A 287456-nucleotide genomic window follows, 5' to 3' on the forward strand; every position below is an offset into this window, starting at 1 on the left:
TTGTCAGTATATTATTTATCTAAGATTTGCTTCCTTCAACGAAGAAGGTAACGTAATTATACGTAGTCCTATATACAGTTATTATCAAATTTTGTGTCGTAAATAGACAAAGATATTTATACGAGCTACTTAGATGGAGTGTCAGTGTAAAAGAAACGTCTCGACAAATAACACCCCACGTCTAGCACTGAGCTTTTAACTTTTGTTTGTGACTTTGGTACAATAGTTGTCATTATGTTGAACTCAAACGGTTTGACAGTAAACAAAACGAAAACAGTTTTTAACCGACTTCGAAAAAGGAGGAGGTTCTCAATACGTCTGTAAGTACAACCCGTGCAAAGTTTCTAGACACCTGGCCCAAAAATCTACCCCTCCCCCGCTTCCCCGCGCGAGGCCCCGCTCTCGTCCTTTTGTAGCGTTAGCTAAAGTCCGTCGCAATTTTATCGAAGAATGAAATTATCAGACGATTAACAATAAATATTTTTTATCGCATACTTTTTGTTACATCTTTAACAAGTAGGTATCAACTTGAATACTTATATAAACAATTATTTATATATTTTATTACAATATAACAAAAGTCAGGTAAGTATGTTTTTCGCATGCGGGTTTTTAGATAACCAGTAGAGGGGGTGATTGGGCATCTGTGGTAGGTATTTGACGTCCGCAGATGCATCTGCCACCGATGCGTTTGTTGTCGGTTTTTGTGGCACAGATCAAAGGGTTCAAGCGCGAGTGTCCGGCATCGCAACCACACGTCCGCGGACGCCTCAGTCAGTGAGTCCAGCATCGTTTCTTCTCCACTTCTTCTTGATAACTCGACTGCGATGAAAACTCAAGTAGTAGTTAAAAGTACATTAAAAAAATACACTCACGCCTTGTACTCCCTTGCGGGGTAGGCAGAGGTGCATTGCTGCACCCACTTTTCGCCAGAGTGTTATGTTAGTCCCAATGTAATAGGGGGCGGGCCTATTGCCAGTTTACGGGCACATCCAAGACCCGAGAACAAATATCTGTGTTTAAACAAATATCTGCCCCAGCCGGGAATCGAACCCGGGACCTTCGGCTCAGTAGTCAGGGTCACTAACCACTACGCCATTTGGTCGTCTTTAAAAGTACTAAACACATAAATAGCTGCGACGGCAGCGGTTTCGATGTCCATGTTTGCGAGTAGCGTCTGCCGATATTGAACTCAGACGTGTGGTCGCTTGTAGAGATTTTTCTGCTGATGCATTCGCGTACGTCTGCAGATGCATCCGCAGACGTGTTGTGGAGCCATTATGTTTACGTTCTCGCAACAATTTATAAAATTATTTCCATTAAAACTGCGCAGTATGGCGAGGTTTTTTTTTATCTTTCTAGCCGAGCTTAAGTGTAAAAATACTGATAGCAAAGAGGAAGAAAAGAAATATTTTTGGTAATATCGATATTACTTTTTTGCACTCAGTACTTAAGACAAATGTTATTTAACCCAGGTGTCTAGTTATCTCGCCCGCCTTGTATATATATATATGTTTTATTTTATGTATGTTCATCGATTACTCCGCCATTTATGGACCGATTTTGATCATTCTTTTTTGGATGTTGGGTTGGGTTGACCTTAGGAGTGGTCCCATATTTCTATTGCTTTGTTTTTTCATGTAACACACCATCTAGTTCGTACATTGTGAATCTAAGGTTATTATCAAAGTTTATGTCGCAAATAGACGAAGACAGCAAATATGAATATTCAGAAAGTTAAATGAGTAAACATATCGATACTGTACCGAACTGCCTACACGGTCGTCCATTGTTCCCGCAAAACTTTTCAGATAAACACATTCCATGACCTACTTATTTATTTACGTGGGAACTGAAAAGTTGTAGAGGATAATATTAAAATACACTCACTGGCAATGAAAAGGTTCCACTCAGAAAAAAAACCAAATTGCTCTTAAACGGAAAAGAGTATCTTAGATAATTATGCCCTCTGCAACATTGAAGTACATTTGTCAGAGCATCAGGATGTTACCAACTAAATTGGTAACACGTATTATGAACAACTATAATCAAATTTATTCTTCCAACCAAAGCATTGACATATTTAAAAACTCAAATTATAGGATATTTCTGCAATTTGTAAATAAATTATAATATATTTTTATTTTTTATAATGCATGCTGCATGAATATTATTAATTGATAATTTTGTAATTTAATTCTGTAATTTATTTCTATAATCTATTTCTCTAATTTAATTTCTGTAATTTAACTTGGATAATTTAATCTTGGAATGTAGGTATATTATTAAGGAAACTGATTTAAAATTATGAATGTTGTGTGTGCCTGTAATTGATAAATTTACACAGAACAATTAGTATATTTAATTGTTGGTGTACCATTTTTTAATAAATAAATAAATAAACATTTTGTTTAAATTTAAAATTAAATGTTTGCTAAAATTGTGGTGGTTTAGAGTCGGCATTTTTTGAGTGGAACTTTTTCATTGTTCGTGAGTGAATTTTACGTTACAAACTTTAGCTGTTAAATTTTCATCAACCAACCAGAGGTGTTAAAAGTTTAACGTGTCTGTGTATCTGTGTACCTGTGTCTCTACCTGTGTTTCTCTGTGTGTACATATCTGTCTGTGGCAGCGCGGCTCCCATATGGCTGAAACGATTTTCGTTTTTTTTTAGGTCGTCATAGGCAATTTTACACCGTGTGTGCTTAGCCATATTTGATCAAAATCGGCTTATTCGTTTTATAGTTATTAATCTTTTTGTGATGAATATCGGGGGTTTTTAATATTAGTTATGTTTTTTATATAACAAAACCCGATGATAAGCTCGCGCAAAAGGCTCTACCGGAGTTATAAAAGTTGTACAACACAACGATGTCATTTAGCACGAAGGCTTCGCTTACAGCAATCATTAGGAACCATTACGTGACAGCAAAGAGTAGGAAAGTTGTATTTTTGTTTCGGACGCCGCTTGGACCGTTTGTCCACTGCCGTCGTCAGTTGTCGTTAATAAGCGGCCTAAGGGCGAGGCCCCATTGGTGCGTTGCGTCGTCTGTGCCGTATTATTATTTATGATTTTTTTTTTGCGACGACGCGACGCAACGCAACGCCCCAATGGGGCCTTATCCTAAGTCTCAGGGCTTCGTCGTCTTGTTCGAGAGGCTGTGGTTTCAAATCCTGGCTTTAACTATCTAAATCTAGATTCTAGATCTAGTCGTATTGTACTCAATTCAACAACGGCGATATGGCTCGTGTCTCGTGTCTTATACTGAGAGAGTAAACAAATTATGTTTGTTTAGAAACAGTTTTTCTTACGAACGGAGATCCATCACTTTATATCTTTTTGCTTATTTACATATATTTTAGGTATATTTATTCAACAGCTGTGGGATTATGATATACTTACTAGCTGTTCCGTCCGTTCAGTAGTTTTGACGTGAAAGAGTAACAGACAGACAGACAGACAGACACAGTTACTTTCACATTAATAATATTAGTTAGGAAGTTAGGATTAGTCATACCTTATACCTTACCTATACTATGTACGTAATAGTATATTATAGTGACAGCAAAGCTTTTCGTAATAAACACCTCTGAAGGTAAGCGTCTACCTATCAACATCGTATGCAACGGACGCATCGCATCCCCTTATCCGAACGAATAGTAGTTAGTTTGTAAAAATTGTCGTTCATTAGAAAATTTTATATTTATACGAAAAATAAATAAATTTGACTTTTTGACTTTGAAATTTATTATTCTTTGTATAGAAATTCACACAAGTTTGTGTGTCCACTTCATCGGCATTGCCGACGGCTTTTCTCCATACGTTTAAGACAATCCGTTTGCTCGGATACAGATAGGAGCGACGCTTATCTCAAAATGCCATCCTAAATTCAAACAAAGCACGCTTAGAACGCCGCCGCCGTCTGTCTTCTAGAGCTGAACCAATAAAAATAAAATAAAAAACACTCACACCTTGTACTAATGTACTCCCTTGCGGGGTAGGCAGAGGTGCAATTGCTGCACCCATTTTTAGCCAGTGTTCATGTTAGTCCCAATGTAATAGGGGGCGGGCCTATTGCCATTTTACGGGCACATCCAAGACCCGAGAACCAATATCTGTGTTTAAACAAATATCTGCCCCGGACCGGAATCGAACCCGGGACCTTCGGCACAAGAGTCAGCGTTGCTAACCGCTGCGCCATCCGGCCGTGAGTGCTGAACCAATCTTTTAACATAACTGAATAAAATCCCAATCAGAGTATCTTCATTACTGTAGGTATATTGATATAAGGGCGTCCTTTTGCAGGCAAATCGGTCATCTTTTTCCCTGTTAGCAAACAGGGCGGCCATGAATATTTATGCGATGGCACCGCTATTGCTATCTGTCCATTTACAAAATTGATTCCAGAGCGCCACGCTGGTCTAGTTCTATTCGGTATTATTGTAACCCCCGAATTCATAAAACGACTTGTCAGCTTAAATACCAGTAAAAAATAATAATTAGATAAGTCTTAGAACACAATTTTTGACTTTTGTATAACTTTATAAATGGCGATTGCAAGCCTTATGTTACTAAAACAAGAGATGAATTTTGATGGTTGAATGACTGTCGATACTATTGTATTTACTTCAATTATCGATAGGATATTGATTGTATACACTCGATAGTGGACCACACTACTCATGACACAAAACACAGCTCTCTGTTTTTATAAATCAAAGCAGTATCAGTTGGTTTCGAATGGCAAGATAGATAAAATCACAGCCATTCCATTAGCCTGAATTTAATATACAGGTGTATCATATTGCAAACGCGGTATAGTAAACCGAGGGAGTGAAGCAGGGGGGGGGGGTAATTCTAAACAAAAGTAGTTTAGAATGAGACCATGTGTCACCCCTTTCGGTTTATAAATACCCTTTTGGGTACCCTTTCGATCACGTAAGGACAATTGGCAATAGAGATATTGTTGAGTATCCACTCCCACTCAGGATCAAACTGCGGGATCCATCTCAATCAAATCTTTCAAAAATTATCAGTTGGATAGTTATTTTGAAAAAGTACAAAAGTATACCTAATTGTTGATAACTTCTGAACTATCAAAATGTTTGGACCGAACGCAGGTCTAGTACAGGTTGGATAGTTTGTCGAAAACTATTAAAAAAAACGTTTTCTCGCATACTCAGTGGCGCCTCTAATGGAAACTATCATGAAACTTTTGATAGATAATGTATGCAGATGACAGGAGAAAACGTAAACTTTTTTCGTTTTCATAAATTTTAATAGCAAAATTCGTACTAGAGGTTCTGTACCTAACTTCTATATGTATATATGTTACTGTAAAAGCCCGAACAACGGTAAATCTTAGGTTTTACGCGTAAATCTTAGGATTTACCGTTGTTCGGGCTTTTACAGTAACATATATACTTATCTGAATACAGCTATAGGCACCATTCAAATCGCCGCTTCAAAGATTAGCCAACTTACATCCGATGAATATGAATGACGGAATATTGAATGTCGGCCGGACTTTAATTAAAAAGTTACACCAATTGAATCCACAAGCGTTGATTGCGTTCAGTAGGTATATTATTATAACTAAGAGAAAATCGAATAATCTACAGGCGGTTAGAAATGCGGTATAAGAAGCCGAAAGGGGTGACTTAGAACTTCATTTAGAACATCTTTTGAAAATTTGTGACATATTTTTTTATTAAAAATAATATAAATAAATAAAATTATTTATTTATTTCAGACAATTTGTCCATATAAAAACACGGTTTACAAAACTTACATTCTAATATCTACTTAATAACTACTCGTAAAACAGATTTTGTTCTTATGACTAGTTTCCAGACCAGTGGACTGTCATTTCTTTCTGCTATAGCACTTAGGATACTGTTACCGCTCCCCCGCACTCTGCCCAAAAGAGAGGCTGACTACTTGCGCCAGATTGCATTGAAGCCGTCTGTGCGTGCCTCGGCGAACATTGCTGAGGCACTGCAGAAGCGGGGTAGCCGCATTATTGAATTGGATACGCAGAGCATTGTACGCCTTTTGGGTATATTTTACCCACAAACTTCCCGAGTACAAAGAAGTGCAGTATGCTTTAAAAAGCGCAATTTTGACTGCAGGTGTACATCGGAAAAATCTGCGGGCCAGCATATTCGCCCTGACTGATAATGCTCTGCGTTCCCTCTCCATGTCCGCGTCATCATTCAGGTCCTCGGTCAACACGTGCCCAAGATATTTAAACTGATGAGCTCTTCTAAGAGCAACACCGTTGAGCCTGATGGGCGGAACAAAAGTTGGGACCTTGGTACCTGACTTAGCCATAAATTCCGTCTTTTTGGTATTGTAGATAATTATTATTTGATACTTTAATGCACAAATATGAAATATAAGTGTAAAAGCAATTTCTACCAGCCAACCAACCGGAAGTACAGAAACTGTTTACTGTATTCGTTAAAAAGTCAGGTGATTCACAAAGTGTCTATGGAGAAGCGATATTTGAATGTAGTTGATCCTGCTTACGTGTCCTGAAGTTCTGAATCAGCCCTGCAAGAATGATTATATTCCAATTCATGATACAATTAAAATTCAAGGAAAAAACTCTCGTGAAAAAAGAATTTATTCCTAAAGACATACTAATTTGACAGAAAACGCCGCGGGAAAAATAAGCTTTCCTACTTATGTTTTTACCAGGAATTTCGCGAGAAAAAGTTAAAGTTTTTGTAACGTTTGTAAGACTTCCGCTTTGTAGGCTTTTTTTTACCGAATTTTACTGTTATTTATGCTTTCACACTTGTTCTCGTTAAAAATATTTTTTAAGTTAGAATTCAAGTTAAAAATAACCTTGTAAGAACGTATTTATTTTTTACCAATATAGAAATACGTTCACGGGCAATGAAAAAGCTCCAGTGAAAATAGCACCAAATTATTACTAAACGGAAATTCTGCAATATTGAAGTACATTTAAGAGTGCATCCGAATATTACCGACTAAAAATGAAAATGTTTTGATAAACATCTTTATTTGATTTTTTTAAAGACCCTCATTTGGTGTTCACGTTTTGTAAGTGGAACTATTTCATTGCTTGTGAGTGTATAAGTCATCATCAGCCTATAGCAGTCCACTGCTGGACGTAGGCCTCTCCCAAAGCACGCCACTGGATGCGATGTTTAGCTTTCCGCATTAATCGTGGGTCAATCATGGATGCGGAAAGCTAAAGAGTGTATTAGTATTGGCCTCAATTTCTGACCTCTATGTTTCAAGCTTCATGTCACGGCTTGCAGATCTGACTATCAGTATCTCTTCCCGCTCGGCTCGGAGCCAATCGGTATATCCTAATCCTAACTAATATTATAAATGCGAAAGTAACTGTTCCTGTCTGTCTGTCTGTTACTCTTTCACGCCAAAACGCTGTTCAGTAGAACGGATTTGAATGAAATTTGGTATACATATGGTCTAGACGCTGAGAAAGAACATATGCTACTTTTAATCCCGGAATTCCCACGGGAAAACTTTTTAAGGCGAAGCGAAGCTCGCGGGAACAGCTGGTAATGATTTTGCTTCCGTTGGACAAAAAACCAAAATAAGAAGATTTGAAATAACCACAGTTATCAATTATGATATTGCTTGCACAAAAAGACTTATATTTCGATAGAGTTTTTTTGAAACCTAGAGAAAGAATATATTTCAAGGTGAGAATTATTTGTAAAGTAAAACAAAATATAAAAATTGCACTTCAAATTCAATAAATTCCGAAGTAGCAATATTTGCAGAAGTCGTCAACATTATTCTTTCTTCTTGAGACCTGAATTCTTTGACGTTAAAAATAAATATACAGGGAATAAATCGCATCAACTTGTGTTTTCATTTTAAGTACCTCCGTTACTAAGTTCTCAATAAAGAAACATCTTGCAGCCTTCCTCTGAAAGGTATCCGAGAGTATCATTAAAAACGTAGTTTTTATGAAAAATGTACATGAATTGGAGAAGTTTGCTTTTAAAAAAATTCAGTCTGCAAAAATTTGAATAACGATTTTTAAGTGACCCAGGGCTGGCACCAGGTTCTAAAGTTCTGATGACTACAAGAATAATATTAGGTAGCCTCCCACGCAAAAAAGGGGTGTTACAATTAAGTTTAACGTGTCTGTATGTGTGTTTTCCTAGTAAAAATCGACTGGATGTTTGTTTTAGGTTATCATTGTATGGATGTATCGAACAATAGATATCGGTCTTACCCACGTCTTACCTCCAAAACTTTGACGTATGCTAAAAGCTATAATGTAAAACGTCATTTAAAATAAGGTGTCAAATTATTGTCTGATCTGAACAAACGGTAAACGAACTTAATCATCATCATCATCATCATCATCATCATCAGCCTGTAGCAGTCCACTGCTGAACGTAGGGCTCTCCCAAGGCACGCCACTGGGTGCGATCTTTAGCTTTCCGCATCCAATCATAACCAGCCACGTTTCGTAAGTCGTCACCCCATCTAGCCGGACGAACGAACATAATATTTTGGACAATAGAATACATTGATATAAGACGTAATTTGAGCAATTTTCCAGTTATTGTGTATCTATTTTATTAATGTAATCGGTTTGTTAGTTTCAGCCAAATATAATTTACTCGTAATGTGGCATTGACGATTTTTATTTATCGGTAATTAAAAACATTTCTAACAATTTTTGGTCAGCTTTAGTGAATTGCAGTACAGAAGCGCTAATTAATCCAAACTCCAAACTATACCTAGATAACAATAATCAATTTCCATACTACAACTAAGTTTAATCAAATTAATCTCATGTGTACACTCCTTGCCACATAAATACAATAGTTTATATTCAATTTCAACACTTGTGACGATAAAATTAAGAGTTTTAAATAATAATACATTTATTTTCAGATAACAAGATCAATAGTACTTGCATGCAATGTCAAAAAAAATAAAAATAAAATTAAATCACATTAAGGGCTGATTTCTCAATGGCCAGATAAGTGTTATCTGAAGAATAAAATTGTTGCTGTCATTGTCTCATACAAACATTCAGATGTGACAGTAATAATTTTATTCCTCAGATAGCACTTATCTGACTACTGAAAAATCAGCCCTAAATAAATCACAAAATTCAAATAAATAAATAAATATGTGGGGACATCTCACACACGGCCATCCGACCCCAAGCTAGGCAGAACCTGTGTTATGGGTGTCGGACAGCTGATATATCTACACAAATACATAGATAGATAGATACTAAATATAAATATCAACACCCAAGACCCGAGTACAAATATCTGTCTTTAAACAAATATCTGCCCCAGCCGGGAATCGAACCCGGGACCTTCGGCTCAGTAGTCAGGGTCACTAACCACTGCGCCATTCGGTCGTCGATCGAAATAACAAAGTGTTTCATAAACAGAATCCATCACTATCCTGTTGCAATGTTATAATTATAATTAACTGCATTTCGATTGTGGCAATGAGCAGTTTTAAACTTAGATTAACAATATACGAACAAGATGGTGTGTCACATACAAAACAATAAAGCAAAAAACTGCCGAATTGTTTACCGTCAAACGGTTTAAAGTTCAACCTAATGACAACCATTGTAACCGTGAATCTTCAAAAACCTTGTAAAAAAAAACCTTCTTACCGAAATAATTTAAAAGAGCTTAGTGGTAGAAGTTGGTGATACCTATTTGTCGAGAAGTTACTTTTACACTCCATCTTCTTCTTCTTAAAGTGCCTCTCCATCATTGGAGGTTGGCAGTCAGCTCTTTGCAGCTCCATCTAGTTCGTAATAAAAAATCGTTGCTATTAAACGATAATAATTGGGTCCAAGGTAATCTGTATCGCACTGATTGCTCGCAAACGATGATGGATGTGTCTGTTTAAATGTCCCTGCATCGGAGTGACGCGTCGATGTGTTCAGTGAATTCAGGTGAAATGGTAAAACTAAATGCAGAGTAAATTGGAAAGGTTAATGACCTGGAAATGGATCGATGCAGGAAGAAACAGTTTTTTTAAATCTGTATTTTATAGAGAACTTGGAACGCTAAGGCAACAATGTGATTCTCATTGTTACAATAAAACTATACAGCATTTATCTTAAGACTAAACAGCGTCTAACTAGTCTGTACAGTAGCCTGGCGTTATCAGAAAAGTAACAGTTAAAAACAAATTCGATTAATTCCAAAATTCTAGTTTTAACTTAACTTAAGGTCTAAAAACAATCAGAACTTAACTTCCTTGCTATTAAACTGAATGTCTTAAAACATGTCTTATTTTAACTTTTCACCAGTTAAATGGTTATTTTATATGATATATCCCAGACCATCTTAGATTATACACAAATTCCATTAGACATAATAATAATGTGCCTTTATAAATACATCTAGGTAAAAGTAAAATTCATTTTAAACTGTCTACTTTTCGCTTTAAGACTACTGAAATCCATTTTTCACAGACCAGCCAACCTGAAACCTTTTTAAAGCTATGGGAATTTTATATTCCTGAGAGGGCAGTGGTCTGAATTTGAATAAAATTGTAAAGTGGGCGCGTTAACACTTAAAAAGGCGATATGCCACGAAACAGGCGACTTCTCCTGAAAGGCTAGTACGGGGCGCATTTAAGACGTGACAAGAGTTTTGCATCGCGCTTACTCACATCGCGCAGCCTCAAGAGCGAGCGCGATGGAGAATTCTTGTCACGTCTTAATAGCGCCCTGTGCTACAGGGGCTGGTGGTTCTGTCATGATTCAAACGTAACAGGGTGACAGGGGACAAATATAATATAAAACTCCCTTATAAAGCTGTCATTACTCATTGGCTGTAATAACTAACAATTATTTATAACATTATATTGAATGTAGGTTACCTCACGATATTTCCCTTCACATAAAATACGAATGCATATAAGTATTTTAGTGGAATATTCCAACACCATAAAAACTCAAAAATTCAGTTTGGCCGGTTCAGTTTGAACAAATATTTTAAACGAAAGCTTTTAAAAGCTCGCTGTTTTCATAGCACCTGTAAAAGCGACATCAGGTGACTGCATGCACTTAACTAGAATTTCAGCTTAAAAGCATGGATGCTTAAATACAGCCTGCCGATTGTCTTAACTACCAAGAGAGTGGTGTTGCCAGACGGAAAATAGAAATTTCCCAGTTTTTTATAGTGTTAAGATGTAGATTTTGATGACGGGAATATTTTAGCTGACAATCAATGCGATTTTGTAATAGAATTTATTTATCAGCACTAAACAAAACATCGTTCGGAAAGACCTATCAGTATTTGTCAACAAATGCTTAAGGCGAATCCTACGGATTTACTGGCAACGAACCATTTCGAACGTCGAACTGTGGAGACTGACTAAGCAGAAACATATCGACCAAGAAATCCTCACTAGAAAATGGAGGTGGCTGGGTCATACCCTTAGAAGACCTGAAGAAACTCCTTCGAAGCGCATACTCACCTGGCAGCCACCTGGAAGACGTAAAAGAGGCCGCCCAAAAACAACCTCGCGACGTTCTGTGGAGAGTGAGGCCAAGGTTGTGGGGATGGAGTGGGAAGATCTCGCAGCCGCTGCCCAAGATCGAGTCAGATGGAGAAATCTTCTCAAAGCCCTTTGTCCCTGCTGAGGGACGTCAGGATGGATCCGATGGATGTATGTATGTATGTAAACAAAACATAGGTAGCTATTATGTTAAATATTTTATAGTTAATTATACAGGGTGTTGCAAAAAGGGTATACTAAGCCGAAACCTACATGTGCAGCATGGTATATAAAGCTAAGCCCGAAACTGAAATCAGAATTTCAAAATTCGCGAAAAAACATTATAATTTTTCATAGAAACTATGTTGGTCACGTGACCTTTTTACTATGGAGAATGACTTTTTTTTCGCGAATTTTGATATTCTGATTAGTGATGTAACGAATATTCGCATTCGCATTCGCATTCGCGAATTTTCGCATATTTTTGGATATTCGCATTCGCATTCGCATTCGCAAAATTTCGTGCGAATGTTTTGCGAATATCAGTGCTTATTATAAAAAAAACTATTTTAAAATAATGGTACGTTAACATAATCAAAATCCATTCGTATATAACCTTTTATTACAAGTTACCCTCTTAATCACATTACTAGTCTTATTTTATCATTTGGTAGGTTTGTTTTTTTGGGTAGGTAATAAAACTTTAGTATCAGAAATGAGGTTATCCGTCAGAGGACTAAGGTTACCGACATAGCTGTCAAAATATGCAAGCTGAAGTGGCAGTGGGCTGGTCATATCTGCCGAAGAACCGATAACCGTTGGGGTAGACGAGTTCTCGAGTGGAGACCACGAACAGGCAAACGCAGCGTGGGACGCCCTCCTGCCCGCTGGACTGACGACCTTAGGCGGGTGGCGGATAGTGGTTGGATGAGGAAGGCCGAGGACCGAGTGTTGTGGCGCTCCTTGGGACTCTTGGGAGAGGCCTATGTCCAGCAGTGGATGATTATTGGCTGATGATGATGATGAATAAAACTTTAGAAATAGAGGTGGGCCAAAAGTAGGTAATCACCCTATTGTAAGTTGCTCTCATTTGTACAAATGGCCGCCAATTTCAAATTTGTTTTGATATTGGTGGACAGTACAAATGCAGAATACAAGTTCAGAAGCCATGGAGTGATAATTATACTTACTCCCCAAGATCGCGGAATAATTGTGTATACTTATTCAGTTGTCGGGACGCCTTTTATTCGTTTTATCTGTCATTTTTCTTTGCAAAATCGCCCGATTTTACCATTTGAGACTGTTTTTGTAAGGTTTTTTGAAGACCCGTGTTTATGTGAATAAGCCCGTGTCTCTGGAAGCCCTTAAGGACAACATTTGATACGAGTGCGAGAATCTCTCGCCTGAAGTTCTCGCTGAAGTGATGAGAAATGCCATAAAAGGAGCCTGAATGGCAATCAATTGTGACGGCGTCCATTTGGTCGATATCATCTTCTAGACTTTACCAATAAAATTCAAATAAACATAATAAAAAAACAGAATCCAAGATTTTCATTTAGAAAAAAATTACAGCCAAACAATATCGGATGACTTCTTTTGGACCACCTTGTAGTTTCATAAGACTTAAACATACACTCACGTGCAAAGAAACAGTTCCACTTAAAAAATGCAGACACCAAATAGCCCCTATTTTTTTAAACATTTCATAGGAAATTTGAATAAAATATTAACGTTTTTAGTTGGTAATATTCTGATGCGTCGTTAAATGAACTTAAATATTGCCGAAGAATAAGCAGAGTATTTTTCTTAATGGATCTTTTTCACTGCCCGTGAGTGTAAATAAACAAACAAAAAGCGTGTCTTGACAGTATAGTGTCAGAGCAAGACAGCCATAGATTTAAATACGTTTAAATTTTTCGTGTAAATCGTCCTCAGAAACCGCACACAGTCTTTTTTTTAAACTGCGTCTAGTATTGGTTAGTCTGATTCGGAATGCGCCTAGAACGGAACGTACCTCGTTCAGTACGAGAATGCCACCAAATCATACAAATGACGCCAAATTTGAACACAAACTGACTATTCGCATTCGCATTCGCGAATATCGATATCAGATATTCGCATTCGCATTCGCATTCGCGAATGTCCAAAAACACACATTCGTTACATCACTAATTCTGATTTCAGTTTCGGGCTTAGACATACCTTGCTGCACATGTATGTAGGTTTCGGCTTAGTATACCCTTTTTGCAAAACCCTGTATACTATAGTAGAGAGCACAGGTCCACCCACCTGTACTAGGCCAGCGTGGTGGACTAGGCCTAAAACCCTTCCTTCGTTGAAAGGACACCCGTGCCCCAGCAGTGGGGACGTAATGGGTTGTGATGATGATGATTATAAATAATTCAACATCTTATCTTTGCAAACATAAATCATGTAAGAATCATAAAAAAACGACATAATACCTGATGACGGTCTATACCAGTTTGAATCAGGGAGTTCGATTTCTTCCAGGCAACACTTTTAGGAGATAGGTTTTCTAGGTAAGTTAGGTACGCAGGCACTACGTCTACATTACCTGAGTGAACAGAGCTGCGTTACTTAGATAAGTTATGCAAGGTATCCCTCAACTTAAAGTCTATGTTGAGTGGCTTTATAAAGTTTTTAACGTCGATTTTATAAAGAAATATATTTATTTACATAAGGGAATATATTCCTTTAAAAAAAATTGTGTTCAGTATACAGTATCTATTAGCAAGAATTTATACATTCATGGTGGGAATTTAAGTTCCCGTTGGCAGGTAAATACGTAACTAAAACATTGAAGAACTTTCATTGCAATCAACTCTGAAATCTGGAAAATATAGGCTTGTGACAAAAAAATCATAGATAATACTTCACTTTGTAAATAAATACTAACCCTCAAATTCATAGAACGTATTGTAAATTTACAACAACGTTAAAATTTGATTCACACGACTTTCAACTCTTTACGTCAGTGAAAAGGTTTAAATTGACAACGTCATTTTTAAACCTATTGTAAAGTGTCAAAAAGCTCTATGAATTTGGCGGTAAATTTACAATTGACTAAGTAATTTTATCCGAAACACCACATTATTTAAATAAACAGGGTGTTGCAAAATGGTATAATTAGTAAGCCAAAGAGGCCGGGTGACTTATAGGGTCATCCTGAACAACATTTTTTCTAAGAATTTCCAACAGTCGTAGAACAAAACTTATTCAGAATTGAGACTAGCTGTCCCCGCGAGCTTCGCTTCGCCTTTAAAACTTTTCCCGTGGGAATTCCGTGTTAAACAGAAGGACTTTCATACAAAGATGCATCCCCTATTTTACCCCTTTTGGGGGTGGAGTTTCTGAAAATACTTTCTTAGTGCTCACCTACTCTACCTACTTAAGGAACCCACGTGCCAAGTTTCATAATTGTAGCTTGAGCCGTTAGGTCTGTGCGTTGATGCTTAATCAGTCACTTTCTTCTTTTATACAGAGATAATAGCTTACTTACTGATTCCCTTTTTGATACCGTGTATATTTTAAAACAAAATGGCGTCACGCGTCGTCATGAGACAGAATGGCGGCTGAGGTGGGCTGATTCGCGCCACTAATAAGTAAGCCGCGTACTTAACTTACTCGCGGGTAGAATAATAAAGAGAGTTTACACTCACGAGCAATGAAAACGTTCTACTTACAGAATATCGACAGCACATTTTTAAAACATTTGTTAGAATTGATCAAAATTAACGTTTTAAGTTTCTTATATTCTGATTAACTATTAAAATGTACCTATTTAAATATTGCAGACGGTGTTCAATTTATGAGTAATTTGGCACTTTTGTCACTGGAACTATTTCATTGCTAGTGAGTATTGTTTTTTCACAGGAGTGCAGGAAAAAAGCCTTTTTGAGATACGTATCATCTGTTCTTTATACATGGTGTTGCAAAAGTGGTATATTAAGCTGAAAAAGGGTGATTCCAGAGCCCATTCTAAGTAGCTTTATACTGGTATCATATAAAAAGTTCCTTCTTAATAAACAAAATCTTTTAATGTTTCACGAGTATTTCCTAAAGTTGTTAACAAAATTAGTTCAGCATTTCCCTAGTCACCCTTTCCAGCTTACTATACCATATTTGCAACACTCACTAAAGATAGAGTAGACAAAGTAAATAATTAACTTAATACAAATTACGGCCTTATCGGTAAAAGCTGTCCCTTACAACATATTATGACATACACTTTAACATAACAGAAAATTAGAAATCCCTCAGTTTCCACCGTCAAAGAGTTTATCTGAGCTTCAGTCCGTCACTCACTTTTAAAATGAAAACATTCTGGGCCTAAATAGGCGCATTTTCATAGTGCAATCTCCTGCCTACCCATTTTCAGTCTTCAGTCTTGTTGTTAGAGGTTATATTACAACGGGGCTCGTTAGGGTAGTTAATGAAAGCACTTGCGTAGCTTCTAATATTACTCGCTGTATCTCGACAAAGAAAATGTTTAATAATAATCATTCAGTGAAGAACGTTTTGAATTTAGTAAATGGAGATTTTGTTTGTTGTTTTAAATCCTCGGTTCGAGAGCGGTGGTAGCTTAGTCGGGTAAGCGCCCGCTTCTCACGCCAGAGATGCGGATTCGAATCCCGGCGTTGACATGTATCAATGAGTTTTCTTAACTTAAGTACAATGTATACCATCGCCCTTACGGTGAAGGAAAACATCGTGAGGAAACCTGCATATCTAGATCTAGCACATTTAGATATTTGAACCCACCAACCCGCAGTAGACCAGCGTGGTGGGAAATGGTCCAAGCTTAGGAAGGCAGTTTAGACCTTGGGGATATGCACAACGGTTCCATTCAAGAGAGCCAGGTGTCGGTACTTACACCCCCACAGAGAATAGAATAGAATCCTCGGCTGTGAACTTGCTGTAAAATATGAGTGTTATAAGTTCAATGCATGTAGTCTCTTACTCTATTATATGACCTAGCTATCTAGCTACGTCTTAAAGCTAACCAACCTATCCATTTAGCTACTTCTTAGCTAGATGATAGATTTGTCTCCGTGGAAAAAGGATTAATCAGTCACATTAGCTGACGTGTCTTTTTATAATACCCTATAACTATCTCAAATAACAAACAAAATGTAAAAAAAAACATTTTCCACAGCGTTTGCATTCCAACACTTGGCAGATATGACTTTGTATCTTTGAATATAAATGCAAAAAGGAAATGCCTACAGTAATTCGCCTAAAAAAGAAGAAATAAACAAGATTAAAAATAAAAAAAACGCCTGAAATCATTAAGACATTTTATCTTTGCAGGCAAGATTAAATAAAATATATACCTACGCACAAAAGAAACAGAATTATATCATTGAATCGGTTTTTCTTAAATAGCTATTTTATCGTGACGTTTTGCTGGTTATATGGATTTGTTCCCGTTGTTCCACTGTGCAGAATAAAGGAATGTATTATTATTATAAATTATTAATTGCACATTAAAACGAAAAGTACAAAGACGAACTAAATGCTTGTTTTCTCTACCAGTTAACCTTTGGTGATGTTTACACTCACGAGCAATGAAAAAGTGATCGGTAGTGCGATAGGCTGAGAGGAAAGAAGTTTATGTAAATCGAGACAGATAAATATACTTACTAAAACAATCATAATAATAAATATAATATTCCTACCTCCCTCTATCTAGCACCCTTGTAAATTGGAGCAGTAAGCTTAGTTATTTCAAAAGGTGAGACAAAGGAGCAGTCACAGAGTGGTGGCCAAGAACTGGCAAACGAGGAATAGGCAGACCGCCAGCCCGATGGTCTGATGACATTGTTTAGGTGGTCGGTAGACACTGGACTAGACTCGCACAGGACCGGAAGACATGGCGTGATAGGGAAGAGGCTTATACCCAGCAGTGGGCAGATACGGGCTGATAATGATGATGATGATGATGATGAGATAGATTACGTTTTATTAAATACATATGCAGTGTTTTTTATTACATTAAGGCACTATGAATCAATACAAGCAGCTTTTGAGAACAATTTTTACAGAAAGGCTCAATGACCAGGGTCTAAACGGACCCAGGCTGACTAGGAAATAAATCGTCCGAAATCTCCTTTACAGCCTTAATTATCTTCGGTTCTGAGCGATTTCATTTGCATTTCATTTAAGGCTCTCAGGGCCTTTGACTGCGACCATCGACCTACTCTCCTCATTTTGCAATTCTAACAGTCGGCTAAAATAAGAACGGACTTTTCACATTTTGAAAAGTGCCAGAGTGTGCCAATGAATCGTAAAAATATTCACTCATATATTGGTCAAATAAACTACAGCTAAAATAAATGGTTTCATTGCGATAGTAACTATTTTTGCTAGTAAGTTGGTATTTCATTGGTTCTTATGTTTCGTTTTGAAACCCTGTATTTAAATAAATTCAAATAAAGACACACTAAAGGCCACTTGCTCCAACATATTAAATCTAGATTTAGTGTTAAATCTCGATTTAGTGTCAAATTTTATATGGACTGACGTTCCTTAAATCGAGATTTGACACTAAATCTAGATTTAAAACTTTGGTGCATGTCGCCCTTAGATTGTTTAACATTTTATGCCATGTATGAACTAATGGAGTATAGGTATTCGTTTGAAACTTTAATCACATTAATTATTAATAATAAATCATTGTTAATGATATTGAAAACTTCAAGTCCAAACTTATCCACCATAACGTACTATAAATATTATCTAACTAACTTAGGGGTGATGTTAGATAGGCAATTAAATCTTTGGGTCTTAATATACATAATCTACCCTTTAGGATGATAATATGCATAGCGAAAACAAAGGTCCAGGGATTACGGTTTTGTACAACAGGGTGATGTTAGAAGATATGAGTAAGGTTGTGTTCAAAAACGCTTTTTACATCCAGAATATCCGACATTGTTAGTGTTACAGATTAGTGCCAAAGCTGACATTTCCTTAACAAGGCAAATACTCCTGGTTTTTATGAAACGAGATTGTTAGCTATGCTATGTCGGCATAAAAGTTGAGAGACGAAAAAGAAAATAAAAACTAGTATACAGTGATGGTGGCTCACTAACTGCCGGCTCCTTGCGCCAGAGATGCGGGTTCAAATCCCGCTCCTGAAATATACAGTCAGGCAAAATACCTACAAACAATGTAAGTAATTTTGATATCGTCAGTCGGATAACACGTGCGAGATATGTAAATAACTTAAGTTATAGAGATTGTTTGTATGTATCCAAGAAATATTATTTATTTATTTATTTATGAGTTCATTTATTTCAGAATCAATCTGTTTGCGCTGGAGGATTTTTCTGACTTAACCATATAAATTTAATATAATATGTTATCGCCTTCCTAGACCAGGGTTTGCTCGTCTACTGTCAGTTTCTATAACTTTATCTACTGATGACTTTTAGTTACTTTCATACGATTTTGATAACTATCAGTCATCGGTAGAGTTATAGAAACTGGCAGTTAGTAGGCGAGCAAACCTTGGACTAGAAAGGCGGTAACATATTATATTTATATGGTAAAGTCAGTAAAATATATACCTATGTGTGACACGGGACAATGACACAATGAATACGGGACAGCCCTGCTACGGGCTACGCGCTACGAGCTACGCGCTACGAGCTACGAGCTACGCGCTACGAGCTACGGGCTACGAACTACGGCTACGCGGTACTGCTGTAGTACTTCGTAGCAACTTCAGTATAATATTAGGGCTTTACAGAGTGTGCAGAAGTGGTATACTAAGCCGAAATGGGGTGATTGGGGGTTCATATTGAAGAAAAAAATGCATTAAATTTTTTTTTTTTTCTTTCTTTCTTTCATTAGAATTTTGGAAACTCCTGAAAAAAAAACACTTTCTTCTTCACGTATAGTATGTATAGTAAAATTCTTTCACGATTTCCAAAGATAGCGCAAAAAATATCAACATGAACCAATGAGTCTTTCTCTTTCAGCTTACTATAAAAAAAATCTACACCCTGTAGTACAACTTACTTTTTGAAACTATTTCATCGCTCATGAGTGTATTACTACTGCCTTTATGTGTTAGCTGTGCATTTACCATGCGTAATATAATTCAATTACCTACCCTAATACTAAGTGGTCGTTGCTGAGTGATTAACAACATGCCATCTGCACAACACAAGCTATTTGTTATACTAATGACAATTAGCCAATCACCAGATATACACGGGCCTATAAATACACTCACGGGCAAAGAAACAATTCCACTTAAAAAATGCAGACTTCAAATGGACCAAATTTTTTCAAAAATTTAATAGAAATATTAAACAAAATGTTTACGTTTTTAATTGGTAATATTCTTATGCGCAGATCTTCTTCTTCTTCCTTGCCTTATCCTTATTTAGGGTCGGCTTTGTTGGTCATGTCACGCCATTTTACCCTATCCTCTGTCATATCCTCATTCACTCCACACTCTCTCATATTTTCTTTCACGCAATCAAGCCACGTCTTTCTTGGTCTTCCTCTCTTGCGCCTTCCTTCGGGTCTCATTTCCAACACTTTCTTTGTCACATAATCATCTTCTCTTCTCATGACATGCCCAAACCAAGAAAGACGATGGCTTTTCATCTTCTCCACTATAGGAGCCACTTTCATACTTCCCCTTATATACTGATTTCGTATTCTATCTTTTCTTGTAACACCACACATCCATCTCAACATTCGCATCTCTGTCACATGCATCCTTTTCTCATCGCATACTTTGGTTGCCCAGCACTCAGCCCCATACAACATCACCGGCCTTATGACGCTTTTATATATTTTGCCTTTGATCTTAATTGGCATCTTGCGATCACACGTCGTGCCGGTGAGTTGTTTCCATTTCATTCATCCTGCATTCTTATGCGCAGATAAATGTAGTTAAATATTGCAAAAGGCGTCTTCAAGTTAGTTTTTTTCCATTTAGCAGTAGTTTGGTGATTTTCTCAATGGAACTTTTTCATTGTCCGTGAGTGTATTCATTTCCATGCCTATTTAACAATCTGGAGGGTCACTTTTTGTGTAGAAAAACTAAGTTTCAGAGCGCTGCTGCGCGAACCACGACTCTATCTCATTGCATTAAATTTTATACTTAAATATGGGGCCATTTTGTAAGTGGATCTTTTACATTGCTCGTGAATGTACAGGTATTACAGGAAGTCTTTTGTAGCAATTTTGGCTGGCCAATCTGAAATTTAATTTGCAGATCCCGTCAAAATAAGGAAAATAAGTCACCAAGACCCGGATCAAACGCAACCAATTCGTAAAAGCTCCAAGTCTATTTTTGGATCACTAAAAATAAACCTACAATTGTAGCAGCCTGCTGAAAAATAAATACAGCCTTTACGGACCAACAAAGACGTCTTTTGCTCAGTCAAGAGTAGGTCTGTACAGATTAAAACGTTGTCTTTGAAAGCTTTAGGCGCTCCGCCCACTGCTGGAGTCGAGGCGGCGTCGCGGCGGCGTCGCATCGGCTTTAGTCGCAGGTAATAATGTCTCATATACAGGGTGTTGCAAAAAGGGTATACTAAGCCGAAAGGGGGTGACTCAGGGGGTCATTCTGAGCAACTTCCTTTTGTTCTACGAATTTTGGAAATTCGCGACCCTTTTTGCAACACCCTGTACAATCTCAAGTTTTCGCCTCGTCTGCACCTCGCCCGCGCCGCGACTCGGCCTCGACTTCTTCAAGCGACCTGGGCTCGCATTAAAAAAATATAGAGAAGGCACCCCTCTTTGTCACTGACGCGGCAACGCTGCCTGTTCGTCTGACACAGGTTTGGTAGTTTATCGAAAACTATAAAAGTTTCAGTTTTCTCGCATACAAAGTGGCGCCTCTAGCGGAAACTATGATGAAACTCTTGAAAGATAATGTATGCAAGTGACAGAAGAAAACCAAAACTTTTTTCGTTTACGTAAATTGCAAATCCCGTACAAGAGGCCCTGGACTCTCTTGCAGAGAGCAGAGCGCCTAAGTAAGTTCTGGTGGGTTAGGCCTGGGTCTCCTATTTACTCCGTAGGTCGCGTCAAGTGTCATTACGTCTACGCGCCAACGTCGGCGTTTGAGGGAGACCGCATCAGTACATTTCTATAGTGAGCATCGTGACGCGGCCTACGGCGTGACGCTGGACGCGGCCTACGGCGAAAATAGGAGACCCGGGCCTAACTGTAGCTTGTAAGCAATCTTTTTTTTCGCGCATTTTTAAAAGTTGATGGGAATGACCCCCTTTTAGTTTTCTATGATATTTTTGCAACACTTGTACTACATTTTACATGAAGTCTAAATATCTTCTTCGTAAAGGTCACAAACTAGACTCAAACCAGGTTTGATAATAACGTCTGCAACCTCCCTAAACTACCGCTCCCTAAACCTAAAAACATAAAAACAAGAAATGCCCGAATGAATACGGGAACACTGAGATGCGCGCACCGGAAGTGGTTCCGGGATCCAGTTTCCGCCGGAAATAAGGCAACAGGAAACGGCTAGCTACGCTGTTGATCTTGTACACTTTTTGTCAACAAATAATTTAAATCATTGTTCCCTGTTTTTCGCAAGAAATGTCTTATATTTTTTTAAGGATAATCAAAGAGATGAGCTGCCTCGTGTAAACAGATTTTCGTTTTATGTATTTTTAAAAGGTAAATGTAAGTGATATTCTTGTGTTATTAAATGGTATACCCATGATGTTTTTTGTTGTAATGCATAGAAAATACGAGTGACATTAAAAGACTCGATGAACTTTTGAAAAGATGAATGAATCCATTTAGAAGTCGGTTGAAAACATTATTTATAAATATGCAAAAAGACCTTTGGCTTTCGTTCCATACATTTTTTGATACGTAGAAATTATGAATTACAGTGACAAATTAACAGATATTTACTTTAGTTCACCACCTTCACTCCAAGGGTTATGGTTTATGGCACTAGCCCGCCTTTGTGTACTTACTATTTCTAGCTTTGCATTTTGTAAATATGTTTTGTCTGATTTGTATACAATAAAGTGTGTATAAATAAAGCATCCATCTACTTATACTAAAAACGTTCAAGTTTAAAATATTAGCACGATAAGATACTTCTTCTCGGTCAAGTGTAAAAAAATTACATACCTAAGAGACAAACTGGATTAGGTGACATTCAATTTTGGTTAAGTCCACCCGTTCGTCTTAGCCTTGATACAACATCCTCTATTTGAGGGTTCTGTGCTACCCTTGTAATCCCGTGGGTCCATGAAATCATTTGCTCTCAGATAAGAAGGTAGAGAAGGAAGTTCCGTAGATACGGTATGTAGCCTCGAGGAGGTTTTAAGGTTATTTTTACACAAAAGCTTTACCTGTTCAAGGTTTTTCGTGAGAATTCTGAGATGAAAATGAATATATTATAAGTAATTATTCTCACTCAGTATTTAAAAAGTTTCAGTAGCAATATTGAAGTATACCTTCTTAAAAACGAAAATATTATGTTCAAATTTTAAATAAAATTATGTGGCACAACAATAAATGTTGTGTATGTGTTATTCTCACCTGCAAATACACCTAAAGGTAGTTATTACTGCAAAGATTTATTTCAATTCATGCGATTGTTTTTGTGAAGAATAGCAAACATACACACTCTTGCAATTTACAGCCATTACGAGTACGTACCAAGCCTGATAACCTGGTTACACTTACCGAGTATAATGGTGTGATAGTGTCCTCGGCCGAAAAAACTTTATTTGACACTGACGACAGCAATACTGATAAAGTTAACTAGGTACATAAATTAATTGGTTCTAGGTATATTAACAATTCCTAGTCGCTCATTGGTCGAGGGTACTGTCCCACCACTCTACTCGGTAGGTGTGATCCAGCGGGCTGAATGGCACCCTACGCTACGCAAGGTTCTTTGGTACATGTATAAAGCTGAAACACTACTACGTCAGCTTGTCGATAAAAAAAACTTTTACTTTTGATCTCCTCAGAATGATCTTATTTTTGATTCGATCCTTTACAGAAGACCCGAGCTGAGAGATAATTATTAAAAAGCTTAATACTACCTACTTATTAGCCAACAGGAAGCCAGTAAAAAGGACAGCTCTGAAGTATTGGATTAGCTTCGCCCCCATGCATCTTCTTTTGTGAATACTTTCTGGAACCTTAGAGTAACAATATACGAACATGATGGAGTGTCAGTGCAAAGAATCGTCTAGAAAAATATCATACCACTTCCACTGCAGAGCTCTTATTTTGAATTAGTTCGGTTAGAAGATTTGCGACCTTATTCATTGGTACAATGTTTGTCATTAGATTCAACCTAAAACGGTTTGACAGTAACCAAAATGCGGACAGTTTTTTGCTTTGTTTTTCACGCCATCTAGTTCGTATATTGATAATCTAGTCTGGAACCAAGTCTTTTAATCTTTATAAAAGACCGTGGTACCTTTGTGACTTACCTCTATACAGCCCGTATACAGCCATGCGAGTCAAAGAGTCGTCCTGGGTTCCGACTTCTAATGTGCATTTTTACTTAGTATGGTGCGTGCATTGGGTAAGTTCTTGGTATAGCTTTTATTACTTCAAATATACTGAATCCAAATGTATTTAGATAATATTATGTACAATGTATTTTCTGGTGTGTTTACATAGTTTTACAGTTCATTAACTATAGTAATTAGAAAGCCATAACCAGCTAAAGCATGTAATTATTATGTTTACGATTTAAATCGAATATTAATACAATTTCACAAGAGATTAAATTGTAATCATGTTTACAGAAATTAATACTTCAATTAAATTTAAATCATGTACTGAATAACAATAACACAATTTTAAAACGAGTGTTGTTGCTATCACTGTCTATTTAATTGTCTAACTAACACATTCAGACTGAAATAACCTAACCAATGTTTAAAACCCCCTACATTCAACACTTAAAAGTCCCATAGCTTTTAAACTGCTGAACTGATTTTCATGAAACGTAGCTAAGAACACTCGGGGTAACATTACCTCCACCGCTAAAAACAAAACGAAAATCGGTTCAGTCGTTTGGGAGCTATGCTACAACAGACAGATGCACGCACAGTTATACACATACACAGTCACGATAAACTTATAACACTCCTCTTTTTCCGTCGAGTTTAAAAATATATCGTAATATCCACCTCTTCTAAACTTTCGATCGTTAAACTTATAACACATCTCTTTTTCGTTAAGGGTTTCAAAAGGGTAAACTACATAAATCCGAATTACTTTTTTACGAATATGAATATAACGATTTTTAAAATTACGAATTTCATAGTTCCGAATAATTCACAATCCCGAATTTCAAGTTTCCGAATAACGAAAATCACGAATAGTTAATAAACGAAATTTCAAACAACATATTTATTAAAATGACGAAAGTCAATTTTCCGAATATTATTATTTCGATGTTTTAAAAGTACGACCTTTTATTATAACAAATTGTTAAAATTACGAATCCCGAAGTTTTAATATTCCGAAAATACAAATTCCCGAATGTATCTTAATTAACAAGAAATAGTTATTTAGAATAGTGTATTTATTAACAGCATAAACCGTATACAATTTAACAATATTTTTTAAGCTATATTATGTGAAACGCTCCGCTCCGCTTCGCTGCGCTCCACTTTGTTTTTCGATATCTATGTGCACCTAACACGCTCCTCCTTGCTTTGCTCGTCGTCGCACCTATCTTTAGATTTAGGTCCTAAGGTTTTTAAGGTTAATCACCGTAAAAATCCGAGCAATTTTATTGCTTTATTGTGTTACTTAACAACAAATACTACAAATAGTTTTCTATTTACAATATTTTTTCTCTATATTTGAAACGCTCCGCTCCGCTTCGCTGCGCTCCGCTTTGTTTTTCAATATCTATGTGCACCTAACACGCTCCTCCTCGCTTTGCTCGTCGTCGCACCTATCTTTAGGTTTAGGTCCTAAGGTTTTTAAGGTTAGACACCATAAAATTCCGAGCAATTGTTTTACTCTATATTTGAAACGCTCCGCTCCGCTTCGCTGCGCTCCGCTTTGTTTTTCGATATCTATGTGCACCTAACACGCTCCTCCTCGCTTTGCTCGTCGTCGCACCTATCTTTAGGTTTTGGGTCTAAGGTTTTTAAGACGTTTACGTTTTTTTTTGTCAAAATCACGAATTATCACATTTTCGATAGGGATTTGAATTTTTCGTGATTATAATAAATCGGTATTTTAATTTTCGTATGCTTAAGTAATCGTATTTTTTAACGTTCGTGTATTTGACAATCGTAATAACAAATCTTCGTGATTATAATATTCGAAATTATAATTTACGTGATTTTTAGAATTCGGCATTTAAAAAAATCGGTATTGCAATATTTCGTAAATTGCATATTCGGTGTTTTCAAATTCGGAAAAAAGTTTTTCGGAATATTTGGGTGTTCCCGTTTCAAAAATATCGTAATATCCATCCCTCTAAACTTTCGTAAATCGCCGAGGCCCTGGTACCAATTCCGTCAAGTCAATATCAGGGTTTGTTTGATATGTCCGGGCTATATCAGCGGTCAACGTTTATGCTATCCTAGTAGCTCGAAGCAATAGTCAAGTCATATTGGGGGATAATACTTGATTTAACGATACGGGTTTTTAGTAAAAATGAAATAGGTATTTGGGAAAAAAACAGTTGAATCGATAATTTTGTTACTTGACAACATTTCGAGTCAAAAAGCCACGTGATCAACTTGTGATCAATAAAGACGCACTAGGCCGTGGTTGACTTCCAAGGTTTCCTTGGAAGGAGACCCGTGCCCCAGCAGTAGGGACGTAATGAGTCGTGATGATGATGTATTTAAAAAGTGCTATACCTACCTAATTATTAAAGCGATGCACTCAAAACTAAGGTACTTCAATATCGAACACCTAATAAACCACGACAAACGTAATATTTATTCATAATCCAGCGCTTACATAATTGGTGTACATACGCCAGTTGGTCCAACGAAGCCTAGGGACGAATTTGCCGGTATATTCCAAGCTTCACCGCAATTGCATTTGCTGTAGGAACCCCGTGTCTTGTGATCTATCTTACAGGGGAGGCCAACCTTGGGGTTGAGGACGACTATTTTATATTATTATGTTCCGACAGAGAACTAAAGTCACCGACTTATAAGCTCACCAAGTTAGCAAGCTTAAGTGGCAGTGGGCTGGTCACATCTGTCGAAGAACAGATGAACAATGGGATAAACGTGTTCTGGAGTGGAGGCCGCGACTAGGCAAACGTAGTGTGGGACGCCCTCCGGCTAAATGGGGTGACGACTTGCGAAAGGTGGCTGGATATGATTGAATGCGGAAAGCTAAAGATCGCATCCAGTGGCGTGCTTTGGGAGAGGCCTACTCCTGGGCTGCTTGTCTGGAATGTCTGGTAAATTTTATAGCTATTACTCGGATTGGATATCATCATCATGCGAAAAACTACACAAACACTTAACTGCACCAGTCATCGGTAGATAGAGTTATAGAAACTGGCAGTAAGCGTAATTTTCGTATGTGACAGTTACCCCCGACAAATTAGAGAGGTGTTATAAACACGTGTACATCTGAGTGGCTTTGTGTATCTGTCTGTGGTAGCGTAGCTCCTAAACGGCAGAACCGATATTATGATTAGTTATTTTTAAATGTCTGGTACTAACATCTTAGGTTGGGAAGGCCTGCCCCACAATATCGGTTCTTGGCAGATAATTGATTTATCCCATAACGAAGCTTCAGCCGCGTCTATCGCTTATTTACTAAATATCTCAATGTGGCTTGAAATTGCATAATTGATACAGCTTATTTCTAGTTTTAGAACTCGTTACCTATTACAGTCGTCGAAATATAATAGGCCCGTTTGGACAGCTCCAAAATGTATGGGATGACAGCTGGTGTCAAACCTAAGTCATGAAAAATCTAAACAATTAGTAACTTTTGGTGCTTCAAAACTTCTTTTTTCTTTCGGCCATTAAATAATAAGCCAGATTATGTGTCTTTTTATGTATTTCATCAAGTAAATCAAGAGTAAATAGCAAATTTGTGTAGCTGTCCAAACAGGCCTTTTATGTTTCGACGACTGTAGACACCTTAATTAAAGTTAAATCTGTAAAAGCTATTTGTATACCATTATGAAAATAAGAAGGTCTTATTCGTTCACGTGTCCAAGTTTAAATGCAGCACACCTTTTTTTGATTGTGGAAAATTAATACCTTATGTAAGGGAATGACCCACGAAAAATTTAATATATTTTTATTTTTACATGGAAATCGAAATATTGGTAACATGCACTCACAAGCAAAACAACAGTTCCACTTTCAAAATGCAGACACCAAAAGGCCTCAATTTTAAAACATTAAATAGGAAATTTGAAGAAAAATTGGCTAACGAACTGAGAGAAAAGAAATTGGGTTCGTTTCCTCTATGCATAAACGGAACCCTAAAAAGAGAATTAGCTCTTATTTTTGTCATTTTTCTGAGCAAAAGTAGAAGTTTTACAGTAGTTGCTATAAATTAAAGTTTGAGTGCTTCTGAATCGGAGACATAAACTTTTTAACTTTACCTGAAAGAGTTGGCAACTTTAGAATAAGACCCCTGATAATATAATTCAAGTTCTGTGTAAGTCTGGACTTATTTATTTCTTGATGCAACGATATTATGAAAATAACATTAACGGATTATGTTTTTTTAGTAGGGAAAGGAGGGAGAATTCATTAAATAAAAGGAGCGTTCACTAAATTGCACACTATGTAGATCTCATATTCTTCTTTTAATTTATTTTATGTGCCAAATCCGCCCAATTGGTGATTTATTTCAAAACCAACAAATTTAAATACATCGGTAAAAATTTGACTAAAACGGGCGGTGTCGGTATCAAAATTATTAAAAAAAAAACTTCAAAGCGAATAATTCAATCAGCAGAGTGATCCTCTGCCAATCATGGAATCCAAATCCCCAATCAATGTATTGCTATGTTTTCTAATTCTAATAGAAATACAACATAATCCCGGTGAAACATGTGATGTCGAAACTCAATTAGTATGGCTCTGTACATAATACACTGTAGGTAATATAATACTACACTAGTAGAATATATTATTATTACTAGCTGTTCCCGCGCGCTTCGCTTCGCCTTAAAATATAAGTTAGGATTATCTAACAGCTTATGTTATGTGTGAAGATCAACTTACCTTAAAGTTTACCAGGAGGAGAAGTAAATTTTATGGTTTATCGTTAATCTCAAGTAAAATCTACCAAAAGCACTACATGCGTGGGTTTTTTTCGATTTCATAAAATCCTAACTAATATAAAAAATGCGAAAGTAACTGTGTCTGTCTGTCTGTCTGTCTGTTACTCTTTCACGCCAAAACCACTGAACGGATTTGAACGAAATTTGGTATATATATGGTCTAGACCCTGGGAAAGAACATAGGCTACTTTTTATCCCAGAATTCCCACGGAAAAATTTTAGGGCGAAGCGAAGCGCGCGGGAACAGCTAGTATGAAATAACACAATCACAATCTAACCAAAACCAGAAAATTACAATCATAAAACTAAATAATAAGAACACTTTAAAATTGCGACCTTACTGCTTATAGAAATGTCTGCAGACAACCTTATCACATCGTAAAGCACCATACGTGCTTAGGAAGGGCTATACCAACGAGAGCTTTGCCCACGGTCAGCGACTGACTTTGAGCGTAAAGTACCATAAATCCTTCGCAAGAATTGGTCTAAAGACTCTTAAGCTTTAGCAGAAAGTCTAGAAATTTTGCAGGAAACTTTGTGCACCGTGCAGACTTTGTACAGACTTTATTTGCTTTTCTCCATCTCGGCATTGGCTTTAGTAAGGCGGTTTCCACACTGCACGCGTCACTCTGTACGTTACACTCACGAAAATTTTCCACTTACAATATGTCTGTCGCAGGCATTTAGTAAGATCTCGCCGTTTACATACGGCTTCGGCAGTTTACAAACGCTCGCTGTTTTGTAATATGCCGAAGGCAAAATGTAAATTGCCGTGTCATTTTATAATATGCCAAATCATTTCATTGACAATCCATACGCCGTTTACATAATGCCGCGGCAAATTGAAGAATTTAGTTCTGGTTCTTACCACGCGCGGCGCTGTTGATAACAACAACAATAATGGCGTCAAGTAGTGGTTTTGTGACTCAATAAATACTCAAAACAGTGCAAATATTACGAATGTAGAAGCATTTTCACCTAATAATTGTGACTTTAAAGTCATTTATTACAGTTCAGGAGCAGTAAAAAGGCCGTAGACAAGCGACAAAGTTTTTGAGGTTATCCCGCACCTAAAAACTACTACGTTATCCATAGATCCCGGTGTACGGAGGACACATGCAGGATATTAATTTAGAGCTTCATAAATTGTTTAGTAAAGGGTTTAGCGTTTTCCTAAATTTAATTCATTCGAGCACCAGTGATTTTTTTTATCTGGAAATGCCTAGTTTTATTGTTCTGTATAAATGACTACATTTTTTATTAAAATGTATCTTTTTATTAAATATTTAAACTTATGTAGTACCTGCTTAGGTACCTACTTTAGAAAATAAAAGTAAAAAGTCTTACTTGAAATCCTGAAATAAAGTCAGATTTTTCCATTTGTTCAAAGTTCATCATGGTCACCCTAAAACTTCAATTAACATCGAAATCAGAACGATTGAACGAGTTAACAATATGCCTTCGGCAAATTACAAAACAGCGAGCCTTTGTAAACTGACGACGCCGTATGTAAACGGCGAGATATTACAAATTGCCTGCGACATGTCGACCACAATTTTTTAAGACATTTGACAATTAATTTTTTAACCATTTTGAATTTTATTTAAATATTGCCGACGACGATCTTTTTCGTTTAGGAGTTAGTGTCATTGGCACTGGAATGCTGGAACATTTTCATTGCTCGTGAGTGTATGATGTATTTTAAGATTGAATCTCATTAATTTATTTGTGAAGCTGAATGTAGGTATTCTTCAGCTTATTTACTTATTCAATGATGTTGATTCTGAAGGCAGAAATTCTAATTTAAGTGCTGTCAAAACCTTAATTTCTTTGATTAAAATTCGACTGTATGAGTGTTTCCGCAAATGTCATTTTTAGCTAGCAAAATTTATAGTTTGACAGCGTTAAAATTATAATTTCTGCCTTCAGAATAGCTACCAATATTTATTTATTTATAGAAGATTCCTTTGTAAATTCAGCAATGCTATTACTGGTAAGTAGGTACCTACGTAAGTAGATTTTAACGTAATATCCATTAATAAGGTTGACGTTTAAACTGTTTGTAAAATCAAGTAATTTTCCAATGAAAACACGAAGATACTGAAACAGCCTCCTGAAAGCTAAATTGAAAATAAACATATTGGCAACAGACGCTAGGAAATTGCTATTTGTATAGTATCTTCAAGAAATAGCAATAAAATGGGAAAATATATTGGTATTTACCAACTTAGGAACTGAAGAAAACATAAAATGCAGACGAGACACATACCTTTACTCACCAAAGTTACAAAACTACAATATTTAAGAGGGGAGTAAACTTAAAGTGAAATATGAAATATATGGATAGCTAGCGCCGCTTGCAAATATAAAAAACATAACTTCCGTCAGAAAGCTTTTTTTCCAAAATTGCTATGTTTCAAACCCTCTTCTTGCTAATTCCAATTTTAAGAACCGCCCTACCGCCCAATTCATAATACCCAGAGTGTAGAAGTTAATGATAAAAAAAGAATGATCAAAATCATTGAATAAATGGCGAAGTAATTGATGAACATACATTAAAAAAAACTTACATACAGACGAATTGAGTACCTTCTCCTTTTTTAAGTCGATTAAAAGCGGCTGTTTCTGGCAAAAAATTGCATCTACAACCGTACCTTGTATATTCAACAATTCTGATAACTGGTAAGTTTAGTAATTAGTGACATAACTAAATGGAGATATTATAATACGATCCCTTATCCCTTGCGTGTCACACACACCGGCGTAATCTGTGTGAACCTAATTGATTTATAGCCCTTTAGGATTTCGGAGTGTGTCTCCTAAATTAGAACTTGTCATAATTAATATCTTACCACTATAATCTCATCACGACCCACTACGTCCCCACTGCTGGGGCACGGGTCTCCTTCCAATGAAGGAAGGGTTTAGGCCTAGTCCACCACGCTGGCCAAGTGCGGGTTGGTGCCACTATAATAATAACCATCAAATATGATATTCAAACGTGAGTAGATATGCGAAATAGTGTAAGTCATCGTATCCACAAAAAATAGAAAGATATACCTATACCTAATACTGTTTAGTTTATCCATGAAAGAAATTTAAAAAAAATACCTAACAAACTTAAAAATAAAATAAAACAAAAAGGCGCACTTATTTTTAAAGCAATCCTTACCAGACAACCATTGGATGGAAAAGACAACTTGAACATAATAAATATGGGAGTTCTGGTGTATAGGTATAGTATATTACTTGAACAGCACATACTTACTACACTAAAATAAAATAGGTAAGATATAGCAAAAAGTTTCAAGCTAAAACTTCATTAACATTTGACGTGCTTTTATCACCGGCCTATGTCCAGCAGTAGACCGAACAAATCACATTTGATGAACCAAACTATCAACGTCCATTTTGGATAATGAATTTTGGCCCTTAAATCACAGACTATAGGGGCAAAAGTGCAAATCGCCCGTGAAGTCTAAACCTAGACCTAGTGCACAGGATTATCTAGTATTCTGGAAATTTCGCCTGGACGCAACACTGTGGAGGCAACTTGCAGTATTTAAGCTGAGTTATTGCTTTCTGATGCGTTCGATGAGAACAGCCGCCATTGTTGGGGTTTCCGAACTGATCATTCAGAAATTTTGTCCATCTTATTTTTAGCGTGTCGGTGACAATCTACGGAGTTAGAGTGGTGTTTGGCACTAGTTGGGGTTTCATTTAGGGTTTTGTGGTGGGAGCCAGATTAGGCCAGAGTAAGATTTGTTTCAATTACTCACTATCAAAGGAGCGGACGGGTGGAACTGGTGATACGTTCCGCAAGAATGTAACCTATTTACAATCCTTTATTTTTTAAATGTGGACAGTGTAGGTATCTCTTACCGCTTTAGTCTCAGCGGCATGTAAATTTCGATACATTTTTGGTATCGTGAATTTTCAAAAGTGGTAGAAAAAACGATCTTCAGTATGATCCCCTGACTCACCCACTTTCGGTTCTATACACTTTTTGTGACACCATGTATATTGTATAACGAACAGACATGTCTCAAGAGGCATCCTAAATGAAACCCCAGTTTTAGTTTCTATCTTATTTATTTATTTATTTATTTAAACTGGAATACCAGCAGCTTTTTTTTTTTTTTTTTTAAAGATTTTATTATCACTCCACAGACTTTATGTCCGTGCCTTTTTGAGAGATCAATATATTGTGAGAGTTTGGTTGTTTTTTGTCTTCATCTTTTAACTACTCACTACTCAATGTGGAAGCTTATAATATATATATTTTATCTTTTATATATATATACCTATATATTATTAATATATTTTTTTTTTTTTGCACTCTTGGAGGAAAATCTACACAGACACCTGGGAAGGGGACCCAGGTAGTGTCGGCCTTTAACCGACTAAAAACCCCCAGTTGTGCATTTCTTGTTTTTTTTTTTTTTTTTTCTTTGTTTCACACAGTCACATTTACAATTATAATGGCAACAAACATTTGAAGGGTAGGGCCAGTGTCAGCTGTCTTCAGAGAACTTAACAGACGCCTGTCAGTGGCCACACACTCCTTTTGTCATCGCTGTTGTTTTGCCTGGTGTTAATGTGTGACAGTGTTCTTAAAACTATCTTAATTTTATTGGTTAGTTCTTATACAGATAATATTAATTCATGATATACTATACAATACCTACATATCAAAACTATACAATACATGCTATATACTATACATAACAAAACTATAAAATACATGCAATACGGTTTGGCCGTCAATATAAAATTAAAATCAAAATTCTCCTATTCCGCTCCATTTTGCGTTGCCAAAAGCCTTGATTGCTGGGCAACGACCTCTTTGTCCCGATTTTTTATTGCCATCTTTAGGTTGTACTCGAGGATCCGTTTCTTCGGTGCTGTTATTGCCGTTTTAGCGAGGTTGCCGATAGCGTCCTCGGTGTCATCCGCATAGTAGGTGCAGGCGGAGGTGTGCCTCGACAGCGCCACTACTGCGTGAGGTATGCTATCGTGCAACTTTATTTTATCTTTTGTTTTTATGATAATGACGGATTCGTACGTCAATCCCTGTGCTTCGTGTATGGTTAAGACGCGTGATCCCGTTCCTTCTCCAAACCCTTGGCTGGTCAGGGTCTCTTTTTCTTCCTGTGTATGCGTCAGGAATAGAGTGTTGTTTTGGGATTTTGGAATTGCTGCGTCTGTAAACCTTTTCAGCTGCAGGGATTGGATACGCGCTGTGGCTGCGTATATGCCTGAGTATACTTCTCTTAGGGCGTATGCAACATCCATGGGGTTTCTATATGAGCACAACAGCTCCTGGGTGATGTTTGCTACCAGTGTTGGGCGACTGTACCTTAGTTCGAATAGGTTCTCTCTGTCTATGTACGGTAGCTGGTTGATGTCTCCGATTAGAGCAATATCACTGGCACGGGACAGGCGGGCGGCAATTACGATTGCCCCGAAATGGTTCATCAGGGCCTCGTCAATTATCAGGCGTTGGCATCCGACATGTTCTCTAAAGCCGTTTACTAGGACTGATGCCATCGTACGTACCCTAGTTCTAACCATGTCCCCGATCCTATGCGCTAGCCTGTTTCGTATATCGACGGCCGCCTCAGTTGTCGTGGTGATAATGGTGTCTTTGCTCACATCGAAGTTATTTACCACCCAGGTTGTCTTCCCACATCCAGGTACCCCGTTCACCCAAGCGATGGTGGGCATCGTCCAGCTATTCCAGGTAGCGTTAATGGTACCAGCAGCTTATACAACTAACATTTTTAAGACAGATATTAAAATTATAATTTCGTTGTAAAAGCCAATTAAAGGTGTACACAACATTCTTAAAGTATCAATGACAACTTAAAATAAAAAATTATATAAAATTAACAAGTTAAATAAAATATATAAAAGGTTTTTCTAAGTACTAAGTACAGAGATCACAGTATGAACACAAATATCTTTACTTTAAAACTAAAACAAACAATCAGGTAAGTACTAAGAACATTTTTTCATACATTGAATTTTTTTCTTAAAACAATAATAGGAATCGTGAAAAATGTCAAGATTATCATTATCCAATTTGTTGCTATAAATGTTATGTAGATCTATCTTTGGTAGTGTGTAATAGATATCAGTTAGGAATTTCTTGTCGGTAGGTACAGATATCAGTTAGGAATTTCTTGTCGGTAGGTACAGATATCAGTTAGGAATTTCGGTGTAAAGGCGGTCGAGTGATTGTCTGTCGGGAGCAGGTTCGGTTTAGAGCGGTTAGACTACTCGGATCTAAGAGCTAGAATACGGCCGAACGGTGCCCGTGGCGCCACGGTTAGTACCTAGGTATTAGGTACATTTATAGCGCCTAATAAGATACTAATAAGTTACTCGGTTAGTAAAAAAAAAACTTTGCTATTACAAACCATATAGGTAACGTATAATGTTCAATTGTGATGATTTTTGATGTTACTTACTTATTCAGATTTGATATTTTGCTATAGGGTAACGTAACGTACCTTGGGACGCTTGTACCTCGGGACATTGATTGTATTTTAAAAACCGGCTAAATAAACACATTAAAATTCTACCCTAGGCATAGTATTTTACTCGCTTGGCAAAACTACTGAGTCTCGTGATCATACCAGCATCGAGTGTGTGGTGAAGACAATATGAAGTTTTTTGGAGTCAAAAGTAGCTTTTGTATAGTTTTTTGTGTTGCTTTATCTCATTGAGGCATGCTCAAAATAAAGACATGGATGTCACGTATAACTCTTCAGTTATTTAATTTTATGACATGGCAATTATCTGAAAGATTCCTAAATTAAAAATAAAGATATTTAAATTTTGGTTAAATATTGCTATTTTGTACCTAGGGACACGATTAAATTTGTACCTTGGGACACTGTTTCCTATGGCTTTGTACTATGGAAAATGCAAACATCTAAATAACGCCTTATATCTCTGTTTTTATTAGTGCCAAAGTGAAACTAGACAGAAGAGAGATGCAGTAAATCAATAAGAACAGAGATATAAGGCGTTATTTAGAAGTTTGCATTTTCCATAGTACAAAGCTATAGGAAACAGTGTCCCAAGGTACAAACGTGTAACGTACCTTGGGTCAAAACAAGCATTTTTACTTTTATCTTAATTTAATAAAATCTGGCCACACTAAAGCTTTAGCACAAATACTAGAGATAATAGATTATATATCCTACCGAATAAAGAAAATTTCACATTAATATCTTAGTTGTACGCTGCGATAGCTTCATTCAAAGTTGGGGTAGTCGAAAATGTCCCTAGGTACGTTACGTTACCCTACGTGCTTTTTTCGCTGTGGTTCTGGTAAACTTTTTTAGGCGTTGGCACTTGTTCTGACGTAAAGTTAGCTATGTCGAACTCTTGCACCCACTATACATTCGATTCTATTCGATATAAATATATTTTTTAAATCTGTCCTGAAAGTATTTTTTTCGCAAATAAAAGCATGTCCAAACCTTTTCCGTGGACAGAACAAATCTTACATTCGATGTCGGTTTGTTTTTACAAATACCGTGTGCGTATCGGAATGTGTTTTTGTACAACAAATACCTACACACGATTGATTTAATTTAAATGGTTGAATAAAATCCTCTCTCTACGTTTTTTTTTGATTGATTGATAGTTTTTTTTGTCAGGATTTCGGGTGAATCCGCGACGGCTGTGCGTGATTGTGGCAGTCAAATGAAATAAATATATCGTTTCGATGTACTCTTTAGAGCGGTGGTGGCGTAATGGATAAGGCCTCGTCCTCTCAATCGAGAGGCCGTGGGTTCAAATCCTGGCCTGTACTAATGAATCCTTTAAAATGTGTTTTTAATTAAGGAGTTAAAGTACAATAATACCACGTGCTCTTACGGTGATGTGTATTCTAAGTGCATTGTACTTATTTAAAACGGTACGTAAAACGGCGATATGGTTCGCAACCTATCACGTGAGTACACAATATGTGCTGCGAAAAGTGGGTGGCTCGCTTGTGAGCCGCCTCTGACTACCCCTTCGGGGATTACAGTCATGAGTGCATATGTATGTATGTATATGTACTCTTTAACCCCCGACGGAAAACGAGGAGTGTTATAAATTTAACGTGTTGTGTATCGGTGTATCTGTCTGTGGTAGCGTAGCTTAGAAACGACTGAATAAATTTAATGTTTACCATGTATTTTTTTATTATTTGCTGACTTACTCTCACTTTGCACTAGTTTAAAGGGATTGTGCGTGGAAATTCCGCAAATTGATAAGCCATTTTTGGTAAGTTCTTATCCATAGTTAAGACCCTATTAAGTTGTAGTAACAAGGTACATACTGGAATATGAAAGGAAACTTACACCTACAATATTTACACAATTTGTGTCAAGCAGCTTTGTAAAATTTTCTTATACACTAACGAGCAGGCAGGTATTATAAAATTACAGCGAGCAACTGCCAAAGGCTTTACTTTTATTCACTTTTTAGCTGCCATTAACGTGATGGTCAGTAGGGCATGCAATACCGCAATACCGGTATCCGTAATACCGGGATCCCGGACAAAATTCCCGCTTTTTTCAATACCGGTTTTGAGAGTTAATACCGGTATTGAAGTAATACCGGAATCGGATTTTTTTAGGCTATAAATAAAGCGATTAAGATTTAGTTTGCCTTGTGTTCCTATATACTGTGAAAGCGCACTTGTTCCCAACCGTTTAATGCAGTTTTCGGCTGCTAGAAATCTACTGTTGACCATGCGTAAACCGGCACCGGATGTAAAAAAATAATTTATTCTAAAATTTTAACTCTAAAACTTAATTCTCGTAAAAATCTACATCAAAATACAGAATATTATTGCATTTTCTTGTTTTATTTTGATGTATACGACCTTTAAACACAGTATATGCCATTTATTACAAGGAAGTCTAATACCGGTATTAATACCGGGATCCCGGTATTGAGTTGTAATACCGGAACTCAATACCGGTATTGAAAATTGTTCCGGTATTGCATGCCCTAATGGTCAGTCAAGGGATACTTCATTATAAAGGATCATTTTAAAGTACCTAACTGAGGCCCGATTTCACCAATGAAGAATAATGTTATTCCGGTAATAAGTCAACGTTGCTTCCTCTCGAGTAAATAGACGACTTAGGGCGGATTCGACCAACGTCGAGTAACTTTTTACTCGAGAGTAAACTACCAGTTACTCGCGAGTAAGCAGATTTTGCATTCTACCAAACCTGAAACCAAGATAAGTAGCTTATCCCAAGAATAAAATGTTATACCGCCAAAATTTACCGTGTAACGAGCTTATCCGAGAGTAATTTTGTAATGGCGGCAGCACATCAGCTGATTAGAAAACCGTCATAATGACATATAAACACATCTGTCAAAACATAAACAAAAGTACGTTAAAAGGCAAATTTTCAGAATAACAACAGCGAATAAAATATTAAAACATAAACAATTTCCTACTATTATAATCCATTCAAACTAAGTTGGCATGTCATTTCTATTGCATGCTTTGAAAACGCAGCTATTTTTATTTTAGTTGCATTACAGTTTCGTTCCTCGTTCATTCAATTAATCATGGTATAACTTGGTAGAATGCAAATGTACTTATCCCAGATATTTACTCGCGTATAAATTTTATTCCGGTATAGTTATTCTCGTGTAACGAGATGTTTGGACGAATCCACCCTTAGGCGTAATATTAATAATAATAACTTACCTATTATTTGATGGTGAAATCGGTCCCTAATTATTTTGCATACTGACTGAATTAATCCAGTAACGGTTCACTCATTTATTTTTATTTATAATTAAAAATCAATAATGATTAACAGCTAATGGTATGGAATGTAATGGATAAACGGCCAATACGCACTGATGATCGCACAACTGTGTTCATCGAGCAAATATTCATGACAATCGCCATCTTTACCAGTAACTTTTTGCCAATTTCTAATTTATTTTTAACAAAAAATATTTTTTTCTCAAACCGGGTACCTCTCTACTGGCATCGCTATCGCTAACTACACAACCAACCGGTCGCATACATAGTGGAGCTATGTGCCGTCACGCCTATTACACTGTGAAACTTTAATGGATGTACAAGGGACACGCGAATGCCCTATTCCGTAAATCCAAGCGATTTATACACTCACAAGCAATGAAAAAGTTCCAATAACACCAAAATTACTCTTAAACGGAAAAAAACTAGCTTAATAACGCTACCTGCTACAATATTGAAGTACACAGCAGCGCATCAGACCCCTAAGCATGAATTTTCATCGTGAACTTGAAGTAGAATTCATCGAGTATTTTTTTATAAAACTATGAACAGCGCCCCTGGCTTTTGGTAGCAGAACTATTTTTTTTCTACAAAATCCAACGAGTAATTTTACTTCACGTTCTCGATAAAAATTAATGCTAAGGGGTCAGAATAATAACAACTAATAACGTAAATATTTTGATCAAATTAAGTATAAATTCTAGTTTTAAATAACTGGGGTCCTTTGGTGTGGACATTTTGTAAGTGGAACTTTTTCACTGCCGTGAGCGTATTTATAATATTTAAAAAATCAGTTAGTAATTTCGGAATATTTATATTATGTAGCCTTGCTTCATTCATAGGTATATAGAATAGAATAGAATAAAATTTTATTTCAGACCACGTCCATAAAACATTGTAACAAAAACATATATAGACGTTCATGTAAGACAATCGTTTCCGCTACCCTACGCCATCCGGTGGAAACTTGGAATAAGGAGTTAGAGACGCTTGGTTGCTCAGAATAAGGGCGCAATAAGTTGTTCGGAACTGCGACACTTAAGAGCTCAGTGTTTGAGAACAGTGTATCGTTCCTATGGGTTCTATATTATTAGTATACATACTAGCACTATCTTAGCGTTCATAAATAAATAAATAGTTAACGTATTTTTTGTCAGGAAATGCATTGGCAATCAAACATGAAACTTCTAATCGTGTCGGTGACAAACAAAAGAGCTAGACTAAGGGTGGGTTGCACCATTTAACTTTAACTATTACAAACGTCAAATTTCTAGAAGATTCTTCAAGAGATTTGACGTTTGTAATAGTTAAAGTTAAATGGTGCAACCAATCCTAAGGGTGAGTTGCACCATTTAAATTTAACTATTACAAACGTCAAATCTCTTGGAGATTGATCTCTCTCGTCAAGGCATTTGACGTTTGTAATAGTTAAAGTTAAATGGTGCAACCCACCCTAAGGTTAGTCACAATTTGTTACAGCCTGTTAAAAACTATTGCGTTCACGGAACCACTATGTTTGTGGTCTACATACAAGATGTCAGTTTTGTGGCACATTGAATTGGATGTCATTTTTAGGAAGAGTCCTCAGTTGCAGATTTGCACAAACAAATTAAATCTAGATTTAGTGTTAAATCTCGATTTAAGCCGTAAATATTAAGATAGATTTATATGGACTGACGTTTCTTAAATCGAGATGTGACACTAAATCTAGATTTAATATATTAAATTTGTGCAAGTGGCCCGAAATATAAGTTACTAGCTGTTCCCGCGCGCTTCGCTTCGCCTTAAAAAGTTTTCCCGTGGGAATTCCGGGATAAAAAGTAGCCTATGTTCTTTCCCAGGGTCTAGACCGTATGTATACCAAATTTCATTCAAATTCGTTCAGTAGTTTTGGCGTGAAAGAGTAACAGACAGACAGACAGACAGACACAGTTACTTTCGCATTTATAATATTAGTTAGGATACCTCAGTTTAAATACGTTAACCCATGTGGCCGCAATTATAACCAAAAATATAAATATGTATGCGTCATACTTGGAAACAATAATTTCATTACTAGTTATTATAACTAACTAAAATAGCTATGAGATACTTGCCACACATTTGCGATTTATCTCTTTAATTCTCTAAAATTATTCTCTAATAATCCTATAAATTTGTATCTACCTAATTAGGTAATTATTATCAAACAGAATCATTCAGAATACTAACTAATACGCAATCATTTCAACTAATTAGTAAACATAATTTAGTATTGAAGTAGTGTTGCCGAAATATCGTTAGTTTTGTTATCGATTGAACGCCAAAACATGTACCCGATCGATAAGAGATCATTCATTGCTTGCCGGTTCGCCTGTAAGAGATTTCTCTCAGCGATAAAGCCGCCTATTGTGCATTGTTTCTAGTCTAGTATGTGTGATTTATGTGTTGTTCAATAAAGTTATATTCTATACTATTGATAGGATGGCCGATATCATTATAACTGTCTATAGCACAAAACTGTTTATCGATAGTACTTTTCTTCCTGAATATTGTATATACTATCATCATCATCATCAGCCAATAATCATTCACTGCTGGACATAGACCTCTCCCAAGGAGCGCCACAACACTCTTTCCTCGGTCTTCCTCATCCAACCACTACCCGCCACCTGCCTAAGGTCGTCAGTCCAGCGGGCAGGAGGGCGTCCCACGCTGCGTTTGCATGTTCGTGGTCTCCACTCGAGAACTCGTCTACCCTAACGGATATCGGTTCTTCGGCAGTTATGACCAGCCCACTGCCATTTCAGCTTGCATATTTTTACAGCTAGAATAGACTATCGAAACTATAGACTATCCATAGAATAGTCAGTATTGCTGTGTTCCTATCCGTACCTACTATGTATAGTTTTCATCAACTATTGATGGGCTATCGATATGCGATCGATGTTGGCCTATCGAGCTGCAACACTATAGTGCAGCGTGTATGATGATATTCGATTACATTTTGTAAATATTGTATTATTTAAATTACCATTTGAAGTGGTAAATACAATACAGATTGTTGCAAAAGTGGTATAGTACAGGTAAGTACATAATAAATAGTAAAATGTTGTATACCTACGCCTGTAAATGGCATATATTAGATGTAAGACCTTCTTTCAACGTATCTTTAAATCTGTTATAATATTTACGCTGTTGGTGTATCTATAATAAGTAAATAAATAGTACCTATTATGCCTGCGGAAAATAATCTAATAATACAAAATATTTTGTAATGTTTTGTAATCTTCTCGTCTTTGTCACACGACGTTTTTAATTAAAGTTTTTTCTTTAGAAGTTTTAAACATTCCATCCGTCGAAGACTATGTATAAGAAAGATACACAGGTTTTAAAAACAAAATTTAATTTTATAATTGCTTTCTATTTTGGTTCAACGGTTATAAACTTCAGAGATAAAATGTAGCGAAATATTGATGTCTAGTAGATATAGTGGAGCTACGGCGGAATCAGGCCGGCGAAGTATGTCAACACTCAGATCGTCAGAGCGGAGGGCGCTACTGGTGTTGCCAGGGCGCGGGAAATTTACCCCAAAATGGGGTAAATATTTCAAATGAAGCTACTTGAAGGGTAATTTAGAAAAATTCTATAAGTAAGTATTATAATCGAACTAAAGGTAGAAAATGCTAAAAGCATTACGTTTGGTTTTGTAATGCTAGTTATAACTTTTTAATGTATTTACTCAAGAAATAAATACTTATAAATATACTTCAATTAAGTATAACAGAAAATATCTTATTGTTTCTCCGTCTCCAAAACTGTGAAAGGTACTGAATAACAAAGTTATTACCAGTTCTATAAACTTCATGTTTTATCATTCGTAAAGACGGTAAACTTATAAATGCAGCCGCCCCTTTTCATTCAGAGTAGTATAGGTTTTCTAAGCAGATCGAGCAGTGAAAAGTTACTGCAGAGCGTGTAGGTCTCCCCCGCGCGTTAAAACTCGCCTTTACTCACCACTAATCGAACGGTATAAAAACTCGCACTACGCATGCTGAAATACACCTCTTTTTACGTCGGAGGTTAAAACACAATGCTGGCAACACAGGGACTCCACCGCAAACGGGTCGTGACCTTCAATAGTGGGAAAACGAAGCCTGGTTATAGTTATAAGTTTATTGCTAGTTATAGCATTGTTTGATCGATATAAACTAGGTTGTCACTGGCCTATCACTGCAGGCCTATTAAAAGTAATGCGCTGCAGGGGCTGTAGGCCTATATTGTAGGTTGTAGGTACAGAATTATGCAAAAATAATAATATTATTACTTCATTAGTAAGCCAAAATAGGGGGTTTATTAAGCTCATCATTATGAACAACTTTTTTTGTACGACTCTTAGAAATTCGGGAAAACAAACATTTTTACATTCGTAACTTTTACTCACATGATCAAAAAAGTTTGTAAGTTGAGAATTAATTTTGTATTAATTAATTTTATGAAGTTAAAATATAGTTATCATAAATTAATCTTAATAATAAATCCTACACCTTTCTAGAGCTTATGCCCTCACATTTTAGCTCCCTAAGAATATTAAATAAGTACCTATATCTATTCAATCAAGCTGAGGGCGGTATGACCTCGCGAAATTACAATGGATTCTAATTTGGCCGCACCTCCCGATTGCAAAAAGTATTTTCTCCTCCAGAAAGTCCAATAATCAGCCTCCTTTGAAATCACAGGAGAAACCCAATATCCCAGAGGCCTACGAATCTGTTAATCTAGGGGAGTACCTCCCAGATATTATTTTTGGAGTTCGTTGGTAGAATTTTTCTAACCAAATCATGCTCGAGCTAAAAGGATAAAAATTAAAGATTTTCAAAGATGTGACCAATGGGGCCTCGCACTAAACTTACAAACTAAACGACCGATTAGTGTACAAAAATAGATAACCATTGAACTACTAATGAATTTGTGTTTATTTTACATTGTTGACAAAATGTAAAAGAATTACCTAAATAGGTAAGAGGCAGAAAAATCTGACCCCTCTCAGAAGCATTGTTACTATGAAAGGGGGGGGTCAGGTTTCACTGCACATGACCGTACTTGTAATAATTATATAACTTTACGCGAGCAAATTGGATATTGTACAAAATCTTAATATTGACGACCGAATGGCGTAGTGGTTAGTGACCCTGACTACTGAGCCGAAGGTCCCGGGTTCGATTCCTGGCTGGGGCAGATATTTGTTTAAACACAGATATTTGTTCTCGGGTCTTGGATGTGCCCGTAAAATGGCAATAGGCCCGCCCCCTACTACATTGGGACTAACATAACACTCTGGCGAAAAGTGGGTGCAGCAATGCATCTCTGCCTACCCCGCAAGGGAGTACATTAGTACAAGGCGTGAGGGTGTGTGTGTTCTTAATATTCTCAATATTCATCAAGTTTTTTTTCAGAAATCTACGGAACACTACAACATAAAACTTATCCGGTCTTTTCTTGACTATAATCATAATAACGAAAATTTACTACAAATCTACTACACGTCTCTCAAATCAAATTTACTTCAGTTGGTTATTGTTTTATCAAAGTTTTATTTTCCATGTTTCTTTGATTCAAATATTTTTTTAAATAATTTGTAAGTAAGTAACTATCACGTCAAATCTAATTAAAACTTTTAAAGCGACAAACAGAACATTTTGAAAAGCCTTCTAAAATTGCCAAGTATAGATAGAAGTCAGAAGAAAATCCTAACTAATATTATAAATGCGAAAGTAACTGTGTCTGTCTGTCTGTCTGTTACGCTTTCACGCCAAAACTACTGAACGGATTTTAATGAAATTTGGCGAAACTGACGCTATTCTCACTGGCTATAAATATATTATTTTCACCACGGTGACAAATCCTAGCAGACACAGGCTTTGTCACCGACACGCTACGAAGAAAAATAATGATCCTAGCCGGGAACCGAAGCCGGGACTCTCTCCACAAGAGTCAGCACGAAATAGTGTGGTATCTACAATGTGTTGTTTTTTGAACCCGACAAACTTTAATGGTGTATTCTACGAGTGAATTCATCGAGAAAACACCCCCATATGAGGGGTAAAATCTCAATATTCTAGATATGGCGGCCAAAGTTTTAGATCCTTAGTTTTCATAAAAAATCATATCTCGAGATTCAAACGGCTTACGGACTTATATTTTAATTGGATAGAGATGACTTATTGCGGATAAAAGCATTTTATTTCATGTCCGTAAGGCGTCTAAATCTCAAGATTTGATTTTCTATGAAGAAGAAGAAAATTTTTAGTATCTAAACTTTAAAATGGCCGCAATATCTAGAATAATGAGATTTTACCCCACATATGGGGGTGTTTTCTCGATGAAATTACTCGTAGAATCCCCCTTAAAGTTTGTCGGGTTCGAAAAACAACATGTTGTATAGTAGTCACACATACCACTATACCCTCGACATACTCATAAGTACTTACAAATATCAATAAATCAAAGTAAGTGCCACTTTTTACATAATATTTTATCTTAAAAGGGTGCTTATGTCCGCATTAATCATAAAACTAACACTTGAAATATAAAAACGTCTGCATTTATTGAATCGCGTAGGAAGATAGCAATGAGTTATTGACAGTGGCAATAATATCTTGTAGCTATTTATCAGACTATGATTTGCTATTAAATTGTACCTACATTAATGAATATCCTAGATAATTTTTTAAAATAGGAACTTATGGTTACCTTATTTCTCAAAGCTATCAAACCAGGCATCTCGGACGGAATAGATAGATTTAACATTAATATATAGGTATAGATATAGGTTCAGTGGATGTGCGACCGACCCTAGCATTTAGGTCACAACGGGAGAATATTTTACGGCTTTTATCTAGCAGATAAAACTGTCCAATCGTTATACGAGGGAAAACAGAGAACAGCCCTAGTGGCCAATTATTACTATGATATTAAGTGTTATGTCTACGTGCGCAATGAAAGACGTTCGATTCGAGACTAATAATTTATTATAGAACTATAATGCGGGTACACGGGCAGTTCTTCTTTTTAACCTACATAATGAGTAAAAAATTATCCCAAATTCGAAAAAAAAAACTATAGCTTTTTGGTGAACTCTTATCATTTTTAAGATAGCTTCATGTCTATTCTATCGAAAAAGGTGGTTGGCCGCGTAGTTTACCAATTTTTCCAATATTTTAAGGACATAATACGTGGATAAGGCACAAAAAATTACACCTTCGTCACATTATCTTTTATTTTTTTTTAACGAGATAGTCTTCGTCGTTTGAAATGAAACTTTTTTGATACGCTAATAAACAAAATACCATTTTAGAAAACATATGAAGGAATGGATTTTTAGTAATAACAAAATATTTATTAAGTAGTTATTACCACTTTGTCACAATTTCAGCTAAAATGAAGCTTGTTTTTGTTATAAATATTTTTTCGCTGCTAATTACAGTAAAAAATTAACAGCATAGACGTTAACATCAATGACTAAATTTAATATGATTTTTCCAAAGTTGTACTATTTATAACATAACATATAAACGACCAAAAATAAGTTGACTACCAGGAGACACCAAGCGTTACAAAGTGGTAAACGATGTGACAGAGTTGTTATTCTATTAAATATTAGGCAGGGTTTTGGAATAAAACAGTTTTATTTAGTAAGAATAATTTAGTAACTTACATATAAATCATTATGGTTTCAATTTAGTCAAAGAATTAACTGGAGATATCTTTATAATTAGTATAACTAATTAAAATCACACTTGAGAACCTCTGGAGACTGAAATATCCGTATTTCAGGAACTTAAAGGACAAATTTGTTCCAACTACATAAATTAATGTTTATCTGCACAAATAATATTTTCGACAAACTAAAATTTAAGTAATATAACGAAAAATTACGTAATTTCTTAAAGTTTTAATCAGTCATATTTCGAAAGTACAGAAGTGGCTCTTAGAACTTGAAAAACTATTTTTTTTCCTTTTTTAATTACCTTAGAAGCTGGAAGGACTTTAATGTAATCATGAAACATCCGATAAATCAATCTCCACCATATTAAACACTCTACCACATTCATCGTCTGTTCTTGAGAACAATAGCACGAAATCACCTTTTTCACTAACGAAACTTTTTATTACTGCAGCGCAAGTGTATTGGACGTTCCTTTCGCTTCGTACTTTAACCAAAACGTGTAGTTTCTCTTCAATTTTTCGTTGATGAATATCCTCAGGTTGGAGTGTTTGGTAAGAATGTGACAGATTTGTCGTGTGACAGAGGGGTAAAATGTATTGCAAAGTCGAATAGTATTTAAACAGTAACATAAAATGTGTTATTCACATGTTGATTGCAAAGTAATCGTTATTACCAATGATTAAATAACAAAATAATAATTTAAATATATTTTATTTTAACAATTACCTACGTGACGAAGCTGTCGCCGAATAAACACACGCACCTCCTGTCACACTTTGCGGGTGGCCGATACGCGGTGTCTGGATCTCTAAGGGGAAATCTTACCAAGGGGGAAAAGGAGATCTTAAACTCTGATCGATGGCAATAAGGACGAGTGGCTCAAACAAATATTTTAAATGGCAACCTACGTGACAGAGTGTAACTACTAAAACATTGGGTAGTGAGAGACAATTTTTCAACAATTTTTTTAAATATTTCAGAAATATTTTAAAAATATATATTTTGTTTTACTAAATAAGTAATATCTTCTGGAGTTTAAATAAAATTTTATATTTTATCTCGTCATATATTTTTTTTCTAACATTATGAAATATACGCAGGATGAAGTGGCAGGAGACAGCCAAGATTCGTATGAAATACATCTCTGTCACGCGGATTTACCACTCTGTAACGTAATTTTAAATACAAAAATATAAATTTATATTTTTGTAAACGTTCACAGCCGTTGTGTTTTTAGTACAATGCACGTTGAAATATAAATAAATAAATAAATATTTGTAAAACTCATGATATTTTCCTCACAACTGGTGGAGACACAGTTATGTAGGTTAAGGGGATTACGAAACCTAAAATGCTAAAGTCGGTTTGATATACTTGATTGGATTGGAAAAACGGTAGCTTCTATCACTTTGAGAAAAATATATATTGTAGCAGAGGGTATACTCAACATGATATTTGCTTAGAAATTGGTGCAGGATTATAATAAGTATGTTAAAAAAAATTGCAAACAGACCATGTCTTTTGCCATTTTTCGACTTATTATGAAAAAACCCTCGAAATCAGAGGGACCATTTTCATGGAATCTTATATGTATGTGTAGGTAATTAAATTCTTAACAAAGTTACCTTAAAGAGTTGGATTTAATGGACCAGAAGTCAACTTTTTTTGCAAAAAACTAATAAATTCCGGTTTAAAAATGATGACGCCGTGACAGATTTCAGATTTCTTCAGTCGTCGCCCTGGTGGCGGCCTGTTAGGAGCGATACCCACGCCATTTTATTTTTAATCAAATATTTCACAAAAACTGATTAAATCAACAAATGATGACTGCAAATATTATAATACATATGCATTTGCTATGAAAAGTTAATTTTCTAAACATTTTAGATGGAGAAAAGCCGAAAATTCTTAGAAAACATTTCGCCTTTTCGATTTGTTTACATTTTTTACTATAGAGTTACAGATGCATAGATAAAGGTAAACATTACACATAATGACACTTATTAGATTCTCCGAATAAGAACTATACGGTCAATACAGTATGCCAAAGCGCGAGCCTGTTTATATTCTGAGGGGTAATAATTTAACTTTATTTTATTTTAACGGTTGTGTATGCTAGGTAAGGGTCAATTCAGACGTACCACAACCACACCACAGCCACAACCACACCACAACCACGCGGTGTGGTCGGGCGTATATTTTGTATTGACAACGAATAATCCAATTCACACGTGCCACATTTTGCCGTTGTTATCGACCACCTGTGTAATACGACCACATCGCAACCACATCGCAACCACAACGCAACCACATCGCAACGGCAACGCCGCCACGCGGCGGCGGCACCGCGGCAACCTGTATTCCGTATTAACTGCACACGACGACGTGGTTACCACATCGCAATGACGGCGACAACGCAACCACATCGACATTTTGTCGCTGCCACAACGCAACTGCAAAAAACCGCTGTCACACAATTCACACGTAACCACAGCTTGACCACATTTTGTCGCTGCGACGTGGTGTGGTTGTGGTACGTGTGAATTGACGCTAAGCTACACAATATACAGGGTGTTGAAAATTAAGTTCTCAATTTGTATTATTTGAAACCAAAAACCGTAATTTTTTATAATATATATTTTAAGATGTGGTAGTCTGTACACTAAAGGGTGTTCAAAAGTATAAGTACTTTTAAAAATTGAAGAACTAAATTTTTTTAAATCTATGAAGGTATTTAACAAGCTTTGCAAAAAAAGCGGTTAAGTGCGACTTTATCTACATATCTACACACATACATACACTCTCACGCCTTGTACTAATGTACTCCCTTGCGGGGTAGGCAGAGGTGCATTGCTGCACCCACTACCTCTGTAGTACGTGGTGGTACGGTCTCGACCTTTCGGACAGTCAGTTTGGCATCCGAAATGCGTGATCGTTCGTTCACTGTCGGAGCAGGATGAGAACTAGCTCTTAGCTTAAAAATAGTAACCGCGTTCCTAGAGGGCTGACATCCCAAGGATTCATTACGAAAAAATGGACAACATTTCATTTTTTTTACCCTACATTTTTATTAGCTATTCGGAAAGTTTATTAAAAATTAGAGGACCCGTATTTTTTTATTTTACATGTACATTTCTTTTTCCATGTTATTTTTAACTTTAAAGTTTATTATTTTAAAACCGGAAGTGACGTCACATATTAGGCTCAATTTTGATTTAAGTCCTTTGCCTTAGTCTCGAAAAAAAAAAACATAAATGACACTGACAACTGACAGGTGACATAAACTTTGTTTACGTGCCAACCAGCAAATGGGTCATTTTCAAATGACAAAAAAGTGTGACATTGATAATTCTGATGATACAAAATACTTATCATGAAAAAATAATTTTACTAAGCATTCCAGTCAAGCATAATTGAAACACATGAATGCATAATATATTACTATTTTAAAATAAATATAATGTACTTACCCCAATTTTTTTAGCTATGTAGGCGGTGGCATGCTCTGGGACATATTATATAGCGGGTCATCTCTTAATGCGTACTAACCATTTTATATACGATCAATAAAAAAAAAGTCAAAAAGTGTCGGAACAGAATTTATGAAAATGACCCAAATAAACAACAAAACGTCACGATAAAACGTCATCGTCAACCAAAAATGACAGTGACAGTTACTTTTTTTTTTCATCGATAGGCTTTGAGCAACAAAATTCATCGCACCTAATGCATGACGTCATCAGCACTTTTTGACTATTTTATGAATTTTTCCAAAATGATACATCCAAAAAATTCAAAAATATTTTTTTCGTGGCCTTTATAGCTAAATCTCGAAATGGTTTCCGATTTATAGCAGCTTTAGTTTTTTGAAATGTTGTCCATTGCTGGAGCTGTGCTCGCCATGCAGTGCATGGGCTACTTAGGAATCTGGGAGGCTGTTGCAAAGGAGTCTGTTGCTTCTATACGGTACGGGTGCCGTGCGATTTATGGCCCTTCCAGGAGCACCTGTTTTGTCAAGTCGAAGAGAATGGCTCGTATTCGACGCAACCTGCAGTACTGGTGGGATTGGTTGGAGGTCTGGACAGCACGTAGCTGCAGCAGCCGTCATGCCGTCATTCGACGCATAGATGCAAAAAAAAGTTGAATTAAACTATTGGAAACAAGTGCGCTTTCATAGTATATAAGAACACAAGGCTAACTATACCTTAATCGCTTTATTTATAGCCTAAAAAGTCCGATTCCGGTATTACTTCAATACCGGTATTAACTTTCAATACTGGTATTGAAAAATACTTATTTTTTTCCGGGTTCCCGGTATTGCGGTATTGTATGCCCTAGTGTCAATAGAAACGTTTTTTGAATTTACATGTTTTGTTTTACTCTTTATTCGAAAAAAAAACTGTATTCCGCATTTTACAATTTGTTTTCCTCTAAACCAGAAACCGTGATTTTTAAACAAGAAAATTTAGTAATTCCCTTTATTCTCATATACAACGTGCGATGTAGGCGAGCGTGAACGAAAACTATGCAATAAGCCTTTGTTTTACAATATTGCAAAAAAAAAATATTAACATTGTTGAGTATGTTATTTTATTTTAGTAAAGTAGTAATAAAAACAAAGGCTTATTGCATAGTTTTCGTTCACGCTCGCCTACATCGCACGTTGTATATGAGAATAAAGGGAATTACTAAATTTTCTTGTTTAAAAATCACGGTTTCTGGTTTAGAGGAAAACAAATTGTAAAATGCGGAATACAGTTTTTTTTTCGAATAAAGAGTAAAACAAAACATGTAAATTCAAAAAACGTTTCTATTGACACTAGGGCATACAATACCGCAATACCGGGAACCCGGAAAAAAATAAGTATTTTTCAATACCAGTATTGAAAGTTAATACCGGTATTGAAGTAATACCGGAATCGGACTTTTTAGGCTATAAATAAAGCGATTAAGGTATAGTTAGCCTTGTGTTCTTATATACTATGAAAGCGCACTTGTTTCCAATAGTTTAATGTAGTTTTTGGCCGTTGGAAATCTACTGTTGCCCATGCGTAAACCGACACCAAATTTTTTTTTTCAAATCTATCATTTTAACTCTAATACTCAATTGTCGTAGAAATCTATATCTATAATTACAGAATTTGATTGCCTTTTCTTGTTTAATTTTCGCCTATAGTCCTTTAAACACAATATTTGCCATTTATAACAACAAGAAAGTCTAATACCGGTATTAGTACCGGAATTCCGAAATAGGAATACCGAAACTCAATACCGGTATTGAAAATTATTCCGGTATTGCATGCCGTAATTGACACCAACTGACACTAATTGACTTTTCGCCGAGAAAAGTGGAGTTACAATGTTTGCGATCTAAAGTGATTATAGAATAATTAGAACTATCTATTTTTTTTCAGTTCACCTGGTGTTGACTGAAATTGTAATTAGGTACTGACTCCTTGACTTGAAAATAACTTTTTTTATAATCGTTATTACAAAACCGCAATTTTTTTAATACAGCAATATTTGTAGGTACTTACAGTGAGCAAAAGAGCGCAACAAGGTTTTATTTTTTTTTTGGTTTTAAGAAACAAAAATATTATTTCTATCATATCCAAAATACACATACTTAAGTACATATTATACCTCACCCAGACCACCCCATATCACCACCTTTGCCAGCTACGTAACCTTTTGGGACACCCTGTATATGCAGAGTTCTGCAAACTACTGTTCTGCTTTTAAAACACCAAAATAAAACAGGTCGTCTAACTAAAAGGTCACGTGACCAAAAAAAAATATATGGAGAAGCGTTTTTTTTTCACGAATATAAAAAAATACGTAGGATAAAAGTTATTCAGAGTAACGCCCTTTCGGCTAACTATATTTTTTTTAATACAACACCCTGTAGTCCCTCTTATATTAAAATCTGCCCCCAAGTGAGGCTATACTTAATTCGCGAAAAAAAAAACGCGAATTTTTACATTCTGATTTCATTTCCAGGGTTTTAGACATAACATCAATAACATGCTGCACACGTAGGTTTTGGCTTAGTTTAGTATACCCTTTTTGCAACAACCTGTATAAATATCGGCACGGGCACGACTTTTTATAATTAATGATTAAATATTAAAAATACTTTCAAATAAAAATACATATTTTCGTATCACTTACAAAACAATATTACTTACTTAGTATATGTTTAACAAAGTGGCATGTCTTCACTTTAATGTTTTCGAGTACTATGTTAAAATTTCATGTCATTGTCCGGAGAACGCCCCGCATACCTCAACCCCCCTCACTAGATTTGACAGATTCTGATTTTCTTCTAGCTTTAGTGACAGCCTTAAAAAGAAGAACTGCCCACACAACATTCTCCCCCAGTGATTTGGAACAAATCTTATTGTTTAAATACAGGGTGTCTTATTTTGAGTATGCGTCAATTTATATAACGTTAAAAGTTACATATCTCTATATAGATTTTTAATTTGTATAAGGTAAGTTAGGTACATATAAAAGGTAAATAAGTTCATAGCCGAAACACAACGATTATTAACTACTTAAGTCAATATAATTATATAACTACTAAAACTAAAAGTACACTAGAGACAATGAACAAAAGGCTTACCATACTTACTGAAGGAATAGTCACTTCTTATTAGCTGGGTAGGTAAGTGGTAAGAATATAAACCAAACTAAGTTACAATATTATGGAGTAAGTAGTTACTTAGGTATCTGAAACATTTCTATTCTTAATTAGCTTATTGTTAAAGTACATACTATATCTACTATAACTACGTACATACTATATGTAATATTGTTATTACTTATTATTCATAGCCGTATCTATTCACTGGTCTGCGCGTGCGCGTTGGTCTGTTATTTGCTATGGGCTCCGGGGTGGCTGGAGCGGCGCGCTCGGGCGGCGGGGGCGTCACGCGCGCTGACTGTGACGTCATGTTAGATCCCGCTAGACTTGGTACGTCACACACTTCAATAAACTCGTTATTCTCTCTCCCCTCCCCATCTATTAGTATCCCGCCTAAATTGAGATCATTACGGACAATATGGTCAACGTGTTTTCTAAATATTTTGCCGTTTACGTCTATTTTATAAGAAACCGGTCCTGTGCGTTGCGAAACGACACCATTCATCCAGAATGATTTATTATTTTGAAACGCTTTGAACATTACATTGTCCCCTACTTCAAACGATCTTAGATGGCCTCCCCTGAGCTCCACCTGCTTGCGCTGTCGCTCCCGGACGGCGTCGGCCAGGCTGGGCCGCAGCAGGTGCAGCGGCGTGCGCAGCTCGCGGCCCAGCAGCAGCTCCGCCGGCGAGCGCCCGGTCGCACTGTGCGGGGTCGATCTATACATTAAAAGATATCTGTCTAGGGCCAAATCTAAATTTTCACGCTCGAAAATAGCCTTTTTCAGACATGTTTTAATAATTTTCACCGCACTTTCGGCTGCCCCATTGCTACTAGGCTTGTACGGACTCACTAAAATATGCTTAATACCACAGCTACTCATAAAATTCCCAAACTCTCAAATTCTCGATTGTACTCTGAGCCGAAGTACTCTTCACTCTATAGGCCTCAAGCCATTTTGAATGCGCGTCAACCAACACCAAGTAATAAATGGTGTTACCTGACAATGAGAAGAAATCGAGATGAAGGCGAAACCACGGTTCCTGTGGCCAGGCCCAGGGGTGCAGCGGCGCGGCGCGGGGCGCGGGGCGCAGGCTCTGGCACGCGGCGCACGCGCGGCACTCGCGCTCGATGTCGGCGTCCACGCCCGGCCAGTACACGAAGCCCCTCGCCAGCGCCTTCATCTGCACCATGCCCTGGTGCGTGGCGTGCAGCCGCTGCAGCACGGCGGCGCGCAGCGCGCGCGGGACCACCACGCGGTGGCCGTACAGCAGGCAGCCACCTTCTATACTCAAATATTGTTTTATGCTGTGAAACGGTTTCAATTCCGTGTCCGTGCAATATTGCCAGTTTGTCCTAATCGCATGTACGACCCGTTGTAGTAGCAAATCTTTGGCTGTGGACTTCGCTACCGCCCTGTGGTCTATCGGTGAGTCCGTTGTAATAAAATTCAGATACGACTCCGTACGTGAATGTTTAATGTCCTCGACTACGGGTATGCGCGATAAACTATCGGCTACACAATTTTGTTTCGATGAGATACACTTGATTTTGTAATCATATGCGCTTAATATCACCGCCCACCTCTGTAGACGGCTCGCCGCCATCGACGGAATCCCTTTGTTCTCACTAAATATGGACGCAAGTGGCTTACAGTCAGTTACAAGCGTAAAATGTCTGCCGTACAAATAATCATGAAACTTGGTGACTGCGAATATGACCGCCAAGCCCTCCCGACAGATCTGCGCGTAATTCTTTTCGGCGGCGCTGAGCGTGCGCGAGGCGTGCAGCACGGGCCGCTCGGCGCCCTCGCGCGTGCGCTGCGCCAGCACGGCCGACACGCCGTACGGCGACGCGTCGCACGTCACCACCGTCTCCAGCTCCGGGTCAAAATGTGCGAGGACTGGAGCGTTTAATAAACGTTTCTTGATTTCTTTAAATGCCGTTTCGCATTCTTTACTCCACTCGTACTTTTGTTTCTTATTTAAAAGCTCATATAACGGATTCAGAACATCGCTCAAATTTACAACGAACTTCCCGTAATAGTTGATAAGGCCCAGGAAGGCCCTCAGTTCCGCTATATTCCCCGGCGCGGGGGTATTGTTAATCGCGTCAATCTTGGTCGCCTCGGTTCTCAACCCGCTCGCATCAATCACGTACCCAAGATAAGATATCGACTTATTAAAGAAGCTACACTTTTTCGGTTCGACTCTCAATCCACTTTCTGACAAAATTCTAAAAACTTCCATAAGTCTGCATAGATGATCATCATCATCATCACCGGTGATGACCACGTCATCTAAATAAATAGCTACATATGGTATACGAAATAATTTTTCCATAATTCTTTGAAATTTAGACGGCGCGCACTTCACTCCGAACGGTAGTCTATTGTACGTAAACATTCCGCGATGAGTCACGATCGTGCAATAAGTTTTAGATTTTTCATTCAGTAATAGTTGTTGGTACGCCCGCGACAAATCTATTTTACTGAAGCATTGCCCCCCCTGCAATATCATGAACACGTCCTCAATTCGCGGGATTGGGTATTTGTCCTCGACCAGAACCGGATTAACCGTCAGCTTGTAATCACCACAGAGGCGGACCTCGCCCGACCTCTTAATGACCGGCACGATGGGAGTGCCCCACTCACTCCACTCGACCGGCGAGATGATGCCCTCGCGCTGCAGCCGCGCCAGCTCGGCCTCCATGGCCGGCCGCAGCGCGTACGGCACCGAGCGCGCGCGCAGCCACACCGGCGCCGCGCCCTCCACCAACTCTAACGCAATTACACCCTTATTGAATGCGCCTATCCCCGGAGCAAACACATTAGGAAATTTTTGGATCAGCTGTTCGCGAATATTACATTTGTTTATGTTAGTGACCTTGCCCTTCGCAATGCTACTCTTATCTAAGTTGTTTACGCAAGGAAATTGAATTTTAAATGCGCGCATCCAGTTTCGTCCGAGCAAAGATGGGCTAGTACAGTTATCTATAACGATTAGATTTAAATTATCCACTCGGTTACCATTGAACATTACAGAGCAAGTAAATTCACCTTTAGGTTTGACACTTTGTCCACTATACATTTTAAGATTCGCAGTACAAGGAAGCAATTTGTAGTTCTTGAAATACAAATTATAAGTTTTTAATGATATAATACTCACAGCTGATCCCGTGTCGCCCTCCATTAATAAATCTTTACCATTAATGTTCACCTTAATGTTCCAATGGTCATCGTCAGCCTCAGAATCGCTCAGCTGATACACTTCCCGCTCCGAGTCAGAGGCGGACGCGGAGGCCTCCTCATAGACCTCGACGTCATCACCAATCACGTGATGCACCGTTGCATCTTTACGATATTTGCACATTTTCGCGATGTGACCTCGGTCACCACATACGTAACACTCAACACTCATAAAAGGACACTTGTCGGCCATATGATCCTGACCACACCGATAGCAACGCCTCGCAGACGAAGTCGGTGCGCGGCGCCTCCACGCGCCCCGTGATTCCCGTGATGCAGCAGTGCGCGGGGCGCGGGGCGCCGCCTCGCCGCGCCGCCTGCCGCCGCCGTCGCCGCCGCCGCCCCAGCGGCCGCCACGTGCTCGCCGCTCCACCGCGTACACGTGGTCTCCCGGCTGCCCCGGCCGCTCCCCGAGCGCGCCGGAGCTCGATGCTGCTGCAGAGTCTCGTACTGCCGCCTCCAGCGACAGCGCCATCTCAATGGCTGAATCGAACGTCAGGTTACTTTCCGTGAGTAATCGCTGTCTGATGCGATCGCTGTGTAGCCCGAATACGAACTGATCGCGAAGATTCTCGTTCAGGTTCTTCGCGTCGAAATTACACGGCTTACTCAGCTTCTTCAGTTGGGCCAGATATTCTGTGACTGACTGGTTTTCGTTTTGTCGGCTGGCTCTAAAAATCATTCGCTCCGCGATAACGGATCGTTTTGGCGATAGGTGATCTTGTACTAATGATACAATTGTTTCAAATTCCACTTGTTCCGGCTCTTTTGGATAACATAAATCGATTATTAAATCTAAAGTTTCCGTGCCAACAACCGCCACCAAATAAATTGAGTACTGTGCCTTTTTAACATTTTGTATGTCAAACCACGCCTTAAGTCGACTAACGTACGTTGACCATCGGTCCACACTCGGTCGAAATTCCTGCAACCCGCCCAATTTGGCCTTTGTCCCTCACTTTTATCTTCACCCGCTTTTCTAGTGTCCGGCATTAGCACAAAAACAACACACAATTAAATAAATAACGCGTTTTACGGCTCGTTCGTCGCCAGATGTTATGTCTACGTGCGCAATGAAAGACTTTCGATTCGAGACTAATAATTTATTATAGAACTATAATGCGGGTACACAACAATTAAGTATTGCGGATGAATTTAAGAAATGTTAGGTTAAGTATTTACTATAGCAAATTAAAAGGTAACCAATTAAATAGAAAAATAATTATTTTGAAATAGAAACGAATTTTGTAATCTGCACCATAAACCCGCTATTACAAAGACATCGCCAGCTGTAGCAGTTCGTAACAAACTGGAGAGCTGCCTCATTTATTATTGCAGGAGCGCTGTAAAACTGCTATAAACCTCGCTCTGTAAGCTCCCACCGAGGAGGCATAAACCTCCTTCAGTTTAAACCTCCACGGGCTGATTAAAAAATAAATGATAGCGAAAGCATGCGAAGGAGACCACGCACCACGCATCCTCATTAGATGTGGATTTCACGCTATTTTCTCACGACTTTTCCCGCCTTTCCGTCGTCACCAATTTTACCATTGCCAGGGCGAGCCTGGGGGGTCACTCTCTAAGTTTCGGAGCGCTGCTGAGCGAGCCACGGCTCTATCTTGTTGCCGATTGTATGATAGCTCTCGTTCGTTAGTTTTTTGTCAGTATAGAGTAACCCTGATGCCGCCCTGCGCTACGACAGTCGATCACCAGGCGTCGCCACCGACGCACGTGTCTAAGCGCTCGGCAAAATTATGCCACAGCGTAAAAATCCGTATTTTCGATTCCGACTGTTCAACGGTTATGTTCGAGTGTCGTCTCTCAACTATTTCTGTCACTGTGACTAAAATTAAATTGTGAATGTAAGTGTTGGCAAATGTTCGTTTTGGTTCTATATGTTTTGTTTTTTCAGTGATTTCAGTGATTCGAAGTGGGTGATTTGATTCGTGAAAAGGTTTTTTTACTGTTGTGAAGTGGTGACTGTTCGGTGAGGATTGGCAAGCGGATGGGATTGGCTGGTGCGTATTCTATCATTTAAAGTAATTGGCAGCCGTTTGGAAAAGATTTTCCTATTTGTTTAAAAGGCAAATTGAAGTAATTTGGCTTATTGGATCGTCCTTCAAATTTGAAAGAAACGAAAAGCGAAAATTTAATCACGCGGAAAGGGGCTTAAAGGTTACCTCATTAAGGCTTATTAGCTCAATTGTTTTTTTTAAGCGTTTGTTCTGCTAAGATGAATAAAATCTTATATTCTTTCAGGGTTTTACATAAATTTACAAAACTGCTAGTCTGTACTACCTACATTATTATTTTTTATTTAGGTATTTCAGGATAACCAAAATATCTTTAAGTACATACAAAAGTATTATTTTTAAAAACCAATAATGACATGTAAGGTGATTCACATTTTGAAACCATAGAGAATTTCTGGTTCACTTAAAACTTCACGCCAATTACCATCAGCTCTGCAAACTCGTTTTCATTAAAAATAATACGCTTAAATTAATTTTCAATGCCTAAACCCATTGAGATTATCCATGAAAATGTAAATTTCATAGTGAGCTCAATGTAAGAGGATACTCTGAGACTTGTTCTGTCAGAGTGTCTTGTTAGTTGTCAATCAGACTTGTGTTAAACAATTGAAACTCATGAAAGAACCGGCTAGAACCTTCATTAACTGTCAACGCACTGAGTTCTCAAAGCCGACCCGACACCACGATTTTAGGATGAAAAAAATATGGTGATAATTTGGCCTTGTGAAAAACACCCCTATAATATTCAGAATTTACAGCTCATCCCAAAAAACGCCACAGCAGTTGTCCTGCCGCTAAAAGTGTGAAGTCAAAATAGCAGTTATAAAATAAAAACAGTCAATGGACTTCCGTTGTAACATTTTACTAAAATGGCCAGCTTGCACCAGAATTTGAATCTAGATTTAGTGACAATTTCTCCATTCTCGGTTAAAGCATAACCAGGGAGTAGTGGTTAACTTTTGACACATTTGTCATGAATTTTATATGGAGATGACGTTTAATTTATAAATCAATCCCTGTCGTTTAGATAACCGACAATGGAGAAATTGGCACTTAGTGTTCAAAATCGATTTAAGACATAAATTAATATGGATTCACGTGTCTTAAATCGAGATCAGACACAAAATTGTCATTTAAGATGTTGCTGCAACTCGCCCTAAATGGTTCTTTAGCCACTCTATTATTATACCACTTCAGATTTTTTACTTCAATGTCTGTATCCTGAGTTCTCCCACAGCTGACATCATTCCTGATAAAACCCAATTGATAAAACCCGACCACAGCTTCAATCAACAAACAAAGCAATACAACACAAATCAGTTAGAACATCCCAATTACACTGCACAAGATCCAAGCCGGGATAAGTCAATTTCCTAACAGGATCTAATCAATTGTCCACGGATAAAAATAGACCATCATGTCGACATGAAGGGATCTGATCCACTGGCCGCTAGCCAAAGGGACGAATTCGCGAGGTGTGTCGAAAAAAATGTGAAACATATTTTTTGTGACCTTATAAAAGGTGATTTAGGCAAGCTTGTACAGTGACCAAAGAAATACATGTGCCAGGGTTAACTTTAATTTCACTACACACTGATGGGTGATAAGTGACATAATTAATAGGTACTTACAGAAGGGCTAGTATTTGGAGCATTTAAGACGTGACAAAATTTCTCCGTCGCGCTCGCTCTTGAGGCTGCGCGATGTGAGTGAGTGCGATGCAAAACTTATGTCACGTCTTAAATGCGCCCCGTGCCAGCCCAGAGCACAGAATAATAACTATCCCAGAAATGTTTTTATGTAGTATAATATTATTTGTTATGTGTATAATATTATTTAATTCATCTATATTCAACCCATGAGTCTCAGGATCAAATTGTTTGCTCAGGGGTGTCACACAGGGATCTTTTATTATAGGACAATTAAGTAGACAGAATTGGAAAGCAGTCGAAATAAGAATGAAGACGATGTGATGTGCTACAGGTTAAATAAGGAAACATAAAATACCTAATTAATACTTCTATTCTATTCTCTGTGGGGGTGTAGGTTACCTGCACCTGGCTCTCTCGAGTGGAACCTTTGTGCCCACACGCTTTGTGTTTGTATTTCCCACCACGCTGGTCCACTGCGGGTTGGTGGGTTCACATATCTAGATTTGCTAAATCTAGATATGTAGGTTTCCTCACGATGTTTTCCTTCACCGTAAGAGCGATGGTATACATTGTACTTAAGTTAAAAGAACTCATTGGTACATGTCAGCGCCGGGATTCAAACCCGCATCTATCATCTATCATAACTAGGTACCTAGATACTTAGAAGATGTTAAAAAATCTATAATTTTCCTCCGAAAAGGCTTTTCTACAAATTGGTAGTAAATTTGGATGGGGCTCGTCAAATGGACGGAATATTTTTATGCTTCATAAAAAATATTATAATTTTTCCGCTAAAAGCGTTTTGTCGAGTCAGTCTTAAAAATTCGCACCGGATAATTGTTTTTTTTTATAACTTAAAAGCATAATTTTAGTATGGCAGCACGTTTTTTAAAGTATTTTTTTTATAAGTTTACATTAGCCTATAATCATCATACTGATAATAATAATGGTTGCAATTGGCAGCGTAAAAGTTCTGTATAAAATTTCCGCACTTTAGACTTTATCGCAATTTTTTTGTTTTCTTTTAAGGTGAAGCAAACAACAACCTAAAAAAAACATTAACTTAGTAACTACTTGTTTAAAATACTTACTTACTTACTTAAATTTGCCCTCCGAAATTATAAAGTATGTTGGATTTAATAATTTTTATTAGGCACAAAATTTGACTATTATTCTAGCAAATAAAATTTCTTTATCGAAGCTCGCTTGTAAAGCTTGTATAGTACGCAATATATTATTTCGAAGCCGTGAAAACTAGAACCTTGAACTTAACAATACATTAATATCCACTTTTATTTATTAGAGACTTCGATAATTGTTAAATCATAAAATTGAACGACGAAGGTCAATTCGCACTAATCATACTTAAACATCACAGAAATCAACATACATCGCATAGAAACGAAACTATTGGAACCGCTATCCTTATACAGGATGTTGAAAAGGGCTATTAAGCCTATTTACGCAGACGGTTTTGGAAATTCCCGATTAATTTTGGTTCTCCATAGAAAGTTTGATGGTCACGTCACCATTTTTACTTTACTTTACACCTAGAACTTTGTCGTAGCAAAGTTGTTCTGATTGACCCCCTGGGTCACCCCCTTTTAAAGTCAAAGTCAAATGTTTTTATTCCTCGTATAATTATAAAATTTTCTGATGAACGTCAATTTTTACAAACTACTTTCGGCTCAGTATACCACTTTAGCAACATCCTGTATGTGTATACGTCCGTAGCAATACATTGGGCAGTCAGCAAATGACAACTTATCTGGCTGGCTAATTCTTTCACTACAATAACAAGTATTTTTAGTGCCGCAGGTTTACAACCTAAGCAGAGGTATTGTGGTTCACACAGGTTCCAATAGTGACAAACAAATACACACCTTATTCTGAGCAAAACATCGTAAATCTAAGTGAAAAACTGGGTTACAACTACTATTGGATGGATGAACATGCAGTAGTAGAAAGAGTAATGGGACCCAGTTCTACATGCAGGTCTCCTATAGGTCATGGGCATTGCTGTATTTAGATAGATAGATAGATAGAATATTCTTTATTTATACACACACACATAAAAGAAACTTACATAACTTAAATACTATAAACTATGTACAAAAATTGCGGTCTTATCGCTTAAAGCGATTTTTTCAAGACAACCTTAGGGTGGAAGGATATTTTGATTAAAGAGGGGTCAAGTGTACTAAAGAATAATAAAGGAAATATTAAAATAATGATTATTTAGAATACGTACACTCGTTATATTTAGGTACATGCCACGAATTGAACAAACGGCCTTTTTAATAGGAGGACGAAGCTTTATCGCCTTACGACACCACAGTAATGAGAATAATTATAGTAAATCAGGTAATATATTAAAAATATTAAATAGTCATATTTAGTGTGTGTTGTTATACTATACACTGCTCTTCTATTTACTGTGTGTAGGTCATAAATAATATAATTGCCGTTATTGATCAATTACAGACATAATTTACCCAAAGTTTCTCAATGTTTGTGTGTTTGTACCGATAAATACTATCTAAGTAAACAATTTGTATTTAGGTGTAATATAAAACCTTAAAACTACAGTACATTAATAAAATTATGATAAGTACATGATATTATTAGTTTTTTGTTGCTGGGTTCTTGAAATCGGTTCTCTTTCTTCATTATAAATATTATTGTATTTTAACGGTCTTATTCATAAAAAAGTTACGGGAGACCTATAGGCCTGCTAATGTCAAAAAAACTTTATTCATAAACGATCAATAGCGCTAAAGAACTCTCCAACTGATTCGTAAAACCTTGATATGCTAAAGTTGGCTGGACCCTACTATATACACCTTCCGTAAACCTCCTATTGTACAAAAACATGGCAGCCGGTCAACAGCTGTTCTGCTTTATTGACGATTTGACATTTGTTGTGAGTTTTATATTTGCTGAAAATAAGTTGCCATGGTAACGTAAAAATTTAATTATTTTTTTGTGGGTTTTGGCTTGGCCACTCCGCCTTTAAAGCCGCGTACACACCGGGCCAACGAACGCCCAACGAACGCCAACGGTGATCCCAACGATGGATATTATTCATACACAATACAGGGCAGATTGCAGCAACGAAGGTCAACGAAAAACGTTCGTTGGCGTTCGTTGGCCCGGTGTGTACGCGGCTTAAGCCAACGTAAACTTTTTTAAGTGCCGCGCCGTGGCTAACATAGATAATAGAGATTGATAAATGAATGAAAGTTTTCGCTATTTTTGTTTATGGTTTCGTCAGACCGGCAACTTAATAGGGTAAATGTCAAAATGTTTGGTCTGTGAAATCTATTAGCATCACTATAGTTATTGAAGGTTTACGGAACGATTATGAATAGAGATTTTTATGAAACCTCAAATAGGCTTAAAGTGTTCCGTAGCTATTGAGCTCAGTAAACCTACTTTAAGGTTTTTTTATGAATAAGACCGTAAGTTTTTAGAGGAATGGTTTGAGTGGATGTTCAATGGAAACCATATTTAGTAGGATTAAAATAGTACCACGACCCTAGAACAAATGAGTATCTGAGAACAAATATAGCTCTAGACCTTCGTCAGAACAGTCAACATATCGACGTTGGGGTAGGCAGGTAGGCTACGGTTCACGAAAGATGACCAAAAATGGCAGCTCAACGTTCTTGAAAACAGGACGCAAGATTCTATGGGATTAATTTCGCAGCTAACGATTTTCGTCTGACGGCGACTCGACGAATGTGTGCGGGTGACGCCCCAACGGCGATATGGTTCGCAACCTATCACGTGAGTAGGTACAAATGTGCTGCGAAAAGTGGGTGGCTTGCTTGTGAGCCACCTCTGACTACCCCTTCGGGGATTACAGACGTGAGTGTATTATGTATATGTATGTATGGTCAACCTTCGTTAACCGTAGTATACACGTCAAGGGGTGGTCACTGGCATTTAGCAATAATAAACGCACCTACAGAAAGGGGAATCCGAAGGACGTATTAATTGCTTGAATTACATAGTAAAGTTCATGTAACCTTTACTGATGCGATTCGATTGAACGATTCTCTCGATTGACTGATGCATCGATTCCTATTCAATGCCGTTGGTATAGTTTCTGAACTTTAAACAAGCTGTGTTGAATGAGCATTTCTCATGTAACTATTTATTTAATTATTTTATTTATTTTATTGCACAAATACATATAATATAAAGAGTATGAATGGTGGATTTAATGTTGAAAGTATTTTCTACAATCCAATCTACAGTAGGTACAGGAAAACCAGTCAAAATGTGTGCAAAAATGTACAACAGTGCAGTACGTACAGTCGTACAGGTACTTCGCCCCCTCTGAATAGAATAGAATAGAATAGGTGTGCAAAAAAAAGTGAAGAAAGAACTAAACACTTGATAAGATTTAATAGAATGTAAGAAGAAGTTAAGCTTAACCGGCCGAGGATCGAACCCGGGTCCCTCGGCAAAGCAGGCCGGCCCTGCACCAACCCGTCATAGGATACCGTTTAATTAAGCTAAAAGGTAGTATTTCCTGGTAAATAATTATTTACTAAAACTTCTCAAAGGTATCTGTGCCACTGCAGAGCAATAATTGCCATTGTTTCAGCGAATTCTAGTTATATATTTAAGGTTCATTGTGATGAAGACAGCTTCCTCCACTATTAAATTTGTGTCGTGAATACCGAATAAGTTCTGAGATAAATCGCCGTTTGTACACTGGGTTTTGTTGTTATTTATGTCAACAGATTTGTCCACGATCTCAGATATGAATAGGTATACAGGGTGAGTCTTTCATAGGTGCATATCCGCAAGTATGTTATAGAGCTCTTCATTCTGAACAACTTTTGTTATAATGACCTTGGGATATTGTCGAAAAAAAATCTAATCCCCATACACAATTTCACGTGAACAACCAATTTTTGTATATGTGGAAGCATCTTTTTTTTTCGTTATATGCCAAGGTCATTATAACAAAAGTTGTTCAGAATGAAGAGCTCTGTAACAAACTTGCGGATATGCACCTATGAAAGACGCACTCTGTATATACTTACTAAAACACACTATCAAATATCTAACTACCCCCGTTTCTGCGCGGCAAAAATAAACCTAAAACTACTTTTCTTGCGTGACAGTGATTCGGCAGCTATCATCTTCGTTATTACACCAATAAAGACATGTCATTTGTGTCATATTTCTCACACAAGACCCGTCCGAGTGACAGGAGTAGAGATTTAGGCAGCTTAGTTCTGCGGTTGGGTCGACCACTATAACTGACTATAACCCAAACCTTAGTTAAGAACATAAACCGGCCTGTCATAATGGAATCCTTACTTTATGTGCACGTATTTTCATTCTGAAGAAATATTTGGGCGAAATTGCCGGTGCTTACGAAATGGGGTTGCTGGAATCTACTATACTATCTATAAATATAGACCTTGAAGTACTGTTTAATTAAAACAAAAACTACTTTTTCATCTAGATTCTAGATAACTGTCGATCGTGAGCATAATATTCATGTTAATAATATTAATATACTTAAGTACAAAAATATATCATGAAAATCTTGAGAGTTGGAAATCTTACAATCTCCTACAATTTAATATCACGGTAAAATGAGCAAATATTTAACAAACAATGTTACCCTATTGTTAGCCGTCACTTGTTAATACCTTCTAATTACGGAATTAATTGCTCTAAACAACCAATTTACAGCAGGTACAATACTAATTCCAAGAGATTACTTACAAACGAAATTCATTTTCTTAACATTAAACACTGATATTTATAAGTACTTACATTTATTTATCAAGGAAAACTTATTATTATAAATTCTTTATTGCACATAAAAACATTGTACAAAGGCGAACTTAATGCTAGTAGCATTCTCTACCATTTAACCTTTGGTGATGTCGAGAAAGTGTTGGTAGTGCGATAGGCTGAGAAGAGAGAAGTTTATCTACTTAAATCGAGACACAGAGATATAATTACTTATACATAATAACTATACAAATAAAATAAAAAACTTTGGGCAAAAGTATATGGAAAAATAATGATATACCTAATAATATTGATTGGATGATTGGTAATTCGAGACCTGTAAATGGATTCAATAGAACCGACCAATAACGACGACGTATGCCGTTAGTGAAAATGTTGGTAGGTCGTTATTGGTCGGTGGGTGCATTCCGCCTGTTATCCTTTTATGTTTAAAACCAATGATAAAAAACTAGCATAAAAAAAGTTTTGCATTAGTAAGACCGTCTTGTAACGACAATTCTCGTAAAAAGAGAGACGAATGATCGTAGATTTATAGTGTGACCCCCCAGGCCTCTTCTCACATCAAAACAGTATTTATAAGTAAGTTAGTATGTTTGTTCCAAATTCTCATGGGGTTCCAAGTATTAGTAAATACGGTGGGATCACTTCTGTTTGATGTTTTGATGGATCTTTCGAGTTTACCGAGTGGTTTTCCGAAATATTTCTATTATCATCTCGGTGAAAGTGGCGCCAGCGAAAACTATTATGAATAAGATGACATAAGAAAATATTAACTTGTTTCATTTGCGTAACGTAAACTGAAAAACCTGTACAGAGGCTCTGATGAAAAAAATCCAATTAATTCGCGTAGTGTAAGGTATAATATCGTTGAATGTACCCTGTTAAATACAAACCTTTCTATCCCGACCCTCTGGGCAGATACTCCATCATAAAGTTTGCGCTGTATCGTAATTCAACGAGTTTACAAAACTCCCGGCTTCTTCCTAAACGATATTTTTTACCAAAACTCTAATCCTAACTAATATTATAAATGTGAAAGTAACTGTGTCTGTCTGTCTGTCTGTCTGTCTGTCTGTCTGTCTGTCTGTCTGTCTGTTACTCTTTCACGCCAAAACTACTGAACGGATTTGAATGAAATTTGGTATACATACGGTCTAGACCTTGGGAAAGAACATAGGCTTTATACTTTTTATCCCGGAATTCCCACGGGAAAACTTTTTAAGGCGAAGCGAAGCGCGCGGGAACAGCTAGTATTATATATTTTTCGCAGTAATATATAAGTAGTTATTTGAACGGCTGTATAAAAGTTGGTTTGTTTATTTATTGTTGACCGCAATATGAAATAAGTTACTGCTACTCATCCAATTATTTGTTAAATTATTACTTTGTCACCGACCGTGTAACTAGACACCTAGACAGGGTGTGTCGAACGTATAATACACAACCAAATAAAAAGTTCCAGTGACACTAGCACCAAGTTACTCCTAAACGGAAAATACTAGTTTAGTAACGCCGTCTGTAATATTAAGGTACATTTAACAGCGCATCAGAATATCACCAAATAAAAACGTAAATTTTATATATATATATATAGGGTTATATTTTAGTGACGACGACCGAATGGCGTAGTGGTTAGTGACCCTGACTACTGAGCCGATGGTCCCGGGTTCGATTCCCGGCTGGGGCAGATATTTGTTTAAACACAGATATTTGTTCTCGGGTCTTGGATGTGCCCGAAAAATGGCAATAGGCTCGCCCCCTATTACATTGGGACTAACATAACACTCTGGCGAAAAGTGGGTGCAGCAATGCACCTCTGCCTACCCCGCAAGGGAGTACATTAGTACAAGGCGTGAGTGCGTGTTTTTTTTTTTTTTTTTTTTTTTAAGTTTAAATTTTATGTTTAAAAAAAATTTTAGTGACGGCATTTTGTAAGTGGAACTGTTTAATTGCTGGTGAGTGTATAAACAGGAGCAGTCCTTTCCTCTTGTAGTTCAAAATTCCATTGAAGCTGTTACAAATACGGTGTGGTTTTTTAATTAAATTTTAGATACATATTCATGGTAGCCTGTTTAGCGCTTTCAGTAATTTTATTATTTTCTTTGAAACAACATTTTTAGGCGCCCAAAATGTTGTTGCAATTAAAATTTTTGTAACGGGCACGGGCAATAAAATAGTTCCACTCACAAAATTCGACACCAAACGAGCCCAATTTTGTGAAAGCTTTAATTTAAAATTTTAACGAACTATTACCGTTTTTAGTTGGTAATATCCTGATGCTCTGTTAAATGTACTTCAATGTTACAGAAGGCGTCATTAAGCTAGCCTATTCCGTTTAGGAGTAAAATGGTTCTTTTCTGAGTGGAACCTTTTCATAGCCCGTGAGTGTATTTTATCTTTTCAGTTGTTTCTGTAGAGTAATTAAAGCTAGTTTGCTGTATTACATGATTTGTTCAGCCTATTCAGTTCTGTTGTTTTTGACGTTTTCAGGCTAGCTACACCTTTTTTATTTTGTAAGGTCTAATACCACAGGTGGCAAATCCTGTAAATGTGTTAGGACGACAACAATAATATAATGTAGTTATACCTATAGTTCGAATTGAAATAAAAATACAGACATACCGTACAAACGTCTACGTCACATACCTAATACCTACGTACCGTACGTATAGAAGTCGGTTTAAAAATGCAGCAATAATTTAATGTCGACAAACGATCAATGGTCAGGCGAGCGAGGTTGAACGACACTAAATTGTCGTGTACTCTTAATGCAGAAAACTACAGAAGATCTATTTTTTCTTTTGTCTCTGGTAGTTGCTTGGATAGTCCTTGATTAATGGAACCTGAATCTGGATTACTCGCATAGAATATCTGTACAACTTATCTTACAGTCCTATTCCTCTTTTTTGATAGCTTGGAAAACTTACCCCAGCTTACCAGCAGCATCAGTAATAATTGTGTTGGATAAGGAATGAGGAATGTGGAATGATTGTTTAAGGTAAGCGTCTCCCTTTCAGCATCGCACGCAACGGACGCATCACGTTCAGCATTCTTTGTATAGAAATTCACTGAAATTCGTCCAGTTCATCGGCGTTGCCGACGCCGTATCTCCATACAGCTATGACAATCCGTTTGTTACGATACGTACGATACCAATAGGTAGACGCTTACTTTTAATCGGCTCACTAAGAATCCCTGGTTTAGAAGTAGACGCTAATGAAAGAATTGGCAAATACACTCCCGGGCAATGAAAAAATTCACTGAAAAAACACCAAATTACTCCCTAACGGAAAAGGCTAACTTAATGACGCCTACTGCAACATTGAAGTACATGTTACAGAGCATCAGAACATTACTAACTAAATACGGTAAAATTTTGTTAAAAGTTTAAATTAAATGTTTGAAATAATTGGGGTCGTTTGGTGTCATTTTGTGAGTGGAACTTTTTCATTGCCCGTGAGTGTATCTGAGCGCTTCTTCTGGACTTATTCTGTGTTCTGACCGTGTAATTTTAGTTTTACGATTTTTCATCACTCGTGTGACAATCGCAAGACTCTTTTGTTCACTCACAATGTTGCATTCAAATGCACAATACTCTCGAGAGCCCTATGCCAGTGGAGTAGGGTTCAGAATGGCGTATTAAACTACAGTGCGGATACAATAGGAAATGATTTGCTCGCTGTTTTAAACTAAGTTGTGCCGTGGTTTTGAAATCCTTTATCTAAATGAGGTTTGTTGTGCATGGGATGAGATTTTTGCTTGCTGTGTTGTGTAGATAGGATGGTTAAATATGTTATTAACCCTAGAGTGCTCGCGCTATGAGCATTTTGCCGCCCTCAGCAAAGAATGTTTATTATTTTGTGAACTACGCACTCCTCAAGGTCCAGCGCCTATGTAGCTGCCCTTTCGGTCTTCTCCTACATGTTACGTAAATTTGGAGAAATTCAGTGCACGGGTTACAGCAGGACGAGAGAATTAAAGAGAGCGTGTCGCACGGGGCGGCAAAATGCTCACCGCGCGAGCACTCGCGTCAGTAAAATTAAAGTATTTTTTTTTACAATTGTTATGAAATATTGTTAGTTTTTCAGTGTTTTTTTGTAATAATAATGTAAATATAATGTAAGTATGTATCTATTTCAGTTTACATTCGATTTACGATATAACTTTGTTAATTTACTAACGACTTAATTTTACGAAGAATTTACCTGGAAAAAATAGCTCTGCCCATAACTACACCACGTATAACAATAAAATCTTACATATGGACAGTACATGGTGTTTTTTATTGGTCCGGTGGTACAAATCTCCCGTTTTGTACCACCGGACCAACAAAAAACACCCTAAAGAAGAGAGGGTACATGCCTATAACTATGTTCATATTAGAAAAATAGCAGGTCAAAAAAGGGTGCAATACATGAAGAAAGTTACTGTGCAACGAACACTTTGTGTTCATGTTTCAGGACTGTGTTGCTGAAATAAATGCTGTAGATGACGATAACTTCTAAAGTTTTTAATAAGTTTGAGATTTGTTGATTTTGTTTGGCTTAAGACAAATTTATACCTAAAAGATCAGATTTTTTCCCAAAGCATAAACGATAGGTCATATAATGAACAATTATAATATAAAAACTATAAATATTACTTTTCCAAATACCATATGATTCATTTTAATCAAATTATATAGGTACATTTATAAGTTTTCGTAATTATTAAGTGTCCAAAAAATACATTTTAATATGGGCGGCAAAATGCCGCCACGCGAGCACTTGCGTCACAAAAAGAGGCGCGACTACTCTAGGGTTAAAGTGGTAGACTGGTTAAGCGCTTAAAACTGCTAATACGTGCTTCGTAATAGTCAAATTTGTACATCAAGATTTGCTTAGTGCTTAAATGACTTCCATTTACGTCCTTAGTATTAGACAAATAAAGCAATATTGAAGACGATTTTAGCACCAGGAAAAGTGAATATTATCTTTTTACAGTTGCAAGCAAAATTGCATAGGTGGTAAGATAGATCGTTTATTATACAATAATCAATTATAACTAGGTACTTACATACTTTACTTAGAAAAAAAAACTAAGCCATAGATACTAGATCGCTTTCGCTAGAGGCTCATTAATTATTTCTAGATTTTACCAGGTTTCTCAACTCTCATTATAAGTATTGAAACAAAAAATAACCCTTTCCCCAGTGAAATCAAAATCTGTGGCCCGATTTTTTTATTCCATTACTTTATTTTCGCTCCAGATCCGCAGATCCGTATTGTACCTACAAAACTCGAAACAAAAAGTGGAAAAAGCTTTAGTTTTGCAATTTAAAACGAGCTAGCCGAAGCAGGTGTGTCATAAATACTGAGGCTGTGGTCGTATTGGGAGGCTATATAGGGATTATAGGGTGTTCAATCTAGTACATAGGTACTTTATTCATAGTAATGTACCTAAATAAGGCACTTATTTTTTGTTTACTACATTATCATCTGCGAAAATCTTATACTTAAGTAGCACTAATTAACCTCCTGACGCCCAGCCGTTATTTTAGTTTTTAGGACTATCTGCCCACGGTCCTCACACAAGGACTATTGCGTTTACCTAGCTTACTGCCCAGAAACTTAAACTTGAATAAATGTCACAAAAATTATTATATACTGTTCCTAGTAGTATGTACGGGTAATGCATTAAAAAAGGAACCAGTTTCAATAGGTTTAAATTCGAAAATCATTAGTCCTCATGTGAGGACCGCGGGCAGTTAAAAAAAGTTTAATTTATTGGTAGAAAATATATTTATAAGGTAATTTGTTAGAAATAACAAAACTTATGAAATAAGAACCACTTAGGAACACATTTAACACTTTAAATCAGTCTCACATAAGTGTAGAACTTATATTTATTCTAGATAAACTCTCACTTATCAACTATTATAATTATTGTGATCAATATAGGAACAAAATAGGATAAAATGAAAGGCTCAGCTAGCAGCTCCTGGATATCATCATCACAAAATTCAAATTCTACGGGTTCATGGTGAGTCATTTATGTCGTCATGTCATCGTCCTCCGAGAGATCTATGTCCGACATATCTAAATCTGCTTCAATTTCTTGGATTTCGTATTATATTCTGTAGAAAAATAAATAAATAAGTATTATCTAAAATTACAGTATAGCAGTCCAGAGTCCTCAAGTGAGGACTAATGTAAATGGGTGATCATAGAATATTATTTAGAACCTTAATTGATAAAATATTAGTATTCGTGTCTTGCTAATATACTTAACAATAAGGTTTTATTAAAGTTATTGTACTAAATGATTAGATCACATAAGTAAAATGAGATTACAACTTACTTAGTCGACGGTGACCCCGCCATGGATCCGTTTTTTGACGTTTTTTCAATGAACGATTGATTATCCTCAGATGACACTTAAGACAGCTGTCAGTGATGGAATGTTAAATGCATAGATGCAATCCCAAAAAAATAATGGCGGTAAATTCAAATATGGTTCAAACACAAAGTATTCGTCCTCGGAGAAGGACCGTGGGCATTTAGTCCAGAAAAAATATACTATAGCTTGGGCAGTAACAACTATACTCGTTAAGTACTCACAGAAGGACCGTGGGCATCAGGAGGTTAATGTAACTTAAGGTACTTATCAATTTATTTAGTTAAATAAGTCTGTTTATTTTATATTTAAGTTTTCTTTACTTAACTACTCGTGTTGTGGTGGCATGTATTTAAAAAGTACACATTACAATAATTTTACTCTAGTTCTTAAATTATTTTTAAAGTGTAACTTATCCGTTATGTCATCCTTAAATAAATAAATATATTATATGAATAGATACTCGATAACTCTGAATTTCACACGAAAAATGTTGAGTAGACTTAATTATAAATGGCAGAGCGAATTGCCAGCAATCCGGTGCTAACCTCCTTTTGACCTGGAAAGTCTTTTTATTTTCTCGAATCCGCCCAGATAAAGAGTCCATTGTCTCTTTGGTAATCGAACTGGCCATTATACGAACGTGGCTAAGTTCTTAATTCAAATCAAAAAGATATCGTTAATTTTGTAAATTTTTTTCAAAGTTGCTATCCTCATTTTTTTAAATCACTTAAACTTAAACGTTAAGTTACTACCGAAAATCCATAAAATACAGTATATTTTTACGACGAATGGCGTAGTGGTTAGTGACCCTGACTACTGAGCCGATGGTCCCGGGTTCGATTCCCGGCTGGGGCAGATATTTGTTTAAACACAGATATTTGTTCTCAGGTCTTGGATGTGCCCGTAAAATGGCAATAGGCCCGCCCCCTATTACATTGGGACTAACATAACACTCTGGCGAAAAGTGGGTGCAGCAATGCACCTCTGCCTACCCCGCAAGGGAGTACATTAGTACAAGGCGTGAGTGCGTGTTTTTTTTTTTTATTATTTTTTTTTTTTAATATGGATTAAGGTATAATAAATAGCCTCAATCACTCCATAAAATATTCTTGGGTCTAAACTTTTATTTGCTAAATAATCAAACTCATAAATTCATAATATTTAACTATATAGTTCTGCAAAATTATCTGGGGTCTCTTATATTATTATTATTATCATATCTTACTGGATTCTCGCAATATTGTAGCTTTGTAATTGGTATATTTTTAACAAAGTTTACCATTTCCATATCAATATATCATTTTAAAACGAAGTAAGAAAAATCCATAATTATTATATATCCAGAAATCATTTTAAAAACTTTCTGAAGTAAGAAAGAACCAACCTTTTTTTATAATACTAGGTTATCCGGTTTATAAAATGTTAAATCCCAAAATAACAATTTAACAAAAAGGTTCAAGCTCCCTCTCTCTGCCAGTTTCTTTTTAATTAAAAATATATTTTAAAAATGGAAGATCGTCCCGCTCTGTCACAGATGGTGTGGCCAGCATGAAAAAGAAAATATAAAAAAGTAAACTGCGTATATTCAACGCTGCTTTGGATTTAAGTTTGTAAAATTAAATTGTCCCTCAAGTTTTGGCCTAAGCCCCTTTCTTGACCCACTTTCCTTGTCATTAGACAGAAATGTTTTGTATAAAGATGATTATGAAGGCTTATAATGTACTTTAATGAACTTCACATTTTCACGAGTACTTATAAACTTGGAGATTTTATACTGAAATTGTTCTTTGTACTTACGGCTTTGTTTTTTATTTGTTGATAAATGCTTTTAAACAATAAGATAATTTTAATAACATGCTATTATTGGATTGGCAACTTAGGGCAGATTTTTTAATGGTTAGATAAGGTTTATCTGTGGAATAATTCTGATGCTGACGCAGCTGAATATTTGTTTTAGACAGTGACAGCAACAATTTTATTCATCAGATAGCGTTTATATGACCATTGAAAAATCAGCCCTTAATTAAACTTCATGTGCTTTCAAAATGTGCAGTATTTAAGGTATTACTTTTTGTGCATCGTCATTATACAGTCATGCATAGATTACTCTAGAACTTACACGAGTAAGTACTTACAACCAAAATTGCTTTTTTTCCAAACGGAACCCACCCTTAAAACACAAAATTGCTTTTTTCCCAACGGAACCCTAACTCGTCCCAGAAACCAGCTGAAGCCGAAGTTGGGAATTGTAGCCAGGTTTTCGTGCTACAATTTTCAGAGCAGACTACGGGAGATTTCAGTTTTCACATCCGCACCGGCGGGTATTGGGGTGTGGCCTTCGCAGTGTACCTTAGTTATAACAGTGAGTCCATGTCAATAAAAAATAAATAGAAAACAATAGAAAATACACTACCGGGCAATGATAAAGTTCCGATCACAAAATGCCGACAACAAACGACCCCAATTCTTTCAAAGATTTAATTTAAAATTGGAACAAAATAATACCGATTTTAGTTGGTGAAAACCTGATGCTCTGTTAAATGTACTTCAATGTTGCAGAAAACGGCATTAAGCTAGCTTTTTCCGTTTAGAAGTAATTTGGTGCTTTTCTCAGTGGAACCTTTTCATTGCCTGTGAGTGTAGAAAACAATAGAATACATAACCTAACCAAAGTTAAAAACTCCCGACATTCAACACTAAAATTCGCATTACTTTTCAACAGCTACGCTTTTGATAAAAAATTAAGAACATTCGAGATATTTACCTAATGACCCAAAAAAATATCGAAAATCGGTTCAGCCGTTACATAGAAACACAGACACGTTAAACTTATAGCAGCCTTCTTTTTGTCGGGGGTTTAAGATATGTTTTTATTTGATGTAAATCAACCTCCTGTGGATGTAGCGTGGTAAGTAATACGAGGTATAAAAACGAATAGTATAACATTGACAAGGTATACGCATGGGCGTATAAATAAATATTATATAAATTTAGTAAGTATAACGTTCACTGTATATAACAAACGGAAGGTATAATTACTAATAACATAATATCTTAAAGGATAACGTTCAAAAAGTATAATTTCAATTGATATATCGATTAAAATGTATAACGTTCATAATATATAACGTTTATAACATATATTATTCAACGGATATAATATCATTATTTATAATGAACAAAAAATATATTATTATTAGAGCTATGTTGGGAGACGCTCCGCTCCGCTTCGCTGCGCTCCGCTTTGGTTTCGACGAAAATGTGCACCTAACCGCTCATCCTCGCTTTGCTCGTCGTCGCACCTATCTTTAGGTTTTGGTACTAGGGGTTTCCACAGCGTTATTATTATTGAAGCTATGTTGGGAGACGCTCCGCTTTGGTTTCGACGAACATGTGCACCTAACACGCTCCTCATCGCTTTGCTCGTCGTCGCACTTATGTTTAGGTTTTGGCGCTAGGGGGTTTTACGGCGTTGGGTAATTAAACACAGACCCCCTTATTCATAGAAAATTTACAAGACGTTTTAACTAATAACCTGTTTTGTCACTCTCTGTCAAAGAACAAATTGTTCTTTGTCGGAGAGGGACAAAACAGTTTATTAGTTAAAACGTTCTGTAACTTCAGTATGAATATAGGGGAGATTATGTGATATGAGAAGAACTTTATACAAAATGAAAGTAAATATTTTAATTGATATACCTACATCGTAATGTATGTTATACGAATTGATATTAGTCCTCGTGAGTGTTAGTTTTTTTGATATTATATGAAATGTACCTACGTTATACCAATTAAATCTTATACCTTATGAAAATATAGATTTTGTTATTATACGAAACGTTCATTGTATGTTGTGAACGTTATTAAAGTGAAATTATACATTTCGTTTTTATACGTCGCAATACGCACCCGATGTAGCGCAATCTACGCTTCGGAAAGGCTATTTATTCTATAATTCTATTCTACGGAAAGGCTGCGTAAACCCACTACTTTTTAACGTACTCTGTGCTGACAATAGTGGTATTTCATGTTAGTAGCGGACAGTGGTGTTGGCGCCTGTTCCTTTGTACCTGACTGATGATCACGAAACTTAATACGATTCCGAATACCCGGATTATGAGGACTTACCCCCAAACACATAGAGCTTTTTGTCACTTTAAAAAAGGTTTACAAATGACGTTGTAATAAACGAATAACCAGGGCATACATTCGTGTGATATTTGCCTTGTGTCTGGTTGTCGTTTATCTATTTAATATGTATCTATCTATGTATCTGTGTAGATATATAAGCTGTCCGACACCCATAACACAGGTTCTGCCTAGCTAGGGGTCGGATGGCCGTGAGTGAGATGTCCCCACATATTTATTTATTTGTTTAAAAAAATCGTTTGACGAACTTACGAACGAAGTGACTAGTGTCAACTTCATAGTAAAATGTTGAAGTTGACACCAATTACTTCGTTCGTTCGTTCGTGAAAATGGATTCGCTGTAAACTTTTTGGGTTGAAGTTTATCCGTGAAAATTCCAATATTTGTCACCATCTTTTGTTGGTTGAATATTTAGTTCTTAAAACTATATTTCCTGTACGTATTTAAACATTATGTACGAGTACTTATAAAGTATAGTGAAGTCAATAAACACTCAATGAATAGTCTATTGAAACAGATGCTCGCTGTAATATTGAATACCGATGTGTTGGTAATATATGTAATAACAATGTGTTTAAGTAAATTGTGTGTTTGCGAAGCAGATTTTAATGAGGATGTTTGTTAAAAATATGTTTGCCGAGGTAATAACTTAACCTAACAAGTTATTGAACTCGATTATGGGTTATCCACAAATAACTTTTGAACGGCAGAACGATTTTAGTCACATACGTAAATATATGATAGATAGATAAGTTATTTATTTACTTAACATAACACATACACAAGTTACACAGCAATATTACTAACAATAAGATTAAGATTACATAAACACACGACATTAATATGAGACAAACAGATAGATAAGCAACATGTGTATTTATCATGAACGATTTAACCAAAATCTGAACTATACTGACGAAAAACGAACAAACGAGAGCTGTCGTGCAATCGGTAAGTTTCTATTCTATTCTATTCTATTCTCTGTGGGGGAGTCAGTACCTGCACCTGGCTCTCTCGAATGGAACCTTTGTGCATATCCCCAAGGGCTAAACTGCCTTCCTAAGCTTGGACCATTTCCCACCACGCTGGTCCACTGCGGGTTGGTGGGTTCACATATCTAGATGTGCTAAATCTAGATATGCAGGTTTCCTCACGATGTTTTCGTTCACCGTAAGTTTGTACTTAAATTCAGAAAAGAACTCATTGGTACATGTCAGCGCCGGGATTCGAACTCGCATCTCTGGCGTGAGAAGCGGGCGCTTACCCGACTGAGCTACCACCGCTCGCAATCGGTAAGTTTAATACGACGAGATAGAGTCGTGGCTCGCGCAGCCGCGAAACTTAGTTTTTCGGAATATAGAGTGACCAATATACCAGTGCTTGTAAACGAAGCATGATTCTTATGTCAGCTCAAATACATTCATATTTGTAGCACTCGCTGAGCTTGAAGCCTTTTTAATATCAATACTCAACTTCTTCTGGCGTGTCAATATAAGTTTTGTTATTCACTTTTAAAATTATTATTATTAGGTTAAAAATAAAACGTGTCCACTCAGAACTTTAAACAAAAGACTAAACACCTGTTTCTGCCAACAAAACATAATTTATAACAACGAAAAAAACTTCGCTCAGTGCGACAATTTCTAAAAGTAGAAAGAGCTTTCATAGTATTAATGCTTTGAAACTTTAATTTTATGAGCTTGCTAATAAAATGCTTGTGTCTCAAAGAAGTTCGATTTATTTCGTCCCTGAAGTTTTATAATAAAGCTGTTAAGATAAAACTCTTTAGAGATAAAAACTTATTTTAAGTTCATTGTTCGTAAATTCTTAGGCGTATATTTCGTTGTAAAAATAATGTGTTTATCAAATCTTTTTAAAAGACATACAAATTTTAGCGTTTTTTCATTTTATAATTACTATTAATTTCTTTCATGTGTTTCTGTACGTCCGAATTTTCTTACATATGGAAATAAATTGGTAAAATTTATCTTTCTGGACTCCTGGAAGCATATATTTTTTCCAGATTCCAGCAAGTTTGTCGCTGCATCAAGCCTTGGGCTAGCTCTGAGGTAGAATATTGTAATTAGTACGGTTAAGGTAAGCAGGCGAGAGTGACGACCGAATGGCGTAGTGGTTAGTGATCCTGACTACTGAGCCGATGGTCCCGGGTTCGATTCCCGGCTGGGAAAGATATTTGTTTAAAACACAGATATTTGTTCTCGGGTCTAGGATGTGCCCGTAAAATGGCAATAGGCCCGCCCCCTATTACATTGGGACTAACATAACACTCTGGCGAAAAGTGGGTGCAGCAATGCACCTCTGCCTACCACGCAAGGGAATACATTAGTACAAGGCGTGAGTGCGTGTGTGTGTGTTTTGTGTAAGCGTCCACCTATCAGTATCGGACTTATTGGACCAAACGGATTGTCATCATTGTATGCAGAGTCGGAGTCGGCATAGCCGATGAAGTGGACGCATTTGTGTGAATTTCTCTACAAAGAATACTGACGGTCGAATGGCGTAGTGGTTAGTGGCCCTGACTGCTATGCCGAAGGTCCCGGGTTCGATTCCCGGCTGGGGCAGATATTTGTTTAAAAGACAGATATTTGTACTCGGATATTGGGTGTTGATGTTTATATTTAAATATTATTTATGTACTTATTTGTGTAGATATATCAGCTGTCCGATACCCATAACAAGCTGCCCGAAGGCCTCTGACTGGGCTTAACGACTGCTGCCGAAGCAGCAACCGACATCAACTCGACCAGTATGAATATTTCCAAACTTTGTACTAAATTGGGTTATCATCTTAAGTTATGTAGATGGAATTTCCCGCCCTGAATAAATACATATTTATTTAGATTTATTAGGCCGATAACTCAATTTAAAACACCCTTTTCAAAGGCGGATTGATTTACGCCCAGTCGCCCATCGAAAAGGGTTTTAAGGTAATGAATAAAAAATTCGTAATACGCTAAGTACCTACGTGCTTTGGGAAAAATGCTTAGACAAGAAAAGTAAAATCCATGGAAAAATTTAATAAATGTTTCGAGGTAGTGTTACGGACATGACATAATGATTCATCATCAATTAATCGGCCTTTCTGATTCTATTGCTATAATATGACATAGGCCTCTCGCAAGACGTCACACTCTGTCCTCGGCCTTCCTCAACCAGCCACTACCAACCATCTGTTCATGGTCGCCGGTCGAGCGGGCCGGAGGGCGTCCCACTGCTATCGCAAAACTACCAGTGGCACTAGTATTTATCGAGACAGACAAACATGAATCGCCAAACTGACAACATCCTTATTTTTGATTGGAGGGGTAAAAACGTGGCACAGTAATAAAAAATTACACTCTCAATTATCTTGTTCCTGTCAATTACACTATTCTTGCATCGTTTAAATCAATTAAAATGTGCCATTAAATTTAATTAATTATACCCATCCATGTGACGTATGAGTTCCTACTATTATACGGGTATTGCAAAATGTATAGGAAGAGTATCTTTACTCTTCTGTATATATTATGATGACTTGAAAATTTTATTGTAACTAGCGCCGCCAATAGAAGAAATAAAACATAACCACTTTCAAGATATTTTTTTCTAAAATGTGACGGAACAATCGGTTTGTCATTACAAAACATTTTTAACCGACTTCAAAGAAAGGAGGAGGTTCTCAATTCGTCGGATTCTTTTTCTATCTCCTAATACCTAGTGGAAAGTTCGAGCCCTATGTCCCTGATTAGGGATCCCAGGAACTGATGATGATGAATACCTAGTGACAAGAAGTAAGTACCTAGAAGTTCATTTAATTTTAGGAAAATCGTCCGTTTGCTGGTGACAGAATCATTCGAAAAGTCGTAGAACTACAGTGTTCAGAATTACCCATTTTCGGCAAAGTATAGCCTTTTTTCAACACTCCGTATATGATTCACTCTCTACTAGCTAGGCTTGGCTTAATATAACAACTTATATCAATTTATTTTGAGTATAAAGGTCCACCTATCGATATCGTACGAATAGGACCAACAGATTTTCATAACTGTATGGAGAAACGGCGTCAGCAATGCCGATGAAGTGGACGCACTTGTGTGAATTTCTATACAAAGAATACTGAATGCGATAAAGCGTCCGTTGCGTACGAAGCCAAAAATTTACTCTTACCTTAAGTGGTCAACCCGACTGTCAGATTTTGTCAATCAATATGACATGTATGCGAGTGTTACTCGATCTGTCCACTCCACATGAATGTCCCGCACAGTTGGAAAAACCCTCTCGTGTCAAAAAAAAATCACGAAAATTCAAAAACAAACAACCGCAATGTAATTTTCGTGTTATTTTTATGAAAAGCAAATTAACCGCTCGATTTCTTCCGCTGAAAATTCGACTTTACCGCTCTAGCTTTAAGAGTTACAGAGCGGGCAATTTGGTTTGGTGGTTTTTGACAGTTGTGTTCATGATTGTGTTGTAGTGACACATTCTTGGTCGGAAAATTCGTCTCGTATTTTGTGTGTGGGATCATTGTCCCGGCATCTGCGGACATCATTGTCACTTATTGTCACCGAGAGAGCGACGAGGGTGACCACAATTCCCGTTTTTTTTTTCAATTTCATTTTTCAGCTCTCTGTGCTTAATTTATGTTTAAATATTTGCATTTTTGTCGGCGCTTTTGTCTCGGTGTAGCGGGAATTTCACGCGTTTTAATTTTATGTAGTAATTTAGTTGTTTAATTTAATACCGGTCTTGCTTGTTGATTTTTTAAGGTTTATATAATAGATTACAGCAAAAACAAGGTAATTATTTTACTGCGCCTAAAAGGCTCTGACGTAAATAAAAACGTGGTTGACTATGTATTTAAATGGTAAAAAGGTTAAACAATAACGATCTATACGATAAGAATAGAATATAATTTTATTTCAGACCAAATCCGATTGGCGTTGTTACCATATCACAGTATTTTCAAAAATAGCATTAGCTGTTGCCTACGAGCTTTGCTTCTACTATAAAACCGTATGAATTCCGGGGTAAACATCTTAATTATGTTAATTCATAGTGTCAGCATCCTACACACACAGCAAAGATCAAAATTGCTCCAACAGTTTCCAAATTTCCACGTGAAATCAAATCATATGTGGTTTATTCGACGCAAATTTTTTGCAATCTTTTCTCGTTAATCATAATGTTACTCTACCACAATTTCACAAAGGCTCTATCAAAGTATTTCTGTGAAAGGATCTGGCTCAAAGAATAACAAACATCCATGCTTCCATAATTGCTAACTTTCCCGCTTATAATATATTATATAAAATAATCCCACACTACACACCGAATTATGGACACCCTACAAAGCCTGCAAAGTAGTAACTAATGAAGCAAGCGATCAAAGAAGAATGGCGAAACCTGACCCGCTTTGCATAAGTTAGCAGCCACTCACCAAACCTATTTTAAGTTATTGATAAAAATGTCTATTATCAGGGAAAAATATTAAAAAAAATCTAAACCATGGGGTTCTTGAGATATTAGGGTTCAAAAGTAAATTAATTAAATATTTTTTTTTCGTTAAATAAGATTTTGCTGAATGGTACACGCACAAATAAGTTTTATAATCTAAATCATGGGATTCCCAATTCATAGCGCATCACAAAATGTATTACATGATTTTATTTATGCAAATAATATCATAATTATTTTTGCACATTTCACACTCAGAAACCTATTTTTATAAAGAGACCAATTTCAATTTTTTTTTCATTCTATTCAAGTTCCCGTTATCCCGAAGTAACATAAAATACTTTTTAGCCAGGAATTCCCGCGGGAACACTTTTAAAATCAATTTTTAGCTCGAGGGTAACATCTAGTACAGTAGAAAGACTTGATCTTTCAGCACCTATATCTTCGTTCTCCCATGTCTCATAATAATAAAATTAATACCAGTATATGCTGTAGTCACGGACTACACATCAGTGTATGTTTCATCAATGGCCGCTCTGGGTCATGGCGCCATAGAGAAATGGCCATTCTCCTTTTCGGCCTTCAGTTTTAACTTACACACTCTAGTAACTGACACTTGGCATAACTGTTCGGACTACATTTACATTTCCCGCAATCATATTTCAATGTCAATACGCGGTATAAACTAAGATTAAGGTAGTTTAAGGTTATTACATTGTCCAAAGAATATTACATCAACAATCACTTAAAATGAAAATTTTAATTGAACAGATAAAATAAAAAATGTGGAATGTGTAAGTGGATTTTTTAATTGCTCGTGATTGAATATAATAAATAATAATACAGTCCCTGCCAAGAATCTAACCCGGGACCTTAACTGGGACCACTGAGCAGCAAGCTGGTCGACTACATTGAACAATACAATCAGCGTCGACCAATACAATAAAACAGACGCTAGTGTATGTACAGGAAACTCCAATTGCGAATAAAGTGGGTACTATACGTTCCACTTAACATGACCAATGCTCAGAGGACACTTTTTAGTTTAGGTCCCTTGAGGTAAGCTTCCACCTTTCGACATTCAGTCTATATACTGATGTGCTGCTAAATGTACTTCAATATTGCAGACGGCGTCATTTAGCTAGCATTTTCCGTTTAGGAGTAATTGGTGCTATGTCACTGAAACTTTTTCATTGCTCGTGAGTATTCAAGTATTTTTTTTAAATAAATGACGGCATTTTGGTCTTCTTCCATGATGTGTTGTGTACAAATTATTCATAATCACTGGCCATGCTAATCAATTCTAGCGGTACTGTTCATTTGTCCAATTAAACCTTCGGACGTATCGGGTTATATTCGTTTTGATGCATCTTGTTCATAAAATACTGTATTCATAATAATTGTGGAGGTATACACTATTCATACAATATACTATTACAACTATTTCCATGTGTGTTGCTAGTTCGTGTTATTTATTGCATATCACATTCGTAGATTTTTTAGAAAAACAAATAATATCTCGTTAATTCAATTCTATGGGTGGACTTTTCTTAGTTTCACATTTATTTAGATAGATTGGATGTTATTTTATGTACCTTTCCATAATTATGAAAAATGAACGTTTTATTCTACTATTGAAATTGATTAGATTATAAATATACTTAAAAACATAAAATAGTTTGCGCCTTTTCTGAAAAAAATATGATAAAAGTTTACTCAAATAAATGGTTAAAATGGGCCATGGAGTAAAAAACCCAAAAATCTTTGATTTTGCTAAGAACTTTACTTAAAGAAAACATTCCTTGCTCTACGAATTTTAAATACTATTTAAAAGAAAGAATCCGACGAATTGAGAACCTCCTCCTTTTTTTGAAGTCGGTTAAAAATGATTTGTCATGACAAACCGATTGCCCCGTCACATTTTGGAAAAAAATCTCTTGAAAATAGTAATGTTTTTTTTCTTATATTGGCGGCGCTAGTTAGCCCTAGTAGCAACCTTATTTATAACACACAATTAAGTTTTACGAATTAAGGGTGATACAAAGTTTGAAATTGATACATTTGACGGTCGAATGGCGTAGTGGTTAGTGACCCTGACTGCTATGCCGAAGGTCCCGGGTTCGATTCCCGGCTGGGGCAGATATTTGTCTGTCTATGTATTTGTGTAGATATATCAGCTGTCCGATACCCATAACACAGGCTCTGCCTAGCTTGGAGTCGGATGGCCGTGTGTGAGATGTCCCCACACATTATTATTATTATTATATTTACGGAACCCGCACTGTACTTGAAACTTCATCCTTTCACATTTATAACATCATTATTTTGCCCTGTTTTCCTCTTCCCATCTCTCAAAGTTATCGAGGCCAAACTATCTAGTTATTGAATATACGTACAGGGTGTCCAAAAAGAAGTCTTCAAAATACAGTAATCGACATACTTAATTATCTTATTTTATTTAACCATTATACAAGGGTAACCATTTATAATAATTGATTAAATTAATAAATACATTTATGTAAGACCAAAAAAATTCACTACGGGTGAGTTCCTTTGGTGCGCTTTTTTTTGTTGTTGTATACATACAACTAGCGTCCTTAGTCTAGCGGGCTTCAGTGATCGTAACTGATCACTGAAGTTAAGCAACATCTGGCACGGTCAGCCATTGGATGGGTGACCGATTTCAAGTGGTTCTTTTCTGGACGCTTCCGTGCTTCGGACGGCACGTTAAGCCGTGGGTCCCGGTTGCTGCTTCGGCAGCAGTCAGAGGCCTTCGGGCAGCTTGAAAACATTTGACAGTCGGGTTGCCCACTTACCCGACAACTCTCTCAGCACAACCTTGCAAGGTGGAACTTATACATTGCCCGCCCTATATTTAAGCTGGATACTTATGAAAAAAATACCTATTAAAAGTATACTTATTTTTCCACCCCCTATATACAATATCCACTATTATTGGCATGGATGTTTACTCCTCTAGAGCCATTCAAAGGGGTAAATATCGCGAACACAAACATGTAACTTTACTCATACTTTCCTTTTAGTTGGACAGTTTGTTAGTTACCCCGTAATAAAGAGTGTTTAGTTATTAAGAGTTTATGTTTTTCTCTTAACCTACAGGCTAGGTTGACTGGAAGAAATCGCGCTAAGCCGATAAGTTTGCCCTTGTATATCTACCTATTAAGTTAGGAACTATTCTGTGCCTTAATTGTTTCATTGTTCTTGTATGTGTTTGTTTACAATGAAGTGTTTAAATAATTAAATAAACAAATGAAGAGTTTTCTGGCATACAAGCCGAAGATACATACTTAATAAATATAAAACATTCACGAAAACACATATATATTATTAGTGATTTGTTGGTCCAATCACCGACCGCCCACCAATACCTACAACAATTTACTCACTCGCGAAATTTATCCTATATTTTGACGAAATACCAATAAATAAATTCTCAATACCTCTTGAAACACTTCGCTCTAGCCCACAAAATACCTCCTCATGTGGATCAAACTAAGGGCTCTCCTCAACCAAAATATTTGTTTGTTCTCCGATCTTGCTGAATGCCTGTGAAAGATTCGGGAGCGGAAGCAATTTCGATCAGAACGATGTTGAATTTCATACCCTTTTGTAACACAAGCGTCGGGTGAAGGGTTCACAGAGTGTGGTTATCGTTTTTTGCGTGCTTGTATTAAAAATCTTTTTGGTAATACTATACTGTGTACGCAAATATTCAATATCTCTACATAAGGGCCCGTCTACACAGGCGAGAGAGAGAGAGTTGCGACAAGTCCGCTCTTCTATCGTTCTCGTTCTATCTTTGCAGCGATTTTATAACCTCAACCACTCCTCACCGACATGTTTTTTGTATGGTTATGTATGTACAAATATAGTTATTACAAGTAGGTATTATTTATATAGGTACACTTATAATCATTTCTGCTCAGTATTTCGTTTTTTTGTGTGTTTACTCATTTTAATAAAATTCCTAAATTTCAATTTGTCTCCTTTAGAATCAGCTACTACTGCCTAATCTAAATAAATAATCACTGAAATATTGTTTTTTTTTGTCTGTTGAACCCTAAAATACACAAGGTAGTATCTTATTATATTATCCGCGGCTCGGTTGAATGAACCAAACGAGCATACTCACTGTATTCAATATCTATTCTATTCATTGTTAGGTACTTATAGAAGTATAGTACTTATAGTAGCCTTGCTTTCAAAATTTTATACAAAATGCAATATTGAAGTATATTTAACAGCGCATCAGAATAACACCCAACAAAAACGTAAATATATACCTACTTACTGTGTTAAAATTCAAATTTGGGGCCATAAGCTGTCGGCAATTTCTGGATTTAACGTTTTCATTGCTCGTCAGTATCCTAACTAATCCTAACTAATATTATAAATGCGAAAGTAACTGTGTCTGTCTGTCTGTTACTCTTTCACGCCAAAACTACTGAACGGATTTGAATGAAAATTGGTATACATATGGTCTAGACCCTGATAAAGAACAATGGCTACTTCTTATCCCGGAATTCCCACGGGAAAACTTTTTAATGCGAAACGAAGCTCGCGGGAACAGCTAGTTTTAAATATTGCGTTACAAAAGAATCTGGTTACGACAAACCGTTTTGCAATCCACACTGCAATTATGCCAAAGTAAATTTGACATCCCGGCTAGTGCAGCCACAAAAGCTATTCTCAGTACAAATTACTGGAACACACGAGAACAAACGACCGTACATACAATTTAATATCCGGATATGACTAATATTACGATTCGGTATGTCACTGTTAAGGTAAACATGTTGCGTACAGTAACGTAACTGGGGACGCTACACGGGTTAGTTATCGAAGTCGATGAAATTGTTTGCGCCACTCAAATTCGGCCAATTACAGAACCGTATTCATGGCGAATCAAGATAGTAACGTTTATCTACGGCGATAAATGCAAATAAAGTGCATTACTTTATATGCACAAAAAAAAGTTAAAGATAAAAGGCAGTCTCATTGCCAAGGCAATACGTATTTACGTCAAAACCAGTCAGCGTACTTAGATATAGCGATATTTGTCTACTATGTACAGTCATTAGTATTATCAATGCAAACGCAACTATCTGCGTTTAAAACGCTGGTCTACGCTTTTCATCTAAATCATGTGCTATGCTTTGCCCCTTATGGTGCTTGTACACGGTGCATGCAGCTGGAGCAAGTAAAGATGCGGGTTACACGCGAGAGTAATATGCGAAAGCTATTTGTTCGCTAAGCTCAAGCTATTTTTTACGATGTATGTTTACGATGCGTATAACCCGCGCAAGTGACTCAACATGCGCAAGCTACACCCTTACAGCAGCTAAGTTACTGCCTGCAACAACTTTACCGTCACTGTCAGAACGCTGTGACCGAATTTAACATCGCTCTAAACAAAGGGAGATGCGAACTGTATGTAGTATTGTTTTACCAATAAACGCGGCCATTGTCATTGTCATACCAGTTGCGTGCCCTGATGGATGTTGTATCTTACCTGAAATAGAATAAAAAAGGTAAATTGTAGCCCGTTTTTATTGAAATCTCATGTACTTTGGGTATTTCGATGTATCAATTTTACGTGACATGTCGAATCGATCAACGAAGTTGTGAGGCTCGTAAATATTTATGTAGGAGGATGTTTCTACTGAAAATATGTTTGGTTGTCTATTGTTTGTTATATGTTATGTATTATTCACATGATATCTATTGACGTGAACCGTATCGCCGTAAAAATTTAATTCCTAATCATAATATAATACCTACATATTTATTATAGTCACAAAATGTTATAGATAAGTAAATGTAAATTATTCCATATTGAAGAAGTTAAATGATTTTGTCTAAAATAGAGTAATATCTGCCAAATAACATAATGAAGAAAAAAAAATTAAAAAATTATTTTTTTGTTTGGAATGATTTTCTGAGTAACTATTTTTGCCTTACTTCGTATACTGACCATTTTGAACACTCTGTATTCGGAATACCTACTCGAATTACAATTATTACTAAAATGTTTGCTTTAGAACTACTCTTACAAACATATTGACAAACAAGTTTTAAGGGTTGTATTGTAGATCCCTTAGTAACCTTACTCATCAAACAGTGCGGGTATTTACTATTTGTGTGTATAAGCCTGTTTTCTATATGCCTTTTGTTTTGGGGAAATGGGTCTCAAATCTCATATAAGTACTGTGGGATTACCACCACCGAACATAAGCAATCGACAATCCTACAGCAGCGGTGTCGGTCGTGGTACGGTAGCTGTTTAAGATAATTAAGATTCGCCAGACAAAATAATAATACAACTTCAGGATACTTTAACTTGAAGCAATAAAAAATACACATTACTGATGTAAAAACTAAAAAATACCAATACAAACGCAATCAAATTTTGAAACGCGAAAATAATTATGTCAAGTATTTCTGCGACAAAAACATCGCACTACAAAAAAAAACGCAATGCGCGCAGACTCTAAAAGGGATTCATTCAATTCAAGTTTTCGGTTCTTTCAGATTGCTCCCAATATGCTGACAACACAGACAAACACTTTTCTCTCTTTCGCCAGCTAGAAATGGCTTGCTCGCAAAAACTTTGATTGGGGTTTGTCCCGTGAGTGGCCCACAGATTTGTCACGCCAAGCCTTTTGGGTGTCGCGTCTGCTTCTTTATTACAACTCCACGCCACTACCACGGCACAGCGACGTTTCCAATAGCATTGTTATGTCATAAATGTGACGAATTGCGATATGTCGTCTGTTGCAAACTCATGTCGTCCGATGCCAAGTGTTGTTTGGGACAATGTGGCATCGGTCGCTATAATATTCTAAGGGCGAGGCCCCATTGCTGCGGTGCGTCGCCGCGCTGCTTTGTTCACCATAATTTTTTATTCAGGATAATATTCCGTTTCTTCTACTATTTTAGCAGACTTGTCGGCAAGTCCCGTGGGGCGGAAACCGATTTGCGATCCCGAGACTTCTGTTCCATTGTTGAAAAGAAGCTTGTTATGTCAGAAGTTGAATCAGCATGTCAATATAGGTACAGGGTGTTGCAATAGTAGTATAGTGAGCCGAAAGGGGGTCATTCCGGAGGTCACCCTGAACAACTTTTGTCTTGCGTAGGTACGCAAGACAGGCGCAATACATTGCTTTTCAAGAGTAGCGGTACAGACAAGAAGCAAAACTAAAACGTTGCCAAAATAAAAGATAAGCGGGTTTATCATTACGACTAATGCGTTGAGAGTTTCGGACTTACAGAACGTCTTTTAAAGCTATGAAAAAAAGAGTGCGATTTTGCAAATATGATTTCTCACTTTCAGTATTATTTTTATACCTACACTTAAAGTTCGAAATCCAAAAAGAAAAAAATCCAAAAGTCGTAAGACAAAAGTTGTTCAGGATGACCTCCGGAATGACCCCCTTTCGGCTCACTATACTACTATTGCAACACCCTGTACCTATATTGACATGCTGATTCAACTTCTGGTATTTGGTTCTTAGTGCTAGGTTCTAAAAAAGGCATTATCTTGATGAACATTTATGTATTTTTACTTTTTATAAAATCGATTTTGAAGAGAAGTTATGATTTTTTAAATGTTGAGAACGCAATACATTGCCTTTCAAGAGTAGGGGGGCTGACTGTGTTTAATGCGAGCAGCAGACATCTTGCACTGCAATAACTGCGGGTGACGTCACTGAAACTAATTCACCATCCGCAGTATATTTTAATCATGCGAGCCCGTTTCATAAAACTTACATATTTTATTGCCATTATGAAAATTTGAGCTCTATGGTTTTAAATCTAAATTTTCATGGAATAAAAATCCATTAGCCCTTTGCACACGACTGTAATCCCCGAAGGGGTAGTCAGAGGTTGCTCACAAGCGAGCCACCCACTTTTCGCAGCACATTTGTACTCTCGTCATAGGTTGCGAACCATATCGCTGTTTTGAGTAAGTATAGAAAATACGGTCAGCCCAAAACGCATCTACGTGCGTTCATAACATACACGCAACACGCAGCGAGATGCGATGCAATGTGAAAACCGTCGTATTATTAATTTATAAAACGGCTGCGTTGATGAGTGTAATAACTGTAAAACTGAATGTTCGTAGTGCACCACATTGCGTTACCGTTTGTGTTTGTTTATATGCCACTAGTATTGTTTAGCTTGTTAGACCCTAGTCGGATTTCAAATTCAGAGATGAGTTTTTGAAGGATGTTTTAATATTCTGCTAACATACCTAAGTATGTACCTACCTGTAAGAGCACTGTATATATTATTAAGAAATATTATAAATAAATGAACAATAAAACAACAACAATAAACATACCTATAAATTTTGGCTTTGTCCTTAGTTAAATTTTCTAAAAATTAGATTTATTTCAAAAAGGCAAGGTAATTTTTCAAATATGAAAATATGTTTACACAGGGTAAAAAAATAATTCAAAAAATTTTGTTTATTCACTCTGACGGTGAAGGAAAACCTTAGGAAGCCTGCACATCTAGATTAAACACATCTAGATAATTATGTGAACCCATCAACCCGCAGTGGACCAGCGTGGTGGGAAATGGTGAAAGCTAGGAAGGCAGTTTAGACCTTTGGGATATGCACATAGTTTCTATTCGAGAGAGCCAGGTGCTTACACCCCCACAACAGAGTATAGAATACCTGGATACTAGCCTAGATGCCTAGTGTTTATATTTATGTTGCTCTGCGGCAGAGCCACAGTGCGCTAAACAAGTTCATTCGTTAACACCAGTCGTTTTGGAATGTAGCCGGCTAGAATAGAGTTGCGGATTAATTAACTATGTTGGATTTACAATTTTAATTTTCTATGTTTCTATAACAAAGATTTTTTTTTCAAAAGTTGTTCAGAATGTTCCCCTGAGTCACCCATTTTCGGTTTACCATACCATTTTTGCAACACTCTGTATATTGATAATGCTGATTCAACTTTTCATACAACTCACTTCTTTTCAACAATGGAAACAGAAGTATCGGATTCACAAATCGGTGAACACTCTGTATAATGATGCGTGGTCAAACGCTATGTCGCAGTGTGGCCACTGGTACCTGTATTCAGGGCAACAGACAATGCCCAGCGCTGCTGGAGTGTCATTGTGTGTGAACGTATGGTGCCTTACATCGGCTGAAGCGGTTTAGCAATGGACTTAGATTGGCCTAGACACCGCATGTATAATATAATAATAATAATATGTGGGGACATCTCACACACGGCCATCCGACCTCAAGCTAGGCAGAACCTGTTTTATGGGTATCGGACCGTTGATATAATTCTACACAAATACATAGATAGTTGCATACTAAATATATAGGTAAATATCAACACCCAAGACCCGAGTACAAATATCTGTCTTTAAACAAATATCTGCCCCAGCCGGGAATCGAACCCGGGACCTTCGGCATAGCAGTCAGGGTCACTAACCACTACACCATTCGGTCGTCTAATATGTACTACGCGTGTAAAAAGTGAGCCAATAACCTAACCAATATCCCTGATATTCATCACTAAAAGTCGTTTAAGTTCTGCATTCAGAACTTAAACGACTTTTAGCCATTGCTAAGCTGATTTTATATAAAACATGGTTAAGAATATTCGGGGTAACATTACTTATCATTCCTGAAAACTAAACGAAAATCGGCCCACCACAGAAATGGCGTAAGGCTCTAAGGTATTTGATAGCCCTATGTCATATGTTTTCAGTACCTCTTCCTATAAGTATATTAATTAAGATTATATTCTTATTTTTAGGTCACGTTACGTTTTAAGTGAGTTCTATTTAAAAACCGCAGCTGTTATAATTATGATGAAACTTTTATTGCCTGTGATTAATATCTTCTTCAAAAGATAAACAATATTTTAGTTTTAATCTTTATTAATGGGATTTTAAGACGCACATAAACTGATTTGTGCCTGTGAATCATTTCGTTTATTTTAGAATAATCTGTGTGTGATGTGCACGTACGATACGAGTACTAAAACAAAAATAATAATTCTGAGGGCCTGTTTCACAATGTCTTGTTATACCTAATTAATAAACTAAATTCAAAATACACGAATGACACCCTGTTTCGACTTACTATACCTTTTATTTTAACAACCGTATATTCGCTGTACCGCTTACCTTTTACCACGCGACGGCCACGCGTTTTTAGGCCACACTGATTACGTTTTGAATGCTGCTCCTCTATGAATGTTTTCAAACAAAAGTGCTGGAGTGCGGTATTTGAGCTTCAATGTACGCGCAGAATTTTCAAATAGCCATCCACTGGTCCGGATTTTATTACTTTTTGACGATGCCTTTATGACTTTTTTACAACGTGTTTAACGGAGTTTTTCTTACTCCGATTGAGCTGTAAATCATAATCGTTTATACGTTTAAGTATATGAGATTTTTGGTTATGATTTCAGGTAATAAAATTCATGTTTTACGTGGGGATAATTAGGCGATTTGGTTTTGATTGAAGTTTTTGTCCTGATTCTATTCTATTCTATTCTATTCTGTGGGGGTGTTAGTACCTGCACCTGGCTCTCTCGAATGGAACCTTTGTGCATATCCCCAAGGTCTAAACTGCCTTCCTAAGCTTGGACCATTTCCCACCACGCTGGTCCACTGCGGGTTGGTGGGTTCACATATCTAGATGTGCTAAATCTAGATATGCAGGTTTCCTCACGATGTTTTCCTTCACCGTAAGAGCGATGGTATGCATTGTACTTAAATTCAGAAAAGAACTCATTGGTACATGTCAGCGCCGGCATTCGAACCCGCATCTCTGGCGTGAGAAGCGGGTGCTTACCCGACTGAGCTACCACCGCTCCTTTTGTCCTGATATTTCCATAGCATTTTTATAAAGTGGCTAAGGCCGAGGCCAGAGTGTTGAGGTGCTTCTTGGAAGACCAGCAGTTTATGATAATGTGAGTTATATTTTCTCTAATACACTCACGAACAATAAATTTATTAATTATTTTTTTTTTTTTTTTTTTTTTTATACGCACTCACGCCTTGTACTAATGTACTCCCTTGCGGGGTAGGCAGAGGTGCATTGCTGCACCCACTTTTCGCCAGAGTGTATGTTAGTCCCAATGTAATAGGGGGCGGGCCTATTGCCATTTTACGGGCACATCCAAGACCCGAGAACAAATATCTGTGTTTAAACAAATATCTGCCCCAGCCGGGAATCGAACCCGGGACCATCGGCTTAGTAGTCAGGTCACTAACCACTACGCCATTCGGTCGTCGTTTATTAATTTAAGGTCCACTTAAAAAAAACCCCCTTTTTTTAAAACATTTCTTTTGAAAGACTACAATACCTATTTACTTTTTCTAATGGTAATGTTCTGATGCGATGTTGAATGTACTTCAATATTTTAGTCAGCGCCATTAAGCTACCCATTTCCGTTTAGGAGAAATTTGGTGCCATGTCACTGGAACTTTTTCATTGCTCGTGAGTACATTAATGGCTTTGAGATTGATGTACATTGTAGAACATAAGTGTTAAACATGAGTCGTCTGCCCTAATTCAGTTCCCAGATTCAATATCCGGCCATACCTAAACACAAAGCATCTAATCAAGCCATACAGATGCAGTCGACACAATCACAAACCAATACTACCTTATTTCGTAAACTGTAGAATTGAAAATCAACTGGCAATTGTGATTTCCCACGGTCCGTTTTTTTGAGACCAGTTAATGGTTTAGTATGACGATTTTATTGAAGGTATTGGGTGTTATTATTGGATTCGGAAATTGATTTTAGGGCCAAGTGGCTTACTTTGACTTTACGATTACTGGTTTTATTTATTTATGCTTTTAATGGGCCAGCAAAATCATCATTGGCCACGACATCTTGATCAGATGATAGTTGCAGCGTCAATCCATTCGATGGGAAGAGGTTTGTGCGCATCTTTTTCTATGGCTGTAGAGTCCGATTGCAGCTCGACACCTTCTGCCACAGAGATCGCAAGTGTAGCGTGAGTCTGCAGACGGTTCTTGAACTGCACGAAGTCTTTTCTGCCTCAAAATATGCACAGAATATAAGTAATTATTATTTATGTACTTATAACAATGGGACGGAACCAAACAGCAGGTGAATTGAGTATATTATGTATAGTTATAAATATTTGAATTCTGATCAGATACCTATTATCATAAACTCCAGACACAAACACATATGAAACTTACAACACCAGCAATTTATGACGACGGCTTAGGCTACATTTAAACGAATCTTCTTATACAATATAGTATAAGTATAATATAGTATATCTAAGCCCGCGGTTACAAAATTCGCGAATTTTGAAATTCTGATTTCAGTTTCGGGCTTAGATTACCATGCTGCACATGTAGGTTTCGGCTTATTATACCCTTTTTGCAACGCCCTGTATAAATATAATATTCATAAAGGCCCTTCACCATTACACACCAAACGAGATAATCCGGTGAATAATTGTGCAACCGATAACATTAATTTACAGCTTCGAATATGATGGCGTTTACTATCGTTTAATTTAATTGATGGCCACCGGGCATTACGACCTGATGGCGCTGTGGTTAGTAACTCTTATTGCTTTGCCGAGGGACCCAGGTTCAATTCGCGACCGGTAGAGTTTTTTTAAAGCCAATTAGTTATTCTAGTTTTTTCGGTATATCTTGTTAAATGTTCGTGTTGTGTCATATCTCCAACTGTATGTTTACGTAACTGAGGGCTGATTTTTTAATGGTCAGATAAGGGTTATCTGCGGAATAATTCTGATGCTGTCGCGTCTGACTGGTTGTGTTAGACAGTGACAGCTACAATTTTATTCGTCTGATAGCGTTTATCTGACCTTTGAAAAAGATTTTTATCGTAATATCCTTCCACCCAAAGGTTCTAAGACTGATTTTCCAACCAATTTATGGACAACATTTATTGATAAATCGCACGATCTAATCGGAGGTTGAGCGAAGTTAATCGAAGCAAATAATGGGCAATTTGTAGTTCACGGAAACAAGATTCAACGATTTGGGTAACATGTGAGTAAATATTAGGAAACATAATAATAATAATGACTTAATAGTGGCCAGTTTCAATACGTTTAGGTACACGAGCAATGGTAAGTTCGACTTACAAAAATTTCGACACCAAAATGATTAAAATATCCGCGTTTTTAATTGGTAAAGTTCTGATGCACTGTTAAATATTCTTCAATATTGCTGACTAGTCGTTGGTGCTATGTCACTAGATTTTTTTAATTGCTCGTTAGTATATTACGAAATATTATGACTTAATGATGGCCAGTTTCAATATCTGTAGGTAGGTATTGTTGGAAAAAGAAAAGTTTATAGTTTGAATTTAGTATGACATAATATTATTATGATCTATGGAATCTGTCTTCGCCCCGTGTTCTAGCTGTCGTGTGTGTTGCAGAAAATTAATATTATTATTCATCAGAAAACTCAAGTTTTACTTGCTATTCCTTCAAAACCTCAACAGGTATATTAATTTCTATACAGGTTGTTTGGACCCAGCTTCCAAACACCCTGTATACTGATAGCTTATTCAGTGACCGCGGCTATTCGGATGAAAAATTGTTATGAGGTACTTACAAAACTTAAACATGACATTTATTTCACTTCCTCATAAATTACATCAATTACCCGCTAATAAGAAGAATATTTAACGACTTTCAACGTCCAGTAGCATTACCAGAATATTGTGTTTTCTTCCCCCGCCTGAAATGATTACATTTAGCCCCTCAATAGTCCTTAGAGTAATCTCATCAGACAACTTAGTCCCGCGGGCCCTAATTGTGCGAAGTTAGACTACAATTGACAAACAAGAAAGAAAGTTTGGCATTTCGTGCGCGCGTCTACTAATGAGTAGGTGAGTACGGTTGTTGTTATCTTAGATTAACAATATACGTACTAGATGGAGTGTAAGTGCAACCTAATAGATGGAGTGTCAGTGCAAAAGTAACGTCTTGACAAATGGCACTCCATTTTTTAATTAGTTCGTTTAGCAGATTTGTAACCTTATTCATTGTTAAAATGGTTGTCATTAGGTTGAACTTTAAATCGTTTGACAGTAAACAAAATGCGGACAGTTTTTTGCTTTGTTTTTTTGGACGTGACACCCCATCTTGTTCGTACCTATATGAAAGAAAGAAAGAAAGAAAGAAGGACACATTAACTAGTATATCGTTAATCTAAGGTGAGCACGGTTGTCACCGAAGATCTGAGATTTTGTTATTCCACTCGTGAGTTCACTATTTAAGTTGTGTTGTGTTTACCTATCTATTTATTTATTTATTTATTTAAACTGGAACACCAGCAGCTTATACAACTAACATATTTAAGACAGATATCTATATATTCTATAGCATATTATTATGTTTCTTTGTAGATAATAATCATATCAGCTTTCCGAAACCCATATTACAGGCTCTAACTACTGCCGGGCAATGAAAAAGTTCCATTAAGAAAATTACCAAATTACTCTTAAACGAAAACCAACTTAATGACGTGACATGAAATACCTACCTATAATATTTTTTTAAAATTTTAGTACAAGGAACGGAGCATCAGAATATTACCAACTAGAAACGTAAATATTTTGTTCAAATTTTCCATTAAATGTTTAAAAAAATTGAGGCTTTTCGGTATCTGCATTTTGTAAGCGGAACTGTTTTTTTGCACGTGAGTGTAGTTTGGGGTCGGATGGCCGTGTGTGAGATGTCTCAATGTATTTATTTATCATTCACTAGTATAGACCGACCGAATGGCGTAGTGGTTAGTGACCTGACTACTGAGTAGGGCATGCAATACCGGTAATATTTTCAATACCGGTATTGAGTTCCGGTTTTAGAACTCAATACCGGGATCCCGGTATTAATACCGGTATTAGACTTCCTTGTTATAAATAGCATATATTTTGTTTAAAGGTCGTATAGGGCAAAATACAACAAGAAAAAGCAATCAAATTCTGTATTATGTAATATTTTTTACGAGAATTGAGTATTAGAGTTAAAATTTTAGAACGCATGGACAACAAGTTGGTTTCCAAAGGCCAAAAATCGCATGTAACGGTTGAAAACAAGTGCGCTTTCATAGTACATAGGAGCACAAGGCTAACTATATCTTAATCTCTTGATTTATAGCCAAAAAAATGACCGATTCCGGTATTACTTCAATACCGGTGTTAACTTTCAATACCGGTATTGAAAAAAATGTGGTTTTGTCCGGAATCCCGGTATTACGCAATACCGGTATTACGGTATTGCATGCCCTACTACTGAGCCGATGGTCCCGGGTTCGATTCCCGGCTGGGGCAGATATTTGTTTAAACACAGATATTTGTTCTCGGGTCTTGGATGTGCCCGTAAAATGGCAATAGGCCCGCCCCCTATTACATTGGGACTAACATAACACTCTGGCGAAAAGTGGGTGCAGCAATGCACCTCTGCCTACCCCGCAAGGGAGTACATTAGTACAAGGCGTGAGTGCGTGTTTTTTTAGTATAGGCGGTTCTCACACTGCCTTGCATCGCGCTCCGTATTGCGTGAGTTGTATGAATTGCATTACGCACTTAGATGAGTTTTTTGTATGTTGGACAGGTTGGACTGTACATATTTTCCATACAAACAAGCCATACAATAAAAAAGTCTGTCACTCGCAAACTACATAACACGTATGAAATAAAACAAAAAGCATACAAATTGCACCATGAACTATTTGAAGAACTGCAAAAACATTTCCTTACTAAAGTAGCGTGGCTAAAACAACTTCTTAATATAACCAAAGTTCCGCAAACTCAGTTTAAATTCTAGTCTCTGGCCAACTTATAGTTGCACGGCTAGTTTCAAAATTTACGATGCAAATTTTACAAGAAAACCGAGGCGAAGAAATGTTATGAGCGTAATTTCCTTTTCAAGCTAAGTTGTATAAGTTTTCTTGTTGCTGCATGCCTAGCACGGAGGGCCAGACGCATACGACAAGACGTGACAAAAGTTTTCCGCCAAAGATGCGCAATGTGAGAGAGCGCGACGTAAGATTAGAGATATCAAACTACACAAATATTTCATAATAAATTCATTTACTGCTTCTAATATTGTCACGGCCAATTTACAGACACACTTTTTACCTTTTTTTTGCACTCCCATACAATTTACTCCCTGTACCTCCTGCAGGTTGACTGGTAGAAAATGCTTTTAGCATTAAGTCCGCCTAATTGTACATAATTACTTTTGTATATTGTGCAATAAAAGAATAATTAAATAAGGCCTACGCAATTCCTCAAAAAAGTTCGGAGACTGTGTCTGAGTTACCAATTTCTTTTCACATCAAAGCTATGTCAGAACAAAACTAAGCACAATGCCTCAAGCGAACCTGTCCCTCAATCAACGATAAACATGGCCCGTGGTCGGCATATTTTTCCAACAAAACCAGTCTCTTTGCTTTAGATATTAGGAGTTACATGAACAGAAATGAAGGGGACAGAGTAAAGAGAATCGTTTGGTGAAGTTCTGACGTGAACTGGGAACTCATCTGAAGTTTCAGATTGTCATCAAATAGAGTATGAATCGTTTCGAGATGGTTTTCGATCAATTTGAGTTTTACAAATAACAATTATTTATTACAAACAAAGTGTTTACTATAGACAGCGGTCTAAATGGTTAACATATTGAATTACTTATATTGTATTATTTATTTATACTAATCATAATTTTTACAGTAATATTCTTGCCCTTTGTAAAGTTAGCCTTGTAATCAATAATTTCATGTAAAATATACATAGAAACTGTGTTGGTCACGAGACTTTTTACTACCTATGGAGTTTTTTTTTTCGCGAATTTTGAAATTCTGATTTCAGTTTCGGGCTTAGATTTACTATGCTGCACATGTAGGTTTCGGCTTAGTATACCCTTTTTGCAACACCCTGTATAAGTCAATGGTTGTAATATTGTTGTTGTTGTTTTCGTGTCATTTTTTATTGACTCTAGGATGTAATTTTAATAATAATATTATTATCTGACGAATCAATCAATCTCCGCTGCTATCATTCAGATAAACTCTTGTGACCCACAGATAAGCTACATCAAAGGGTAATAATGCAAGTTAATCTAATACAATTTGAATAATGCAATCAATCGCCTGACCCAATGCCTCCGAATCACCGATCTAATCAAGAAGTCAACCGGCAATCAGTTTGTAGCAATGGGGTGTGGCTGCAATTTTACAACTTAAAAAACAACTTAGATTTTTAGTTAGCACAATCTATGTCTTCTATTATTAATCAAATTTACGGAAAAAATAGACTTAGATTTAGAATATTACCTACTTTATTGTTAAAACAAAACACATAAATAACAATTTTACACAGCTGACGATCTCATTTAGGCAACTATTGGTTGGAGAAATGCCTTGAAGCACAGGGAACAGCTGTGCAGTAAACCCAGTATAGAGCGGTGGTAGCTCAGTCGGGTAAGCGCCCGCTTCTCACGCCAGAGATGTGGGTCTGAATCCTGGCGCTGACATGTACCAATGAGTTCTTTGAATTTAAGTACAATGTATACCATCGCTCTTACGGTGAAGGAAATCATCGTGAGGAAACCTGCATATCTAGATGTAGCACATCTAGATATGTTAACCCACCAATCCGAAGTGGACCAGCGTGGTGGGAAATGGTCCAAGCTTTGGAAGGCAGTTTAGACCTTGGGGATATGCACAAAGGTTCCACTCGAGAGAGCCAGGTGCAGGTACTTACACCCCACAAGGTAAATAGAATAGAAACCCAGAATATTGGTTGCAAAATTTCAGACATACCCCATTATACAGCTATATCTAATGATTCGGCGCGGTTTAAGTTTGGTGTTTAATGACTTTGAGTTGTTGTCAAAAGTTTCCAGTGGTGAAGAGTTGAGCCAGTGATTAGTCAAGTTTCAATGTTCTAATTGATGTTTCTTGGATTATCTTACACGACCATTGATTGTGGGAAATAATTATCACGTTATTTGGTATTTGTATAGGGCGTGACATGAATCATTAAGTTCATAATACTTGTTTTAATGAATAATGTGTTTTTCCACCAGATAATGTGCTATGCTACGTTCCAATGGGTACGTTTGATATCCACCAATCATATTCATTGGTCCATATAGCATACCACTGGTGGGAATTGATTTGTAAAAGGTTCGAAAGTCTATTTCTGCTGGCCAAGCACGGGGCGCAAGACGCGCAAGTCAAGACGTGACAAAAAAACCTTCGCGATCGCTTTTGATGCATAGCGCGAGGCTTAGCGATGTGAGAAGTCTCTGAAAGACCCTCTGAATGTATTGCGTTTAAAGATATTATTATGACTTTTCGGAATTCCTAATTCATACAATTATAATGAATCATCTTTATAAACAGTCAAAACAAACACACGTAGTATACATCGTGACATAATTATTCACTACCCTATCCGTAAACCACAGTGTGAAGTGAATGAGGAAAATTTGCCAATGAGGCAAGGCCTGGTCTGACGTGAGCCAATGGGACAGGCATACTGCATGCCTGAGCTTATCAGGGACATAGAACCACGAGATACCTGAAAGGTCACTCTAGCCAATTGTGTTAAAGTAAAGAAACTTAGGCTAGCTCTTTATTTTTAGTTTAAAACATAAAACTTTGTCAAAATCCAATAAATCTCAATTATCTCAGAAATGGTTGACTTTCGGATGAGACATTAGTTCAATCGACTGCAAATGTATTCCCCTACAACCCATTTAAGGAATACATCGATGTAACAATCATCCTGTATAGGGAACAGTTCGGAATAACCGGAATTTTCGGAGCATTGCTGTGCTTAGAATCTAAGCTATCTCGTTGTTTTAAACATAGAATAGGATAAAAACCAGTTTATTGACTAAACAGAACACAAATAACAATACATAACATACCGATTTCACGTTCGTTAAGTTTTGTCATGCTAGAGCAGTGATTTTCAACCTTTTTCATGATGCGAACATTGCGAACCCCCTGGTATTAAAAAATATTTCGCGACCCCCTTGGCCCTTCGATTTTTTTTAATATGTAGGTATTTACGGGGGCTAAAAATAATTTTGGTTTTGTTTTTTATTGGCTACCATTTCAAAGGTCCTAAATATAGACGAAGTATCTTATTAGTTATGTTAAACATAATTCAATTCTGTTATTATTATTCATTGCCCCGGGATTCACTTTTAAAAAATGTGAAAAGAGTTCTTAATTTAGACGTAATTTTGAAAGCCAATATATTTTAATAAAGTTAATAATATTTTTTATTATTTTCTGTACTCATTAGAAGCAAACATGACCTATTAAAGCAAGAATCAATCAAAAAACCTTCTCTAATTAAATAATTTACGATGGGAGGCTAGATGAAGTGAGAGTAAACTCAAGCTAATTGTATTCTTCTTCTGTATCAACGAAAGATTTCTCGGGAAAACTACAGATTTTCGCCAAATATAGTAGTAGTTTGCTGTAAAAATCCATGCTTGCAAGGATGGAGCAAAATGCTTATGAACGCTGACTAAAGAAATATTAATTCAATTAATTGTCTTTATGGTTTTTTTTTCACTAAAGTACCCAGTTTTTTCGACAACTAGCGACCCCGTACAGAAGTTTCGCGACCCCCCAGGGGATCGCGACCCACAGGTTGAAAAACACTGTGCTAGAGTAACCTTTTTGAATTTATCATTACTGTTTTGTATACATGAGACAAATAGAGTACTACTCAAGTTTATTTATCTTTTTATCTCAGGGATTTTAATTATATTGTTCTCAATGTGCCAATAAAGAATACCTTTGTTATACATGACGTTTCAAATCTCAACATCGTTAAGTGCTTGTTAATTATTTACAAAAGGGAGATATGTATGTATGTACCTATTTTCTTATCTTAATCCTCTTTTGGCTCACATTTTCCTGTTTTTGTGTGAAGACATACATATTGTGGTAGGTACATCATCAAATTATCGTACTTATGTTCGTCTCAATGATAGGATAAACAAAAAACAGTGGGCTCAGTACATAAAGAAATTATTCTGATAAGTACCAAATGTTCAGTTAAACATTATTATAAAATTATGCTTTAAAGTTTTAATCGGTAATTATAATCATCATCATCACTGCTGGGGCAGAGGTCTCCAAGAAAGGGTTTTAGGCGTAGTCCTCCATGATGGCCTATTGCGGGTTGGTGGACCTCATCACAAGCGAGCCTGTGCGGAGAGTTGTCGGTGAAGTGTAAAAACTTAATAATACACTCACGGGCAAAGAAACAGTTCCACTTAGAAAATACAAACAACAAACGAACCCAATTTTTTTAAACATTTAATAAAAAAATAACAAATTATAATTGTTTTTAGTTGGTAATATCCTGATGCTCTGTTAAATGTACTTCAATGTTGCAGGAGTCGTCATTAAGCTAGCCTTTTCCGTTTAGGAGTAATTTGGTGTTTTTGTGAGTAGAACCTTTTCATTGCCCGTGAGTGTATTTATATACGAGGTATTTAGAATCATCTGTTGAATTCACTACTCTACGCTACGGTAACCAAACCAAGCGTGTTAATTTAATGAACAAAATAATAGCTGAGCCTCCCAACGATTTATTTCGATCGAAATTGCCTGTCTTTCTCGGTAGGTATATGTGATGTATCAGCAAAGATGTGTGCAGAAACGGCAGAGGGATAGGCAAAAGGAATTTTATGGAATCAACGACTTTTGTACTTTGGGGTTTCAAAAGTATTATTATTTGTTTAAAAAGACCTCCTGAAGTAGCTGAGACAGCGCTATATCTATAGGTAATATGTATATATTTAAATAAACTTAACTGATTGCTTGAAGCATTATTATCGTGTCACATTAAATAGTATGATTTTGTTTTGTTTCAGATATAACCATTTTTGGGTTCATACTCCTGGGATCCAGAATAATTAGGTATGCGAGTACAAAAAAGTATAATACCTCCATGAGTAGAATGCGTAGGCAATAGAACAACGCGGACTCCGGTATACCGACTTCATTATACATTATTATTATTGTGAGGAGTATGCCTATAGGATAGTTGTGGCAAACAACACAAAGCAAGAAAATCTACCTTGTTTTAAGCTGAAGTGTAGAGCCGCTAATCGAAAAACAAACATAACTTCCGTTTGAAAGTGTTTTTCCCAAAACTGACACAAAATGCCTGCCCAATATAAACCAACGCCTTTTTTAATATGATTGATTCATTTTTCGTTATATTAAGAACTAGACGTTGTACCTATTTAAGATTTTTTTTTATTAGTCGCTGTAAAAAGTGCCAGCGTCGCTTTTAAAAACGTTTCTCATGCCTTCGTGGGAACACAGTCATGGTTATAGAAAATTTCCCTTCTGTTTCCAAAGAAATACCTGGTCTGGTGATGTACACATGGGCCAACGTGGTGGAGTAGGCCTAAACCCTTCCTTCATTAGAAGGGGACCCGTGCCCCAGCGTGCCCGTGCGGACCTGATGGGTTGTGATGATAAACAGACCATGACCTCTGAAAATCCGCAACACCAGCAGCTAAACACATAAAATTAAATACACTTACAAGATAATCGCTAACCTTGACCAAACACATCCACTAAACATACTATATTTAGTTTGTCGCCGAAACGAATTGACATGGCGTCGAGCCAAGCGAAGCCATCTCGGCGTCCAATGGAAGCGTTCAAATGAAAATAAAGCGTGGGTTTGTGACATAGTAATCATTTACAATATTTACTACAAGAACTGGTCCTTCGGGAATTGGGAAAAAGAAACTTAACAACAAAAGTGTATTCTGATGGCGCTTAATTTTTGTGTTTGTTTTTTTGAGATCATTGTGAACATAACATGGTATTCCCATATTATCTTATCCTAATTGGCCATGCTAACTTTTTGAACAAGAATGAAATGCTTAAAACCGTTTCGAGGAATATGCTTCCAGTACAATTTCTGGTCATCAGATTTTAAATTAGGTCTCTATTTTTAAAATTATTCAATAAAAACTAATAACATTCATTTGTCCTTTCTATGACGTCACATTAGGATCATAGAGTATAATATACATACTGATTAGGATATATGCACAGAATGCATTTGCCTACAAAACAAAAGTAAACGTCAAACGTCAATAAACGCAAACTTCATGTACTCTGTGAACCTCACAGCCCGTGTCACCCGTGTGCACAGAGTAGGTGCCCGTGTGTTTATTTCGCTTTATTGATTTTATTTATTTATTTTCTACCTTGTTTTGAATCTCTACTACGAATAAATAATAACCAGTGGATACTACGATGACAACAAGAACAGAGATAGTATTTCTTCAGTGAGTATTATTGCTTCACAGAGTATTATTTGTAGGTTAAGAGTTAGATGACAGATGACAATGACATTCTACCTCACTGACGTTAAGTGACACTTGCTTTTTTTGTGGCGCAGGCAAAGGCACCAATATTTTAGTACGTTCTGTGACGTCATACATCCATTCAGCCGGCCAAATTTTAAAATTATATTAAAAATAGTTGTAATGAATAAAAATCAAAAATAACGAAATTAGTTTCTTAAAATGGTCTATATTTTCAAAATAAATTATAAAAAATACATATCATAAATTGGTAGCATGGCCAATTGTTGTTCATGTCGTGTCGGTTCACTATAGTATTTTTGTGAATTTCTTGAATTTTCAAAACTTACAACAAAAGTTGTTTAGAATAACGACGAATAAGACCCACGGTGTCACCCTTTTTCAGCTTCATATACCACTTTGGCAAAATCCTGTATACATACAAGTACAGTAGGTATATAACGAAATGATTGATAAATAAATATTCAATACAAATAGGTGTGGTAATTTTATATATTAGAGCCTTCGTTTAAAGGTTTTTTAAGCAATGTCTGGGTAAAGGGTACCTGTGAAATAAAAGACAAGCTGTAACACTGTTTACTTATGGTTTAGACAGTATATCTATCACCCATTAGGTAGCCCTTACCCAGGCATTGTGAAACAGTCCCAAAGTGTTTTAAAAATAATTCCACAGCTACAAAAGGGGACGTACTTGTATATTGACGGAGTGTCCAGCTTGTGTTTTATTTATAAAAAAGATTCACGTCCATTTTTTATTGTTCATTTCAGAAAACGTGTTATATTCCTTGTTTCGAGTTTTGTTTATTTAAATTTTACTGAAAATACAGAGAAGGGTAATTTAATTATAAAGAAAAAGCGAATATAATTACGGTGTATGTATAAAAAGACTTGTTAACGTAAGTAAATATATTTCAGTAGAAAACTTTATTCTAAAGTTGACATCGAAAATGAGTGAGAAATTACATTTGGTTGGACAAACGCAAACTTTCAATAATAACTTTGATTAACGTTATGATAATATACAAATATACTAACGTGCAATAAAAAAAATTCCATCTGCCACTAACGTTCCATAAGTCACTGGAACTGTTTCATTGCTCGTGAGTGTAATTAATCGCTAAGAAATCCACTAAGTGCCAATTTATCCACCACTCCTCTTAGCAGAAGTTGCATGGAGGAAGATGAAACAGCTTCCCATGTCTTGTTACATTGCAAAGGCGTGGAGACACTACGATCCAAAATCCTCGGATCTCCGGGGTCCCTCCGGGAAGTCATGAGCAACCTAGGTCGTCTACTGGTTTTCTGGCGTGAGCTTGGGTGGCTTAATAGCTAGTCACCCCATAGGTATTTCACGCATAATAGCCCGCCTTGGAGGCTAAATGCGGAAAATCAGCTCGCCATGATAGATAGATATAAGTGCCAATTTTTCCATTGTCGGTTAGAGCATAACCAGGTATTAGTGGTTGACTTTTGACACATCTGTCAAGAATTTAATATGGAGATGACGTATAATTGATCAACTTTTCCCTGGTTACGATTTAACCGACTATTGTGAAATTGAAGCTAAAACTTATAGACCATTAACTGTTTGTCATAAATGTATCGAGAAACTGCCAGTAAAGTGGATGCGCTTGTGTGAATTTCCATACAAAGAATACTGAATGCGATGTGACCGTTACGTGCGATGCCGACAGCTTACCTCGAAGGTGCAAACAAAGTTGTATTATACGAGTACTCGCAGCTTCAGTAAGTTTATGGAAACGCACAGACCAATATCCAAATTAACTCCCGATATAAACAAATTAAACTACACAACCACATTCGTACACAAACAGATATAAAGGAAATAACAGTTTGGCAACATTCTATAATAATAACGTAAATGTGTTTGTTATCTGCAGTAACTGCAGTTTAAGTCAGGATTGAATGATAACTAGTTGTTTTATGTGGCTTGGTTCGCGCCCAAAACGTATTACGTAGCTGTGACGAATAGCAAGTAGGAAATGAGATACAAAATGATATATTATAATAATATGTATGTATTGTTTAGTTTAGCCAACATTTCACAGTGTTTCAAGTTCAAGGCGATAGTATTCGAACAGTTGGGTGTTGCCAATGACCTACGGTGCTGAGACCTGGTCTCTAACTTTGGGCCTCTTGAATAAGCTCGGATCGAGTCACTAAAGGGCTATGCTCGGCGTGTCTCTACGTGATCGAATCAGAAAGGAAGAGATCCGTAAACGAATCAAACCGACACAGCTAAGCGAGTCAGTAAGCTGAAGTGACAGTGGGCCGGACACATTGCTCGAAGGACCGATATTCGGCGGAGCAGAAGAGTTCTCGAGTGGAGACCACGTACCCGCAAGCGCAGAGTGTCAATAACTGTAGGTACAAAAAAAGTATGAAAACTGACAAACGTTATCTATTTCATTGTATCATATTAGTCATTTTACATAATATCATACTCAACACTTCTATTACAAACAACTATTAGTTCGTGAAAATACGAACGTCAGTCTGTCAACAAAGTTTTTTTAAACGCAAAAAAATACTCATCAACATCATAAAATTAAGAAAATGCTGTGACATGACTGTGACAGTTTAGAATTGAAACAAAATATGACAGACAGCTTCAAAGATTTTGAAGAAGAAAAAATATTCTTCTTTTATTAGTTGACAAAAATTAAAACGACCAAAAGTTTTTCCGTGACATTTTCTTTTGATGATGTTAATTAATTAATCATTATTATTTAGACAGTACTTAAAACATTGATTTCAAGTGTACTGGCTATAAAAACGTATTTTGAATATACATTCTGTGTAAAAAGTATCGGGATTAGATCAATAAAACGATTTTTTTTGTTATTCATCCAAACAATACACATACGCCAAAGAATTATCTAATCATCACAACATTTTTATAAACGCTGTTTTCAGCACTCGCGGCGATTTTTCCTTATTATTACGTAATACTTTTACTCATTTGTTTACTTCTATATTTATATCTTGTTATTATATTTTTTAATACAGTTGAACGTTATCAAAAAGCATTTTCAGCCAGTTTTACAAGTGTGCCACCATTTTGTTTTTTTCCCGCCACTTAATAAAAGCACGGCAGTGAGCGCTCATTAATAAAATCCGTGATGGTATTATTTTATTTAACATCATATCGTCATCTATTTCGGTAACACCTTGGATTTGTGCCAGCGGTCTAGTGGATACAGTGTCACAGTGTATTTATTAAACGAGCTTTATAAATACACATTTAATCTGTGCCGGTTCTTATGTAGCACTTTACGTGGGGACACTAGGAAATTGGCTGGTATTTTTGGTGGTTCGCTTATGCTTTTAGCGGAGCGTGGGACGCCCTACAGCCCACTTCTGCCGACGGCCTCAGCACTTTACCACCATCGACACATTAGCAATCAAATTAAAAACACATAGGCAGCATCGCTGGCCTGTAAAACATCTATTGTAAAATTTGACAAGAGAGCGCCACTGCTTAAGGATTGCTTACTGCTAATCTTCGGTGGTGTTAACCCCGATTACGATGTGTAATCCATAAAGGGATTATCATAGGTGACTCCCATGCGCCACTCAATATTAGCTTTAAAATAAATTTGTACTCAATGCGATAGGACGCGAACCGTATCGCCGATAATTAAAGGAAGAACAATGAAGTAATAGCACTTATCTTGTATCTAAGCACTACAAGTACTTAACGGTATGTTCCTTTACAGTTAAAGTAAGATGCTTAGTACTTAAGTGTATTTAACCTTTTGATCCATAAAAACATAATACGATTTTAAAATTTGAATTGTATTTATTTATTTATAAACACTTTACTGTACACACAAACAAGCATTAAAGAGAACTGTACTGTAAGAAATAAAATGGATACAAACCAAAAAGGCCTTATTACCAAAAAGTATTTTCTTCCAGACAAAGAAAAATAACATTCAATCTTTTAACTAATTCAAATTACCTAAGTAGGTACAATTAATTAACTTAATTAATAAAATATGATTTATTCAATAGCAGCAAGGATTTCTTTTATATGAAATTGAATTTTTCTCCGCGTCCCAGTTTTCCTGGTCAGACTATATTATATTAGGTCGTGTAATAATCATAATGTAATATGTTTGTCAGTGAAAATACATTTTCTCATACATTGTGGCACATTATCCAGATTTCGTCTCTTATTTTGTTATTTGGGAGTAAATCGTATCATCATTTCACTCGTTTGATGGTCAGATGTGGGGTAAAATTGGGGAGAAATGTAAATATCACGTCATGTCATTATATTTATAATAAATATTATTGTTAACTGTTTAGCTTTGTTTTCAGTTTGTTACAACAAGTGTTATATATACCTAATTATAGACAAGATCATAAGGTAATTATAATTATTTATGTAGGTATTATTCAGGTTTTTGCTTTGGCAGCATTCTTTAAGCCTAGTCAGAGACCTTCAGGCGGATGGAAATCAATCATTTTTACTCGACAACATCGACATTTTTACTCCCTCAGCACTAGCTTGCTTGTGTTGGGGTCCACCAACCAGCAATGTCCAGCGTGGTGGACTAGGCCTAAACCCTGCCTTCGTTGGAAGGAGACCCGTGCCCCAGCAGTGGGGACGTGATGGGTAGTGAAATTGTGATGATGATTTTAATGATGAGATATGCTAGTAGATACCTATTACCTATAGGTATGTTCCTTCCACAGCACCTTGGAAACCCTTCCAAATAAATTCATTCTCTGTGCCATACATTACATTACATAAGACTATATGATACAACTCTAAAAATACTCATAATTAGGGCTATTCTTCCATAGCAGTCAGAGATGAAGATCCACAATAGAATACAATAGAATCGTTTTGTTTATAAATCGTCATGCAATTTGTTTACCTTTATGATGGCCTGGTAAGGGTTCGTTTATATTTTTATGCTTGTATCATAAATATACTTCTCAAAGTGTTCTTGTCCGTGGTAACGACGCGGTCAGCACATGTCTTAAGAGGAGAGTATAGCACTTGTTCGTCCATACAAAAAGAGAAAACGTTTTACTACCTCTAAATATTATTAAATTTCCATGATTTTTTAGTATGTTATTGACACAAGGAATAACCCTCTTTGTACTACCACAAACTTTAAACACTGTTTAACAAGCGTTTAAAACGAAATTTGATAGATTTTGTAGGCGTTTGACAGCGCTAAACATCTATTAAATAGGGTACTGTCTAAGTTTTTGTGGTAAGGCCCTCTGTATTTAATAAGGAGGCTCTGAAAGATCTCTAGGGTACATCCCACGTAGGCTATTATAATAATAAACATCAGGCTCACGAAAAAAGATACCTTTTCCATAGAAACTTTGTTGGTCACATGACTTTTTACTATGACGAATCATAAAAAAAAAAATCACGAATTTCCAAAACTCGTGGAACAAATGTTGTTTTGGAATGACCTCCTGAGTCACCCCCTTTCGGCTTAGTATACACTTTTTGCAACACCCTGTACATTTAACTAAACCACAGATAACGGTAATTTGGATATAAGTTCGAGGAAATACGTAAATAGTTGTGTATTGTGTGCGTGCCCTTATATTACATTTCCAGGAAGTATTCTGTACTAGTATTATTCGAATACCTCTGCGAAATAAAACTCGAAATCGTTACAGCATTTCTAAGAAATGACATTCAATGATATTATAGGAAACAGCTTTCATTACTGATGTTGTGATGAGGGATACTGTTCAACTAATATAAGTGCCTGTAGGGTGTTGCAAAATTGATCTGAAAGAAAAAACATTTTAAAATGAAAAAAAATACTAAAAAGGCAGGAGGGTCACTCTCTTAATCGACAAACGAACCACCGAGATTTGTCGTGCAATCGGCACGCTTAATACACTCACGGGCAAAGAAAAGTTTCCACTGAGAAAAACAACAATTTACTCCTAAACGGAAAAGGCTAGCTTAATGACGCCTTCTGCAACACAAAATCTGTACATTTAACAGAGCATCAGGATATTACCAAATACTAATCAAATTTTATTGTGTTAATTTTTTATAAAATGTTCGAATAAAATGGGGTCGTTTGGAGTCGGCATTTTGTGAGTGGAACTATTTCATTGCCCGTGAGTGTACAATGCGATAGAGCCGTGGTTTTCACAGCTTCGGAAAAGCAAAACTGCAGTGCGTGTTTTATTTTGTTTGTTCAATTAGATAGTGACCTCCCAGCAGCACAAAATGCATGTGTAAATGTACAGGGATCAAACAATGCATGCACTCTGCACATTTAAAATGATATCATAGCGACATAATAAATTCTACAAACAACTTACTTCCGTTCCCTTTATGGTCGCCATGTCTCACTAACTGACATACACACACACATGGCTGCAGTCACGTAAATCACATTAACTACACAAAATAAGGGGCCAATTGGCCGCTGGCGACGCGAGGTAAGGCGACGCCGAGGTGTCGCAACGTCCGTAAAACAATCACGAGCAATGAAAAAGTTCCACTTACATAATGTAGACACCAAAAAACTAAAATTTTTGGAAAAATATTTTTTAATTTGTATAAGGTATTTTTTTTTTCGTTTTTAGGTTGTATTCTGATGCTCTATTAAATGTACTTCAATATTGCAGACGGCGTCATTAAGCTAATCTTTACCTTAAAGAGTTCAATTCTCGGCGTTCACATGTACCTGTAAATTCTTTGAAATTTAAGCACTTACAACAAATACCATAATTACCATCGCCCTTACGGTGAAAGAAAACATCGTGAGGAAACCTTCACAACTAGATAATGTGAACCCATCAACCCGAAATGGACCAGCGTGGTGGGAAATAGTTCAAGCTTAGGAAGGCAGTAGACCTAGGAAATATGCACAAAGGTTCCACTCGAGAGAGCCAGGCGCAAGTACTTACACCGCCACATAGAATAGAATCTATAGAAACCAATAGTTAAGTTGCAAAACCTCGCTTGTTGCTATTTCATGTCGCTGTCCGCCAATTTTGACCCTAACTACATAGAGTTAGCGGCACGACATGAAGACACGATATAGCTAAGCGATTAGTGCAATATTTATTGTTATTTGGCGTGTGAGCGAAATTATAATGATGTATTCTGGAAGACTTTTTTGTTTATGTTTATTTGATTATTAGCAACTTTAAATTAGGGTGATTTCTTGATCTTATGGTAAAGAAAATCATTGTGAAAAATTTAGAGGTATTGCATAGTTATCCAAGGCAGTAACATTCAGCAGCATTCCATTCCAAGCAGTTGTTTCGTGAGGACGTGTTGCTCGAATTTAATTTGATTCCGACAGTCGGCTTGCCTACGAGGTCTCCAATTTTATCGGTACCTCCTTGTCTATCTTGTGAAACTGGACATATACTGCAGCGGCCATCTTGCGGTGTGTCGGACCTCTCACTCGTTGCACCGACCTTGCCACCAGCGCCGAAGTACAGCCGAGTGGTAAGTCTTTGAAAAAAGACTTTTTATATTTTTTTGGCTGCGACTGGGATCGAACCAGCGACCCGCTGCTTAGAAGTCGGAGCAAATACCACTGAGCTAAGTTGAGCGTAGCGGCGGGCGCCAAATACCGCATTGCTTGCTGGCTGACTACTACGAATCTGCTACGACTGCTTGCTACGTTTCATCGATGCTACGAAGCGTGTCGTAGGCCTATCAAATAATTTAGAATAAAATAATAAATTGAACTTAAATATACCTTGGAAAATACTATAATAATAAAATATCATGATGAAAACCAAGCGATCCCCGCCTCCATCATCTAGCAAATCTACGAAATCGAAATCTGAACAGAGCAATGTTGTTGAAGAAACTGTCTCACCTTCGAATGTAACACAAAAAGCAAAGCGTCCACGCATTCAAGATGATAATATCAGTGACGAACTCAGTTCCTTCAAGTCTGAACTTATGTCTATCATAAATAACTTTATGGAAACTCAAAGTGGACGACTCGAGGCCTTAGAGAAACTTCTAAAATCGGTACAGGAGCAAAACAAAACTATACAGTCAACAAATAAGGACATTGAAAAAGCTATGAGCCATCTCTCAGACGATATTAAAGCAATAGAGAAAAAAATCGACTATTTGGATCAAGAACGCAAGAACATACATATTGAAATTCTTTCACTAGAAGAAAAACTTGATACATTCGAAATGAACTCGATTTTTACGTCAGCAGAGATAAGAAATGTACCAAAATCAAGCAAAGAATCAAAAGATGACTTGTGGACATACGTTATAAAACTATCCAAAGCGTTAAATATAAATCTTCAAAGCCATGATCTACGCAATGTCTCCCGCCTACCATCAAAGAAAGAAAAGTTAAGCTCATCTATTTCCATTGATTTCAACAACACCCTCATAAAAACAGCTTTTCTGGATGGGGTTAAAAACTACAACAAGAATAATTCTGAAAAATTGAACGCCTCCCATTTAGGAATGCTGTCAACTAAACAACCAATTTATATCTCTGAGCAACTGACTCCTAAAATGAAACGGTTACTATTTCTGACACGCGATTTTTCTAAAAGTTCGGGTTTTAAGTTCGTTTGGACTTCTAATGGTAGAATCTACTTAAGAAAAGAGGAAGGGAAACCTCACATCTTAGTCAAAAACGAAAGCCATCTAAATGATTTGAAGAAAAAACAATCGGAAATTTTAACGATTTGACTAGTTGTAGGATTTTATTTCAGTTCCTATTTAATTTCATTAATAAGTCTATATTTCATATTTGCATGCTATGAGATGTTTAAAAATATAAACATATTGTCACTATACTTATTTACACGCCTATTCATACGTATAAACATAAATACAGTATATAAAAATTTGATCAGTATTAATTGTCATTCTTATATGCAAGCATTTTGGTTGTTAAAAAATGAAAAAGAAATTGCTTCTGCTCATGGTTCACAAAATTGTACTACACTGACTATACAATTGATTTATGGATAACGATATTACTAACTTCACGAATACCTTAGATAACCTTGTAGTATCAAACGCAATCTGCTGTGACCCGGAAGATTGCTTTAATTTATTAAATAGTGAACATAAATTCAACACTCCGAATTGTCTGAAACTGTTTACACAAAATATAAGAAGTATATCATGTAATATATCTGGTTTCAGTACACTATTACAAAGATGCAACTGCGATCCAGACATCATCGCTTTGACTGAATGTTGGTTAAATAGCCCTACTAATCATACTCTACCTTCTTTTGCTGACTATTATGTGATCTCTACAACAAACAACTCAAATCAAAACGATGGTGTCGTTTTGTATATAAAAAATACATTAAAAGTTAAAACGTACGAACCGGATTTTTTAGAAGCTAACTGCCTTGTCTCTATATTAGAAAATAACATAGCTATCATTTCAATATACCGCTCTCCTTCATTCAAGAATATTGATATATTTTTTGAATCTTTAAATAAGGTTCTTGATTCACTTCATAGCCATAAAGATATAATTCTTGTAGGGGATATAAATATCGATATCAAGCATGGATCGGAAGATAATAGAGCACCCTTGTATCTAAATCTCGCTGCCTCACATGGATTGCTTCCCGCCCATTATCTTCCGACTAGAGATAAAAACTGCCTTGATCACATCTTATTGTTATCTAAATCAGGCTATGATTCAAAGACCCTTGTTATTAAAAACAGTCTCACTGATCACTATTCCACATTAATTTCCTTAGAGCTGAGGCGTCACAGTATCCATAAGCCAAATTTTTTTTCGCGTATTAATTATGCAGGAATTAGTAAAGACATTTCGGAAACAGACTTTCAACCCGTTATTGAATTAGATGATGTAAATTCTGCTACTGATACTTTCTTAGGCAAATTGACAAATATTATTGAACAAAATACGACAGTTGTTTATGTACCTAGGCGTCAGATACCTCTGAAGCCTTGGATATCTCAAGGTTTATTACGCTGTATGAGAAATAGGGATAAACTTCATTTAAAAGCAAAATCTAATCCTCAAAATATAATTTTATCGATGACCTACAAACGTTATAGGAACTTTTGTAATAATCTCCTTAAACAGTTAAAAAGACAATATCAACAATCAGAACTTGAACAAGCCAGTAAAACTAGTCTAAAAAACACATGGCAAGTTATTAAAAATATTCTGAACCATAAACCCAAAAATAATACATGCGAAATTATTCAATCATCTTGTAATGAAACTGATGCTAGTAATAATCTTAATAAATATTTTTCTCAGGTAGGTGAAAGATTAGCACGAGAAATAGAACAAAAAAGTCTACATGATGGGCCTCACAATAGAGTAAATTTCAACTTAAAACATAATCCCCATTCGTTTGGACTCGTTGAAGTCAATCTAACAGATATAATAACCGCCATAAATTCCCTAAAAAACACTTGTTCCTCAGGATGGGATAAAATATCTGGTAAAATTATAAAAGGAAATATTAAAGTTTTAGCTGGTATCATCACTCACATTTGTAATCTTTCAATTAAATCTGGTGTTTTTCCTAGTTCATTTAAAAGATCAATGATCACTCCTATTCACAAAGGAGGGGACAAATTTAATGAAGAAAATTATAGACCCATTTCTATACTACCTACACTTTCGAAAATCTTAGAGCGTATCCTAAACAAACAGCTGGTTAATTACCTAGAATCATTTGGACTCTTATCAAATAACCAGTACGGTTTCCGTAAAGGAATATCTACTACAGACGCAGTAAATAATCTAACCGAATGGATTGTTAAATGTCTTGATGATTCTGACAGAGCCATGGCTGTATTTTTGGACTTACGTAAAGCATTTGATACCATATCAATACCGTTGCTGCTTGTAAAACTCAATAATATTGGCATTCGGGGACTACCTCACCAACTTATTAAAGACTACCTTTCCAATAGATACCAATCTATCAGAGTCGGAGATATCATTAGCGAACCACTGCCTGTAACTTTCGGTGTGCCACAAGGTAGTATACTTGGCCCAACACTGTTTTTAATTTATATTAATGACCTATGTGACACCACCGTAAGTAATGGTCAAATATTTACCTTCGCTGATGATACTGCGATAGTCTTCAGAGGAAAAAGTTGGAATCAGGTGTATGGTTTTGCCCAATTGGGACTAAATAAGATCTTTAAATGGCTGAGCTCTAATCTATTGAGCTTAAACACGAGCAAAACCAAATACCTCACATTTTCTATAAGATCCTCAACCCAACCAAACCCGGTTACCGATGCTCTAAGTCTAAAGGCACATAGTTCGCTATGCCTTAGTAGTACAGACCCTTTAGAGTGCAACTGTGAAGAATTACTTAGAGCAAATAGTATAAAGTATCTGGGTGTCATTATAGATAATCAACTTAATTTTAAAGAACATATCACTATGATGACATCAAGAGTAAGAAAACTCATTTCGGTCTTCAAAAATATTCGGCATGTAGCTAGTACAAATATATTAAAAATGCTCTATTATACATTATGTCAATCCATAATTTCTTATTGTGTTCTGGTCTGGGGTGGTGCCGCGAAGACAGATCTTCTTGAGCTAGAACGAGCACAACGTGCTGTGCTTAAAGTAAGCTTATGTAAGCCATATCGTTTTCCTACAGTAGATCTGTATCAGGTTGCGGATGTGTTAACTGTTCGACAGCTTTTTATTGTTCAGGTAATACTTCGCAAACACAAGTGTCCATCTGATCGAAGTGTAGGCCAACTAGTACGCCGAAATTATAACATATTTACTATCTCAGGATTTAGGACTCAGTTTGCTCAGAGGTTTTTCTGTTTTTTGGGAAGTTTTTTATATAATAGGATAAATAAAAAAATTAGCATGTATTCAACCACTACTCATAATTGTAAAATATTGTTAAGTCATTACCTAAAATCACTGTCTTATGTTGAAACTGAAAACCTCCTTGCAATTGTTAAATAAAGTTAAACAGTTAGTAAGTAACTATTGTAAATTATATTTTACTTGTTTATTTTAATTTCCATATTTGTCTTTGTCTAGATTTAGGTGTGTACACACTCATATAACATTAACAATAGTTCTAAGTTACAATTGTTCTTAATGGAAAGGACCGTCGCCTATAACACAGGTTATCCTAGTATAGGTGACGGAAGCGGCCATTATAATTTAAAATGTATTTACAAAAATTACTAGTGTAAAAATTAATCTTAAGACAATATGTACCCTTTTTTTGAAATAAAGATTTTATTTATTTATTTATTTATTTATAAGTAACGGCGATACGGCTCGCGGCCTATTACGTGAGTACTAATTTAATGTACAGCGAAAAGCGGGCGGCTCGATTGGGAGTCACCTTGACTACCCCAACGGGGATTAAAGTCGTGAGCGTATGTATGTAAAGATATCCGATAGATTATTATTATAAAAACAAGAAAAAGTTTTTCCAATCCACACTCCCTGTGCGTCGGTATGGGTGCTTCGGACTGTTATCGGAAAACAATTTGCCGACATAGTGTTGGCGCTTCATAGTCCACTATCGATAGCTTATCGATAGTAGAAGGAATCGATATTATTGGTAAGCATCAATACTGGTTGCTGTTCTTTCAACAGTCGTAAAGCTTAGTTGGAGGCCTTCGGGCTGCTTGAAAACATCTGACAGTCGGGTTGATTTACCCGACAACTCTCTCAGCTCAAGCTTGCCTGTGTTCTTCTTCTTCATTCCCGCCACTCCTCCGAGGAGTCAGGGGCAGACACCAGGCGTTTCCATCCTTCTCTGTCAGGGGGCAGCAAGTTGAGCTCTGGCCAGCGTGGTGGAGGCCTAAAACCCTTCCTTCGTTGGAAGGAGACCCGTGCCCCAGCAGTGGGGACGTGGTGTCATGTATTGCTTCATTATAACTGATCACTGAAGCTAGCTGGATTATATAGTCGCTTCATATATATTTTTTGGCAACACTAGTAGGCACATTCCCATTCCTTCATGAATGGCGGTATGGATTCCAATGAGACGTGCCACTTGGAACCTGAAAGCTTATCTAGGGTAGAAGTTTATCAGTGACTGTCCCGACGCCAGGTGAATGTGACTGAAATTCCGGGCCTGGTTTAGTGAAGGGAACGTTACTGTTAAAAATCCTGTAGATAAAGTAGCTTTTGTTAGTACACAAATATTATGAATAAGTAGGTACCTATATTATATCGAAATAAATTGCAGATAGGTAATACCAGGTTATACAGAGTAATTGGAGCCATGAAAGAAAAAAAGAAAGAAAGAAAGAAAAACTATATTTGACAGCTAAACCTAAAGTTAAACGCCCGCCTCTCACGCCAGAGGTGCGGGTTCCAATCCCGACATTGACATGTACCATAACGGGAAAATAGAAATAGAAGAGATGCAAAACTCATGATCAAAAATGCTAAACCAAAAAATATCACATTACCACTTAGTTTGATTACGAAAAGAAAATTTTATTAAGAATATAATTACTTACACGACTTTTCTCAAAATGGCTGTTAACTTTTAAATTAAATCTCTTTGTTAATTTGGTCTTTTAATTAAAATCAAGACATGGTTCGTACCGTCTACACTTCAAAGATCTAATATTTTATCAATATTAAAGTTTTAATGGCTTTTGGTTTTTTTACTCATAATGTTTTCAGTTAATAACTTAGGTAGGTACCTACCTACCCTTTTTACATGCCATGCTCGAACTATAATGTGTTCTTACATTTTTTTTCTTTCCATCATTGTCGCACGTCCAACATGAAAGAACACTCTCGAGCAAAGAAAAAGTTCCAGGGACAATAGCCAAATAACTACTAAACGGATATGACTAGGTTAATGACACCCTCTGCAATATTGGAGTAAATTTAACAGCGCATCAGAATACTATCAAGCGAAAACGTAAATAATGTGTTGAAATTTCAATCAAATGTAAAAAAAATTAAAGTCATTAAGTGTCGGCATCACAGACCTGTATTTGAATAGACAAGGCTTGTCTCATTCCTTGTATAGAAACCAAGCGTGCCATTATTTTTATACCTACTGTCGCGTCAGTCACGTCACTTGAACGATTTAGTCTAGGAACGTCCCTAATGACACTGCGCTGAAGGAAGATAATTTCACTCCCTTTTTACACGCGAAGTACATGCACTTGCGTTGTCTACTCAAATACAGGTCTGTGGTCGGCATTTTGTTAGTGGAACTTTTTCATTGCTCGTGAGTGTAGTTTCAGGGTCCGACTTATTTATCCACCCTGTATATTTATCCATTCCCGCAATGACGAAGTCTTTTAATCAAAATATCTCTAGCAGATAACTCAGTCCCATCTGCATTTTGTATTACTATCTGCAGAGAATCTGAAATATGTTGGATGACTTTGACCTAGTATTTAACTGACTACTGCGGGGATAAAAGAGGGTCTTACTCGTTTGTTTTATAAATTATACCCATGGATTCTTCAAAGCTAACTTTGCATAGGGTTCTATTTTATAGAATTTTCTCTGGAGGTGTAAGTACCTGCACCTGGCTCTCTCGAATAAAGATAAAGATAAAGACAAATATAAAATACTCTTTATTGCACACAAACAGAAACAGTATTACAAACATGAAAAGAAAAAAATAGCACAATTGGCGGCCTTATTACTAAAAGTAATCTCTTCCAGACAACCACATTGATAGGAAATAGAAAAAATTAAAATGGGTATCGTGTGAAAACAAGACATATTTTACCTTTGCGCAAATCCCCTACGTGTAAACTGCCTTCCTATGCTTGGACCATTTCCCACCACGCTGGTCCACTGCAGGTTGGTGGGTTGACATGATCTAGGCGTGCTAAATCTAGACATGCAGGTTTCCTCGCGATGTTTTCATTCACAGTTAGAGCGATGGTAAACATTGTACTTCAAATGAACACTTGAAATTTATAAGAGAGATGAATTAATAGATATTAGGTAAATTATAACTTTAAAACTTATAACACCTCTCGAAGTAACAGTAGTTGTGACCTACCCGTGAACATGACTCCTCCCTTTGACCTTGACCTTCCAGCGGTCTAGTTCACACTTTCGCTCAAGTTCATTTTTATACTGCTGGTATTTTTAACTTTAGAATCCAAGCAAAAGTTTTTTTTTAATGAAAATGTAAGATAATATTGGTATTGGAAACGGTTAGTAACCGTTAATAGTCGATAGCTACATCATATATTTATTTCATATTTCTATTAGATATTTTACGTTTTCAGTGCTCGAAACACAACAATAACTAAGAATGGATGACGTAATGCGTCTATTTTACAAGGGATTCGCTTGTTCACCCTAGCTTAAATAAACCAAATTAATACATCAAAAAAGAATGATCAAAATCGGTCCATAAATGACGGAGATATCAGTAAACATACATACAGATGAATTGATCCTCCTTATCGAACCCGGGCCTTCGCCATAGCAGTCAGGGTCACTAACCACTACACCATTCGGTCCTCGAATTCAATTGCCGAAACATGAAAACGTACCTTTAACAGGCGCCGATGGAAGAATTTTAATTTTCCCTCTGCAAGACAAAGTTCCTTTGTTTCTTTACATAAATTTTCAGTAAAAAAAAACTCGCTATTCCGGGAATTCGCCCATTATTTCCCCGTGTAACCGGTTTCAGGAGGTTTACTCTATACTGACGAAAAACGAACGAACGAGAGCTGTCGTGCAATCGGCACCTTTAATACAACGAGATAGAAGTGGCTCGCGAAACAGCGATCCGAAACTTCGTTTTACGTAATATAGAGTGACCCCCCAGTGTTGAATAAGCAATGCTTAGAATTCTTTGCCGACATTTTACTCCGTTTGTTACGTTTCTATTATTACGGGTTTGTTAATGTATTTGTACTGGCGAATATTTTTCGGGATTAATTTAATAGGGTACCAATAAGCTAAAATCTAAAGTAAATATTGCAGACGGCGTCATTAAGCTACACTTTTCCTTTTCGGAGTAATTTGTTGCTGTTGTCATTGGAATTTTAATGCTTGTGAGTGTTACATTACCATATACATATACATACATACATATGCATTCACGACACTGTAATCCCCGAAGGGGTAGTCAGAGGCGGCTCACAAGCGAGCCACCCACTTTTCGCAGCACATTTGTACTCACGTGATAGGTTTTACATTACGACTTTTTGAAAAACACAATTTCCACACAGTTAAGCTGGGAATTATTCTCAAAGCGGTCATAACCGTTACCAATAATAACCTTTACCGCAAATAACCGTTAGTTACGTACATGTATGACTCTTGGGGATACTAACCGGAATTGCTATTTGTGGAGACGTCTCCAGGGTCCTATGTGAAGGCAAGGATTTAGACAATAATAGCACGTTATCCCTTGACCAAAGAATACAGGAATATTCGCCTTAAAAAGTTTTTCTGTGGGAATTCCGCGTTAAAAATTTTGCCTATGTGTTAATCCAAGGTGTCAGCTGACTCCATGCCAAATTTCGTTAAAATCGGTTCAGCTGTTTTGACGTCCAGAAGTAACGAACGTACTCATACATACTCACAAACTTTCGCCTTTATAATATTAGTAGGATTAAGTACATTAAGTACCTACCTAGGTATTTACTTATTAGGAAAGAGCGTTCCATCCCTAACACAGGTTCGTTAATTTTAAAGGTATGTACTTATATTAAAGACTTTTTCAAATATTAAATTTTAAAATAAATGATCTTTGTACTTTTTTTTTGTATTTTGAATGAGTAGTAATCACCAAACATAGCGGCAATCTTTTTCTTAAAATTTTCCCAGTACAACCCTTTTGCGACATCCTTTACATAAATTTTTATAAAGAAACTAGCTGTTCCCGCGCGCTTCGCTTCACCTTGAAAAGTTTTCCCGTGATAATTCCGGGATAAAAAGTAGCCTATGTTCTTTCCCAGGGTCTAGACCGTATGTATACCAAATTTCATTCAAATCCGTTCAGTAGTTTTGGCGTGAAAGAGTAACAGACAGACAGACAGACAGACAGACACAGTTACTTTCGCATTTATAATATTAGTTAGGATGTAGTAGGTATGTCTTGAAAATACCTTCGGGACCTACACGTATTTCATTAATATTCTTATTCAATATTAAACTCTTACGTGAAAGATACAAAGTGTTTTTTTGTCTTTCCTCCCTCCCAAAGGAATGTGTGTGCGTGACATACAATAAATTATATGACTAGGTCCTGGGGTCACTCTATAAATCGACGAATGAACGAACGCAGGAGAATCACGTCATGTATTCAGCACGCTTAGCCGAATTTTCGCCATAAGGCCCGGGTCTCCTATTTACGCCATAGCTCGCATCCAGCGTCACGCCGTAGGCCGCGTCACGATTCTCTTTACGTCTACGCGCCAACGTCGGCGTGTGAGGAAGACCGCATTAGTACATTTCTATAGTAAGCATCGTGACGCGGCCTACGGCGTGACGCTGGATGCGACCTACGGCGTAAATAGGAGACCCAGGCCTAATTGGTTAGATCATAACGGGATTAGTGGTTGGTTTTTGACACATCCTGTCAAGAATTTAATTCAGAGTGATTTTGGAGACACGTATAATTTTTTCACCACGTGTTCTCCTAGTCATACTGACCAACTTTCATTATGGGGCCAACCCTGTGAAAATATTATGCGCGTCTTCAAAATCACCTGGTATGTTTGTGTGTCGCATGTCAATTTAGAAAGTGACCCCCATCTAGGGTCTAGATCCATGTAAGTCGTAATCTAGCTTGAAGAAATTCGAAGTTTCTTCGGGTTATTCAATCGATACGTTTAAAGCAGCGATATACAGGGTGTTGCAAAAAGGGTATACTAAGCCGAAACCTACATGTGCAGCATGGTATATCTAAGCCCGAAACTGAAATCAGAATTTCAAAATTAGCGTTTTTTTATAATTCTCCATAATAAAAAGTCACGTGACCAACAAAGTTTCTATGGAAAACGTTTTTTTTTTTCGCGAATTTTGAAATTCTGATTTCAGTTTCGGGCCTAGATATACCATGCTGCACATGTAGGTTTCGGCTTAGTATACCCTTTTTGCAACACCCTGTAGAATCGTGGTTATAGCGTGGCAGCTTCAGAGATAGAGTGACCCTGCGAGAACAAATAGGCCACTTTGAATTTCCTTTGCTGGGAAATAGTTTATAAGTTTTGTAACAATTTCTCGGAAAATGCCTACTGGTATGAGTATTTTTAACCCGTGCGAAATGTACAATTTTTATTATTTTTTTTTATTTTTTTTTATTTATTTAATTACAAAAGTTTACAGTATATTTTTCTCTTAACCTAGTGACAAAGTTTTGAATAATCTAGGAATTAATTTAGTTTCCGCTATCAACGGCCGTTTAAAAGCCTTCGTGAAATTTACTAGACTACTATTTAGACGACCGAATGGCGTAGTGGTTAGTGACCCTTACTACTGAGCCGAAGGTCCCGGGTTCGATTTCCGGCTGGGGCAGATATTTGTTTAAACACAGATATTTGTTCTCGGGTCTTGGATGTGCCCGTACAATGGCAATAGGCCCGCCCCCTATTACATTGGGACTAACATAACACTCTGGCGAAAAGTGGGTGCAGCAATGCACCTCTGCCTACCCCGCAAGGGAGTACATTAGTACAAGGCGTGAGTGCGTGTTTTTTTTTTTTTTAATTCACTCTAGGTAGGTATATTAACAGGAGGTAGGTTCTAAAGCATCATCATCATCATCAGCCTATTGCAGTCCACTGCTGGACGTAGGCCTCTCCCAAAACACCCCACTGGATGCGATCTTTAGCTTTCCGCATCCAATCACATCCAGCCACATTTTGCAAGTCGTCAGCCCATCTGGCCGGAGGGCGTCCCACACTACGTTTGCCTAGTCGCGGCCTAGTCTAAAGCATAATGAACAGATTTTCATACCACTTTTTGCAAAAACGTTTTTCAACAGAAGTTACTAGAACTTCGAATTAAAAGCTCAAAAACTCCATTGCGATAGGACACAAAATCGCCTGAACCTCTTCTATTTAATATTATCAGCAGTCACATATATTTAAATTGTAAGGAGACAGTCGCATGTAATTTATAGCTTCTTTAATTAAAATACAGTGTCGAGTCACCCCGTTTGAAAATGACAAATTGTACTTCGTGTATTCGCTCTGAAACAATTAGTTAAACCCACGCGTAAGGGCGAGGCCCCATTGGTGCGTTGCGCTGTGTTGCATCGCGTTGGAAGGAAGCGCTCATAGAAAATTTATTTATTTATTTATTTATTTATTGGAACACAATACAGAGAGTTAACAATACATGAACAATATTACATATAACACAAACACAGAAAACAGTTAACACTCCAAAAAATATGTGTCCACAGCATGCAAGTAGTAGTTAACTAGGTACATTTAATTATTATATTTAACATATTAATTATATTAATTAATTTAACATCAGATTACATTTTTAAATATTAAAAAAGTAAAAATAATAATATATATAAGTAAGTAATAAAATTTGATTCAGATTATTATTAAAATTAAAATATGCCAGAAAATTTGAAATTCTTATTAATACTAACTATTTATTTGAGTTCTTTTATGGCGGTATAGACGAGACGACGGTAGGTGGGATAAGAGTTCCAAAATATGTCAATATCACAGTCAGTTGTGTGGATTTGATTGTAAAGGCGACACAATCGATGCACAGGGGAATTATAACTTACATTGATGCGACAGGTTGATACGTAAAACAGTTTAAATCGACGACCAGACCTAGTTCTACAGTCTAAAGCAATCTGCGACAGCACAACCGTATCAATTTTATTATTTACAATCTTGTAAAGACAAAACATATCTAATAATCTTCTACGATTCTCAAGACTATCAACTTTAAAGAATGCCAATCTTGACTCATAGTTGTTCAGTTTATACTTATAACCAAATCTAAAACTAAGTATTCGTAGGAATCGTCGCTGCACTGACTCTAAGGTTTGAATATGTGTATCATAGAATGGAGACCAAATCACTGATGCATATTCCAGTATACTTCGTACCAAGCTATTATACAAAGCGATAACACTGTGTGGTTTTTTTAATTTTTTGGTAATCCTAAGCACAAAACCTAGCATACGATATGCTCTTTTAACCGTACCATCTACATGCTCAGTAAATGTCAGTTTGTCATCCAATACAACACCAAGATCGCGAATCCGGGATACCCTTTCCAGCATGTGATTATTTACTGTATATTGATATGTTACCTTATTGCGCTTGTTAGTAAAGGATATCACAAAGCACTTTTTTGCATTTAAGCTCATGCTGTTGGCATGGCACCAATCTTCTATAGTAACTAAGTCAGCTTGTAATTCATGACAATCTTGCTCACAAGTTACATCCTTATACAATTTGAGGTCATCAGCGTATAGCAAGAAATTACTTTTTAGATCGGCTGTAAGGTCGTTAATAAAAATTATGAACAGTAGTGGACCCAAATTAGAACCTTGAGGTACCCCAGACGTAACAGAAATTGGGTTAGATGTGAAACCCTTCAAAGCGACTAGTTGAGATCTTTTCGAGAGATATGAAATTAGCCAGCGCAGCAATGTGCCTCGTACTCCCATTTTAAAAGTTTTCAGGATAAGCAACTTATGATTTACCTTGTCGAATGCCTTTTTAAAATCTGTGTATATAGAGTCAACCTGTATTTTATTGTTTATTTTAGAACTTAAATATTCAGTAAATTCCATGAGATTAGACATAGTGGATTTGCCTCTTACAAACCCATGTTGCTGTCTAACAATATCCACTTTAACGTGATTGTAAATATGCTAAAAGATCAAGCTTTCAAATATTTTAGCAAAACAATTCAAGATACTAATAGGGCGATAATTAGAGCATTGGGATTTATCATCAGATTTATAGATTGGGACTATATAAGCATTTTTCCAGACCTGAGGAAACTTACCACTAGCCATAGATTTATTAAAAATTATGGTTAAAGGTAGGACAAGTTCATCACTACAAGATTTGATAAAAAGAGATGGAATACCATCAGGCCCAGCGCCCTTGGAGGGATCCAAGTCCTTTAGCATTTTTAAGACCTCATTTGACTTAATTACAATACAGTTTCCCTGTTCGACTTCTCGAAGTGCGGTCGTGTTTTCTGTCGCTCCCAGTCGCCTTGATTTCTTAAGTTTAATTTATTTTAAATATTTAAATTAATTGAATCTACTCAAACTCGGTACCTCTCTTACTATCTTGTGGATACTTCCATTGCTGGTCGGCGCCATCTTGGAGCGGGTATACCCTTCCTGCTCACCCGACGTGACGTCACTGCGAGATTTGTGGTAATAGACATTTATTACTAATAAATAAATCACAAAAGCTGAGAGGCCGAACCTGAGGATCGAACCTGCACTCGGAGTTTCTCGGCGGGCTTGGAGACTGACGCCTTAACCAACTGGACTGTTGGATCAGTGCGGCACATTGCAAAATTAGGCATCTGTAGATTCGCCCATCACTGCTCGTGCGCTACTCCTACACCGCAGAATGTCTTTCAAGCTGCAACGATCGCCGCCTGGTCAGCTTCACCACTCAAACCCAGACATTTCAAGCGACCCGGATAGATGCGGTTCCGCGAATAGAAAGAGAAAACAACCTGAATGCGATCTCTCAGATGCTTTCCGTTCGTTTTCCATTGAAATGAAGAAAACGCTTCAGGACTGGAAAGCCGATCTAGATGGTAACCTCTCTAAAATAAGCTGCACAATAAACAAGATACAAACCGATCTAGACCAAGTTGTATCCGACACTACTGATATCAAGAAAGACATCGGTATTCTACGATCGGAGCAAAACAGCTGCAAAAATAGATTGAGTATCATCGAAAATAAAAACAAACATATTGAATCCGAACTTGCGACCATCCAAGACACTGCTTCTTTTGTATCAAAACAATATGACGACATTGAACAGAATTTACAACACTTAAAAAAACAGCTGAACGAAAAATCTGTCTCATCAGAAAATACTTTATCTTTGGAAGCTAAAATTGATAGCTTGGAACAACAAGCTAGACAATGCAATATCGAGATCCTAAACGTTCCGGAGAAGCATGGCGAGAACCTCCTTACACTCCTTGATAGCTTTGGTGCTGCCATCAACATGAATATACCGCCACGCGAGATCGTCGCTGTGCACCGTGTGCCGCATGCACTCAGCCAGAGCTCAAAGCCCAAAAACATAATCGTGAAGTTCCAGTCCCGCATACTCCGCGACAACGTACTGACCGCGGCGCGCGGGTGCAAGGAGCTTACTTCAGCCAAGTTGGGTGTATCGGGCAATGCGCAAAAGGTCTTCGTTAATGAACACCTTACACTCAAAAATAAACAATTGTTTCGAGAGGCACGCGAGGCGGCGAGAGGACATAACTATAAATTTGTATGGGTCAAAAACGCAACCGTCCTCGTCCGAGAAACAGAGACCTCGCCCATATTCGCCATCAGATGCGCAAAGGATCTGGATAAAATCAAACCGCGTCCCGTGGTTACAAATAATTAGTATATTTTTCTCTATATGTTTAGATATTATATTCTCTCTTCTATACACTTTATGTTTTGAAAACCTGAATTATTCTTCAAATGCATGTTATACAAGTAAACAGATAGCAGACGTAGTTATAAACGAAACAATAAAATGTAATTGCATCTTTTACTCCATTCAATCAATAAGAAATCGCTCACATTTTATAAATATAGTACATTATGCACATACCTATAGCGTACGGATTCCAAGTAATGCTCGCCATCAATATATCATTATTTATAGTCACATTTTCAATCCAGTTACTAAATATTATCATTTATATTGTTCAACTAAATGTCACATAACGAAAAAATAACAATATTTTACCAGAACTGTAGAGGTACTCGCACTAAACTGAACACTATCTACCTATTTCAATATTTTGTCCAATAATTACGACGTCATAATAATCACAGAATCGTGGCTAACTCCAGAAATTAATGACAGTGAATTTATCGATGATAGATACTCGGTATTTAGGTGTGATCGCGATCGCATAAAAACGAATAAAAAGGACGGTGGTGGCGTATGGATCGCTGTTCTTAAGGAACTGAAAGCTGTATTACATCACCCATATTTGTCTGTATCACCTCACATAGAGCACGTTGTAGTAGAGATACCTGGTCCCTCGTTGCGTAGAAAAAATTTAATAATAGCCTCCTATATTCCACCTAATTCTAATGACTCTCTATACATGACCCACCTCGAAGCTATGCACAAACTGGTTGATAAACCAGATGTGGATGGGTTCATAATTGTAGGTGACTACAACTTGCCAGCTATTCAATGGGCGCGTTCTAACACTGAAAATTCTGCACTATCATGTTCGCGCACCGGCCGAGTCTCGCAGTATATTGCCGATTTCATGAATTTTTTCAACGCATACCAATTTAACGACTGTAAAAATTGTAACGACAACATTTTAGACGTACTTATCACTAACAAGGAATGTTCCCTGACAGGCTCACAAAATCATCTCTGCCCACCAGATAAACTACACCCTCCACTCTCCGCCACCGTAACTTTTAAGACTTCCTACACGCCTCTGAAACGAAAATTGATATCCAAACTAAATTTTCACAAAGCAAACTATGACCTTATTAATCGCGATATTACCAACACAAACTGGGATGATATTTTGTCACCACTAAAAGCAGACGCAGCCCTCACAGCTTTTTACAATAAAATTCATAGCATTATAATACAGCACTGTCCTATGTCTTCACCCAAAAACTCCAATTACCCATTTTGGTTTTCTCCAGCCTTAATCCACATTTTTAATAACAAAAAAAAGGCATGGGTAAAATGGAAAAAATACAATAATTTATTTGATTATGAAATATTCTCACTTTATAGATCACGTTTTAAATCTGAGGCCCGTAAATGTTACTCAAAATATATAGAATCGGTCGAAGATAATGTATTCAAGAACAGTAAATATTTTTGGACATATATAAATAATCGCAAAAAAAAACCGGGAATTCCCTCCTCTATGTGCTATAAAAACACTACCGCTAATGATCCCACAAATATTTGTAACCTATTCTCCGATTTCTTCCACTCCGTCTATGAACCGTCCACGCTATTGGGTGATAATTTTATTCCGGTACCTGACTACGCCCCTCACGATTTATTTATCAGTGATATACACATCAGTTCCCATAAAATATGTAGGGCACTGTCCTCAGTTGACCCCACCAAAGGCCCCGGCTCTGATGGAATTCCTCCTGTTTTTCTTAAGAACACCGCTAAGGATATATACAAACCCCTTTCATTAATTTTCAATAAATGTATGTCGGAAGGAACATTTCCTACAGCGTGGAAACACGCCAACATAATTCCCGTACACAAAAGTGGGCCTAAAAACAACGTAGAAAAATACCGTCCTATCTCGTTGCTACCAGCTTTGTCGAAGGTCTTCGAGAGATTAGTGCATGATGAAATTTACCCTTCGCTCCATAGAATAATTTTGCCTGAGCAACACGGTTTCACAAAAAATAGATCAACCACTACAAACCTCATGGTCTTCACAAATTTCGTATTTCAAAATCTCGATGACAGAACCCAAACGGATGCAGTCTACACTGACTTTCAGAAGGCCTTCGACAAAGTTGACCACGAGCTGCTCCTACATAAAATTGCGTTCAACGGCATTCGGGGTAATTTACTTAGGTGGATGGTATCCTATATTTCTAACAGAACTCAAACAGTAGTTATCTGCGGTCATCAGTCCAATACTATCCGAGTTACCTCCGGTGTCCCTCAGGGGTCTATACTGGGGCCTCTACTCTTTATTCTTTTTATTAACGATATTAACACTTGTTTTAGAAACTCAAAATTTTTACTCTACGCTGACGACTTAAAAGCATTTAAAAGCATGAATTCACAAAATGATTGCCTACTATTCCAAGAAGATCTCGATCGACTTACAGAATACTGCAATAATAATAAACTACATCTTAGCCTTCCAAAATGCAACTTTATAAATTTTACAAAAAAAAGGAAAATTACGCAATTTCAATACATGTTATGTCATTCACCACTTAATAAAGTAGACGCCCTGAGGGACCTGGGAGTCATTCTCGATTCTAAATTACATTTAGATCAACATATTGATAGTATTGTGAGTAAGGCATATAAAATGTATGGGCTAGTCATGAGGTCAACCACAGACTTTTCACGTCCTGAAACACTTATCCACCTCTATAAAAGCATAATCCGCCCACAGCTTGAGTATGCGGTACCAATCTGGAATCCCATATATAAAAAATATAGTGACGCAATTGAAAGTGTTCAACGCAAGTACCTCCGTTCAGTACACTTCCGAGTTCATCGTAACCGCAACCACCTCTCTTACACCGAGTTACTGGACGAATATGGCCTCATTCCACTAGATTCAAGGCGACTTATCTTGGAAGCCGTAACGCTGTACCGACTTTGTCATAGCCACTTTGATTGCACAGACCTATCTAATAAGCTGTATTATGTTGTACCTAGAACAGTGGTGCGGCGGGAGGCGCGCGCATACCGCATGTTCGCGACGAGCCTGCGTCACACGAACGCCGGCCGGCGCGCGCCTCTCTGCCGCATCGCTGATTCCTACAATAAGCACTTTGAGCATATTGATATGTTTTCAAAATTTGCAGATTTTAAAAACAATATACACAAAGTTTTCAGAAATTAACTAGATAATTAGAATTAATTTGTTATTATGTTTGGATTACTACATATTTGCATTAACTATACCATATTTGCACAATATTAGCAACAGGTTGCTTCCTAAATCATTACAGAAATATCTTCTTTTTTTTTCTCGTAAACATCACTTTACTTCCACTATCAAATCACCAATCATCGCACTTCTAGATTTTGAACTGTAATAACAGTACTATGTTAACATACTTGTAGACAATGTTGTGGGATGTATATTAACATAATTATATTTAATCTAAGTCTACTTAGTAAGTTTTAATGTACATCTGTTTATTGTCTCAAATAAATAAAAATAAAATAAAATAAAATAAATACTACTAATCAAATTAGAGGATGACCCATGGTCGGCGTTCTCATACTCAACCTGATGATGAAGATTATGATTTGTATCATCATAAACAGATTTAAAGTAATCAGAGAAGAGTTCGCAGGCTTCAGAATAAGAAGAAGCTGAGTTTCCGTCAAAAAACATGGGCAAAGGAACATCACTACTCGTCCTATTACCTTTAACATAGGTCCAAAAAAGCTTTGTAGTATCAGACATCAAAGAATCTTCTACTGAACCAATAAAATTTACGTAACATTCTTCAATCATGGTTTTACTACGAGTTCTTAATAAAGAGAAACTGTCGTAGTCTCTGGGGTTGCCAAACTTTTTAAACTTTTTGTGAGCCCTATTTTTTTCTTCGATACATTTTATAAGTGGCTCAGAGAACCATATTGGATACTTTTGACGTGATTTTTTCTTATACGGCGTGTTCTTTATGATAATTTCCATGAGTAGTTTATAAAATACACTAACGCATTCATCTATGTTAGGATGGGAAAGAAGTTCATACCAATTTATCTTATTAAGTTCACTTCTGCATGATTCAATATCTGTTTTTCTATAGTTTAACACTCTGCCTACGTTTTCTTTATGAACTCTAAACTTCAGCTCTATATTTACATGGAATGCCGGATGGTGTCGGTCCTGCTTACATAAAGAGTCACAAGAGTTTAAAATAACACTAGTAAAGCTGCTGAGAAATAAATCAAGAGTGCGATAATTATGATTTTTAATAAAATTGAATTGTCTTAAGCTACCGATAGAAATAAGGTTTAAAATGTCTTGGGATCTCTTATTATTTATGACAACATTGGGCGTACAAATACTCGTCGTCTCATCTCGTACCCAGTCTAGTGAAGGTGTGTTGAAATCGCCTAATATTATTGTAGGATTGTCATTATTTGATAGAATGACACATGTTTTTGAGTAGAAAATATAAGACAACGACAAAAAAGTGCTTAATATACAGTATTTTTATTTGCATCTCGTGTAAGTATGTTGTGTGTTGTTAAAGTAAATCTTTAATCTATCAACCTAAAACGAATTTGGAATAATTCTTCCGTAAATAATTTACACTTACACACTTTTATCACAACACTGTTGAGTGATTTTAATTTGTTTAACAACGTAAACAATGCCTTTACATCAAGAAGCCGAGTGTTTATTCAAGTGCGAACTTCGCGTTTTTAATTACGTGATCGATACGATTTACGTAAAATAAACGAATAGGAACGTAATTTACTAAACACATAAAATGCTGTTCTACCCTTAGATTAACAATATACGGACAGGATGGTGTGTCACATACTAAAACATAGTAAAAAACTGTCCGCATTTTGTTCACTGTCAAATCGTTTTAAGTTCTACCTACTGACAAACATAGTAGGTACTTACCTATGAAAAAGGTCACAAATCGAACTACATATATATGCACTCACGACTGTAATCAGGGCAAGGGGTAGTCAGAGGTGGCTCACAAGCGAGCCACCCACTTTTCGCAGCACATTTGTACTCACGTGATAGGTTGCGTCCTCTCGATTGAGAGGACGAGGCCTTATCCAGAACCCCACCATCGCTCTGATCGAACTATTTCAAAATAAGAGCTTAGTAGTACAAAATGGGTGTAATTTGACGACACGTTTATCAACGACAACTCCATCTATTTCGTGTAAGTATTGTTAATCTAAGACCGTACCCCTCTTGAGCGTAAAACAAAAACTAATTATAAATTAATGTCCGATAAAATGGAAGCACTCAAGAATTAGCACCCTGAAGCTTTCAGGCCCTGAAACATTACTCACCTCAAGAATTATAATATTATTCAATAACAATAAAGTACTTATAATATAAAAACGTGCAAAATTTTATGCGCGTATTTTCTCCGTAATTTTAAAACGAATTTATTGGCTTCGGGTGCGATAATGTATTTTGATTCTACCTAAAGAAAACAAGAGGATTATAAGTTTTAAAAGAGTGCACAAAAAGTCGAGTGATTTAATTCTTCGGAAGCATATTACTTACAAATACACATCCTGTATAGGTGCACATTTTGTATCATTCATGTATCAGATCAACGTAGAATAGAATAGAACATTATTTTTTTTTCACCATGAAAGTATTAGTACAAAATAACAACTTATACATAAAACAGCGCAAAAAGGCGACCTTATTGCTATAGCAATCTCTATTAGGCAACCTTTGGATGGAAGAGAGAGAGAGAATTTTTTATCATATCCTTATTAACGTAACTTAATTCTTCTATGTACTATATCACACATAGCACCCAAGGGCCAAGAGCAAGTTTGTGTCTTCATACCAACTAGCAGATCGAACCTGGGAGCTTCGGCTTAACTATCAAGCTCAGCAACCACTATACCATCCTGTCGTTGAATATCTTCAGCGAACTGTAAGCTATTCTCCTGACATGTCGGTCGGACAGCCTTAGGCGGACCCTAGACCTACAATAATATTGTGCAATATATTTATTGTGTAATAAGTTTTGAATCCAAATGACGTTTGCGCAATCTTCAATATTAACTCTAGACGATGAATTATATTGCACAATTATCAATATTGCGCAATATAATTGATCGTCTGGGGGCCGCCTTAGATTTACCTAGATTCCGCAAGTCTCATACCTTGTATATAGGGTGTTGCCAAAGTGATATAGTAAGCCTGTGACTCAGGGGGTTATTGTAAACAACGTTTATTAATAATACTTATTTGATTCTTTAGTTGCTTGAAGCAATACCGCCTTTTTGAACTGTTTTTATTTTAGTTTATAAAATGTTTTTGTATTATGGGTTTCCTTTAGGTAAAAATGAATAGTATATCTATTGTATTGTTAATTGTCCACGTAACTTTCTACTTTAGACATGTATTTTTTTCGGATATCCAAAACTTGTTGAACAAAAATATATGCACTTGCGGTGTCTAAGCAAATCTTAGTCTATGGTCGTTCTCAGCCTATTTGACTAATGATCTGAAGGGGATTGCGGTGACCACGACTGCCTACAAAGCGAAGCCTGCTGGCTGCAGTGTGGTGAATAATGTATACTTGTACCTATATTTCATTATTATACAAGAATAAATATAGCTTAAGTAAGTATATCTTTGCTAATAGCTGAAAAGCTTTAATAGCTGAAAGCTATAGATCGCATCCAGTGCCGTGCTTTGGGAGAGGCCTACGTCCAGCAGTAGACTATTATAGGCTGATTATGATGATACAATAGGTAACATAATAAACTTAATCATGTTTGGTTGAATAGACCGCCCTGGATCGTTCCCGGTTTATAAGTTCCCATTAAGGAGACCGCGTTTCCGCGTTGATTGGCCAACGATATTCGCTGAACCACGAAGGACCCAGGGGGATCACTCAATATTACTAAAAACGAAGTTTAACCGCGCTACTTCGCGAGCCACGACTCTATCTCGTTGTATTAAACGTGCCGATTACACGGCAGCTCTCGTTCGTTCGTTTTTCGTCAGTATATAGTAACCCTCCAGAGCGGGGGTCCATCTCTCCTTCAGCCGTCTCTCGAGGTCCCTAACAAAATTCAAAGCCTTATGTCCCCAACCGCGCCGTTGCGACTGCAAAAGGCAAAAAGTTGTAAAGATGACTTATTTTCCTGTACCTTAGACGCTTTGCCCTTGCGACGGTTTCAGCTACCGGCACCGGAAACACTATTTATTTTCCTAATATAATTTTTAAAATTATAACAAGGATACAGTCAGTCAAAATTTCAAAGTCCTCTATTGTCACAAAAATCTGCCATGTCCGTCTGTCCATCTGTCGGTGATTGCTGAGGTTAGATTCTCATGTCACAAACACTGTTGTGCGACCATTTTCCACAACCTCTAGTATCCCACTGCTGGGCAAAGGTGTGAGCAGGCCCAAGAAAGGGATAAGTGGGAAGTTCAAGGAGAGACCTTTGCCCAGCAGTGCGACCATTATGCAACCGTAAAACTGGATTCATTCCCACGAAGGTCTCAGAAAAATTGAACATAAAATATTAATAAAAAGGGTGTATTGTATTAAAAGTGCTTACTTTCAAACATCAACCACTGAATGCATTAATTCATACAGGGTGTTGCAAAAAGGGTATACTAAGCCGAAACCTACGAGTGGAGCATGTCATATCTAAGCCCGTAAATGAAATCAGAATGTCAAATTTCACGAAATTTTGCGCATATACCCTTTTTACAACACCGTGTATGAATACCTTTTTAACGGACCCTCGAAAATGTCGCACATATTTAAGGGCTAAATGAAAAATTACAGTTTACGATTTCTTTTCGTCTGTCTTTTAAGGCCGATTCACACACTGTTTAGTGCGAGTGCGAGAAGTCTGCAGGTAGACATATATTGCTGAGAATGTGTAGGAGATTCAAAAGTTTTGCAAATACTATATACATACAACAAGCCCAGCAATGTACGTCTACTAAACAATCGCACTAGATAAACAGTGTGTGAATCAGTCTTTATGAGGAGCCGTGGTAGCTCAGTTGGGTAAGCGCCCGCTTCTCACGCAAGAGATGCGGGTTCGAATCCCGGCGCTGACATGTACCAATGAGTTCTTTTTACTTAAGTACAATGTATACCATCGCTCTTACGGTGAAGGAAAACATCGTGAGGGAACCTGCATATCTCGATTTAGCACATCTAGATATGTGGACCCACCGACCCGCAGTGGACCAACGTGGTGAGGAATGGTCCAAGCTTAGGAAGGCAGTTTAGACCTTGGGGATATGCACAAGGGTTCCACTCGAGATAGAATAGAATAAAACAGTTTTTAAGGAGGAGAATAGACCAGCTGTCTGCAGTCAATCCCAACCGCCCTCGGGTCAACTTTTAATCGAGTTTGGGAATTTATTTCAAATCCAGATTAAAAGTTTCACTTGAAAATTTAGGCTCCCATTAGTCTCAGTTTAAAACGTTTTTACGAGCTGGCCAGAAGTTTGAGTGTAGTTTAATTGTAGTTAAAGTTACACTTCTATTCACTGTGTTTTTATTACTTGATTGGTAGTTACTACACTCACGAAAAACGTTCCAGTAATATAGCACCAAATTACTCCTAAGCGGAAAAAACTGCAATATTTAAGTAGGTACATTTAACAGCGCATCAGAATATTGTGAATCATCTAAAACACGTTACACTTATAACACTCCTCTTTTTCCGTCGGGGGTTGCGTAGTAATAGTTACGTATAGTTACGTAGTAATACAAGAAGCCCAGCAACGAACGTGCATTAAACACCTGCTAATCAAACACTAAACACTGTTTTAATCAGCCTTTATTACACAAAATCCTCTGAGCTGCACTAAATTCCTGAAACAGCCAATACCGTCGCTGCATTTAACGATTAATTCTCTAATGTCCAATCAGGGGCGAGCATAACCTATATGTATGAAAATGATTCGATTATGCTAATGTTTAGTCCGGTGCCAATGCGAAGTCCGTTTTAACCTTAGATTAACAATGTACGAATATGATGGTGACATTTGCATTCTACAAAGATAATAATTGAATGAACGAGGAACGAAACTGTAATGCAACAAAAATAAAAATAGCTGCGTTTTCAAAGCATGCAATATAAATTACAAGCCAACTTATTATATATCGTGATTTTTGGTCGAATCCACCCTAAGAGGACTAATAAAAAAGTTTTCAGTGGTAGAACTGGGGTTTTATTTGTCGAGACGTTTCTTTTGCACTGACACTCCATCTAGTTCGTATATTGTTAGTCTAAGGTTTTAACTCACAAACATTTGTGTCGCAGTGCGGATCGTGAACCGTGTAAAATGAATCAAGGGGTATGTTCTACCATAGACAATATTGTCTTTGTTTCTACTAACAGGTAAGGGTGAGTCCCCATTGCTGCGATCCCTGTTCAGCCATTACTGTAAGCGTCAATTCACACGTACCACAACCACACCACGTCGCAGTGAGATAATGTGGTCAAGCTGTGGTTACGTGTGAATAGTGTGACAGCGGCATTTTGCAGTTGCGTTGTGGCAGCGACAAAATGTCGATGTGGTTGTGTTGTCGCTGTCATTGCGATGTGGTAACCACGTGGTCGTATGCATTTAATAGGGAGAGGAGGTGGCCGCGGTGCCGACGCGATGTGGTTGCGATGTCGTCGTATTACACAGGTGGTCGATGACAACGGCAAAATGTGGCACGTGTGAATTGGATTATTCATTTTCAATACAAAATATACGCCCGACCACACGGCGTGGTTGTGGCTGTGGTGTGGTTGTGGTACGTCTGAATTGACCCTAATAGTTGTTTTGAAACCATATCAAAATTTTACATACCTAATATTTTAAAGAAATAACAACTAACAAAATAGAAACCCAATTTGCCACGGCATCAAATAGACCTATGTAGTTAATAGCACAATAAAACGAAAATAATAAAAGCCTAAACATATTCCTCTGTTTATTACCTAGCACATAAAATGTACTGGCCATACAATAGGTACATTGTACAGCTGATACAGGGTGTCCAACAAGGTTCTACCTTTTTTGGCATAAGATTTATTTGCCTAATCTCGTATTGCATAGTAACGTTTGGTCAAAGTCTCGTTACGCCGAAAATCGTATGGCATAAATCTCGTTTAGTAAAAAGTTATTTCGCATAACATTGTTTAGCCTAATAATGGTATGGCCAAATCTTGAATAGCCTAATAATGCTATGGCATAGGTTTATACAAAGTAATAATATTCGTTTGGCTTTAACTTTGACGGAGCGTCTCCCTACATAGCGCAAACTGGTGCCTTGTATTGTTTCCGCTGTTTGGAAAACTTTGGTTTTGATGAACATGTGCACCTAACACGCTCCTCCTCGCTTTGCTCGTCGTCGCACCTATTTTTAGGTTTCGATCTCATGGGGTTTGTAATAATTATATTGGTCGTTAACTTTCGATTTTTTGATCATACAATATCGTGATTTTCGGGATGTAGGAGAAAAATACCACAATTTGTACATTTACTACATACTTAATATATTATTTATTAAGATAACATTAGGAGAAACAAGATTATACATAGGTATAGACGAACATAAATTTGAGCAAACGAAACTTAGGTGTTTAAAGATTGTGCCTAAAGAGTTTTAGACGAAACGAGCCTTATGCCACATAAGTCTTGGCAAAGTGATGGTTCGGCCGAAAAAGTTTAGACCATACGAGTTATGCGAAATGAGTTTTGGTCAATAAAGATTATGCGAGATGAGCGGAACCCGTCCAACAACAATGCCACATTAAGGGGAAGCTTTAAATACCTTTTTTATATGCGTTTGTTACGTAAACTTCTTAATTCTTGGTATTGGGATGTAGGTTCTGAAATTGGGATTAGCATGAAAAGGGCGTGAAACATGGTAGTTTTTGAAATAAGTAAGTTATGATTATTTTCAATAGGCGGTAGTGGGCCTTGGGTTTAACCTGAACTACTAAGCCACATCGTAAAACTAGTTAGCTTCTTCAAAATTACAACATCATGTAGGTATAGTTTTAACTATTTCATGTGCGGTTTGTGTCACCTTGAAAAATAAAAATAGAATTTCGAATCTATTGATAGTCATGAAATCCTAAAATATTTAGGTAAGTATATAAATAAAACTTGTACCTATAACATAATTTGTGAACCTGCATTAGCATAAGATCAACAAAAAAAGGGATAAATAAAGAAAGTAAAAAATAACCTAACATTTATTTCTTTGCACAGACAGACAAAAAAGGGTGTTGACTACTTTGTGCCCCATAATCGCCTTTCCCATTGTACTCGTAAGATTTTGCTGAGTTTTTCTTTCACACTGTTTTCCGTTTTCCGGATGTTTTCCCTGTTAGAAACGTTTGTTGTTGCTATATTAGGCGGGTGAACTAAATCGGGATAATTGGGGAGGAAAACTGTGGATTTGGAAAAGTTAGCGATCACTCGGATCTTTATATCGACACTGAAAAGTGTGGTCTGAAAGAAGATGTAGTGACAAGAGTTGAGAAAGGAATGCTTCGGTGGTTTGGACATGTGGAAAGAATGAATGATGAAAGAGTGACAAAGGAAATATACATATAGAGCAGAAGTGAGTGGAAGAGTCGGGAGGGGTCGCCCTAGACGGACGTATGTCGACCAGATTGGCGACATACTGAAAAAGGGCCAATTCAAGAGTACCCGTAACCGACGAGCATGTATGCGCGATGTATGAATGTGGAAGAAGCGAAAAAGGTGTGTCAGAATCGTGCCCAGTGGAAATCCGTAATCTCTGCCTTCCCCTCTGGGAGACAGGCGTGAGCGTGTATGTATATGTATACGTATGTATGGAAAGGCAAAAATGACGAAGCGTAATTTTTCGAGTCTTTGTTTTATACATTGTTTTAATACGCATTTTTATGGTATAACTCTCTAAAAATGCGCTTTAGTTGGCTTCAAGTGTCGATATTTAAGACATGAGCGAAAAAAATATATGCAAATATAAGCCTTCCTACCGTACACCCCGTAACCTGCGTAACCCATCAGGCAACAGGGCTTTCTACAATACTGCCATATTATAAGCATACAAATTGATGTTAGTATGTACGGTCTGCTGCATAAGTAGCTATACACTTCCTCCTTGTCAAACTACCTACATAATAAACTGACAATAGTTGAATTGGCAATTTGTGAGTTTGTCATGGTCAAAAGTTTACAGCTACTTATGCAGCTGACTGTACACCCAACAATAACTAGTAGGTATAGGTATACTAAGACACAGAAACGCAAAACTTATAATGCTCCCATATTTGCATCATAGGTTTAAAAGATTATGTTATCGGATGCCGTATAATAACATCACAAATCGTCTTTGGCAGTCAATCTAACTCACTGATGTGGAAATGAGCATGTTTCTCGACTCAATCTTTATCCTACGTATCGGTAAGTGAGAATTAGGCCGCATGTATCTTTATGTTTATACAGGATATTATAAAAAAAAGTAACCTAACCTAACCGAACCAACGTCAAAAACCCCCGACATTCAATAACTCTTTAACGGCTCCGCCGATTTCCATAAAATATGGTTATAAACACTTGTGGTAACATTACTTACAACCCAAATTATATAACACTAGGTGTTCCCGCGCGCTTCGCTTCCCCTTAAAAAGTTTTCCCGTGGGAATTTTGGGATAAAAAGTAGCCTATGTTCTCTCTCAGAGTCTAGACCATATGTGTAACAAATTTCATTCAAATCCGTTCAGTATTTTTGGCGTTAAAGAGTAACAGACAGACAGACAGACACAGTTACTTTCGCATTTATAATATTAGTTAGCATTACACCAACCTCTTTATACAAAAATCAAGTCACCGGAGCGAATTTTCGTTTCAGGAGCATAAGTGATTTATCTTTATGTTTATTCTGCTACCCTTTTCCGAGAAAACATTTTTATGTTTGTGTCAACATCGTTTGTTCTTGGTAATTAGGTCAATTACCTGGGCCCTGATTCTCAAATGTACAAAATTGATACAGTTGAATCGCAAACTCGCCATTATCACCAAAAATTACAGTCATGATAAATATGTGGGGACATCTCACACACGGCTATCCGCCCCGAGCTAGGCAGAATCTGTGTTATGGGTGTCGGACAGCTGATATACTCGTATCTACACAAATACATACATACTAAATATAAATATCAACACCCAAGACCCGAGTACAAATATCTGTCTTTCAACAAATATCTGCCCCAGCCGGGAATCGAACCCGGGACCTTCGGCATAGCAGTCAGGGTCACTAACCACTACACCATTCAGCCGTCTGATGCACAGTGCCTTGTTTATTCATGACAGTTGGTGCACGTGAAAACATGCACCAACTGTCACACACAAATGGTGTCATTTTTAGTGATTGTGGTGAGACTGCGACTCAAATGTATTAATTTTGTACATATATTATGAGAATCAGGGCTCTGGGGTGTTACTGCAATAAGAAATACAATGAAATAAGTATAAAAATGCTATAAAAACTCAGCTTTTTATAATAATTACTGTCTACATAACTTTGAAGTACAGTATTTTTCTACCTCTAATCCTAATCCTTACTAATATTATAAATGCGAAAGTAACTGTGTCTGTCTGTCTGTCTGTCTGTTACTCTTTCACGCCAAAACTACTGAACGGATTTGAATGAAATTTGGTACACATATGGTCTAGACCCTGGGAAAGAACATAGGCTACTTTTTATCCCGGAATTCCCACGGGAAAACTTTTTAAGGCGAAGCGAAGCTCGCGGGAACAGCTAGTATCTAATAATTTCAAAAATATTTGAAATCGATATCACTCAGTCTGATTGATAATATCCGACTCTTAAAGTAATTTATTGCTAAATATCACGGGCCTGGATTATCTTTCCAACAAAATTAGTTATTGATCCAGTCTTGTGCTTATACATTTGAAGCCACCGAAACGTCTGCGTTGGGTTTCTTTCGGTAAGTATTTTTACCACCGACGAAAAGGTAGTGTATTAAGTTAAACATGTCTGTATTCTGTGTGTGTATGTCTGTCTGGGGTAGCGTTGATCCCAAATGGCAGAACCCATTTTCGAATTGGACTTTTTGGGTCATAGGTAAAAAAAAAGTTATGCGACTTTTAGTGCCACCTGCACCAACATATTAAATAGATTTAGTGTTAAGTAAATCTCGATTTATGCCACGAATTTATATAGACTGAGATTTGACAAAAAATCTAGATTTAACACTTTGGTGCATGTCACCATTAGTGTTTATGTTGTGGAGAGATTTTAACGTCACTTATGTTAGGTTATATCTAACAATCACAATAGCTTTGCCACACACCATACATCACGTCACGAGCCAGGGAACCATCGTTCTTGGGGAGCTGACATCACTGCCCTCTGATCTCAAGGGCGAAATCCGTCGCTGCCTGCGTTGGTTTGATTTGCACTTGGACTACTAGGTTAAGCCTAATTCATATAAATAGCAGGAAAAATTGCAAATACTTATTAACTAATAATATTAAACTAAATGCTTATTAACAATTTTGTTATTAAAATGATATCTATAATTGCTATTCCAATGAAATCCGTCTATCAGAGAGAAACGATGCCTCCGACAGTTCCGGTTATTTTAAACCAAATAGCCTGATGATAATGCAATTATCTCATCAATGATGAGAGTTTTTCTGTTGTTTTAATTAATATTATATTAGGTACCTATTTAGACGACCGAATGGCGTAGTGGTTAGTGACCCTGACTACTGAGCCGATGGTCCCGGGTTCGATTCCCGGCTGGGGCAGATATTTGTTTAAACACAGATATTTGTTCTCGGGTCTTGGATGTGCCCGTAAAATGGCAATAGGCCCGCCCCCTATTACATTGGGACTAACATAACACTCTGGCGAAAAGTGGGTGCAGAAATGCACCTCTGCCTACCCCGCAAGGGAGTACAGTAGTACAAGGCGTGAGTGCGTGTTTTTTTTTTTTTTTCTATTTATGAATTTCCATAGCGCAATACCTACAAGGTATTTTTTTTACAAAGCTGTAAGATTAGGCGGAAAAATAGTTCCCGTTATAGGTATCCTGTTTATAGACCCTATAAATATAATCCCGCGTAGCAACCAAGGCCCAATATGGAGGTCAAATGAGAACACCCACCATTAGTATGCTACTGGGTGTACGGTGTATGGATATGCGTCGGTTCTGGAGATATGGTATGGGGATGGAATAAATATAATATTATTATTAATGTGGGGAATTCGCGCTAATGTGTTTACAAATACGCTGGTTTTTATTGCTGCGTTAATGAAATGTTTATTGTATACGCTACCGAGGATAATTTTAAGGTCCCTTATGCTAGGTTCACCATAGTCTGCTAGATCATTTAAACCCCTGTTACATACCTTTGAAATAAATGTAATTTTTTAATAAATGTAAATGTTTAAATGTAATTTGTGATGTAAAATCTCTTTAAAAAGACATTGACAAACCATGTCAGAATAAATATAATTATTCGTGTGTATCCAGATACACGGACACGTTAAACTTACAACAACCTTTTTTCTGTTCTCTGTAATATAATCAGAAGTTCGTGTATGTAATTTAGACACGCACGGTGAATGAATGACATAATGTTATAGTGCCACAATCTTATCTGTTCCGGTGGCGACGTCGCTGTCATGGAATCCAGTGATGCCATCGATTAAATTTTGCCTATTTCTGGTTTAAACGACAATGCATTTCTGCTATTACCTATTGTTATAATTTTAAACCAGAAATAAGCAAAATTGAATACATTCATAAGAATAGATAAATCAGAATATAGGGTCGATAGTAAATGAAAGTGGATATAATATATCAATCGACATTTGTTGTATGGAAAATTTGTCCACGGCGAACAGAAATAAAATTAGTTCTGATTATGTTCTGCTTCTGATATAGAAGATTAAATCTAGATTACAATGGTATAGGTAATATATGTGGGTCGTGAGAATAACGAGATAGATAGACTTAAAAAAAACTATTAATTAAGTATTATTTTTTAACACTTTATTTTACATTTTCTAAAGTAACAAGAAACAAAAGCATACAATTAAAATAAATTCAGACAGTGTGCAAAGGCTAATTCATCATCATCATCATCATCTCGACCCATCACGTCCCCACTGCTGGGGCACGGGTCTTCTTCCATAGGCTAATTGCTAAAAAACAATTTCTTTCAGCCAACTCTTGATAAGTTGGGAAAACAATGACATGTCATAAATCATCATTATTTCGTCTAAAATCGCTGCAGGTGCGCGAAATTCTTCTTGTTATATTGCCTAAGATTTAAAGTATCATGTCACGTCCTCACACCTGCAACCAAAGAAAAATAAAGATTATATACTTTTCATCACGAGTACCACGACCCATCCCGTCCCCACTGCTGGGGTCCGGGCCTCTCGGGAAAATATTTCATAAAATTACATGGAGTATATGGGTAAAATTATTCGTCATATTTGGCAACACTAACCTCTAGCCGCTGCAACTCGTTCTACCAATTTTTCAAACGGAATTAAAGGCGCCTGAATACGTTATTCTTCCTGCATGAAAACCAATATATATAGTACTACTTTTCTTGCATCACATTACAGCGTTTTTGGCAGTATTTCACCCAGAAAATCACAAAACAAATTAAATAACGTAGCGTCAGCTTCTTCGCAGAAATTGACAACTCAAATAACGCACAGAGTATGAAATGACGTTTGACAATGACGTCTCGTTGTTGCACATTTTGACCACCGGAACAGATAAGATTGTGGCACTATATGTGATTATACTATCTATATTCCCGAAACCAATACAATTCAGCTCCCTATTTCATATTATTATGTATATCAATGGTCTCTATTGTATTGTACCCATCGTTTTGACAATACATACGACTGTGTAGGGACACATTTAAAGGCTGATGGGCAATTGTTTATGTATGAAAATGGGAATTTACGGTAATGCTTTCGAGGACAATAAGCCGTCTATTTTTGGATTTTTTTACCAATGCAGACTTAAAGGTAAACGTCCACCTTCCTCATTGAAACTTTTTTGGAAAATGTTTTTTTTTTTATGGAAAAGCCTTTATTTTCGCGTATTTCCAAAATGCGTAGGGCAAAAGTTCATCAGACATCTTCTTTCAGTTTACTATACCACTTTTTTAAACCCTGTATATTAGGAAATAATCTTGATAAAATTGCACAGAGAAAATAAAATTCTTGAATGTAAGTAGGTAATTTAAAAAAACGAAAGCAAAACTAAATTTCAGAATATGCAAAAATATCACACTTTCGTCACTATAGTCTCCCCTCTTACCAACTTTCTTTGATGTAAAAAGAAAACTTCTTTCTGAATCTCACACATACTAGAGAGCACTTAGGTTTATGTAGCGTAAAAATAGCGCCTGAAAATTGTGAAAAGTTTCTGTTTAAGCGAAAGAACAATTTCGTACGCGGGATATCGTTGCATACGTATCTAGATCTAGACAAACATCAAGACGGCTAATCTGACTGGCTTTACTACGCTTTGACAAACACTAGACCACACACGATAATAAGGTATTTTCTTATATAAATATCATATAATATTATAGGAGCTCAGTCGGGTAAGCGCCCGCTTCTCACGCAAGAGATGCGGGTTCAAATCCCGGCGCTGACATGCACCAATGAGTTCTTTTAACTTAAGTACAATGTATACCATCGCTCTTACGGTGAAGGAAAACATCGTGAGGAAACGTGCATATCTAGATTTGTGAACCCACTAATCCACAGTGGACCAGCGTGGTGAGAAATGGTCCAAGCTTAGGAAGGCAGTTTAGACCTTAGGGATATGCACAAAGGTTCCACTCGAGAGAAACAGGTGTAGGTACTTACACCCCCACAGAGAATAGAATATAAATATCGCTAGCAAATAATGTAGGTGAAATGCAGAATAGATATTATATAAATAAATAAATAAATAAATTATTATTATTATTATTATTATATCGTGATGAAACCTTCCGTTGACATACAAATAAACTGCCATCAGTTTCGTAACAAAAGTCTGCTGACTATTCTCAGCTTCGTTACAATTTCTGGTTCCGTTACGGTACATCTATTCTGCATTTCACCTATAACTATAGAGATCTTATGTAGGTCAAACATGGACTGCTTTCACCCCACTCCAGTGAGCGATAGGTTATAGGAGAGACAGGTTCTCATAAAGGTGTTCATCAGTATGAAAACCTATCTCTTCTGTATACATATATAGTCCTAACTAATATTATAAATGCGAAAGTAACTGTGTCTGTCTGTCTGTCTGTTACTTTTTCACGCCAAAACTACAGAACAGATTTGAATGAAATTTGGTATACATATGGTCTAGACCCTGAGAAAGAACATAGGCTACTTTTTTTTCCGGAATTCCCACGGGAAAACTTTTTGAGGTGAAGTGAAGCTCGCGGGCACAGCTAGTAGTCTATAAATTGCGTCCTAAAATTGATTTAGAGATATGTCGAATGGTTCCCTGATATGAAATCAATATCATGAAGAAAAGTGATGTAGGTCTGACATTCTCAGACCGTAGACCTACTCGTATGTACAAAATATAATAGTGATTTATAGACCATCAATTATACGTTCACAGTGTGAGAGTAACGTGGGACGCCCTTCAACCCGCTGGGCCGACGGCGGCGCCGGCACCTAGGCGTGAAGTCAAAGTCAAAGTCAAAAATTAAATTATATTGGCCATAAATATATGGTTATATATTTATATATTTGTATATACTGTATTCATTCTTATTTGGCGAAAAAAGTAAAGAATCTTTGTGTGTCTTTTAAATTAAAATACAATTAAACAAATAAACTACAGCCAAAATAAATGGTTTAATTACGAAATCAATCATTTTTGCTTGTAAGTATTCCATTTGTCATTATGTTTTATTTTATAACTTAGTTTTTAAATTAATTCAAATAAAAAGACATTCCAAGATTGCTCAAAATCTACGACAAGTAAGAAAAAATCAGTATAGTTATATTTGCCATACATTTTTTTATGAATGCCGATGGTTTACAATATTTTTTCTTGAAGGGAATATAGTAGACGACCGAATGGCGTAGTGGTTAGTGACCTGACTACTGAGTCCCGGGTTCGATTCCCGGCTGGGGCAGATATTTGTTTAAACACAGATATTTGTTCTCGGGTCTTGGATGTGCCCGTAAAATGGCAATAGGCCCGCCCCCTATTACATTGGGACTAACATAACACTCTGGCGAAAAGTGGGTGCAGCAATGCACCTCTGCCTACCCCGTAAGGGAGTACATTAGTACAAGGCGTGAGTGTGTGTGTGTGTGTGTGTGTGTGTGGAATATAGTAGATAGAGATATATAATATTATTCAATAGGCAGGGAATTATTAGATTATGTTGACATAATAATATTATTCTTACTCAATATAACATTCCAAAGCAACCACTAGTATAGAATATAGAACCTTATTCAAAAACATCGGCTTCAAAGATTCTTTTGATCATTCATTCGTTCAATTGGTGAATGAATGAAAATGAGTTTTCCTCACATTCGTGGCAACACGAATGCCGAAAGTGTCAAGAGTGGAAATAGGTGTTTTATGTGTTTATGCAATGAAGTCGGAGAGACCGCCAAAGAAATGCAAAATGTTGAAATGTTTTATTTACATTTATTATAAGTACTTTAAAAAATCAGTTTTGATAAAGTGTGTATAAATCTGTGTATAAACACCATATTCTGCACATTTAAGACAATTTAAACAGAAATAGGTATTAATGTATGACATATTAAAATAAAATTATTTGCACCATAAAAGAGATATTAGTTTGACGACAAATTGTGACGATAAAAATAAAAATTACCTATTGCTTAAGAACACGTCCATAAAGAACCTTTTGATGTTCAAGATTATATAATCTACTTATTTAATAAATTAATTCGAAAACATAATTTTACACTCCACGTATAACCACCAAATTCCATTACACATCGCATGTCACAGATTTTTCAGTGCCGTGTGTAGGTATTTCACTCGCTATTCGTCGAAGAGCATTCATTATTAATAACTGCCTCCTATCGGATGTCAATCCTATTACGTTAATGAGGTAACGCTTAGTCCTGTCTCGTTCGTGATTGATTCGATCCGCCGCACCCGCGCGGTAGTGATTCGATCGCTAAATAAGAGTCGTGATGCGCGAGTCTCGCGACTCACAATTTTACAATACAATACAATACAACTTTATTGAAAAAACTCACAACATACAAACACATTGATGGACACTAGATTAACGGTGAAACTCATAAAAACGCACAACATTTTTGTATGGGAGTTGAGTGATGGTTTGCTGGTGCACATGCCGGCACACTGCCTAGACGTAGTAAAGAAAACACGACGTCGGTGACCGTTGTGTGCGTATGAGTGCACATTTTTTTTGTATGAAAACTTATTTCTGTGTGAAAAAAAGGTACTCTGGGTGCACATATAACTTTGAAATCCTGCCAAATAAAGCACAACAAGATGGTCTTCATACAAACTCTAGGTAAAGCAGGACTGCATTGATCGTTGTTGAAATAATTAGAAAAAGAGTGGGGACTGCATTCGACGTCGTGATTTTTTTCTAAAAGTGTGGAGGACGTCAAATGCAGTCAGTGTCCGTCAGTGGGTTAAATAACAAAAAAGGAGTAAGTATAATAGGCGGCCTTATCGCTAAAAGCGATCTCTTCCAGGCAACCTTTGGGTGAATGAAAGACTTATGGAGTTAAAGAGGAAGGTGTAGGTACACGTATTGCATTTAAATAAAAGTACTAGTGATATTTTTATGTTAAATTAATACAAAATACTCACTTTAAACACCAACGACCCACGCCACGATCGACATTAGAATAGTAGACGAACAGTGTGAACATCAATTCTATTTAGTTTTTATAAAACAATAATAAGTATAACTTTATAGAAAAAAACACACACAGACACACAAGATATTTTATGTTTAATTTTAATGTTATATTTAGTTTTTAAGTAAGCACAATTTATGGTCCTATCCTAAAAGCGCTCTCTTCCAGGCAACCTTTAGCTGAATGAAAATCTTATTGAATAAATGGGAAGGCGAACACGTATAGTAGAAAAATAAATCTCATACTTTATTCAAAATGCATGAATAAAATATTGAGATTTATTTTTCTGTCTTATATCTTTTTTTATATACATAAGATTTCAGTACTTTAATGTCTCATTAGTTCGCATATTTCTGTCTCATCCTTCAGTCAGTGAAGGATCGAATCCCAGCGCCCGTGGGTCTCAAAACCCGCCGTTCACGGAAATGATTGACCGACACAGGTCTAGCAACGCTCTTAATTAAATGATACCGTAATTTAATTTCACGGTGGGCTCGTCAGATAAATAGATGTATGTGTTGATATTGAGTTCTCGAGTTCTCGGTTTCATAACCGTGTCAGAAAAGTTGAATAAGGGAATTTACCAATGTAAGTAAGTTAGGAGGTCGACAAAAGAGACATACTTAATTAATTACACTTGCTACGACATTTCGTTACTAAATAACCACAATTTTTATATAAAACATTTTAATTTAGAATTTGATCAAAATCTATTTTACTATACTTTGTTTCACGGGGAAAGTCATCTGATACAAACAAAAACTACCCTTATTCGAATGTAATAAGGATTCTGTCAGATGTCTTTCACCGTGAAACATGGTTATAGATATAATTCTGAAGCGCTGTTTAGCGTCATTCAATATTGCAGACGGCGTCATTAAGCTAGTATTTTCCGTTTAGGAGTAATTTGGTGCTATGTGTGCGTAAATTGCTCCGTAAAAATACCGTAAGTAATTTCATAACTGCTGGTATCTGGAGTTGAAAAGGTGGAAATAGATTCACCGCCATTTTCATACGAAATATTGTAAATCCTACAAAAGTTATACATACATTACTACTAAAGACTTTGAAGGTCGAATGCTGTAGTGGTTAGTGGCCCTGACTGATATACCGAAGGTCCCGGGTTCGATTCCCGGCTGGGGCAGATATGTGTAAATAGACATATAGCTGAACACAAAAGAGTAGAGATTAATGTTTTTGGAACTAAACAGATTTAAACCTGGCAATAAAAAAAAACTTGTGATTTGTGGTCTGTTTCTATGGTTTGAATGTCAAACTCGCCCTGTTCCTGTATAAACAAATCGAATTTTGCTTAATTTTGGAGTTTTGTGGATTGTTGAGTTTGTTCACGAGGTGAAAATGAATAAAACCATTCGCAGCGAAGCTAGACAGATGATTTACAGCGTTTACCTACGATGTTTGGCGGAGAATGAGGCTGGAGAAGTATTACTCAATATATACGATGTTTATGAAAGAGCAGCGTTTTATACTGGTGAGTAGGTACTTAATTTCTAACCATTAACATACATTACTTATATTTCTTGTAAAAAAGTACTATTTTGATGTAATAGAATGCCTTTCAATGTGTATTTGTTATTCTTATAGAGGTTAGAAAATACTAGTGTCAAACGTTACATGACATCAGGGTCTGGATGCTAATGTTGTTAAAACATCAGGTCTAGATACTTTTTTACTGTAACACGGAGAGACCGACACACGGCTAACCCCCGACTCAAAAAGGGTATCGATAATAAGTTTTACAGCTGTAGGTGTCTATGTGTATCGGTCTCTCCGTGTTACAGTACCTATTGTAAAAATATGTGTAAGAATATGTAAGAGTCGGTATAAATTCCCCAGACATAATAATTTGCAAGTCACTGCTTTTCTGACCAATTAAATAATTTATTGCAGGAAAATCGGAAAACACAGTTTTAGAAGAATTGCCGGGGCACATTTAAACTTTTTCCTGAGCAAAAAAAAACTGTAATAAAATATCGATGTGTGATACTATCACTTTTCTCCTGTAGTAATTACATAATGGGATAACCAACACGTGCTTCAGTGCAAAAAAACATTATGAAATACACAATGAAATAAAAGTTACAGTTGATTTGATTTAATGAAATTCATTCAAGACTGCCCCCCTCTCCCCTACTAATTTCTTCTCTTAACATAAACCTCCCCAAAAAGTGGCATTTTATAATTAGTAAATATTTGAAACATTTCTCGTTTTGATTTTTTCTGCTAAAGTATCGTGATACTTTTGTCCGTTTTCTATACTATAATAGTGTGGCCACTTTTTTAGATTGCCACGCCCTCAATTATTCTCTACTCTTTTATGTTCAGCTATATATTTATACTCGGGTCTTGGGTGTTGATATTTATATTTAATATGTATCAATCTATGTATTTGTGTAGATATATCAGCTGTCCGATACCCATAACACAGGCTCTGCCAAGCATGGGGTTGGATGGCCGTGAGTGAGATGTCCCCACATAAAAAAGGAGGCTATCGCAAGTGCCCAAAAGTTTGTATATCTTTTGCAGATAAATGTCGATCATGTTTTCAATAAAAACCTGCCATGCCTAACCCAATACGTAACAGACAAAAAACTAGCAATATTTTGATGGATGAAAACATAAATGTTGTTAAAGGATTATTTTTCATCAGGTTACCTAGTCGTAATTGGACGGTCAATGGGAATTTTGTATCAAACGTTCCGCGCCGGTCCACTAGGAATCACTCAAAACATGATTTTAAATTCTTTTTGGACGATTCGCACCACCGGAAATTCTAGTTTCATTTTCAACGTTGGATTATTAAAACAGAAAAAAGTACATCAGGTTATTTTAAATTGTTTCAACACTTCGTTATAAGTTCTAATGTCATTCCACGCAATTTTAAAGTCAGTCTGTTTTTTAATCTCAGATACTAAATTGACAGATTCTGAAAGGTTCAGCCAATAGAACGATACGTCACTTAATCGCGGGTCAATCGAATGATGAACCGTTCAGAGTCTGTCAATTTAGTATCTGAGATTAAAAAAACAGACTTTAGCTCAGTTTGAAATAGGTTTCTAGGGCACGAAATATTTTCCGCGTGACCTAAAAATGCATCATCAAGATTTATTAAACCCTCCGCCTCCTAATGACATCTGGAAATAACGCATTTGTTCCCGCCGTGCGTGCCGGGGGCTAACTCCAGCTTTACGAATAGGAAATTTCCAACATTGAATAATAAATCCTAACTAATCCTAACTAATATTATAAATGCGAAAGTAAATGTGTCTGTCTGTCTGTTACTCTTTCACGCCAAAACTACTGAACGGATTTGAATGAAATTTGGTATACCTACATATGGAATAGATAGACCCTAAGAAAGAACATAAGTTACTTTTTATTCCGGAATTCCCACGGGAAAACTTTTTACGCGGGTTGAATAATAAGTTGTTGAATAATAAGTTGTACTCATTCAAATACGGCGATACGGCTCGCGATCTGTCACGTGAGTACAAATGTACAGCGAAAAGCGGGTGACTTGCTTGCGAGTCAAAAAGATTAAAGAAAGAAAGAAAGAAAGAAAAAAAGAAAGAAAAAAAGAAAGAAAGAAAGAAAGAAAGCAAGAAAGAAAGAAATAGTTTATTCGCCTTCAAGAATACTCAACATGGAAAAACACATAACAATACAAATTAGGTAGGTACACAATAAACAATATGTTATGGTTGCCAATCTCCATTATAATGCCTATTAGAAAGGCTGCGACGGAAATTAAAGTAAATTCTAGATTCTAGGGACTAGGTCCTTAGTGCTAGGTTCTAAAATAGGCATTATGAACATTATTTTTGTACTTTTACTTTTTCGAAACTACGCTTTAATGTTGAGAACGCATGACGTCGTAATACAATAGAATAATTCGACTTACAAAATATTGACACCAAATTACCCATAAAAAATAATATTACAATTTGATCAAAATATTTACGTTTTGAGTTGGTAGTATTCTGGTGCACTGTTTAATTAACTTTAATATTGCAGACGGGGTCATTAAGCTAGCCTTTTCCGTTTAGGAGTAACTTGGTGCTATTGTCACTGGAACTTTTTCAATGCTCGTGAGTGTATATTGCGTTTCAAGAGTAGGGGGGCTTATCGCCACGTCACAGTGACCCTCGCGTGTCTCCTCATGATGGTCCTTTGACACGACCATCACTAAGATAAGTGGTTAATTTCCTTCGGTTTATCCGGACGGGAAGTATTATGGCGCCATTTGTATGTTTGGGTTTGTTTGATGGGAGTGTCTTGTTCAGGATGTGCGGTGTATACTTATACTCACGAGCAATGAAGAAGTTCCACTTACTTACCAAATGTTCACAGTCGACATCAGCAGACCACAATAAAAAATAATACTTATACGTTTTTAGTTGGTAGTATTCTGATGCGTTGTTAAATGTGCTTAAATTTGCAGACGGCGTCATTGACGGCGGCTAGCCTTTTCGGTTTAGGAGTATAATTTGGTGTCTTTCTCACATCAATGTTCATATGGAATTAATAAATATTCATTTATCGTTTCCTCCTTTTCATAAACCGGTGTTGAAGTTAACGATATATTTCAGTCTAGCAACCGAAGCAAGTTTTAATAAGAAAACTGCATTTTTACAATGAACCTAAAACAATTTAAAGTAAACAAACTACATAATTAGTATGTAAAGTGCCTCTTTAAACCGACACTAGATGGCGTGAGGGTTCACTAATGTGCAATTTCCGCTTAAGGCCGCTCGCTTGGCTATCCGAACCTTCTAAGAAGAAAATTCTTACATTTTACTTTATTTTCTGCTGTAAATCTTGCAGTTTTGCTTGGAATGGCTTACTGTACGGAACAGTGGAAAATCTTATTATTTTTAAGGTACTACTAGTACCTACTTATGTAAGTATTTAATTTTGCAATGCACAAATGAAAAAGATTTTGGATAGGAATAAAATAGCTCCAAAATAATAGAATATAAAGTTATCAACTTTCTTAGCATTATATGCTAGCTTAGAATTTCTTAGCTTAGGTATATATTTATTTATTTATTTAATTCTTTATTGCACAGATATAAAATAAATGTACAAAAGGTGGGCTTAATGCTAAGAGCATTTTCTACCAGCCAACCTACAGGAGGTACAGGAAAACTGGTACAAAGATGTGCAAAAAAAAAAACCAAAAAAAAAAACATGAAAGATGAAAGAACTAAAAACACGTCACTTAATATTTATCTAAATATATATAATAACAGGGTACACTACATAATTCCGAATTACTTTTTTACGAATATGAAAATAACGATTTTTATTATTACGAATTTCAAAGTTCCGAATAATTCACAATCCCGAATTTCAAGTTTCCGAATAATGACAATCACGAATAGTTGATAAAACGAAATTTCAAACAACAGATTTATTAAAATGACGAAAGTCAAATTTCCGAATATTATAATTTCGATGTTTTAAATGTACGATTTTGTATTATATCGAATTGTTAAAATTACGAATCCCGAAGTTTTAATATTCCGAAAATACAAATCGCCAAATGTAATTTAGTTGACAAGAAATAAGTAGTTATCTATTATACATGTATTTTTAAGCTATATTATGTGAAACGCTCCGCTCCGCTTCGCTGCGCTCCGCTTCGTTTTTCAATATCTATGTGCACCTAACACGCTCCTCCTCGCTTTGCTCGTCGTCGCACCTATCTTTAGGTTTAGGTCCCAAGGTTTTTAAGGTTAAACACAGTAAAAATCCGAGCAATTGTATTGCTTTCTTGTGTTACTTAACAAATACTACAAATAGTTTTCTATTTAACAATTGTTTTGCTCTATATTTGAAACGCTCCGCTCTGCTTCGCTGCGCTCCGCTTTCTTTTTCGATATCTATGTGCACCTAACACGCTCCTCCTCGCTTTGCTCGTCGTCGCACCTATCTTTTGGTTTTGGTTCTAAGGTTTAAAAAACGTTTAGGTTTTTTTTGACAAAATCACAAATTATCATATTTCCGATCGGGATTTGAATTTTTCGTGATTATAATAAATCGGTATTTTATTTTTCGTATATTAAAGTAATCGTATTTTTTTACGTTCGTATATTTAACAATCGTAATAACAAATCTTCGTGATTATAATATTCGAAATTATAATTTTCGTGATTTTTATAATTCGGTATTTAATAAAATCGGTATTGGAATATTTCGTAAATTACATATTCGGTGTTATCAAATTCGGAAAAACGTTTTTCGGAATATTTGGGTGTTCCCATAATAACAATACATTCTAATACTTATATAAATTTATACAAAGGATACATAACTATAATAGGTATACATATAATATATAAAAATACAAAATAATAATATAATATCCAGACAGGTACACGAAAATGCTATCTAATTAATTGGCGGAGATAGTGAGCGCGGGTTAGTCGCTTGAAGATGTGGCGAGAAGGGGCTTTTCTAATGTTCTCGGGAAGATTATTCCATAGGCGAACGGCGGTGACAGCGAAAGAGTTAGACATGAAACCGGAATGGAAAGAGGGCAATGCTAAAAGATTGTTATGGGAGGATCGGAGATGACGAGTGTGAGTGTCAGAAAGAAAATCAAACATGGATTTAAGGTAGGGGGGAGTATTTGGCTCGTGGAGAACGGAAAAAAGGAGACATAGGATACGTAAATTCCTACGATCACGAATGGGGAGCCATTTTAGCTGTGAACGGTACTGAGAAACGTGATCATATTTACGTAGCCCAAAAACGAAACGGATACAGGTATTCAATAAGCGTTCAAGCTTATTGAGTAACACCTCGGTCAGATTCAAGTAACACACATCCGCATAGTCTAAGATAGGTAGAAGCAAAGAGTTTACTAAGGCTAGTTTGGTGTGTTGTGGAAGAAAGTTTTTAAGGCGAAGCATAGAGTGGAGGGAAGCGTAGATTTTGCGGGACACTTTGTCTAACTGTTGCTCCCAACTTAAGTGCTCATCTATGATCAGACCAAGATCATTGACAGTTGGAGAGAATGGTATCACACGACCGTCAAATTGAACTGGTGGAACAGTGGTGTAGTCCAGACAGGATATTATTATTATTAAACTCTTTATTGAACAAAATAAATTGTTACAAAGGCGAACTTAATGCTAGCAGCATTCTCTACCAGTTAACCTTTGGTGATGTTGAAAAAGTGATTGGTAGTGCTTACGATAGAAGATGGTCTAAATTGAGTACCTAACCAAAATATTAATATAACTATACCTATACAATATAAGTAAATAATTATATACATGATACATACATACATACATTACATACATACACATATACATACATAAACTTAAAATTACTATCATCATCATCGCATAGATAGGGATCAGTTAAGCTGAATGTTCTGCTCTTGGAGGTAGTGGAGACGAACTTTAGATTTAAAAAGATCTATAGACTTAGTTTGCCTTATATCCAGTGGTAACTTGTTCCACAAGCGAACCGCTGTCACAGTGAAAGAATCAGAATACCCTGCCGCATTATGCTCTGGGGTACGAAAGAGAAGATTGCGACTTGACCGTTGAGGACGGTCAGAAAAGTCGAAGAACGTGAAGCGTTCTGTTAGGTAGGATGGGGCACAAGAATTATAGACTATACTATGAACGAGGGATAAAATATGAGCATTCCTTCGGTGACGGATATTGAGCCACTTGAGTTTGTTACGAAGATCAGAGACATGATCATACTTACGCAGGCCAAAAATATAGCGAATGCATAAGTTGAGCAGACGGTCGAGTTTATCAAGTAGCTCTTCGGTGAGATCAGGGTAGCACACATCTGCATAATCAATAATTGGGAGCAACAATGAGTTGACTAGCGTAACTTTGGTAGAGTACGGCAGGAAGTTCTGTAGGCGTTTAAGTCCATGCATGGATGCATAGATCTTACGGCTGACCTCAGAAACCTGCAGCTCCCAAGACAAATTGCTCTGTATGTGGAGACCAAGATTTTTCACATTGTCACAATATGACAAGCTAATTCCATCGAACACGACAGGTGGTAATGGACCAAGTCTGGCCAGGTGAAACCTGCTGCCCACAAACATAACTTGCGTCTTTGAGGGATTAACAAGGAGACCATAATGAGCTGTCCAAGTTTTGACTGCTTCGAGATCGGCACTCATCTTGTTAATAGCCTCTAGGACGTCATCGGGACCACATGAAACATACAACTGAAGGATAGTAGTCTTGAACTTCCTACAATTATTGACTGGCACTTTTTGGGGTTGACGGAAATGCCAAAATACTGCGACCACCGTAGTATCTCAGCGAGATCACCGTTCACCGCCGCAATGCCAGCATCTAGATCGTCAATTTTAGCATGGCTGTAAATCTGCAAGTCATCAGCATACAAGTGGTAGGAGCAATGAAGGTTACATGTGACGAAATTTATAAAAGTTGAAAAAAGTAAGGGGGAGAGAATGCCGCCTTGAGGTACACCAGCAGTCAGGTCAGCCCAGTCTGATACAACAGAAGGCCCGTTACGAATTGCCTGCTGGCGGCCTCGAAGATAGGAGGAGAACCAGCTAACAGCAGGTACGGAGATCTTGTGGCATTCAAGTGCGGCAAGTAACAGGTCGTGGTCGACTGCGTTAAACGCATTACTAAAGTCGACCAACACCAGAACTGTCACCCGCCGATCCTCCATGGCACATCTGATATCTTCTGTCACTTTAAGCAAAGCCGTGGTCGTACTGTGTCCCGAACGGAACCCAGACTGGAAACGATTGAGGAGACGGCCTTTGGTAAGAAATGCAGTCATTTGGCGATGTACAACAGATTCAAGTACTTTTGACAGGAAGGGTAATATGGAAATAGGACGATACTCGTTGGGAGCGGAGGGGGCTGGAACTTTAGGGAGAGGAAGGACGTAAGCTTTAAGCCAAAGTTTAATATTCAGTCTCAAGATGTTATTGGTCCGATAAAAGGTATCTCGAGCAATTTTAAATTTATTTAAATTTTAAATATAAATTTTAAATTTTTTATAGGTATCATTATTTTAAATTCGTTGTTTCAGAATTCCTTTAACATCAGCCCAAAATATCTAATAACTAATAAGCAAGAACTCAGAATAAAATCAACGCAATCCTCAAACATTCTTTACCAGCAATCACAACTTTTTACACCACCTAAAACCACCGTGAATAGAACGGGCATCGCCAAAAACAAAGACAAGTGCCTATGAAAAAAAAACCTGGGTCCGTTCCATTACATTCCCATTAAACGGGCGGCACGAAATGGAATACAAAAGAAAGTTTTACCCGTTAATTGTACTCACTAATGCCTACATAACGAGACTGTTCCGTACAAAGTTAGATTGCTATTCAATGCTAGTTTAAATATTGTTTGCTTAGCTTCCGGTCTATGCGAGCCTGGTACAACGTTTGGAGTTCTTGTTACGTATTCGCTGTAAAAAAAACACTCGTATACTGAACTACTCCAATACATAAGCCCTCAGTTAGTACCTAGTAAATTTTGAATTCTACTTATAATATTCTGTGAGAGGAAAATTTCCTGTACGTGGCTTTTTGCTTTTTCATGTAAAATTTTGTGCATATCCCCTTATTGGGTGTTGTTAAATTTACTATGTATCTATATATATATAAATAACACATAACACAGGTTCTGCCTAGCTTGGGGTCGGATGTATGTCGGCCGTATGTGAGATGTCCCCACATATTATTATTATTTCGTCGCAGTCGTAGAACAATGACGGATCTGCAAAACAGCAACTTTACAGGAGAGCCAGTTAAAGTTTTTAAACAACGTTTTGTTCGATAAAATGAAAATGGCTGAAGCAATTCATTTGAAATTTGGTCACATTATTATACGAATGGACTTTTGCAATATAGGCTATATAATTAGTCTGTAATAAGTCTAGTTTTCCTGAAAAATCAGATAGGTCATTGTTCTATGTATCCTACTATGTCGCATTATATGATACGTCGTTTTTTTCGGACTTTTATTGCGTATATAATGGCGTATTATACTTTTCGTCGTTGTTTTAGGTAATATATGGAAAAATTCAAAGACGGATCTTTAAATAACCTATTTAGGAGGGTGCTGATTGTGCTATATAATTTTTTGTTTAGGTCCTACTTTTTTTTACAAAATACAAATATTTTATAAAATGTTTTTTGAAGACCCCATTGTGTCCCAGCATCAGTCAATAATCATCCAATGCTAAACATAGGCCTCTCCCAAGGAGCGCCACAACACTCGGTCCTCGGCCTTCCTCATCCCGCTACTACTGGCTTCCAGCCTACGGTTGTCCTTGTTTGTGACTCGAGAATTCGTCCACCCCAACGGTTATCGGTTCTTTGGCAGATGTAGCCAGCTCACTGCCACTTCAACTTGCACATTTTGACATCTATGTCGGTAACCTTAATCCTCTGACGGATACCCTCATTTCTGATACGATCCATCAGAGAAACCCCAAGCATAGCACGCTGAGTGACTTTAAATAGGTGGACCAGTACTACCGTCAGTGCCCACCTATCTGTCCCATACGTCATCACTAGCAAGATGCACTGGTTGGAGAAGACTTTTGTCTTCAGGCTCTGATGATAAAAGTCTTCTTCTCTGATCAGGGATGGCCGAGGAGAATATATGACGGAGTTTCCCAACTCAATTGTGACCCACTGCTGGGCAAATGTCTCTTCCTGGGTCTTCCAGCTATCCTTGTCCATGGCCTTCTCATTCCAGTTCCTATTAAACACGTCTAGGTCATCCCGCCATCTTCTTCTGGGTCTGCCCCTGTGCCGGCGGCCGTTATCGGCTACCCATTTGGTGGCATTTTTACCCTACGGATAGGTATGGCTGCATACGACAGACGTGCGCCGCCTAGCCTCACTTCAGTTTAGCGGTCTTAGCACCACGACGAAGGACGCTATCTCGCCCAAATAAATTACTCATTGAATATTGTACTTCCTGCCTATCTACCTCAACCCTACGTTTCATGCTGTTGGTCATGTCTGTTGTCTTCAAACGGTTCATCTTTAGTCCAACTTCAAGGCTTGTCGTGGATAGCTCTCGCAACATTTGTTGGAGCTCGGGCGTTGAGTGGGAGACTAGGGCAATATCGTCCGCAAAACTAAGGTTTGACTATTTTTTTACTTCCGACATTGATGTCCTTGTCCTCCCAGGACTGTGTCAACTTCTTGAAGACCTCTTTGAGGAATATTGTAAAGCGTGTACAGCGTGGGTCGCCTTGCATGACACCCTTTTCAATCGGAAACGTTGGACCAGTACCAGGTTTTTCCAATTTTACGTTAGCTGAGCTGTTTATGTACCAACGAGTTCGACGATGTAGGTTGGATGAATTTTGTGGTGTTAAGGGCGGAAAGTATTGCTTGGTGGTAGATAGATACTGTCGAAACCTCTGGTATAGTCAATAAATGCAAGGTAAAGTGGTGTGTTAAACTCAATTAACTTTTCAATAATCTGAATGTGCGTGTATTATATGGCTCGTGGTAAAATAACTTGGTCGAAAACTGGCTTGTTCTGGTGGTTGATGTTAGTTCAGCAGATAACAGATGCGATTGTGAATTATTTATACATGTGTGATGTCAAGCTAACGTGTCTATAGTTTCCGAGGTAGGATTTCACACCCTTTTTATGGAGAAGTCAGTATAATGTGAGAATTACAACATAATTTACGGAGATTTTTTCCTGAAATTAATACATGAATAAAGTGGGCTCAGCTATTTTTAAGAGGAAAAGCCCCAGTATAAATCGAATGCTGGTGATTGTGAAACCGCTGAGGGAAATGATCATCGCCAAGCAGTTCGAGATGATCCTTACATAGCTACGGATAAGATGATACCAATTTCCTTAATTATTTACTGCCCCTGGTAGCTGTTAATACAGAAATTTAATGTTTGATGTGGATTCTGCGACTGACTTTGGTTTGTATGTTAGGTAACTCATGCGAATGGCTGGAAAAACATAATTCCAAACCTACCCGCATGGTACCGTGCTCCCATCGTCACCTGCCTCTGGCGGTTAAGGTGATGAACAAAAAAGTACTTACTTACATAATTTTACATTGTTTTTTAGCACATAGTTTTAAAAACATAATAAATTAGCTAAAATATACTGAAAAATCACAAATTTATTTATTTTCCATTGAAAATACGTAATATTATGAAAGAACAACGACGTATCCTAAAATAATCCCAAAGAATAACGACGGTTATCTACACACGACTACCACTTATCCATAGAATAATGACGGTTTATACAAAACACCAATAGTTAGGTCATAGAACATAGTCGCATTTGAAATACCGTCACTAAATTGAACAAACAAACAATATTGCTTTTTTAAAACACCGTAACTAATTATTAACTTCTCAATGATTTAAGCGAAAACTAGAGTTTTTATTTAATTAAAACAAAGTCCCAAGTTTGACGACGGATTTAAGAGACCGTCTTTGTTCTATGGGAGAAGTATAAAAAATATATTTACTTGGAAAACAGAACTTTTTAAATAATAATTATAGCAAAAAAACATTTTAAGTACTCATTACGTGTTCCATGTGCTCCTACATAGAACACTGACAGAACAAACAAACCGTCTCGCGGGAGCGGGTCGCGGGGGGTGAGGGTGACCGCAGAACATCGACGGGACGTCACAAGCGTCCATGTACTACGCGAAAAAATCAAAACCGTCAGTGTTCGACTCTGTATTTCACTTATTATAAAAGATTTAAAAAAAAACTTTTTTTGTATTAACACTGTTCTACGACTGCGACGATTTATTTATTATGCCCCCTTCCCCTATCCCTTTACAGCTCAAAAATTATACTTTAATAATTACCTCTTGGATAACGAAAAATAATAAAATGCCAGCGTATGTGTCTTTGGAAAAAAAACTGTTTTAATAACGTATTTTTTTAAATAACGGGATCATCATATTTAGCACACCCTGCATAAAATAAGAGTAAAAGGGTTGTCAAATTAAGTTTACACAAATTAAGTTTCCCAGACTGTCAACTCCTTTTGTAATTTTGAAAGCGCCGCAAACGTAACAATCTTGTGAAATTAATCGTAGAATTCCTGAAACCAATGCCTTAAGAAGTTCTGTTTTAATTAAACCCGTGAAACTGAACGAACAATATCAGGAGGGTCACTCTATACTGGCGAAGAACTGTTGTGCGGCATGCAGCGGGAGTCTCTTCAGTGAAACTGCTCTTTAAACTTAACCAGTTTATTTATAACTTTTCACTAAACGCTAGTTCACAATAGGTAGCTAATCTATAGCTATAGCTTCAACACCGATGTTCACGACGCGCGACTCGGAACAAAATTTAAAAACGTGACCTATGTATGTATATACTGTTTATACTGTTATACTGTTTATACTGTTTATACCGTTTATATTATTAGCTTCTCTATGTTAAATATTATAGTTTATAATTAATGTTAAAATTTAATGTAGATTTTATATCTTTATTATGTAAGCAAAAATAAATAAGTTAATTTTTTTTACTTTCTATTACTTACCTACTTAGTATAATATTACCTAGATTAAACAACTTGCTATGCCCTACAGGGCACTATGTTAAGGACCATTATGTACATAATTTTAAGATCAATGTAAAACTTACATAGTTGCAATAAACATATTACTATTACTATTACATAGTTATTAAAATGACGAAATGGGGAATGCGCGTAATGCGGTGTTGGAATTTTAGTGTGCGGACGTAACAGAACGAACGAACCAGTACTGTCGTGAAATCGGCAGGTTTAATACAACGAGATAGACTCATGGCTCGCAGCAGCGCTCCGTAACTTAGTTTTTCTTCACATAGAGTGACCCCCAGATGCTTGAAAAGGCCTATTGTGTAGAATGGCATACGTATTTTATTGCCTGACCTTTTTAGGGCCTTTGTTTTATGAAACGAGCTGAGAAGAGAGCAGGGTGTCTTTCATTGTGTTTTTGGGAAAAATACTTCGGTCGGGGAGGTTTAGTTTTGAATTATTACTTATAATTACTGGAAGCATTAGCACTGTTTATTGTGACCAGATGAACTGCGGCCGCTACGGGTTCGTTATGATGTCGATAAACTCGTTAAATGTGCGACCCACCAATCACAGCGCCGTATTTATGGCGAATCATGATATAGTGACGTTTGTCTACTTTGATAACGAACCGATGAAGCGGCAGCTGTACCTACCTGAACATTAGTTAGGACTTTAATGTTCCTTAAGCAACTCAGAAATTTCACAAAATGTATCCATTCAGATTGCGCACTGCCTAATTTTGGATTCTGACATACGAAAATAAATAAATAATAAATAAATAAATATTTGGGGACATCTCACACACGGCCATCCGACCCCAAGCTAGGCAGAGCCTGTGTTATGGGAATCGGACAGTTGATAATATCTACAAAATACATAGAGAGATAGATATTAAATTTAAATATCAACACCCAAGACCCGAGTACACATATCTGTCTTTAAACAAATATCTGACCCAGCCGGGAATCGAACCCGGGACCTTCGGCATAGCAGTCAGGGCCACTAACCACTACGCCATTCGACCGAAAATACACGAGTTAAGGTGGTTTACCACCGAGAGATGTACTGTTCACAGAAATTAAAACACTCTTTTCAGAGGGGGGCAAAAACTAATCTTATTCCCAAAAATATATCAGATCCGTGAACAGCGCATGGCTTGCACCACAATATAACGAACCGTCTGATTTGTCGCCACCCTGCCATTTTTGTCAAAGCCTGGTGCCACCCTAATGACCCCATTTTAATTCTGGCTGAATCGGTCTTCATTTTATGCTAGCTTCTTAGAAATGTTTAATTGAACTTTTGTACCTATTTGTTTTTTTTTTGGAATTTCCAAAGTTTACAACTTTAGTAATTAAAAATGTAGCAGGGAATTCCCTGTATTACATGCTTATATTGTATTCTTCTACTGTAGAAGGAAAGTATGTTTTATATTCATAATAAAAAATACATAGTATTGAAAAACTCCTTTGACATTATACAGTAGCATCGAAAACCTCGCAATGCATCGTGTTTTATATTATTCCACAAAAATAGCGGTGATACTAAAAGCGATTTTTTCAAGACAACCTTTGGGTGGAAAGGTACAATATATTACTTAAATCATTTAAATAATTATTTTTTTCGTTGTTGCAGACTGGAAATGGCGTGAAAATGCGAACAACGGATAAAACCCCGAAGCACACACTCCCTTCATTCGAAAACGCATTGGAAACACAAAATTCAACATACTCTCTAAGTGAAAATGTATGTTGAACTATCCACAAAGCATCTGAGAACAGAGAGAGTGAAAAAGAAAAGAGAGAAAAAATATCTAAAACAAAAGACTGTGATAAAGAGTACGATTCAAAATTGTTGCTGAAGAAACAATCGGTAATGATGAAACAGGAAGAGTTGGCTGCAAGAAGAAGTCAGGGGAATAGAATTTGTAACCAAAGGTTGCATACGAGGATAGTGAAGCAAGCGAGATAAAGGTCAGTGATGTTTTTAATACACTTTTACTATAAGGCGTTCGTCTTACTGTGGTAGCACTCTCAAGGAATGAAAAAAATCCAGTGACAATAGCACCAAATTAATAGTAAACGGAAAAGGACCACTTAATGACGCCTTGAGTAATATTGAAGTCAACCTTAGTCAACGCTTAAATTGATGGTATGTATGTATGCATGACATACGGAGAAATCGAGGCATAGTAAAATGGCTTATTGCAAAAAGTCATCATGTATTACTTTCTCTGCTCCAAAATATACACTTATATATTATTTTTTCCGTCTCCCACTCACCTAAATAAGGCTCTTACATCCTCTTCTTAGATATTTAAAATGCCAACTACTTATTTTACGACTACTTGTGTAGTAAACAAAAATCGTCAGTACGTATTCATTACCTGAAATACGCAAAATTTTGTTCATCTTTTAGTTGGAAACTTTTGTGAAGTATAGAATTTCTTGGGAAAATTTGGTAGGTGTATCTTAGGTGGGAGATATATTTTTAAACCATTGTTTGGGTTTCACAATTATTATTATAGGAAATTATCTTGTAAGATTAGATATAAAAAGGTTTCCAGGTCCTGTTTTTTACCTTTTCATGAAGTATTGGTTTTAATATTCATTTATGTAATAGATCATAAATTATGGCTTTTTTCCATAACTTTTATTTGACTATTGAAAAAGGTCTTCAATCACAACTCGCAATCACTTAAAAGTACCTAATTAAGAACAATAGAAACATAGAATAAACTTATACTACTAGTACTACCACTGTAATGTAGCAGCTCAGCAGGAGCTGGTCTGGATCACCGGGGAGCGACCCCTGGGCGAATCGACCTGCCTGGCCTCCCCCGAGAGTAGGGGTTGTGTGCTATATTGTTATGTGATACTTACCCTTATGACTCACGTCCCTGGTGCTTAGGGCTGGTACCTACCTAATAATTCTCAATTAATATGTACCGGGAAGCGGTTTTAGCCTAGCTCAGCTTGGCGCCGGCCTCTGAAGGAGTGCCTGGTCACCTGGGGGATCTACAATGACCGTGAAGCGGTCCTAGCTGTCCTGATTTTGATCCTGAGGCCCCTGGAGGGAAATAACCTCGGTAGGTGTACGGGGTGAGAATTAATAATGCCGATTAATTAGTGTAACACAATTGAGGCGGCACTGGACCCGCTTTATTTACAACCACTTACTTATATATCTAGGGTACTTACAGCTTATGTACTTAATATTAAACACACTACACAAATGCACAAATACTTGTCACAGTTATCGAAATTTAAATTGATCGGGCCCTGAAGGGGCCTACGCGGACGTTTCTATATATCCTAATAAGGGGAAGGAATATAGGGTACAGGAGGTCGGGCGAATACTGGTGGTGCGTGTCGGTTTGTTCCAGGATTTGTGGAGTGTATTTGTGTTGATAAGAAAGTGTGGCTGAGGGCCGGTGTGTGTTCAGCGATTGTATAGTTCGGTACACGGCCGCTTAACCTAGGCGACCCAGGCGTCCGTGTATTCCGGGGAACCTCGATCCGCTAGTAGGCGACCCACAGCGTAGGGAGGACGGTGTTGTGAGCTTAGTATGCGTGAATAGATACTTAAGATAGATATAGGTGCGGGGAAGGATCTCGGGAGCGGACTGGTCACTCGTCGGAGCAGGAGGTGACGAATGGTGGCCGGGCGGCGGTCCGGCGGCTATTTATAGGCGGGTCGCCCCGCGCCCCTTGTATTCTCCGGAGTCGTCTGTGTGGTGCCCCACCTCGTCTTGCGGGCGCTCTTGCGGCTTCGGAATGTGGGTAGGTGCGGTGGATGGTTTGGTAACGGCTCGTTACATTCTCCCCCCTCAGCAGGAGAATTTTTACCTGGTAAAAATTCACAGGTCATGTAGACAAAGTTAAAGAGAAATGTGCATGTTATTTGTGCATTTGTTACAACAGGTTCCTACTTTATTGTCTTCCTTCATTATCTATACATTATATTTACTTAGACATTCATTTGGGGTTAATCTATCCGAGTTATAATAAGAATTATTAACTTTAGTATGCTACTGTTTGTTCTCTTTACGGTAATAACATTATAAGTGATACATATGTCTAATTTTATTATTTCGGCAGGTTTTCTTATGTGTTCCTGGTTACTTACATATACTTTGTGATCTTATTTTATCGGTCGGATGAACATTGTTCTTTATGTTTCAACTGTGTCTCTCTTATTATGTGTTCTTTGACATTTTAATTTCATTGTACTGGTTATGTTTGTTAGATTTATTAACAAATTTAACAATAAACTTGATAAATGAATACTATGTGTTTTATTTTACAACAACATTGTGACTGTACATGAAAAATTATAACCTCTAATTCTCCTGTACACAGATTACGTTTCGTATGATTTGACAGGTGTGTTTTTCTTTTTATGATTATTCTACGCTTCATGATGACGTTTTATGGACAATATGAGACATCGTGCTGGTGTTTGGATAAAATAACCTATAACCATCCTATAACCTATAAATCTATATAATGGATGAACTAACTTATTGGCCCTAAATAGGTGTTGTTATAGTTTTCCTATTTAGGTGTATTTGTGCATCCGTGTTAGTGGTCGGGTGTACGGTTATGTTATTAACAATATCAACGGGTTAAATTTGAATCTAGGTTATTATTTTGCCTACTTTGCGAATAAACTTAAATTTGTTATTTTACTTACAGGACATTTACAGGACTTGTTTATTATGATTTAATGCTTCACCCATCGTGGCAGACGCGCTAGGCCCCTGGTAGGACCCCTGATTTTCTTCTTCCCCCCTCGCTTTTTCTTTTTCTTTCCCCGTCGTTCTACTTCGTTGTTCACGGTGGATTCCAATGAGTATGACGTCGTTGGAGGTGGCGGTGTCGTCTGCGGGGGTGGTGGCGTCGGTCGGATGTATATGGTCCCGTCTGCCATTATTTCTATCCCTGCTGCTACGGTGTCCTCAGTTTCCGGGATGTGTATCGTCGGCGGAGATGGCGGTGGTGTAGGTGGTTCGGTGATGATTGCTAGCGCCCCGTCCGCCCGGATCACGATCTCCGACGGCTTCCCGGTCACTATGAGGTTGCCTTCGCTTGTTGCTGTGGACATGTTGTGTCTTCAACTGGCCGATTTCTTCTTCGTCTTGCGTATTTACCGGTTGATAATTGTATTTGAGGGTAGTTGTGGTTGTTATTCATGGGCCTGTTTCATACGAGTTGCGGTCGAGTTTTAATTAAGTATTTTATTAGTTGTTATATGTTTTGAGGTCCTTTATGTGGGCTATGTATTTTCTATGATTATGCATGTGTTTTAATTCGAATATTACAGGTGACTTTTTGTCCGTTATTATATACGGTCCGGAGTATTTCGGTGCTAGTTTAGCGCAGAAGTTTTTATCTGCGCATGATAATGGGAATTCTCTTTTTAATACGGTTTCGTTTATTCTTGGGTACCATGTTCTTTTGTTACTGTCGTAGTGTCGCTTTTGTTGTAGCGATGCCTTATTTTGGTTGATTTTCGCGATTTCGTAGATCTCTTCCATGTTTGATTTATCTTTGATAGTTGCCACGGGGAACTGGTTTTTATCTCTTGGCATTCTCAGTTCTCTTCCGAACATTAGGAATGCTGGTGTGTACTGTGTCGATTCTTGTATCGATGTATTAAGTGCGAAGTTGAATTCTGGTAGGAATTGGTCCCATTTCTTATGATTTTCGTTTATGAATGTTGCGATCATGGTGCCGAGTGTTTTGTTGACTCGTTCCGTGGGATTTGATTGCGGCGAGTACGGTGCGGTTAGTTCGTGTTTTATGTCGTATTTCTTTAGTTCGTCTGTGAACTGTTTGCTCACAAATTGTCTTCCGTTATCGCTTACGACGGTCGTGGGGCACCCGTACTTCATGATCACGCATTCTTTCAGTGCCTTGGTTATTGTCGGCGCTGTCGCGGTCCTTAGCGGTCTTATCTCGCTCCATTTGGTAAATTTGTCGTGGAATACTATGATCCATATGTGTCCGTTTGAGGAGCGCGGCAGTGGTCCGATCAGGTCGGTAGTGATGGTTTGCCATGGTCCTTCGGGGTTGTTAATGTGCATTTGGCCGGGTCTCTTTTCTTGTGACGTCTTGTGTGTTTGGCAGTTCATGCATTTCTTTACGTATCTGAGTACGTCTCGGTACATCCCCGGCCAGTAGTACCTCTGGGCTATTCTTTTCATGGTTTTCCCGGCTCCTAGGTGGCCTGCGGTTGGTTCGTCGTGGTTTTCTTTAATGGTTTGTGTTCGGTCGGATGCTGGTATGCATAGTTTCCACTCGGATTCGGTGTTTATTTTGAGTCCGTAGGAGGGATTTGATATCTTTTTATATAATTTGTCGTTTTTAATGCAGAATGATGGGTCGGCATCCGGTGATTTCAGTGTTTCGGAATGTTTTCTTTCATACCAATCTTTTTTGTCTTCGATTGTGGCCAGTGCTGGGTTTCTTGATAGTTGGTCTGCTATTTGGTTATTTTTTCCGGGCCTGTACTCGATGTTGAAGTCGTATTGTTGGAGTTCTAGTGCCCATCGTGCCAGCCTTCCTGATGGGTTTTTCAGTGTGTTGAGCCACTTCAATGCTTGATGGTCTGTTATGACTGTGAACTGGTATCCTTCCAGGAATGCTTTCATTTTCTTCACTCCCCATACCACTGCTAGGCATTCTTTATCTGCGGTTGTGTATCTTGTTTCAGGGGCGCTTAGTGATCTGCTTGCGTACATGATTACTTTCTTTTCTCCTTCTTGTTCCTGCATTAGGACGGCTCCGATTCCTACGTCGCTTGCGTCTGTTTCGAGGATGAATGGTCTGGTGAAGTCCGCTCTTGTGAGGATTGGACTCTGTGTTATTATCTTCTTGATTTCTCTGAATGCGTTTTCTTGTGGTTCGCCCCATTCGAACTTCCTATTCTTTTTCAATAGGGTAATTAGTGGGGCCATGACGTTGGCGTAATTCGGTATGAATTTTCTGTACCATGACGTCATGCCTATGAATCTTCTTGTTTCTTTTATTGTGGTCGGCGGTTTCATCTCGTTGATTGCTTGTATTTTGCTTGCGTCCATTTTAATTCCTTCTCTTGTTACTATATGTCCCAAGTACTCTAGTTCCGGTTTGCAGAATTCGCATTTATCTATGTTGATTTGGAGTCTTGCTTCTCTTATCCTCTTGAATATTTCTTTCAGGTGGGTTATGTGTTCGGTAAAGGTTTCACTGCACACAATAATATCGTCGCAGTAAACATATGCGTTCGGTTCTAACTCTGGTCCGATTACTCTGTCGAGTAGCCGCTGGAATGTAGATCCGCTGGAGTGCAATCCGAATGGCATGACTCGGAATTGGAAGAGTCCTCTGCCTGGGACGGTGAAGGCGGTCACCCGTTTGCTTTCGTCTGCGAGTTTCACGTTCCAGTATCCGTTTTTCAGGTCAATCTTTGAGAACCAGTTCGCTCTGATCAGCTTCTCTAGTGTGTGGTCAATTTGTGGCAACGGGTACGCGTCCTTCTCTGATGCTTCGTTTACTTTCCTGAAGTCTATGCAGAATCTGTACTTCCCGTTTTCTTTCTTTGCCAGTACTACCGGTGAGCTGTATGGGCTGTCTGATTTTTCTATTATACCGTTTTGTAGCATTTCTTGTACGTGTTCGTCGATTATTTGTTGAAGCTTCGGGTTTCTTGGATAATATTTTTGTTTTATTGGTTCGTTGTGCTTCATTTTGATTCTATGTTCTACCCATGTGTTTCCTTTTGGGCTTTTCTCGCAGCGTTCGAATTCGGTTCTTATTGTTTCTTCTAGGATTTTCTGTTGGTGTTCTGTTAGTTCGGTAGACTTCTGTATCCTGAACGGTGGTTTTGTTTGTTTTTCGGTTCGGGTTTCATGTGGTGTTTCTTTTACGTCGTTGTTCCAATTTATCGTGGCTCCTGTTCTTTTCAGAATGTCCATTCCTATAATTACTAGGTTTGATGGTTTTTCTGTTGGAAGTACGAATAGTTCGTGGGTTATTTTTCTTTGTTGAATTTCTATTTCTGGGTAAATTCTGTGTTCTATGTCTACTGTTCTGCCGTCTGCGACTGTTATTTTCATCCTCGAAATTTTTTCCTTGTCGGGGTTCTTTGAATTCTCTTCGTATATTTCTTTGCTGATGTATGATCTTGTTGATCCGGTGTCGACTAATGCTTTGTAGGTTCTATCTCCTATTTTTATTGTTTCAAATATGCGGTTTTCTGGGCGGTGTTCTTCTACGGTTAAATAAGTGTCTCCGACTCTCGCTGGTCTTTTGCAACAGTTGCGTGTCAGCCTTCCGAGTAACCCACACTGGCTGCAGAAGATGACTTGTCGTCCACGGCACTCCTTATGTGAATGTCCTGGTTTTCCACAGTTCCAGCAGCATGTGTTCTTGTCGTATTTCGGATGTATTGTGCGGTTTTCTGCGTTCCTCGACTGTATGTTTTTCGGTGGGTGGCTTTGTTGGTCTGGCCGGTGGTTCCATTGTTGTGACGTTGACGCTCCATCTGTAGTCGGTGTGAATCTTGTGTTGGTTCTGTATCTTTCTTCACAAATTTGTTCGTAGTCGGCCGCTTGTTTTATGAGTTCCCCGAGGCTGCTGAAGTCTTGTCTTTTTATATAGTATTTATAATTCGCGTTCATGTTTTCGTATATTCGGTCTTCCTTGTCCTTTTTTGTCATTTTTCCGTATCTGCGCATTAGCGTTTGGATGTCGGTTAGGTAGTCGACGAAAGATTCGCGGTATTTTTGTTTTCTCGCTATTATTTTTTCTTGTAAGTTTTTCTCATATCCCGCTGGGTAGTAAAATAGTTTAAAATCTTCCAAAAATTCTTCCCATTTTTCCCAGTTATCGCAATTATTCCTGTGCCACAATAAAGGTTTGCCTCTTAATATTTTCGGTAGGATTTGAAGTAGGCGTTCCTGTGGGATATCGCCCGTTGCTGTTAGCTCTTCTAGCCGTTCGATGAACTCGACCGGGTCGCATGTGGCGTCGAAATAAATGTTCCACTCCTTCACGATGGCTGACAGACTTGGTTGGTTCGCGGTTCTTCCCTGGTCTTCGGACGTCATTTCGAATGGCTCCTCCTCTTCCTCTCTAACGTAGTCGGACAGCTGTTTTCTCAATTTGTCTACGGTTAAATCTATGGTTGGTAGTTTCCTTTCCTTGCTTTCCCTTATTAATTCCTCTTTACTAAGGTTATAAATCCAAGAAGTTGGCATTTGATGCTGTATGTTTGTATATCTTTACCTACTATAAAACGGGGCCAGTTCGCAGTAATTGGTTACGGAAATTTGAAAAAAAAACTTTAACAAGAAATTGTTTACAACTGTATATAATTTTTGCTCTTTATTTCTGAGTTGTAATTTTTGTTAAACGGGGTCGGTCGGTCGGTCGTAGATCTATTTTTAGAATAACTACGGGTCGCTAGTTAAGTTGCGCGGTTAGTCGGTCGGTCGGTTATTTCTAATGATTTACAAGTTATTACGGGGGGCTAAATAATATTAAATATTGATGAGAATTGGTGGATTTTACGTTGGGCGCCAAATGTAATGTAGCAGCTCAGCAGGAGCTGGTCTGGATCACCGGGGAGCGACCCCTGGGCGAATCGACCTGCCTGGCCTCCCCCGAGAGTAGGGGTTGTGTGCTATATTGTTATGTGATACTTACCCTTATGACTCACGTCCCTGGTGCTTAGGGCTGGTACCTACCTAATAATTCTCAATTAATATGTACCGGGAAGCGGTTTTAGCCTAGCTCAGCTTGGCGCCGGCCTCTGAAGGAGTGCCTGGTCACCGCCTGATTTTGATCCTGAGGCCCCTGGAGGGAAATAACCTCGGTAGGTGTACGGGGTGAGAATTAATAATGCCGATTAATTAGTGTAACACAATTGAGGCGGCACTGGACCCGCTTTATTTACAACCACTTACTTATATATCTAGGGTACTTACAGCTTATGTACTTAATATTAAACACACTACACAAATGCACAAATACTTGTCACAGTTATCGAAATTTAAATTGATCGGGCCCTGAAGGGGCCTACGCGGACGTTTCTATATATCCTAATAAGGGGAAGGAATATAGGGTACAGGAGGTCGGGCGAATACTGGTGGTGCGTGTCGGTTTGTTCCAGGATTTGTGGAGTGTATTTGTGTTGATAAGAAAGTGTGGCTGAGGGCCGGTGTGTGTTCAGCGATTGTATAGTTCGGTACACGGCCGCTTAACCTAGGCGACCCAGGCGTCCGTGTATTCCGGGGAACCTCGATCCGCTAGTAGGCGACCCACAGCGTAGGGAGGACGGTGTTGTGAGCTTAGTATGCGTGAATAGATACTTAAGATAGATATAGGTGCGGGGAAGGATCTCGGGAGCGGACTGGTCACTCGTCGGAGCAGGAGGTGACGAATGGTGGCCGGGCGGCGGTCCGGCGGCTATTTATAGGCGGGTCGCCCCGCGCCCCTTGTATTCTCCGGAGTCGTCTGTGTGGTGCCCCACCTCGTCTTGCGGGCGCTCTTGCGGCTTCGGAATGTGGGTAGGTGCGGTGGATGGTTTGGTAACGGCTCGTTACACCACTAAAACAAAAGCAAATAGGTTTTGCTACAAAGGAGATACTAAAGACATTGAAGTGAGCAACTTTCCCAGAAACGCTACTTTGCTCTATGCAACTTCATCGGTGGAGACAGAGTTTGTGTACGCTAAACTTGGGCCGACAGATAAACTTAAATGAGGCTTCTTAGGTGATATAATAAGGAGTTTAGTAAAAAAACGAAATTAATTTATAAACACAATGTTTAAAAAGGCTCTTAGGTAAGGAAATAAGTAGAGGTGTATGAAAAAGATATACCGCTTTATAATAATAAAATCCGACCGCAAACTAGGCAGAGTCAGTAATATGGCTATCGGACAGCTGATATAATTTACACAGATAGATATTGTTATGTACCTACATATTAACACCTAAGACCCGAGTGCAAATATCTGCCCTGGCCGGGATCCAAACCAGGACTTTTTTGTGCAGCAGCAGACAGACAACTGACAGACAGCAACTTTTAAATTATGATCTACCGGTTTCTAGGTTCGTTACATTTTGCATACTAGATTACGATGGTTGGAATTTTAAAAGAAACCTCTAGCATTCTTTTTATAGTTCCTTATTGCTGAAGAAGCTCAAATCTAAACCGTCGACTCAAGATCCACAGGTAAAGTTGGAAAACTTATTCACACCATTATTATATAAACTACCATAGTTTGTCAAAATGGAAAACCACTATTACAAACTTATCCAATCGAAAGGTTCCAAGTACACTCGATACGAATACCCTTAACTCAAGTACTGCTATAACGACACACTTAAGTTGACGGAAGTGTCATCATCACCAGTGCTTCGATTTTCTTTTGATGGATGGATTTCACAGTTTTTATACAAATCACATTTTTTGTATTTAGGAATATACACATATAAATTTTACGTGTTAATGGAAATAGAACTTATTATAGTGTGTTGATTGAGTAACATAATATATAATGAACCTATGTTACACTTTCAGGGAAAAACGGCTGAACTATTTTTTATTCAATTTGACATGTAGCAGGCTGACTTGGATTAACACACATGCTTCTTTTCATCCCGAAACTCCTGATAAACCTTTTAAGGCGAAGCAAAGCTTGCAGGAATACCTAGGTAGTTAGTACCTAAATTCCATTTCGGAGCGAGATGGGCTCAAAATCCAGATATCGTACGAAATTCTGGGTTTCTGAACTGAGCTGGGGGGGTCACTCTATATGACGCAAAACGAAGTCTCGGAGAGCTGCTGCGCAAGCCACGGCTCTATCTCGTATTAAACGTGCCTAACTCTCTTGTTCGTTCATTTTTCGTCAGTATAGAGCAACCCTCTTGGCTGCTACTCTCATCAAGGTATTCTTTGAAACGCCCTCTGGTACAGAAATAACGTAGAAATTTTCGACGTAAAACATTCAGAAACTACACATACGAGTACGTAGCTGGAATTGCACAAAGCATGCAGTCCACACTGCATTGCGTACTCCTTGTCTGTTAGTTTTTATTCCATCGCCGTCGGCATTTTTGTCCCGGCTTGCCCCATTTTTGTAGCGCAGGTTTACTTTTAATGTGTTTTATGAATTAAAAACTTCTCCTTTGAACAAGGCTTTGTGTTTACTCGTTGGATACAGTTTTCACGCTTGCGGTTAGGTGGTGGAAACACATAGCTTTAATGTTCTTGTTTACTATTGTACAGTTCAGAAATTATAAAATTACAGGTTGTGGCGATGATAATTGTAAAGATTGAAAGATACCTTGGTGAATCTGATCGTTTAAATACTTTTTGCATTCCATTTTGCAATAAATACCTATGTTACGTTTTGTTTTATAATTTTAATGCTTCTTATCAAGCTTTTTTTCATGAAATAGCAGGATTTTTTAAATTCATCTCCTAATTCAGAAGTAGGTATTTTTATAACGTTTAAAGTTGCCTTCTGTAGATTATCATGCTTTAAACCCGTTTTCAACACCAGCAATTCAGTTTCCTAATAACCTAGCAACTAAACCCTCTTTCTCCCCACAGACCGCGCCCCATGGATCTTCCCAACGGCACCGCCAACGCGACCGGCGGCCACGATGTGGACCTCTCCTACGCCGTCATGTTCCAGCTGCGAACCGCCATCCTGTTGCTTATCGTCATCATGGCCGTGCTCGGGAACCTGCTGGTCATCGTCAGTGTTATGCGGCATCGGTGAGTCGTTATCGTTATTGGTAACGTTACTGTTGTAAGTAACGTTATTATTCACGTTTATGTGACCATTGCCTATGCCATTGCTGTTACCGATACCGCAACAAGCCAGTTCTTTCATCTCTTGGTACGATACCACTTTTACCATGTTCTTCAGTTGGTCTATATGTTAAACCTGTTGTTGGTTTACATGTTATTACTTATATTATGTGGCTACACGTCATGAAGCAGTTAATGAATGTAATGATTGTAAGCCACCGAAGTCCGCGTTATTGTATGTTGTAAGCCGATAATCGCTGACTGACTGTCTTTTGATCCAGTGACTACTTCAAAATAAACAAAAAACACATTAAATTAACTGTAGGTAAACGTAAACCTTTGTAATTAAACCTCAAAATTATAACTGTTTTTGAGGATTATCGAATATATGAAATTTTATCGTACCTAACTATTTTATACAACATTTACTCCAACAGATGTTGGCACAAAGTGTGCAACTAGCTATCAACAGTTGCAAAATGCACTTAGAAATCACTTAGGAAACAATCCGGAACTACGGATGCAAGAAATTCTGAATTCCAACTTGGCTTTGGATCGAAACTTCAGAATTTCCTGTGTTAGCACACATACCCATTAGGGCTTTCTAGAGTAGAAAGCTAGAGTTCGTTTACGCTGTTTTATCAACAGAAACAAGTGCTACCACCCAAAAATGTTTATTATAGGGCAACCATAACCAATTTCTCAATCAACATCATGACTTTTTCATTAAATTTGGGGCACAATTTTAAGAATTTCATATTTAAGCGGTTGTACAGTTTGCATTGTCTGATAATATTACTGACCTTTACGTACTTAAATACTAAACAGTTTAAACATAAACATGTTTAACATAAATAATCTTAATAGCCGTATAAGAACAACGGTAGCGAATGGACAACAGGCAATAATTTTGTAATGGCCGCAATCAAGTGATAAAACTGGAGTAACAGCCACTCAGTCAGTGTTACGATTCTTTTACGTTACCTATATGCCGCCAATTTTGATTTGACATTTTGTAACCAGGATATAAAATTCAATTTCTTGTTACCTACTACTTATTTCGAAAGTCATTTTAAGTAGGTATATTGTACGTATATCCAATAATTTATTATTAACTCGGCGTGGACTAAGCTTCCGACCGACGATGGCTGACGATAGTGTAATTGGACAAATATCTGTGGTTCGATTAAAGAAGATACTAGAAGGGTCTTGGGTGTAAAATTTATGTGTTGTGTGAATTCTTCAACCCTGCCCAGCGTAGAATTATTATGATCATAACCCTTTGCATTTACAGTCTTTGAGGAAGGTAAACTGTGCGTTTGCATTTTTTGTTGCTTTACTCCAACTTACTAGTTTTTGACGTGAATACGATGAACCTCTGTTATTCCGGTAAGGGGGTAAATCTTAAAAATTTAAATACCGACAAAATGCGTGTCACCGTTTTCTTTATAACTTTTAACATTTATCGTAAGCATCAAAAATTTACCACCAACTCGCACTAGGCCAGAGCAGTAGACTAGGCCCAAAACCCTTCCTTCAGTGGAAGGAGACCCGTGTCCCAGCAGTGGAGGCGTGATGGGTTGTGATAATCTTCTTCTTCTTCTTCCTAGCCTTTTCCTTTATTAGAGTCGGCTTTGTGCGTCATGTCACGCCATTTTACCCTATCCTCTGTCATATCCTCATTCACTTCACACTCTCTAATAATAATATCTTCTTTCACACAATCGAGTCACGTCTTTTTTGGTCTTCCCCGCTTTCCTTCAGTCTCATTTCCAACACTTTGATGATGATGATCTAAAATTATTTTTTCGTCTGCAGGAAGCTCCGCGTCATCACCAACTACTTCGTGGTGTCGCTCGCGTTCGCCGACATCCTGGTGGCCGTCGCCGTCATGCCGTTCAACTTCAGCGTGCAGTTCTACCACGAGTGGATCTTCGGACAGGTCTGTATCAGCTGACGCTTCACGGGTTTGTTATCGACGTAGATAAACATCAATATATAGAGATTTGCCATAAATGCGGCGCTGTGATTGGAGAAACGCCCATTAAACGAGTTTATTGACGCCGGTAACAGACCCGTGCCGCGGCCGCTGCTGTTGTTTCACTAGTTATACTGTACACTCACGATCAATGAAAAGTGTTCAGTGTCGTCATTTTGAAAGTGGAAGTTTTTCTTTGCTCCCGAGTGTATTCGTGAGCTTTGATTTAGAAAAGATAGATAGAATAAATCAAAGGCTCAAAGGTTCTATTCTAGAGAGCCATGTGCAGTAAAAGAGGGCCAGCTGAAAACTTTGTGGCTTTATTGTCCAATTTACTGTTATTATTGTTTATTGTATTATTATCTGTATTTTTTTCGTTGTTTTTGTTATGTTTCTTTTAGATCTTTCTTCTGTCAACAAGGTGGTTAGTTTACGTTACGTTTATTATGTGCTGTGACCTTTATCTTTATCTCTACTATCCCTGCAGGTGATCTGCGACCTGTGGAACTCGTCAGACGTGTACTTCACGTCGACGTCGATCCTGCACCTGTGCTGCATCTCCGTGGACCGCTACTACGCCATCGTCAAACCGCTGAAGTACCCCATCAAGATGACTAAGAAGGTTTGTTGATAAAGATATTGTAATTTTAAAACAGGGAATTTTACTTAGATCAATATACTGGCGAAAACTATAAAAGTTTGGGTTTTCTCGCAATGGCGCCTCTGGCGGAAACTATCCCAAAACTTTTGATAGATAATGTGTGCCTATGATAGAAGGAAACCAAAACTTTTTTCGATTACGTAAGTTGCAAAACACGGGTTTTGTTAGGCCTGAAGGACCATTCTGGGAAAAACTCTGAAGTCGACGTAGATCCTGCACCTGTGCTGCATCTCCGTGGACCGCTACTACGCCATCGTTAAGCCGCTGAAGTACCCCATCAAGATGACTAAGAAGGTTTGTTGATAGATTAACAATATACGAACTAGATGGAGTGTCACATACAAAACTTGTCGGACGTGTAATTAGTTCACGTCGACGTCGATTCTGCACCTGTGCTGCATCTCTTATCATGAGTTATCTTAGATTAGCAATATAACAAAGACGTCTGTTGTACTAAACTCCTCAAGTGTACGCACTGCGCGTGCGCGTGTCAAAAACTAGTCAAAAGGTTGAGCATTTCTCAACTTTTGTCCATATAGTTAGTTCCGTCCAGCTGTCATTATCAGTGAATAAATCGGCACGCGTGGTTTTCATAGAAATGTGTGCATTTGTGGTGTCTAGTAAAATAGACGTCTGTGTAATATATACACATACCAAACTCGGTCGTGTAAGTATTTTACGTCGACGTCGATCCTGCACCTGTGCTGCATCACCGTGGACCGCTACTACGCCATCGTCAAACCGCCCAAATACCCCATCAAGATGACTAAGAAGGTTTGTTGATAGAGATACTGTAATTTTAAAACAGGGAATTTTACTTAGATCAATATACCGGCATACAGTACGTCAAGAACAGGTTTGCTAGTTTATCGAAAACTAAAAAAGTTTGCGTTTTCTCGCAATGGCGCCTCTGGCGGAAACTATCCCAAAACTTTTGATAGATAATGTGTGCCTATGACAGAAGGAAACCAAAACTTTTTTCGATTACGTAAGTTGCAAAACACGGGTTTTGTTAGGCCTGAAGGACCATTCTGGGAAAAACTCTGAAGTCGACGTCGATCCTGCACCTGTGCTGCATCTCCGTGGACCGCTACTACGCCATCGTCAAACCGCTCAAATACCCAATCAAGATGACTAAGAAGGTGCGTTGATAGATTAACAATATACGAACTAGATGGAGTGTGGACAGACATGGACGTCGAAGTCGATCCTGCACTCCTTTTATCATAACTATGGCAGAAATATTATGAACTCTTTGTAAACTCAAGTGATTTTTTCGTTTTTTTTTACGTTTTTGAGTGTGTAAATGGTAGGTACTAAAAATCTCTTCTATTTTGTGTGTTTTACAACAATAAACAACAGAAATGTTTACTGTAGTTAAATAAAATAAAAATGCAAAGCCAATACAATTCTGACGGTAAATAATATGTAAAAAATGGGCTCTCAAATATATTCTTTATGTAATCAGAACTTTAATTAGATCTCTTTCACTTCAAAATATTTCACAATTTACAAAATTTCACGAGCATTACAATTTGCTGCCGCTTTGTCCAACTTTGTATTCAATTACAAATACAATCTGATAATTACAAGTATTGAAACAAACAATTGGTTCGTAATTTGGAAGTAAAATTTAAAGTTTGCATGCAAATTTTATGTCCAATTTCGTCTGAAAATTTCATTTTATTGTACATTTTACGAAGTGCCTTTAACATTGGCCCTTAAACTTTATTTATTTAACCTTTCAGCAGGTTTATCCATTCATTTACGGAATCATTTCATTTGTTCGACTATTGTGAATGCTGTTTCAATGGACATTCAACCTTTGAACATACTTAGCTGGATTTATATGCCAGCATGGTGTTTGAAGCCTAGACTAGCTATTTATTTTAACTCCAATATTATAATGCTTAGCTATCAGTCATAACTTTATACATACTATATTTAAAAGCGCTAATTTGGTGACTGTTTCTACCCCAAACTTATCAAAGCCTTTTTAGCCTTTCTCTAGCCAATATGACTTTACGCAGAAAGTGGCTGGGTAAAAATTGCGAACGATCAAGTTTTGTAGCACTTTGAGAATCAGAAGATACCATAATTGGCGACGACTTAGTTTCAGGGCGTACGCCATCAGAATAAGTTTGCAACATCAAATTGTTAAAAGTTTAAATTCAGTCAATTTAATAAACGCCCTTTGTGAAATCGAAGTTCCTTTTCCTGGAACAGTCAAAACAAGATAATTGGAGAAATATAAATTTGGTTTCCGGAAAATGAATGGTTAACAATTAGTATTGATCAAACGATTTGATAATTAAAATGAGTTTGTTGGTGTAGAAATAGACTTGATTCTATTTGACAACGAATTCAAGGTGATTGCCGGGGTAATTTAAGATTGATTTAATTGTTTTTTGATGTTGTGAGATGCCTTGTCAATTATTGTTCCACACCTGTAATTTTTAAATGAAAATGATACGTTTTAATTATAAATCACAGAAAAAAACCAGAAAATGACAGTAAAAGCTCTCGGTTTCGCACTTCACATTCATCAATCATTTATTTTTACACTTTTGTTCAATTTATTTACCACTATCATTTACGGGAAAAATTATACTCTGCCGCATTTACGTTGATTACAAAAGTGGCTCTTTATAAAAATAAATATGTTTTTCTTTTGTTTATCAGCTTTCTCTACATACTCTTGTTAATTATTAATATTTTAAAGTTATTCGGTTAATTAATTACTTATTGCCTCACCACACTACATTAATAGGAAAGCCTCTATTACAAGCTTAGAAACTTACGAAAACTAAAAAAAAAATGATTTGTATCTGCATACATTATCTGACGAAAGTTTCATTATAGTTTCAACTAGAGGCGTCACTTAAGAAAAACGTAAACTTTTATAGTTTTCTCCAACTATCAAACCTGTACTAGCCATCCAGTTGTTCCATGGTATCTAAATTACAGTTGAAGGATATTTAAAAAAAAACTCACTCGTGTTTTTCCCAACAGATGGCGTTCGTGATGTTGGCAGCGACCTGGCTGAGCCCGGTGACGATATCCTACGCCCCAATCTTCATGGGCTGGTACACCACCGAGGAACACCTCGAGTTCCGCAAGTACAACCCGAGGACCTGTGACTTCAAGGTCAACAAGCCCTACGCAGTCATATCCAGCTCCATCTCCTTCTGGATCCCGTGCACCATCATGATCTTCACATACCTAGCCATATTCAAAGAGGCGAATAGACAGGAAAAAGCTTTACACGCCAGAGCCGGCAACGCTATGTTGATGCACCGGCATTCCAGAGAGGTAAATGACAAGAATGGAGCGTTGCACATAAACACGCCGACTAAAGACAAGAATATACTAAGGATGAAGCGAGAGCATAAAGCCGCAAGGACTCTTGGTATCATCATGGGTGCTTTCATCCTGTGCTGGCTTCCATTCTTCCTGTTCTACTTATCGACATCCTTGTGTGGTGACGGCTGCGATCCACCTGAAACGGTGACTGTGATTATGTTCTGGACTGGATACTTCAATTCAGCGTTGAACCCAATCATTTATGCGTATTTCAACAGGGACTTCCGTAATGCGTTCAAGAACACTCTGGCTTGTGCGTTCTGTAGCTTTTGCAGGCGAAGTGCGACGGATCTGGACGCTTTAGACCGCCTCGACCGGAGAGGGTCAGGTCAGTTGAGAGTTCCTATGGCCTCTAGACGTGCGTCAGATTTGACGTCTCTTTGAGTTTCGCCTTACTCGTCTTGATCAGTGGTGACTGCTGTGTAGTCAAGGCCTAGTGCGGCAACGAATAGGACAGTTATGAAGACAGTGAATCGAAGTGCTAGTGATATAAAGAGTTTGGCCTAATATTGATGGGACGTGAGGTCGTGTAGTGAATCTGTAAATAATAGGTTAGTTCATAAACTGTCTGGGTGTTTTTTAGTGGATTGGTTAAGTGGATTTTTGAACTTATTGCAATTTATCAGTTAATTTAGATTAAGAATAATTTTATGCAAAGTAAAGCATAATTATATTATGTTTTGTCTGTAAGGTACCTATTTAAGTAAGTTAGGTATACCTATTATAATTACTTACCAAATATGAACAAATTTTACTTTTAAGTAGAAAATTTTAAAAGGTTATTAATAGGAATGTAGGTATTATCGAAAATGTTAGACGTATGGTATGATTAATTTATCTCAATCTAAGTGATTACTAACAACGTACCTAATATTGAAACCAAAAATAATAATTATTATTCAATCAACTTTTAATATATCTCAATGTGTACAGTAGCTAAACATTTTTGTAATTTGTCAAAAATAAGAAACAGTCAATGTTGGAATTAATGAATAAGGCGGTTTGTAAGTTGGACAAGGTAAAAAGGATATACTTAGCTACTTATAAAACTAACTGTAAGTAGGCATTCACACCCCCAGAACAAAAGGGCTCATCTCAAAATATCACAAATTTGAGTTACAATATAAAATTATTTACGTATGTTATATACGATGAGCATGACAACAGTGGCATTTTTATGTTGGAATGAGTGGGTTATGTGGTACAAGCAATTATATATATATATAAATGCTTGTGTTCATCGGATAGATTAGCCCTTTGGTACTGAGGGTGTATTAAATTTATATATATATATATATTATTTTGCTAAATATATATATATATATATATATTATATTTATATATAAATGCTTGTGTTCATCGGATAGATTAGCCCTTTGGTACTGAGGGTGTATTAAATTAAAAAAAAAACTAATTCCAACATCATCATTATATGATCGATGTATGAGTAACAAAGTAATGATACTTCACAGGAAAAGAACAGATAAAAAAGTACCTACCTACATCTAGATTTTGTTTTTTATGGATTTTGATAAAATAAATGGAGTAGTTGTTTACTTTCTTAGACATCACCTTTTCAAAGTCATTTTTATATGTTAGTTACCTACCATGCAATAGAATTATAATATACGGTAAATTGTTTAAAAATATGATTGTAATATTGTATTTTTCTTTTTTAATCGTCACACTTTTAAAGCAAGTCCTATTTATTAACAATAAACATTTTATTATTGTATTATAATTATGACTTTTAGAAATTAAAAAATGTAGATAATAAATATAAATTACTAGCAGGTAAATTATTAGATTTAAATACCTATGATAGATTGTATAAAATTATGAGATTTATGTTTAAAACATTATTAGAAAGATTACGGTAATAAAATAATGGGGATGAATAACGCTTCAATAGAGAAAAGTAAACATTTTAAAAATAATTATTATTATTATCGATGTGCTACTATTATTAATTGTTAACAAACCATTAGAATTGGTGTTTCAGTGTTGTGTGAAATGTAGGAATATTCTTCCTCTGCGATTAACTTGATACTTTCCTGAAGGTAACGATATATCCTACGGTCCAGTACACTCATAATATCTCCATTTTTTCACTTTGTTATGGGCGGTTCTCACACTCCCACTCCCACTACTCACATGACACGTGTTGCGTGAATTTTATCATTACAGCCTAAAATTAAAGATACAAAATTGTATGAGCGCACATTTTCTGTGTGTTGAAATGGCCGGTGTGATGCGTGGTAGTGTGAGAACAGCGATATTTAGTGGAAGCTTTTTATTTATTTATTTATACAGGGTTTTGCACAGTAACCCAAAAGGGGGGTCAAACTAATCAACTTTTTGAAAAAAGTAAAAAACATTCTTAAAAGGATGTTCTTTTTAGCTTTCTATACCACTTTTGCAAAACCCTGTATATCGAAGACCTTTTAAAATACTTTCACAAATAGTCTCCATAAGGTACTAAAAAGTGTTTATATTATGATTGATATGATACTCCATATACAAACTATATCCAGTACGATATGAAATTACCTTTTCTATAAATATACCTACATGATTCTTGATCTTACTAACAAAGCTATTACTTCCAACTTTTGCTTTAAATCCAGTGAAGTTACTAACGTGTTTTAATTAATAGGAGATACAAAATTATCACTAAACAATGATAATCGTGCAAAGATTAATACTAAACCCACTACTTAACAAAAAAGGTAAAATTTTAAGAAAAAGTAACCCAAAATTTTGTATAGATGTTTCAAAAAATCATTTTAAAATAATAATATTTCTTCATTGGGACTGTTTAATACAATTTGCTAGTTGTGAAAACAAATTATATATTAGCTGTTGTGAATTCAATGGGTCTTCCTTTTAAAAGTAAGTAAAATTAAGATTCAATCTTTTTGTAAACCAACCGTAAATATAGAATATTATACTTACCTACTTACATCCAATAGGCCGATTCTAGGGGAATAATATTTTAGTAAAAACTGACAACGCTTAAAGATAAATATGAAGACATGAGTGAAGTGACACTTTTAATAAAAAAAGAATCTTCGGCAGCACTTATAAAACATTGTTCCTCAGTATTAGCCCTAAATTAAAGTCTTAGCCAAATTTTAGTATGTTTAAATAAAATATAATATCATTGTTACAGTAAGAAACTGTATTTAAAATCACGATTGTAGCACTCGTGCATGTAAAAAAGTAATAATTATGGTTGTGACTTCTTTATATATAATTGATAAATTCAGAAAAATAAATCATAGGCATATCGAAATTAAAATACCCTTGCCCCGTTTTCTGTACAGACATTTTTGTATTTTAATACTTACTAATATTTTCACTAATCTTTTTTTTTGAGCATCGCATACATTTTATTGTTCAATAAGTTGCTAAAACAATCCAAAAATTTAATTTTAATGTTTTTAATTTTTGTTCATAAATTTACTTGATCTAGGTACTCTAGATCTAGAAAATGAATTTTAGCACTGTGCAATGATTAAAATCTACCCTGGATCCTATTTTTAGGTATAATTATTATGTCATGTACATTTTTATCGCAATTAATGTCACAATTTATCCGTGTATTCATAGCAATATTATAGACAAAATGGTGTCAACTTCTTCATTTTGTTGTACCTCTTTTGTTTTCAATCCGTCCAGTTGTTTTTCACTTATAAAGTCTTGTTTGTTAATGTTTTATAGCTGTTTTCCTTTGTTAGCGATTAAAAAATTAGTACTTATGTAAAAAAAAAACTATTCAGTGTGAATTTAGATTTTATTAAGTATGTAAAATGTATCTGAATAATCGTACAGCAATACGTAATTATAAAAAAATCCTAGGTCAGTGTATAGTGTAGTCATTTTGTAAGTAAATTTGAGTGTATAGGAACAAATTAAATAGAAAGTTTTATTCCAAATATACTTTGTAAATAAACTGCTGGTTCTGTTGAAATTTTATGAAAAAATCGTTTCTACTTTATGAAATTCTAATCTCTACATAATATTTCGACTGTGATAATTTATTTTATGTAATAATAATTTAACGTAATGTTACCATTTACCAAAGTTACACATATAGTAATTTATCTGCTATTTTATTTGCTTAAAACTATTTTCTTTTAAATTGAGATCAAATTATTCAAATCTATGTATACCTACTACTTACTTAATTCAGTTAAATATTTTTCTTTTCATTATTAACAATTCTTTAAATATATACTGTTAGAATATTAATGAGATAAATAATTTACATAAACAATGTAATATTGCTATAAATTTAAATTATTGAAAGAAATATTGGTGACATTTTAACCAATAGGAAATTTTATGAGATGTGCATGTAATCAAAATGCTTTTTGCAACATTAAACGATATTATTTCGTATATAACAAATTGTTGCTCTTTATTGAAAATCCTTTACCGTTTAGTTAAGTTACGCTAAGTCCATATTTGTATCATTTCCTTGTATCGAATCTCTGTAGCGTATTTTAAGCGCGTATCATGATCGCTCGTTTGGACTACATCATAAAATAGCAATCCTATCCAATAGTTAGTCGTCCAACCCGCACTTGGGTCCACCAACCCGCACTTGGCCAGCGTGGTGGACTAGCCCTAAAACCCTTCCTTCATTGAAAGGAGACCCGTGCCCCAGCAGTTGGGACGTAATGGGTCGTGATGAGAGCCAATAGTAATGAGGACCTGCTAAGCCTTAAAAGAGGTTTCTCTCATACAAAAATAACTTTTTTAATGTATTAAAATACTGTAAGTAAATTTACAATGCAAAGTCTGTTTGATTTGAGTTTTTACTAATACCGAAGAAGCTAGTTTGGACTTAAGCTTCTAAAGAAAACCATACTATTTATTTTTTTTGCGCCAAAAATCGTTGAACAAACTTTGCCTAGAATGCACCATCCCCTTTTGGCTTACCCTTTTTAAGACCACGTATAGGTATTTTGTTTTTGTCAAGGTTTAGCAAAAAGCAGCAAAGATGGGCGTATGTATGTAAATGAGGGAAGATTTATTGCCGGATGGATGTCCGGCTGAGGATAGCCTTGTCATGACGTGTGATACATGTGGGTTTGGAGTGCGGAGTGCCTCTAGTACAGTCAGCCAGACAGGTATTTGACCACTCCACTATAGTGAATAGAGTCTGTGGCAGACTGTACTTACTAGATACACTTTTACAAACTTACGAGTAGAGGAGTGATCGCTATTTTGTTTTATTCCTTACAGTGCTAGACATAGGTGGAGACAGATTAGATATATTAGATTTTGATATGGTCTGCCATGTTATTTGTCTTCAATGGCAATAATTATCTCAAGATTAAAGTACAAATTGCTATACCACTTGAACAAGCAAGCAATTTAGGTATTTATTCCAATAAAATAGCTTTCGTGGAAAATAATTGTTTAAAACTCAATTAATTAAAAGTTTCGCGAATAGTTTGTTTTAATTTGAAACGGGTGAAATATTATTTTGCTGCTAATGTTTTTAAGTGGTTGGAAATGTATGCTTCAGAGGAAACTAAAGTAAGTATTTTATTAAATGTCCACAGCAGATTTAGATTTAAAGGTATGTTTTAAGTAAGTACTTTCTAATAAAATTTGCATATTATTATCAGTCTTAAAATCGCATAGCCTTTACCATCACTGTTCTAAAAACACTCAAATAATATATAAAGAGGGTTAGCAGTATAGTCAATGAACCAACTTTATTTTATTATTAATATTTTCATGAATCCAGTCTTTACTGACTATTATCTTAGGTCGTTTTCCAACTTAGCTCAACTGAAGGGCGTACCATGCTACATTTGCCTAATCTAAATTCTGACCACATCTAGCAGTATACCTGGGGATGGGGATTAGAATGTGCCCAGTGGTAGACTACCACTTGGTGAAAACGATAGCATTTTTATAAAACTCAGGTTACCAATCCTCAACACAACTTTCGAGTAGAGTTGCTAAGAATTGCTTGTAAAATTATCACTATAGTTATTGTTCTACGACTCTCCATCGCCACTGGCTGGCTATTTTAAAAGCCGTGTAACAGTATCAACTCAACAAAAAAACGTTTTTTACGATTTAGCAAACAACGATTTTTTGAGTTACGTCATTATTGTACTTAAGTTACGTTGGTACAGTCATTGGTAGAAAATTTGGTGAAGGTCCACCTTAAAGTATCAATTTAACAGGTTCATGTCACAAACACTGACAGAGGCGAATTCAATATCGGCTCCTTGGGAGTAAAATGTCCCCCTGGAACGTACTTTCAACCCTTTTTTGCGCAAACTAGCCAATTTAATTCTATTACCCTCCACTCTGCGTGGGTTCGCATAAAATTACGATTATTTCTACCGTGAAATAGAGAAGACGATGTGAAGTCACCAGTAAATTGCTAAATGTGATTCCGCTATCTCAGAACATATTATTATTATTCACCTGTTTTGTAACGAGTCCTTATTCCGAAGGAAAGGGCCATTTTAATGTTATCGCGAGGAAGGATCGTATTGTTTTGTGAGATAAAATTTTATTAATACTTGAAGGGGTCTTTCCGTATTTATAATACGCAAATTGTGAGCAGGGTATGCTAAGGTGTAGAAAGTTTTAATGAAGCATTTATTTATTTTACTTATATATTTTATTTTATTTTATTTATTATAATATTAGTTATACCTACTCTTTATAAAGCCAGTCTGCTTATAGGCATTTTTTTCTTAAAATTGCAAGGTAACTTTGTTCTATGAAAGTGATGTTAATTTAAATTTTTATAACCTTACTTATTCCTATACCTCGTACTAATTAGTCTCACTATATACACGTTCTATGAAATCTTCAGGGTACAGTGCGAGTTTTTTCACCTATCGAGAAGTGAAATCGAAACGGAAATTTGTATGGCGCGGGAGACACGCCACCTAGCGGTAAGTAGCTCTAATAGCTCCGCGCCATACAAATCTGCGTTTTCGATTTCACTTCTCGATAGATGAAAAAACTCGCAATCGAGGCCCTGAATCCTACTGCCTACTCCCCTGACGGAAGGAATCCTGATTTATGAATCACAAGAATGAAAATCACGTGATATGACAGCCGAGATACTGATATATGTTACTGAGTAGAGAATAGACCTCTATAATAATAATATATCTTACCCATGAAATGACCAAGTCACTGCCAAGTCATCGCAATTCGTCTTCTTGATTTTCTAAGGCGTAAACGGTATTTAGTTGCAATAATAACGTTAAATATTTAACCAAACAACAAACATACCTAATTAATTTAAAGTACCTAGTTGTAATGTAAGTTAGTACTATGTACATACATATTTTCACGACTGTAATCCCCGAAGGGGTAGAGGTAGAGGTCATCCGCTTTTCGCTGCACATTTGTACTCACGTGATAGGTCGCGAGCCGTATCGCCGTTAGTACTAATATTATATTATTATTACGTCGTATAGAATGTTGAATGAACCATTATAATTAAATATGACAACTTAAGGTAGGCTTCCAGCTATCAGTATCGTAATTGTACGTATCGCACCAAACGGATTGATAAATGCACCTGATAAGGCTTCGGCCGGTGCGGTGGGAGCGGTGGTAGCTCAGTCGGGTGCGCCCGCTTCTCACGCCAGAGATGCGGGTTCGAATCCCGGCGCTGACATGAATTCTTTGAATTTATGTATAATGTATACCATCGCTCTTACGGTGAAGGAAAGCATCGAGAGGAAACCTGCACGATTTAGCACATCAGATAATATGAACCCACCAACCCGCAGTGGACTATCGTGGTGGGAAATGGTCCAAGCTTAGGAAGGTTAGTTTAGTTTATACCTTGGGGATATGCACAAAGGTTCCACTCGAGAGAGCCAGGTGCAGGTACTTTGACCCCCACAGAGAATAGAATAGAATGGCTTCGGCAATGCCGATGAAGTACACTTGTGTGAATTTCTATACAAACAATTCTTAATCCGATATTACAATTCCGTGCGATGCCAAAAGGTGGCACTTATTTTTAACCGAATAAATCCAAGACTATGTTCAATAAATTATTATATTTCCTACTGTACCATATTTTTTTTATAGTGAGACATAGCTAAGTTTTTGGTAACAGTAAAAAGGGTATCCATTAAAAACTGATTTTTTCTTTTATGTACCTACTTGAGATCTAAGTACCTACTTCAAATGAAAAGCAGAGATATAAACAACACTTCAATCTTCAAAGACTCAAGTGACAGTAATTCAGAGAAGGCTTTTTTATAAGTACCAACTCTTTTAAGGTTTCGTTACAAACTTTTGATATCCAATTTCGAGCTAAGATTTTCTTGTTACGAAGCCGACCAGAAAGATTGGGCCAGGAAATGAACGATTAAGCTAAAAGTGTGAGCTTAAAAAATAAGTCCTAACAACGATATTTAACAACGTTTTTTAGTAATAAGTATAATTTACTACAGTCAAACTATAAAGTCCTGATATCAAAGAGTGCGATTTTTCTAAGACTTTTTATGATCATCAATTATTTACTTACTTTTACATACATTTTAAAAATAAAATATGGATTGATTATGGATTTTAACAGATAGTCCTTTAATAAGTACCTATAACAGATCGATTAAATACGATCTTAAACGATTAGTTAGGATCCACTTCCGTTTTCACGACTTTGTAGTTGGACTGTAAGTAATAATAAGTATTTAGAATTTTAAGTTCTCATTTTGAGTGAATGTTTTTTATAATGTTCTTATGAGAAATAAAGTACCTTAAACCTTAAACCTTATATTTTCATACGAACTAGATGGAGTGTCTGTGCAAAACAAACGTCTCGTCCAATAATACCCACTTCTACCACTGTTCTTTATTTTGAATCCACTCGGTTATAACATTTGTGACTTTCTTTATTGGTTGGCATTAGGTAGTGACTTAAAACGGTTTGACAATAAACAAAATGCGGACAGTATTTTGCTTTGTTTTTGTATGTGATACACCATCTTTTCGTATATTGTTAATCTAAGTAGAGAAAGCATTATCCGCTTCCGTCGTGGCCGGACAAGACCTGGAGAGATCGAGCGGTCGTTTTTCACTCGCATCCTATCCGCACATTTGCATTTTTATGAGGAACTGTATCTTACGTACTTACTTGAGATGCTGATATCTTGTGGGGGTCACCACCACTGCACGGGTGCGTTATCGACGTAGATAAATGGCGATTTGCGATACGGTCCTATCTCATGCGTTCTGCTGAAAGTGCATTTAACTTCTACAAACTGAAAAACTATACGTCATTCTAAAACCCAGCAAAATTATTATGCTGCATTGCTTTAAAATACACAGTCAAATAAATTCGCCTCATTTGAATTGCTAAAGCGAGAAAATAACATCTTTGTCGAAATGAAAATCAAACTATGACGTGAAATGGAATTATTGTTTTTATGCAAAACTGAATGTTGCGGCAAAATCTGCCATCACATTGTAGGTATGTACGGTCAGAACAATTATTAAACATAGCACCATATTATTAACCACAACTACTACATTAAGGCCCTGTTCGACAATGTCTGGTCAGTGGCTACCTGTCAGATAAAATACATACTGTCACTCTCTGTTATTATTTTTTTTGACAGTGGCAGCATGTATTTTATCTCACAGTTAGCTACTAACCAGACTTTCTGAATTAGGGCATAAATCTTGTAGTTACCTAATTTTACTTAAGGGCCCTATTAAACTAACTAGTTAACTTCTAGATTTAAGGTAGTTTGCCTTCAGTTTCTGATTTGTATTACTACATCATTTAAATTATGAATTGTGATGTGAGTAGGTATACATGCATGTTTTTGTTATATTCTGTCTGCCCAGTGCAAGTAAAACTCAAAAATTAAAAAATAAAATCAATTACCTACTTGATTACGGCGCTGACTGTACCGCGACTGTTAGAATATTAATATTTTGTTATTTTTGTTTTAATAAGTTGGTAATTCCGCGCTGCGGTAGCTAACAATAATAATACCTTTATTTACCGTTCTACTTAATAATTATATCCATGCATATTGCATATACTTACATCTATTTTGCTTTTTACCTTCTACCTGTAGTCAGAACCTTTTTTAATAAATTTTGCAATTGCAATTTTACACACCCTACAGACAATTGGGTTACATGGTTATGATTTCAATAATGAAGTTTATGTTTTTCTTTTTTTAAAAGGCGGAATACAGACAATAGATAATATAAAGACTGATGACGTTATTTTTTATATTTTTTTAATGTAAAGGTAGGTATTAAATTATAAAATACCGGCATTGCGTTTGATACAATTCGTTAGAAACCATTTCTAATTTCATGACTTTATACATGAGCTGTACTTGGAAAAATCGTTATGGTTGAGCTCATGTCTTGAACGGAAAAACAAAGAACTTTACTAAATCCCAGATAGACAAAGAATGTCCTATTTGTCGTACAAACACGAGGCGGCTCCTTTGACATCAACTGTCAATATTGAAGCACCTGATTGGCTACAATCCTGAGAGCAAACTGATTGAAGAACTGAGGCCTTAAGGTAAGCACCCACGTGTCGGCATCGTACACAACGGACGCATCGCATTCAGTATTCTTTGTACAGAAATTCACACAAGTGCATCCACTTCATCGGCATTGCCGACGCCGTTTCTAGTTTCTACATACATTTATGACAAGACTCTTGGTGCGATACGTACGATACCGATAGGGTTCCGTAGGTACCTTAAGTTATAAATGTATTACCTGTATAAAGCCACTTTGCCACACGTCAGTGAGTTAGCGTTGTCGAATGCTAAATTATAACCCTGAGAACGGGTACGTCACTGATAAAATTCCACCCTGCACAGTTACTAAGCAGCATCTGCAGCAGTAAACTCGTCACGAACGCGCCTTCGCCTCACGGGGTTCACTCTAGTTTACGAAAAATCTAGTTTCGTTAACCACGACTATATGTCGTTGTAAGTATTAAACATACATATAATAATCATAATCATTTATTTCAGGCAATATCACAAGAAAACCCATATACAGTCAGAGTAATTACAAATATAGAATAGTTAAAAATACACAATTATATACATATAATACATAATAAAATGCTAAAATATTAAAATGCTGTAAAAGGCCAGACAGTCCAATACATTGTAAAAATTATTGTATGACATCTCTGTTTTTACGGGACCGTACATCAATATACAATTACATACAGGTTGTTGCAAAAATAATAAGCCGAGAAGGGGTCAATTCTCTTCAAAACCACTGTCGTTCTAAAAAATTAAAAAAAATTCAATAGGTACCTATTATTGTTATTTAAAATCAATCCTAACTAATATTATAAATGCGAAAGTATCTGTGTCTGTCTGTCTGTTACTATTTCACGCCAAAACTACTAAACGGATTTGAATGGAATTTGGAATACAGATAGTCTAGACCCTGAAAAAGAACATAGGCTACTTTTTATCCCGGAATTCCCACGGGAAAACTTTTTAAGGCGAAGCGAAGCTCGCGGGAACAGCTATTTAATTATAATAGTAATGGTAAGGAACCCTTCATACTTATCTCCGACTCGCACTTGTCTAGCTAGACTAACCCCAGTGCCGCGCGGTCTGAGAGACGTCTTGAGAATTAATTTTCTGTGTCGCCGCCCGCCCTAATTGTGCGCTTTGCATCCGTTGTCGTTGGGCGGCGACTGTACGTGGAGCTGGGCGGAAATATACTTTTTTATTATACAAGGTGATGCTAAAAGGGTATACTAAGCCGAAACCTACATGTGCAGCATGGTATATCTAAGCCAGAAAATAAAATCAGAATTTCAAAATTCGCGAAAAAAAATAACATTTTCCATAGAAACTATGTTGGTCACGTGACTTTTTACTATGGAGAATGACTTTTTTTTCGCGAATTAGAAATTTTGATTTCATTTTCGGGCTTAGATATACCTAGCTGCACATGTAAACTGTTTGCTTGCCTATCGCATTGGAGTAGCTGTAATGATAGGTTTTAAGTTATTAAATAAATAAATAAATGTAGGTTTCGGCTTAATAAACCCTTTTTGCAACACCCTGTATAATTACGAGCAATGAAAATGTTCCAGTGACAATAGTAACCTCAGTAACAAATTATTACTCATATAAACGAAAAAGACTAGTTTCATTAATACTCATCATAATAATATGAAAGAGCATTTTGCAGCGTACCAGAATACTTCCAATTAAAAACATTAATACCGACTGTGTACTTTCAAAATTCAGGCCCTTTAGTGTCGCCATTTTGTAAGTGAAACTTTTTCAATGCTTGTGAGTGTATCTGTTTCCACTGAGAAATTCATAATTATTCATCATCAGCCTATAGCAGTCTACTGCTGGACGTAAGCCTCTCCCAAAGCACGCCATTGGATGTGATCCATAACCAGGCAACTTTTGCAAGTTACAACACGGAGAAATGTAAATGTTATAAGCGTAATCCTTACTATATATAATATTATAAATGTGAAAGTAACTGTGTCTGTCTGTCTGTCTGTCTGTCTGTTACTCTTTCACGCCAAAACTACTGAACGGATTTGAATGAAATTTGGTATACATACGGTCTAGACCCTGGGAAAGAACATAGGCTACTTTTTATCCCGGAATTCCCACGGGAAAAACTTTTTAAGGCGAAGCGAAGCGCGCGGGAACAGCTAGTTCTACTATAAAAGCTTCTAATACTCGTAGCTTCAACTGGTGAAATACATTTACTGAAATGTTCAGGCACGTCTCAGCTTAGGTAACGAACGGTATGCTGCTTCATTAATTATGTTGCAATTAGATAGACAAATAAACGGTGTTCTTTAACGATATATCTTTGATACTCACCTTGTAATTGTGTACATGATTATTATCATTATACACTAACAGGAAAGGAAAAAGTTTCATTGAGAAAATCACCAAATTACTTCGAAACGGAAAAAGCTAACCTAATGACGCCTTTTGCAATGTTTAAGTACATTATACATCACATCAGAATACAAACTAAAAACCTAAATATTTTGTAAAAAAATCTTATTTTAATGTTTAAAAAAAATTGGGGCCATTTGGTGTCTGCATTTTGTAAGTGGAACTGTTTCTTTGCACGTGAGTGTATTATCATTAGGGGTGCGCGAAAGAAGCCTCTTAAAGTGGCGTATCGACACTGCCTTAACCCTCAAACGGCCATGGCTGCTCAAATTATATTTTCATTGGTTTCAAAACAATTGGTTGCTAAAGTTCAAAACAAGTTCGGATCCATACAGATCGAGAGTTAAATACCTTCGGCCACCTGTAGACCAATAAAACAAAAAATCTAGACGGTAAGTCTTAAAACTCAATTTTTCACTTCGTACCTTTGCTTGGACTAATTAGATTTTAGAAGATAGACATATCATAAGTCCTCTCCATTAGAATTATTTTGAAGGTCCTACAATTCCTTTGAACACTTTTTTGGCCTGGGCTAGGCAGGCAGCGATTGACAAAAGATCTGACAATACTCTCGCCACGGTTGCAAACCCTAGTGATTGTCAGCGACACGAAGAAGAATTTATCGCTGGAGTATCTGTCAGAACTCAACATCCATATCATTAAAACTCGAGTACCTAGTGATTCAGGTTTATGTATAGTGGTAGTAAATTTTCAGAATCTTACACAGGTTTTAGAAAAACATTTAAAACAGTATATTCGCACGTGGCGTATACAGGGTGTTGCGAAATTGGTATACTAAGCCGAAACCTACATGTGCAGCATGGTATATCTAAGCCCGAAACTAAAATCAGAATTTGGAAATTCGCGAAAAAAAAAAAAAAAAACGATAGTAAAAAGTCACGTGACCAACAAAGTTTCTATAGTATTTTATACTCGTTTTCGAAAGCTGAAATACGGAGGAATGTACAGCGAAAAACGAGTGTAAGCTAGTTTAAAACCACTCTGAATGTATCGAAACGACTTTCATTTACAAAACCAAACTGCACGAAAAATTATTAAAAGAGATATTAATAAAATTGATGGCCACAAGTACAAAATTCCAAGAGATATTTCCTGTATTCCTTTAGAAACCCAATTATTATTGAACAACAAAAATAAAGAACTCTCAGAAACCTGCACTGAGCAAAATATTGAAGCGATAAATTCCCAATTTATTATCCTCTCCACCGTCGTAGCTATCTGAAATGCGCACTTTTAACACTAACAAAAATTTATTTTCACTGAAAAATATACGAAGAGTTTGCATCGCAAGGGATTATATTGTTAAACTCCTGTATCATAAGAATGAAATTCAAACGCGCTTCCGGGGGCGGAAATTGTTCACGTAAAGGCATATCTTCATATGGCCCTATTTAAACTTGCTAACAGGCACCGCTCAAGCCTATTATTTAGCAAGTCAATAATTGCGGATTAGTTTTGGATTTAGAGCGGTTGTGGCGTATTGGAAATGGATAAGGCCTCGTCCTCTCAATCGAGAGGCCGTGGGTTGAAATCCTGGCCTGTACCAATGAATTCTTTCAATTGTGTTTTCAATTGAGGAGTTTAAGTACAATAATACCACGTGCTCTTACGGTGATAAAACATCGTGAGGAAACCGGCACACCTAGATTCTAGATGTGTATCCTAAGTGCATTGTACTTATCCCAAAACGGCCATATGGTTCGCAACCTATCACGTGCGTACAAATGTGCTGCGAAAAATGGGTGGCTCGCTTGTAAACCACCTCTGAAAAATATACACGGTTCTGAAGCGAACTAAACGTATATATATATTTCTCACGTTTGATATATGCAGGCAGATCCAGCAGTAATATTACCCGATACTTTACCAGCGTAATGGAAGATTGAAAATGTGCTCTATCTATATAGACCTTATGAGCTAAATTTGATCCGGGTGTGATTGCCACGGAGGGATATTGGAAAAGGTGTGATTCACCCGGGTTTGATTAAAAATGCAGCTGCAAATCTTCGTTTGCGGACACCCTGTACGTGGTTGGTGTGGACTATTTATATACAGGCTGTTGCAAAAAGGGTATACTAAGTCGAAACCTACATGTGCAGCATGTTATATCTAAGCCCGAAACTGAAATCAGAATTTAAAAATTCGCGAAAAAAAAATCGTTTTCCATAGAAACTATGTTGGTCACGTAACTTTTTTACAATGGAGAATTAATATATTTTTTCGCGAATTTTGAATTTCTGATTTTTATTCGGGCTTAGATATACCATGCTGCACATGTAGGTTTCGGCTTAGTATACCCTTTTTGCAACACCCAGTATATGTGTGGAGCTTGGAGTAAAGTGAGGCGACTGAGGGGCAATGCCCATGGGTGAGATTATATCGCAGTTACTCTCAAGAGCAATGAAAATGTTCTACTTACAAAATGCCGACTGCAAATTACCCCATTTTTTTTAAACTTTTCATTTAGTTTTTAGTTGTTAATGCTCTGTAAATGTACTTAAATTTTCCAGAATTTCCGATTAATAGTTATTTGGTGTAATTTTCACTGGAATTTTTTGATCGCTGGGTGTATATCACACCGGTAATGCAGTGTAAAAAAAATAATTGAATTTACCTCGGGATGATCTGGAAATTTACTCGTTTTAACACTCCATAATGAAGCCCCATCATCTATGCGTCCATAATATTATGCAATTCCCTGACAGCCACAAAGTTCTCCAAGGACATTTTTGACGCCAAATCTTCTGCTTTTCACGAAACCAATGGAATTTTTATTTTATTTTATTTTATTTATTTTTATTTGGAAAACTAGCGACTATTACAATGTTGAGTAATACATATTAAAATAAATAACAGCTAGTCATTACAAGTTTCCACTGGTAAGAAATAAAGTGAATGCTAGGAAAAAGTCATGAGCAAGTTGTACAATCTAGTACTTAATACAAACTTAAATTAACAAATTTAAATAAGTACTTAAGAGTATTGTACATATATGAACGTAGTACAAGTTAACTTGTGCTTATTTTATTAAATATTGAACAAGCTGCGAAATTTACCTTACAGGTTATAATTTAACTAAGTTAATGAAATATATTTATAGAAGAACTACGGCTTAAAAAACATGTCACTAAGCTTACGCCTCGCTGATGAAATACTAGAGTGAAATATGTCTATATCTAGGTGATCAGGAACTAGTTTATTGAAAGCATTGCACGCTCGCCACAAATACGTATTTTTCCTGTAGTTGGTGGATACGTTAGAAATATAAAAGGTCGGTGGAAGTCTTCGGGGCCTGATTGGCACATAGAAGTTAACTTTTGACAAAAGCTCGGGACAGTCAATATCGCCCCTTACTATTTTCATGAGTAGAAGAGAGTCAGCAATTTCACGTCTCCTGATAAGTGGTAGTAGATGCATACGTCGACAAGAAGCATGATATTCACGAACGTTGGATTTGACCCGAAAATTTAGAAAACGCATGAACTTTTTTTGGATTGACTCAATTCTGTTAGCATAGATGTTATATCTAGGATTCCAAATCTGCGATGCGTACTCCAGACTACTTCTAACATAGGTGCAATAAAGTATCTTGAGCGTCTTCGCATTTTTAAAATCTTTCGATGAGCGCATAATGAAACCAAGGTTTTTAGAAGCCTTCTTAACTATATTATTGATATGGGCGTCAAAGAGTAGCTTCGAATCGTGAGTCACACCCAGATCGCGGATCTCATCTACCTTTTGTAGACTGTGATCTTTTAAAGTATAGGTAAAATTAATGCCCACCTTTTTTCTTGAGAAGGTAACATGAAAACATTTAGAAGGGTTTAAATCTAGTTTATTTTGGGAACAATAGCTATCGAGCCGCTTCAAATCTGCCTGGAGGGCTTCGGCATCTGCGATAGTTCTTATAGGTTTGTATATTTTCATATCATCAGCAAAACTTAGAACTTTAGAGCTATGAAAACATGAATCGATATCGTTAATAAAGATCACGAAAAGCAGAGGACCCAAAAGGGATCCCTGGGGCACTCCACTGGGCACATTAATCCAACCAGACGTGTAATTGCTGACCACAACAGCTTGCGATCGGTTATCAATGTAGGAGGAAAACCACCTGAATAAGTCACCTCGAATTCCAGCTCGATGTAGCTTACACAAAAGAAGCTTATGATCAACTCGATCGAATGCCTTGCTGTAGTCTGTATAGATTACATCAGTTTGAAGGTGATTCTCCATATTTTCTGTTAATTGTTCATTCAATATTAGAAGGTTAGTGACTGTCGATCTCCCTTTCAAGAAACCATGCTGTGACAAACTAAAAGAATTGTGAAGTGCTGCATAGAGTTGGTTGTAAACTATTCTTTCAAATATTTTTGAGATTATGCAGAGTTTGGAAATCGGCCTGTAATTAGAAACAAGATTCTTTGGACCCTTTTTGTGAATCGGTGATATAAACGCTGCTTTCCATATGACTGGGACGATACCTTCAGACATGGATTTTGAAAAGAGTATGGAGAGTGGAAAGGCCAGCTGGTCAGAGCAACGTATCAAGAAAGCGGGAGGAATTTCATCGGGCCCACCAGATTTGTTGATATCGAGCCCCCTAAGTTCTCTCAACACGTCATCTACTGTAGCCTCAAGGGTAGATATATCACAGACCGATTTGCCATCACAATCGTCTTGCACGTATTGGTTATTACTATCTGGAGTTAAGAACATAGACTGAAAATAGTCCGAGAACAAGTTGCATATTTCATCGCCAGAGCTGGTTGTCCTATCATTGAAGGTCATATTGCTAGGCATTGATTTGGTTATTGAGAGAGTTTTCATATGGGACCAAAAGTATTTAGGGTTATCTGATATGGAGCATTCAACTCGTGCAATGTAATTGTGATAGCATTCTGTTTCCAGTGTTTTGGCTCTTTTACTTAGTAATTTAACGGCAGACTCGTCACACTTCATTTTATACTTATTGTATTTTTTAAGGAACTTAGACTTCTCCTTAAGAATCTTTAAAAGGGCAGGAGAGAACCATGCGGGAAATTTATCAGAGTTGGTTAGTTTCTTTTTAGGTACGTGTTTATCACGTAGCCGGTATAAAATATCGTAGAACCTTTTAACATCGCACTCTATGGAACCCGATGAAAATTCATTTACCCATTCAATTTGTGACATTTCTTCTAAAATAGCTTCATAGTTAGCTTTGTAGTAGCAGTATTTAGTGCGTTGTGCACATTTAAGGGGCTTATGACAAGATAAATTAATATTAATTTGGAGTGCCTTGTGATGAGAGTCTAAAGGAACAAATGGGTAGTCACAATTTCTAACCTCCACATCGTCAGTACACAGTACAAGATCCAGAATTTTACCATAATCGTTATGAATATTATTGTATTGTAATAGGTTACAAGTATTTAATTCGTCTAATAATTTAAATTCATCTTGGCTTTTGGCGTTACTTGGAGAGAGGTAGGTCACATTGCTAGCGCTATTCCAGTGAATGCGGCTCATGTTGAAGTCTCCGAGAACCAAGAACCTGTCTAATGGGTACAATATCATTATTTCATTTAGTTTGTTAAAAAAGTTATTCAGTTGTTGGGAGAATGATAGACCTTCATTTTGCTTGCATAAATACAGCAGTCCTACGTGAAGGTAGTGGCTATCGCGGTTATGAGTAGGTACTTTTATCGATATCCAGATGTCCTCGGCGGTCGACTTCCATTCAGGTCTCGGAGTGACATTCAGGTCACGGTGAGTAGCCAACAGGACCCCTCCACCCATCGTCTGCTTAGTTAGCTCGTAATTACGATCACGACGCCACACCATATACCTACTATCAAGGAGCTCGGAGTCCTGGATACTGTCCACCAACCATGATTCAGTAATTGCGATAATTTGATAGAAGTTTAATGACAGATTCCGCTTAAACTGACTAGTTTTGCCTCGTAATCCCCGTACATTCTGATAATAGATACTTAGATTGTTGCTATCGTACTCTAAACACGTAAAATAACAACATATTAGCAACAGTGTGTTTATCATACAGCGAACAAATAAAGCTTAAATCATCCATTCTTACAAGGATTTGAATTCGCATTCCGTGTAAGTAGTAGGTATAACAGTCAGAACGTTCGAGTCCACAACATGTAGGTATAATAATATTATATATATAAATAAAAAGCATTATACGAATCCTTAAAACACTTTTATCGAACATGATATTTTCAAAGGAAGATTCTAGAACAGGGGTTTAATATGCGGAAAATGTCTTTAAGCTCCGGGCTTCAGCCTGCACACATGATCAGATAAATCGGATTTTCTCAAAGCGTCCTGAAAATTTCTGACTTCATATTATCTACGTAGTACCTGAATTGAATATTGTAATGATGCCAGCAAACGTATCCTATCTATCTTCAGGTGTCTGATAAGAGTTTAGTTATCCGAAAAGGGGGTTACTAAGGGGGCAGACTAAACAAATTTTGATTAGTAGGATGTTATGTAAAACATGCTTTACTATAGAAACTTTGTTGCTTACCAAAAAATTTGAGCCATTTGGTGTCAGCGTTTTGTAAAGTATTATGTTGGTACTGATGTTAATATCATTTTCCAAAAGGATTATATGAGCTAATGGCAGATTATTATTTAATAATGAAATATTTGCCTGTTGCGGTATTATAAATGATCTACAGGGATATGTAGGTATAATGATTGTATTATGCACCTACCTATTAATAATAAACGAACTTTATGCTAACCATTTCATGTATCAATTAATTTGTTATCTTTTGAGAGAAAATAAAGCGGATTTAACTTATAAATCAGTATAACACAAAGAGTTACTATTATCATATTACACAAAGAGTTCAAAGTTTCCAGGAATTTCGTCACAAGTAAACCTTCCTAATCCAAGCTAAAAAAAAATAAGAATTTATAACTACAGCCGTCCTTTTAAAAGCGCATCAGAATATTAACCATTACTTTATTAACATAACCAGCTAAAACGTAAATATTATGTTCTAATTAATAAATTATCGAGTCCATGAAAATGGCATTTTGTGGATGGAACTTTTCATGGTTTTTTAAATTAAATAAAACATTTTAATTGCTTACGAGTGTATTAAAAGCATTGCGTTATTATTATCCTCCTAGTAGTCAAAGGTTTAACCATGGTTTAACACTTGTCCAACTCACTGACACTATTTAGCAGCTGTAATCTTTAAATCGGCTTACTGGAGGTTTAAAGCACGTAGCTATAAGAGCTTTAATGGAACTTACTGCAGAACTGTTTAAAGACCTCTGGAGCTTACAAGTAACATGTAGGTGGTGTATGTGTAAGATTTCAGGGAAATACCTACGTGTATACCTAAACTTTGCACAATAAATGCCGGGTGTAATAAAGTATATAATATGAACTGAATATACTGTTATATAAATACATTTATTTTACCTTTGGGCTTTTGCTCGCGGCATTTAATTTCGTAGTAAGAAAATTGGTTCAGTCGTTTCAGCTACTTCACCACAGACACATTATACTTATAACTTTCTCCTTTTGCCGTCGGGGGTTTAAAATGAATGTAAAATTTCCAACCACTTTATCTACTAAACTGGCGTAATTTACATCACACACTAAACTATTAAAGTATTAAATAAATAAACTAGAGAGAATCGATAGTTGAGCGGCACACTCACTATACTACAAAGTCCCTATTACATTGCACAGTGATTAGGAAACGTGAATGTTTGTTTGGATATTAAATTTATCCCTGTTGTTTAAAAAACCATCATCATCACAACCCATTCTGTCCCCACAACTACGTGGCCTAGGCCTAGTCGACCGCGCTGTCCTAGTGCGTATTGGTAGACCCCAACACAAGCGAGCTTCTGCTGAGAGAGTTGTCGGGTAAGCGGGCACTGGGCAACCCGACTGTCAGATGTAACGACAGCGCTGAAACAACAACCGGGACCCACGGCTAAACGTGCCGTCTGAAGCACGGATAAAGCATGCTACGACTGTAATCCAAGAATGGGGTGTCAGAGGCGAATATAGCTGAATGATGATTGTCCAACACACACAGAAAACGCATCTACAGTCCAACTATAAAGTCCTGACATTAAAAAGTGCGATTTTGCAAAGACTTTTTATCATTATCAGTCATTTACTTACATTTGTATACATTATAAAAATAAAATTCCGATTGATAATGGCTTTTTAACGGATTTGTCTTTAAATAAATATAATATATTGATTAAATACGGTCTTTAACAATTAGTTTGGATCGACTTCCGTTTTCAGGACTTTATAGTTTTACTGTAAGTGTAGACTCTGCTTTATCACCACATGTGGGGTTTCGCTCATTCGGTCCAGAATTTATAAACTCATGCATTGTGTAGTGAAGTTTTACGGTTACGCTCGAGCAGTTAAATTGTTGGAACTGGGAAACTATCCCGTTCTATTGTGTAAGTATGTGGAATATTTACAGTTCGTTCGTTCGTTCGTTCAAATAATAATTAAGGATAAACTAGTGTTACATGCGAGCTTCGCCTTAAAAGGTTAACATTAATGCAGGGTGTCTGTTTACTTTATGGCAAACCTCCTGTTATAGCACTAGATTTCTAGATGGGTACAAGCTTTCTGCTCATTCTAAAACGACGATACGGTTCGCGATCAATCACGTGAGTACAAATGAGCGAAAAGCGGGTGGCTCGCTTGCGAGTCACCTCTGACTACCTCTTGGGACATTACAGTCGCCAGCATGTATTATGTGTGTATGTGTATAGCAATATAATGGGAGTGCAACGGCATAATAATAAAATATCCAGTAATTTATGGTTTATGATGATAAATTAGAGATTTGGTACTTCCAAGTTCCAATATCATCAAAAGGTGTACTTACAATATAAAAAAAACTTGAGACACCATTATGTCTTTAAGCTTTATGAAGAGTGATGCTTCTACTTTATCAGCTATCTTAGTGGCATAAAGAATAAAATAGAGAATTTCCAAGTTACCTGGCACCTGGCACCCTATTCTAGATCTGTTTCCAAAGTACAGTTTATACTATGAAACCCCTTTTTCCTTTAAAATATTTTGTATCTTTAAATAAATAATAATATTATAAGTAAAAATTATTCGGGTTGGTTACACTTTCCACAACTATAGGTAACCCAAGAACGGCTGAACCGATTTGGCTGAAAATTATATAGGAGATCGCTTGGAGAAGGGTATTATAATATATTATTCATTAGGATAATATTTACGGAATTCCCAATGTAAAACTTTATATATATTTGGCTGAAAATTATATATATATATATATATATTATGCAATTTTCATTATAGTTACAGCAAACGAATGACAATCGTTTTAAAATCCCAACGTTTTCTCGAATACCGTTCAACATGGCGGCTTGAAAAACGTTATAAATTATATACTTACGTTAGAACCGGCCATGAATCACTGGAAAACTGCGCTGCCGATGAGAAAAAAACCTATTCGCCTGAATCGAATTGGCCTACAGTGCGGAAACTGGGTACATATTGGATCGATACCAGGTAGTTTTTATGTTCTCTACTTAGATTTACAATATACCTACGAACTAGATGGAGTGTTACATACAAAAGCAAGGCAAAAAACTGCTTGCATTTTGTTTAATGTACAACTATTTAAAGTTTAACTGTAATGACAACCATTGTACCAATGAATAAAGTCACAAATCTTCTAACCAAACTATAATTCAAAATAAGAGCTCAGTGGTAGAAGTGGGGTGTTATTTTTTTGTCGAGCCGTTTCTTCTGCACTGACACTCCATCTTGTTCGTATATTGATAATCTAAGGTTATCTGCAACCGTAGATCAATGAAAGGGTGTTATAAGTTCATTGTGTGTATATGCTTGTCACTCTGCAGCCACAAAAATTTAACTCATTGTTACATGTCAGCGCCGGGATTCGAACTCTCTATAGTAGTGCTTAGATTAGTTACTGCAAATCTTTATACGCCCAGCACTAGTAACTAGTATTATTATATTTTATCATGGTTTGATGTAATTATAAAAAATAATCATAAATGGTTTCAGCTCAAAACCACCTCTGTGGTTAACCTTTACACATTAGCATTCGGTTTTAAATAAACACCACATCGTAATAGGGTAGAATTTAATCAGTAACCGAGAGAAGCCTTCCCGATTAACGTATGAACTGTACCACTTACGGCCGTTGCACCCTGAGTCTCTAGTTCTTCGTTACAGATAATGCAATTTACGAAAACGAAAGAAAAAAAATCGTCTGTGATCTACATAAGCTACATTATCTGTCAAAAGTTTCATGATAGTTTTCACTAAAAGCGGAGAAAACGTAAACTTTTATAGTTTTCGACAAACTATCAAACCTTTACTAGACATACGAGAGTCAGTGACAAACTTCTTATCGCTTTCATATTGGCGTATTTTTCAGAGTGTGTAAGCTCTTTTAAAACTTACAATACAATACAATACAATATAACTTTATTGAACAAAACACACAACATACATTAAATTACAAAAGGAGTAAGCACAATAGGCGGCCTTATCGCTAAAAGCGATCTCTTCCAGGCAACCTTTGGGTGAATGAGAGACTTATTGAGTAGAAGAGGAAGGTGTACACTTAAGACGTAATTCACATAATATGTATGTATATACAAATTGGCTGAAAAAAACTAAAACCGCTCTAAAGAAGTAACGACACGTCTCATTCCTTCATCGCGATTACTGATAAAACCAACTTTCCCGTACACCAACATAATATTACATCTCGTATTATATTCACATATTTATGCATATCGGCACTGAGTAGAGCCAATCTGTTAATTGGGGCAAACCGCAGCGCAGCGCCAAGTGACAGGCGAGGTCGGTATCGATAAGTAAAGGAGCGTACACAACACGGGAGTAACTCAAAATAATGATAAATAAATAAATAAAATAAATATGTGGGGACATCTCACACACGGCCATCCGACCCCAAGCTAGGCAGAACCTGTGTTATGGGTGTCGGACAGCTGATATATCTACACAAATACATAGATAGATAGATACTAATATAAATATCAACACCCAAGACCCGAGTGCAAATATCTGTCTTTTAAACAAATATCTGCCCCAGCCGGGAATCGAACCCGGGACCTTCGGCATAGCAGTCAGGGCCGCTAACCACTACGCCATTCGACCGTCAATGATTATTGAGTTCTGTGAAGAGTGAGTTTTTGCATTTATGTAGGTATGTATAATGCACGTCAACTCGCTAAAAATTAAATTGGGAAGTGTTGAATGTATCCTCTAGTGACGAATAAAATCTTGGTAAGTAGGTACCTTATTGGTAATTTCATTTGACAGCATAAAAATTTTGTTGGTTTTTAACTTATGAAAGCCATTTTTGAACAATGGTTGAGTTAAGCCCAAACACGCACCAAGGGTCTACAAATTTAATTTTTTATTGAAACTTATTTATTATGTCGAATAATCATATTTATATTAAAAGTGTGAACCCGCTTTTATAACCCACGCTCTTAGAATATGGATCGTTAGCTTTGATTGAAATGGAAGTGGTAGGTAAATACAAACTTAGTGGTATGGCTATTTAACTTCTGATAGGTATTTAAATTAATATTAACTGAGTACACGGATATTTTATTAGACATAACTTAAAAACCAACGTTAAAACACCTGACATTCAACACTGAAAGTCGGACAAAGTTTAAATTGCTAAGCCGATTTTCATAAAATATGGCCAAGGACACTCGGAATAACGTCAGGCATACCAAATGTTTTATATCACCCTTAAAGAACAAAACGAAAATTGGTACAGCCGTTTGAGAGGTGCTCTATCACTAACAGATACACAGACACGTTAATCTTGTAACACCCATCTTTTTCGTGGGTTAAAAGCCAGTCAGATTAGCGTCAGTCGCTGACTGTCCAGAGTACACGGGACTAATAAGAAAACTTTTAAAATTAACAACACACGCACTCACGCCTTGTACTAATGTACTCCCTTGCGGGGTAGGCAGAGGTGCATTGCTGCACCCACTTTTCGCCAGAGTGTTATGTTAGTCCCAATGTAATAGGGGGCGGGCCTATTGCCATTTTACGGACACATCCAAGACCCGAGAACAAATATCTGTGTTTAAACAAATATCTGCCCCAGCCGGGAATCGAACCCGGGACCATCGGCTCAGTAGTCAGGGTCACTAACCACTACGCCATTCGGTCGTCTTCTTTAAAATTAAGGACTGATTTTATACTTATGTTCCTCACCTCATTGTCTGAAATAAATGTTTTTTATTTTATTTATTTAATACCTACTTACGTACGTGTTATATAATTTCATGTTTTATATTTATATAAAACTATTTATTTGTTACCCGCGAGCTTCGTTTCGCCTTTATTTTACTGAGGTAACTTCTGAGGTTTTTCTATTTGGCACTGTCGCAAATTCCTTTGATCTAAATCAAATCTAAATCAAACATGACAGGCTGTTAGAAGAATGATGGCACGTTTCAGTCACATCACGTAAATTGAAGCAAATTTCTTTCAGTGTGCCGTGCCGGTAACATGTAATGGTAATTTCAGTTTTGCGCACACATTTTCTGTGTAGATGGCTGATCTCAATGGAGGACATAATTAATAAATTTATGAAAACAAATCAATATAAGTACCTACTTCTAACGGGAAAGTAAAAGCTCTGTATCGGTGTTTGCCTTAAGTACAGATAACAAAAAGAGATAAGCAGGAGGACAAATAGTTCTATCCTAAAAGCCACAAGTTCTATGCTAAGCTGATGGTATGCTGATGCTTGTGCTTGAGTCTGCACTTATTTTTTATTTTATTTTTATTTTTTGTTTGTATTTTTTATTTTGAGTTAAAAGAAACAGCTGTATCTGACCTAAATGTATACTACAGTTTAAAATGTAAATCCTATTAGTGGCCTTATTATAACTAGCTATAAACATATTTATAAAAACTTGTAACGCTGTTGGATTTAAATAAATAAATAAATAAACACAGATAAAAGATACGAGTAGATGAGTTGTAGAATAGTTAAACAAATAGAGATGTGTGTTGGTATCAATTAAGAATTTTTCAACTCACAATGTATCTTTCATCTGAAGCTTTCAGGACAAAAATGTTTGCGCTGGGTGATATATTATATCTCTTTTGTTGACTGTACACACAAAAAACTATATTTCACGAAACATACGCATTATAAAAAGGCCGTCTTTTCTCTTTATTTATTTTCTTTTGTCTTCTTTGTGAGGATCTCGCTTTTGTTAAGGTAGTATGTGCCATCTTTAGGTCAACGGTCCCTAAAGTGTTGAATTTTATCCATGGACTACAAGAAATAAATGCTAAAATTATAAATTCACGAGATACTTTAAAATACCTACGTGACGTGATGATAGGAGATGAAGGAATAATATTTATGGTACTCAACCAAAAAAAAAAAAAACTCTCAGGTTTAATTTGATCATTATTATTTTATCTCTTTCAGTCTATGTACAAGACACAAAAAACATTAATCCATAAATAAAAGTAGGCGGCAGAAATAAAAGCGCTCACCTCATTTCAATAATTCAACTGAGCATCGACCCTAAAGTTGCTTTCCTAGGTGAGTTTTACCGAGATGTACGAAAAGTATAAATGTTGTTCCACAAGCTTTCGTAAGCTTGGACCATTTCCCACCACGCTGGTCCACTGCGGGTTACCTATCTAGATATGCTAAGTAAATGTGGATATGCAGGTTTCCTCACGATGTTTTCCTTCGCCGTAAAAGGATGGTATTTGTGCAGTTCTCGATCTGAATAACTCTTTTTTATTATTTCAATTTTATGTACCTACAATGTTTTAAAACTTTAAATAAAGTGTCTCTGTACAAACAGACCAATGGATTGATTGCTTAAATTAAAACTCAGGCTCGATGTTCAAGTACTTCGTTAAAAAAAAAAAAAAAAAAAACACGCACTCACGCCTTGTACTAATGTACTCCCTTGCGGGGTAGGCAGAGGTGCATTGCTGCACCCACTTTTCGCCAGAGTGTTATGTTAGTCCCATGTAATAAGGGGGCGGGCCTATTGCCATTTTACGGGCACATCCAAGACCCGAGAACAAATATCTGTGTTTAAACAAATATCTGCCCCAGCCGGGAATCGAACCCGGGACCATCGGCTCAGTAGTCAGGGTCACTAACCACTACGCCATTCGGTCGTTACTTCGTTAAAAGGTATTTAATTAGAAAAAACTACACCAGTTTTTGCGTATCGCAATACCTTTCATACATAGCATGGATAGGAATCTATCCAGGTGATTTTGAAATTTATGGTGGTTGTGTTTAATATATCTCCACATAATACTACCATTACTTTATTATTATTTTTCATTGCCAAATTATAGTTTTTATTACTACAATAGGAACGTCATTTTGTCACTGAAACTTCTATGGGGTAAACTAGTCGACAACCTCCTAAATATCTATCGTCATTGTTAAATAATATTTCACTATTAAATTCTAACTTATATATCCTAAATCCTTACTTATATAATATTATAAATGCGAAGGTAACTGTGTCTGTCTGTCTGTCTGTCTGTTACTCTTTCACGCCAAAACTACTGAACGGATTTGAATGAAATTTGGTATACATACAGTCTAGACCCTGGGAAAGAACATAGGCTACTTTCTATCCCGGAATTCCCACGGGAAAACTTTTTAAGGCGAAGCGAAGCGCGCGGGAACAGCTAGTATATATATATTATATTATATATTATAATATTATAAATACGAAAGTAACTGTGTCTGTCTGTCTGTCTGTCTGTTACTCTTTCACGCCAAAACTACTGAACGGATTTGAATGAAATTTGGTATACATATGGTCTAGACCCTGAAAAAGAACATAGGCTACTTTTTATCCTGGAATTCCTACGGGAAAACTTTTAAGACGATTCGAAGCCCGCGGGAATAGCTAGTACAATATATAAGTGCATACACATAAAATTTATACATATATACAATATATAAAATTTAGCACCGGTACCGTCTTCTCAACTAGATAAAAATGTAGGTATATTTCAGAAGGCATTTCTTTGTGAAACTATTTTGCTTAAATTAATCCTTTAGAATCGCTGACACTTGTATTTGGCCACACGCTGTAAGCGTGTCCCCGCCAGATATTTATGTTTTCTTTGATCTTCCCTATTCAAAAGTTTTCGTATGGATACTATACATAGGGATTGACCTAGTTTTCCGTTTTCGTATTCCGTAGGAATATAAAACTGGGTATGTTGGTTATATACTCGTAGGTATATAAATAATTGCCATTACTATTTACTTGTCTTGTAATATCTTTGCTACAATATTAGGGGTTTCGCAATTATCACTTTGATTTGGCATTTCATTAACATTCAAGTGTTTACGCTGGGGGTTACATACATTTACATTCACATACATTTTTATTTTGCTAACCGTACCTAAGTCGGTTCTACCTTTTTTGGCATAATATTTATTTGCCTAATCTCGTATTGCATAGTAACGTTTGGTCAAAGTCTCGTTACGCCGAAAATCGTATGGCATAAATCTCGTTTAGTAAAAAGTTATTTCGCATAACATTGTTTAGCCTAATAATGGTATTGCCAAATCTTGAATAGCCTAATAATGCTATGGCATAGGTTTATACAAAGTAATAATATTCGTTTGGCTTTAACTTTGACGGAGCGTCTCCCTACATAGCGCAAACTGGTGCCTTGTACTGTTTCCGCTGTTTGGAAAACGCTCCGCTCCGCTTCGCTGCGCTCCGCTATGGTTTTGATGAACATGTGCACCTAACACGCTCCTCCTCGCTTTGCTCGTCGTCGCACCTATTTTTAGGTTTCGATCTCATGGGGTTTGTAATAATTATATTGGTCTTTAACTTTCGATTTTTTTATCATACAATATCGTGATTTTCGGGATGTAGGAGAAAAATACCACAATTTGTACATTTACTACATACTTAATATATTATTTATTAAGATAACATTAGGAGAAACAAGATTATACACAGGTATAGACGAACATAAATTTGAGCAAACGAAACTTAGGTGTTTAAAGATTGTGCCTAAAGAGTTTTAGACGAAACGAGCCTTATGCCACATAAGTCTTGGCAAAGTGATGGTTAGGCCAAAAAAGTTTAGACCATACGAGTTATGCGAAATGAGTTTTGGTCAATAAAGATTATGCGAGATGAGCGGAACCCACCTAAGTCGTGTCGGTCACCTATATGACTTGTTTATTAGAATCATTGATAATGAGAGTACTAATGGTTAATGATCCAGTAATAACCTAATCAACGTAAAATAGCCCCGACATTCAACTCTTTAATAACGGCTAAGTCACGGATAAGTTGATTTTGGCGTAAAAAAAAAACGAAAATCGGATTAGCAGTTCGGGAGTTACGCTACACGCACTCAGATACACAGACACGTTAAACTTATAAACCCTTCGTGTAGTGGTTAAAAATACGAACAAAAATTTAAAAAATAACTTTTATGGTGAGTAAATGTCTAGACTTTAAAGTATGATATTCCTCTAGCATTTTCATCCCGTCTGTATTGCTTCTTAGCTCCGTAAAGTCCACTTTCAGATTTACATTTATATTTTCTTCCCAACTGTTTCGTAAAGTACGAACGCGCACTTTAGATCTGGAGGCTTACTTTACAAACTTGGCCTACTTTACAGAGGGATCCGTCGCAAGGTTTCACATTTGTTTTGGTTTAATTTACCACCCTATCATGAATTGATTTGAGAGCGGTGGTAGCTAGTCGGGTAAGCGCCCGCTTCTCACGCCAGAGATGCGGGTTCGAATCCCGGCGCTGACATGTACCAATGACTTATTTTAACTTAAGTATCTAAATCCAGCACATCTAGATATGTGAACCCACCAACCCGCAGTGGACCAGCGTGGTGGGAAATGGTCCAAGCTTAGGAAGGCAGTTTAGACCGTGGGGACATGCACAAAGTTTCCACTCGAGAGAGCCAGGTGCAGGTACTTACACCCCCACAGAGAATAGAATAGAATAGAACACCCTAATAATTTTATAGCTTATCTTATGTCATCTATCACGTCCACCGTTCTGCATCGCACGCAACGGACGCATCGCATTCTTCATTCTTTGTATAGATATTCACACAAGTGCGTCCACTTCATCGGCATTGCCGCGATGCCATTTCTCGATTATATTTATGAAAATATGTTTGGTGTTTGGTACGATACTTATGATATTGATAGGTGGACGCTTACCTTTTACAGTCCACTGCTGGACCTCTCTTAAAGAGTCACCACAGTCTGTACTCAGCCTTCCTTATCCAGCCACTACCGGCTATCTGTCTAAGGTCTTTGGTCCAGCGGGCTGGAGTGCAACTCATGTAAGGTTTGCCTTGGCCTCTACCCAAGAACTCGTTTACTCCATCATTCATCAGTTATGCTGCTTACAGGTATACAGGTACTAGCTGGGAAAAAAATAATGTGTCCTGTGGGATCATCCCCATATGAAATAACTTGTATGGATCTGACGGATGTTTGACAGGCGAGTGACGCTGCTTATGGATTGTTAATTGCTTATGTGTCGGTGGTGTTTCCTTATTTTATCTTCGCTACGGAACCTTAAAGGTTAAAATTTTCTTTATGAACTTGTTTTACAAACTTTGTACAGAATATTACAAAGAAAACCTAAGCCTTTATTGCCCCTTGTAACTTTTTATTCATATTTCCGGAATTGTATGTTCAGATGATATTTATATTTTCGGCATTCTATTCTATTCTCTCTGGGGATGTTAGTACCTGGCTCTCTCGAATCGAACCTTTGTGCATATCCCCAAGGTCTAAACTGCCTTCCAAAGCTTGAACCATATTAAATTATTTCCCACTACGCTGGTCCACTGGGGGTTGGTGGGTTCACATAGTGCTAAATCTAGATATGCAGGTTTCCTCACGATGTTTTCCTTCACCGTAAGAGCGATGCCGATGGTATGCATTGGACAAAAATTCAATGAACTCATTGGTTCATGTCAGCGCCGGGATTCAAACGTCGGATAAGCGCCCGCTTCTCACGCCAGAGATGCGGGTTCGAATCCCGGCGCTGACATGTACCAATGTGTTCTTTTAATTTAAGTACAATGTATAACATCACTCTTACGGTGAAGGAAAACATCGAGAGGAAACCTGCATATCTAGATTTAGCACATAAAATCTAGACATGTGAACCCACCAACCCGCATTGGATCAGCGTGGTGGGAAATGGTCAAAACTTAGGAAAGCACTTAAGGCAGTCTAGGGGATATACACAAAGGTTCCATTCGAGTGAGCCAGGTGTTACACCTCCACAGAGAATTGAATAGAATATCCTACGTGTTATCAAGTATATATAGTCATTCTTCATTATTCACTTACTCAAAGATTGGCTGGAAGAGGTCGCTTTAAGCAATAAGGCCGCCTAATGTACTACGACTACTCTACTCTATACATTATGTAACATATTTTGATTCTTTTATCAATAAAGTAACAGGTATAGTAATTTATATTTTCATATGTTCTTATTAATTTTATATACATCTTTGATTTAGTTGCTGAAAAATTACTGTAAAATACAAATTACGCAATTTTAAGCAAAATTATTTCGTACCAGTCCATAAATTTTACATGAAAATCAATTTGTGGACCCTCCCAAAATAAGATATTAATTTAAACCGTCTTTCCCTAATCTTAAACCAAAAATTCTCCATTTATACCTGTACGTGACAATTTTTCCGTAACGCTAAATAATTCATAAGGCATTTCATTCGAGGGAGGGCGTCACTCGGCGTTTCAAAATGCTATGTTGAAGTAGAATGTCACCTGATTTGTGAAAGCGAGACAGAAATATCATGTCCAGGTAAGAGTAAAAGAGAAATACAGTAGTACATTCAGGTCTAAATATTAGGTCTTCCTGTACCGCCATTATTGCAACGTAAATTCGCGGTCGCTACATTAATATTAACATTTTTATGTGAAAAAAATGTATAGTACGGTATAGTACGGGCCTGTGTGTAAGAGAACGTCAGTTGTGGGTAAATTTATGGACAGAACAAATTGAATTCGCCCAAGTTATACGCTTAGCCGGGCTAAGTAACGAAGTTTTGTTTAGTTTGTAAGAATTTGCATTTTTCCCGATTAATCTGCGTAGTCCGGGTAAAGTGTGGATAATTGGATTATTACTGGTTTAATTTTAAATAGGTTTTAAGCGGGTTTGCTTACATTGGAAACCATCCTTCAAATGTTTGTTGCCATTAGTGTCAATTTCTCCATTCTCGGTTAGAGCATTACCAGGGAGTAGTGGTTAACTTTTGACACATCTGTCTTTAGTTAGAATTTTATATGGAGATGACGTTTAATTTATAAATCAATCCCTGTCGGATAACCGACAATGGAAAAATTGGCATTAAGGCCCTGTTCCACAATGTCTGGTTAGTGGCTACTTGTGAGATAAAATACAAGCTGTCACTCTCTGTTATTATATTTTTGACAGTGACAGCATGTATTTTATCTCACAAGTAACCACTAACCAGACATTGTGGAACAGGGCCTAAGAATTGTAAGTGTGACTGTGTAAAACATAGAAAAAAAATAGGTTTGGTTGTACACTGACGAGAAATGAAAAAAGTTTCAGTGACATAGCAACAAGGACTTTTGATATAGATATGTATAAAAAGTCCTTGCATAGCACCAAGTTACTCCTAAACCGAAAAAGAACTGACATGACGCCGACGAATGACGCTGACCCCTTCTGCGATTTTAACAGCGCCTCCGAATATTACTGAAAAAAACGAATTTTCTGTTTTAATATTATTTATATGAACACTCTACCTCTTATTATTGTTATACATGGTATTGAAAAAGTCGCAGCTCGTCATTTTGAGCAACTTTCGTTCTACACCTTTTACTGCATCACCCCTCACTAAACCACTTTTGCGACACCCTGTATACGCGAGTGTAAAGGGTGTTCATATGTGACATTCTGTAAACGCAGCTAATCATTTTGAGCAACTTTTGTTTTATGACTTTTACTGTATAACACACACACAAACACACACTCACGCCTTGTACTAATGTACTCCCTTGCGGGGTAGGCAGAGGTGCATTGCTGCACCCACTTTTCGCCAGAGTGTTATGTTAGTCCCAATGTAATAGGGGGCGGGCCTATTGCCATTTTACGGGCACATCCAAGACCCGAGAACAAATATCTGTGTTTAAACAAATATCTGCCCCAGCCGGGAATCGAACCCGGGACCTTCGGCTCAGTAGTCAGGGTCACTAACCACTACGCCATTCGGTTTTACTGTATAACCCCTCACTAAACCCATTTTGCAACACCCTGTATACGCGAGTGTAAAGGGTGTTCATATGCGACATTCTGTAAACAGATAGCGCTCGGCCTTCGCCTGATTCTTTACCTCAGCGGCGCTATTCAACGACGCGATATTGTCAAGTAGTTGCTCTGGCTTGGGTGTGGCTCTACTTGGAAAAATGCTTATTTAAATATTTAAGTACATCCTAAATTATTATTAATATTATAAATGCGAAAGTAACTGTGTCTGTCTGTCTGTCTGTTACTCTTTCACGCCAAAACTATTGAACGGATTTGAATGAAATTTGGTATAATATATACAAGGTGTTGCAAAACTGAAATCAGAATTTCAAAATTCGCGAAAAAAAATATTCATTCTCCATAGTAATAAGTCACGTGACCAACTAAGTTTCTATGGAAAATAAATATTTTTTTCGCGAATTTTGAAATTCTGATTTCAGTTTCGGGCTTAGATATAACATGCTGCACATGCTGGTTTCGGCTTAGTATACCCTTTTTGCAACACAATGTATATGGTCTAGACCTTGAGAAGAACATAGGCTACTTTTTATCGCGGAATTCCTAAGGGAAAACTTTTTAAGGCGAAACGAAGCGCGCGGGAACAGCTTGTTATTAATAAAATGTTGTAGTGTACAGGATAGTATTTATATGAGGTCAAAGCCCGTCCGTCCAACCCAAACCAGGCAGAGTCTGTATAACAAAATAGCATATAATATGGGTATTAGACAGCTGATATATTTATCTTCACATAATTACATAGATTGTATGGATACAAAAAGCCAGCAGAAATGTATACCTCCCGTCTAAGGTCATAGGGTCATAAGGTCCAGCAGGAGTTGCCAGCGACCCACTTGACTTTTTGCTCGCCTGTTTTAGTCATCAGTTCTTTGGCATATATGGCCAGCCCACTGCCACTTCAGCTAGCAGATTTCGAGACCTGTGCTCTATTTTTAAATCCATTGTAAGGTTTGCTTTTAGTGTTAAGATTGCCGTTTGGACATAATAATATATATTATTATGAATTTTTATAATTTGATTTATTTTTCGCAGATTAATTTAATTTTTATGTATTACTAGCTGTTTCCGCGAGCTTCGCTTCGCCTAAAAAAGTTTTCCCGTGGGAATACCGCGATAGCCTATGCTCTTTCTAGACTATCTGTATACCAATATCCGTTCAGTAGTTTTGGCGTGAAAGAGTAACAGCGGCGTGAGAGACATGTGACACTTACTTTCGCATTTATAATATTATAAATAATAAATAATATCATATATTTTTGTAAAGTAGAGTAGTATTCACGGCGCGTCACCTGCACCTCTTCTAGACGCTCTTGACTCGAATCTGGCGGGAATATATTCAGGTGAAGCTCCAGTTTAGCCAGGTCAAAGTTAAAAGTATACTCTATGCCGCTGCATATAGACTTGCTTTTCAAATGTGCAGACTGCATGGCGCTAGACTTGATAATAATTTGTATATTTTATGTTGTATTCAATTACTTACAAGTATCACTTAATTCCAGGACATGATAGGCTAGGATAAAATGTTATGTACTCTTTAAGGAGACATTTTATATCACAAAATTCAATAATGCACGTTAAATAAAAATTGTACAACGGCGGACATAATGCTGATAGAATTCTGTACACCTTTGGTGATAATAATATATCCTAACTAATATTACGAAAGTAACTGTGTCTGTCTGTCTGTCTGTTACTCTTTCACGCCAAAACTACTGAACGGATTTAAATGAAATTTGGTGTACATACGTTCTAGACCCTGAGAAAGAACATTCATTTCTATTTTACCCCGAAATCCCCACGGGAAAACTTTTTAAGGCGAAGAGAAGCGCGCGGGAACAACTAGTATAATATATAACAGTGATATCGAGAAAATGATTAGAAGTGGTATACTTTGCGAGAGGAGATAATTTTATCTGTGTTTATTAAATCACTGAAATATTTATTTTTGCTCGAATTAAGTATTAATAATACAAGTGCTAATACAAAATTTTCTAATCTAAGATGAGGTATATTACCTAAACTTCATTACATAAATTGTGCCTGGAAAGGAAAATCTGAAATTGTTACAAATTTCTACGTGGATTTCTGAAGCTATTGAGAGGGATGCCTGAAGCTACATTTTCTTGATAAAATATATTGTCTTTCGCTTAATTTTCAGACTCTAGCATCGCACAATTTTGAAATTGAGCTCGCAACATTCTACTTCAAACATTTATTCATGACACAAAACTATTTGTTGGACTAAGATTTATAGATAAGTAGTTAGTTACTAGTTACACCGCCCCCAAATATTCTTTACTTTTATTTCTTTATGTTAAAGGTTGCCTGTTAGAGATCGCTCCTAGCGATAAGGCCGCACATTGTTAATTGTTCCTAGTTTATAAGTTCTCTTTGTATGTTTTAATTTGTGGTGACCATTGACCAATAAAGATATATTCTATTCTACGATTTGCCCCTACGATAATACACTCACAAGCAATGAAAAAGTTCCAGTCACATAGGGAACGTCAAAGGCAGGTGGAAATTCATTGATCGTGACCACGTGAGTGTAGTAACATCCTAACTAATATTAAAAATGCGCTACGGGAAAACTTTTAAAGGCGAAATGAAGCTCGCGGGAACAGCTAGTACATAATATTGTGACAATTTAAAGTGAATACACGTTTGTTTTCGTATCAAATAGCCGCAAAGACCAATTTCAAAATTATTTTAATACTAAGAAGCTACATTATTTTTATCCTCTAGTTCTACAGGGTGTTGCTAAAGTGGTATACCAACTTACTGAGCCGAAAGGGGGTTGCGTCTAGGGGTCATTCTGAGCAACTTTTGTTACCACCTTTCCTATTTATCTCTGTTCTGACATGTAAATAAGTATTTATTTATGAATAAATGAGTATTATGATCAGAGCGGCACAGGACCGGAAGAATTGGCGTACAAATAAGGAGGCCTATACATGCCTATACCCAACAGTGGGCGATAGAAGGCTGATGATGATGATGATGATGAAATGAGTATTTCAGTATTATCGGGTTAGTATACCACTTTTGCAACACCCTCTACATTCGTTATATTTTCATTGAATAGACTCACAACTACTATAATTTAAGCTACATTATCCCTGACTCCCTTAAGTAGGCAACACTTTAATCCAGGGTTTCCCTCAAAACCTCTTAAACGCGAGGTGAATCTCACAGGAAAAGGCTTGTATTTAATAAAAAGGCAACCTTTGATAAAACACGGTTATTCTCTCAGGAAAAGGCGATATATTTCTCGTCACACGTCGCAAGCCGCTTTCCTTAGGTATTTCACACTCGAGAATAGAATGGCCTAGAATCTTAGGGTATGTGTACATTCAGTTTTTATATAATATCGATATCGCACCCTTAATTTCGACTACATAATATGTCTATATAATGCCGTCTCTTTTCGTATAATGACGGTTCTATTAACGGCGAATCTCGATGTTTTTAACCCCCCAATAATCCGTCCGATTTTTGTCGCATGTTCCTTTTTTATGTAAATCGGTGCCCTACGAGTGTGAACAGCGTAACGTAAAATGTACTGCACTACGACACACGATCAAAAAAGATACTTAAAAGTTTAACGTGATGACCGAATGGCGTAGTGGTTAGTGACACTGACTACTGAGCCGAAGGTCCCGGGTCCCGGGTTCGATACCCGGCTGGGGCATATATTTGTTTAAATGCAGATATTTGTTCTCGGGTCTTGGATGTGCCTCATAAAATGGCTATAGGCCCGCTCCCTATTACATTGGGACTAACATAACACTGGCGAAAAGTGGGTGCAGCAATGCACCTCTGCCTACCCCGCAAGGGAGTACATTAGTACAAGGTGTGAGTGTTTGTATTAAATGTTTAAAGTGTCTGTGTACCAGTGTCTGTGATACCGTAACAAATATGTATTTTTATGATTCAACTCTAACAATTCCAAGGTGTATAAATGTACACGACACCTTAGCCCGTATACGTGAATATTGAAGAATGGCGCGACATAAAGTTTTGAAAGTAGCTGTCGATAAAACAATATCGCGTTCCTTTTGTTCTCGCTGAAACGAAACGGCTGCCAAAGCGTATTTAAAAGTTTTATAACAGCTCTAACAGAGGTATTAATTTTGAAGGTTTATTTATTTTAGATTATTCCATAATAAAAAAATATTATATCCATTATGAACTTGATAATTTGTGGTTATAGTAGGTGACTGTATTTGAAAAGATAATTACTTTGATTACATTATGTAGGTATGTATTTAAGTATTTATTATTAAACATGAATGTTTACAACAGCATTTTTTACACCTTCCTCATTTATTCTTTAAGTCTCTCCTCCACCTAAAGGTTTCCTGGAAGAGATCGCTTTTAGCGATAAGGCCGCCTATTACGTTGTATCCACTGTATTATAAATTGTTATTCTATTCTACTTATGCTTTTTGACAATGAGCCCATCATTGTATACTCTTTATGTGTTTTTATTTGCATACTGACTTGTATGAAATAAAGTTTTTATAAATAAAATACCTACTTCCGTATCAATCTAAGAAAGTAAAAATCATAATTATTTTATTTAGTTTTTTTATCTTTCTTAAGGAAACCTTTTCATATCTAGCTACCTATCTAAAGTCACCAGTGCACTTACTTATTATAAACAGCTTATATTGATCGACAAATACGACCGTCGTTTAGCTCATAATAATTGCAATAAGTAACGCAATATGCAATACCTAGTTAAATGATAATAGCATGATGAGAGATTATCTAACTGCGGTTTGAATCCATTAACTATACCTACTGTATGTATGTATATAGCCTACAGTACGTATGTAGTATATTATATGCCATTGTTGGTGTGGAGCTAATGCATTCAAACTAGAGTTGGACTTAACTGGGCGAATCGCATCGTTTGCTAACAATAGTCCGTATTAAGGACGCTGTAAGCTGTAACACAGGAATTATTTACTGCACAACTTGGTCAAAATGGAATAATAATGAGTATTAATACTAATGAAAATTTATAATAATAATGAAAATTTATAATAATAATGAAAATTGAATAATAATAACCTAACCAATGTTAAAAACACCCGAAATTCCATACTAAAAAAGACGCATAAATCAACAACATCTTGGCCGATTATGATAAAATACAGGGTGTTGCAAAAAGGGTATACTAAGCCGAAACCAACATGTGCAGCATGTTATATCTAAGCCCGAAAATGAAATCAGAATTTTAAAATTCGTGAAAAAAAAATATTTCCTATATAACTAAGAACACTCGGGGTAATCTCACCTATGACCAAAAATACATATTGAAAATCGGTTCTGCCTTTTGTGAGCTACGCTACCACAGACAGATACTCTCACATAGATACACAGTCACGTTAAACTTATAACGCCCCTCTTTTTCGTCGGGAGATAAACAGTTTAATTGAATGTTTTTCATTTATAGTACCTACACTAAAATATAATTATAGTATTTTTAGTACATACATACATACATATGGTCACGCCTGTCTCCCAGAGGGGTAGGCAGAGACTATGGATCTCCACGTGCCACGATCCTGACATACTTCTTTCGCTTCCTCCACATTCATAAGTCTCTTCATACACGCACGTCGGTTTCGGAAACTCCTAATTTGGCTCTTCTTGAGTATGTCGCCTATCTGGTCGACATACTTTCGCCTAGGACGTCCTCTACCGACACAACCATACATCTCCGCACAATAAATTTCTTTCGTCAGTCTTCTTTCATCCATCCTTTCAATGTGACCAAACCATCTCAACATTCCCTTTTCAATTTTGGTCACTACGTCTTCTTTTACTCCAACTCGATCTCTTATAACACTATTCCTTATCCTATCTGTTCGCGACAATCGATAGACAGAGTAGATAACTCGCGAAGGTTCTGGAACATTCTATCACTTTCCAGTAGTTTCGATAAAGTTCTAGAAGGATTAGTATGGATTCAATAGATCTACAATAGTCTGGAAGCTTCTAGAACAATGGTTAGGGAATGTTCCACAACGTCCGCGAACTTTCTAGATGCTAAGTTAGGTACTTATAGTTACTAGAAAAGAATGGAATGTTTATACCTACTTAGAAATAATAATAATAATAAATAGTGTGACCTCGGGTATCTCTGGAACTTTCGGGAAGATCGCTCGCCGGCCTATATAAAGCGAGGTGTCCGGCGCACATTAAGTTCAGTTTAATAGTAACAGTCGAACAGTTCAGTTCTAATAGAAAGCTCGAACAGTGAACAACTCCAGAGATCCTCGAAGTGAATAGTGATAGTAATACTGGTGTTTTCTTTTAAGTTCGTACCATCCGGAATTCGTAATAGTTGTGAGTCGTGTCGAAGGGGCTCACATTTATGGTCCTTCGAGCCGGATAGTTATAGTCGAGCCGGCATTCGTGTTAGTTCGTGAAGTGACCTTACATATATGGTCCTTCGTGCATCCGGATTGGAAGAAAAGAAGATGCCTGTAACGAGGTCTCAGAAGTCGTACGCAGTAAAAAAGACTTCGGAAGAGTCATCTGCAGTCTCCATGGTGAAGTCTGCAGATGCAACGGAGTACGCATCGGCATCGGGTGCAACCACAGGAGGTACACCAGGTCCACAACCGCCGTCAGAGCCGACGACGGAGACGCTGTCCCCTCCATTGTTGCCACCCTGCCCTATAGTAGTCGCCGGTGTCACAACTGCCGTTGCCCCCACCACCGTTGTCACCACTGCATTAGAAGGAAGTGTCTACGAGTCTAGATCGTCGAAGAACGGAACTTCACATCCACCAAGTTCATCGCGCCACATTGATTCTCGTGCGCGGCGCAGAGAATTACAGGCCCGCTTGGAACTTCTTGAGCGACAAAAGGAGATGGCTAAAGCTAAAGCTCTGGTGGCCATAGTTGCAGCTAAAGCTAAAGCTGAGGAAGCTGAATTAAAAGCTAAATTGGCTGAAGACAGGGTCGCCGCACTAGAAGAAGAGATAAAACAAGCACGGGTTCGGAGAAGAACACTCGCACGCGCACCGCAAGACGTCACCACGTGCCAAGTCCCGCCTGAACCTGCGGGAAATGTCGTCGTCAGCCAACCTGTGGTGGATGTCTTGCCCTGCCTTCTCCTGCCTGAACCTGCGGAAGAAGTCGCAGGTTACCAAGTGCATGTCCCGCCTGAACCTGCGGAAGAAATCATCGCCAGTGAAAACCGGCGGGAGCCACAGCGGAGTCAACCGCTGCAGATTTATAAAGAGGCTCCTGTGGAATGTGCGACAACAACGGAACAGGAAGAATTCAAAATCACGGAGTTTGAAGACGGTCCTGCTTGCAACTTCATCGTGTCAGCTACTGCTGAACCAGTCAGTGTCGAGAGTGAGGGTCCAACATCGCCGCCCCCAGCTGAAGTTGACGGAGCACTCACGCCATCCATAGACACGAACAAAGATCGTAGTCTAGAGAATCGTAGGATGAGTGTGAGTGCCATAAAAATGGTTCATCTCCCTACAGAATTCGATAGTCCAACAGATAGTGGGATAGATCGGCATGCGCTGCCGTTTCTGGCGGACAAACTCAATGGTATACCGGCGGGAGAGACCGAACTGCTGCGGAAAGTAGTGTCCAACAGCAAGTGTGACTTGGCAGTTAGAAGACTGGATCTCATAGACAAGAGATTAACGGACAAGTATTGGGCACGATGGATGGAGAAGTATGTGCGAGATTCTCAGCAGCAAGGAGACGTCATGAATCCTGCGGGCGCCTACCATGGAGATGACAGAGGAGCTGCCCATCGACGAAGATGTCGCGACCTGGATAGTTCAGCTACAAGAGCTGCGGCGGGAGTAATGTTCGCGACAATCGATAGACAGAGTAGATAACTCGCGAAGGTTCTGGAACATTCTATCACTTTCCAGTAGTTTCGATAAAGTTCTAGAAGGATTAGTATGGATTCAATAGATCTACAATAGTCTGGAAGCTTCTAGAACAATGGTTAGGGAATGTTCCACAACGTCCGCGAACTTTCTAGATGCTAAGTTAGGTACTTATAGTTACTAGAAAAGAATGGAATGTTTATACCTACTTAGAAATAATAATAATAATAAATAGTGTGACCTCGGGTATCTCTGGAACTTTCGGGAAGATCGCTCGCCGGCCTATATAAAGCGAGGTGTCCGGCGCACATTAAGTTCAGTTTAATAGTAACAGTCGAACAGTTCAGTTCTAATAGAAAGCTCGAACAGTGAACAACTCCAGAGATCCTCGAAGTGAATAGTGATAGTAATACTGGTGTTTTCTTTCAAGATAGTACCATCCGGCATTCGTTATAGTTGTGAGTCGTGTCGAAGGGGCTCACACTATCATTCAGTTTCAGTCCACACATACTTCTTAGAGAGCGCATCTCAACAGCATTTACCCTACTTTCATTCTTCTTCTGCCAAACCCAGCTTTCACTTCCATACATTAGCGTAGGGAGCAACACTCCCCCATGAACAGCCAAACGAGCCTTTTGAGACACGTTTTGACTCCTCATGAAAGAGTGCAAGGCCCCATTCACTTTATTTCCCGCTTTCACTCTTCTTTCAATATCCCCCTCACATTTCCCATCCCTCGTAAACAGACAACCCAAATAAACAAACTCATTCACTTGCTCCACTTTTTCGTTCTCGATCGTGATCTTACATTCAGTTACCTCTTCCTCTCTTTCAAACACCATAACTTTCGTCTTATTAACATTCACTTTCATTCCTTTCCTTTTAAAACTTTCATGCATGAGAGTTACTTGTTGTTGCAGCCGTTCTACCGACGATGCAAGTATGACTTGATCGTCAGCATACAGCAAACACTTAAGAAGCAACTCTCCTATTCGCAAACCTCTTTCGTCATCTTTCATATCCTTGAGACAACTATCCATAAATAAATTAAACAGCCAAGGCGAAGCCACACATCCCTGTCTAACACCTCTGTGGATACCAAACCAGTCAGTGTAGGCTCCGTTTATCCTGACACACGCACTAGACTCCCTATAAAGGGACCTCAGTGCCCGCGTCAGGTGGCAAAATAATATTTTTAGTATTTTAAAAATATTATTTATTTATCTAAATGAAAATAAGTACTAAACTATAATTAAATGGACTTAAAAGCCTAAATAATTAGGATTGGTTTAGTTCCCATTCATTCAGTTTAATTAATTAACGTAATTCATGAATGTAGTTGCTTTGTTACTAAACTATGGTCTAAAATGAACCTCAATTACACTGCAGTGGTTTAGCTATTGGTAAGGTTATTTAATTTTATTCGTAGGAATAAACATTTGTAAACTTTTTAATATTAATTATTGTAACAAGAACAGAATTAACAGAACTTAGGCCATATATGTATACAGAAAAGAAGCTGTAAACTTATTAGCGATATAGTGCTTATCAGAGTTTGGTCTAACGGAAAAGATCTCGTCCTCTCGTTTGAGAGGCCACGGGTTCATATCCTGGCATATACAAATTAATTCTTAAAAAATAAGGAAAAAAACGTAACTGTGCTACCACAAAAAAAACTTTAAACACTGTTTAACAACGAAACGAAATTTGACAGATTTCGTAGGCGTTTCACAGCGCTAAACATCTGTTAAATATATACTAACCTCGTCGTCTCGTATTTTCAACAACTCTCTTTACTCGACTGTAACGACCAACTTTCAGCACGATGTAGGTACAATTTTTGTTTCTAACGAACTTTCAGATTTTGTCTCCGTGAGCTTTTCGAATCACAAGAACTAGAATTTATCCTTTTAACACTTCGAATAGACAGAGCAGCGTAGATGTATGTAGATATATTTTATATGTAGATGTTTTATACGGTGGCATTTTATCTGTGCTACTGTTGTCGATAGCACATATTGTCAATCAGACCCTCTAGTACGGATTTTGCTATTTATGAAAACGAAAAAAGTTTACGTTTTCTCCTGTTATCTGCAAACATTATCTGTCAAAAGTTTCATGATAGTTTCCATTAGAGGCGCCACTTAGTATGCGAGAAAACGTAAACTCTTATAGTTTTCGACATACTATCAAACCTGTACTAGACCTGGGCCTTTGTCCTTATAAATATATGTACTTACGTAAGTTCGAAAACGTAAAACTACTTGATATTGTTCGATATAGGTACTCCGGGAATTCGATTGATTGAAAATAGATAGATAGAGTACTCTTCATTTGTACACCAAGAAATAATTAACAATTTTACATAGACACTTAACTAGGCTACAAAAGGCGGTATTATCGCTTATAGCGATCTCTTCCAGACAACCTTTGGATGGATGGACTAGAGATATAAAAGGGGTACAGTGTACTTACTCAAGAATATATAGTTTAATTTAAAAATACTCTTACGAGACGAGTTATCTCATTCAAAATGTTTACCGGTCGATAGAGATATTGCAACTAGCAAAAAGGTATTAAAATGAAGTAATACAAAAACTTTTTTTTTTATGTTCTCCGTTGGAAATTTGCAAATAAATAATAAAATATTCTTTTTTTTTTAAAGCCATACAATAAAATTTGCTAAGAATGCCCCCTCAGTCACTTTATTTCGCTAAAAAAATACCCTTTTTAACAACTTGTATAGCAGCACTGACAAAATGTGACAACGTAGAGTCCTTACTACCTACCCAGGGGGAGATAAAACAGAATTGAGTTGATCTAAGCACAAGGGTTCGGTCGTTGTGTGTGCGTAAGTAAATTTTTCTTTACTCTTTCACGTGATATATCAAGAGTTACATATATACGGTGGGAGTAAGTTGTGCGTAAAGCGAAGGTCTATGTAAAATGCTTATGTGTTTGCTTTACGAGTATCTCCAATTATGTGTAAGCATTTAGAAACGTTTAAATAACCGAGTGTTAATAAAATGCCTATAATATATGTAAGCCTTTATACTATTTGAATTGTTAGTAAACACGTCGTGTTAACTGATATTGTAAATGGCTGGGTCTTTCTAAACTGCAGGGTATATGAGCGATACAAAAGTTTAACAAAATATTATACATCAAGCCCAGCGATGTATCTATGGCTGTAATGCTTAGGACAGTATTTACGGTATTGTTTTTAGAAAAAACTATTTTTTGTGAAACAATTACCACATCTTATCTATGATAAAAAATATCGATTGAAAGCAAGAAACATTAAAATAAAAAGAGTCAATAAAATTAACGGGCTTTTTAGAATGATTCGATAAATTTTTGAACTTTGGTTAGGTAACTTTAAAATTTATTTATTTATCGTATGGCTTTACTGGTTAGGTACATAAAATTTAAAAACTTTAAAATAAAATTTAGAGTCAACCCTATTCTAGACAGCGAGTGGGTATCAACCTCTCGCCACGCGCTTGTAAGCTCGCCTGAAGCCAATTTCCTCCTGAAAATCGCATGAAATAGTGCTTTTCAGTGTTAGCTGTTTAGAGGTCTTCCTAGCATAGGTTTAAAGTCAGAAATTTTATTCACTATTGGGATATTTTATTATGTACTTAGGTATTTCGAAAATAGATTGGAATTTTGACAATGTTATTCCCGTGGGAATTCCGTAGTACCTGCTTGGGGGTATATCGCTATTCAGTAACCTAAAATACAATATATCGCTCCATCACAGTGAAAAAACTTCTGAAAAACTTTTTTTTTCTTATTAGAAGTGAAATACGCACGCATACATGTACACTTAATGGCAATAAAATATTTGATTTGATTTGATTTGAAAAAAGCCAAAAAGTAGAAATATATTAATGCTTTAAAAATAAGTAGCAAAAATACCTAATAGGTTGGCAATTACAGCGAAGTAGCATTTTAATAGCAGAATATTGTAGATCGTGGTTCAACAATGTGGAACTTCATGGGATGGATTTCTGAAAACGCAGAATAAAGATCCAGAAAACTTTTCCGACTTTTCTTTTCCAAGAACGCAACTTCAAAGCATCACTTTCCCCCCTGACATTGCTTGACATTTCACCTCCAAAGTCAAAACAGAATTTTTTATCTTTCCCATAATTTACAACTATTTTTAAACCCAATTTACCTACTTTAACTTTATACAATGGATTTTAGATACGGCTACATTAAGTCGCGTCGTAACATGGGGCGCCAGCCGCTGTTCTGTGAGGCTGGGCCGGATATGATTGATACAATATTACCCGACACTATCATACAGAAGCAGTTTATGCTCCGAAATCCTATCCACCAGGCTACCCAGAACACACCGTCGCTTAGTTCTCATGAAGTTAACACTGAAAGGTAACAAGTCTCTTCCAACGTGCATTCGGTTAAACAAAATAGTCAGCATCGGTTTTTATGAAAGGAGCATTTTCGAGTAACATAATCTAACTGTACCGCCAATTGTAACGTCTTTGTTGTGCATTACCTTTTGTAATTTAAGTGTTTGTTTCCAATAAAGTATATGTTTCTATACGTCCAGTGTACTATCAGTAGTCTCTTTCTCTACGGTGACAAATAACAGTCCAGCTCTATCGTTTGTCCTGGATGATATCCGAGAACCCCCCTAGAAAACATTTTAAGATGAAGTAAAGCTGGCGACAAACAGCTATTGAATCTACAGTTTAGTCCTATGGCACCCCAGAGGTGCAGAGGGTCTCCACTAACATCCGCCACTTCCGCCTATCTTCGGCTTTTGGCCTCGCTCCAGCTAAGTCCAGTATACCAGGTGCAATATCAATCTACGACGCTTATATTAACTTCACCCAGGGTTCTAGCTGAAAACCAGCGCTATGGTTTATCATAGCACCAAGCTGAGCTAGAACCCGTTTCTGCACCGGGAAGCAACACCCTTGCTCATTTTCCTTTACCTTTTTTTTTGATTATTTGTTTTATTATTTATTTTTTGTGTTGTTTCCGTGTGTGTGTGAAATAAATGTATTTTCTTTCTAACTTCTAGGGCGGAATACAAAACCACCGGCATCAACCACTCCGAGGGCGGCTGGGCGGCGGACGTCAACGTTGACGACGTCGACGCCACGGCGCGGATCCGACGACGCGTCGAGAAGGACGACGCGTACATCCACTGCGTTAATAGGACCGCTCCAGTGAGTTTTAAGCTTTATTACTTATTAGGTACTGTAGTTCATTCATACGGAATTATGCTGTTGGGTGTTCTTAACTATGTTTTATCCAATTCGGTTTAGCCGATGTAAATTGGGCTGTTTTAAATGGCATGCGGGTTTGATCACGCACGCATACAAATACAAGTATTAATTGTAAATGCGTGCCTTTCCACGTGCCTGATGAAGTCCGCATGCTGTTCAAAACAGCCATATGCTACTTTTAGTGTTGAATGTTACAGGTTTTTAACGTTGGGTTAGGTTATATATTACCCCAGGTATCCATAATCCAGACACTGTGAAACAGGCCCTTAAACAAAGCAAACAAACACTCTAACCCCTTTGTCTAATGTACGATTACGGGAAAATTTCGAGAGAGTGGACCGAAGGAATGTGATTAGCCGAACAAATACAGATGTCAAACAGCTCCCACTAAATACATAAAGCGGAATTTGGCGGCAATTGCTGGATATCGAAGCATTGAGTTAGCAGAGGGAATTCCTATCGGGAGTGTCGTGGTACCATGGGGGTTGGGATGGAAGGGATACATACGAGATAGATGTTTGTTTACGGTGGGATAGCTTTTGATTTTTTACGTGAGGAATAAATTGAATCCACATGAAATATAGTAAATCTATAGAAACATTAAAAAAATTTAAATGGTTGTGAAAGCGGGGGAGTTACTTCTTATGTTTATAAAAATTGAGCAACCTCAGCGTCCGTAGTCCGTAGTCGAGCGGGCCTCAGTGATCGTAACTGATCGCTGAGGTAAAGCAACAACTGACACGGTCAGCCATTGGATGGGTGACCAATTTCAAGTGGTGCTTTTCTGGACGCTTCCGTGCTTCGGACGGCACGTTAAGACGTGGGTCCCGGTTGCTGCTTCGGCAGCAGTCGTTAAGCCTAGTCAGAGGCCTTCGGGCGGCTTGAAAACGTCTGACAGTCGGGTTGGCCACTTACCCGACAACTCTCTCAGCACAAGCTTGCTTGTGTTGGGGTCCACCAACCCGCAATTGGCCAGCGTGGTGGACTAGGCCTAAACCCTTCCTTCATTGGAAGGAGACCCGTGCCCCAGCAGTGGGGACGTAATGGGTCGTGATGATGATGATGAGCAACCTCAGTAATTTGTTAATATTATCAACAACACTTCTATTACTTGCATAAATTGGCAACGCAAAAATACCTACCGTAGGTACTTATGCACTGGCCCGGCTAAAACCCCGGTAGAATGGTACAGTGATTACCAATTCCATTTGATCCGTGCCAGAGTTAATTTATTAGAAACCGTGCGTCAACCATGAGTTCACAACGGCCACTGTTAATGCCAAACGAACAGCTCGACATACGATTTTTTGTATCTAAGTAGTTGTGATTGGATTCTATAACCCGTCACATCGAAATAATTAAAAATCTATAGTGTCTGGTGTAAAAATGGGTAGGCGGGACGTAATTGGTTATTGAAATGATTACAACATCACAACACACGAATGAAAGTCGAGATCTTATCCGTTACACCATCATGGCTCCTGAAATATATTTTACTATAATTAAATATACCTACCGGCATTAAATCAATGACTTAAATCGCTATAGTATCTGCTGGACTATTTGCAACGTGCTTCAAATATTTAATCCTAGAGTTCAGCCGCTGTGAGCTGCGCCGCTTGCATAAACTTGCAATTACGCATTCTGTGTCAAATAGAGTATTTAATTAGTAAAACGGTCCGGTGCGTGCTTCATAAAATGGTCATGCTCGTTTGGAAGGTCTACCCATAGTCTTCTTCTTCTGAGCGTGTCGGTGAAAAACAGTGTTGGTCTAGGGTATTGGTCACCGTGGCGAAAGGATTAACCAGTCAGATTAGCATCAGTCGCTAACATAATACTACAAAATGCAGTTGATGCTTTACTCAGGGAAGTCAGGGAGGCTCTTTATGTGGCAGACAGGTATGTAGCAGATAGGTCACATTATATTATTCACTGCCACCTCCAAGAACAATATCTGTAAATTACTTCCACCAATTTTATATGAAATTACCTAAAAACCGTATCTAAATCTGTTCACAGCTCATAGAACACTACATTCTCCAGAACAACGCGACGAATCTTTACGAGACATACTTCACGGAGCTCAGTCAGCAACCGCCAATAGAGAGTCTGACGTGTCGGCAGCTCAACACGTACCGCGACCAATCAGCGCGCCCCGTTAGCGGCATCTCACATCCCGGCCAATCAACGCCGCGTCCTATCAGCAGCATCGCATGGCAACCAGACGACAACGTCTTTGCCGTCACATACTGCAGCGTCGACTTCTATAGACAACCTTTAGCACCAACCGAATCTTACATTTGGGATGTCAACAACGCAAATTTTCCAGAAACCGTGATTAATCCACCGAGTCCCTTGTTAGATCTACAGTTTACTAAAGAAACCAATGTTCTGATTGGTGGAATGATGAATGGGGAAGTAGCGGCGTTTGACAAGAGAACAGGAGAGGTCACAACATCATCGCCACCTCATGTTTCTCACAGGGATTTCGTGAGCAAAGTCTTGATGATAAACCCTAAAGTTGGTACGGAGTTTTTCTCCGGCAGTGCAGATGGGTCGTGTAAGTGGTGGGATCTTCGAGATATGAGTGAGCCAACTGACACGATGATATTGGATGTAGTTAAAACGTCTGCTGATGTTCCAAGTATGGCGACAGCGAATGGGGTTTCGGTGCTAGAATATGAGGCGACGATACCGACAAGGTTCATGGTTGGGACTGAAAATGGGCTGATACTGGGAGGAAACCGTAAGGGGAAAACGGCCACCGAAAAGCTTCCTATGAATGTGAGTATCTCGTTACTTACGGGTGGATTTTTATGAGCATTCAAGTCGATGGTATGGGAAGTAGATTTATCCATGAATTTCTATAGTCTTGGAATTTAAATTGTTCAGAGAGTGAGTGTGTTTGTGTTTAATTTACAGTAAATAATTTACAATAAATAAAAATATTTATATCATGGTTATTGACATTTCGGTAGGTTTGTATAATGTTTACTTACTAGGTTGAATAATTATAATGTTATAGATAATGTTTGATAAAAGAATCTCCTTCCCTTGCAGATAAAAGCGCACAATGGCCCAGTGATATCATTGGAGCGAAACAAAATATACGCCAAAAACTTCTTGTCAGTTGGAGACTTCACTTGCAAGGTGAATAGGTACATAGTGTACCAACTACTTTTAAGTTCTATTAAAATTCCTGAAAATATGGCTCAGAAGGTCAAGACGTGACAAAAGTTTCCCGTCGCTCTCCAAACCGAGCGATGTGAGTGAGCGCGATTTTGTCAGGTCTTGGCGTGCGCGCCTTGCGCCCCATGCAAGAGTTTCTTGCCTCCGTTCATCTCCAGAGACAAAAACAGACCCTTATTGAACGGAGAGTAGTTTGGAAAATATATAGTTCATCAATATAATCAGAATAAAAGCATTTGACTTTGACTTTGCAGGTGTGGAGCGAGGAGTGCCGAGAGTCAGCCATCCTGTGGACTCCGCCTCAGCGGTCCCGGTTTACGTCAGGCATGTGGAGCCCTAACAGGTGAGACATAAAAGTCTTTCCATTATATTGTTTGTGGGTGTTATAGTACCTGCACGTGGATCTCTGGAAATCTATCTCCATATTCCCAAGGTCTAAACTGCCAATTGAGCAAATTCCAAAAAAATCGATAAGAAGAAAAAAAAAAAAAAAAAAAAACACGCACTCACGCCTTGTACTAATGTACTCCCTTGCGGGGTAGGCAGAGGTGCATTGCTGCACCCACTTTTCGCCAGAGTGTATGTTAGTCCCAATGTAATAGGGGGCGGGCCTATTGCCATTTTACGGGCACATCCAAGACCCGAGAACAAATATCTGTGTTTAAACAAATATCTGCCCCGGCCGGGAATCGAACCCGGGACCATCGGCTCAGTAGTCAGGGTCACTAACCACTACGCCATTCGGTCGTCGTCGATAAGAAGAAGAAATTGATATATGACAGCACCAGGATTCGAACCCGCATCTCTGGTGTGAGACGCGGTTTCTTCATCTTCGGTTCTTTATCATCATTATACATTTTGGATCACAAAACTCTACCTTTCTGTTTCAGAGTATCAATGATAGTTCTGACGCAGTCAAACGGTGCGCTGACATGCTGGGACCTGCTGAGGAAGCAGCATGAGCCGGTACTGACGACTCAGGTCTGCAGAGAGCCCCTACTGCGGGCGGCTTTCCATGACAATGTTAGTTTGTTATTCTCCTTTTTAACCGTTGGCAAAATAGAGGCTTGGTATAAGTTTCACGCGTCTGTGTATCTGTGTGTTTGTTTCTGTCTGTGGTAGCTCGCAAACAGCTGAACCGATTTTAAATTTGTTTGTTTTTTGTGGTTATTAGTCCAGTCAATAAATGACTCAAAATTAGGTGTAGAATGCGTGAGCAGGTAACTAAGCGATTCCTTCAGGAACTTGTTCAGGGGGCTTGGTTTGTTAACATACCAAAAGTCCTGACTCCTAGGTGATGAGCGGGGGGAAGGAGGGGGGGATAAAGGTACGATTTTTTGGTTTTTAGCTTATATCTCGAAAACGGTGCATCAGAGAGAAATATTTTTCACTATTGAAATAGACCTCTTAAAATTATCTAAAACTTTATTATGATATGATTTTTTCTAATTCCTAACCGTTTTAGAGATATACCCTCTGAAAAAGTTGAAATTTACAAGAAAAATTCATTCATGTCAAAAAATTCATAAACATTGCTTCATATTGTCTAAACTAAACCTATTCATAAATGAAAAAAATGAATAGGAAAAAAGTTGTCGATTTTTAAATTCCCTTTTAGAATATATATAGATGTGCTGGTGGTTAATGTCCAACCCACCTAAAGTTACAGCTATTTTACTTACACTTAAGCTTACTAACTCGATGAGTTATGTCAGTGAATTTAGCAAAATGCAAGTTTAAAATAGCAGCTTTTTCCGAGGGTAATAGCTCGAAAATGGTTAGGAATTAGAAAAAAACATATGATATGAAAGTTTTAGATAATTTTAAGAGCTCCATTTCATGAGTTGAAAATATTTCTCTCCGATGCACTGTTTTCGAGATATAAGCTAAAAACCAAAAATTCGTACCTTTCTCCCCCCCTCCTTCCCCCTGCTCATCACCTAGGAGTCAGGACTTTTGGTATGTTCACAACCTAAGCCCCCTGAATAAGTTTCTGAAGGAATCGCTTAGTTACCTGCTAACGCACTCTACACCTCATTCCTTGACTGGACTATATAGATAATGTTACCTCCAGCATATTGAATTTATACTTTTGAGCATTCAGAGTTTTAGATTTTCAAGATTCTGTTACTAGGCATTATACCTAAACTTTGGTAAGTATTTCAGTATTTTTATACTTACGTACTAACTCATAATTTCTGTTCAGGCGCAGTGGGTGGCGTGCGGCAGTGAGCGTGGGGACGTCTACCTGATGGAGCTATCTCCATGTCTTACAGTTTCCAACAAAAACGACAAACAACTTCTTGCCAATGTAAGTTATGTTCAAATTTTCATACAGTGTTATGTCTTTGTCTACCTGACCGTAAGTTTGGTTATGTAAATTTGTCAGAAGAGGTATATGGCATAGTAAACGATAAAGGATTGACTAAACTATTTTTTCAGATGCTAGATCGTGAAGTCCGTCGTGAACGCATTATAGAAGCTCGTCTCAGAGAGATCAAACTGAAGCTGAAAGCTGAAGATGAAAGTGTTCATTCCTTGGGAATACCAGACCCAAGTCTTGATGATGCTGATATCATAGAAGCTACAACTGACTTCTTCAACATTGTCAAGAAAGAGAAAGAGATGCTTTATTAGAAAGACAAGGACAGGAGTATCATTGTCATTGCAAAATTATTACCATCATTATTTTTCTGATGCTTTTTATTGAAGGTATTTTCTATCAACATGTATTTTTAGTTTAGATTTATTTAATTATTTATAAGTTGTTTTTTATGGTGTAAGATATTATTTAGATCACTTATTTCTATTGTTTATTAGTATTTTAGTAAAGCTTTCATCGTTTAGAATAAATTTTACCTCATACTTTGAATTGACTACCATTTCTATGAGTTTCCAAATGCTGAAGCACCCTCTATATCAACTACTATAGGTACTACACATTTATCGAAGACAATATCGATGAGACATGAAAAAATCGGACTTTACTCTAGCACATAAAATAATAAAGCGGTGGCATAAAAAGTCCGCAATTTCAAAGGAAGTTATTTCGTTCAATGCAACAAAGAGAGAAATCTCAGTGAAGTGAAGACAATCAGAGAGACCTTTTTGCAGAGTGTTTGCGACAAAATTCAGCTCCAAACTGTGTTAAGCTTAAACTCCAATGCAGAAGATAATAATAATATGCGAAGCACTACCAACCTATCAGACTAACAAAAAATACTATCAACCATTTAAATTTTTACCCTTAAATTTATAGACCGTATTGTAAATTTACATCAAGGTTGAAATGTATTTTGAAACACAAGAGCATCGACTCTTTGCGTCACTAAAAAGGAAAAATTCGTTTATCACAACGTCAATTTTTAAACCTATTTTAAAGAGTCGAGAAGCTCTATAAATTTGTGGTAGAAAATCTGTTTTTAACCCACAAAAAATATTGAAATACCGAAGTATTAAGATTATTAAGATTTTGATTTAAATCAAATTCTAAATTAAATGTTTTCAAAAATGCGGTCAATTGGTGTCGAAATTTCGTAAGTGGAACATTTTCATTGCTCCTGAGTGTATTATCTCGACATAGCTGACCACAGTCAGTGGTCGCAGTACTCCGAAAGCGCATCACAGATTAACTTCTCAGAATGTGTTCTCTGCTCTGGGAACGTTTAACTAAATTCAAAGTTTGTGAACCAGAGCAAACAACGCCACTGTGTGGAGAGTAGCCTTGGCTAGTGCTGCGATACTATCGATAGATTTTCATAACCTAAAAGGGGTTCGCTTATTTTATGTCTAGGTGATGATGACCCGTTTACGTTTGTTTGTATTGTATATGTATAGGTATAATGTTTATTTATTAGTGTCAATGAAGTAGGGAAATTGTAAATGGTCGTCGTTGGTTGTCTTCTGCGCCCGTCAGGGCGCAGGTTTCGGGCCTTTGAGGAATCCCTCCTTGCCCGGGCTTCAGCTCCAGGGCCAACCAGCTCCTGGGTCCGGGGGGCCGCCTGTTCCAGGCGGCGTCTTGTTGGCGTTCAACGTCTCAGTGAGCCGCCGCATCGACTGGTTGCCGACGACAGCAGCTCACGAGGGAATGTCAGGTCCGGTGGATCGACTCAGGGAGCCCCTCTTGTCAGCTGAGGGCCAACAGCTAGGGCTCCCGAGGATCAGGTGTCATGTCAGGTGTAGAATCGACTCAGGGAGCCACTTCGCCGGCTGGTGCCAACAGAAGGAGCTCCCGAGGATAGGGTCTGCCATTGTCTGGCCGGTCGTAGGTCGGGGCGATGTCGTGGAGGTGTTCGTGCGGCCCGTTGTCGGCGCGGTCGTACATTCGACGCGCCAGACGGACCACAAACTCCTCCAACGACTCGATCTTGAGGTCGCGGGCGATCACATCATTTCTGACGTACCGCCCGGCCCCGACGATGGTCCTCAGGGTCAGGTTCTGCTGTGCCTGGAGCCTCTTGCGGTTGGCCGTCGAGCATAGTGCGTACCACGCCGGAGCGGCGTAGGTGAGGCGGGAACGCACGTATGTCTTGAAGATCCCCAGCTTCGTGCGCAGGGGGAGTCGGGAGGCCAGCACGGGACGTAGCATGGCCCGTGCGGCCTTCGCCTGGTTGACGGAGTTGACCGCCTGGGCGCTCATGGTGAGCGCGCGGTCAATCGTCACCCCCAGGTACTTGACTGAGGATCTCCACTCGACGGCTTGGCCTCGCAGCTGCAGCTTCCTCGCCGGCGCGCGGTAGCGGCCGGACAGCATCGCGGCGGTCTTGCCCACATTGACCGCCATGCGCCACTTGTCCAGCCATTCCGGCAGCCGGTCCAGCAGCCGCTGCATCTTGGACACGGCCAGGTCCACCTTCCGAGATGAGGCAAAGTACGCGCTGTCGTCGGCAAAGAGTGCCAACTCAACGTCTTGCTCACCGTCGGTCAGTGTACCGGCCAGTGTCGGGATGTCGTCGGTGTAGGCCGCGTAGAGGCAGGGCGAGAGACAGCTCCCCTGAGGAACTCCGGCGCAGATCTTGCGCGGGGTGGAGTCGGCGTCCTCGACCGAAACGTAGAACCGCCGTTCATCCAGGAATGACGCCACTGTCTGCACAATCGCAAGCGGCGTGGACGTCAGAGACAGCTTGTACAGCAGTCCCGCATGCCACACACGATCGAACGCCTTCTCGATGTCGAGGAAGACGCTGACGGTGAGTCGGCCTTTGTTGCGTTCAAAGGCCATAAGATGCAGGACGCGCACAAGCTGCAGCGTGGTGGAGTGCTCACTGCGGAAACCAAACTGCTCCGCACGGTAGGGGACGTGCGGCCTCAGTCTCCGCAGGAGCACGCGCTCGAAGAGCTTGGCGATGTGCGACAGTAGCGTGATGGGGCGGTAGCTCCCTGGGTATCGGCGGTCCTTTCCGGGTTTCGGGAGGACGATGACCTTCCCCAGTTTCCAGTCCGGGGGGATGTGGCGGGTCCGGAGAATGCCATTGAACAGCCTGCACAGGGCCACCAGCGGCCTGCGGGGCAGCTGTTGCAGTGCTGTAGTGGGCACTCGATCCGGACCAGGCGCCTTCTTCTTGGGCAGGCGCTTGACTATCCAGGCGAGCTCCGAGGGAGAGACATACTCATCACCCCGGAGCGGAGGAGGGGGCGACCGCAGCAGATCTTCCACCGCCCGCTCGACGTGCTCAAGATGGTCAGAGACGTCGGCGGCGGCGGGATTCGGCGTGAACTGCCCCTCGAGGTGTTCCGCCAGAATCTCTGCGCGGTCGCTGGCTGCATACTGGCGTCGGCCCGCACTGTCCAGCAGCGGGTATACGGGCGCCGGCGCTTGCGAGAGCTGTCTGCACAGCGTGCGAAGGTTGGTGTCGTTCTCGCCCGCCTGGTCGATCACGTGGTCCCAGGCGGCGCCGCGGAGTTCCTTCACAGCGGCAGACAGGCTCTCGGCGAGGCGGTTCAGGTCCCGCTTCACCCGTGGACAACGAGTGCGGGCCCAGAGTTTCTGCAGCTCCCTCTTCCGTCGCAGGTCCGCCCGCAGGTGTGCGGGCAGTTCCTCTCGTCGGTGAGACTTCTGCTCCTGGATAGTCGTGGCCGCTTCCTGCGCGGTCTTGATAGCCGTGGTGATCACAGAGGCCGCTGACTCGACTTCGGCGGGCGTCGTGAGTTGCCCGTCGAAGGAGAACGCGTCCATGGCTGAGCGGTAGGCAGCCCAGTCCACGGTTCTGCGTGGCGGCCTCTGGATGCGGAATTCTGAGTTGATGCCCACCGTGATGAGCAACGGCACGTGCTGAGTGTCCGCGTCGTACATGACCTCGACGTGCACTGGCCACGGCATGAGGTGGTGCAGCACGATGTCCAGCACGTCTGGCCTTGCACGAGGGTCTGTCGGCACGTGCGTTGGTGCGCCGGGCCCGAGGACTTCGTAGGGGTGATCTTCGGAATCTTCGTACAGTCTCCTACCCGCGGGGTTGATGCAGTGGGACCCCCACGCCGGGTGTTTGGCGTTGAGATCCCCTGCGAGCAGGGTAGGAGACGCTCCGTCGAACAGCGTTCGGAAGTCCCTCGGGTTCAGCAGGTCACCAGGTGGGCGGTAGGCAGCGTATAGGCGGAGCTCCGTCCCTCCGGCGCTGACTCTCACGCCTATCGAGCGTGTCGTGTCAAACGCCGGCAGGTCCAGTTCTTCGTGCACGATGTCGCGACGGACGAGGGCGGCAGTGCCTCTGTACGGCACGCCAGCTGGACTCATCTCGTCACGCCGGTACACGAAGAAGTTGGGCAGGCGGAGCTCCGCCTTCGGTGACAACTTCGTCTCGCCCAGGAGGACAATATGAATGTCCTGCGACTGGACGAGAGTGCGGAGCATGTGGGTGTACCCGATGATGCCCCCCGGGTTCCAGTACATCACTCTAAGGGCGTGAGCCATGACTGAAACGTTGGAGGCTGGTCAGTCCTGAGGTGAGGACAGGCGCGAGGTCCTGTCCGGTGAGGATGGCGATCGTGAGCTGCTTGACCAGCTCAACGATCGCGTGCAGCACGTCTTCCTTGATTAGGTGGGAGAGTGCAGCGAACTGAGCATCGAGCGGCTCAGTCGGCACATCTCCCACTCGACGTGCGGGGGCCTCGGCGGGCTGCCTGGGAGCGGCAGCTGCTGCGGGGACGACCAGCCTCGCGGGGGGCGCGGGCTCGGCGGGCTTCGGTGTGCTGGCCGCGGCCGGCTGGGTTGCCTTGCCACGGCGCCTCTTCCTCTTCTTCTTGGGGAGGGGCTGGCCCCTCTCCGTCGGCTTGTTGGCCGGCGGCGCGAGGGTGGGCGCCTTCCTGGGGGCGGGGGTCGGTGCAGGGGGCGCGGAGGAAGCGGTGGGGGCCGAGACCGTCACAGCCGGCGCGGGTTTGGCCGACTGGACCGGTTCCTCAGCCGTCCTCTTCTTTCCTCTGCGCCGTCCTCGCCTCCTCTTGGAGGGGCCTGCAGGGTTCTGTCCGGTGGGGGCGGGCGGGGGCAGCTTCATGTTGCGCTTCCTGGCCTCGCGCTTGAACACAGGACACCGCCGGTCGTTGGCGGTGTGCGGCTTCGCGCAGTTGGCGCAGGTAGCGGGCTGGTCGCGGGGGCGGGGGCACTCGCCGGCACGGTGCTCGCCGGAGCAGCGCACGCACTTAAGCGGGCGGTGGCAATGCTCCGACGCATGCCCGAAGGTCTGGCAGCGGTGGCACTGCGGTGGTCCTCCTCGTCCTCGCCAGGCCTCAATGGTGACGCCCGGCATGTACAGGAGCTCGTCCACCGCGTACAGCTGCGCGAGTTCTTCCTTGGAGAGCCGCTCAAACTGTGCGTGGAAGAGGCAGCCCGGCCTCCCCCTCGCAGCAGCGATGGCCCTCACAAACCGCACTGGGAAGCCCTTTGTCCTCAGCGCGGCCTGGATGTCCTCGGCAGGCGTGTCCGCTGGCAGACCTCGGATGGCCACCTTCGTTGGGAGCTCGTTCTTCAGGCTATATCCATAGTAGGATATAGCCGAATCTTCTTTGCTCGCCTCTTCTAGGTACCGCTGCACGGTGCGGTACTCCTCCGGCGAGTGGGGGATGAAGCGCACCCCCTGGTTGAAGGGGCGCGCGTGCGGGGCGTGGCCCAGCAGCTTGTGCAGGGCCGCGAAGTGACGCGGCCACTGCGGTAGGCGCTCCACCACTAGCGGCGGGTACCCCTGTCGCTTGGTGGCGGCGGTGGCGGCGTCTGCTGGGGGGGGGGGCGGGGCTGGTCCGGGGGGTGGTGGTCCTGGGGGCCGGAGGCGGCGACCTCAGGGCCTCAGACCACGACATTGATGTCGCAGGAGGCGCCTGAGTAAGCTCCGACGAAATTTCGTTATTTAAATTCTCCCCCTGCACCTTCGGGGGTGAGGCGCGAGGGGAAGATGGCGGCGCCGGGGGAGCGGGTTGGGCGCGGCTGGTGCGGGCACTCCTGGAGGATCCCTCACCAGAGGATCCAGTCGCCAGCTCCACGTAGGACGTGGAGTCAGCGCCCTGAAGTGGGGGGTGCTCCATCACCAGCGGCGGGTGCTCTTGTCGCCTTGTGGGGGCGGCGGGGGCGTCTTCTGGGGGCGGAGTTGGGCTGGTCCGAAGGGTGGTCATCCGGGGAAGTGGGACCGGTGACCTCAGGGCCTCAAACCACGGCGTTGAAGCCGCAGGAGGCGCCTGAGTGGGGCCCGGTGAATTGTCCGGCGACACAGAATTTTCCCCCTGTACCTTCGGGGGTGAGGCGCGAGGGGAAGATGGCGGCGTCGGTGAAGCGGGTTGGGCGCGCCTGGTGCGGGGGTCCCTTGAGGAGCCCTGACCAAAAATTCCAGTCGCGACGCCCACGGGGGACGTGGGCGCGACGTCCGGAAGTGCGCCCACACCAATATCCGCCAATAATTCCTCTGCGAGGGACGGCAGCGGGGGTGAGGTAGGTGCAGCGGAGGGGCGGAGCAGTGCAGCGAACTCTGCACTGCTCGACGCCGACACGCTGTCCTCATAGCTGGACTCGTCCGAGGGAGATGAGGACGAGGAAGCGACCTTCGGGCGCTTGTCCTCACTCTCGACCTCGAACGAGTCGGGTGAGCGCGGGCGGGTGCCGGCACGGCGCTGCTCCGGCTGCGGCGCCCCAACATCACCACCGGCTGATGCATCAGCATCTTCAGTAGTGATGGGCGGGGGGGGCAGCGGGGCAGGGGTCACAGGGGGGGCCATCGTGACGAGCTGCGACTTCGACGCGTCGAATAGGTCGCGCTTCACGATGACGAGCGGCGTTCTTACTCGTCGAGGCAGTCGACTGGGGGGCGGCTTGCCTCCACCTTCGTCCTCCTCCATCCTCGTCGGTGTAGGCAGCTACCTAGGTGCGCAGGACCCTGGATAGCACTCCTCGGCGCGTGCAGCCGACCCGGGTTGATCTCGCTGGTGAGAAGCCCAGGACAGGCGCCCGCGAGCGGAGGCTCACAGAGTCGGCAGCAACAAGAGTAGGTAGCTCCTGAGGTCGTGAACCCAAGAGTTTTTCAATAAAAACCCTGGGTTGCACTATAGTCCGTTTGTGCTATGTGCGCACTAACACAAACACAAAACAAACAACACACAACACTGAGCGGTATCGGACCACTTTCGCGTGACACCGCCGGTTCTCGACGCAGCACGGGCTACGGAGTGGCACGGCGGGTCAGGTTACGATGGCCGGTCGCTATGCGGAGCGTAACACGGTAGTGTGGGTGAGACACTACGAATTAAACTCGACGCGCGTGTGAGTGTACGATCCGATTGTAAATGGTGTTTGGAACATGGACAGACAAAACCCGAGGCATGCCTCACCGAGGTGTGCGACAGGCGGATACGCGGCTATTGAATCAAATCTTTTGTCAACCAAACTCCAAATATTATTGAATGGTAAGTATATTCTAGTATTTATAGATATCACTTACTTACATATTTGACAAGAATGCTATTCGCATTTAGTTCGCCTATATACATTTTTAATTAGGTATATGCAATAGATAATTTAATTATCAAATCAAATCAGAAATCAAAATCATTTATTGACTCCATGTAATAACTAACTATCGATAGACTATCTATACTTAACCAACAGTTCGTAATCTACAACACTACTGCTGCAACGCAAGAGACGTAGTTTGGTCACGTTCGGTTGTTTTACTAATGTGATGTGTCGCTCGGCCGGTGCAGGGTAGTCTGTTCTATTCTTTGTAGTTTGTAGCAGTTTGCAGGAACTAACATCTGCTACCGTACCACCACCGATACATTTCAAAATTAACAATCCATAAGCAGGGTCGCTCGCCTGTCAAATGTCTGTCAGAACCAATGACAAAGGAATAAAGAGAGGACCTGGCATAAAAATCGGTACTTAAAAATATATCGTCGTCTCTTTTTAACTTATTGGTGTTATCCTACGTAAAAAAAAAAAAAACAGTAGTTTTGTCTTTGCCTAAAATTACAACATTGCGACCGGTCGCCATGTTGATTGACATCCAAACACAAGGTACTTCAGCTGTCAAACAATTTGTTTGTTTACATTTTTCAAGAAAAAAAAAAAAAAAAAAAAAAAAAACCGCCATTTTAATTGAAACCAAAGTTTAGGAAGGCGCATTTTTTTCGTGGATATGCCATGACCCTCTCTTTATTCCTTTGTCAATGGTCAGAACCATACATAAACATCTGTCAGATCCATACAAGTTGCGTCCGATTTGAAGCAGCTAGTGTCGGGGGTTGTTATCCCACTGGATCACATGAATGGAATCTTTATAGCCTCTAATTATTTTTTTACTCGGACCAATTGCACCATGCTGGTCCGTTGGTTTACACAACTATATATTTAGACCAAGTGTAGAGACTATTCTGTTCCATCTGAGACTCATATTTTCTCAATTGAAATTCTCAGCGTTCGCATCAAAATAAATATGAATTTGTATGTTGTACTTGCCATATAAATTTGACTTAATTTCTGCGTTGTGCCATACTTGCACTCCTCATGACCGAAGTAGTGTTAGGTTTGAATCTCGGATTCAGTTATTGGTTAAAGGGACTGGAGTTCTAATTGGTCCAAATCTGTATTTGTGTTCAAAGTTCGATTTGAGCTCGGATACTTCTCGAAATCCTTTGCCAGTTAAATTTTAGGCAACAAAGGATCAATGTTACAATTATGCTAGCACGTCCTACCGAAACCTTATACAGGGTGTTGCAAAAAGGGTATACTAAGCCGAAACCAGCATGTGCAGCATGTTATATCTAAGCCCGAAACTAAAATCAGAATTTCAAAATTCGCGAAAAAAAAAACCTAGAAACTTTGTTGGTCACGTGACTTTTTACTATTGAGAATGTTTTTTTTTTCGGGCTTAGATATACCATGCTGCACATGTAGGTTTCGGCTTAGTATACCCTTTTTGCAACACCCTGTATACAATACAATACACTTTATTTGCACCAAGGACAAAAATTACAGAAAACAAACCTTAAAAAACAGTACAAAGAGGTGGCCTTATTGCTTATAGCAATCTCTACCAGACAACCTTTGGATGGAAGGGAAACCCTCATAATAGAAAACCTTATATAGGTGAATTTGATCAGTGAATTTCCCAGGTGAAAGTACCCGTCATACTGATCAACTTACAAATTTTTCTCACTTTTCTCTAAGCCAATGATGATGATGATCGTACTTATATTTTATCCTAAAAAAATCTCAATACTAAAACTAAGAAATATCAACGAACTGAATTCCCAAACTCCTCTCTCCACCAGCTGCATATCCAATAAAAACCTACGTTTCGTTTTACTCGTGCGTTTGCTAGCAAGTGCGAGTGAGACACAACGATAGATATAGAAAGAGACAGGGCGACCATAAAGTTGTCCGCTCAAGAACCGAGGTTGTCTAAGTGAAAATATGAGATCTCTGGAGAGAGGTTGGAACTGCCGTGAGCCGTGAATGTGAGAAGAAACTGATAGAATGGACACGGCAGGAGGGTCAGTCTTTACATCGACGAACGAAAGTTGTCAAGCAATTGGGGCCAATTTCTCCATAGTCGGTTATCTAACCGACAGGGATTGATTTATTAATTATACGTCATCTCCATATAAAATTCATGACAGATGCGTCAAAAGTCAACCACCACTCCCTATTATGCTCTAACCGACTATGGAGAAATTGACACTTAGGGTCTGTTTCACAATGTCTGGTTAGTGGCTACCTGACGGATAAAATACATGCTGTCACTCTCTGTTATTATTTTTTAGACAGTGACAGCATGTATTTTATCCGACAGGTAGCGACTAACCAGACATTGTGAAACAGGGGCTTAGCGTGACAATTCTTGTTCGTTCGTTCGTCGATTTAAAGAGCGTCCCTCCTGATTATTGGTAAATACCCATAAGAATCAACAGACTAGAGACATCAAATTAGAAGTAGTTCTTTGAAAAGAATCATATACTTAAGGTTATTTACTTTTACCATGTCCATAGTTTTCAGCGTGAATGTATTTATGCTGTAAAGTGTGCGTGGGTATATCTGAAAAGCCTTATGGCCGCAATATTTTGTACCCTTTCTTACGAGACTTAAAGATGTGAAAATATATTATTATATTATCTTGAACACAAACACACTCAAGCCTTGCACTAACTGCTGTGCTTTCTTGCATCCAATATGTGTTTTTTAGGCTTATCTCATTAGTAATTACAGATATTTTTGTAACAACTTCTTTCAATGTACTTACCTCTAGATTTCTTTTTTTTACAATCTTCGTTTTTTAAAGCCGTCAAAGAGATCGATGATGATGATGATAATGCATGTAATGGGTGAGTATTATTGTTTTCTAACACCGGCTTCCCTACAATGATATTTACTCTTTACCACTGAAGATACCCTTTAATGCCTATTGTAGTTAGAATAATTTTAATGAGCTTAATTCCATAAGTGGCCAGGTGGAACAAAACTATGTAGGTAATAAATTCCTCAATAGTACGAGAAATAAATAAAAATAATCCTATAAATGCGGAAGTAACTGTGTCTGTCTCTTTCACGCCAAAACTACGTAACGGATTTGAATGAAATTTGGTATACATACGGTCTAGACTAGACCCTGGGAAAGAATATAATAATATAATAAATAATAATATGTTTATTCATAAAAGAAGCTTATTACTAATTACATTATGCCTCTGTGCCTGAACTAGGCCAAAGACCTGTATTTCAGGCATCAGCGCTCTTTTATCAGAGAGTTCATATTTTATAAGGAAAGCTATACATTGCAGAAGTATCACGCTTTAAAACATTATAATACTTATATTGAGAAACTTTAGAGTTAATTTACAAAAGAAAACATACATACTTAGGAAGCGGATACAAAATATAAATTTTACAAAGATTATGTGCAACATAATTAACAGACTATAGTAATATACTAGTGGATTTCAAGTATTTTTAAATAAAAAACTATGTTAAATTAATTACAATTACAGTTATAATTAATCAATTAAGTACTTGATTAAGATCAAGTGTTTTAACTAATTAGTTGAATTATTTTTAATTTAGATATAAAGATAAATAAAAAACGGTTTAATATAGGCTACTTTTTATCCCAGAATTCCCACGGGAAAACTTTTTAAGGAGAAGTGCAGCGCGCGGGAACAGCTAGTAATAATATAATTCTCAGTAGCTATAGCGATATATGGCCTCGAGGAATAGCTTCAAAGTAAAAATCCTTTGACGCTAACTTTTAAACTCAGTTATTCTATTCGAAACTCCTGATATTGCCGGCGTATTTACGTAGTTTTAAACATTTATCCCATTATTATAAAACGCAGACTAAACATAGTTCTGGTTTAGATCGGTATTAGACTGCTGATATTATATAAATAAATATTTGGAAGCATCTGAGACACGGTCATCCGACCCCAAGCTAGGCAGGCCTGTAATATAGGATATGGGTATCGGTCAGCTGACAGGTAGGTATATCTAGTGAACTATATAAGCACACACAATTAAATTTAACACCCACAGAGTAGAAATATCTGCCCCAGCCGGAAATTGAACCCGGTCACTAACCACTACACCTAATGTTGCATCCTGTTCCTGATTCATAGCAAATTTCATGAAAACGAGGTCAGCAGTTAATGGTCGTTACTGGGAGAGACCACATCGGACCGTTTGCTTTATGTGCAATAAAACTTTCTTCAGTAAATAAGAAGAAACTTCGACAGGTGCCAGCACCCATGAAGTAGAGCTGACTGTGGACCGAATGTATTATGTACTTGAAAGACTTTAAGTATATTTTTATTATAATAATAACCATAGATTTTCCACTCGACTACGCATCGGCCCATCAGGTACATTACTTGATACTTTTATAGTACGACCTTATTGATCTATGCCAGAGAGTGACTAAACAGTTCAATAGCTAAATGTTCAATAACTTGTTTATGAATAACAAGGTAGATGTACAATTAGGTGGACTTAACGGTAAAAGTATTATCAACTAGTCAACCTTCTGGATTTTCGGGGAGCAGAAAGTAGAATAGTTCAAAGGAATTCATGGGTCATCCCGTAGAGAAATTCTGGATCCGTAAATTATAGCATACTTATTTAAAACTTAATTTACCTAAATAAAAAATACCTAAACTTTTGCTTTCCTAAACAAACGCAGGCCAAATTTATACATAGAGCAAATTACATGATGTACCTACTTAGTTCTGGTATCCCAATTTCTGTTTATTTCACGTACAAATACGTGCTTAGCTAACTCTGTTTGTCTCTTGTTATTGACTTTCCAATACGAGCTTCTCTGAACATACTTGAGTTTCTAGACACAGTTGGGGATGTAAGCCCTGAAAATAGTAGTAAATACCCAGAACGGATTAAGAAGGGACAGTGGTTTTTCAGTGATCGGATATAGTATATAAAGATATTAAACTTTTCATATATACAATGAAAATAAACTGATTGTGAGAATCGGCAATTGAGTTATATTAGGTACTTTAAATATAGAAAATATGTAATATAGGAATTTTACAAAATAAAATCATTAAAAACTCACTTTCAAAATGAGTATCAATTTCATATAAGTACAACGTTACTTATTCTCTTTGTTTGGACACGTACACGCCCGGAACTAGCTCGGTGTCGCCGTCGACGGATACGTCGTGGAGGACATCATCATCATCATCATCACTTATTCTCTAGTACGCTAGTTCCTTACGATATTCCAGTACCCGATGTGGTTTGAAGGTTTATTTAGACGGTATTTGAATATACATAACGTATTTCCTTATGTGTACACCTATGTTTATACATTATTTAATGAAGATGACACATTTGCGTAACTGTAATAACTTTCAGTTGCCGTATGGTGATAAGAGTATTTTTTCGAAAAAACTTCAGGAATTTTATGATACAATGCATATTTTACTAGTACCTATACCTACCTACCCAAATTATTCTTAATCTACAAAGAATATTATAAACATTATCTTAATCTTAATTAATTAGCTTCACTGTAATTAATGTTACGAAAAGTTAAATTACATTTTACACATTGAATAAATAGCGAAACTTGACTTGAACAGTTTGTCAAAATATATCAAATCGATTAAGTTCCAAGATTTTCTTCCTTTCCGATGATATAAATTGGAATCTGGTGACGTGTCTTTTTACTATGGGAAGCTGTTTTTAATCTGCATCTAAAAAATATAGGTAAGTAACACAAAAGTTGATTAGAATGACGAGGTGGGTCATCCACTTTTGCCACACCCTTGTATAATACACACGCACTCACGCCTTGTACTAATGTACTCCCTTGCGGGGTAGGCAGAGGTGCATTGCTGCACCCACTTTTCGCCAGAGTGTTATGTTAGTCCCAATGTAATAGGGGGCGGGCCTATTCCCATTTTACGGGCACATCCAAGACCTGAGAACAAATATCTGTGTTTAAACAAATATCTGCCCCAGCCGGGAATCGAACCCGGGACCATCGGCTCAGTAGTCAGGGTCACTAACCACTACGCCATTCGGTCGTCTGTGAATTGAATAAGATTCTAATTTATAGAGTACTAATATACTTAATTATGTCGTTAAAATACGTGGGTGAATGAGCCTTTGTATCCATGAAATATATCGACAACAATTCAAAGAATTCTCATTTATCCTAAGAGGATATTTTGCAAGAAAATCCTATATTTAAGCAGCTTTCTTGTTTATTTGCCGACGCCGGGGGAATAGGTATCGTTAATTAATTTTAATAAGAATTACTTGAGACAGTATTTATAAATACGCTGTGTTGTCAACGTCTTACACGAGCTTGTAATGTTGTTAAATTAATGTTTAAAGACTTTGTTCTGGATATTAGTTTCTTTTGTTTTTCATAATAATATATTCAATACGTTAACTTTGGTGTCATATGAGGCTTTATACTATACTTAGATCAACAATATACGAACAAGATGAAGTCGCAGTGCAAAAGAAACGTCTTGAAAAATATATAATACCCCACTTAATGCAATATATACTACAATGCTATTATAAACAATAACGGAAAGAAAGAAGATTATGAAAATGTACGACCACCTTCATGTTAATATAATCTTGGAGTAAAATAATATGAATGCTGGCAAATGAAAATATATCCCATCCCATCTCATAACCCGGGCCGTAACTGGAAAATATGACAGTCTTAAATAAGACTCAAGAAAGGTAAAGGAAAACCATGTTAGAACTTTATCGGATTAAAGTCAGACTCTATGATCTTACGCGATGGTCGCTCAGTAGGCTTACTCTAGAGGTACGGGTTCAAATCAATTAAGGCAAGTTTTTTCACCCCCAATGGAGAAGGGATGACGAAGTCTCATTTGTACCTATTTGAACTCATTAAATAATTGGCCACTAACCTAAAAATAGGACAAGGCCTAAAACCTTTCCTTCATTGGAAGGAGACCCGTGCCCCAGCAGTGGGGACGTGATGGGTCGTGATGATGATGAAGCTAAAGATATAAAGAAAACGCCTCGAAAATGTTTGAATACAGAAACCAAATCACCGAGGCTGCATTATTCAAAACAAGTGCCTATTTTATAGCGGACAAGAACGCTTTCACAATGAAGTGCTTGCAATCAACTTAACGGCTTTTAAAATTCGCATTCTAAACTCAAATGAGAAAATGGCGGAATAGCCGTGATAATCTGGACACGAAAACCATTCGAATACGATCGCGATCATAATGGAATTAAAATTAAAAATAATTATGTCATTCTTCTTTACTTATAAAGCCTTAGCTTAGGGACTGTTTCACAATGTCTGGATAATGGCTACCTATCGGTTAAAAGACTCACTGTCACTGTCTAAAAAATAATGACAGACTGTGACAGCTTGTATTTTAACCGACAGGTAGCCATTATCCAGACATTGTGAAACAGTCCCTTAGTGATAAGGTCATTTTAAACCAAACGAACCCAGTCTATTTCATAATGTCAAAATAGGTGGTGCACAGGGAAAAATAAACCTTGCATGTTCTCTTTCCAATGATTAAAGAATTATATTTTTTAAAGTCAAGCTCCTTTAGCGATTCAAGCACTAGAAATGAACCAAGGTTTGACACCCTAACAAAATAATTACCAAGTCAGTTTAATTTAAAAAAAAACAGCCCAGTGTGCCCCGAACCTATATTACTTAATATATGCTTCAAAAGAGCCTCTACGAGTGGTGTATCAACTGTACGTATATAATATAAACTTTCAGTCTCCTTCCAGGCATCCAATCTTGCAAAACTACGTCACAAATAACAGTTACAGAATCATCTGTTCTGACTGAATAAAACTGAATGGCGAACCAAACTTAGGCAAGTGGTTAGGGGCTATGAAAACGAGTGCATCAATAGAGAGGGTTGCAAATACTAGAAATCTCACTAGAGCAAACATTACTAGGAGAGAAGATAGGGGATAGAAGGCTTGTGTTGTTTGTGTGAGGTTCAGAGTGTATTTGTTTAAAGCCATATTTTGCTGTTGTAAACAAAGAAATACTTATAGTTGATTTTAATGAGTTCGAGGAATTGAAACTGTGCGATTCGCCAATATAAAATGAAACGTATAAATTTTAAAAAAATATCAATTGGATACCCACCGATTATTTGCATCGGATATTCCGGTTAATAAGCTAGTTCAGGTTTTAGTGCATCGTTCACAGAAAGAGTATAAAAGCAGAACACACTCAAGATGAAGATCACAAAAAAGTCTTCTTCTTCTTCCCAGCCTTTTCCTTATTTAGGGTCGGCTTTGTGCGTCATGTCACAAAAAAGTATGTATAGTATATTATTACTTTCAGTTAGGAATACTGATGCGCTGTTAAATGTATTTTTTTACATTACAGAATGATTATTTTGGTGCTATGTTACTGGAACTCTTTCATTGTTCACAAGTGTAATAGGTAGGTGATTTATTGCAAATTTATTGTAATCTAAGGATTACTTTACCACCATGATACGTTATTTTATTTCATTTTTTTATGCCAAACTTAATAGAAGCATAAAGTCTTTGCCAGACGCATAAAAGGAAATTTACTCAACTCTGTTTTATGAAGAAATAAACCCAAAATAATACTGATGGCTTCAACCACTTAGGCAAGTATTATATACCTGCTTTATTCTTTCGTTATTACAGGTAACATTTTATCAGTGATTTTATTGAGGCGTATTTGTACAGTCGAAGACGTCAATTGTTTCATCATCCTAAGTAAGTACCGCTACAGTAACGCAGGCGCAAAATTTATCGCAAACTTATCCAAATTCACATTGAAAAGCTTTTGTTTATCCTAACTAATCCTAACTAATATTACAAATGCGAAAGTCACTGTCTGACTCTCCTACTATAGAATAGATTTAACATATTAGGTTTTGTATTTATTTCAGACAACTGAAAAACTTCAATACCGCGATGTAGGATCTTCATATTAAATGGCCTCGATTCCATACAAGCTCTCTGTATTGCGCTTTTAGTGCCATCTGTTGGTTATATCCGGAACTGTCTGTCTGTCTGTCTGTCTGTCTGTTACTCTTTCACGCCAAAACTACTGAACGGATTTGAATGAAATTTGGTATACATATGGTCTAGACCCTGAGAAAGAACATAGGCTACTTTTTATTGCGAAACGGAGGTTGTAAGGGGTTAAAAGGGGGGGTTAAAAGTTGTATGCGAATACTTGATTTTAAAAGATAAAAATCTAGCGTAGTGGTTAGTGACCCTGACTGCTATGCCGAAGGTCCCGGGTTCGATTCCCGGCCGGGGTAGATCTTTTTTTAAATAAACTTTTTATTTAAGCACTTGATGAGCAATAATTAAACATTTTGTTCTAGCGTTTTTGAAACTTCGATGTGTGAGTGGATGAAATAGGGTTTCATATTTTGTATGAAGTTCGTCATTTTTGAAGATAATAACATTATATTTTGTATTTAGGCACTACATAATCACAAAAAAATAATAATTAGCATTTTAAAAAAAACCCAGTGTGGGGGTGTAATATAGGGGTTGAAGGTTTTATGGGTGTTGAGTTTTAGAAGTTTAATTTATATAGTAGCTATGTCCGCTCCTAGATGGCGTTGTTGGATCGGATATAGATCGCGGTATGGTTTGATTTTAGCTAATGTACTTATAGTTTGTATGTATTTGCAGTAAGTCTCTAAGGTCCTCGAAAACAACTCAATAAACGACTGTACTTTTCAATACGAGGTTTCATTCATTGTCATTTGGTTCTTATGCGTCATTTTTGAAGATAAAACCATGAAACTTATTACGTAGGTGTTTTAGGAAAAATGTACAGAGATTTTCTATACGGAATTCCCATGACTGACACGCACATCGCACAGGCTAAACGTAGCGTAGGCACTTGAAATTTGGAAGGGACGTAGCTTAGGTACCGTATTTTCCCACAAAAACCGGAGTTAGCGGTTGAAATTCGGCATTAACTTAGGCTGTTTTTAACAGCATGCGGATTTGATCACGCACGCCGGATTTCCCCGCACGCGTTCATACACGTATTCATTGTAACGCGTGGAATATGCACACGACATGCGGGAAAATGGCGTGCTATCTCACGTGCGTGATGAAATCTGCATGCTGTTAAAACAGCCGTAAAGCTTAGTTACAATAGGATATTGCAAGATACCTAGATGTTATCAATCTAACATGTCTGCACACCTTAGTAAAGTTATGGTTTTGTTTTGAAAAATGGGAGTTATAGTGAAAAAAAATAAGTAGTATGAAAAAAACCAAAACTGCATAAGTTAGATGCTTGAAATTAAACATTTATAAATTACTATTCTGCCATTGCTATACAAGTCTTTGCGCAATGAAGTCATGAAAATAATTTTTAGTCAAGTATCTTCGTACTTATTTGTCAACTTTCATCTAATTTAATACCACCATGGCATGTTATTGGGTAGGTAGTTCGGGAGTCGTCCACGGCAAAATAATTTTAAGGCGAAGCGAAGCTCGCGGGCAACAGCTATAATATTATAAATGCGAAAGTAAACTGTGTCTGTCTGTCTGACTGTCTGTTACTCTTTCATGTCAAAACTACTGAACGGATTTTTATTAAATTTCGTATAAATACGGTCTAGACCCTGGGAAAGAACATAGGCTACTTTTTATCCCGGAATTCCCACGGGAAAACTTTTTAAGGCGAAGCGAAGCGCGCGGGAACAGCTAGTAGTATATAATTATTTAAAAATATATATTTATTGTATTTTTTTTACAAACTCTCTCCGTTTGTAAAAGTGCTCATTCATTGTCTTTGGAGAAGAACGGAGGCAAGAAACTGTTGAGTTTTTTTTTTATTATTCTCTATACAATATATTATAAGCTCAATATTATAATGTGTATGTTACCATCAATTTCATAAATGCGGGCACTATTAATGTCCGGTTTATATTCATAATGCCCGACTCAGTTGGACAATGCAATTAAAACAGAATGATTAGCTACTTTTTCCGGCCATTATGAATAATTCCCACCCTATCCTACATCATCATCATCATCATCATCATCATCATCATCATCATCATCATCATCTCAGCCAAAGGACGTCCACTGCTGTACATAGGGCTCTCATATTGCTTTCCACAATGACCGCCGATCGGGTATATATCGATCGAGCAAAGCTCATATATACCCGATCGGCGGTCATTGAAGAGAATGAATCAGAGAATTATCCTACCTATCACAACCATGCAATAACGTCGTCTTAGTAATCATGAATTTTATAAGCTTTTTACAGAGTTTTTGTATCCGTTAAAAATGTAAACGTACCTGAACTGAAGTTAATAAACCTATTCCTCCTTTATCCCACCAACCACAAAGCTCAATCGTCATTAAAAATCCATCACATCATTGACCACACAAAGGAGCATGGCCATTTCTCTAAGGCGCCATGACATTTTTTTTAGCCGTGATTAAGATTTTTTTAAAATATTTTTCCTCATTTAGAACACTTTTATCATTGAATAAAATTTGGTTTGATTAGTGACTGCAAAGCGGGTCAGATTTGGCCATTCTCATTTATCACCACTAAAAATTTTCCATCACAATTTTTTCATCACAGTCACAAAAAACATGATGCTAAATTGAATCCATAAATCACAGACGCATTCGACAAACGGACATAGCATTCTTATTAAATTCCGCCCATGGACTTAAGTACCCAATTACTTTGAGCACCATCTTCAGTAGACCTCGAAAACTGGTGTGACTCGATAGGCCCTGGATATTGGACCCTAGGGATCCATAATTCATCGTTTTATTGTGAAAGGCCAAAAAAAGTCAGTAGGTTATATCACATTATGGCCATTTGTTAGAGTATGCAATAACATTTATTAAAGATAAGACCAGAAAATATAGTTTCCCAGCAATTTCTAGATGAGAAATTTCATTCGGTTGAGATTAATTGCAACACTATACACACTGGATATTTTTTTCAGGCGTACGTTGTAGGTATAACAATGTATTTGTTATCCAATGGTTTTAAAATAAAAAACATGGCCACTTTCAAGGTGTTTTTTTACATAGTGTAATTTTTTTGTCTAACGGGTCCACTTAAGCATTCTAAAGGGTTCGAACCCTACAACCTTAAGGTGCTCTAGTTAACAATGCTCCATATTTGGGCTTATTTTAGCTCACGAGCTCCTGAAAAGCCTTTTATCTTAAGAGGCTACTTTCTATTAAGGTTAAGTCGTCGTTAATTGAAATGAGAAAAGCGTGTGTTTAAATATTTAAAGTTACAAATGTGTTTTGTTGGCTAAAGTACTATAAAGTCTGCTGAAAAGTGGTAGGTACTGTACTAAAAGTTCAGTAACAAGTTTTCTTGTGATGACTTTACTTTAGTTAGTTGTCCAACTCACTAACCGCCTATTAATTAATAAAAAAATGTATGGTATGAGAAGAGTCCTATCGTGGGAGTGGTAGATAGGAAACACACAAACTCAGGGTATACAAACGTTCACTGTATTTAAAGGTTCTTCAGACACGTAAATGCAAGTGAGGTAATCTTTGTGCTTAAAACTAATTTCCGTGAAGGCGGCGCAAGCGAGCGTGAAGTAGCCGGGAATACGGTTTGGCGCCGACTGCCTGCGCGGGCTCCGCTGGCCGGTGGCGCGAGCGGGAGTGTGCGGGGGTGAAGAGTGAGCGCGCGGGACGCGGTATGCGCAGAGAAGCTGCGCAAGAAACGGCGAGGCGGCGTGGGACGCTAACATTTTAGGCGCGCGATTTAATTTCGCGGTAAAACTAAAGATAGTGATGTTACAATGGTTTATTAGTTTATCATGGTACTAGTGTTTACAGCTGATTATGATAAGTGAGCTGGCAGTGTATTCTATACCCTCTACATTATTATTGTTTTTTATTATTATTATAAAAAATCCGAGGTTTTAAGTTCAAGGTCATTCCGTCAAAAGTACCTAAACATTAAATTTTAAAATTTATCCTAATCCTAATCCTAACTAATATTATAAATGCGAAAGTAACTGTGTCTGTCTGTCTGTCTTTCTGTCTGTCTGTCTATTACTCTTTCAACTACTGAACGGATTTGAATGAAATTTGGTATACATGTATTCTAGACCCTGAAAAAGAACATAGGCTACTTTTTATCCCGGAATTCTCAAGGGAAAACTTTTTAAGACGAAGCGAAGCTCGCGGGAACAGCTATTATAAATCTGTTTTATGTTGGTCAGCTTAAAACAAATAAAATACGTTTTTTAATGTCTTATCGTGTTCAGTATCATCAGCTGTATCTACCATTTCCCGCTCAAACGCATTCATCTTAACACCCTGTATATCACCAACTTCGACTTCTGGCCAACATTACATCGGTCTTTACTTTTGCCCTGTACGACTCAACTGTACGTCAGCGAAAGAAATTGTTAATTGTTACAGCGATAATTTCACTGTAACAATTAACAATTTCTAAGCTACAAAACAATAACATTTGCCAAGCACTGTTATTTACACGTTACGTAATCCTGTCAGTCAATATTGGCGGCTTCCCACATCAATCGGCCTTGTGATTAATCCCTTTATGTTGCAAACCTAATTAGCACGCGGAACTTCTTGCGGTTTTAAACCACGGGAGGAAACAGAGGTGTTACAGTTTTGGTTAGTCTGTTTTACTTGCTTTGTTTTCTGTGTGTGATAATGACGAATTATAACTCTGAAATCGCATGCACAATAAACTCTTAACGGAAACGACATTGAAAAAAATTCAACCAATATAAAACCCTGAAAAAACTGTTTTTATGTTTAAAAACCTTGTCATTCATAATATTATTAGGTATATGATTATAAGTCGTTTTTTACCGACTTTATAAAAAGGAGGAATTCCTCGATTCGTATGTATGTATTTTTATAAACTTCTCATTACGGGAAACCGCAGCCCTATTCTATTACGTAAGATGGTAACGACATCATTGCACATAGTTAGCAACTGCCGTCGCCATTGCAGCTTCAGCAATACGGGGTGGGAATAGCGTAATATGGCACAGGAGGCTTACTCTAGCATAAGGGTAGCGTAAAGCCAGCTAGCGCCGCCAATTGAAAAAAAAACGTAATGAGTATTGGGAGCTCGGTTCTAAAAAAAATTATAAGCATGAAGAGGGCGAGAAACGTGTTAGTTTAAAAAAAAACGGTTACAAACGGAAGTTATGACAAAAAATATACAGAGTGTTGCAAAAAGGGTATACTAAGTCAAAAGCTACATGTGCAGCATGGTATGTCTAAGCCCGAAAATAAAATGAGAAATTCAAAATTTGCAAAAAAAAAAGTTTTCGGCTTAGTATAACCTTTTTGCAACACCCTGTATAATGTGGGGGGCGCCAGTGGGCTTTACAATTCACCTTAAGACAAATTAAGAAGATAAATCATGCAAATGGCACGTTTAATACTACGAGATTGAGTGTTGGTTTGCGCTCCAGCGTTCCGAAAATTCGTTTTCCTTAGCTAGAGTGACCTTCTACAGTCAGAGGGTAATATTGTTACCCTATTAGATAACTGCTGGCATTCTATTTGTTCTAGCGAGTAAATGTGAAAAGAGGACGAAATTCGGTAACAACAACGGTAAATTATGAGATTTATATTTGTATTCGATAAAATCATTATGAAACGGTGTACGGTTGTATATAAATTATTAGGTAGGTATTTGATTTGTATTGAAATTCTAATGATAATTTAAAAAAAAATCTAAAGTAGCAAAAGCTTTCATCAAACTTTCATATTCTATTGTTTTGCACAATATATATATATGTTTGGTATGACATGGAACTATTTTAGTTATATTGGACATTTTTCCAGGAATCACCAAATCAATTTATTTTCGATAGGAATATTAGTACCGACATGAAGTATTTGATTTTTTTATAAAAATCAACACATACAGCGGAATGCTAATGCATTGAGTTTATACCTAAACATAAACAGAAACAGAACGAAAGAAATACTCTCAAAATTTCTCGTTGCAAAGTTAGCGTTTACTTATCTCTCTCTGCATTATCTCTTGGTTTACTTAAAATAAATAATGTCAAATAACAACATTATACAGACACACAGACATCTAACAATATAACTCAAGAAAACGATATTAACTCCTAAGATGGCTCTGATAATATCACAGAAGATGAAAACTCTCGGTGCCTTTGTACATTAATAACAAAGTTATAAGATAAGTTAGATAACAGACGCTAGCAGATGTCACATACATGCTATCTTGGAATTTATATTACCTATATTATAGTCTTTAATAATTTAACTTTATAGCTGTCCCCGCGAGCTTCGCTTCGTCTTACAAAGTTTTCCCGTGGAAATTCCGGGATAAAAAGTAGCCTATGTTCTTTCTCAGGGTCTAGACCATATGTGTACCAAATTTCATTCAAATCCCTTCAGTACTTTTGGACTGAAAGAGTAACAGACAGACAGACAGACACAGTTACTTTCGCATTTGTGCGGTAAATGCGGATGGGGTAGGTATATCCTGGGCTGAGGCTATTCTGACTGGCCAATCCTTTCACCACGGTGACAAATCCTAGACTATCGCTAGAGAAGAATACCATAAAAATCACTCTACTTAAATGGGTGGTAATTATGATGGCCTCTTGGGAGCGTTGAGCATTTTTAGGTATAATATTACAGATATACGCTTCTTAAAAAAAACATTCTTTCGATAAAAGTGACAAACAACATCTATGTTTACTGGTAGAAACTGAAGAAAGTTTCATAATCGTGTAAGCTCATCTTTGTAACTCAGAGTGACACTAATGAGTTACAGAAAACATCTTCATGAAAACTTCTCGCAACTTTGGGAAGATAATATGTTAGCTGTCACAGAAGTTGACACGTTACATGTTACATAGTTACATAGTAATCTGAGTTTAGGATTCAGTAGCGAGAAGGAGTATGGTCTTCTTCTTCTATCGTGTAAAATGCACTAAGCTAACTTCCTCCAGTGTTTTGCTACTCTTATTGCGAGATCATTGGCCTTCATCAGGTCTCCTTGACTGCATTTTGGGGCATCAGGACACTCTATAAGGTGTGACGTTGTCTGGAGGCTTCCGCAACTGCATAGAGTGCTGGCATTGGCTGGGAGCATATCCCATCGCCTTAAATTGTCCTTCGTCCGGGCAACGCCAGCCCGGAGGCGTATGGTGATAGTTGGAAATCAATAAAATATTGATAGCCCCAATAGTAACAATATTACAGTTATTTAAGATAAAATTCATTTTGTTTTTAAATCAGGCGACGATAACCTATTTTATTGTTATTTTTTAAAAACTTTATATTGAAAAAAAAAACTTACATACAATGTAGTCAGAGTGACTCGCAAGTGAGCCACCCGCTTTTAACTGTACATTTTGAATTCACGTCATAGGTCGCGAGCAGTATCGCCGTTTTTAACGAGTACAATGCACTTGCAGTACACATCTACAATTAAGATGAAAATCAACGAAAATTAATATGAAATACCTCTTCTCTTGGCGTCCTATAAACTAACAAATTAATCTAACTTTATTCCCCTCTGTTGTTATTACAACTTAACTAGTTAGCATGCCAAACTCCACTTAAGCCTATAAAGTGATCGACGCTTGCTAAACCACATCCAATCTTGTGTTAGTTAATGTTCGATGCAATACCACTATTCTACACTCACGTGCAATAAAAAGGTTCCACCCACAAAATGCCGACAATATTAAATGACCTACTTATCCCAACGCTGATTGGCTGCGCCTAATCACGTGAGTTTTGTTCTCTCTTCTTCAAGTTACCGGGTATCACGAACTTGCATTCATTTTCTTTACGAACTTTATTTTGGTGATTTATTAAGAAATATGTGATTTGTGAACATTCTTAATAATTGCCTGTGCCTAAATAACTGTTTATTGGTATTATTGGTAACGATAGTAAACACTTACGATAAATCGGGATAATCTTTTAAACCCGACCCACGACTAAATACAGGGTGTTGCAAAAAGGGTATACTAAGCCGAAACCTACATGTGCAGCATGTTATATCTAAGCCCGAAACTGAAATCAGAATTTGAAAATTCGAGAAAAAAAAATCTTTTTCCATAGAAACTTTGTTGGTCACGTGACTTTTACTATGGAAAAAAATATTTTTTTTTTCGCGAATTTACAAATTCTGGTTTCAGTTTCGGGCTTAGATATAACATGCTGCACATGTAGGTTTCGGCTTAGTATACCAATTTTGCAACAACCTGTATAAGTACAGGCACCTGAATATTGTGAAACCGGCCGAATAACGATTCGCCGAAATCACGATTTATAATTTTATAGTTCAACGAATAAAGAATTTGTTTCTACTAAAGTTTCGCCGAAAATGCGATTAGCCTTGTTATAGTCTGCTGAATTCACCTTACATAATAATACACTCACGTTCAATGAAAAGGTTCCACTGAGAAAAGCACCAAATTACTCCTAAACGGAAAAGCCTAACTTAATGACGCCTTCTACAACTTTAAATTACATTTAACAGAGCATAAGGATATTACCAATTAAAACAATAATATTTTGTTAAAATTTTTAATGAAACCTTTGAAAAAAATTGGGTTGTTTGGTGTCGGAATTTAGTGAGTGGAATTTTTGCATTGCCCGTGAGTGTATTATCTTCTGGACTTGACTTTTATATCAGTATCATTCACCGTGGTAGTTCAATCTATCCATCACAATGACTTTCTTCTATTCTAGTAATAACTCTGAATATCCAAAAAAATAAAATCTGACAACACCATGTCCTCTTTGTGACTTAAATAAAGGGCGACTTAAGAACAATTTTAACTAAACTCTGAAGGATTGAAGGAAAATTCTGCGCTAACTGAGAGGAAATTCATGTGTTTATCGCAGAGTAATGTTAAATATACACTCACGGGCAATTATGATTATTAAATTCTTTATTGCACAATCCTAATCCTAACTATAATATTATAAATGCGAAAGTAACTGTGTCTGTCTGTCTGTTTCTCTTTCACGCCAAAACTACTAAACCGATTTGAATGAAATTTGGTATACATACGGTCTAGCCCCCGAGAAAGAACATAGGCTACTTTTTATCCCGGAATTCCCACGGGAAAACTTTTTAAGGCGAAGCGAAGCGCGCGGGAACAGCTATAATAAATAAACGTACATAGGCGAACTTAATGCTATAAGCATTCTCTTCCAGGTATATAACCTTGGGTGTTGTGGACAAAGTGATAGGTAGTGCGATAGACTGAGATGAAAAAGATAATTTGTTAAAATACCTATAACACTGGAATATACTTACTTGTATGATAAATATATACCTATAAGTTACATACATATACAATACATACACCTAATACATACTATGAATGGCAATGAAAATGTTCCGTTGAGAAAATAAAAAAAAAATACTCCTAAACTAAAAAAAACTAACTTAATGACACCGTCCGCAATATTTAACTATATTTAAAGGAAAACGAAAATATTTTGTTCAAATTTCCTTGTACTGTTTTAAAAGATTGGTAAACAACAACCATTTGGTGTCTGCATTTTGTAAGTGGAACTGTTCCCGTGAATGTAGTAGGACGCTGTCCGGCTAGATGGGGTAACGACTTTCGAAAGATGGCTGGTAATGATTGGATGCGGAAAGCTATAGACCGCATCCAGTGGCGTGTTTTAAGAGAGGTCTACGTCCAGCAGTGGACGAAAAATTTATGAAATATGAATGAAGTCTAACTTGCTGTGAGCCAATGTCTTATGTGAAAAGATCTTGTTATCCAAGACTCTACTATACTACATAATACTCTGCAATTTTACCCAAAACTTAATAATAAACATACCCTAAAGTTTTAAAGTGAAATTTAGTGACCCACAACTTGCTCGACGTCCATAATTTGATGTAATTATTGTGACACGCACTCATCTTTGTTGTATCTTAATGGACGTTTTGCTTTTAGTAAAGTGCTTTACTTTAGTATAATTATCATCTTCAAAATGTAATTTACTTTTAAACTAACAATTATAAAGTCAAAGAAAGTAAGTTAAGTATATACATTAAGATATTAAAATTATTTATAAGTAGGTATTATGTCGTAAGATATTAAAATTATTTATAAGTATTAAAATTATTTATAAGTATTATTCATAAAATTATTTATAAGTCTTATATACATTAAGATATTAAAATTATTTATAAGTATTATGTTGTATAACAGGCCCCGAGTAGGGATGCTTTTTTGTTTTTAAAAATTGTGTGTATAGTAAACCAAAAGGTTAGTTATATATCATAATTATCATTCTGTATTTTAAAACAAGAATAGCATTTCTTATATATTTTAATCAAGCGTCTATTGCTGTCCCTTGAATATTCGAATTAAAATGCTTTCATAAGCACGTCTTCAATGTTAACGCATGCCTAGATCTAGATTAAGATTAGAACTAGTTTAATTACTATTCTAGCTCGAATGTTATTTCAAAGGCGTTCGTGATATCGTTACGTTTAAAACAACATTAATGTTTCAAAGACATGCAAATAACTTAACGAACTGTTATTTGAAATTCACGCATCGAATATTTCTGTCACTGTCGTCCAAATAACATTAGAATTCGACTATCAGGTCGCCCTTTCTATTCTATTCTATTCTCTGTGGGGGTGTAAGTACCTGCACTTGGCTCTCTCGAGTGGAACCTTTGTGCATATCCCATAAACTGCCTTCCTAAGCTTGGACCATTTCCCACCACGCTGGTCCACTGCGGGCTGGTGGATTCACATATCTAGATGTGCAGGTTTCCTCACGATGTTTTCCTTCACCGTAAGAGCGATGGTATACATTGTACTTAAGTTAAAAGAACTCATTGGTACGTGTCAGCACTGAGATTCGAACCCGCATCTCTTGCGTGAGAAGCGGATCGCTCTTTAATGTCTTTGGGCAGTTCTTCTTTTTAACCTACATAATGGATAAAAAATTATGCCGAATTTGAAAAAAATAACTTTAGCTTTTTGGTGAACTCTTATAATTTTTATGAAAGCTACATTTCTATTCTATTAAAAAAGGTGGTTGGCCGTGAAGTTTAAGTATTTTTTCAAGATTTTCAGAACATAATACGTGGATAAGGCAAAGAAAATTACACCTTCGTCACAGAATCTTTTATTTTTTTTAAGGAAATAGTCTTCGTCGATTAAAATGAAACTTTTTTGATACGTTCATAAAAAAAATACCATTTTAGAAAACATATGAAGGAATGGATTTTTAGTATTAACAAAATATTTATTAAGTAGTTATTACCACTCTGTCACAATTTCAGCTAAACTGAAGCTTGTTTTTGCTATAAATATTTTTTCGCTTCTAATTACAGTAAAAAATTAACAGCATAGACGTTAACATGAATGACTAAATTTAATATGATTTTTCCAAAGATGCACTATTTATAACATAACATATAAACGACCAAAAATAAGTTGACTACCAGGAGACACCAATCGTTACAGGGTAGTAAACGATGTGACAGAGTTGTTATTCTATAAAATATTAGGCAGCGTTTTGGAATAAAACAGTTTTATTTACAAAGAATAATTTAGTAACTTACATAATATATCATTATGGTTTCAATTTAGTCAAAAATACTAACTGGAGATATCTTTATAATTACTATAGCTAATGAAATCACACTTGAGAACCTCTGGAGGGTGAAATATCCGTATTTCAGGAACTTAAAAGACAAATTTGTTCCAACTACATAAAATAATGTTTATCTGCACAAATAATATTTTCTGTAACCTTAAATTTAAGTAACATAATGAAAAATTACGTAATTTGTTAAAGTTTTAACCAGCCATATTTCGAAAATACAGCAGTGGCTCTTATAACTTGAAAAAAAAATATACTTTTTTCTTTTTTGATTACCTTAGAAGCTGGAAGGACTTTATGTAATCATCAAACATCCGATAAATCATTCTCCACCATATTAAACAGTCTACCACATTCATCGTCTGTTCTTGAGAACAATAGCACGAAATTAGCTTTTTCACTAACGAAACTTTTTATTAATGAAGCGCAAGTGTATTGGACGTTCCCTTCGCTTCGTACTTTAACCAAAACGTGTAGTTTTTCTTAAATTTTTCTTTGATGAATATCCTCAGGTTGGAGTGTTTGGTAAGAATGTGACAGATTTGTCGTGTGACAGAGGGGTAAAATGTGTTGCAAAGTCGATTAGCATTTAAACAGTAACATAAAGTGTAATATTCACACGTTGATTGCAAAGTAATTGTTATTACCAATGAGTAAATAACAAAATAATAATTTAATTGTATTTTATTTTAACAATTACCTACGTGACGAAGCTGTCGTCGAATAAACACACGCACCTCCTGTTGCTTTTTTTCTGTAACTGACGGTTGCCTGTAAGAGATGTCTCTCAGCGATAACGCCGCTTATTGTCCCTTGATTTAAGTACAATCAAGAGCAATGAAAAACTTCCACTGACAATAGCACCTAATTACCATTTGTTTCAATGTTTCAATGTTTTGGTGTCAGTCAGTATTTTGTGATTGGAACTTTTTCATTTCTCGCGAGTGTATAAACAATTAAATACACAGTATGCACTGCAATATCTTCTAAAGAAGCGTTATCTTCACACTTTGGAAGCAAAGTTTTAAATCCGACCACAGTTTTCAATGTTCATCAGTAAAAGAGCTTTGTATGAGTTTAAACTACTAACTCCTACATGGTTAAGTATAAGCACTTGGTTAGAAGTTAGACGTGGTTCTAACACTGCAATAACTGTTAAGTTTGCTAAAGCATATACTTTTAACAACCGACGGAAAAAGGGGGATGCTATAAGTTTAACTGTGCATCTGTCTGTGGTAGCGTAAGCTCCCAAACGGCTTAACCGATTTTCTATTTATGTAGGTATATTGTCATAGGTGTCACACTGCCCTGAGTATTCTTAGCTATATTACATCAAAAGCGGCGTAGCCTTTCAAAAGTTATGCGACGGTTAGTGTTGAATGTGGGGGGTTTGTAACTATGGTTTGGTTCTTAAACATTTACCTACTTTAATTTTTAGGTACATACTTACCGTTAAAATTTTATAGCTATTGCAGTAAAATAATGTAAAGTAATTTTATGGTATGTTTCATCATAAAATACATTTTTGCATAGAGAAGATATTGCATTACAAATATTATTTAAAAAAATCCTTAACTTTGAGCGCCACAACACTCGGTCCTCGGCCTTCCTCATCCAACCACTACCCGCCAGGCCGCCACCCGCCTAAGGTCGTCGGTCCAGCGGGCAGGAGGGCGTCCCACGCTGCGTTTGCCTGCTCGTGGTCTCCACTCGAGAACTCGTCTCGTGTCTAAATGCGGCCTCAAAATCCGCCTCAAACAACTGTATTGTAAATAAAACGAACCAAGTCTACGACCTTTATTTATAAACGTGTTAAAATTACCTTCCCCGGGCCCAAGTCATTTAATCCTTGGCCGTGCAGGCTGGTAGAGAAAATATTTATAACCTAAAAAACTACTGGACACTCTATTCTCAAGGACATAAAGGCGGGAATAGGGTGTGACGGGTGTGACTCTGTACGCCTGGAGTTAGTTTTAGACAAGGTTTTAGTGGAAGTTATCCCACAGGTGCTTATTCTGAGATGCTTCGGGGTTGATATTTGATTGCTTTTGAGGGAGGTAGGGATTATAAGAAGAGTGGCGAGGGGAGGCCAGAAACAAGTGAACGTGCTGGTTGACCTTCTTATCGTGTTGGTGACAAACACTCTTGGTCCAGGGTTTGTCATCGTGGTGAAATCGTTGGCCAATGGGCAGTCAGATTAGTGTCAGTCGCTAACTGCCTAGGGTGTGCCAGAGGTATACAGGGCCAAGAAGACAACGTTTATTCTACGACTTTTCAAAATGCACGATAATTGATTTTGCTTCTCCATCGAAACTTTTTTGGCGCCTGAGTGACCTCCTTTCGACTTTTGCAACATCCTGTATAAGGAACAGATGATACGTCACTCGGAGGCTCTTTTCGTGCACTGAAATGACCGGAATATACCTCTAGTATATTGGTTTGGTTGAGTCTTGATCAAATTCAATTTTTCGCCACACCAAACACGGGTATCAGTGTCCTTTCTTACATACAATTGAATTTTGTCTACGTGGCTACGTAGGGCTACTTTTGAAATAACTTAACAACGTTAAAAACCCCCGCGATTCAACATTAAGTGTCAATTTCTCCATTGTCGGTTAGAGCATAACCAGGTATGAACTATGAATGGTTGAATTTTGACACATCTGTCAAGAATTTTATATGGATAATTGATCAACCTTTCCCTGGTTACAATTAAACCGAATATTGAGAAAATGGGGCTAAAAGTCACATTAATTTTTTAACGGCTAGGCCGATTTTACAAATATGGCTAAGAACACTCGGGGTTACATATTGCCTATGATGACCCACAAAAAAAAAACAAATCGGTGCAGGCAAACTTATAATACCCATATGATGTGTGCTTAGTTAAAACCTCATTATTAAATTAAATTAATTTATTTCAGTTAACTTGATCCATATTCAGTACATGTCATAAAATTTAATAAAAACAATACATTAATAACGAGCACAAAAATTAACATACAATTTAACATAAATCAAATCAATACATAAATTCAGGATTAAATAAAATAAGACTAATAATTTCAGATTATAAATTTAATTACATCATAATACATGAATTTGGAAGAATCAAACTCTTCACTGTTAGAATAGGTGTTTCCTTTTCTATACCTTCATAAAAAAGGGAGATACCTAAAAAGCTGATACTTTCAGCTGAAATCTGGGTTTGGCTTCAAGAGTACCGTTGAGCACTATCTTGAGAATTCTGAGTAAAAGGCACTAGCCCCAAAACTCGGCCCTTTTAGCAAAAGGTATAGACGACAATTTGCGGGTTTATGTGAATTTTCCTTGCTAGTAAAAGATCTTTTGAACTTTTATTATCCTGTAGGGGTCAAAAAGGATACGCTTATGGCGAAATTTATAAATAGTTTATTGGGCGAAGAAAAAGTGGATAGAGATGACCCAGACACGTGTCATTCCGTTTCATTGAACACACAAATACAACAGTGCAGCGATCACAGGATTCGATACTATTTCGAATCTACACAAACATATGGAAAAAACAAATTTTTGGAACTGACAAATTTCCCTTACATTTTGGCAGTGACAGTTGACGATACTGTTCTTTTTCCATATGTTTGTGCACCTCAGTGTGGCAATCACAGGATTCGATACTATTTTCGAAACTACACTAAAGGTGTCTTTTACCAAAAGCTAAAAGTATATAAAAGTATTTAAATCAAATTTTAAATACATTTTGTACTAACTAACAGACGTATGAAAGGTCACTAAATACGTTTAGCGTTTGGTGAAATTCCACCTAACATGGAAAAAACAAATATCACTTTGGAACTAACAAATTTGCCTTACATTTTGACAGTGATAGTTGACGATACGCAACGTAAACGGAGGTTACGAATCTTATAATCACTGCACAGATATAAAAAATATAACAAGATGTGGCTTCAGACTTTGACAGAACTAAGTTTGCAACAGATATAAGTGCCAACAAGAAAAGTATATTTAGGAACACAATAAAATTAGTTTTTTTTTTAGTTTCTGACACTGAATTAGCGTGTGGTTGCGTGTGGTACTCTTCTTACTTAATTATTATTTATTTATTTAATTCTTTGTTGCACAAATATAAAAATAAGTGGATTTATAACAGATGTAGCTGGTCCCTTCATCATCAGGGATCGCTATTTTAAAAACTCCGCCTGTATACTTTTAGGCGCAGGCCACCGTACAAAGGGTGGACTTAATGCTACAAGCATTTTATATTTTTCTTCTTCATTAATTTAAGGAAACCATGTAGTTACCGTACCACCACTGACATTAGCAAATGTCGAATTCATAAGCAGCGTCGGTCGCCTGTCAAATATCTGTCACATTGATGTCAAAAAGTCAAAAAGAGTGTTTTTAACAGCACACATACAACGCCACTTAAAAATATGTCTGCGAAACTTCAACTCTGTGCCCGTCCTCATCACGGTCTTGGAATTTTAGTAAGTACATTATTCAGTAGTTGCAAGAATGTATGCAACTTCACAAACATTTCATAAAACAACGATTACTTTGTCTCCTTAAGCTCACTTACTTTATCTTGTTACTTTTATTCACAAAGTTTTGATTAAAGCTGGTATAAAGTTTGTGCTTCTAGAAGCTACTAGGTTAGGTTTCGAACGAATTTGACCACTGATCTGGAAACAGGGGTGATATAAATTTAGTACTTATTTGACTAAATTACATAGTACCTATCATTTTAGCGTTTCTACAATGAACTATTTTGTACACCACTTTTCCACAAGCTCGGTCACTGGGGAGAAGAAATTTAGTGGCATTTTTTTCACATTGAATAGTACTATTTATTAAGGTGTCAATGTTAAGTTGGTTAAATAAATATTTTTTCATTTCATTTTCATTTCACTATTCCCAAGCAATAGATGTCGACTTATAATTATATCATCCAGGTACATAAAAGCTTAGAATTTGTCACGACCAACTGTTTATCATTTTATTGAAGCCCAATATATATTAGTATCGGACCCGTCTCAAGATCATCGCTTGTGCTTAGCTCGATAGGAATAGGAGAAGAAAGCAATAAGGTTCACATAAATCTCTGCTTCCCAGAGGCCACCCTACACAGTCAGTTTTTAACTTCCTTCCCTTGTACATTATTGTAATATCTATTCCACTTTATCCTGTATCCTACGGGAGTATTTGGTGCTTGAGGGGTCACTCTCTGAATTAACGAACAAACGAAAATTGACACTCAATCGGCACGCTTATCGCTTAATCCAACAAGATATATAGGGTCGTGGCCCACGCAGCAACGCCCCGTAACGTAATCCTTTAGTTTTTCGTCAAGAGTCTAGACGAAAAACTAAGTTACGGAGCGTTATGGTTCATAAGGGTTACTCTAGAGTAACCGCGTTCAAACTACCCGCGCCTTATAAATTCACGTCTTGATTTTCAATTACATAACTCCAGTCGAACTTTCAGTTGAACTGACCGTGACCAGCCAGCGGGAGCGACAAAATTCGAACAAAATCACAACATTATTCGAAGTGTAAAGTATTACATCGATCGGTCGCTCCTCGCTCGGACAGAGACAAATCAGGTCCGTTTATACCGTCCGGCATCAGAAGGGGACTGAAATTCAGCTATTGTTAGCCACGTTTTCGCACAAAAGAAGTTGACAGTTTGTATATTGTCTGCTAGAATTGAAAATGATGTCAGTAAAGTTATGATACAGTCAGCTCAGATCAGTTCAGATTGCATGAAATCCATTTTACTTACGTAAAATGTATTAAGCAAGTACAAAGAAATATAATTATTTGTTTATTGAAAATGTGACGAAAAACCGTATTTGACTACAGCTGACTAGCGTTGCCAATTGTATTTAGAGAAATTCCGATAGAAACGGCTATTGACGTTTATTAGGTATTAGCTTTTAGCCCCTCCCTAATATCTAGTAAGTTAATAAGGTAGGTACGGTCATGTGCAGAGAAACCTGACCTCCCTCTTATGAGAGGGATTGTTACTATGGTGACAATGCTTCTGAGAGGGCTCAGATTTATTTGCCTTATACTACTGTACAAGTTATTAGGTTAAAGTATTGTTAAACTCGCGGCGGCGATAGTTTTAAATCAACTTCATCTCTCTTAAATTCCATCTCACTAAGACCCTTGATGCAGCGTGAGGTATGCCAGATACGCAGAAAAGAAACACACAAACTAAATTATTTCGAATTTATCTCTCAAAGAGGTTTTCAGTAAACCGACGTAGTTCACCAAGTTTTCCAATTTATTTTAACTCGATGCTGCACAGTTTTTAGTGATCCGTTGGTAGGTTGGTACACTGATAAACATGTAAAGCATATCTGTACCTCAGAGCAGAGGTAAAAATAATAAGTCAACTTTTTAGGAAAAAAATATTTTTAAAGTGTGTCTTAATTACTGTTTACTTCCGAGGTACATAAAAGAATAATATATTGAGTACATACATACATAATTATGCTGACGACCCTAATTCTTAATGAAGGGGTAGGTAGTCAGAGGTGAGGTAACGCTTTTCACTGTGCATTTGCACTAGGCGCGACCAAGTGATTTGCAATAAATACATCGTAGTATTAAACGAGTTTACCGACATCGATAACAAAACCGTGTAGCGGCCGCAGAATAAATGGACATAACTCATTTTTTCGAATTTTAGATAGACATCTGCCACGGCGGGGCCGGGTTTCGAACCTGGGATTCTAAATTCACTAACCACTACATCCGGTGGTCGCATAAGGACCAAAGATCCTTTTCTTTCAAGAATATATCACGCTTGGCCATTTTACTTTCTTAACTTAACTTTGGAGGAAATTTATGCAGGAGCCCACTCTAACTCGGTAAATAAACTCTGCGCTTCATATTTAGGTACGTTGTTTTTAAACTTTTTAGATAAAAAAAATGTATTATAAAGAACGTACGAGGAAGGAGAATTTTTACGGATGTGTATGAACTTAGGTGTTCGTATGATGTTAAAAATAAATAAAAAAATTATCAAAAATGTAATATTAAAAACACAAACATGTTCCCCCTTATTATATAACGTGTACTAAATACAGTACCTTCTGATTTAGAACAGGTTATAGTCCACAGCTTACATACAAATCAGTAGTCCAAAGCCGGGTTTAAATCAGAACTATTCTATTCTATTCTCTGTGGGGGTGTAAGTACCTGCACCTGGCTCTCTCGAGTGGAACCTTTGTGCATATCCTCAAGGTCTAAACTGCCTCCCTAAGCTTGGACCATTTCCCACCACGCTGGTCCACTGCGGGTTGATGGGTTCACATATCTAGATGTGCTAAATCAAGATATGCAGGTTTCCTCAAGATGTTTTCCTTCACCGTAAAAGCAATGGTATACATTGTACTTAAGTTAAAAGAACTCATTGGTACATGTCAGCGCCAGGATTCGAACCCGCATCTCTTGCGTGAGAAGCGGGCGCTTACCCGACTGAGCTACTACCACCGCTCCTAAGGATCCCTAAAAACTGATACAAGGTTTATGGAAATCAGTTCGGTAAGTATTTTCTTTTATGCGTTTTGGAATAAATCCTAACTAATATTATAAATGCGAAAGTAACTGTGTCTGTCTGTCTGTCTGTCTGTCTGTCTGTCTGTTACTCTTTCACGCCAAAACTACTGAACGGATTTTAATGAAATTTGGTATACATACGGTATAGACCCTGGGAAAGAACATAGGCAACTTTTTATCCCGGAATTCCCACGGGAAAATTTAAGTAAGTAATAACGTGAAAAAGTTCTAGGACAGTAAGCTGCAAAAGTCGACTTAACGCATAGCAATAATTCACTATAGTCGCTACGATTCAACTGGATTCAACATAGTAGGAACGTGTGTACATACTTTAGTGGACTCATGATAACGGTTCTAATATTAGAATCTTATTTCATATGTTTCAATCTAATTTTATTTGTTAGCATTGTAAAAAGAAATAAGTTTACTGTAGTTTCTTTTGCGAAAATGTAGTTCGTTAGAAAACACCTTTGGAAGAATAAAAATCAAATAAAATAAAAGATACAGATATTAATTTATTAACTATTTCTTCTTTTTTGTCCCCAATAAAAGTATTTACTAAGCAGTAATTAATATTCTGTCTGACACAGTCTGCTTAATGAATACAAAATAAATACCCAGCCTTTTCTTAATCTTGCGAGTTTATTTTCTTTTACAATATTATGTCCAGTGCAAACACAAGCATTGCTTACGAATGTTAGAATATCTTGTTTAATTAAACCCCGATTATTCAGCGTGTTTGTGACAACACAATAAAAAGATTTATTTTTTAATTAGGTATTATTATTGTCAATCTTTGATGTAAAGTTTGTTTTTCTACCTCAGATAATAAAATCACAGATTCTGATTGGTTCATCAACATTCGATTGTCCCACGATTAAGTGTCGTATCGTTCTTTTGGAGGGAAAATCGACTGTTGAAGAACCGCTCAGACTCTGTCATTTTAGTATCTGAGATTAAAAAACAGATTTTATGTATTTTTCCTATCCCTACCTTTTGAATTGAAAATAGTACCTAACTAACCGTATAAAGCTGCGAGGAAATACAAATAATAGAAACTTACGCGGAACAGAAAGAATATATTTACATTTCCCTGTGTTCCTACAGGTACCTACAGGTATACAGGTGTTGCAAAAATGTATAGATAGATACTAAGCCGAAACCTGAGTGTGCACGTGCAGTAAAAAGTCGCGTGACCAACAAAGATTTTATGGAAAATTAATAAAAAAAAACGACTGACGACCGAATGGTGTAGTGGTTAGTGACCCTGACTACTGAGCCGATGGTCCCGGGTTCGATTCCCGGCTGGGGCAGAAATTTGTTTAAACACAGATATTTGTTCTCGGGTCTTGGATGTGCCCGTAAAATGGCAATAGGCCCGCCCCCTATTACATTGGGACTAACATACACTCTGGCGAAAAGTGGGTGCAGCAATGCACCTCTGCCTACCCCGCAAGGGAGTACATTAGTACAAGGCGTGAGTGCGTGTTTTTTTTTTATTTTTTATAATCCCTAATTTTGGCATTTTGATTTTTTTTTTATATGTCTTGTATAATTATTGTCCATTTATTTTTTTACCGTTTTTTCCTTGGAAAAGCGTTTCAGCTTAAATTAAGGGCACGGTTTACGAACAAACCACCAGATACCTAAATGAACTAAAATAGGTAATCTGCAACCCCAAGGGTACTTACCATAACTCTTGATTGCGAAGTTAATTTAAGTCATTATGCTAAAGTAATTATTATTATTTTAATCTATCTCTGATTGCTGTTTGACCGTAGTTTTCAGTTTTATCATTAAGCAACTCGCTCGAGCTCAATCAAAATTGAGGTAAAACTGTAAAATGGACTCATTAATTTTAATTTGTTGACGCCATCGATCGCGTCTGAAAAATATTATATTGGTTCAACTTAAATCATGATCATACATACATACACGCTCACGTGTCTCCCAGAGGGGTAGGCAGAGATTACGGATTTCCACTGGGCACGATTCTGACACCACCTCTTTCGCTTCTTCCACATTCATACATGCTCGTCGGTTACGGGTACTCTTAAATTGGCCCTTTTTCAGTATTTCGCAAATCATGATCAGTATCTAAAAAAAGAATTAAAATTGATCCATTGGTTTTACGCTGAATACTCTGTGAAATATAGACAAATGTACATAGAATTTGGTTTTTCCGAAGCTTTGGAGCGCTACGCTAAACATGGCTCTATCTCGTTGTAATATTAATAAATATGTGGGGACATCTCACACACGGCCATCCGACCCCACGCTAGGCAGAGCCTGTGTTATGGGTATCGGACAGCTTATATAGATACATACACAAATACATAGATAGATACATATTAAATATAAATATCAACACCCAAGACCCGAGTACAAATATCTGTCTTTAAACAAATATCTGCCCCAGCCGGGAATCGAACCCGGGACCATTAGACCGTCTAATATATGACGTCTATAATATGCCTGCCGATTGCGTGAAAATTCTCATTCGTTCCTTCGTCGATTTAGAGAGTGACCACCTATTCTATTCTATTCTATTCTCTGTGGGGGTGTAAGTACCTGCACCTGGCTCTCTCGAGTGGAACCTTTGTGCATATCCCCAAGGTCTAAACTGCCTTCCTAAGCTTGGACCATCTCCCACCACGCTGGTCCACTGCGGGTTGGTGGGTTCACATATCTAGATGTGCTTAATCTAGATATGCAGGTTTCCTCACGATGTTTTCCTTCACCGTAGGAGCGATGGTATACATTGTACTTAAGATAAAAGAACTCATTGGTACATGTCAGCGCCGGGATTCGAACCCGCATCTCTTGCGTGAGAAGCGGGCACTTACCCGACTGAGCTACCACCGCTCTGAGTGACCACCTGTATCATTTTCATGAAATTTTCAATTATACTTGAATGTGAACGTGATTTAACTAACTAATAATGAACGTGGTTGGAATAACAAATAATATTACTTTTTAATGGAGTTAGTTTTGAATAATTGCTTTTGTTTATAGTAAGGTTTCAGTGGAAATTTAACGTATTTGGTTGTAAATTAGATTTTAATGCCTAAATAGAATTATGGAGTTTATTGCTATTTTGAATCTCTGGAATAAAATATCTATTATTTTAAACCTTATTAAAATTTATAAATGCATTCTGATAACTGCATCGTTTTGAGAAGATATTATGAGTAAAACTGGCATTTTTTACCACTCAAATACTTACCCCCTTATTCATAGAGAAGTTACAGAACGTTTTAACTAAAAAACTGTTTTGTCCCTCTCCGACAAAGAACAATTTGTTCTTTGACAGATAGAGACAAAACAGTTTATTAGTTAAAACGTATTGTAATTTTTCTATGAATAAGGGGGTTAGACTTTCTAAGTTAATTATACTTTTATGTATTGATCGTCATACGAGTAGACGGTACGAAAAGTAATTAATACTATGCTCGCACTAAAAGTTATGAAGGCAAGACTTCTCCCCATAGTCTAGTAATAGACAAGCTACTCAATCTAGCTGGAACTATAACAAACTACAAATTTCCTGGGGGGTCACTTTATAAGACGAATGATGAGGGAAGCAGTGGATCAGAGCGGCACAGGACCGGAAGAATTGGCCTTCAAATAAGGAGGCCTCCTTATACCCAACAGTGGGCGATAGAAGGCTGATGATGATGATGATGATGATGATGATGATGATGATGATGATGATGATGATGTCCTCTTCCTATAAGACGAAAAACTAAGTTTCGGAGCGCAGCTGTGTATTAAATATGGCGATTGCACGTCAGCTCAAGTTCGTTCGTTTTTCGTCAGTGTAGAGTAACCTCCATGTAACGGACTCCCCTATATACTAAAAGGGAAGTCTCAAGTAGCTAGTGTGGGGATAAAGTCTGTACGTCTAGTATAGGGTTGATAGTTTATCGAAAAGTAGAAAAGTTTCCTTTTTTTGGTATGCCATGTGGCACCTCTAGTGGCAAACTATTATGAAACCTTTGACAGATAACGTGTGTAGATGAAAGAAGAAAACCTAAACTTTTTTCGTTTTCTTTAATTTCAAAACCCGTACTAGAGATTCAGGATTTTTCATATTAATTTATATTTATTTCGTAGGTATGAAATCTATAAATTTTTGCAGGCTTCTCCTATCTACTGTCGCAGACTTGCGAAAAACCGTTGGATTTTGCTTTCGGTGGAATTTATACTGAACTAGCTGTTCCCGCAAGCTTTGCTTCGGCTTAAAAACATTTTTGTAAAGCTAATCCCTATGGAATTCCGCGATTAAAAGTAGCCTATGCCATTCTATCTATCTATCTATATATGTGTTAATCTAGGATGTCAGCTTACTCCATACTAAATTTCGTTAAAATCGGTTCAGCCGTTTTGACCTGACAAAAGAAGTACCTAACAAACATACACACACACAAACTTTCCCCTTTATAATATTAATAGTAGGATTTACAGCTCTACTTCAGCATCTCTAGTCTTGAACCAATGAAACGGTGCAGTTTGGTAACAAACTGAAACAGCCCTATGATGTTACCAGCAATCGATACTCTTGCTATACGAACCCCAAACGCCGAACACTGGGGGTCACTCTATCGTACTAGTTTTAAGTCTTTTTTTAAAAGATGGCTCAGGAGTTTCTTGCCTCCGTTCTTCTCCTAAGACGGAAGGAGCCCCTTATACGAATGGAGAGTTGTAAGTAAAAATTGACGTTCATCGTAAAATTTTATATTTATACGATGAATAAAAACATTTGACTTTGACTTTGAATTTGAAAAACGGAGATTCGGAGCTCTGCTGCTCTAAACACGGCTGTATCTCGTTGCATTAAACGAAAAAATAATTGACAGCTCTATTCTCTATTCTATTATGTGGGTACCTGCACCTGGCTCTCTCGAATGGAACCTTTGTGCATATCCCAAAGGTCTAAAATGTGCTAAATCTAGATAATTATGCTGGTTTCTTAAAGTAGTGCTTAAATACTTAAAAAACGTATTGGTACAACATGTCAGCACCGGGATTCGACCCGCATGTCTGGCGTGAGAAGCGGGCGCTTACCGACTGAGCTACCAACGTTTTACATGTACCTATCATTCATCCTATCTAGAGTGACCTTCCCGCACTTACAGGCGTTGTGCGAGCATGGAGTATTCTACGGTGCAAGTTACGTTGAGGATTTTAGACGATGTTTTTTATTAACTTTGACCTGCACTTTACACGACATATATAGTTTTTTTTTGCCATTTCTTCTCCTTGGTGATATGGTCGTAGAGTAATGTTATCGATATCGATAAGTCATTGTAAAATTTTTCGTCTTATTCTTCTTTCGTGTCAGTGAACATGCGATTTTTTTAATTTTTCCAGACCAAAAAGAAGCAACTTTGATCGCATTTTACGTCTAAATGATGATTTGAATTCAACTTGAGTGTGTGATTTTTAGCATCAAACTATTTGCGCTGTACTTATCTCTTTTGTTGACTGTACACGATAAACACAACCTTTTGTGTTATGTCCAATGAAAAATGCCGTTCCCAGTCAGAGCCCAGTTGTCGCACTTCGCCGCTCTTATCTCATTCCGAAACATTAAACACAAGTTCGGACCACTGGCTCTGAGTCTCAGTCATAGTTGGATGGAAATATCTTACCTTGCGTTTCTTTAAGGTACTTTCTAGGCTTATAGAATACTATAGCTGTTCCGCGAGCTTCGCTTCGCCTTAAAAAGTTTTCCCGTCGGAATTCTGGGATAAAAAGTAGCCTATGTTCTTTCTCAGGGTCTAGACCATATGTGTAACAAATTTCATTCAAATCTGTTCAGAAGTTTTGGCGTGAAAGAGTAACAGACAGACAGACAGACAGACACAGTTACTTTCGCATTTATAATATTAGTTAGGATAGGATTAGTTCGGTTAGAAGATTTGAATTCATTCATTGGTGTATTGGTTGTCATATGGTTGAACTTAAAACGATTTGACAGTAAAGAAAAGGTTACAGTGCCACAAACTTACCTGTTCCGGTGAGAGCTCACGTAAATCCTAACTAATATTATAAATGCGAAAGTAACTGTGTCTGTCTGTCTGTCTGTCTGTCTGTCTGTCTGTCTGTCTGTTACTCTTTCACGCCAAAACTACTGAACGGATTTGAATGAAATTTGGTATACATATGGTATAGACCCTGGGAAAGAACATAGGCTACTTTTTATCCCGGAATTCTCACGGGAAAACTTTTTAAGGCGAAGCGAAGCTCGCGGGAACAGCTATGTGTAATATTTCTTCATTTTATAAGATTTTAAGTTTGCCAGCAGTGGTAATTCGCTCTTGTGATTTCAATAAACCCATCTAATCTATATAAATATATATTTATTAGTAAATAATGAGATATGGATCAATTTAGTTCGCTCTCACCGGAACAGATAAGTTTGTCGCACTATACAGTCCTTGCGCTTTGTTTTTGTATGTGACACACTATCTTGAAAGGAAAAATGCAATGAAATATTTATTTTTACAGAAAAATGTATACATTTGTCACACAGTACATCTTATTTCAACTAAACTTAACTAATGAGACTATTTGTGACAAGTAATGTAGCATCCGCTACTAAACTAGGTATAACCTGTATTTTATCCCGCAGCGATCTTATTCGTATATTTTTAATCTAAGGTTTACCCTATTACATCTTACAGCGTAACTTAAATAGGGTTCTCAAACATACTTGCTAGAAAATACTACTGAACGGATTTGAGTAAAATTTGGTATACATACGGTCTAGACCCTGGGAAAGAACATAGGCTACTTTTTATCCCGGAATTCCCACGGGAAAACTTTTTAAGGCGAAGCGAAGCGCGCGGGAACAGCTAGTTCAAAATAAGCGCTCAGTAGAAGAAGTGGGGTGTTAATTGTCGAGACGTTTCTTAGGCATTAACACTCCATCTAGTTTGTATTCAAATTTCGTTGTAATATGGTAAACTTTACACTGAAGTATGGTATGGATATGCCATGTCGGTAAGTAACTATAGTGTTATTAATAATTGGGTATAAAGTGGATATTTATCAGTGAACCAGTAGGAGATACACAAATTTGGCGTGACTGGGGCTGTTTCAGAAACAATTACACTTTATAGACCTGCAAAATATGCATTGGATTAGGATCAAGAAATAACTTTTATTTTTTTAAAGAGTCTCTGTTTCGGCTTAGTATACCTCTTTTGTAACAATCTATCATTTATCAGTAGTGTAGTTTGTTGGCTGTACACGATAAGAATTGGCTTATATTTATTAATTCTTTAATGCACAAATATTGATAATAAATGCACAAATGTTAGGTATATATGTATATATATATATATATATATATAGTAATTTTTGCTTTATTTAAATATATATATATATATATATATATATATATATATATATATATATATATTTAAATAAAGCAAAAATTACTATCGGAGTTTGGGAATAAGAATTAGTTGTAACAGCAGTTATTGAATATTAAACCGGTTTAAACAGCGTAATTTGCTATTAAAGTCAATTTAGAAAACCAAATCGGTAACGGCTAAATTCATAAATTTTCAACCTGAAAATTTTACTGAATATGAGTGCGGGTCGAGAATTGCTTTTGAAAAGTTTGCTTTTGCTTTATTCAGTTAACACTTTGAAATAAAGATGATTTACGATTTAAAAAATTAAGGTAGTATTTGTGGAAGGCAGGTGTAGTAATAAAGTTATTAAAAAGTTTTCTTCTCTTTATAAAAAGTCACGAAACCAAAAAAGTTCGTATTTTATGGAAAGGTGATTTCGCAAAATCACCTTTCCATAAAATGATTTTACGTATCGTACGTATGATTTTACATTCGCGAGAAAAAATCATAACATAATATTATATGCACTCACGCCTGTAATCCCCGAAGGGGTAGTCAGAGGTGGCTCACAAGCGAGCCACCCACTTTTTGCAGCACATTTGTACTCACGTGATAGGTTGCATTGCGAACCATATCGCCGTTTTTGGAATAATTACAATGCACTTAGGATACACATCTAGAATCTAGATGTGCAGGTTTCCTCACGATGTTTTCCATCACCGAGAAAAAATGAGATAGTGTATAATTATGCTGTCTAAGGGTGGGTTGCATCAACATCCCGGTTATCGTAATAGTTAAGGTTAAACTTAGCAATGACAGAGTCGTTACAGTTAATATTTTACTGTAACGTGTTGCACCATCAAATCGTCGGTCATTGTTAATGTTATTAAGGTTGCTATTCGTTTGAGACATAATTATCCCTAAAGTTACTGTGGGAAACGTTTTTATGTAAGGCAATACCAAATCTAGCTGTCGGACTGAAGCCGTCACAGAGTACATTGTAGCCGTCATTCTCTGTCAAAGCACTCAAAGTCAACATGTCATAGGAACTAAGTCTGTTGTTCCTCCAAATATTGATCAAAAGATTATCATCAATAAAACCCGCGACAAAGTAGACTCTAATAAGCCTTTATTAAGAGCGGTGGTAGCTCAGTCGGGTAAGCGCCCGCTTCTCACGCCAGAGATACGGGTCCGATCCCGTAATATGTACCAACTGAGTTCTTTTAACATAAGTACAATGTATACCATCGCTCTTACGGTGAGGAAAACATCGTGAGGAAACCTGCATATCTAGATTTAGCACATCTAGATATATGTGAACCCACCAACCCGCAGTGTACCAGCGTGGTGGAGAAATGGTCCAAGCTTTGGAAGGCAGTTTAGACCTTGGGGATATGCACAAAGGTTCCATTCGAGAGAGCCAGGTGCAGGTACTTACACCCCCAGAGAATAGAATAGAATAGAAGCCTTTATTATTAATTATCTTATTAATTAATTCTTAACAAGTTGAAATAAAAACTAACGATGTAATCTATTAAAATAATTATTTATTGACATCCTTCGATTATGCTCATCATTCCTGTTAACTGCATAGACAGGTTCCTCTTCATCAGATGATGAATCATCATAAAAAACCTAGCTGGTGGTACAGTACAGGGTCTCTATTTTGTTTACATAATATATTATGCAGCTATGCCGTAGCCAAAATAATGGGCTGCACTCTTCTTAGTTCTGTCCTTATTTTCATTGATATATTTCTGTATTTGAGTGATTGCAAAATTTCTGAAAACAAGGTTATTCAATTAAAGAGTTACGTAGGTTACTTTGATATTAGATTGCTGCGCTGGACCGGCAACCGGCAGGTAGCCGGTAGTGGCTGGATAAGGAAGGCCGAGGGCACAGTGTTGTTTCGCTCCTTGGAAGAGCCCATGGCTAGAAGTGGACGCTTATTTGGTGGTGAAGATGATCATTACACCTACAACATAATAATAGGTGCACTTACTTCGTCGTTGGAGGCAGTAAGAAAGGTTCTAGTTTTAAAGCCAACACACGAGCCACATTTTTGAGACCTGGAACCTGCGAATCTATCAGTTCTCTGAAAGTACACTTTTCTCTTCATATTTCGTAAGTTCCGTACTTACTCCACCTCAATCTCAATTTCTGAGGAACTTGTTTCAAGCACTATTTCACGTAGAAGCGACATGATAAGAATTATTGAATATTAATATTTGTACGTCGTAATACTGTTACTTTGAGGTTATACAACGGGTTTGACAGCTACCTGACTTTAACTTTAACAGTAACCGGCCAACATGGGGTGGTTATGGTTATCATGGTTATCGTTAAAGTTATGACGTCATTTTAACCATAGTTGAATGGTGCAACCAATTTTTCGCTTAACCGATGCTTTGACAGACGATGTGACGTTTGTAATAGTTAAAGTTAAATGGTGCAACGCACCCTAAGAGCAGAAGTTGTTCAGAATGACATCTCTATAATCTGTTTTTTAATCTCATATACTAAATTGACAGATTCTGAACGGTTCACCAACAGTCGATTGTCCGGAATCAACAAAGTACTCTGAGATTGTCCCGCCAATGATATTATATTATGTCTGCTAATCGCGGGACAGCTAGTATTTGAGATAAAAATCCGACTTTAATAAGTTCTAAAGTCTCCTAAAGTCCAACACCTACTGCCACCTAGTACTGTATTAAGGAACTAGTTCATCCCCTATACGTATCGTAGAATGAAAACTTTGGGAAAACAGACTTTCTTTCAGTAACAGTAATGGTGGAAGTGTGGAATATGATCACTAGATGGCGTGATTTATGGTTATACTTGGTTACGTGTTTTTTTTCCAATATAATTATAAATGGACGACCGAATGGTGTAGTGGTTAGTAACCCTGACTACTGAGCCGATGGTCCCGGGTTCGATTCCCGGCTGGGGCATATATTTGTTTAAACACAGATATTTGGTCTTGGATGTGCCCGTAAAATGGCAATAGGCCCGCCCCCTATTACATTGGGACTAACATAACACTCTGGCGAAAAGTGGTTGCAGCAATGCACCTCTGCCTACCCCGCAAGGGAGTACATTAGTACAAGGCGTGAGGGCGTGTTTTTTTTTATATAATTATAAATTTTGAATAGTACCTAGACTACCTAGTGAGTAGCAGAACCCTTGCTAATCCGGAAAGGCAAATAATTCATGACCTTTTGAACTATGATAGTGGCCGGATTACCAGGTCAGGAAATTATATACTTCTGCTATTTAACCGACTGCCGAAGGAGGAGGGTAATGCTTTTTATATTTTAGGTATATAGCTATAAAGCTAGAATGAATGAAATCATACACAATAAAAATAAACTATTGTGTCTGATCTCAAGAGATACAAGCGGTATACCTACCTATGTATATTTATGAAAGATTTTTTTTTATTTTATCATGTATTTTTTTACGGAAAAGTTTAATTTTGTACAAACCATAAATAATTAGTTGCATTGTACCGTAGAGCTTCAGCGGTGTAGCAAGTGGTCACAGCCACGAAGCTTAACTCTTTAGGAATGGAATTAGTCGGAATTAATTTAAGCACTCTGTCTAGACTGTCTCTCTTTATTTACTCGGTTTTATTTGTTGGTGATAACGGTGGTGTAACAGACGGATAATTGTGCCTCTCACACCAGAGATGCGGGTTCAAATCTCGTCGCTAATTATTTGGAATGTACAATGTATACCATCGCTCTTACGGTGAAGGAAAATATTCTTGTCTATCATGGCGAGCTGATTTTCCGCATTTAATATTCTTGTCATTTTTACATTTATGCATGCAATGCACCCAATCACAATCAAAATCTTATTCCATCCATCCAAAGGTTATCTGGCAGAGATCGCTTTAAGTGATAATACCGCTTTTAGTACCCTAATTATGTTACAACTTACGTTATTTATACACCAAAAAGAATAATACAATTAACATGTATTATTATTTTTGGTGTATAAATAAAGAGTATTCTATCATATAAACCAACAATAGTCAGATTAATCGCGGCTAAATAGGATTGTATTATGTATAGATAACGTATTACCACAGTATAGAAATGACAGTAGAATGTTTATACATACGAGCAATGAAAATGTTCCACTGACATAGCACCATTATTACTCCTAAACGGAAAATCTTGATATTGTTAAATTCGAATTTTTGGCATTTAATAAAGTAGGTATTTACCTACATTTGTCATTTCTGTGATTAAAATCACAGAGACTTCGTAAACATCTCCAATTTTAATTTTAACTCAACTTTATATTCTAAAATGAGTAGTAGACCTTTTGCTATTTATTATAATAATAATATAATAATAATCATTTTATTTCAAACAACAAGGTCCATAATTAATTACAAAAAATCATTAAAAACACATGCAATAAAATCATAAATAATTACATTACATTTACATTAAATTAAAATTAAAATAGGTAAAATTTCATTAAAAATATCAAAATTAAAAATACAAAAATATAAAATACCAAAATCATACATTATAAAATTAAAAATAAATAAAGTAAAATATCACAATCACGTCAGAGCATCATTCAATTCTTATCATTGGAGCGTGCAGGCTGGAACAGTGTCGCATGTACAGGAAGTCCAGCCTACTCGCGATCATGCTCAGGACGGTGTTGGTGCTGCCGCGCACTCGGCACAACAACGAGGAGGCTCTCTTGCGCATGGTGGCGTGGAAACAGTCCACCCGCGCCTCCGCGAACATGCCGGACGCGCTGCACCAGCGGGGCCGCCCCAGCAGCGCCCGCAGCGCGTCGTTGTACTGCACCCGCAGCGCGCTGTACCGGCGCTGCGTGTAGCTCGCCCACAGCGCGCACGAGTACAGGGACGTGCAGTACGCCCTGAACAGCGTGATCTTCACCTGGCGGGTGCAACGCGCGAACCGCCGCGCGATCATGTTGGCTCGGACTGCCAGCGCACGCCGCTCCCTTTCAATATCGGCATCGTCCCCCAGGCCAGACGTGATTATGTGACCGAGGTATTTAAACTGCTGGACTCGTTTCAAGACGGAACCATTCAGTTTAAAAGGTGGTATATTATTCGCATAGCCACAACCAGCCCCGAAGACCATGCATTCGCTCTTCGTCGTATTATATAACAGCCCATGGGAAGCTGCGTATTTCTCGCAGATACCCAGGAGATGTGCGAGGCCGCCCGGCGAGGCACTCAGCAGAGCCATGTCGTCCGCGTAATAATAATAATAATGTCCTCCTAGCCGAATTTCGACTACGGCGGCCAATCTCATTTGAGATCAGCCATGTACGCAGGAGTAGATTATAGTGCCCAAGTGTGTGCGCAGTACACAGGAGCACTCTCTGTTCCATCACTCTCATAACCCAATGGGACGGATTGACCGACACGACTGGAGAGAGCTAGGCGCAGGACCGACTGCTTTACATGCCCATCCGACAGCATGGATCGTTTCACTGTATCGGACATCAGGTGATCAGCCTTCTATGTCCTAACCAAACTTAGAACCACAATTTAGAAACACAAATTGATGGTCCCACCCGGGAATCGAACCCGGGACCTCTGGGTCATGAAGCGAAGCTTCTACCACTAGACCACAGAGGCAGTCAACCGCGTAACTAATATTGTTGACGCAAACCCCGTCGATGTGACAACCGACACGACACCCACTGAGCTCCTCAATAAGAGCGTTTATGTAAAGGTTAAACAAGGAGGGCGAACTGAGCCCCCCTTGCCTCACCCCGCACTCCATCCTGTACGGTCTCGAAAAAGTGTTCATCCACTTCACCACATTTGACTGCTTTCCGTAACAATATTGAAAGACAGAAATTAGTGCAGTAGGTACTTTCTCTTTACGCAGCTTTTTCCATAGGATATCATAACTGACTAAATCAAACGCTTTTGATAAATCCAGGAAGCACGCGTACACAGCAGTCTTTCTATCAGTGTAGTAGCTAACAGTCTGCTTCAAACATATTATAGCTCGCTCAGTCATCCTACTTCTATATTTTTACTAAGGATTTAGGTACACACTACACACTAGCATAGCACGTTGAATGAAGGAGAAATGACAAGTAGATCTCTTAAATCTATTAGGACTAAACTAGTGCCAACAGTTGAAAAACAAATTGGGTAATCAATATAAAATTTGTTGGTCACGTGACTTTTACAACAGGAAGTAAAATTTATTATTCACGATTTACAAAAAGTCCACTTATGATCTAATAAGTAGTTCCAAATAACGAGTTGAGTCACCACTTTTAATTATGATACCATGTATTGGCGGTATGATTACCTTTTAAAAAACCATGTATAATTCCTGCGGGTAACCTAAACAACGTTAGTGACTGGTTATTATTCTTTACCTACGTTAAACACCCGCCACTAAATTATGAAGCTACGCTACCACAGACATATACACACAAACAGAAACACAGATACACAGACTCGTTAAACTTATAACACCCCTCTTTTTCGTGCAGTGTTAAAATACTATCTTCATAACTCAGTTCTCTGTGTGTCTGTGTGCGAAACAAAACCAATGCAGTGGGCTTTTATAAGCTTAGAGCTTTAAAGCTCGCTGCCTCGCAATCCTGTTACAGAAAGAATGGGACAATAGTACAGTCGGTACTATAGTTTATTGATTTTGGAACCGCAGACAGCGTATTTTGTCAGAAATATCGCAATTGACACAATGTGCTTGCCAATGCCATATATTCTGCTCCCCCTACCCCCTGAAGGTTGACTGGTAGAAAATGCTTGATTGAGTCAGACTACAATGTGATGCTATAAAGGTTAAAAGAGCGGTGGTAGCTCAGTCGGGTAAGCGCCCGCTTCTCACGCAAGAGATGCGGGTTCGAATCCCGGCGCTGACATGTACCAATGAGTTCTTTTAACTTAAGTAAAATGTATACCATCGCTCTTACGGTGAAGGAAAACATCGTGAGGAAACCTGCATATCTAGATTTAGCACATCAATCTAGATATGTGAACCCACCAACCCGCAGTGGACCAGCGTGGTGGGTAATGGTCCAAGCTTAGGAAGGCAGTTTAGACCTTGGGGATATGCACAAAGGTTCCACTCGAGAGAGCCAGGTGCAGGTACCTACACCCCCACAGAGAATAGAATAGAATAGAATAGAAGGTTAAAATTTCCTTTTAAGCCAATATCAGTCAACATGCAGACCTTTTATTTCAAGGTGAAAATTGTCAGTGAAAGACATTACATTAGCAGCTGACGAAGACATGTTGCAACGTTACTACTATAAACATTTGACGACCCAATGGTGTAGTGGTTAGTGACCCTGATTGCTATACCGAAGGTCCCGGGTTCGATTCTCCGCCGAGACAGATAGGTATTTATTTAAAGACAAGATTATTATCATTAAAGAACGTATTCTAGACCAAGACTAGGCAAACGTAGTGTAGGATGCCGTCCGGCTAGATGGAGTAACGACTTGCGTAAAGTGGTGATTGGATGTGGAAAGATATAGAGCGCATCCAGTGGCATGCTTTGAGAGAGGCATACGTCCTACAGTGGACTGCTATAGGCTGATGATGTTACGACAAGTCTTTACGGCATCAGGTCGTCCGCCGCCGATTGGTACCTTAAATAATCACATTCCAAACTTGTTTACTTGACCTTCAATTGAATTATCTAGATTTTAATAAAGGTCGATGACTTTGGTCCACGTAATAATCGATTATAATTATATCATCTACCCAAGGTAAGATACTACAGTAAATATTATCTGAATGTAGAATTCTACTCTCAGACCCAGTTTCTCACTTGAATAACTGACGTAAACATAAAATTCATTTTAATCAAGGACAATTCAGCCAAAAATAGCGTCCATGCCCAAGTCCTGCTAACTTGACGCTCTCGTGTGTGAACCTGACTGTAAGTGCCAATTTCTCCACAGTCGGTTAGAGCATAACCAGGGAGTAGTGGTTAACTTTTGACACATCTGTCATGAATTTTATATGGCGATGACGTTTAATTTATAAATCAATCCCTGTCGGTTAGATAACCGACTATGGGGAAATTGGCAGTTAATGTCTCAATGTAAATTTCTTAAGACTACTTACCACGACGTTACTTTTGTATCTTCAATGTTAGTTAGAAGTGGATGTATGTAAGTTGATGATAGAAAAGCCTGACCTTGGCCTCTCGAACGTTTCTTTTGCACCGACACTTTCTATCTAGTTCGTTTATAAATTAATAAATAGCAGAAGTACCATGTAAATAAATGGCTACGTGTATTTTTCTAGAATTTCATTCAGAATTTACTCGAAATCATTTTAATAAAGTGTTATAAAATGCGAATACCTTCATCAGCTAAAGTGAACCTGAAAAATAAATATTCATAACTTGATATTATTAGAAAAGAAACATACTTACCTAAATCTTGAGGTATTTTAATAACATTTATTTTAGAAAAAATATGCAGTATGGGTTCAGAGGTTAAAGAGGCCTATTTGAATAAAGACGTTTCTTTGTTTGGTTTTTTTATTTCTTTTGTCAATATTGAGTTGCGGAGACAATTTACTGCGATCTCAGGATCAAGGCTTCAAGGTGTAGGTCACGTGACTTGTTACTATGCGAAGAAGAATATTCTTTTACCTACCACAATTTTATTATTGAAAAAAAATTGTCGGGAATGATCAACTCTTAGCTTACTTTACAACTTTTAGAGGGAATAATGTACTTAATAATAACAGTAGGCTAAAAATCAAAATAACTAAACAGTAAACATCAACTAACAGACAATATGGCTAGGTGGGAATTCACGGATGCACAAAATCTGAACTGCTTGTGTGAAGCGCCACAAACTATGGTGCACCTCACTTCATGCCCCGCGTGTCCCTACACCTGTACGCGGGAAGAGCTCATGACCGCTACCAGCGGTGCAGTATCAGTGGCCCAGTTCTGGGCATGTATTATTTAGCGACTTTATTGGTTTGTCGTCGACACGATAAGAAGAAGAAGAAGTAAACATCCACATTATATTTATTTTTTATAAATTATGTCGCATCCGTGGTAGTATTAAGGACACAAAAAAGAAAGGAGTGTTTTGTGATCCATGTTGCAATTTTATTTTTTGACCCCTTTTGTCTAAATAAACATAAAACGTAATTTTTGAGTTGTTCCCCTATACTACGGTAGCGATTTTTAGTTACAAATAAAATTAACGCTAGCACGGAATAAGCTACGTTCACACTAGCAGCTGCCTAAATTCAATCCACGCGAGCCAGTGTGTGGCATCCATTTAAAGTGGGCCTAAAAAGATTTATTAAATTCGCCCAAACAGGAGGAAAATAAATAGAATCGAAACGAGAACCAGGGCTTTCGCAAACTGATTTATCTTCTTAGCAAATAAAGAGTTTATTGTCCTTTTGGATCTTCAATGGTAAGTAGTTAGGAGTAGATGCGTGTTGGTGATAGAAAAGCCTGTCTTTGGCCATTCTCATCGTCTCCATCATCCACACCATTCTACATTAACAAACATTGTATCCTACTAATATTATAAAATCCTAATTCCTACTTATAATCGCAAAGGCGAAAGTTTGTGTGAGTGTGTAGGCATGTGTGTGTGTGTCTGTGTTAGTGTGTTTGTTACTTTTTCACGTCAAAACGGCTGAACCGTTTTTAATTAAGTTTGGTATGGAGTTATAGCTAGTAAACTACATATACCCGCGAGATTTTCTTCGCCTTAAAAAGATTTCCCCTGGGAATCCCGCGATTAAAAGTAGCCTTTGTGTTAATCTTGGGTATCAGCTAACTCAAATACCAAATGTCATTAAAATTGGTTCAGCCGTTTTGACGTGAAGAAATAACAAACATTTACTCACAAACGAAAGTTTTTGGCGAAAGCCTTTATAATATTAAGTAGGATAGGATACAATGTTTGTTATTTTCCGTCACTATTCTGCAATTTCAGTCCTGAAGTTATCAGTGTCCCACCTGTACAGTTGCGTAGAACAGTGTCAAGATTCCGCCACCTCCAGGGAAATCAGGCAGAGACCAGAGATAAAACAGGGACGCTCGCGAAGATTGATTCTTATGATTGTGGCTTTATAGCTGACACTAGTGTTGGCGATCGATAGTGAAATGATAGAAACATACAAGTGTCATTTGTTTTTTATTTATTTTTTTATTTATTATAACACATACACATTTTTTATATTTCATAGACCCTGCCAAACTACTAAGTAGTTTGTTGGCAGTAAGCTCTCAAAATAATATGCATTAGGTAGATATAAGTTTTAACCTACGAACAGTCAGATTTTACAGACAGATTACTTATAAATATGCGCAGGACATCATAATTATTAAGTTTTTTTACCTAGCCAGCCGCGATACTCAAATTCAAATAATGTTGTTATACAGAAAATATTTTTTTAATCATAAATTATAATAAATATCATCAGGATAATATTAAAACTCAGGAATGTTATGAAATGGAATGCCTGAATTGCCTTAATTTGGATACTTAAATCGTATAATCAATTGGATAGTATTGTACCATGTTACTATGGAAGGTTTATTATTATTGATGCTTATTTAAGAGCAATAGAATTGACACTCTACTTATTGTTAACAATAATAAACTAAATTACTGTATACCAATATAACCTAAACAACATTAAAACCCCTGACAACCTGCAAACAACCCCTGCTGAACCGATTTTCATGAAACATGGATAAGAACACCGACGACCGAATAGCGTAGTGGTTAGTGACCCTGACTACTGAGCCGATGGTCCCGGGTTCGATTCCCGGCTGGGGCAGATATTTGTTTAAATCTCAGGTCTTGGATGTGCCCGTAAAATGGCAACAGGCCCGCCCCCTATTACATTGGGACTAACATAACACTCTGGCAAAAAGTGGGCGCAGCAATGCACCTCTGCCTACCCCGCAAGGGAGTACATTAGTACAAGGCGTGAGTGTGTGTGTGTGTATGGATAAGAACACTCGGGGTAATATTACCTAAGAGTTAAAAAAAATAAACAAATATTGGTTCAGCTACGAGTATTTGGGAGCTACGCTGCTACAAACAAACTTATGACAACATTCTTATTCCGTGAAGGGGTAAAATCGATACTATGGAATGGTATTGTCGGTCGAATGGCGTAGTGGTAAGTGGCCCTGACTGCTATGCCGAAGGTCCCGGGTTCGATTCCCGGCTGGGGAAGATATTTGTTTAAAGACAGATATTTGTACTCGGGTCTTGGGTGTTGATATTTATATTTAGTACCTATCTATCTATCTATGTATTTGTGTAGATATATCAGCTGTTCGACACCCATAACACAGGTTCTTGGGGTCGGATGGCCGTGTGTGAGATCCCCACATATTTATTTTATTTATTATTATTGTATTTTGTTAAAATATGATTTTATATTTTGTTAAAATGTCATATCGAACAGCAACACTAGCTGTCTCTCTCTATCAAATACGTTGCAGTACAAGACATTACTACATAAAAGAGATAGAATATTATTTATTTGTACACAAACTGAACATAAATTACAAAACTTATATACCTACTAGAACATATTTATGTACATAATAGGCGGACTTATCGCTTAACCTTTATCGATTTTATGAAGGCAATACCTTTGGGTGGAAGGATATTTTATGATCGAATAGGGTCAAGTGTACTAAGGAAATAACATTATTTAAAAAATAATTATTATATACCTACAACTAAATCTACAGCCTTGTCGCCCCTATGTGACGGTGGTTTTAACTTTTTAATTCCATTTAGAAAGAAAGAAAGAAAGAAAAACTTTATTTGGCTTAGACAGCAATATATTTATGTATTATGTTGATATTTTATGTCCTATAGAATGCTAGAGAGACTTACGTCCAGCAGTGGACTACTATAGGCTAATGATGATGATGATAGAATGCTATTGCGCAGTGAATGCTGGGATCGCCAGCTGGCGCATCATAGAACACTTAGTACCATAGATATGACACTAGACGCCACAAAAGCATGAATATCCACGAAAACTACCCCATTATCCCAGATATTAACCCTTTTGTTAATTTTACCCTGGTATAACGTGATGTTTGTTCGAATCCAAC

General features: G+C 37.5%; 5 protein-coding genes and 2 long non-coding RNA genes across 7 annotated transcripts; 4 read left to right on the top strand and 3 right to left on the bottom strand.

Annotated features, from left to right (window-relative positions):
• The first annotated feature begins 57881 nt into the window (after nt 1-57881).
• LOC105398356 (octopamine receptor beta-2R) lies at nt 57882-181182 on the top strand. The gene is made up of 7 exons (XM_038111708.2): nt 57882-58220; nt 102608-102653; nt 162871-163208; nt 173841-174008; nt 175863-175986; nt 176510-176644; nt 179696-181182. The coding sequence occupies exons 4-7, from the start codon at nt 173851-173853 to the stop codon at nt 180428-180430; spliced, it is 1152 nt and encodes a 383-aa protein (XP_037967636.1). The 5' UTR covers nt 57882-58220; nt 102608-102653; nt 162871-163208; nt 173841-173850; the 3' UTR covers nt 180431-181182.
• Nucleotides 71363-72230, bottom strand: LOC125490677. The gene is made up of 2 exons (XR_007267830.1): nt 72014-72230; nt 71363-71789 (listed from the first exon to the last, which is right to left on the bottom strand). It is a non-coding gene; the product is annotated as an uncharacterized LOC125490677 (long non-coding RNA).
• On the top strand, nt 125649-126659 carry LOC125490630. Its single transcript, XM_048630458.1, has one exon. It carries the CDS (start codon nt 125649-125651, stop codon nt 126657-126659), a length of 1011 nt encoding a protein of 336 aa, XP_048486415.1.
• A 44240-nt stretch (nt 181183-225422) lies between the features above and the next one.
• On the top strand, nt 225423-230122 carry LOC105398355 (dynein intermediate chain 3, ciliary). Its single transcript, XM_011570430.3, has 5 exons — nt 225423-225720; nt 226379-226526; nt 228606-229370; nt 229647-229736; nt 230030-230122. Exons 1-5 carry the CDS (start codon nt 225524-225526, stop codon nt 230120-230122), a joined length of 1293 nt encoding a protein of 430 aa, XP_011568732.3. The 5' UTR covers nt 225423-225523.
• A 546-nt stretch (nt 230123-230668) lies between these two features.
• LOC125490697 (dynein axonemal intermediate chain 2-like) lies at nt 230669-232647 on the top strand. Its single transcript, XM_048630713.1, has 3 exons — nt 230669-230798; nt 231982-232086; nt 232218-232647. Exons 1-3 carry the CDS (start codon nt 230673-230675, stop codon nt 232410-232412), a joined length of 426 nt encoding a protein of 141 aa, XP_048486670.1. The 5' UTR covers nt 230669-230672; the 3' UTR covers nt 232413-232647.
• A 44207-nt stretch (nt 232648-276854) lies between these two features.
• On the bottom strand, nt 276855-277374 carry LOC125490690. Its single transcript, XR_007267842.1, has 2 exons — nt 277325-277374; nt 276855-277104 (listed from the first exon to the last, which is right to left on the bottom strand). It is a non-coding gene; the product is annotated as an uncharacterized LOC125490690 (long non-coding RNA).
• A 2543-nt stretch (nt 277375-279917) lies between these two features.
• Nucleotides 279918-280571, bottom strand: LOC125490631. Its single transcript, XM_048630459.1, has one exon. The coding sequence runs from the start codon at nt 280569-280571 to the stop codon at nt 279918-279920; it is 654 nt and encodes a 217-aa protein (XP_048486416.1).
• Nucleotides 280572-287456: the final 6885 nt, after the last annotated feature.

The sequence above is a fragment of the Plutella xylostella genome, chromosome 26 (assembly GCF_932276165.1).
Source record: "Plutella xylostella chromosome 26, ilPluXylo3.1, whole genome shotgun sequence".
Classification (NCBI taxonomy): domain Eukaryota; kingdom Metazoa; phylum Arthropoda; class Insecta; order Lepidoptera; family Plutellidae; genus Plutella; species Plutella xylostella.

Coding starts and splice junctions, on each gene's coding strand:
- LOC125490630 (XM_048630458.1), top strand. CDS start 125,649: ATGTCTTTCAAGCTGCAACGATCGCCGCCTGGTCAGCTTCACCACTCA.
- LOC105398355 (XM_011570430.3), top strand. CDS start 225,524: ATGGATTTTAGATACGGCTACATTAAGTCGCGTCGTAACATGGGGCGC. Junction 225,721..226,378: donor CATGAAGTTAACACTGAAAG/GTAACAAGTCTC, acceptor TCTAACTTCTAG/GGCGGAATACAAAACCACCG. Junction 229,371..229,646: donor CCGAAAAGCTTCCTATGAAT/GTGAGTATCTCG, acceptor CTTCCCTTGCAG/ATAAAAGCGCACAATGGCCC.
- LOC125490631 (XM_048630459.1), bottom strand. CDS start 280,571: ATGGCTCTGCTGAGTGCCTCGCCGGGCGGCCTCGCACATCTCCTGGGT.
- LOC105398356 (XM_038111708.2), top strand. CDS start 173,851: ATGGATCTTCCCAACGGCACCGCCAACGCGACCGGCGGCCACGATGTG. Junction 174,009..175,862: donor GTCAGTGTTATGCGGCATCG/GTGAGTCGTTAT, acceptor TTTCGTCTGCAG/GAAGCTCCGCGTCATCACCA. Junction 175,987..176,509: donor ACGAGTGGATCTTCGGACAG/GTCTGTATCAGC, acceptor CTATCCCTGCAG/GTGATCTGCGACCTGTGGAA.
- LOC125490697 (XM_048630713.1), top strand. CDS start 230,673: ATGATAGTTCTGACGCAGTCAAACGGTGCGCTGACATGCTGGGACCTG. Junction 230,799..231,981: donor GGGCGGCTTTCCATGACAAT/GTTAGTTTGTTA, acceptor ATTTCTGTTCAG/GCGCAGTGGGTGGCGTGCGG. Junction 232,087..232,217: donor ACAAACAACTTCTTGCCAAT/GTAAGTTATGTT, acceptor CTATTTTTTCAG/ATGCTAGATCGTGAAGTCCG.